This window comes from Mesoplodon mirus (assembly GCF_964341445.2).
Source record: "Mesoplodon mirus genome assembly, chromosome: 2".
NCBI classification, from domain to species: Eukaryota; Metazoa; Chordata; class Mammalia; order Artiodactyla; family Ziphiidae; genus Mesoplodon; species Mesoplodon mirus.
The window spans coordinates 161,713,665-162,002,022 of NC_138977.1; the positions used below are offsets into that span (position 1 = coordinate 161,713,665).

A 288,358-nucleotide genomic window follows, 5' to 3' on the forward strand; every position below is an offset into this window, starting at 1 on the left:
TCTTTATTATTTGCTTTCTTGTATCTGTTTTGCCAGTTAAAAAAGACTTTAATTTTTAAGAACAGTTTTAAGTTTGCAATAAAATGGAGAGGAGGATAGAGATTTCCTTAAACCCCCTGTCCCCACACATGCATAGCCTCCTTTGTTATTAGCGTCACTCACTAGAATGGTACATTTTTACCAAGGATGAACCTATATCAACACACCACAATCACCCAAAGTCCAGTTTACCTTAGTGTTCACTCCTGATGTTGTACATTCTAAGGGTTTAGAGAAATGTATAATTACATATATCCATCATTATAATATCATACAGAATATTTTAATTGCCCTAAAAATCTTCTGTTCTCTGCCTATTCATCTCCCTCCCCACCTCCTCCCACTCCCAACCACTGACTTTTTTCCTTGTCTCTACAGTTTTGCCTTTTCCAAAATGTCAGACAGTTGGAATCATATGATACATAGCCTTTTCAACTTGACTCCCTTCACTTAGAAAATTCCTTTAAGGTTCCTCAATGTCTTTTCATGGCTTGATAGCTCATTTCTTTTTAGTGCTGAATAATATTCCATTGTCTGGATGGACCACAGTTCATTTATCCATTTACCTACTGATGGACATCTTGGCTGATTACAGGTTTTGGAAACAATGTTTAAAGCTGCTATAAACATTTGTGTGCAGGTTTTGTGTGGAGATAAGTTTTTAACTCCTTTGAACAAATACCAAGGAGTGTGATTGCTGGATCATATGGTAAGAGTAGGTTTAATTTGTAAGAAACTGCCAATCTGTCTTCCAAAGTGGCTGTACTATTTTGCATTCCCACCAGCAGTGTTTGAGGTTTCCTATTGCTATACATCTTCACCAGCATTTGGTGTTATCAGTGTTCCAGAGTTTGGCCGTTCTACCAGGTGTATAGTGGTATCTCATTGTTGTTTTAATTTTCATTTCTCTGATGATATATGATGTGGAACATCTTCTTTGGTGAGGTGTTTGTTAAGATCTTTGGTCCATTTTTTAACAGGTTGTTTTCTTATTGTTGAATTTTAAGAGTCCTTTGTATATTTTGGATAATAATTCTTCATCAGATGTGTCTTTTACACATATTTTCTCCCAGTCTGTGGCTTATCTTCTAATTCTCTTGATATTTTCTTCTTCTGCTGATTTTTGGTTTAGTTTGCTCTCTTTCTAGTTCCTTGAGGTGTAAAGTTAGATTGTTGGTTTGGGATGTTTCTTCTTTTGTAAGTAATTATTTATTGCTATAAACTTCCCTCTTAGTACTGCTTCTGCTTCATCACATATAATTTGGTATGTTGTGTTTTTGTTTTCGTTTGTCTACAGATACCTTCTAAATTTCCTTGTGATTTCTTCTTTGAATATTGTTTGTTTAAGAGTGAGATGTTTATTTCCATGTATTTGTGGATTTTTCTGTTTTCCCTCTGTTACTGATTTCTAGTTTCAACCATTGTGGTTGGAAAAGATACTTTGTATGATTTTAATCTTCTTAAATTTGTTTTGTGGCCTAACATATGGTTTATCTTAGAGAATGCTTTATGTGACTCAAGAAGAATGTGTAGTGTGTTGATGTTGGGTGGAGTATTCTGTATATGTCTTTTGGGTCCAGTTAGTCTATAGTGTTGTTTCATTCTGTTTTCTTATTGGTCTTCTGTCTGGTTGTTCTATAGATAGCTAAAAATTGAGTATTGATATCTTCTACTATTATTATTATTGATCTCTGTTTCTTCAGTTCTGTCAATGTTTGCTTCATATATTTGGGAGATCTATTAGATGTATACATACTTATAATTGTTATGTCTTCCTGGTGAATTGACTTTTTCATCATTATATAATGACCTTCTTTGTTGGTTGTGACAGTTTTTATCTTAAACTCTATTTTGTCTGGTATAAGAATAGCTATCCCAATCTCTTTAGATTCTCATTTACATGAAATATCTTTTCCCAAACTTTTACTTTTGGCCTGTGTGTGTCCTTGGATCTAAAGTGAGTCTCTTATAGCTTGGAGAAGAAATAAAAATTATTATTTGCAAATCATGATTATGTACTGTGGAAAAAGGAACTTCAGAATGTAATCAGTATTGCTAAAAGAGCTATTTAAAATGGAACTGGAAGGCCATTAAAGCAGGGCCTATGCACATTGTCACCAGCTGGAACCATGAGCTTTTGAATTGGACCAAATCACAAATATTACATGGAGTCTACAAGAAAATCTACAACCTGCCACAGTAACGAACTTTTACCTTCCTCTAGTGATAGCCTTTAGCAACCAATCATGTAAAGATAAAAATAGCTTCAGCTTGCCAGCACCAATCATAATTCTTTTGAAACAACTTTTGCAACCTTGTAGGGGTTTTTGCCTTTATAAACCCCTGCCTTTTATCTCCTCCTTGGAACACATTTTCAACTCTCGCTCAAATCAGTGTCTCCAGAAATGGAATTCTCAGACCCCCAATAAAGCCTTTATTTCTTTGTAGTAAATAAGTAAGTAAGTAAATAAATAAATAAATAAATAAATAAATGGGTCTCTTATAGAAAGCATAGAGCTGGATCTTGTATCTTAATCCATTCAGCCAATCTATGTGCTAATTGCTTTTTTAAAATTAAACTTTTTGTTTTAAAATAGCTTTTGGCTTACAGAAAAGATGCAAAGATAATACAGATAATTCTTCTGTACTCCACTCTCAATTACTCCCGTTGCTAAGAACTTATGTTAGTAAGATTTACATATTTCAAATATATTTGTACAATTAATGAACCAATATTGATATATTTTATTATTAATTAAAGTTCATATCCATTTAAATTTCTTTAGTTTTTACCTTTTGTAGTTTTTCTGTTCTAATATGCCATCCAGGATTCCTCATCCCTCATGTGTTCTTAAGCTCTTATAGGTTGTGACAGTTTCTCAGACTTTCCTTGTTTTGGATGACAGTTTTGAGTACTGATCAGGTATTTTGTGGGACGTTACTGACTTTGGGTTTGTCTGATATTTTTCTCATGATTAGACAGTGGTTATGGGTTTTTGGAAAGAATATCATAGAGGTAAAATGCCATTCTCATCACATGATATCAGGATACATGCATGATAACAGGACTTATCACGGATGGTATTAAGCTTGATCACCTGGCTAAGGTATTGTTTGTTAGATTTCTCCATTGTAAAGCTACTAATTTTTTCCCCTTTCCATAAAGTACTCTTTGGAAGGAAGTTACTATGTGCAGTCCAAACTTAAGTAGTGGGGAGTTGTGGTCTACCTCTTTGAGGGTGGAGTATCTACATAAATTATTTGGAATTCTTCTGTATGTGAAATTTGTTTATTGTTTATCATTTATTTATATCAGTGTATACTCATAGATATTTATTTTATACTTTTGAATATAATCCCATGCTATGTTATTTATTTTATTGCTCAAATTGTTACATCCAGTTGGCTTCTGTGTCCCTTTGACATACCTCCATCATTGTACAGTTGTTTTTGTATACTTTCTTCCTTTCAGGCACTGCAAGATGCTACAGGCTCATCCTGTATGCTCCTTGCCCCAGCCCCAGAATCAGCCATTTCTCCAGGGAGCTCTGGTTCTGCTTATTGGAGAACAGGAGTAGAAATCAAGATATGAGCACTGGGTGTGCTAATTTGTACTGGGGTGTTATTGTTTCTAGGCTTTCTGAATGAGCAGAGCTTGGAACTACATGTGTGTATGCTAACATGCATACGTACATATATCTAATTATTTCTGTATTTATCCATATGTATCTATAGAAAGCAAAATATGAATTCATACTGGTATCTCCAGGTATAATGAAGTGTTACAGGGCTCATTCTGGCCTTGTCCTTTTGCTTATCTGTAATCTCCCACTTTAATAGTGAGACACCTGGCTCGCACCACCTACCATCCATATACTTATTCGTTCAGTCCCAGTATGTATGTATACATGTAACTACATAAGAAATAATTTTGACAACTGGAGTACAGTGCTTATGTACAATTCTTCTTGTCTTTAATTATAGTCTCCATGCAGTTCTAAAATTACTTAGGTCAACAAGTTTTCTCCCCACTGATTTGCTAATATTCTGCTAAGGAGTTTTGTATCTATGCTTGTGAGGCATATTAATATGTAATTTTCTTTCTTTATATTATTGGAGTCAGGCTTATTTTCTTATTTGTTCATTTATTTATGATTGGGTTTATGCCTTATAAAAATAGTTGGGAAGTATTTCTTCTTTATTTTCTGAAAAAATTCATAAGTTTGATATTATTACTTTTAAAAATTTTTGATAGAATCTACCATAGTCCAGAGCTTTTTTTGTCTGGAAAAGTTTCTAATTTCCTTTAAAGATGAAGTGCTGTTCAGATTTTAAATTTCTTTTTGTATTAGTCTTGTATCTGTGGAGTTAATTTTTCAATTTCACTGGAATGAAGGTGCTTCTGTTATTTCTTTAATAGCCTTGCAATGTCTGTAGGATCTGTTGTGTTGTCTCTACTTTTATTTCTTGTGTTTATAATTTGCGTTTTGTTTTACCTTTTTAAAAATTATTTTAGCCAGTTATTTATTAATTTTCTTAAACTTTAAAGAAAGCCAGGTTTTGGCTTTGTTGGTTTTCTGTTTGTGTTTTTGTTTCCTTGACTTCTGCTCTTATCTTTATTATTTCCTTCTCCCTACTTACCTTGGGCTTAATTTATACTTTCTTTATAGATTAAAGTGAAAATTAGATGCTTGATTATCTACCTTTCTCTTCTAATATAAACATTTAAGGCTTTTAAGCTATGAATGCTTATATTAAATCATTATATTTAAAGGGTGGTTATATTCCTCAAATTTTGCCATGTTGTGTTTCATTACCATTCATTCTGAAATATTTCTAGATTTTTGTTGTGTTTTCTTCTTTGACCATGGGTAATTTAGAAATGTGTTGCTTAATTTCCAAATATTTGGAGATTTTCCCAGATATATTAGTGTTATTTATTTCTAATTTAACTCTTTTTCTTTTCTTTCTTTCTTTTTTTCTAGTTCTTTAAAGATTATTAAACTCATTTTAGGTCCCAGAAGATGATCTTTCTTGGTGAGAAAGTTCTATGTGAACTAGAAACAAATAAATGTGTATTCTATATGTGTTTTGTGAACTACTCTGTAAATGACAGTTAGGTCTAGTTGGCTGTTGGTGTTGTTAAAATTTTCTATAGTTTTATTCATTTTTGCTTGCTTACTTTATCAGTTTCTGAGAAATATATATTAGAATTTCCAACTATCACTGGGATTTTTTCTGTTTTTTTCTTTTAGTACTCTCAATTTTTACTTCTGCATATTTTTATTTAAATAGCATTCTATTCATGTTTTGTGGACTCAATGTCTTATCTCTCTGTTCATACCAACTGTATTTCTCTTTTAGTTTTCTTCAACATCCCACATTATATCTTTCCCTGTAATTTTTTTCCAGGTTGTAGGTTTTGTTTAATGTCTTTCATATCTTCTCCAAGGTCTTGACTTAAGAGTGAGGTACAAAAATGCTATTTGGAACATGCATGTTTATGGGTGGGACCTCACTGTAGCATGATAGAGTGGGGATCAGGCTGTTTTGTTGGGGAGCAGCACATGCTAGTATTTGTGGCAGAATTAGTCTGTTCTCTTGGTTTAGGGTTATGATTCTCCTTCTCCTGGGAACCAAGTATTTCAAACGGGTTGGAGTTCTAAAACTTTGGAATGAAACTTTCAGTTAAACCCTATTTTTCAGCACAGCACACGCTTACCATTTTCAGCAGTATCTTGCATGTATTTTTTGTATTCTAAATATTTTCCGAATATTTTCTGTAGATGTATTCTCTGGATGGACACCAGGGTGAGTGAGGAATAGTAGCCTGGCTGAGGAAGCCTCTGGTTTCTAGGGGAGGGATGTTGATTAAAACTTATAATGACCATCAGTGAATCTCCTTTTCACCCAAGTCCCTTTACCAGCATTTAAGAGTAACTAGTGACTCCAATTTCTGAGCCTTTCCAGATTTTTGTATTGGAAATATGGACTAAGAATGCTGCCTACCATATCAATAAACAAAGGATGCTGCAGTCATCAGCAATTGCAGCCATCCCCAACAGTGAGCCCTGAGGGAGTTCAGGATGGAAACCAGGAATGCTTGCCATTTGGCAGTCAAGTGCTGCAGCACCCCACCCCACCCACACTCCCCTCCCCGCAGTGTACCCTGAGGAGACTCAGGATGAGAAAACACAGGATACTGGCCCCAGACAGCTGAGGTGCATATCAAAGGGATGGTTTTAGTGAGCCTGGACTCTTTGTATCTTCCCATACACAGCCCCAGACAGCTGAGGTGCATATCAAAGGGATGGTTTTAGTGAGCCTGGACTCTGTATCTTCCCATACACAGAAAAGCGCTAACTTCCTTAACTTGAGACATCTGGTTTTCTTTTATTAACAGTAATCCTTTGCTCAGACTACCTGGTGTTGTTACAGAAACTCCTGTATATCCTGGCATCCCCCCTTCCTCCTCAGAACAGTTTTCTCAACATTATCTGAGAGGCTGTCTCCCAGGCTCGAAGTCCTAAGAATGTCTGCCGAATAGGTTGTCATTTTTTTCAGTTGACAGAAACCAGTTTGTTTCTTGTTGAATTGCCTCCTAGCAGGCTTACATTTTAGCTTTTTAAAGTTTTGTTAACTCAGTTACTATCCATTGTCCATTTAATTTCTCTCATCTGAAATTTTGTTGACGTCTTTCTTTTTCTGTCATATTTTTTTCTATTCTTTTTATCCTATGTTCTTGCCTTTTCAATTTATTTATTGTCATTATAGTGGTGTTTCCAAAGGATGAAAGATAAGTTCATATATAGCCATGTTTTAACTGGAAGTCTTATTGCAGTGGGTACATATTTTATATTTTACTGAGTACTGTGAAATTGCTTTTCAAAGTGCTGCATTGATTTATGTTTGTTTTGGCTTGGTCTCAGCCTATCCATACAGATGCTATTTTCTAGAAATGGCAGAGGGCACTCCTCTGAGCTACTTGTGGCAAGCCTCACAGACATTTCCCCAGCTGAAGCCAATGCTGAGGCTGGACCAGCCCTTTTGGTTCTTATGATTGCAAGACACACCTCAGCAACTACTATCAAGGAACTTAGAAGAAACAAGGTTTATTACTTATATGTCCTGGAGGGTACAAGCCATGTCCTGGACCACTTAACAATGTTCAGGGGACAGGGGGAGAGGTGGGGGAGAGAGAGAGAGAGAGAGAGAGAGAGAGAGAGAGAGAGAAAGAGAGAGAGAGAGAATGAATGAATGTGTGGATCTGGTGTTGCTGGTGAATTTAAGTTTCTTTCTTTGTAGTGAAAGAATTCGGAGATGAAGTGATAAGTAAGAATCAGATTTATTTAGAGAGAAACACACTCCACAGACAGAGTGTGGGCCATCTCGGAACGCAAGAGGCAGGAGGCCTCGAAAGATGGCATGGTTAATTTTTATGGGGTGGGTAATTTCCTAGGCTAATGAGTGGGATTATTCCAACTATTTTGGGGAAGAGGTAGGGATTTCCAGGAATTGGGCCACCACTCACTTTTTGACCTTTTATGGTTGGCCTCAGTCAGAACTGTCATGGCACTGGTGGGTCATTTAGCAAGCTAATGTATTACAATAAGAGTATAATGAGGCTCAAGGTCCACTGGAAGTTGAATCTTCTGCCATCTCGGACCCAGTTGGTTCTAACCAGTCTTTGTCATGTACTATGGCTATATCATTCTTTTAAAGGTTGTGCCCTGCCCCCTTCCCTCTTGTTTCACTGGTGCTCTCTCTGTCTTTATTGGGGTTGATGGTAGGGTGCTGGGGTTTTGAGGGTTCACTCTTTATTGGTGAAATTAAAACATAAGAGCAGGAATTAAAGCACAGGAAGGGAAAAGCAAGTAGTAGGTCAGTCAGTTATCTAGGTCCACCAGAGCTTTTCAATAAGGGAGACTCATGCATGGGGCAGCCTGGCTCTTTATCTAGTTGTATAGATGGCAATGTGTTCTTTTCAAGATGGATGTCTTTGAAATGGATGCCTCAGCAATCAAAAGCTTAATGTCAGGCACTTACATTACAATCAAAAAAGCTAATTGTCAGGTACCTACACTACAGCGTTCCAACTAATAGCTGAAATTTCGCCAGAGCCACTTAATAAGTCATCTGTCCTTTCCCCAGGGAAGCTGCCTCTATTTCTATTGTGCTCACTTACCCATTCAACAGGTAGTCACTGCTTCAGTAGTATAAGAATGACCTAGAATAGTGCCCTAAAGATAAGAGTGCTCAAAAACAGGTTGACAAGGTTTTTGTAATTCTAAAGCTTGCAGTCTAGGACCATCCTTTAGCTCTCTACTTGGACACCTCCCCTGGGCAGTTTTCCCTGATTACACCCTCCTCCACACATCCAGGCCTACCAATGCGATGGTGGTACAAGGGAGAGAACTACCAAATCTATTATTCTGCACTGCATGATTTTAATTATATGTGTATCTTGCCTGCTAGGCCCTTAGCTCTCCAGCACAGGGATTAGGTCTTTTTGGCCTTTATCTCCCAAATCCAGCATATGCTTGTATATCAAAAACTGTTCAAGAAACTTTGTCATAAATTAACCCTAAATTTGATTTCAAAAGGGCTTTAGAGGTAATAGAGCATGACTCAAACAAAATTAAACTGTATTTTGAATTTATTTTAATATTCAGTTTCAGATATATTATGACATTTAATTACTTATTTGCTTTCATTTAAGTTAGAGCCATAATGTGCAAAAAAGAAAGGACATGTGCTTAGCTAGAACAAATATTCAGGAAAAAAATAAATACAGAAATATAATGCTAATCATATACTACATAGACTATCTTGTAAAAAATGCATGTATGTGTACACACACACACACACACACGGCAATGAACTAAATTTGGTAATGGGGTAAAATTTGATTCCTCTATAGTAATTTGAAGAGAAGATTTAATTGATTTCAGCTATGACATGGTTATTCACACACACATACCCCCCAAGTGAGGCAGTTTTCCAAGTAACTTAGGGAAAATTAAAAATTTTCTGGTTCAAAACTTTTTAAAGCCAATTCAATGAGCTTCATCAAAATATCTAATACTGGCCCTACTCACAAGCACTTAGTGATAAGTGTTAAGGAAATACAACAAAGTAATGGGAAACCAACTTAAGATTGTCTTATTCATTGTATACTTATTTGTTTTCTGTTTCTCCCGCTTAATTCACTGCTATTATTCTAATATCTACAAGAATGCATAGTAATGAATACATATGCAGTACACAAACAAGTGCTTATAACAAGATATTATTAAATATGGAGGGAGATATAAACTGATCCAGAATGGAAATTATTTAGTCAAATGAAATATCTTGAATGAATAGATGCTATAATCAGATAAAGCTAAAATTCCACTACTATATTGAGTGACACTTTACAACTGAAAATGAAATAATGGTTGAAAAGGGATTAAAACTCTTTGGAATTTAGGCATGCCAAGCCCAAATCACTGGACTTTCAATTACAGATTCAATGACCATCTAGACACTAAACAGAAAAATTGTGTATGAAGACCTTGGTTCCAGCCACAAGTATGTCATTCTAAGATTTTGGCCAAGGAGACATAGTTTCCTCAATTATAAAATGGATTATGAATACCTGCCCTGCCGTCTTTACAGAACTGTTGTAAAAATCAAGTACAATTGACATTTATATATTCTTATTCTTTAGTAATCAATTACAAGCAAAATGTCCTTATTACAATCAACACTGAAAATCAGAATGTCACTGTGGCAGGCATGGAGGTGGGCCCCTTGAATCTCTCTTGAAAGAAGAATATGCTGAACAAAAAGTTATTTGTTGGCCTGCAGCTATAGCACCTTCTGGGTTTCCCAGAGCATGTGAAGGTCATGTTTTCCTGGGCAGCCTCTGGCAATGACTTAGCATGGTGGTGACTAAGACCTGGCCATTTCTGCACAACACGGGGCACTCTCCTCTGTGGGCAGTCTTTGCTCTGGATCTCACCAATGGGCTGGCCAAGCCTCTCCCAGAGCTGCATCTCAGTCTGATGCTTTTCCTGCCCATTCCTCTCTCCTTCCCTGTTCCTCTCACAGGTGTCAGACTTACATCATAGCCTGAAGGCTCTCCTGTCTATTCCTATTCCTTCCTCCCTTGATATTTCTTAGTCATTGCCTCCAATAAATATTAGCACTTGTAACTCTTGTCTTGGCATCTGAGTTCCAGAAGACTCAACTAATGTGGCCCCCCAAATCCCAATCCTCTGAAGCAACCTCTGTCACTATTATGAATGTTATATTTCTTTCCAGAGATTTTAATATGTATAAGCATTGTGAGCATTTTAAGATGGCTCTACTTCTTTTTCCTTTTAGCATCATCTCATGCACTTACATATAATAGGTGATAAAGCATTTTTTAAAATGTAAGCCTCATACAATGCTAACCACCACCTGATGTTCACAGACTTTAACAACAACAGTGCCTGAGGAAACTCTGAAACATTTCTTGAGAACACAGCATTGAATGGCACAGCCCCGGTGAGAAGTGCATCAGAGTCATCTGTAATCTTTCAATAACTTTTTAGGGTGAGGATCATATTCTTCTGCCCTCAAGCCTGTGTCCTCTCTGCAGAGTCTGTTTCTATGCTGGTCCTGGGCTTCATTTGTATTGTTTTCATTGATATCTCTTGCCTTCTCATTCTTTCTGACTTTACTTCTGCATTAAAGCTACAATTACATAAATACTTCATATATTTCACATGTAGACTTTGGAAACATTTTAAATCATTGTGTACTATTAATTTTTTTTTTAAAAAAAACTTTACACCACTATAGGAGTTTGTTTATTTATATATTTTAACGTGGGTAAATCAGCATTTTCAAATTGTTTCTCTCTGTCTCTTTTATTTTTATTTATTTATTTATTTATTTGTGGTACGTGGGCCTCTCACTGTTGTGGCCTCTCCCGTTGTGGAGCACAGGCTCCGGACGCGCAGGCTCAGTAGCCATGGCTCACGGGCCCAGCCGCTTTGCGGCATGTGGGAACTTCCCGGACTGGGGCACGAACCTGTGTCCCCTGCCTCGGCAGGCAGACTCTTAACCACTGCGCCACCAGGGAAGCCCTCTCTGTCTCTTTTAAATTTAACTTTTCAACTTGATTATAAAATTCCCTAGGGCAGAGAATGTACCTGGGAAGATATGCTTGGAAGAAACTAGGCACATGGATAAAAATCTGGGATCTCTTCTTATATTGAGTAAGATCAATGACGTCTTTGAGCCTGTTTCCTCATCTGTTTTGTGAAACAGGAATAAAATGTAATCCTCTTAGCTTTGAGTGGGGAGAATATCATGACATGTGTAAAGTTCCTGCAAGATACTAAGCACTAATTCGAGGACAGTTATTTTCCTTTGAATGGAAGTCCACAAATGGAATTAAAAATTTATACTTTCACTCAGACTTAAGCTTACTCCCTTTCTATGAATTTGCTAATTCCACTGGGCTTAAAGCTACTCTAAACAGAGTAGGCTGGAGATGGTCCTATGGCCATTTTTCACCATACTAAAAATATTTCTGATTTCTGTCTTTCAAGTCGTGTTCACAAGTGTGTTTTTCCATACCACATCCTTCTCTAAAATTGAATTTCCAGAATTACAAATAAAATAGAGCTAACATTCACCAACACCTTTAGCATAAGGAATCATGAAAACATTGTAAATTCACAAGTCCAAACAATTTTGAAATAAAGAAAGACAGCACCAAGTCCTATAAAGATCATAGATTTGGGACTCTTACCTAGACTTGTGGGTTGCCAGCTGCAAACATTGAAGCAATAGCTTCCTGTAACCTTTGCTGCTCATCTATAACATGAGCATAAGGACAGTGTTTTTTTCTTTAGAAGATATTTTTTAAAAACCAGTTTTTATTTTTGCATCTTATAAATATTTCTTCTCCAATTAGAGCTTTCAAAACCACAACTGACTTTCCAATTTCCATGATAGAATGTTTTTCTTTTCTACAGAGTCAGAGAAGTAATCCCTTGAAACCACAGAAAATAATCTTTTGAAATAAAGGAAAAAAATGATAGAGGCATTGGATCCACTGAACTGAAGATGAAACAAAGACCAGGCTACATAAATGAGAAGTGTCTGTTGAGAGGGAGGGGCTGAGTCAGGTAACACTGTTCCCTGTGGATCCCAGTTTTATCCTTCCCATCAATGAGTATAATAGGAAAATACTTGTAGTATTCGATGATGTCTTCCACTGAATCAAACTTCTGAAACACAGAAGAGAAAGTTAATGAAAATTTAGGTACCTTTGTGTCTGTAGATTAAAGTACAGCCTAAGATGCTTCGTTTTATTTAGGGAAGAGGTTAACTCATTTAACGTTTTTTAGATTGTAAAGCGGTATCAGAAAATGTGTTGTTTTTTTTTAAAAGGATGTGACAAAGAAGCCCTTGAAGGACCAGTGACAAGATTAAGGTAACGAGGGTGACCAAAAGTGAGCCCTCCGCAGCTCTCGAAACTTCCCACCCATGGAGTGATCACCAGAATCAGGTTACACTGGACAAGCTCCACTCTGTGGTTACATGTTCCTACCATAAGCAGTTTGGATGGGTTAATTACACAGCAGTCAGACACAGAGAATCCCTGGTGCCTCCCTTACCTTGCCCCCAACTGTGACATACTAAAATGTAGAAGATCAGGGCTTGACCTTCACTTCGTAAATTAATGGGAAAGGTCTGTGGTGAAATCTCTCTCTTGTACACTCCTCTTGTTCTAAAGCATTCTAGACTAATCAGAAAGAATACTGATGGGCTTCCCTGGTGATGCAGTGGTTAAGAATCTGCCTGCCAATGCACAGGACACCCGTTGGAGCCCTGGTCCGGGAAGATTCCACATGCCACGGAGCAACTAAGCCCGTGCGCCACAACTACTGAGCCTGCGCTCTAGAGCCCGCGAGCCACAACTACTGAAGCCTGCGCATCTAGAGCCCGTGCTCCACAGCAAGAGAAACCACTGCAGTGAGAAGCCCTCTCACGGCAGCAAAGAGGAGCCCCCACTCACCCCAACTAGAGAAAGCCGGCATGCAGAAACGAAGACCCAATGCAGCCAAAAATAAAATAAATAATTTTTTTTTCTTTTTATTAGTTTCTGCTTTATAACAAAGTGAATCAGTTATACATATACATCTGTTCCCACATCCCTTCCCTCATGCATCTCCCTCCCTCCCACCCTCCCCATCCCACCCCTCCAGGCGGTCACAAAGCACCGAGCTGATCTCCCTTTGCTCTGCGGCTGCTTCCCACTGTCTATCTACCTTACGTTTGGTAGTGTATATATGTCCATGCCTCTCTTTCGCTTTGTCACAGCTTACCCTTCCCCCTCCCCATATCCTCAAGTCCATTCTCAAGTAGGTCTGTGTCTTTATTCCCGTTTTACCCCTAGGTCCTTCATGACATTTTTTTAAAAAAATTCCGTATATATGTGTTAGCATACGGTATTTGTCTTTCTCTTTCTGACTTACTTCACTCTGTATGACAGACTCTAGGTCTATCCACCTCATTACAAATAGCTCAGTTTCGTTTCTTTTTATGGCTGAGTAATATTCCATTGTATATATGTGCCACATCTTCTTTATCCATTCATCCGATGATGGACACTTAGGTTGTTTCCAGCTCCGGGCTATTGTGAATAGAGCTGCAATGAACATTGTGGTACATGACTCTTTTTGAATTATGGTTTTCTCAGGGTATATGCCTAGTAGTGGGATTGCTGGGTCATATGGTAGTTCTATTTGTAGTTTTTTAAGGAACCTCCATACTGTTCTCCATAGTGGCTGTACCAATTCACATTCCCACCAGCAGTGCAAGAGTGTTCCCTTTTCTCCACACCCTCTCCAGCATTTATTGTTTCTAGATTTCTTGATGATGGCCATTCTGACTGGTGTGAGATGATATCTCATTGTAGTTTTGCTTTGCATTTCTCTAATGATTAATGATGTTGAGCATTCTTTCATGTGTTTGTTGGCAGTCTGTATATCTTCTTTGGAGAAATGCCTATTTAAGTCTTCTGCCCATTTTTGGATTGGGTTGTTTGTTTTTTTGCTATTGAGCTGCATGAGCTGTTTATAAATTTTGGAGATTAATCCTTTGTCAGTTGCTTCATTTGCAAATATTTTCTCCCATTCTGAGGGTTGTCTTTTGGTCTTGTTTATGGTTTCCTTTGCTGTGCAAAAGCTTTGAAGTTTCATTAGGTCCCATGTGTTTATCTTTGTTTTTATTTCCATTTCTCTAGGAGGTGGGTCCAAAAGGATCTTGCTGTGATTTATGTCATAGAGTGTTCTACCTATGTTTTCCTCTAAGAGTTTGATAGTTTCTGGCCTTACATTTAAGTCTTTAATCCATTTTGAGCTTATTTTTGTGTATGGTGTTAGGGAATGGTCTAATCTCAAACTTTTACATGTCCCTGTCCAGTTTTCCCAGCACCACTTATTGAAGAGGCTGTCCTTTCTCCACTGTACATTCCTGCCTCCTTTATCAAAGATAAGTTGGCCATATGTGCGTGGGTTTATCTCTGGGCTTTCTATCCTGATCCACTGATCTATCTTTCTGTTTTTATGCCAGTACCACGCTGTCTTGATTACTGTAGCTTTGTAGTATAGTCTGAAGTCAGGGAGCCTGATTCCTCCAGCTCCGTTTTTCGTTCTCAAGATTGCTTTGGCTATTCGGGGTCTTTTGTTTTTCCAAACAAATTTTGAAATTTTTTGTTCTAGTTCTGTGAAAAAATGCCAGTGGTAGTTTGATAGGGATTGCATTGAATCTGTAGATTGCTTTGGGTAGTAGAGTCATTTTCACAATATTGATTCTTCCAATCCAGGAGCATGGTATATCTCTCCATCTATTTGTATCATCTTTAATTTCTTTCATCAGTGTCTTATAATTTTCTGCAAACAGGTCTTTTGTCTCCTTAGGTAGGTTTATTCCTAGATATTTTATTCTTTTTGTTGCAATGGTAAATGGGAGTGTTTTCTTGATTTCATTTTCAGATTTTTCATCATTAGTGTACAGGAATGCCAGAGATTTCTGTACATTAATTTTGTATCCTGCTACTTTACCAAATTCATTGATTAGCTCTAGTAGTTTTCTGGTGGCATCTTTAGGATTCTCTATGTATAGTATCATGTCATCTGCAAACAGTGACAGCTTTACTTCTTCTTTTCCAATTTGGATTCCTTTTATTTCCTTTTCTTCTCTGATTGCTGTGGCTAAAACTTCCAAAACTAGGTTGAATAAGAGTGGTGAGAGTGGGCAGCCTTGTCTTGTTCCTGATCTTAGTGGAAATGCTTTCAGTTTTTCACCATTGAGGACAATGTTGGCTGTGGGTTTGTCATATATGGCCTTTATTATGTTGAGGAAAGTTCCCTCTATGCCTACTTTCTGCAGGGTTTTTATCACAAATGGGTGTTGAATTTTGTCGAAAGCTTTCTCTGCATCTATTGAGATGATCATATGGTTTTTCTCCTTCAACTTGTTAATATGGTGTATCACATTGATTGATTTGCGTATATTGAAGAATCCTTGCATTCCTGGAATAAACCCCACTTGATCATGGTGTCTGATCCTTTTAATGTGCTGTTGGATTCTGTTTGCTAGTATTTTGTTGAGGATTTTTGCATCTATGTTCATCAGTGATATTGGCCTGTAGTTTTCTTTCTTTGTGACATCCTTGCCTGGTTTTGGTATCAAGGTGATGGTGGCCTCATAGAATGAGTTTGGGAGTGTTCCTTCCTCTGATATTGTTTGGAAGAGTTTGAGAAGGATGGGTGTTAGCTCTTCTCTAAATGTTTGATAGAATTCGCCTGTGAAGCCATCTGGTCCTGGGCTTTTGTTTGATGGAAGATTTTTAATCACAGTTTCAATTTCAGTGCTTGTGATTGGTCTATTCATATTTTCTATTTCTTCCTGAGTCAGTCTTGGCAGGTTGTGCATTTCTAAGAATTTGTCCACCTCTTCCAGCTTGTCCATTTTATGGGCATAGAGTTGCTTATAGTAATCTCTCATGATCTTTTGTATTTCTGCAGTGTCAGTTGTTACTTCTCCTTTTTCATTTCTAATTCTATTGATTTGAGTCTTCTCCCTTCTTTTCTTGATGAGTCTGGCTAATGGTTTATCAATTTTGTTTATCTTCTCAAAGAACCAGCTTTTAGCTTTATTGATCTTTGCTATCGTTTCCTTCATTTCTTTTTCATTTATTTCTTATCTGATTTTTATGATTTCTTTCCTTCTGCTAACTTTGGGATGTTTTTGTTCTTCTTTCTCTAATTGCTTTAGGTGCAAGGTTAGGTTGTTTATTCGAGATGTTTCTTGTTTCTTAAGGTGGGATTGTATTGCTATAAACTTCCCTCTTAGAAGTGCTTTTGCTGCATCCCATAGGTTTTGGGTCATCGTGTCTCCATTGTCATTTGTTTCTAGGTATTTTTTAATTTCCTCTTTGATTTCTTCAGTTATCACTTCGTTATTAAGTAGTGTATTGTTTAGCCTGCATGTGTTTGTATTTTTTACAGCTCTTTTCCTGTAATTGATATCTAGTCTCATAGCATTGTGGTCAGAAAAGATACTTGATACAATTTCAATTTTCTTAAATTTACCAAGGCTTGATTTGTGACCCAAGATGTGATCTATCCTGGAGAATGTTCCATGAGCACTTGAGAAAAATGTGTATTCTGTTGTTTTTGGATGGAATGTCCTATAAATATCAATTAAGTCCATCTTGTTTAATGTATCATTTAAAGCTTGTGTTTCCTTATTTATTTTCATTTTGGAAGATCTGTCCATTGGTGAAAGTGGGGTGTTAAAGTCCCCTACTATGATTGTGTTACTGTCGATTTCCCCTTTTATGGCTGTTAGTATTTGCCTTATGTATTGAGATGCTCCTATGTTTGGTGCATAAATATTTACAATTGTTATATCTTCTTCTTGGATCGATCCCTTGATCATTATGTAGTGTCCTTCTTTGTCTCTTCTAGTAGTCTTTATTTTAAAGTCTATTTTGTCTGATATGAGAATTGCTACTCCAGCTTTCTTTTGGTTTCCATTTGCATGGAATATCTTTTTCCATCCCCTTACTTTCAGTCTGTATGTGTCTCTAGGTCTGAAGTGGGTCTCTTGTAGACAGCATATATATGGGTCTTGTTTTTGTATCCATTCAGCCAATCTGTGTCTTTTGGTGGGAGCATTTAGTCCATTTACATTTAAGGTAATTATCGATATGTATGTTCCTATTCCCATTTTCTTAATTGTTTTGGGTTCGTTATTGTAGGTCTTTTCCTTCTGTTGTGTTTCTTGCCTAGAGAAGTTCCTTTAGCATTTGTTGTAAAGCTGGTTTGGTGGTGCTGAACTCTCTCAGCTTTTGCTTGTCTGTAAACGTTTTAATTTCTCCATCAAATCTGAATGAGATCCTTGCTGGGTAGAGTAATCTTGGTTGCAGGTTTTTCTCTTTCATCACTTTAATTATGTCCTGCCACTCCCTTCTGGCTTGTAGAGTTTCTGCTGAGAGATCAGCTGTTATCCTGATGGGGGTTCCCTTGTGTGTTATTTGTTGTTTTTGCCTTGCTGCTTTTAATATGATTTCTTTGTGTTTAATTTTTGACAGTTTGATTAATATGTGTCTTGGCGTATTTCTCCTTGGATTTATTTTGTATGGGACTCTCTGTGCCTCCTGGACTTGATTAATTATTTCCTTTCCCATATTAGGGAAGTTTTCAACTATAATCTCTTCAAATATTTTCTCAGTCCCTTTCTTTTTCTCTTCTTCTTCTGGAACCCCTATAATTCGAATGTTGGTGCGTTTAATGTTGTCCCAGAGGTCTCTGAGACTCTCCTCTGTTCTTTTCATTCTTTTTTCTTTATTTTGCTCTGCAGCAGTTATTTCCACTATTTTATCTTCCACCTCACTTATCCGTTCTTCTGCCTCAGTTATTCTGCTATTGATCCCATCTAGAGTATTTTTCATTTCATTTATTGTGTTTTTAATCGATGCTTGATTCATCTTTAGTTCTTCTAGGTCCTTGTTAACTGTTTCTTGCATTTTGTCTATTCTATTTCCAAGATTTTGGATCTGGGAAATAGAATCTTGGATCATCTTTACCATCATTATTCTGAATTCTTTTTCAGGTAGACTGCCTATTATCTCTTCATTTGTTAGGTCTGGTGGGTTTTTATCTTGCTCCTTCTCCTGCTGTGTGTTTTTCTGTCTTCTCATTTTGCTTATGTTACTGTGTTTGGGGTCTCCTTTTTGCAGGCTGCAGGTTCGTAGTTCCCGTTGTTTTTGGTGTCTGTCCCCAGTGGCTAAGGTTGGTTTAGTGGGTTGTGTAGGCTCCCTGATGGAGGGTACTAGTGCCTGTGTTCTGGTGGATGAGGCTGGATCTTGTCTTTCTGGTGGGCAGGTCCACGTCTGGTGGTGGGTTTTGGGGTGTCTGCAGACTTTTTATGATTTTAGGCCACCTCTCTGCTAATGGGTGGCGTTGTGTTCCTGTCTTGCTAGTTGTTTGGCATAGGGTGTCCAGCACTGTAGCTTGCTGGTCGTTGAGTGAAACTGGGTGCTGGTGTTGAGATGGAGATCTCTGGAAGATTTTCGCCGTTTGATATTATGTGGAGCTGGGAGGTCTCTTGTGGACCAGTGTCCTGAAGTTGGCTCTCCCACCTCAGAGGCACAGCACTGACTCCTGGCTCCTCAATTTGGGATGATTTGTTGTCTATTCATGTATGCCACAGATGCAGGGTACATCAAGTTGATTGTGGAGCTTTAATCCGCTGCTTCTGAGGCTGCTGGGAGAGGTTTCCCTTTCTCTTCTTTGTTCTCACAGCTCCTGGGTCTCAGCTTTGGATTTGGCCCCGCCTCTGCGTGTAGGTCGCCGGAGGGCGTCTGTTCTTCGCTCAGACAGGACAGGGTTAAAGGAGCAGCCTCTTCGGGGACTCTGGCTCACTCAGGCCGGGCAGGAGGGAGGGGCACGGAGTGCGGGGCGAGCCTGCAGCGGCAGAGTTCGGCGTGACGTTGCACCAGCCCGAGGAGCGCCGTGCGTTCTCCCAGGGAAGCCGCCCCTGGATCCCGGGACCCCGGCAGTGGCGGGCTGCACAGGCTCCCGGAAGGGCGGTGTGGACAGTGACCTGCGCTCGCACACAGGCTTCTTGGCGGCGGCAGCAGCAGCCCCAGCGTCCCGCGCCCGTCACTGGGCTCCGCGCTTTCAGTCGTGACTTGCGCCCGTCTGTGGAGCCCCTTTAAGCAGCGCTCTTAATCCCCTCTCCTCGCGCACCAGGAAACCAAGAGGGAAGAAAAAGTCTCTTGCCTCTTCGGTAGCTCCAGAGTTTTTCCGGACTCCCTGCCGGCTAGCTGTGGCACATTAGCCCCCTTCAGGCTGAGTTCTCGCCGCCAGCCCCAGTCCTCTCCCTGCTCTCTGACCGAAGCCCGAGCCTCAGCTTCCAGCGCCGCCCCGCCTGGCGGGCGAGCAGACAAGCCTCTCGGGCTGGTGAGTGCCGCTCGGCACCGATCCTCTGTGCAGGAATCTCTCCGCTTTGCCCTACCCAGGTATGTGGGGAGTTTCTTGCCTTTTGGGAGGTCTGGGGTCTTCTGCCAGCGTTCAGTAGGTGTTCTGTAGGAGTTGTTCCACGTGTAGCTGTATTTCTGGTGTATCCGTGGGGAGGAAGGTGACCTCCGCGTCTTACTCTTCCGCCATCTTACCCGGAAGTCCCAATAATTTTTTTTAAAAGAAAGAATACTGATGACCACAGGGGTCCTGGTAGTTCTTGGCCAATTTAGGTTCCTTTCCTGGGCTTCTTGTGAAATAATGAGGTGACAGTGAATCATTACACTTTTATGTTTCTAGAGATATACAGATAAAGTGCTGGAGTGATTTAATGGAAAGTAAGATGATTTCAAGTGTAGGGGAATCAGGAAGTGCTTTGCGGAAGATACAGACTTGAAATGGGCTACACATTCCGGGTGAGTCAAGTGGACAAGGTGGGTTTCAAGATCCTAAGAGCAGAGGAAGACAAGTGTACAGGTGTTGAGAACATGTGGGCACAGATAGGAATTCTGATAAGTTTGGCTGAGTTCTCGAAAGGGGCTATTTGGAGATGATCAGGAAGAAAGAGCTTGCACGACCTGCCTTTTGTAACTCAGGGCAACACTGTGAAGTGAACAGGGAGGGAAGAATGGACCTTCCCTGAAGAGCCAAGGAAACTGCAGCTCAGTGTGAAGAGCTTCACTTGTTACACAGCCAGAGGGCAGGACCAGGAACGCAATCTGGTTTTTCTGGACGTGTATCAGTTTCTTCCTTGCTGCAGCTTTGCTTATGGCTTGTGAACCCACTGTTCCAACAGAGCAGTGTCCGGATGATGCAGTCTGAAGGAGGGAGCTGCATTGGGGGCAACTTTGATTCTCTTTAGTTCTGTACATCCTCCCTCTGCCCAGCACAGAAATGTTTGCAAGCCTGAGGGATACTCAAGAGGGAATGAGATTGTCAAGGTCCATGTCCTCATGGAGATTCATGCATTACATTCAGGCGGGGGCAGACAGAAAGTAATTCCCTATCCAGATAGATCATTTCATTTAGGGTTAATTTGCTGTGGAAATAATCAACCTGGGGCTCTAGAACCTCACACAGTCCTCCCGGGGCCTTCCCTGACATTGACCAGTCCCTGGATCCATTCCACTCCTGTTCTTCCTGGGAAGTGAGTCAACAAACCTCCGCCTTCCCGCTTATGCTCATTGAGTTGGTTTTGTCCTTTCATCTGAAAAGAGTCCTGATTAAATCTGTAAGTAACTTGCCCCTCTGAGACTGTTACTGGATCTGTGGCAGAGTTTTCAATGAGATAACCTATCTGACCACCCCTAGTGAGTACACAATCAATACTAGTCTCCACCTGATGCTAAGGTAAGGTGGTTGTCCAGCAGGGACAGTAATTGTTTTGCTACAGTAGTTGTAAGTGGAGGCCTGTGGAGCCCAAATGCCTGAGTTCCAAGCAAGGCTTTCCCACTCACTAGCGGTGTGTCCTTGGGCAAGTTTCTTACACTCTCTCTCAGTTTCTCTCTCTAGGAACAGTGATGGTAATATTAGGACCTACCTCTGAGGGTCATTGTGAGGGTTAATTGAGTTGACATACACAGCATTTAGAAGGGAGCTCCTTCTGCAGTGAGTGCTTAGTAAATGTCAGTCATTGCTATGACCTCCTCCCTTCCACGTTTGCCAAGAACATGATGAAAGAGCCATGAAATCACCGTAGAAGTTTATAGACTCTCATTGTAAGCCTTTATGAAGAAAGGAAGGACATTTTTATATTTCATTTCTAGTCATAAATTAAGGACAGAATTTTCTTTCTCTCTCTTCATACTTGAAACAAAAAATAATTTATGAAAAGAGATTTTCCATGCAGAACTCTTCTACAAAACTGGGTAACCCACATGGCACAAAGGAAATTCTCTTTCCTGGGATTAATCTTTAGAGGGAAAAAGATTAATCGTGCTTTGTAATCTCACTCCTGTTTTCTTTAGGATGGTCTCAAAATAGTGAAATCAATACTAATTATTTATAATTACTGCAGGGATGATATTTTATATGAAAGTATAATTTTAACAAGTAGTAGGAAGCAAGCAAGGAAGGAATAAATAAGTTATTCTGTCATTTCTTATTACTGACTTCTAGTCATAGGCTAACAACTGGTATATTACCCTAAAGATAATTTTTAAAAAGATTATAATTAAGCTCTTACTTTTATATTAAATTCTTTTTTTCAGGAGGACAGCAAATACCATCCTAATAATAGATCTTAAAATTTGTTTAAACCTTTTGTGATTGCCCTAAGTACCAACCATAGGCAATGTTTCACTGCCAGGAAGCTTAATCAATCTCTTTGGATACACACATGGGAGTAAAAGAAGAAAAGAGAAAAAGAGGAAGATAGAGAGGTGCAAAGAGAGAAGGAGGAGAGAGAAGCAGACCAGGGAAGTGAGAAATAAACTCATTGGTTAATTGTCTCTGTTTCCTAGTCTTTGAACTTGAATTTATCAACTAAACGTCTTTCATAATTTTTAGCAACTTATCACAAACATTTGCAGGACAAGGAAATGTCCGATTAAAATTGCTTGCTTCTACTAGACTCCACAGAAATGTTGACAAATGTGATTTCTAAAACTTGGCAGCAGGTAAAGCTCTGCAGGTTATTAACAAGCAGGTGCCCCGCTGGCTGGTCCAGGGCCGCCAGTGTTCTACCAGGTGATAAATAGGTGCATGCATAGATGGGCACAGATTAACAGAGTATCCCCTGGATGGCAGGGACTCTGCCTTACTCTGCTCTGTGTCCTCAGAATGAAGCATTGAATCTAGCATAATGTAGGCATAAAATTAAGGCTTGGCCCTAAAACTGAACAAATGAGAGACCCGGGCTGAAAGGTGGCCTCCAAAAGATATCCCATGTCCTAATTCCTGGAAGCTGTGAATATGACCTTCTAAGCAAAAGAGTGAATATTACTTTACATGGCAAATTTAGGATTACATTAAGTATCTTGAGAGGAAGGTCTTGAGAGAGGGGCTGATCCTAGGTTATCTCTAAAAGCAACCACCTGAATCCTCATAAGATAGAAACAGAGGGAGATTCGCATGGAGAAGAGGAGGAGGCGTGTGACCTCAGAGGCAGAGATCAGAGTGATATGGCCACAAGCCAAGAAAGCCACAGTTTGCTGACAGCCACCAGAAGCTGGAAGTGGCCAGAAGGATCTTCCCCCAGAGCCTCCAGTAGAAGGGTGGCCTGTCAATACCTTGATTTCAGATTTCTAGACTCCAGAACTTCAAAAGAATACATATTTATTGTTTTAAGCTACTAATTTTGTGGCACTTTGTTACAGCAATCCCAGAAAACTAATATACTGGGTGCTCCCTGAATCTAAATTCAGACACGAGTTTCTAGCCACATGGCTAGCTGAATGACCCAAATTTATAATATACAGCAAAATGGACCTTCTCAGGCTCATTCTTTGCAGGCAGATGTGGATTTGCTGGCCTTCTGTGATTGTGACAGGTGTCAACAAGCTGTGCCTTCCCGGGGACCCATCCAGGTTTCTTCTGAAACTTTTATGGCTCCATGTGAGCTTTTCATCTGTGTCCGGGACACACAGACCCAGTGAAAGGGCCTTAGGGTATCATTTAAGAGAGAAATGATACTTAGCACCTGCCTCTGTGTATCTGGCACTCTCTTTACAGCATCTCCTCTTACACTCAGAATACCTCCCTTGGAATAGGTGTCACTGCATTGTATGTGGGGATAAAGTCTAAAGTTTGAAAGACAATCAAAAAGCCACAGGAAATCAAAATTATCCTTGAAAACCCTGTGCCTCATTATGTTTCTCCTGCAGAATTGGACTAAGATGCTACTTCTTTATTCAAACACCAGATGAAGTAACTAGTACCTGGCTTGCATTTAGCAGAGGCTTGCTGTAGCAAATTCTTTTCTTAGAGATGGGAGATTCTTCCTCAGCAAGGCAAAGGGCTCGAACTGTGAAAGGTGTGCAGGAACAGAGAACAATCTAGATCATCCCCCTCTTACACCAGGGCATGGCTCGTTCAGAAGAGAGGCAGGAAGAACTACCTGTAAATTGTGATTTTTTACCCAGGACCTGGCACACAGTAAGCTCCATGGAAGTCTTAGCTTTTTTTCAACTGAAGTTCTGGGCTGTTTTCAAATGGGCTGGGGATCATTTGCATTTGCTATGATGCTATCTGAGACTATGTGAGAAAGTCAATATTTTTGCAGACTATATTGAACCTCAGCTTTGGCATGTACTAGCTGTGGCTGTGGGCCAGTTACTTCACATTTCTGTGCCTCAATTTCACCATCTGTTAAATGGAGATATCAACAGCACCTACCCCACAGGGTTACTATGGGATTAAACCGATCAAGTTAATTAATAATTGTTAACTGCACAGAATAGTGCCTGTGCATAATAAACGTATGTAAGTGTTAAATAAACATATGAAAAGGAGACTCTTGCTTGGGGGTTGCATGAGAGGAGGAAATTCCTTAATAACACAAAAAGTGTTAAAATAGGCTTTTGAATTCTCTTTTTTTTTAGGTTATATAAATGAAAATTTATTTAGATTGAGAAAAAATCTCAAAATATTACAATATTTTTGGCCTAAAAATACTACAAATATAAAAATCTAGGAAAATGATGTCTTTTATTTTTTTTAATTTTTATTTTTCAATTGAAGTATAGTTGATTTACAATGCTCCAGGTGTACAGCAAAGTGATTCAATTATACATAGGCATTTGAATTCTTAAGGGGTCCTTGGTGACAATAATGAGAGCAGCTCACCTGAAAGCTGGTGGTCTAATCCAGGGGCTGTCATTATGACAACCTGTTGAGGCCTGCAGTGAACTGGCTGGCAATCTGATTCAACACTATTAGGAAGTTATCACAGGGTCACTGTTTCTTCTCTTTTATAAGCAGACCAAAGTATGGCTTGTTGGGAAAAAAGCTTTTTGGTTTTTTTTTTTAATGAGAATGTCTATGAGCTGGAAGAAAATACAGAAGGATAAAGGGATACTGAGCTGGAAATTCCATTAGCCATAGGTGTCTGGACCTAAGGGGAACCATGTTTTAGTTATTGCCATGACTCAGTGATAATAATGAAAAAAATCATAACCAACATTTATGCTATGTCAATAATCAGTGTTCTGAGTGTTTTACATTCATTAACTCACTAATCCTCATTACAAAAGAAAAAATTGGCTACTTCTCTTTTTAGTTTTGCTGTAACCCTTTCTTACTGTGGCAATATTTGACAGATTTATGCATTAATCTATTTATTCACTCATGTTCTCCTTTATGTCAAAACTTTCCCAGGCTGGAGCAAAGGCTGGTGAACTGATCCCATGGTAGGTAGCCTGGCAGGTGCTGACCACACCTCTCCAGCCACATATGAGTCTCAGAAAAGGACTCTGGGTCAGACCCTGGGTTTAAGCTGGAACCTTCACACACATGCCTTCGTGAAGCATTTTGGTAGCCCTGGCAATAGTCCTTATTTTGATATCTATTGAAGATCAATAGATATTTGTGTGACAGTTCTGGTTTCATACTGTTCCAGTTTTCTTGGGCCTCCATAATAAAGTACCACCGACCGGGGTGGAGGTAGAGGGACTTAAATGACAGAAGTTCATTTTCTCACAGATCTGGAGGCCAGAAGTCCAAGAACAAGGTGTCAGCAGGGTTGGTTTCTTCTGAGGCCTCTCTCCTTGGCTTGTAAATGGCCATTTTCTCCCTGTGACTTCACATCTGTGTGTGTCTGTGTCCTAATCTCCTCTTCTCATAAGGGATCAGGGCCCACCCTAGGGACTTCACTTTACCTTAGCCACCTCTTTAAAGACCCTATCTCCAAATACGGTCACATTCTGAGGTGCTGGGGGCTAGAATTTTCACATAGGAATTTGGGAGGTGGACACAGTTCAGCCCATAATATATACCAACAGATAAAATTGAGGTCTGGAGATGCTAAGGGAGAATCACTGAATTATAGAAGCCTAGACTTGAAAAGAACATTTACAGTTGAAGAAACTAAAGCTCAGAGAAATTAAGTGACTGGCCTGAGCTCACATACTTAGTAAATGGTGACAGAATTTGAACTCTGCCTTTCCCTCCATCCCCTTTTCCCTTCCCTCCTTCCTTCCTTCCCTCTTTCCTCCCTCCCTCCCTTCTTTCCTTCCTTCCTTCCTTCCTAGAAGAATTGAAAGACCAGCCTCTGTTTGCCCTCTCACTACCTGTGCATCTCTAGCCATTTACTTAATTTTCTAAGCCTCAGTTTCCCTACATCTAAGATAGGGATGACCATTATATCGAAGAGTTGTTGAGGGTTAAAATAAGATAATTCAGACAGACCAAGCCTAGCATAAACACAGCGAAAATCAATCTCCTTTCCCTTTTCTCTCTGATTGATTTATACAGTTATTAATGAATGCTTTAGTTGAGTCATTCTTTCACCTAGCCATCTGTTAGCAGATGTGTACCAAGCACAGGCGTGCTCAGTGTAGCACTGGATGCTGTGACTGAGGTCATATTCAATGTAGGGACACACACCTACCTAATGCCATCAGTTGTTGTCAGAAATGGCTGCAGTGGGAGTTCAGCGATGGGTGGGGAAGGAGTGTGGCATTAATGTGGGGCTCAGTGGAGGCTTTCTGGCAGGGAGAATGTAGATGTATTTTACAGAATGAGTTTTCTTTAATAGGCAAAGCAGGATAGAGGATGCATGGAAGGGTCAGGATTGGCTGCCAGCCCCATGAGCTAAGACATGAGCGGGAATGCTTGTGGAAGGGGCTGGAAGGATTAGATTACATTCTGCACCTCCAGGGTGGCTCTTTTCTCCAATGCTGCAGTCATGGGGATATGGAGGTGACTCGGCCAGCATCCCCTAGGTCTCCCCGTGTCGTTATCCTTAGCCTGGAAAAAGGAAGTCATTGGGTTATACCCACCTCATCTCCTCTGAGCCCTGTCCCCAGGGCAAACTGCTGATTCCTCTCCAGGAAGCGGATTTTCACATTGTAGACTTTGTTCCCATAAAACACCACCAACACATAGGGCTCCGCCCTGGATTTTGTGGAACAGTCTCGGACCAAGAAGGTGCCATCCTGCAGCAAAAGGAAGAACAATGATCTTCTCAGGCATCAGAATCAGAATCCAACCTCCCAAATGTGGCAGCAGTGAAGCTTGTATGCCTGAGATTCCCAAATGGCTTTAGTTTTTGGCAAACCAGTTCTTTATTCAATTTAATTCAGTAAGTATTTATTGAGGGTTAGTTTGTCTAAGGGTTCTTATTTTCTCAGAAGTGAACCAGTCAGATTACAACACCCCCTACTTCGAAATCTTCCAATATCCCCTGCTGTCCTCAGTGTCATGCCTACAACCGTAGCATGATGTTCAAGGATCGATGCACCAGCGTCTCCTGTGGTTTTATCTCTGTCACTCCTGCAGTCTTCAGCCCCTGGATGATGGCACCAGTCAAGCCACCATTTCCCAGGGTCACCATCTTGCTTTTGGGTTCCCAGCTTTTGCACAAGCCACCCCCTCTGCATGGAATAACCCTCTCCTTCCCTCCTTGGGGGTGCCTCTCTCCATCTGCCAATGTTCACATTTCCTGTCCTGTTGATGTTCAGGTTATTATCCTAGAGACAGTGGGAGCCACCACAGGCTTTGAGCAGGAGAGGCTTTGAGCATTATAAGTTGGTCCTCTGCATGGGGAGATGTCAATATAGGACTAGGGTCCCCAAAACAGATGTGGGGCTTCAAAGTCACTGGTGTCAAAATGAGTGAAGAGACTGTATGAAGGAGAAGAAAATATAGCCGGAGGTGAGGTGAAAGGATGTTCAGGGCAAGGAAGAGGAGACAGGAAATGTTCTAAGGAGATGTCTCAAAGATAGACAGAAACCCAGAAGCTTCAGTGTCATAGAAGTAGAGGGGGAGAGAGCGAGGGTTTCCAAAAGAAGGTCAACAGTATGAAATAGTCTGAGGGCTGTGAATAGGCCAACTATAAATATAATATAAAATAATCAGGCACACCCTGGAGAGTAGCTTATGATGAAGGTCTGGTCGTAAAAGGCTAAGAAATGGAGCAATCCTCCTAAACATACACACACATACAAGGCTTAGTTTTGTGGTTACATTGTGTCATTTATATGATGAAAAATACTGAAAAATCTGTAACTGTAATTGCATAGATTCTTGTGTATGTGGTTATAAATAATCTATAAAGAATAAGTCTAATTAGGTGTGTGTGATACTTACTATCCTTTATATAGATAGGTATTATATATGATAATTTATATTTATAATAACAGTTATATATATTATCTCCTGTATAGAATATATTTCATATCTATATGTTTATATATATCTATAACTAATATTTATAGATATTATGTATCCATATATAATAATGATTATAATACTGTATAACAATACTATAAGTATATTAAATTTATAAATAATACTATAAAACTACAGTGATGCCATGATGATGCTGGAAGCTAAGGTTTACTGAAAACTGCTCTCAAAATGCCATGCACTTTACACACATTTCATTTGATCCTTACATAAAATTTGAGGAGGTATTTTATCCCCATTTTACAGGTAAGGGAATTAGGGTCTAATTGTTTAAGTGGATCCCCTCACACATCACAGCTAATCAATGGAATACCTGAAAGTCAAGCTGAAATTCTTTCTATAAATATACCAACCTCCAAGTACATAAAGTGGGTTCAAGGAATTTTCTGGAACCTGTTCTGCCAAAAACATTCAGCTGTAATTAAAGTCTTAAGACTCAAGCACATTCTTTTTCTTTTTTACTTCTTTTCCGTTATGGTTTATCACAGGATATTGAATATAGTTCTCTGTGCTATACAGTAGGACCTTGTTGTCTATCCACTCTATACATAAAAACTTACATCTGCTAACCCCAACCTCCCACTCCATCCCTCTTCCATCCCCCTCCCCCTTAGCAACCACCAGTCTGTTCTCTATGTCCCTGAGTCTGTTTCTGTTTCATAGATAAGTTCTTTTGTGTCATATGTGTATAACTGAATAACTTTGCTGTACAACCGTAATTAACACAACATTGTATATCAACTATACTTCAATAAGAAAAAAAAAAAAAAGACTCAAACACAGAACATTGCCGAAGATCATAAAGGGAGAGGAGGCCAAGACATGTGGCCAGTTTTGGGGTTTATCATCTTAGACTCTGCAATGAGTTTGTCACAATGAATCTGGGCAATCCTGCAATTTGAATTAAATTATCTTACATAAATGGGAAACACGTTTTGACAAAACTAACTGAGACAAACAAAATAGGAAAATATGAAGTCATTCAACTGAGTTTCTGTTTCTCAGTGCTTTTTGGGAGGAGGCAGAAACAGGCACAGAGAAGGGGGCAAGGGAGCATTGAGAGTGCCCAAACATAGCTGGGAGGACATTATGTGGCATGTACATTGCCCTTCTAGTACGGTCCACACAGGGGCTCCTGGAAGCAGGTCTTCTAAGAGCTATTTTCCCTTGGGAAAGAGGCTAGAGAGCGTGACCACTGATTAGCCAAGAAGAGGCAGGGTTGGAGCTGGCACCACTGTACCACCATTAGACCCAGCAGAGGTCAGTTGTGCAAGAGATTCCCTGGGGAGAGGGTGCTCCAGCCAAGGCACCACCCAGCCACCTATGACTCCCCTTCCAGAATGTAAAGAACTCTAGTGGCTACTAGAGGCAGCTGTGCTTTTGTGAAAAGAGCACTGATCTTGAATAGAGATTCTGCCACTTTCTCTACCTTGTAATTGAAACCTTAGCATCGGTTGCCTTATCTAGAGAATGACATAGTTTCATTAATTCCTAATATGTTCAAGATACTTTGTTAACAGCTGTATTAATTTCCTACTGTTGCTATAACAAATTCCTATGAACTTAAAGGACTAAATCACAAATTTATTCTCTTACAATTCTGGGGGTTGAAGTCCAACTTGGGTCTCACTAAGCTAAAATCAAGGTCTCAGCCAAGCTGTGTTCTTTCTAGAAACCCTAGGGGAAAATGCATTTCCTTGTTTTTTCCGGCTTCTAGAAGCCACCACTTGTGCCTTTACTTGTGGCCCTCTATGTAACTCTGATACTGCTGCCTCTCTCTTATAAGGACCCTTGTGATTATATTAAACCCTCCCCAATAATCCAGAATAATTTCCCTATCTCAAGATTCCTAACTTAATCCCACCTGCAAATTCCTTTTCCATACAAGGTGACATAGTCACAGGTATTGGGGATTAGAATGTGGATATATCGTGGTAAGGGGAGCATTTTCTGTTTACCATAGTAACTTACATATAATTTATCTTATTTAATTTTTTAATATTCTAAAAGCTAGGCTTTATTAAAATTTATTGAGGACCTATCATTTATTCACCCATCCACTAATTAACTAACTCATTCATTTTTGTATTTCCTCATTCAGCAATGACCATTGTATTGGTTAGTTGAGGATAGGTTTTGGTGTTGCATCAGTCTTGAGAGCCTTTCTACCATTGCTAAACAATCTAGTATAGTTCCCTGCACATAGTAGAGTAGTTGCTTAATAACTATTTTCTATTTGTGATGATGGTAGTAGTAGTCATTTGATCTGATCACAAATATCCCAGATTTTCTCTTTTTTTGGTCACATGTAGCTTTTTACTTTTTTACCCTCTTTGAAGTTAGGTCTGGTCATGGGATTTACTCTGGCCAATGAAATGTGAGCAAAGACACAGCATGTTAAATTTGAGAGGATGTGTTGAGAAGCAGTATGTGATTGGTGTGAGCATACATTGAGATGGAGCCTCTAGCAGTCTGGGTCTACCCACCCAAACCTGTCTTGAGCATGGAGCTCAAACAAAAAATAAAGTTCTATTATGTTAAGCAACTGAGATCTCAGGGCTGGTTTTTTTTTAAATTAATCTATTAATTTATTTTTTATTAGTTTCTGCTTTATAACAAAGTGAATCAGTCATACATATACATCTGTTCCCACATCCCTTCCCTCTTGAGTCTCCCTCCCTCCCACCCTCCCTATCCCACCCCTCCAGGCGGTCACAAAGCACCGAGCTGATCTCCCTGTGCTCTGCGGCTGCTTCCCACTATCTATCTACCTTACATTTGGTAGTGTATATATGTCCATGCCTCTCTTTTGCTTTGTCACAGCTTACCCTTCCCCCTCCCCATATCCTCAAGTCCATTCTCAAGTAGGTCTGTGTCTTTATTCCTGTTTTACTCCTAGGTTCTTCATGACATTTTTTTTTTAATTCCATATATATGTGTTAGCATACGGTATTTGTCTTTCTCTTTCTGACTTACTTCACTCTGTATGACCGACTCTAGGTCTATCCACCTCATTATAAATAGCTCAGTTTCGTTTCTTTTTATGGCTGAGTAATATTCCATTGTATATATGTGCCACATCTTCTTTATCCATTCATCCGATGATGGACACTTAGGTTGTTTCCATCTCTGGGCTATTGTGAGGGCTGTTTGTTATTACAGCATAACCTATCACATACTGACTATTACAGCATTCATGATCCCTGCTCCTTTCCTGAAGAAGTGAGACATAAAAACCCAACTGTACCTTGGGCAGACCTGGAGGAAGGAGATGAAACTTGAACAAAGCAGAAGGAAGGCACCTTCTATTGCAACCTCCATTTATACCCCAGCTTCCACATTTGCTCTCCAAAATAGTTCCTTAGGGTTGATTTTGCTATTTTCATTTAACAAAGAAAGAAACTTGCATTTACAGATATGTAGGAACTTGAGAAAGTCATGCAGCTGATAAGTGGTACAACCAAGTCTCAAATCTAAAACTCTGTTTGAAAGCCCACTTTCAACGACAACCTCCCCAACACTGAGAAATACAGGGTGAGGTGAGAACTACATCAAGACGCACTGCTTGTTACATCCTGTGACCTATGGGCAGAAAACCATAAGATGACTACAGAAACAATATGATGGGCCCTGGAGAAGGTATTACCTTGTTCTCCTTCATCAATGCCTCTTCCACTGCCTGGCGAGTGTATTCTCCAATGTACCATTCATTGTGCTGGATATCCTGCAATACAGGTTTAAAGGATGAATATTTTAGGGTCAAAGGAAACGATTAATTATTAATTAAAATTTGTTTTTATTCCACTAGTGCCAAATCACAGTTGGATTTATTGGAGATATGCAGTATAAAATTTCTGTCCCTGGATCTTGAGTTAGACACAGAAAAAGTAATGGCAGCTTAGGAATTATGAAACTGGCATGACAAAATCTGTCTGTCATTGAAAGTAACCAGAAATGTCACTCCATCTACTGAGAAAAGTGCTTTGGCACCAAACTCAAAATGGATAAAAACCATTTATCTGTCAATGCTGTCTGAACCTGTATCTGCTGAAGCTTATTGAAGTGGGATATATATTGTTTATGATCCCTATGAGGACCTAGGCACCATAGAAACAGCAGGGGAGGGGAAGACAGGTACAGCTTGAGAGCATCTTTATGCCAATTGCTTAAAGTCCCATGTGGTAGTACTGGGATTTGAACCCTAGTCTGTCTGGCTTTCTCCTTGTGCCATACTACCTTATTTATACTAATTTATTTCTTTTGATTGTAAAATCCACATAACAGAGAGAAGGAAGGGCAGTCAGAGATGCACCATGGATCTGCAATTCCTTTACCGAGTCCCAAGGATAATAATATTAAATAATCCTTTGCATGAGTCCAACGTCTCCAAGGACATCCCTAATTCATTATCCCAGTCCATGCCTGCAAGAATCCTGTGAGGCAGGCATTGCCAGGACAGCGGAGGCTCAGGAAGTCAACTTCTGTTACACGTGGCAAGAACTAGGGATGTAACATCAGGTCTTTGGTCTCCCAAAATACCTGGTCCTCCCAGCACAATCTTGATCCTTCCAATGATGGGTACAGCAAGCATATGTGAGCGCCACTGGGAAAGGCATGAGTTAGCTTCCCTCCCAACTCTCCAGCCTCACTTCCTCTCCCTGCCCCGCTCTCCAGTCTGAGGACAAGCCAGATGTGCTTGCTGTTGTCTAGACACACACAGCTTCAGGGCTTGGCATGAGCTAGCCCCACACCCTGCCTGGAATCCCTCCTTCTCCTCACTCTCCTTCTCCCTGGCTCTGCCATTCTCTTCCATCAAGTTTGGGGGCAAAGTCGCCTCTTATTTGAGGTCTCCTTTGGAATGAATTCTTTTACCTAGTCCCTACCTCTAGCGGAGGGTAGGTGCTGAAGGTCCAGAGGCAGGACCTGTTCCACTCCAGCAAAGCCAGGTAACAGGCTCCAGAAACAAAGGGCAGCTCAGAGAAAGTGCCCTCAAAGGGCATCTCTCTGCAGAACTGGGAGCTCTCTGAGCTGATAGTGGTCTGCTTCTTCTGGGGGGCCTCTCTGCTAGTCCCGGGGCTTGGCAGGGCTCAGTCATGGTGTGCTTCATCTACTCTGATTTTGTTTATTTGTTCAAGCTGGAAGACACTTCGAGATTTTATAACCCCGTAGTTCTCCAGGTGTGATCATGAGTGCTGGCTGGTGAGTTTAGGTGCTGCTCAATCACAGCATTAGAGAACTCTGAATTACCTGGAGGGGAAAGTGGTTCCCTTTCAGTTCTCTTTCTAGCCCTTTGAATAAACCAAGAGGGGTATTTCATTTTGGTGCTATTTTGTCCTTAATATCTCTCTGGTATTTCTAATCTCTCCTTATGCTGAGATTCATTAGCGAGTGATGGCATCCTGCCACAATTTTTTTAAACATCTTTAATGGAGTATAATTGCTTTACAATGGTGTGTTAGTTTCTGCTTTATAACAAAGTGAATCAGCTGTACATACACATATATCCCCATATCTCTTCCCTCTTGCATCTCCCTCCCTCCCACCCTCCCTATCCCACCCCTCCTGCTACAATTTAATAGCCTTGTTTTGTTTGAGCTACAATAAAATTTTTTTCAAAAATATGATAAAATATACACATCATAAGATTTACCACTTAACCATTTTCAATTGTACATACAATGCAGTGGCATTGAGCACACTCATATTTCTTTGCAGCCAGCATCACGATCCAGCTCTAAAATATTTTCATCATCCCAAACTGAAACTCTGTACACATTCAGCAGCAACTCCCATTATCTCCTCCCCTAGCCCCTTGTAAACACCATTGTACTTTCTGTCTCTATGAATTTACTTATTTTACCCTCATATAGCTAGAATCATATATTTGTCCTTTTGTGTCTGACTCATTCCACTTAGTATCATGTTTTAAGGTTCATCTATGTTGTAGCACCTGTCAGAATTTCATTCTTTTTTACAGCTGAATAATGTTATTACATTTTCTTTATCCATTTATTTGTTGATGGACATTTGGGCTGTTTCTACCACTTGGCTATTGTAAATAATGCTGCTGTCAAGATGGACGTACAAAAATCTGTTTGAGTCCCTGCTTTCATTTCTTTTGGGTATATACCTAGAAGTAGAATGCTGCAATTAGTTTTAAGATTACTTTCTGTGACTTCCCTGGTGGTGCAGTGGTTAAGAATCCACTGCCAATGCAGGGGACACAGGTTCGATCCCTGGTCTGGAAAGATCCCACATGCCACGGAGCAATTAAGCCTGTGTGCCACAACTACTGAGCCTGTGCTCTAGGGCCTGTGAGCCACAACTACAGAAGCCCGCGTGTCACAACTCCTGAAGCCCATGTGCCTAAAACCCATGCTCTGCAACAAGAGAAGCCACCACAATGAGAAGCATGTGCACTGCAACAAAGAGTAGTCCCTGCTCACTGAAACTAGAGAAAGCCTGTGCACAGCAACGAAGACCTAACACAGCCCAAAATAAATAAATAAATAAAACAAATAAATTTTAAAAAAAGATTACTTTCTATGTATGTAATACTGGTTTTCTATTTGGAGTAGTCATATAAAATGAAAAAAAGAGTTAACTTGAATAAGTATAACATTATTATTGATAGTACAAGGATAGGCCACAGATGACAATGGTGAATTCAAATAGTTGAAATCAAGGCAATCCTTATTTAGTGCAAGCCTCTCCCATGCTTGAGGAATCCAGGCTCTGGGAGGGATGTAACTTTTGGATAGACATCTAGTTAGGACCCTGGGATTCCAGCGCTTATGAAGGAGATGATGAGGAAAAGGAAACCAGGTCTGTAAGAAGGGGCAACAAAAGAATTATGTGCAAAACATTCCCCAAAGTCAAACTTAACAGTATGAAACTTCTTTTAGAATTAAGGTCAAAATTAATGTAAATATAAGGACAACCAATGGCGCTTGGGACACTGTAGGGATTATGAGCAATTGACCACAGAAATATTCTATGTGCTCTGCTTCTGCTTAAAATCTTTTGCAAGCTCTGTAGCAGAATCCTGAGCATATGAGGATATGGGATGGAGACCCAGAAGAAGCATGTCTTTTTGTGCCTTATTGTGAAAGACTTTAATAAGTAATGTTGCAAAGTGATTGAGGAAAGAGCATAGAATTTACAAAGAAAGTTTTATCCCCTCATATAGCTAAGTATAAGTGCAACATGGTCTGAGAAAAACTGATTGTAGGGATGGAAAATATTTTAGAAAGAGACCAGGAAATAAATGAAGGGCAAGCAAGAATCCATCTACTATCTATTTTGTTCTCTCCCTCCTCTTTACGTCTCCTCTGGGGCAGAGACCATAACTTCTAGAAGGTTGTCTGGTATAGAATAAGTGCTCAATACATGATTGTTAGACTGTTCAAATGAAATGAGCATACAATACGTGGATCTTTTGTTGGAAAAACAATTGCAATATGTAAATCCCCATCAATTCTAAAAGATTACTGAAGAGTCAATAAATATAAAACAGTCCTAAATCTCTATTTTTTGGAGTAATTTTAAAAAAGCACTTTTAGAATCTGGAAATATGCAAGCTAAAGAATCTAGTGAGGTCCTGCCCGCCGGCCGCCGCACACAGTGGGGTGTTGCTCCAGGACCTTGCTTCAGACAGGGTGAGGTAACACAGATCTTGGAGGCAGATTTGCTGGGTTTGTACCCCAGCCCCAACAGTTAAGCGCTCTATGGCTTTGGGCAACTCAGGTAGCATGAATCTCATCAGCACAGAGAGAAAGCTTCACTGAAAACTCATTGCAGAAACTGTCAGGGAGAAGCTGGAGCTGAGGCTGGAGTCTCTCGTGGGGGCCGAGCCCGCCGTCTGCCTGTGGCCGCTGCAGGTCTACGTCCGCCTCTGCTGTCACAGTCCTGCACGTCGTTTCAAGAGCAGCGGAAAATGAATCAGCCTCTGATGGGTGGATGAAAGGCTCTTGGTGCTGCAGCCAGGAGTCAGTGCTGTGCCTCTGAAGTGGGAGAGCCAACTTCAGGACACGGGTCCACAAGAGACCTCCCAGCTCCACATAATATCAAGCAGCGAAAATCTCCCAGAGATCTCCGTCTCAACACCAGCACCCAGCTTCAGTCAACGACCAGCAAGCTACAGTGCTGGTCACCCGATGCCAAGCAACTAGCAAGGCAGGAACACAACCCCACCCATTAGCAGAGAGGCTACCTAAAAACATAATAAGGCCATAGGCACCCCAAAACACACCACCAGACGTGGACCTGTCCACCAGAAAGACAAGATCGAGCCTCAACCACCAGAACACAGGCATTAGTCCCCCCCACCAGGAAGCCTACACAACCTACTGAAACAACCTTAGCCACTGGGGACAGACACCAAAAAACAACGGGAACTACGAATCTGCAGCCTGCAAAAAGGAGACCCCAAACACAGTAACATAAGCAAAATGAGAAGACAGAAAAACACACAGCAGGTGAAGGAGCAAGATAAAAACCTACCAGACCTAACAAATGAAGAGGTAATAGGCAATCTACCTGAAAAAGAATTCAGAATAATGATAGTAAAGCTGATCCAAGATTCTATTTCCAAGATACATAATCTTGGAAATAGAATAGACAAAATGCAAGAAACAGTTAACAAGGACCTAGAAGAACTAAAGATGAATCAAGCATCAATTAAAAACACAATAAATGAAATGAAAAATACTCTAGATGGGATCAATAGCAGAATAACTGAGGCAGAAGAACAGATAAGTGAGGTGGAAGATAAAATAGTGGAAATAACTGCTGCAGAGCAAAATAAAGAAAAAAGAATGAAAAGAACAGAGGAGAGTCTCAGAGACCTCTGGGACAACATTAAACGCACCAACATTCGAATTATAGGGGTTCCAGAAGAAGAAGAGACAAAGAAAGGGACTGAGAAAATATTTGAAGAGATTATAGTTGAAAACTTCCCTAATATGGGAAAGGAAATAGTGAATCAAGTCCAGGAGGCACAGAGAGTCCCATACAGAATAAATCCAAGGAGAAATACGCCAAGACACATATTAATCAAACTGTCAAAAATTAAACACAAAGAAATCATATTAAAAGCAGCAAGGGAAAAACAACAAATAACACACAAGGGAATCCCCATCAGGTTAACAGCTGATCTCTCAGCAGAAACTCTACAAGCCAGAAGGGAGTGGCAGGACATAATTAAAGTGATGAAGGAGAGAAACCTGCAACCAAGATTACTCTACCCAGCAAGGATCTCATTCAGATTTGATGGAGAAATTAAAACGTTTACAGACAAGCAAAAGCTGAGAGAGTTCAGCACCACCAAACCAGCTTTACAACAAATGCTAAAGGAACTTCTCTAGGCAAGAAACACAACAGAAGGAATATACCTACAATAATGAAACCAAAGCAATTAAGGAAATGGGAATAGGAACATACATATCAATAATTACCTTAAATGTAAATGGACTAAATGCTCCCACCAAAAGACACAGAGTGGCTGAATGGATACAAAAACAAGACCCATATATATGCTGTCTACAAGAGACCCACTTCAGACCTAGAGACACATACAGATTGAAAGTAAGGGGATGGAAAAAGATATTCCATGCAAATGGAAATCAAAAGAAAGCTGGAGTAGCAATTCTTATATCAGACAAAATAGACTTTAAAATAAAGACTATTAGAAGAGACAAAGAAGGACACTACATAACGATAAAGGGATCAATCCAAGAAGAAGATATAACAATTGTAAATATTTATGCACCCAACATAGGAGCACCTCAATACATAAGGCAAATACTAACAGCCATAAAAGGGGAAATCGACAGTAACACACTCATAGTAGGGGACTTTAACACCCCACTTTCATCAATGGACAGATCATCCAAAATGAAAATAAATAAGGAAACACAAGCTTTAAATGATACATTAAACAAGATGGACTTAGTTGATATTTATAGGACATTCCATCCAAAAACAACAGAATACACATTTTTCTCAAGTGCTCATGGAACATTCTCCAGGATAGATCATATCTTGGGTCACAAATCAAGCCTCGGTAAATTTAAGAAAATTGAAATTGTATCAAGTATCTTTTCCGACCACAATGCTATGAGACTAGATATCAATTACAGGAAAAGATCTGTAAAAAATACAAACACATGGAGGCTAAACAATACACTACTCAATAACGAAGTGATCACTGAAGAAATCAAAGAGGAAATTAAAAAATACCTAGAAACAAATGACAATGGAGACACGACGACCCAAAACCTATGGGATGCAGCAAAAGCAGTTCTAAGGGGGAAGTTTATAGCAATACAATCCCACCTTAAGAAACAGGAAACATCTCGAGTAAACAACCTGACCCTGCATCTAAAGCAATTAGAGAAAGAAGAACAAAAAAAACCCCAAAGTTAGCAGAAGGAAAGAAATCATAAAGATCAGATCAGAAATAAATGAAAAAGAAATGAAGGAAACGATAGCAAAGATCAACCAAACTAAAAGCTGGTTCTTTGAGAAGATAAACAAAATTGACAAACCATTAGCCAGACTCATCAAGAAAAGAAGGGAGAAGACTCAAATCAATAGAATTAGAAATGAAAAAGGAGAAGTAACAACTGACACTGCAGAAATACAAAAGATCATGAGAGATTACTATAAGCAACTCTATGCCCATAAAATGGACAACCTGGAAGAAATGGACAAATTCTTAGAAATGCACAACCTGCCAAGACTGACTCAGGAAGAAATAGAAAATATGAATAGACCAATCACAAGCACTGAAATAGAAACTGTGATAAAAAATCTTCCATCAAGCAAAAGCCCAGGACCAGATGGCTTCACAGGCGAATTCTATCAAACATTTAGAGCAGAGCTAACACCCATCCTTCTCAAACTCTTCCAAACAATATCAGAGGAAGGAACACTCCCAAACTCATTCTATGAGGCCACCATCACCTTGATACCAAAACCAGGCAAGGATGTCACCAAGAAAGAAAACTATAGGCCAATATCACTGATGAACATAGATGCAAAAATCCTCAACAAAATACTAGCAAACAGAATCCAACAGCACATTAAAAGGATCATACACCATGATCAAGTGGGGTTTATTCCAGGAATGCAAGGATTCTTCAATATATGCAAATCAATCAATGTGATACACCATATTAACAAGTTGAAGGAGAAAAACCATATGATCATCTCAATAGATGCAGAGAAAGCTTTCGACAAAATTCAACACCCATTTGTGATAAAAACCCTGCAGAAAGTAGGCATAGAGGGAACTTTCCTCAACATAATAAAGGCCATATATGACAAACCCACAGCCAACATTGTCCTCAATGGTGAAAAACTGAAACCATTTCCTCTAAGATCAGGAACAAGACAAGGTTGCCCACTCTCACCACTCTTATTCAACATAGTTTTGGAAGTTTTAGCCACAGCAATCAGAGAAGAAAAGGAAATAAAAGGAATCCAAATTGGAGAAGAAGAAGTAAAGCTGTCACTGTTTGCAGATGACATGATACTATACATAGAGAATCCTAAAGATGCTACCGAAAAACTACTAGAGCTAATCAATGAATTTGGTAAAGTAGCAGGATACAAAATTAATGTACAGAAATCTCTGGCATTCCTGTACACTAATGATGAAAAATCTGAAAATGAAATCAAGAAAACACTCCCATTTACCATTGCAACAAAAAGAATAAAATATCTAGGAATAAACCTACCTAAGGAGACAAAGGACCTGTATGCAGAAAATTATAAGACACTGATGAAAGAAATTAAAGATGATACAAATAGATGGAGAGATATACCATGCTCCTGGATTGGAAGAATCAATATTGTGAAAATGACTCTACTACCCAAAGCAATCTACAGATTCAATGCAATCCCTATCAAACTACCACTGGCATTTTTCACAGAACTAGAACAAAAAATTTCAAAATTTGTTTGGAAAAACAAAAGACCCCGAATAGCCAAAGCAATCTTGAGAATGAAAAACGGAACTGGAGGAATCAGGCTCCCTGACTTCAGACTATACTACAAAGCTACAGTAATTAAGACAGTGTGGTACTGGCATAAAAACAGAAAGATAGATCAGTGGATCAGGATAGAAAGCCCAGAGATAAACCCATGCACATATGGCCAACTTATCTTTGATAAAGGAGGCAGGAATGTACAGTGGAGAAAGGACAGCCTCTTCAATAAGTGGTGCTGGGAAAACTGGACAGGGACATGTAAAAGTTTGAGATTAGACCATTCCCTAACACCATACACAAAAATAAGCTCAAAATGGATTAAAGACTTAAATGTAAGGCCAGAAACTATCAAACTCTTAGAGGAAAACATAGGTAGAACACTCTATGACATAAATCACAGCAAGATCCTTTTGGACCCACCTCCTAGAGAAATGGAAATAAAAACAAAGATAAACAAATGGGACCTAATGAAACTTGAAAGCTTTTGCACAGCAAAGGAAACCATAAACAAGACCAAAAGACAACCCTCAGAATGGGAGAAAATAGTTGCAAATGAAGCAACTGACAAAGGATTAATCTCCAAAATTTATAAACAGCTCATACAGCTCAATAGCAAAAAAACAAACAACCCAATCCAAAAATGGGCAGAAGACTTAAATAGGCATTTCTCCAAAGAAGATATACAGACTGCCAACAAACACATGAAAGAATGCTCAACATCATTAATCATTAGAGAAATGCAAAGCAAAACTACAATGAGATATCATCTCACACCAGTCAGAATGGCCATCATCAAGAAATCTAGAAACAATAAATGCTGGAGAGGGTGTGGAGAAAAGGGAACACTCTTGCACTGCTGGTGGGAATGTGAATTGGTACAGCCACTATGGAGAACAGTATGGAGGTTCCTTAAAAAACTACAAATAGAACTACCATATGACCCAGCAATCCCACTACTAGGCATATACCCTGAGAAAACCATAATTCAAAAAGAGTCATGTACCACAATGTTCATTGCAGCTCTATTCACAATAGCCCGGAGCTGGAAACAACCTAAGTGTCCATCATCGGATGAATGGATAAAGAAGATGTGGCACATATATACAATGGAATATTACTCAGCCATAAAAAGAAACGAAACTGAGCTATTTGTAATGAGGTGGATAGACCTAGAGTCTGTCATACAGAGTGAAGTAAGTCAGAAAGAGAAAGACAAATACCGTATGCTAACGCATATATACGAAATTAAAAAAAAATAAGTCATGAAGAACCTAGGGGTAAAACGGGAATAAAGACACAGACCTACTTGAGAATGGACTTGAGGATATGGGGAGGGGGAAGGGTAAGCTGTGACAAAGCGAAAGAGAGGCATGGACATATATACACTACCAAATGTAAGGTAGATAGATAGTGGGAAGCAGCCGCAGAGCACAGGGAGATCAGCTCGGTGCTTTGTGACCGCCTGGAGGGGTGGGATGGGGAGGGTGGGAGGGAGGGAGATGCATGAGGGAAGGGATGTGGGAACAGATGTATATGTATGACTGATTCACTTTGTTATAAAGCAGAAACTAAAAAAAAAATGAATCTAGTGAAATGCAATACAAAATGTTATATAGCAAAATACTTAAAAAAATATTAAACCCCAATAATACATAGCCAGAAGGGGAAAACTCAGATCCAGTCATAATGATCTCCTTTTAAGCACTGTTCAAGAAAGCTCTCTTTAGATGCTAAGTTCATCTAGAAAAATATTGCAGAGAAGTGTCTGTTTTACCTCTTCGTCAGACCTTGTGGGGAAAGGTTTCTTCCTGCTCGTACTTTTACAATGTAGCGAATTTTCCAGAGGGCCATAGCTGGCTGGAGATGGACATCTCTGAGGAGGATAGGACTGCATGCTTTCTTTATGATCTGGAAAAATAAATTCACATTTAAATATGATTGTGTTACAGTCTTAGACTGCGTCCCTCTGACAAGAAGCTGGAACCCATCACTCCCTCCTGTGTCTATGGCAACCTTGGTCTGTACCACCATCATCTCACTACGGACAGCAGTCTCCTCTAGACTGTTGTCTTGCTTCAGCTTTTGCCCCTGTCTCTTTAGGGCATCCGGAGTCATCTTTAAAAAATGGAATTCTGACTTTGCCACCTCCCCGCCCCCCAGTACAAATCCTTCCATGATTTCCTTTACACCTGGAAGAAAATCCAAACTTTTTAACATCTGTGAATAAGGCCCCAGATAATCTTTCTCTTATTTCTTCATTCAGCCCCTATCCTCCACACTGTTTTGGCCATAATGAACTCTGTTCAGTTTCTTTAACAAGCCAAGCTTGTTCCCAACTCAGAAAACACCATTTTTTAAATGCAAAAGAATAAATTTTTGTTTTAATGGAACATCATTTTTAACCTGAAAGAATGACTAACACAAACTATCATTATTCAGACTTGGACACTTGGCAGATACTTTAATAAAAATGAACAAAGTAAGCCTGTCACTTCATGGAAAGTGACTGGTAGTATTTGTGGCCAATTTTAAAATTAGACTTTTCAAGTGCAAACTGAAATTTGGAAAAACTTGTATCTGCCACCGTGACAGAATAGCCTATCCACAGTTTGACTTTTCTGATGAGATTGGGGGTGTTATGTGCAAATGTGATTTAAAACAATATTATGTACTAAAATATGTTAACATAGAAAGTATCTGCTCAGGTCTGTGAACCATTGTTTTCCAAGTGAATAATATATGATGCTACAAAATCATGCCTGTGTAAACGATTCTTTAGAAGGGAAGATAGATCGATGGATTTTAAAGTAACAGAATACAAAAAGTTCATTGAAACACTTGTTCAGTTTTGATGTGGTATTTTCTCTATATACTTCAATAAAAATAACATCTCCACTGTGTCATTCCAGTAAACACTAATAAAAAATGAATTTCAAGAAATTAAGGCCACAAGGAAGGAGTGACGTGTTAGAAGGAATACTTTAAAAAGATATTTATAAATATATTAATAATTTAAAGCAAGGATTAAGTGTATATAAATAAAAGGCTTTGAGGGTATAAAAACAATATCAAAATAAAATATTAGACAGTAATAACATATAAAATGGAAAAGGGGTGATTAGTATTAAGGCAGAATCATAAGCTATTTAGTCTTAATTCAGTCTAGAAAACATAACCAAAGTTATAGTTCTGGTCAGTAGATTGATAAGAGCTTTGAAAAAAATGGAATAGTTATATTCACACAGTATATTTTTGAGGCAAAATACTAAATTAAACATTAGCAAATATTTATATGCCAGTTATTGTAACGCAAGTTATATGTGTATTTATTCTGCTCTTTGTCATCAAAATGCCAAATTTCTCTGTAGGCTTACTAAGAAGAGCAAAGAATTCTCCTGAAATATTGAAAGTTCTATTTCAAGGGTTCCAAGGGTTGTGGCTTTTAATGATGAGTCTAAGAATATAGGGAATTACATGTATCAAAATGTTTGTTTTAGAAAAGTGTTTGATCAATTAAAGTTGAAATTACATTCATCATAGTAAGTTAATTTCACTCACCAATTTATGACTAAAAATAGGAATAATGCTAAAGACATCTCTGTCTTTTCAAATTTTATTTTATAAGGAAAAGAGCTCTACTTTCAAACACAGTACAGAATCCATACCATCAGAGCAAAATCATCCTAAGTTTGCTGTATTGTTGGGAAGAGGATATGAACTTCAGAGTTTTAAAACTCAAGCATACTATTTATTTATTTAGCTAAACACTGAAGGTAAGCAATGGAAGAATAGAATTTGTATAACTTTCTAGAAAGAGAAAAAAAGAGGAGTAAAGAAGAAATAAATCCAATATATGGCAGGAAAAGAAAAAAAGTCAATAAAATTGGCAAATAGGAGGCACAACAAAATATAAAAATTGATTCAAAAATATTAGTAATTGGGCCTCCCTGGTGGCGCAGTGGTTGAGAGTCCGCCTGCCGATGCAGGGGATACGGGTTCATGCCCCGGTCTGGGAGGATCCCATATGCCGCGGAGCGGCTGGGCCCGTGAGCCATGGCTGCTGAGCCTGTGCGTCCGGAGCCTGTGCTCCGCAACGGGAGAGGCCACAACAGTGAGAGGCCCGCGTACAGCAAAAAAAAAAAAAAAAAAAAAAAATATTAGTAATTATAATAAATATCAATGGTGTAAGTTTAACACTTAAAAATCAGATGCAGATTGGTTTAAAAATTCCAGTTGTGTGCTAATTACACATCTGAAATATAATGACACAAAAGGATCACTAATGAAAGGATGGAGAACCATAGACCAGGCAAATCCTAACCAAGAGAAAACTAAAAGAGTTATTGAAATATAAAAAAAATGACTTTAACAACTTTATTTTAAATCACAGTGAATCAATACATAAAGACATTATTTAAATGGCTATAACTATCTTTTCAACATGGATTGAAACAGTAAAAACATACTTCAGAGTAAAAAATAACCATTATCAGCATTTCATTATCAGTTTGTGTGGCATACCTAATAGAGTTCAGTGATTATGAATTTTTCATGATATTGTGGCAACTGATTTAATATATTTCAACTCTGAGAGCCTTGCTTGAATATTTAAAAATCCTACTTGAAAAAGAATTTGGAAACAGCTATGTGCATTTGTAGTCTATTCAGAGAATGAGTTAAACAAACAAACAAACAAACAAACAAAAACAATGCTATTTGCCATGCTATTTCCCCTGAAGGCCTGGATGGATTTTTGCTTAATAAATGAATGAAATTCCGAGTATGTAAATCCCCTACAAGTATTTAACTGATTTTGTTCTTAAGTAATGGCAGTAATCTTTGGAAAGTTTTCTTTATATAAAACATTGCATTTGTGTTTTATAACCACAAGAAATAGGACTGTCCTACTTGGAGAATAGAGGCTTACATTAATAAAGAGGTTGACACAGGGTAAATGGAAGAACAATAGAGAGAACAATGTGTAGGTGGGCAATAAAATTAGGGTAGCCTAATAAAAACGGTATGGGTTGTAGAACCACACTGATATCAATATTTACTAATATTTGAAAATTCTCATGTATATAAAGCTCTTAGTACAGTGCCTGATCCATACTAGTCACTCGATAAATGCTACTGCTGTTAGTGTTATTAGAGAAACAGCTCTAGACGTTCCTTTTGAAACTTAGAATAAAACCATTGTGTTTTAAGCAGCTCTCCATACTTATTCGCAAATTTTAACCTTACCCTTACATAAAACTTAAAAAATAATTTTCTAAGTAAAGAGCCATATATTTCAAAGAACATTTATAAAATGCAGATAGAAAGGAAAACATTAGTGAACAAAAACTAAAACAAACAAAAGAGAAAAGAAATCATCCACCACCCCAAATTTAGACAGTAATGTTACTATTTTGGAGTATCACCAAACCTTTCTGGATTCTCTTCCAATATATCAAAATCATTTTCTATTTGTCCTGAGATCCATCTACTTAGGCTCTTAATAGCTTAGCTTGAATTCATTTGTCAGAGAATTGAGCAAAGTCTGTTTATCAAGTAGTAACTTAGCTATCAAGAGTAACTGAATATTTTCAAAATTTTTTCTCATTTGTTAGATAAGGATAATGATATCTACATTGACAGAGAAGTAGTTTTCATGAGTCTAAGTGAAGAGTACTGTCTCCCTCATCTGAAGTGTTCAACTTAAAACCAGTAAGCTTTAGCGAGCCCACTAGACTCAGAACTCTATGTGTGTCTGGATTGTGTGCTCTTTTCTGTACATCTAATTTCTGCAAAGCACTGGTGACCCAAGGGTGAATTTTTACCCAGGAGAATGAACATCACTCAGTAAGCTGATAGCGTCACAGAGTTCACGCACTGGGCAGTTAAAGGATGGGGCTGTCTCTATTCTGTATGCTTAGGGCCCAGCCCAATGGGGCATAAACCATGTGCTTAGTGAATATTTGTTTTTTGTTGTTGTTTTTAAAATATTTTTTAAAATGAATTTTTATTGGAGTATAGTTGATTTACAATTTGTGTTAGTTTCTGCTGTACAGCAAAGTGAGATATTAGTTGACTGAAAAAGGAATTAATGGTACTTGAAGGCACTGGAGGCCAAAACATTTCCTTCATCCACCCCAGGCCATTTCTTTAAGCAACCTGTTTTTTCTAAGATGAGTAGAGAACAATCTACATGACCCCAGTACTAATGATCCACTCCAGCCAGAGGGAACTTGACTGGACTCATGTCTTTGAAGACCATCCCACTTCACTAACACTGCTGTTCCATTCTTTAATTGTTCTTTATTTTAAATTTGTGCAGTATTTTCCTTTTAACATCTTTATTGGAGTATAATTGCTTTACAGTGTTGTGTTAGTTTTTGCTTTATAACAAAGTGAATCAGTTATACATATACATATGTTCCCATATCTCTTCCCTCTTGCATCTCCCTCCCTCCCACCCACCCTATCCCACCCCTCTAGGTGGTCACAAAGCACCGAGCTGATCTCCCTGTGCTATGTGGCTGCTTCCCACTAGCTATCTATTTTACGTTTGGTAATGTATATATGTCAATGCTACTTTCTCACTTCGTCTCAGCTTACCAATCCCCCTCCCCTTGTCTTCAAGTCCATTCTCTACAACTGCATCTTTATTCCTGTCCTGCCCCTGGGTTCTTCAGAACCATTATTATTTTTTTTTAGATTCCATATATATATGTTAGCCTGAAGTATTTGTTTTTCTCTTTCTGGCTTACTTCACTCTGTATGACAGATTCAAGGTCCATCAACCTCATTACAAATAACTCAATTTCGTTTCTTTTTATGTCTGAGTAATATTCCATTGTTTGTATGTGCCACATCTTCTTTATCCATTCATCTATTGATGGACACTTAGGTTGCTTCCATGTCCTGGCTATTGTAAATAGTGCTGCGATGAACATTGTGGTACATGACTCTTTTTGAATTATGGTTTTCTCAGGGTATATGCCCAGTAGTGGGATTGCTGGGTCATATGGTAGTTCTATTTTTAGTTTTTTAAGGAACCTCCATACTGTTCTCCATAGTGGCTGTATCAACATTCCCACCAACAGTGCAAGAAGGTTCCCTCTTCTCCACACCCTCTCGAGCATTTACTGTTTGTAGATATTTTGATGATGGCCATTCTGACCACTGTGAGGTGATACCTCACAGTAGTTTTGATTTGCATTTCTCTAATGATTAGTGATGTTGAGCATCCTTTCATGTGTTTGTTGACAATCTGTATATCTTTGGAGAAATGTCTATTTAGATCTTCTGCCCATTTTTGGATTGAGTTGTTTGTTTCTTTGATATTGAGCTGCATGTGCTGCTTGTATACTTTGGAGATTAATCCTTTGTCAGTTGCTTTGTTTGCAGATATTTTCTCCCATTCTGAAGGTTGTCTTTTCATCTTGCTTATGGTTTCCTTTGCTGTGCAAAAGTTTTTAAGTTTCATTAGGTCCCAATTGTTTATTTTTGTTTTTATTTCCATTTCTCTAGGAGGTGGGTCAAAAGGATCTTGCTGTGATTTATGTCATAGAGTGTTCTGCCTATGTTTTCCTCTAAGTGTCTGGCCTTACATTTAGGTCTTTAATCCATTTTGAGTTTATTTTTGTGTATAATGTTAGGAAGTGTTCTAATTTCATTCATTCAACTATGTTGAATAATAGTGGTGAGAGTAGGCAACCTTGTCTTGTTCCTGATCTTAGAGGAAATGGTTTCAGTTTTTCACCATTGAGAATGATGTTGGCTCTGGGTTTGTCATATATGGCCTTTATTATGTTAAGGTAAGTTCCCTTTATGCCTACTTTCTGGAGAGTTTTTATCATAAATGGGTGTTGAATTTTCTTGGAAGATTTTTCTGCATCTATTGAGATGATCATATGGTTTTTCTCCTTCAGTTTGTTAATATGGTATATCATCTTGATTGATTTGCATATTTTAAAGAATCCTTGCATTCCTGGGATAAACCCCACTTGATCATGGTGTATGATCCTTTTAACGTGCTGCTGGCTTCTGTTTGCTAGTATGTTGTTGAGAAGTTTTGCATCTATGTTCATCAGTGATATTGGCCAGTAGTTTTCTTTTTGTGTAACATCTTTGTCTGGTTTTGGTATCAGGGTGATGGTGGCCTTGTAGAATGAGTTTGGGAGTGTTCCTCTTTCTGTTGTATTTTGGAAGAGTTTGAGAAGGATAGGTGTTCATTCTTCTCTAAATGTTGTATAGAATTCTCCTGTAAAGCCATCTGGTCCTGGGCTTTTTTTTGTTGGAAGATTTTTAAGCACAGTTTCTATTTCAGTGCTTGTTTATATTTTCTATTTCGTCCTGATTCAGTCTCAGAAGGTTGTCCTTTTCTAAGAATTTGTCCATTTCTTCCAGGTTTTCTATTTTATTGGCATATAGTTGCTTGTAGTAATCTCTCATGATCCTTTGTATTTTTGCAGTGTCAGTTGTTACTTCTCCTTTTTCATTTCTAATTCTATTGATTTGAGTCTTCTCCCTTTTTTTCTTGATGAGTCTGGCTAATGGTTTATCAATTTTGTTTATCTTCTCAAATAACCAGCTTTTAGTTTTATTGATCTTTGCTATTGTTTCCTTCATTTCATTTTCATTTATTACTGATCTGATTTTTATGATTTCTTTACTTTTGCTAACTTTGGGGGTATTTTGTTCTTCTTTCTCTAATTGCTTTAGGTGTAAGGTTAGGTTGTTTGAGATTATTCTTGTTTCTTGAGGTAGGATTGTATTGCTATAAACTTCCCTCTTAGAATAGCTTTTGCTGCATCCTATAGGTTTTGGGTTGTCATGTTTTCATTGCCATTTGCTTCTAGTATTTTTTGATTTCCTCTTTGATTTCTTCAGTGATCTCTTGGTTATTTAGTAGTGTATTGTTTAGCCTCCATGTGTTTGTATTTTTTTACAGTTTTTTTTCCTGTAATTGATATCTAGTCTCATAGTGTTGTGTTTGGAAAAGATACTTGATATGATTTCAATTTTCTTAAATTTACCAAGGCTTGATTTGTGACCCAAGATATGATCTATCCTGGAGAATGTTCCATGAGCACTTGAGAAAAATGTGTACTCTGTTGTTTTTGGATGGAATGTCCTATAAATATCAATTAAGTCCATCTTGTTTAATGTATCATTTAAAGCTTGTGTTTCCTTATTTATTTTCATTTTGGATGATCTGTCCATTGGTGTTGGAAATGTGGGGTGTTAAAGTCCCCTACTATGAGTGTGTTACTGTCGATTTCCCCTTTTATGGCTGTTAGTCTTTGTCTTATGTATTGAGGTGCTCCTATGTTGGGTGCATAAATATTTACAATTGTTATATCTTCTTCTTGGATCGATCCCTTTATCATTATGTAGTGTCCTGCTTTGTCTCTTCTAGTAGTCTTTATTTTAAAGTCTATTTTGTCTGATATGAGAATTGCTACTCCAGCTTTCTTTTGATTTCCATTTGCATAGAATGTCTTTTTCCATCCCCTCACTTTCAGTATATGTGTCCCTTGGTCTGAAGTGGGTCTCTTGTAGACAGCATATATATGTGTCTTGTTTTTGTACCCATTCAGCCAGTGTATGTCTCTTGGTTGGAGCATTTAATCCATTTACATCTACGGTAATTATTGATATGTATGTTCCTATTACCATTTTCTTAATTGTTTTGCATTTGTTATTGTAGGTCTTTTCCTTCTCTTTTTCCCTCCTAGGGAAGTTCCTTTAGCATTTGTTGTAAAGCTGGCTTGGTGCTGCTGAATTCTTTTAAATTTTGCTTGTCTGTAAAGGTTTTAATATCTCTGTCAAATCTGAATGAGATCCTTGCTGGGTAGAATAATCTCGGTTGTAGGTTTTTCCCTTTCATCACTTTAAATATGTCCTGTCACTCCCTTCTGGCTTGCAGAGTTTCTGCTGAAAGATCAGCTATGGGGTGATCTAACCTTATTGGGATTCCCTTGTATGCTATTTGTTGCTTTTCCCTTGCTGCTTTTAATATTTTTTCTTTGTATTTAATTTTCTTAGTTTGATTAATATGTGTCCTGGTGTGTTTATCCTTGGATTTATACTGTATGGGGCTCTCTGCACTTTCTGGACTTGATTGACTATTTCCTTTCCCATGTTAGGGAAGTTTTTCAACTATAATCTCTTCAAATATTTTCTCAGACCCTTTCTTTTTCTCTTCTTCTTCTTGGAACCCTATAATTCGAATGTTGGTGTGTTTAACGTTGTCCCAGAGGTCTCTGAGACTGTCCTCCATTCTTTTCATTCATTTTTCTTTATTCTGCTCTGTGGTAGCTATTTCCACTATTTTATCTTCCAGGTCACTTATCTGTTCTTTTGCCTCAGTTATTCTGCTATTGATTCCTTCTAGAGAATTTTTAATTTCATTTATTGTGTTGTTCATCATTGTTTGTTTGCTCTTTAGTTCTTCTAGGTCCTTGGTAAACATTTCTTGTATTTTCTCCATTCTATTTCTAAGATTTTGGATCATCCTTACTATCATTACTCTGAATTCTTTTTCAAGTTCATTACTTATTTTCTCTTCTTTTGTTTGGTCTGATTGGTTTTTACCTTGCTCCTTCATCTGCTGCATATTTCTCTTCTTCCCATTTTGCTTAACTTATTGTGTTTGGAGTCTCCTTTTCACAGGCTGCATGTTCTTAGTTCCCATTGTTTTTGGTGTCTGCCCCCAGTGCATAAGGTTGGTTCAGTGGCTTGTGTAGGCTTCCTGATGGAGGGGACTGGTGCCTGAATTCAGGTGGGTGGTGCTGGATGTTTTCTTTCTGGGGGACAGTGCTGTGTACAATGGTGTGTTTTGGGGTGACTGTGAACTTAGTATGATTTTAGGCAGCCTCTCTGATAAGGGGTGGTGTTGTGTTCCTGTCTTGTTATTTGTTTGGCATGGGGCACCCAGCACTGGAGCTTGCTGGCCATTGGGTGGAGCTGGGTCTTAGCAAAGAGACTGAGATCTCTGGGAGAGCTTTTGCCATTTGATATTGCATGGGGCTGGGAGGTCTCTGGTGGTCCAATGTCCTGAACTCGGCTCTCCCACCTCAGAGGCTCAGGCCTGACACCAGGCTGGAGCACCAAGACCCTGTCAGCCACACAGTTCAGAAGAAAAGGGGGAAAAAAAGAAAGAAAAATAAATAAGTAAAAAGAAAAGAAAAGGAAAGCATTAAAATAAAAAATAAAAAAATAATTAAAATAAAAAAATTTAAAAGTAATAAAAAAAAGAAGAGAGCAACCAAACCAATAAAGAAATCCACCAATGATAACAAGCACTAAAAACTATACTAAGATAACCACAGAAATCAGAAACAAGTCAGTCGCAGACAGCAACCCCCAAGTCTACAGTTGTGCCCAGAATCTACTGCCTCAATTTTGGGAACATTCATTGTCTATTAAGGTATTTCACCAATGCAGGGTACCTCAAACTGATTGTGGGGATTTAATCCACTGCTCCTGAGGCTGATGGAGAAATTTCCCTTTCTCTTCTTTGTTTGCACAGCTCCTGGGCTTCAGCTTTCCTTTTGGCCCCACCTCTGCATGTAGGTTGCCCTCAGGCTTCTGTTCCCACCCAGACAGGATGGGTTTAAAGCAGCGGCTGATTAGGGAGCTCTGGCTCACTCATGCTGTGGGGAGGGAGGGGTACTATAGTTATAATTGGAATGCAGGGTGAGCCTGAGGTGGCAGAGACCAGTGTGATGTTGCAAGAGCCTGAGGAGTGCCATGTGTTTTCCTGGAGAAGTTGTCCCTGGATCATGGGACCCTGGCAGTGGTGGGCTGCCAGGCTCCTGGGGTCGGTGGGGCAGGTGGCGCATGTGGATAGTGACCTATGCTTGCACACAGGGTTCTTGGGGGTTGCAGCAGCAGCATTAGGGTTTCATGCCTGTCTCTGGTGTCTGAGCTGATAGCTACGGCTTGCGCCCATCTCTGGAGCTTGTTTAGGTGGTGCTCTGCCTTCTGTGGGCAGTCAGGGAAGGAATTCCCTCTCCTCACGTACCCTGAAACAATGGTCTCTTGCCTCTTAGGTAGGTCCAGAGCTTTTTCCAGACTACCTCCCAGCTAGCTGTGGTGCACTCGCCCCCTTCAGGATGTGTTCACACAGCCAATCCTAGTCCTCTCCCTGGGGTCTGACTTCTGAAGCCTGAGCATCAGCTCCCAGCCCCCACCCGCCCCAGTGGGTGAACAGACATGCCTCTCAGGCTGCTGCGTGCTGGTCAGCACTGATTCTCTGTGTGGGAATCTCTCTGCTTTGCCCTCTGCACCCCTGTTGCTGCACTCTCCTCTGTGGCTCCAAAGCTTCCCCCCTGCCCATCACCAGTCTCTGCCAGTAGAGGAGCTTCCTAGTGTGTGGAAGCTTTTCCTCCTTCACAGCTCCCTCCCAGAGGTGCAGATCCTATCCCTATTCTTTTGTCTCTGTTTTTTCTTTTTTCTTTTGTCCTACCCAGGTATGTGGGGATTTTCTTGCCTTTTGGGAAGTCTGAGGTCTTCTGCCAGTGTTCAGTAGGTGTTCTGTAGCAGTTTTTCAACATGTAGATGTATTTTTCATGTATTTATGGGGAGGAAGGTGATCTCCATATCTTACTCCTCCATCAACTTGAAGGTCCCCACTCTCTATTTGTGCAAGATTTTGTTTTTCAGGTTAAGACGCTGGATTCCTCTTTAATCTATGATTCTGCTTCTCTATCTCTGCAACATTTCCATTCTCAAAACCCCCATCAGTAAAGCCCTTTCTGGGCCTGTTCAGGCCTTGGACATTCCACCTGGATACTCCAAGTCTTTTCATTTTCATACACCAAGATCTGGCCTCCAGGACTACTGTTCTTATCAATTAATTTCCAGGGATTGAGCCATTGGGTTAATCACAGCCCCCTTTGTTCATCTCACTTTAGAAAAGGAGTTATCTCTTGGGAAACTCTTATTAGCAATGTGTACATGGGCCAAATTAGTTTTCCATATTGGTTTTGCAATCTAAGGCCCAGATGGCATAGGGCAGAAGAGAAATAAAGACATGATGGAGGTCAGGGAGGAAACTCTTGGTCTCACAGGATCAGTTAGGTGGAGAATCCCTGGAGAAGGAAAGGGAATGCAAAAAAGAAGGAAGGATATTAAAATGTGTCAGTTGCCTACTATGTGCAAAGCGAGGGCTGTGTGTGTGTGCGTGCGTGTGTATGTGTGTGTGTGTGTGTATTAACCCTGTGAATTAATATCATTATTTGAATTTTATGGATAGATGAGGGTGAAGCTCAGAGAGGCAGAACTGGGACCAAGGTCAGTAGAGCCCTCGGCCTTCCTACTCTATCCCATGGGGTTCACTTTCTCCAGCCCTAAAGTCCTCTCCTGTGGCTCAGCAGAGAGAAATCAAAAGATTAGACCTGAACACAGAATCTCCATGGCATAGGATTGAAGAAAGAAAGAAAAAAAAAACATGACAGATCTAGTTTGGGCCAAATAATACTAACAATATCAAAACCCATCATCAACAGTAATATAACACTATATTTATATGCTGCTTTTGATATCTCCATGGACATGGTATCCGTCTTATTTTTATCTTTACAATCAATTAGTAAGAGAGGTCAGCTTTATTTTCTCCATTTCACAGACTCTTCTTAATATAAAGTTATTTTACACCCAACGGATTGGCAAAAACTAAAAGTTTGCCAAAAAACAACTGTTGGAAAGGATGGGGAACGATGGGGTCTCATACGCTATTGGTGAAACAAAGTGATACGTCTACATTGGAAAATACATCTAGTGCCACTGAAGAGAGGAATATTCTAAGACGTGGCCATTTCACTCTTAGAAAAAGAACTTATCGTATTAAGTACTTGGGAAAACATGTACATATTATACACAGGGGAAGACATCAACAATATTGTTCACAACAAACTAATGTTCATAAGAGGAAAAAACTGGAAACACCTAAGTGATCGTATTTAACTATGGATAAACATTATATTAACATGATGCAACGCTGCCTATTAATGTTAACAAGCAAATTACATCTACATGCACCAGCTCTGAAACTCTGAGGTTCACAAAACCTAAGTCACGGTGCAGGAATATAGCAGTGTATGACTTAACCTACTTATTTTATAATTCTTTCATAAAGTGTTCTTACCTCTGTTTTGTACACTGTGGTTGTGAGTCACGAATGAAGAGCTAAAGGAAATGTTACGATGAAAGAACGTTAGTATTTCCCACGCTGGTTCAGTATTCATGGCCTGTCATATTTACAAAGCACTTTATATTTTACCGGATGAAAAATTGTCTGTTTTGTAAGGTTGATAAAATGCTGGTTCCTTCCTTTCTCAATACAGGTGAACATTAGATATGGAACAAAGTGACTTACCCACATAAGTTCCTTCCATGTCACTTCAGTGAGCACACATCAAAAGTCTTTACTTTTGGAAGCTATGAATTTAGACTTGCCTTGTAGCTACAGTCACTATAGAAAATGCTACATGGCTGGATGGGGCTCCTACTCTATAGTAATCGTTTACCAATTGAAGGAGAGTCCGCCATAGCAAAGAAGAAAAGAATAGAAATTATTTTATTCCTTCTTAATGTGAGCTAGGTAAGAAAACTGTGTGGATTATTACAAGGAAATTGATAAAGAAAAAGGGATTATAAAAACATAATAAAAGGCAATAAAATGATATGCATTTCTAAACACAATAATGATGCTACCAAGACTGTTTACTGGGCCTTCCCTGGTGGCGCAGTGGTTAGGAATCCACCTGCCAATGCAGGCGACATGGGATCAAGCCCTGGTTGGGGAAGATCCCACATGCCACAGAGCAGCTGAGCCCATGCATCATAACTACTGAGCCTGCATGCCACAACTGAAGCCCATGTGCCTAGAGCCCATGCTCTGCAGCAAAGAGAAGCCACTGCAATGAGAAGCCTGCATACCGCAACGAAGGGTAGCTCCCGCTTGCCACAACTAGTGAAAGCCCATGTGCAGCAATGAAGACCGAACACAGTCAAAAATCAGATAAATAAATAAATAAATAGATTTATAAAAAAAAAGAAAACACTGTTACCAATGGCTTTACTTGGCGCTTTCCTTAATGTTTGGCTTTGTGTAACACTCAGCTCTGATTTTCTGGTTCATTTTGTATTGTTGTTGGCATCATCATTTTAAACTCTAGGTGCTCCTACAGTTAAATCTAATTACATGGAGCATGCTCTATGCCACGACTGTTCAATTGAATAAAGCCTCTGGGTTAATTCAATGAAATCTAGCCCTTTTCCAGCATCAATGAAATCAACTGAGTACATATCTGGTTTTGGTTATCTCCACAGAAGCCTGGGGTCTTATGATTTGCTTGGTAGATAAAAATGCCATTAGATCATTGAACCACCACACTGTGCTGTCATCACTGGTTAGACTTCTCCTGCTATCTAAGCCTTTGATTCTGTTAAAACCAGGATCCCTTTACTAGGAGCCAGTGTACAATTTTGTTAAATAGCTGGAAAAGAAAAATCACAGATAGCAAAATTTCATTGTCCTAATTTTTCAGGATTTTTAGAAAATGTTGAGAGAATAGGAATATCCTTTGAGGATATTCTAGGTTTTGTGTACAAAGTTTATAAAAATATAAGTAAAAAAAACTACCTAAACTAAAATAGAAATGATAATTCTTTCATTTTATAAACATTTATTGAGCATTTTCTAAGTATATGGTATGTTTTGGGGGATAGCAAATGAATAAGACATGGCCTCTACCCTAAAGCAGCTTAAGTTATGGAGGGGAGACATGATTATACCATAATCACAATGTGGGGTAAACACCACGATAGAGGTGAGCACAGCAGAAGATCCTGTGGTAGCAGAAGAAGGTCACTTAATCCAGACAAAATTGATTTGATTCTCAGGAAAGTCTTCCTGGGACATATGCTAACTGAGCTGACTTCTGAAAGGTGAATAGGAGATTGGTGAGGAGTAACGGTGTGTTCCAGGCAGAGGGAACAGCAGGTGCAAAGGCTCAAAGGCAAGAAAACATAGCTTATTCTTCAAGAGACCAGAAAGTAGTTCCTTATGGATGGAAGGTAGGGTATGAAGATGTATCATTAGAAGGCTACTGTTTCATTAGAAGGCTACTATTTAAGCAAGAGTTGATGGTGGCTGGTTTATGTTGGGAGCTGGGGAAATGGGTAGAAATGGATAGACTCAAGACCCGTTTTGAGTTAAGATTTGAGAATTTTGGGAGTTTTTAATGATTTGGATGGGAAGAGTAAAGATGGGAAAGACAGTATACCATTTACTGAGGTGAGAAAGTTTGTAGGAGGAGAGAGTTGGTCTGGAAATGAAAGTAGAAATGAAGAGTTCAGTTTCCAACACTGAATTTGAGATACCTGTCACTGATTTAAGGAAAACTGCCCATTGGGTAGCTGGATATATGGGTCTGGGGCTAAGAAGGGTGGTTGGGGCAGAGGATAGAGATTTAGTAATTATCAACATAGAGTTGACCCTGACACTGTAGGGATGGATGAACTGACTACACCCTTACTGATAGAAAAAAGGACATCAGAAGGATCTGAGGAATACCAACATTCAGAGGTCAGTTTGGGAAAAAGCCTAAAAGGGAGACTTAGAAGAAGCAGCCAGTTAAGAGAGAAAGAAAAATCAGGAGACTTTGTTCAAATAAATAAACAAACAAACAAAAGAAGCCAAACCACACTGAATAACAACTACTACAGATGTGGGCCCAACTAAAATCTCATTATCTTTTCACTATAATATGATGGTTTTTTGTTTCCTTTCAGAAAATTACATTAAGAAAGAGTATGTACTTATTGTATGGGCAAGAGTTTTGTGTCAGATTGGGTCTTAAACTGAAAACAGCCTAATAAGAGTTATGAAACTGTAGTCCTAATGTCCACAGGTCAAAGACTGAGAACAAAGTTGCTGAAGGTGTGAAATAGGACAAGAAAGTGAGGGAGAGGAAGGGAGTGGGGGATGGAGACCATGCCCCTAACATATAGGACCTGGCAATGGCATTGAGAGCTGGTGGTTAGTGGGCACATGGGCAGGTTGAACAGGTCTGGCCCTGCTCTCAGCTTCACATGGAAGGTGAGTGAAATTGCCCAAGGCCACGTGGTTTGTAAGTGAGGAAGCCAGGCAGTATGATTCCAGGGACTCCCTCTTAAGCAATACTCTTCCATCACAAACAGCGTATTATTAAATAAAAAAAGAGCACCTTAACTGTGGGCAGGCACTAAGGAAAGTCAAGATTTATGGGCTGCATTTTTAAAATCAAGCCAGTGTAGGCATGATGGGCTACTGAAGAGTGGAGTTGGACTCGATTTCAATGGCAAGAGACTCAGTCTCTCTGGGCCTCATTTATTCCCTCTGGGGAATGGGTCAGAACTACCTCTTGTATTCAGGGTGGCTTTAAGCTGGGGTCTGATGGATAAAGAGGAGTTTTCCAAGTAGGGAGAGGGTGGAGAGAGGGAAATATGGGGGTGTGGTGTTATAGGCAGAGTAATAGCACATGCAAATGTCCTGTGTTGGGAGGCGGTGGAGAGTGACATGAACTGAGCTGGAGCCACTGGTCAGACTGGGGTCAGGAGGGCCTGATGGCACTAATTTTGGAGACTGTATGTTAAGGAAGCTACCACTAATGAATGTGACCTTGGCCAATGAATCACCAGCCTGAGCCTTACTAGTTTCCTTGACTCTTCTGTTGGGATGACATTTGTCACAATAACCTGATCAGGCAAGTATTTAATCAGATATTGGCATTTTCAACACCTGGCCATTTATAAAGTGCTTTTCCAAAGTAATCATAGCTTCTGTGTGTTATCCACTGAGACTAGTTAGAAAAGCCAACTTTTCTTCCCAGGTTGACTAGCCCCCATTCCAGTTAATCCTCCTTACTTAATATCCATGTTTTCAAATATCGTTTCTAACATGCAATCAATCACTTACAAAGTGCAGGAAGAACAATGTTATTAACTTCAACAACAACTGCGATTCACAGGTTTCCCTGGGGTCTCAACACTGGGCCTCATTATGAAAGGCCAGAGTTTCTCTTTCTCAGGAAGCCTCTGTGAGTCATCATCCCAGAAAACATATGACCTGACCCCCAAGCTGGGACCCAGCTAGGGATTCCTGGCTCCTTACCTGGCAATGGCAAGAGGAATCTCTTGAGGACTTTGGTTTTGTGACAGGTGAGATAATTCAGGCTTCATCTGATGATGAGGAACTGTGTAAAGGCGTCACAGAATTTGGGCAGGTTGCAAAAGGAAAATTATTGGAGACCATTAGAAGTCTACCAGAACTGCTATAATTTCATCCAAGTAATCTCTGATTATTAAGAGTAAGCTGTTCGTGTTTAGTGGAAACTGTAACCCACGTGTTCTGCAATAACCCTGGCTCCTGGGACAGGCTTTTCCCTGAGGCTATAAAAATTGCTTTGAATGTTGAATATTCAATAATATTATAAAAAATATTAAATCTGGAACTCATCCTTGAACTTGCCAAAATATAGAATATTTCATTGGAAGGTATTTGGTATTGGAAGGGCTTGAAGTGGAAGTGGACCAAGGTTGAATTCTCCATTCAAATGAAAACTTACATAGAAACATAAACAAAAATGTTAAACTTAAGAACTGTTCTGAGCAATGTAGGGTAGGGGGATGCCTGATGCGGACCCAGGCACACCTGAATTCTCCTATCTCTCCTGTGATAGGGCAGGGGAGCTCCCAGGATTCTATTATAGACCAGCAATTTCCATCTTGTTCCCACCAGATGTGCGTTTTCTCAGTTGTTCCCCTTTGATTTTCAAGTTTTGAAAAGTTTTGACAACCACAGGAACTGGACTTATTCAGTAATTACATATGTCATTGGTGTTACCACTTTTTATTTACTTTTCATCCTGGATAGATTTTAACTAGCCATCCAGAATTACCAAGGGCACATAATAATACTATGATAGGGAATCCCATAAAACACTCTTCCAGTTGCAGTGGTAAGTAGTAAAGTTAAGGAAGCATAAACACTGACATGTCTTAATTTTGGCTGTTACTCTGTGTTGTGTCCAAGGTTGATCACAAACTCAACACCTTTGACTGAAGGGCTGTCATTATTTGAAAAGTGATTGGAGTCAGTGACTGGTCCACTAGTCATACACCCCATAAAATCATTTCAGGTCATCAACAGCCGCCTCTGTGAGCTGATCAATGTCACATTGCTGGGTTGATAATCACTGAAGCCTGAGGCAACAACTCCTCAACATTTCAGTGGGATACTGAGCTTTATTGTGGAAAAGGGCACAGTTTCCTTTAGATTTTAAAATTATTTAGAATTGCCAACAGACCCTCACTCCTCCATCAGAAACCCTTGGGAATCCACAAACCCAGATTAGGTCCCACTCCAGTCTAACTTCCTCAATGTAAAAAGAGCAGACTTGAGACTCACAGAGTCAGTGCAACTTAGCCAAAACACATAGACAGCTGGTGTTGAGCCTCTGAAATCTTAGCCCAGTGTTGCTTTGTCAAACTAGGCTGCCTGCGTTAACTCTTTGGGCCATAGCTCAGGTCCTTCGGCTCTGGACATAACTCATCATTCTAAGTGAATGGTGAACAGTATCCCAAAGGTGGGCATGAAGGTATCACCAGATTAGCATCCTGCCATCTAGCAAGTGTTGGATTGCATGCTTCCAGAACAGTGATATCCACAGTGTGCACATGTGTGTATGCGTGCATGCATGAGGGCTTATGTGTGTATGCACGTGTGACATCAAAGATGGAGAGACCAAGAGCTTCTCTGGAGCAGCAGGTCAGCAATGTCTTTCTCAAGTGGCAGTGGGTGACAGTGTGCCTCCTTGTCAGTAGCCTGTAGCTGAAGAAAGACCTCTACCCCATCCCCAATTTAAATTACCCTGTTCAGACCACAAGACTCCTGAATAGACTCTGAGGTCCTGGATCCATCTGGATCACGTCATCATGCACCCACATACGTGTCCATACATCCCAGGCCTTGAAACAAGTAATCCTTAAAAAAAATGACTAATGCTATTAACCTGGAAATAGGACTTAACCTAATGATATTAGGATAAGAAAACAAATATAAATAGTTCACCTTTCTCTGTTCCAAGGACCTGTATTGAATTAAAACAAACAAACAAACATTGAGTTACTCTTAGTGACAGAGAATTTTACATTATACTATATGTGTTTTTAGAGCAGTTGGTTAGTAGACTTTGAGCAACATTTTTGTTAGGATAGATTTTTTAAAATCTATGAATAATCCTCCAAAAGACTAAGCAAAAATAAAAATTTTATACTCTTTGTGTGATGTAACAGGCAGATATACACTCTGCTGGTGGGACTATAAATTGCTTTGACTCTTGGAAACAAATTTAACCATAGCTATTAAGAGCCTTAGAAATACTCTTATTCTTATCCCCAGAATTCCACTGATGAGTTTCTTTTTCTTAGACAACAACCTGAAATCTGGATCAAGCTTCATGTACAAAGATGTGCAGTACATCATTACTTATAATACTGAAACACTGGAAACAATCTACATAAGCCTCTAATGAGAACTATTAAGTAATTTTTGGTGCTATACTAACTATTGGAATGTTAGAAATGCATTGCAAGTATTTACGTAGAGTATGGAATAAGATTACATTGTAAGTATATCTCAAAGTTACATAAAGTGTTCAGGATTAAAAACTGGGCTTGTGACATATTTAGAAGCAGGTATGTGTGTGTTTGTAGAAAAAAGGATTTGAACAGATATGATAAAATATTATATTAATAGAGGTTGCATTTAAGTGATGAAAGCCATGGTTAATTTTCTTTATACCTGTTTTGGAATTTTTATTTTTAAAAATTAGCTTGAAAATATTCACAGTATTCTTGTTAAATGTAGCCATTTCTCTTCTCAAACATTTTCATTCTCTTTTTTTCCTTAATAGTAGTAGAATTCTTGATCATTCTTCATTATGAAAGTCTATGTGCTTATGGGACTTGTATTCTTGAGTCCTATTATATTCTTGAAGAATGAAAATGCCTTGCAAGAAGTATAGTATGTGCTGAAGTATTTACTAAACTGCAAATAATTTTCTAAAATCCATTTCATGCATTGCATCAGCTGAGAAAGTCCACAGGTGTCATTTGGACTAAAGCTTCTTAACTTGGGTGATGCAAGAGGGCCTTGGATGGCCTAGTGGGGTCCATGAAACTTCTGACATGAAAAGCTAATTTTTTTTCCTCTATAAATATGTGCATTTTTTTTTCTGGGGTGAGGAAGATTTATTATACCTTTCATCAAATTTTCAAAGGGGTCTGAGGTCCATGAAAAGTTAAAGCCAGTGGTTTGCAGATGAGGTCCAAAGAGGTGGTGCCATTTGCTTAGATTCTCAGTTATCTTGTGGCTGAGCTGACCCTGGAGCCCAGGTCTCCTTACTCACATTGACTTCATAGACAAGAATAACATTAATAAATAGCTTAGAGAGGCATTGTACATCTTTTCTAAGGCTAACCAAGAGACAAGCCCTTTTGTTTCAAAGAGCTTGGCATCCGCTAGTTTTCTGGAACGAGGACATACATTTCATCATGGACAGCAAATAAAGGCAAAACTATAGGCTATGTAAAAAGGTTAATGAATGAATCCAGTTTTTATGGGTGGTTTGAAAGTTTCCCCACTGAGTCTTCCTCAGGACTTTGAACCTGGCAGTTCAAGGTGCTCAATCATTTGCGGCTGTGGTTCTCAGGCTTGTCAAAGGAGGGGAGAAAACCTTGCTGTAAAAATAGCCTGGAAGCCATCTGTCTGGGGGAGCAATTTTTTTTTATTGATTTGAGACCCAGCCAATTTTTTGCTTCAGGGCTCTGAATTTAAAATCAAATGCAATTAGAAAAATGGAGTGAAATCTCTCTAGTTTCCCTACTTTAACTATTTTTTTGGTTAGAAAATTAGCATATTCAAGTTAAATAGTAATGCCTTCTTTATTATTTCCCACCTTCCCTCCCTCTCATCCTTTCCTCCTTTCCTTACTTCCTTTTTTTCCCACTATTTCACCTCAGGGGTGCCTCTGTATTTTCTAGGGCAAAGTCATGGGCATGGGGATTAGATCAGGACTCTGGGCTTTCTAGGGTGGCTCCATCTGCCAGCTGTGGGAACCCTGGCAATTCTTGTCACCTCTCTGAAGCTTCTTTTTCTCTTAGGGTTTTCTTTCTTTCTTTCTTTCTTTCTTTCTTTCTTTCTTTCTTTCTTTCTTTCTTTCTTTTGAGAATTAAAGGAGACAATAAATTTCTACTTTTTGAAAACTATAAAGTGCTATGTGAATTTGAATTGGGGCAGGTGGCACATCATTTCTGCTGGAATGAATTCTGGTCCCCAAGATATAATTTGAGCAAGCAGTTAACACTCACACAAGCATGGCATGTGCCCTATGAGATGGGCTTTTGGAATAGAGAAATGGCCTTGACTCTCAGTCCAAACAAACAATGAGGAAGTGTCTTGGCAAAAGATAAGGAGGAAGAATGTGTTTTTCCACTACGCCTTGTTGTTCTTTAGATAATATCAACTTCTAGCAGAAGGCCAACCAAAGTTGCAAGAAAAACAAAGAGTCCTGCATGATCCCTGCTGCTTAAGACTGACCTCCCCATTTCCTTCTTGCTTGTTTGTGATTGGTGGGGTTATTGCCCTTTTAGACTGACCAGTGAGTTATGGATATAGGTCATCTTGAGTAGCCGCCTACTCGGGACACATAAACCAACCCATAAGAAGAAAGAGGTGGAGTTCCTCTAGATGTGTGGGTTCCCCCAGCAGCAGAGTACCACCCCAACTTTCTCCTTCCTGGTGGCACTTGGGAAGTCCAACATCTCCCAGAAGAGGGTAAGCTGAGTGAAGTCTTGAACAGCACCTCTCATTTAGCAGTCACGTGTTACCCTCCTTGACATGATTGTCTTGTGGATTAGAGGTCATAAATATCTTGTTTGACAGACAAGCTAGAAATGTGACTCTTAATTTTAACATTCTCATAACACCAGAAAGAGAGAGAGAGAGAGAGAGAGAGAGAGAGAGAGAGAGAGAAAGAAAGAAAGAAGAAAAGAAGGAAGGAAGGGAGAAAGAAAGAAGGAAAGAAAGAAAAAGAAAGAGGGAGGGAGGGAGGAAGGGAGGAAGGAAGGAAGAGAGAGAGAAAGAAAGAAAGAGAGGAAGAAAGGAAGAAAGAAAAAAGGGAGAAAGTAAAACCGAGCAGGAGCCTGTGGGGCTCCTGGGCACAGAAGCCTTTCTGTGTCCCCTGTTCCTTGTTTGTAGGGAACAGACTCCCGACTCCATGACCTTCTCTGAGTCCCACAGGGCAGATTCAAACAGTTGCTAATCAGGGAAGGGAGGGGATACTGAGACAAGGGAGGAGCAGCCAAGAAACAATAGTGCAGCCTTGGGGCAGGGTCCTGGTTCTGCTTCAAGGGATATGCATAACAATATCTTTGAGCTCTTCTGCAGAGCTAAAATCCCCAACAAATGGAAGATGTTAACTACTTGATGAAACATTCTTCATTCCAGAGAGAAGGTCACAGTTTGATAACTTCGAAAACCACAGAAACATATCAGGAGACCACCTGAGGCCGGGTTAAAGGAATGCAGGCCCTTCCCACACCCTGATCCTTATCAGCAACCCTGCCCTTGTACTATTGCTATAAAAACTCCTCACCAAATCCTCCCGGGTTGGGACACACAGTTTTCAAGGGCAGGAGCCCCCTGTGTCCCCCTTTGCCTGGCAAAGCAATAAAGCTATTCTTTTCTACTTTACCCAAAACACTGTCTCCAAGATTCAATTTGGCACTGGTACACAGAATCTGAGTTTTCAACATCAGAAGAAAGAAGGAGAGAAAGAAAGAGATCAACCTTTATGTTCTAGATGATGTAAGAGCAAAAGTCAAATATTAAGATAAGAACCAAATCCCTTAGGAGGCCAGTGGGAGTGAAGTGAGGACCTACCATCTGCTTAAGGAACTTCTCTGGGGGCTTAAGAAAGTAAACATCTAAGAGGGCTCTAAGATAGTTCCATCTTACCTGACCTTCATGCCATTTATTGGGCCTCTACTGCTCACCTGGTCATTTATGTGCTGACTCTGACTGACTGACTTTGTCACAACAACTTTGCGAAGTTGAGGATACCCACCTCTATTTTTTGATTGGGAAAACAGAACAGAACGGGGTGGTTGGGTAGGGGCAGGAGGATTTGCCCAAGTTCACAAAGTAATTGGTGGCAGAGCGGGAATCTAACTCAGGTCTGTGCAACTCTGTATCTCTTATTCCTTCTACTCTGCAGTCCTGTCTCTCTTGTGAAGAACAAATAGCAAAGTATTACACAATTTCCAACATTTATTTCTGAAATGCTAGAGGCTGGAAGCCCTCGGTAGAAACCTGATGTCCTTCATGGATCATGGGCATGCTCTTCTCATCACTGTACCAATAAACACAGAATATGGTGGCAAAATAGGAATTTGATTTAAAATCTTGAGCTTACTTTGTTTTGCTTTAGTTTTATCACCTTTAAAATAGGGATATTAATACATATTGAGCATTTCTATTATGATAATTAAGTATCTTGCCAATCACAGACACTTTGCACAAAAATTCCCTTCTTTGTTTCCTAGGACACAATTGCTACTTACCTCACTTAAGTTCTTTAAGCTTATCTGTCTGCAAGGAAAAGAAATATGGTGTTACATACAATATAGTTCATAATGATCAAGATAAAATCATTCTGAGTCCTTAAAAACTCCTTGATTACATTTTCATTGCCAAATTAATAGCCCATAGTCCAGTGTGATATTTATCACTGTTCTATAAAATTAAAGCCTGTTTATTTTTCTCATAATTTTCTAAGCAAAAGAAGAAGTTATGAGCCAATATAAAAGGTGGTGACAGAAAGGACATGAATAAACTTGCTTCTCACTTGAGGAGAATTTAAATAACATCATCATTTCTCCTGACATTTGGTTTTCCATGTCAAGTTTCATTAGCACAGAAAGACCCGCTATTATTACCTTCATTTTAAAGCTCTTCATTTTTTTGCTTTGAGAGAGTATAAATGGTTTTAAATGTGAAGTTGTGGTACAGCTGGATCCCAGGAAGGCATGCATGAGAGAAAGGATGCTGATAATTAAAGGAGATCTGAGACAGGAAAAACACAAAACTGCATGATAGGGAAAGAATTCAACATGGCATTTGATAAAGTGGACATCAGACCATTGGAGGGGGTCTCAGAAGAAACTCTAAGCCCTTCATTTATATTGACAATTGAGTCAATTAGCCTCACTAAACCTCATTTTTCTCATCTACAAAGTGGCACAGGGATATTCATCTTAGAGGGTTATTGTGACGATTGCTAGAGATAGAAAGGAAAATGTTGGGCGTCCAGTGGGCACTATTGTTAGAATGTGGGCAAAGCCAGATGAGGAGGTTATGAAGGGACTTGTGTGGGTGATGTGCATATCTGTCTACCTAGGTCTGTCTGTGAAAAGACTGGAACTGAAGAGATGCCAGGAGATTAAGGTTGTGACACCAATCCTAGCTGAAGGCTGTTGATCTAGAGTTATAAAGGTCTGTCTGTAACAGGTAAGATGATCCCAGCAGCACACAGCACTCAGATGCTATACCCTGGTCTCAGGTCTCCAAGCAAGAAGCAAGTGTACTGAGGTTCCACATTCTTTAACCTGTTTCATCAGTCCATCTGAGATAACACATCTTCACCCTGCCTCCTCCTTTTAACGGGGCAAGTGGAAGATAAAGAGGAACAATTAGAAGTAATAAAGTAGAACAGACACTCATAATATTAATTCTTTTGGAGCTAAATTGAGGCTAATCTCAGTGTTTTTAATGTTTAAGAAACTCTGGCATCTTAGGAATACTGAGAGATTGGCCATGTGGCTTCAATTTAAAAGGGGTGATTGATTTTAGACTTGTGATTTTAAGTTAATAAGAGTCAAGCTATGTTCAACATTATTTGCAAACCATTCAAACTGTTTAAGAGAACTTGAATTTTGTTATATTTATATATTAACTTTATTAGATTTAGAAAAATGAAATGTTAAAGTTTTGCTTGTTAGGGTTTAAACCTGCCCTGTCAGCATTAGAGTACTTAAAAAATCAATTACATTTAGTGAATAAAGGTATTTCAAATGTTTAAGGAGATTTAACTGAGTTCCTAAATGTCTTATGTCTTAACTGATGTAATGTAACAAGCAGAGTGATTGTCTCTCTGTTTAGGTAAATGCACTCCACTTGTGAATCAGCAATATACTTTATCGATGGAAATTTGAGGCTTCAGGAAAGTTAGGCTTTGGAATTTGTAACTTTAAAAAGTTGGATTATTAAGTGAGAACCCAAGTAGTTTTAAGAAGTCCATTCTGTGCACAAAAACTCTCCTTGGGCCTTGAAATACCTGTAGTGACAAGACCCCCATGAGCTGGTTGCTCCCCTCACATGTAAAATGGAGGCCTCGGGCTTTATGGGGTCTCTTCAATGAAATTTATGAAGACACGGAGACCTGCACAAAGTAACAGAATGGCGGAGCAGGGTGGACTCTGGCCTCCTTCCCCAGCACCACCCTGCCTCTCTGAGAGCACCTTTCCACTCATAAGTCTTCCCATGATCGGCTGCTGGAGATGGCCAGTAAATAAAACATGGTCATTGATTACATAGAATAAGTTTTCCACATCCTTTCCTGTGCAAAGTAGGTGCTCAGTGTGCATTTGGGGATAATGCCTTTCACTCTAAAAATAGCCCTTCCTGAGCCTCTCTTAGTTTTTGGCTTAGTTTCAAATGAATTGGATTTGAGTCCTTGCTCTGTCATCTCTGAGCGCCATCTCACTCAATAAGTGAAATTTCCTCTCTAAAGCTTCCTTTTCCCACCTGTAAAATGAGTAAATGCAGACAGAAATGAAGAGGATTGATTAAGGTTCTCACGAAATAATATATGTGAAAGCTATTTGGAAAAAATAACACCTTACATCTGCATAACACTTTTAACAGTCACACCCTCTTTTAACTTAAAGTTTTTATTCTGACATAATTGTAGGTCTCATGCAGTGGTAGGAAATAATACAGAGACATCCCATGCGCCCTTAACCCAGTTTCCCACAAAGGCAACATCTTGCAAAACTATGATGATAATAAAGTTTACACTTTGAAATCAGTAGTTTCCATTCATGAATGTGAATTTGTATATCTTCTTCCTAATCCATACTTTCTCTCTTTTTATGGTTTCTTGATATGAATAATGATTTTTTTCCACCACCCAAATCATCAGAATATGCATTTTTGCCACTAAGGTTGCTTGAACTGATGCAGTATCAGCATTACTAGTTGAAAAGGTAAAACCATAGTTAAGCAAGTGAGTGTTTTGTTGGTAAAATATCACACACTTTATTTAAATTTTGGCTGAATCCCGCACCTCAGGCCACTGAATTTGCTGAAGTTTAAAGGAAATTTCATGGCTCGATGGCCAGTCTGCAGTTCTGTGTCCTCATCAGAAAATTAAGGTTTGTAGCATTGCTTTTTGCACAGCACCGAGGACTCTAAAGCGGCCATGTGTAGCTAGACCTACAGCAAATGATGATTACTCTCATGATTTCTCAGGGTGAGTTTTATTTGGTGCATGGACCATGGTATTCAAATTACAATGGATACATAGTTGGAAACTTTTTTTCTTCTTCTTTCTAATTATGTCAAGGAGAGAGTTTCCATGTGGTGGTTAGTATATCCTAAACATCACTCTAACTTTACTTTTCTTCCCTTTTAACAGAGAAAACCTCCCCCAGGCTGAAAGTTTTGCTCTGAAATTATGTTGTGGTTATTTATGGTGATGTTTCCCTTTTAAATACATCTATTTAAGTAAAAAAAAAAAAGCTGAGCAAAATATATAAAGTACATCATAATAATGACCCATAAGTGGTTGAGAATGTCTAACCAACATTCCCCAAACGTCAACATTCTCTCCTAGTTTCAAGTTGTCAATGAATGTTCTAAATGGCGTTTTCCTTAACTGAAGTGCTTCAATTCAGCAATTGTTTTGTGAAGCCAAGACTTAGCTATAAAATAGAGAAGGGCAGAGCTGGCAGAGACCAATGGGGGCTGAAACACAATAGCAGGGACCACCACTGTCACCCACAGTGAGCACGGCCAATTGTAAGGCTGCAGCTGTCTTCACTGATGCAGTTGATCCCTGGACGTAAATCACAGCCTCCCAGGGAGGGCGATTCATCGCAGGGGCCTAGGGAGCAGCTGTTAGGAAGGCAGCAGGCACTATTCTTCCTGTGTTGGCCAAAGAAGCTCAGATCTCCAATCTTCCTTCTGTTTTCATGGAAAGTGAACCTTACAGCAGGCTCACATGGTCATTCACACGTGGTCATTAGTAATGGCCATCTGACTACCTAGATGGGCCCAACTAAAAATGAATTGAAACCTCTCTTAAAGCAAAGCTCTCGGTTTCTTCGTTTGCAAATATTTTCTCCCATTCTATGGGTTGTCTTTTTGTTTTGTTTATGGTTTCCTTTGTTGTGCAAAAGCATTTAAGTTTAATTAGATCCCATTTTTAAAATTTTTGTTTCTATTTTCATTATTCTAGCAGGTGGATTAATCTCCAACATATACAAACAACTCATGTAGCTCAATAACAAAAAAAACAAACAACCCGATCAAAAAAATGGATGGAAGATCTAAACAGACATTTCTCCAAAGAAGACATACACATGGCCAAAAGGCACATGAAAAGATGCTCAATATCGTTAATTAGTAGAGAAATGCAAATCAAAACTACAATGAGGTATCACCTCACACCAGTCAGAATGGCATCATGAAAATATGTACAAACAATAAATACTGTAGAGGGTGTGGAGAAAAGGGAACCCTTCTACACTGTTGGTAGGAATGTAAATTGGTACAGCTACTATGTAGAACAGTAAGGAGGCTCCTTATAAACACTAAAAAGAGAGCTACCATATGACCCAGCAATCCCACTCCTGGACATATTCCCAGAGAAAATCATAATTTAAAAACATACATGTAACCCAATATTCATTGCAGCATTATTTACAATAGCCAGGACATGGAAGCAACCTAAATGTCCATTGACCGAGGAATGGATAGAGACGATGTGGTACATATATACAATGGAATATCACTCAGCCATGAAAAACAACGAATTATGCCATTGGAAGCAACGTGGATGGGTCTAAAGATGGTCATACTGAGTGAAGTAAGTCAGACAGAGAAAGACAAATATCATATGATATTGCTTATATGTGGAATCTAAAAAACATGGTGCAAATGAACTTATTTACAAAACAAAAACAGAGTCACAGATGTAGAAAACAATCTTATGGTTATCAGAGGGGAAAGGGGGAAGAGGGATAAATTAGGAGCTTGGGATTGACATATATACACTACAGTATATAAAATATATAACTAATAAGGACCTATTGTATAGCACAGGGAACTCTACTCAATACTCTGTAATGATCTATATGGGAAAAGAATCTAAAAAAAGAGTGGATATAGGTATATGTATAACTGATTCACTTTGCTGTACAGCAGAAACCAATACAACATTGTAAATAAATTATATGCCAATAAAAATTAAACAATAAAATAAAATAGAATAAAGCAAAGCTCTCTTAGTCCTCATGGCATTCCCAGTGTCTTGCACTGGGCTTTGCATGTTTTTGCCCTCTCAACAGTCATATACCAACCCTATAACTTTGACCAAGTCACCTAACTTCTCTGAATCTTGATGACATTTTGCGCCCAGTGGGTAGGGAAGTGATTTTTACCAGATTCTTATTATATGCCTCTACTGGGCTGGGCACTTTGGCCTTTCCAAGCCTTAGAAAATCATACTTTATTGGGCTGCAGAAAGGATTCAATGAGGTGAAATGTAACTATCTTCTGGTGAAGAGACCCAGCACAGCTCTCATCACATCTAAGAATGATTAAACACTTTAAACTACAACTAGAGACACTGCAAAGTTACAAAACATGAAAGTCTAAAGATTCCAACACCACTGACATGGCTGACAGTAGGCTGGTGTGATCCAGACAGCAGAGGGGCTCATCTGGAGATCAGGAGAGTATTATTTTAGACATTAGAAGCTTGGACACAGACAGGTAAGGCCTAAGCACCTTCGAAGCTTGAGTGGCAGAAATATCCCTAGAATCTGGGTCCCTCTGGGTTCCTAGCCCTGGCTGTACATCAGATTCATCTGGGGAGCTTTGAAAAATACTAATGCCCTATAGTGATGCTCTCAATTAAAACAGATCCTGGAGAACAGTACTTTTTAAAAAGTTTACCTAATTATTTAAATGTAAAGCCAGGATGAGAAACATTGCCCTAGAATCTATAGCTTCTATTTCAAGACAAAATAGGGTTATGGATGCCTAATTCTGTTGGGTACAGATGGGAGATGCTGTTTAAGTGTTTTTCTTTCTTTGTTCCTATGCTGTGACAGATATTATCCTAGTACTTTAGAAAAATCACATACCTCCTCACCACAATTCTGTGTCATGGGGATGGTTATTTTCTTTTTACCAATAAGGAAAGCAGGACTCAGAACTGTTTAAGAGCTTCCTGAAATTTTACAGCCAGAAATGGCTCAACAGGGATCCAAACCCCATCCTGCTGGGTTCCCACACCCTATTCTTTCCAATGTAAAGAAACAGAAAGAAAATAAAAATCCTCTCTTCTCCACACTAAACAACTTCATCATCTTTGATATTTATTTATCTTATTTTCTATCTCCTTCTCTGAGTTTGGGCCAGTTCTTGTCGTATTAGATGACTTGGTCAGGAATTTTAGGGACAATGCATTTCACATTTCCAATTCTGATGATGTTCTATTACTGTTGTTGTTTCCAAGACACTCATTCTTTGAAAACAGAAATCAAAAGAGAGCAAATCTGGTGACTCTTGGTCTGGCTCAGACCCTCTGGAAACTGCCCCGCGGGGTTCTAAGGACATACGCATACTGCAATGAGTTAGCCCCTCCTTTTGGGGTCAAAGAGACAGACTTCTTTCCAAATATATTATATGCGGTGGCAAAGGCACCAATAGAAAATGGCTCAAGGTAATAACTGTAACACATGTTGATAACAAATATGTGCTAGGCAGGTACTGATAAGCACTTGATAGAAATCATCTTATTTAATTCTCACATTAGCCCAGGAGGTAGGCAGTAGGCATTATTCTTAACCTCACTTTACTGCTGAGAAAAGCCTTGGGCTTAGAGAAGCAAGTCATTTGCCTTGGGGCAGAGTTTCCCGACCTCTGCCCCACTGACCTTTTGGGTCTCATTACTCTTTGTTCTGGGGGAGTTCAGCACACTGCAGGGTGTTTGGCAGCATTCCTAGCCTCTACCCACTAGATGCATCCCCAGCACCCAAGCTGTCACAACAAAATGTCTCCAGACACTACGAACTCCCCTGGGAACAAAGACATTTCCCCCCCCCTTCCCCCAGTTAAGAACCACTGCCCTTCCCCTGCCAGTTTACAAGAAGGAGAACCTATGTTTCGAGACGAGATGGGAACAGGGGAGAGAGGAAATTGCATGAGGAAGAGCAGGAGAGGTTTCTGCATGGAAGATGTTATGTTTGTGTGAGCTTGTAAAGAACAGAAAGGGAAGAGGCATTTGCCAAAAAACTAAGGAGGAAATGGCATTTTCGGCTCTTTTACGTTCCGCCATCAGGACCAGTGATGAAAGCGTTTTCCACAGAAGTGCAAAATGTGCCTGATATTTTTAATTTCTGTATGCACGAGAAATGCTCACTGATGAAACAGTGCCCTGCACCTCACCGGCTGATCCAAGCTTGCAGTCAGAAAGCATCACTCACTCTGTGCAGCAACACGAGGGAAATGCCAGTCTCTGTTGTGACTTCTAAAATAAGGTAATTTTGGAAATCTAAACTCTCTCGGGGAAAAGAAAAAGGGGTCCTTTCGTGTTTGTGACATTTTTTGATCAGAGCTGGCTGCTCGGCTGCCCGGTGCCCCATACATTTGGGAGCGGGGCTCTGGCATCAGCACTTAATACCAGAGGATTGGATTTTTGCATATTTATTTGTCAAAAAGGCAATCATGTTTTTGACAAATGGGTTTTCACGTGCGCGGTTATACTTCTCCGGCCTGGGAGATGGGAAGCTGCGTGCCGATACTGGTCCTCAAACAGTCTGAACCCCTTTCAGTTCCGGCAGTGATAACACATTCTTTAATAACTAATTCACATCGTAAGTGAGCCATTCTTCCAGTAACTGATTTTATTACAAAGAAGGTGTATTTTCCATTAAGGAGTCAAACTACAGGTTTCTGAGATGCTTTCCCTCAAGGTATGGGATGGCTGTCCCCACCACGTTGGGGAGCCCATTTAGAGAGGTGACTGGTTTGGTTATTGTTGCCGCCTTCCCCCTGCCCACCCGTCCCCTGGTCATCTCACCACCAGCAACAGCAAGCCTCTCACCTGGACCTTCTCTGGACTTCGGGAAAGGTGTACTTCTGAGGGAAGAGTGGCCTGCTGCTCACCGGCTCAGGGGGCAGGGGCTGGTACTTCTTTGCAAGAGTGATGGGCGGCCTGTATGAAGAGTCACAGTGGGGACCTGAGAAGGTTTGCTGCACAGATGGCTCCTCAGACCTGGAATTCACACAGCCCTGCCCACTGTGCCCTCAGCTTTGGGCTGGGAACATCAGTTTTGGGGGGGGGTGGCGGCTCTCTACAGGGAGCTTCGAATGTCAGAATACTCATTCTTCTAACCAGCTTAAATCTCTCTCCTTGCAACTTGCCCTTTGGTCTGGTTCAATTTTTTAGAGTGTTATGTACTTTTCTATAGGGTGTCATAGCTTTATCAATCTGCCATCTGTTGAAGTTTTAGGAGGCCTGGAGTAAAAATATGATTATAGCCTTTCCTTTGCTCCAGACTAGAAGACATGAGCTTTTGAATCTCCCCAAAGAAATAAGACAATGTTCCAAAGTCAATGGGTGCCTCACTCACCCATTTATTCACCCATGCCCTCACTCATTCACAAAGTGTTATCAGGCACTGTTGGTAGATGCTGGAGATGCAGAAAGGAAAAAGACACAGTCCTTGGCTCAAGATGCTTCTCTCTGGGAGGGCAGAGAGTGAAGTGGTGAGAAGATGACCAGCCAGGGAAGTAAGTGCTGTGATGGAGGTCCTCACGGGCCCAAGCAGAGCAATACAGTGACTGATTCAGAGCCTAAGAAATCAAGTCTGTTGCATTTGCCTCCATATATATAAGTATAATAATATTTGCCTTTGTATATGTATATAAATATATATATATACTTATATGATTATATACTTATGTACTGTAGGTCCCTTGAAGGCATTTCCCAGTGCCAGGACTCTCTGGCAGATTTCTGTACTAAAAGGAAGGAGAGATTTCTGTACTAAACAAAGGGAAAGAAACAGGAAGCAGGGAAGCAAGGCATTCATTAAAGATCGATAAGTGGAGGTATATTGAATAGATGACTGTGAATGAGTGAATGATTAAATGGATGAATGAGGCTTATTTAATCTTGTTCGTTGACCAGCTCATTAGTTTTCAGTGTCAGATGTTTTTGTTTCTCTTTCTCAAATTATAGAACTAATCATTTAAGTATATAGCAAAACAAAGTTCTATTTTCAGTGTCTTACCGAGGAGGTGGTAAAGGAGTCTGCAAAAGGAAAGAGAATCAGAAATTAAAGTTCTGGTTCTTTGAGCAGAGCTAAATGGTTAGTGATTTTTTGGTTTACAAGTAGAAATGACAAATCCCAACCAAACTTCTAGGATATATATTTCAAGTGCCACCTAAGCTTTCACATTGTCCATATTCCTATGCTTCTAAAACAAAGGGTGGGTAACAAATGCATTTCAATGCTTTTTCTTACCTTGTTTCCCTTTGTGGGTTTGTCTCCTAAAACATAAGAAGGAACATCAGTGAGTTTATGGAACATGTCAACAAGCTATTTTCACATATGTTTAAATGGAAATCATTCCCCTTTGAATAATTTTGGTGATAATGCCAATGAACATTTGTTGAGATCTTATTAGATACCCAGCACCATGCTAAATATTTTAGTTATGTGACCTCATTCAATCTTTGCCTTTGTTCTGGATGCAGAAACTGGGGTGTGGAGAAGTTAAGTACCTCACATCCAGTCCCCCAGTTAGTAAATGGTAGAATGAAGATTTCATGGCATGTGGTGCGACCCCTAAGCTCCTCTCTTAACCATTAACTCTTGATTAACATTCTTTTATGTATACAGTCATCTTATTAATTCAAGTCCCTGCCTCACACCTTCATTGGACATTTCCAAGCAGAGGAAAATAGCATCATGTAATTTTCCAGATGGAAGGGATTTCTAAGACCCCAGAAAACAACTGTTTTATTTTACGAATGATAAAATTAAGGACAAATGAGGTACGACAATTGCCCAAGACCACCCAACCCTAGAACAGCCTGAATGATGCCTGGAAAAGATTTTCCCAACTTCTAGGTAGTTTTATTTCCACAATTCAATTCTACTCAAAGACAATTATTGAGCTGCTACTCTGAACTGTGCACAGGACCAAGCACTAGGGATAAAAAAGACAAATAGAACATGATCCTTCCCCTCAAGGTGTTTACAGTTGTTCTGTTTACAGACCAAGTTCCAGGTTCTGGGGACATAATTGGAAAAGTGAGAGGCACTGTCCCTGCTGCCAAAGGGCTTATAACTAAGAGGGTAGACATGCAGTGAAAACACTATTAAAATCATGATGATAATTTCAAGAAGAGAAGGCCATGGTATTGAATGGACACACAGGAGACTTAAGTTAGTCTGGGGTGTCAGAAAAAGCTCTTTGAGGAAGCAATGCTCACTTATCTGTAAAAATGGATGTGACCTAATAAATGCTGCTTTATAAGGGGTGGGAGGAGTCAGTGAGACAATGTCTGTATCTTATTGTAGGAGACTTAAAACTCAACTGAGCACTGGCTGAGCCTCCTTTCCTTATTTGTGAGACAACAAGGTTGGATTAAATCTGTGTTTTTTAACTTTGCTATGAAGAGTCCATTGTGGTCCCCCTGGGGACTCCCAAGGAAACTGCAGGACTGCAGCACGGGGCGGCTGGTTTCTGGTTCATCACCCCATGTCACTGATGGGACTCTACCTCCACTCACTTCCCACTGGATCTCCTCTTAAGATTCTTTTGCGGAAAGGTCCAGATGGCCAAAAACAGCACAACACAACACATACTGGTCTGGATGATTTTAAGGGTTCTTCCAGGTCTAAAAATAACTACTTCATTGAACAAAATTACCATTCTCCCTATTTTGTTTTTGGAAAACACTTTTAAACAGATAGGATAGACTTCTCTGCATGAATTCAAACACTGATGGAAGACATGAATCGTAGATGTTCCAGGCATTGTAAAAACACAAAATATGACCCAGAACGTATTTCAACAACTGTGGACACCTAGTTAATGTTAGATCTTTGGCTATTTCAATGACATTACTAAAAAAACTTAGGCCACAGGATGCTTCTTTAAGGCATGAAATTAGAAAACATAAAACCAACTTGCCCTCATTTTATTGTGCATTGGCTTCAGCAGTAGAGCCCCCTGAGGAACTACCTTATGGCTTATGCTGATGACTTTCCCTGTGAAGCTAGATGTCAGCTGTCTAAGACATCTTTTTTTCATAGCTACCACTATATCTATTGGGGATCAATTCAATTCACTGGAAAAAAAATTCAATAAAAAGACTGAGCATCTGGAATTCAATAGGAACATTCCATTTATTGCTTCAGAGATATGTATCCCATTTGCTTCAGTGACTATGAGTTTAGAAAAGGACATCTATCTTGCTTTTATTCATTTACTTATAATTGAGCCTGTAGTGTATGTCAGGCATGGATTCATTTTTAATACATTTATTGATGTAGGTTTTGGTGAATATAATGTCAAAAAAATTTGCTATTCTCATGTAAACTTACATTCCAGTGGTAGGAGATAGAAAAGAAATAAACAAAAATATATGATGTTAGGTGATGACAGGTGCTACAAAGAAAAATGAAGTCGGGTGAGTGAGAGACGGCGGACGGGGCTACTATTTTTCAGACAGACCCCAGAAGGCCTTTGTGGATAGGTGATGAGAACAGAGGCTTGAAGAAAGTGAGGGAACACACCGTATGAATACCTGGACAAGAGTATCACTGACAGGGGGAGCAGCAAGTGCAAAGGCTCAGAGGTGGGATGAGCACAAAGGGACACTACTGTCCCCACAGTGGTGGTGGAGGTGGAGGGGTGCCCAGATCACACAGGGTCTTGTAGGCTGTGGTGAGAACTTTGCCTTAACGTTGGTGCAACTTTTCCCTACACTGTCCATGAGTCGTGTGCCTTCATTATAACGTAAGTTTTTCCCTGGCATCAGTTAGTATCCCCCTCATTTAAAAACTATGTGTATGGACTTCCCTGGTGGTGCAGTGGTTAAGAATCCACCTGCCAATGCAGGGGACACTGGTTTGTTCCCTGATCTAGGAAGATCTCACATGCCGCGGAGCAACGAAGCCTGTGTGCCACAACTACTGAGCTCACACACCCTAGAGCCCTCACGCTGCAACAAGAAAAGCAATGAGAAGCCTGCGCACCGCAAAGAAGAGTAGCCCCTGCTCACCGCAACTAGAGAAACCCTGCACGCAGCAATGAAGACCCAACATAGCCAAAAAAAAAAAAAAAAAAAATTAGGTAAAAAAAAAATGTGTGTATGCAGGACTACCACATGGTATAATAATTCCAATCCTGGGTATATACTCAAAGAGAAATGCAAACATACATGCATACAAAAACTTGTACATGAATTTTCATAACAGCAGTATTCATAAAAGTCAAAAGGTAAAAACCACCCAAATGTCCATCAACTGATGAAAGAATAAACAACATGATGAAAGAATAAACAAGTATGTCTGTACTATGGAATGTTATTTGTTAGTAGAAAGGAATAAAGTACTGATACATGTTACAACATAGATGAACTTCTAAAACATTATGCTCAATGAAGGAAGTCAAAAGACTACATATTGGATGATTTCATTTATATTTTAAAAATCTAGAATGGACAAATCCATAGAGATCAGAAGTATATTAGTGGTTTCTTGGGGAAGGGCAAGGGTTGAGGAGCAGCTTCTAATGGATATAGGCTTTCTTTTCTGGTGATAAAATTTTCTAAACTTAGATTGTGGTGATAGTTGCAGAATTCTATGAATATACTAAAGTCATTGAATTGTGCATCTTAAATTAGTGAATTTAATAGTATGTGCACTGTATCTCAATAAAGATGTTAAAAAAATTTTAAAATGTGTTTCTGATATTATATGCAATATCAAAAATCCTGAGGGCTTCAGCTATGTCAAATATATCTAACAGCAGTAATTTACGCCATGAGCTTCTCTTATTTATTGCTTAGATAACTGAAATGTTATAGACTAAGAGGTAGAAACGAACTTCAGGGACTCCACAAGGGAGAAAACTAGATCAAACAGGTGAAATAACTTATACTGTCATACAGCTTTGATAATAATTCAGATAATATTCAATCATATTTTTTTTTGCGGGGGTGGGTCTTGTTCAAGAAAGTAATAACAACTCAGGTATTTGACATACTGGAAGAGGATGAGATTTGGAGCTGAGTTTCTTGAGTTTGAACCTTGATTCTGCTACTACTATGGGTAGGGTCATGGCAGGATCTCAATAAATATTAATGAAATAAACAAATGGATTGAGGAACGGTTGCGATTTCTCATCTGGAAAAGTGAGACATGGTTCATGGGACTTTGTATGTGGAATAAATGAATTGATGAAGTTCACGTGATGGCTTTGAATGCATCCCCACTGTAACTAGTATTATTGTGTAAAGGAAGATTAGAGGGAAAATGGCAATCGACCCTCCTGAGGAGGTACACAAATACCCTAAATGCTATGAAAAATTCCCTGTCCCATCAGAAGACCCAAACAGTTGTTTTTCGAGATAGTTCGCATCTTGACATTCAATCAAGCAGTTTTCACTAGGAGGAGGCTGGCATGCTCGCCATCTGTTGGCTGCATGTGTAATTAGCACCATCTGCCGAGACTGTGTCCTTATTTTGCTCTTCAGTCTGCAGCAAGACAGTTTTCACTTCTGCTGAAAAATGTATTGCTTCTTGGGAGATAATGTAGTGAGCTGAACACAGCATTGCTGTAGAATCTACTACTTCCATAACTTGTTAGGGTGAAGTCATGAACAAGTTCTCAACCTCAGAGGGTTCTGTGAAGTTAAAGTATCACGAGAACTGCATGTGGCATTTCGAGGTGGGGGTGGAGGGCTGGGAGGGGTACTGGTGCCAGCTTACAGGAGCTGGTTTTTAAATTTTCAAGATTTTGCAATGCAGGTGTTAAACATGGCCATTATTAAAAAATTAATTATGTAAATGTACACTTAAGTTATTTCAAAAACAAAGGTAGCATCTGCTCAAAACTCATGACTTCCTAGTTATTCTACCACATTTATCTATGCTGTTGAAGTTATTTACCTCTATTGTGTCCATGATGGAAATACTAAAAAATGGTATCTCTTCCCAACTACCTGTTCAATGATCATGTTGGTAGCTTGAAATCTGCTGTAGGGGAAGTATTTACAACATGGAAATTGGCAAATGCTGCAAATTAGGGTTTGATTTATTGTTTTACTGCTTGTCTAGACTTAAAGAGATGGAGAAAATGTTGACAAAGCAAATTAAATATAAAAGTGTGTTGTGTCTGTATGTTGTCCCATTACATTGTAAAAAGAGGAAAATTGAGGAAATATACTTCTGATATTGAAAAACTATCATCTGACTCAGCTAAGAAGCTGTTCATGTAATTACATCAATTGCAGTCATCGTTTGGCTGCAGATACAAGAGTTTGGAAAAAATCAGAGAAAGCACTCTGTGAAAATCAATTGGCTATATAAAATTTATGATAGAGTGTTGTATATTTTACTATTATTTTAAAACTGTGTGCTACATACATCCTTTTATCAGTAAAGTTTATAATAGGTCTATATACACATGTATGTACATACTATTTTTTTGAGATGCAATATTTTCTTTAATATGTCTGTGGTGAGCATAATTACTTTTTAAAAAAATAAAGACTATTTTTTTAAAGCAGTTTTAAGTTTACAACAGAATTGGAAGGAAGGTACAGAGATTTCCAATTTATCACCTGTTCCCACACTTGCATAACTTCCCCCATTATCAACATCACTCGCCCAAATGTTACATTTTTTACCAAGGATGAAGCTACATGGATACATCATAATCACCCAAAGACCATAGTTTACCTAAGGGCTCACTCTTGGTGTACATTCTATGGGTTTGGACAAATGTATAATGTACTCATCATTATAATATCATACAGAGTATTTTCACTAAAAATCTTCTGTGCTCTATGTATTTATCTCTCTCCCCAACTCAGACTCTTGGCAATCACTGAACTTTTTACTGCCACCATAGTTTTGCCTTTTCCAGAATGTCATATAGTTGGAATCACATAATATGTAGCCTCTTCAGATTGGCTTTTGTCACTGGTAATATGCATTTATGTTTCCCCCATGTATTTTTATGTTTTGATAGCTCATTTCTTTTTGCACTGAATAATATTCCATAGTGGAATGTCTGGATTGTACCACAGTTTATTTATTCATTCACCTACTGAAGGACATCTTGGTTGCTTTCAAGTTTTTGGTAGTCATGAATAAAGTTGCTATAAACATCTGTGTGTAGGTTTTTGTGTGGACATAAAATTTCAATTCCTTTGGTAAATACCAAGGAGTGTGATTGCTGGATCACGTGGTAAGAGTATGTTCAGTTTTGTAGGAAACTGCTAATCTGTCTTCCAAAGTGGCTGTACTATTTTGCATTCCCACCAGCAGTGTATGAGAGTTCCTGTTGCTCTACATCCTCACCAACATTTGCTGTTACCAGTGTTTTGATTTGGGCCATTCTAATAGATGGATGGGGTATCTCATTATTGTTTCAATTTACATTTCCCTGGTGACATATGATGTGGAGCATGTTTTCATATGCTTATTTGCCACCTGTATGTTTTCTTTGGTGAGGTCTCTGTTGAGGTCTTTGACACATTTTTTTTTTCCATTGGGCTGTTTGTTTTCTTATTGTTGAGCTTTAAGAGTTCTTTGTATATTTTGGAGGATAGTCTTTTATCAGATGTGTCATTTGCAAATATTTTCTCTCAGTCTGTGGCTTGTCTTTTTATTCTCTTATATTGTCTTTTGCAGAGCAGAAGTTTTAAAATTTTAATCAAGTTCAGCTTATCAATCATAGATCATGTCTTTGGTGTTGTAACTAAAAAGGCATCACCATACCCAAGGTTATCTAGGTTTTCTATGCTATCTTCTGTGAGTTTTATAGTTTTGATTTTTAATTTAGGTCTATGATGCATTTCAAGTTAATTTTTGCAAAGGGTGTAAGATCTGTATCTAGATTTATTTTTTTGTAGTTGGATATCCAATTGTTTTAGCACCATCTGTGGAGAAGACTACCTCTGCTCCATTGTATTGTCTTTGCTTCTTTATCAAAGGTCAGTTGACTCTATGGGGGTCTATTTCTGGGTTCTCTGTTCTATTCCACTGATCTATTTTTCTAGTCCTTCATTAATATCACACTGTCTTGATTACTGTAGCTTTATAATAAGTCTTGATGTTGAGTAGCATCAGTCCTCCAACTTTGTTCTCATACCTTTTTTTCAGAGATTTGGGTATTACACATTTACCACTGCTTGTGATCTGGTTTTAGTGCTACTACTAATGTGCCATATGACTTAGTACAAGTTGTTTGGCTTCTCTGAGCTTTGGTATCCTCATCTGTGATTTAAATGGTTGGAAAAGAAGATATATAGGTTCCAAGAATTTGTTTCTTGATAGAAGGGACAATGATACAATAGAGTGGTCACAAATGGGATCTTTGAAATCATTCGTGTTGGGTTCTAATTCCCCCCCCCATCACTTACTGAGTAATCTTGGGCACATTATTTAAATGTTCTGGGCTTGTTTCCATGTCTGTAAAATGCAGATAATGAAGTGCAGTTCCTTGGATGGCCAAGCTTAAATAAAATAATACTTGTTTTTCAATTAGCTCCTAGTCAATTTGTGCTAAATATATGCAATACCCTTTATCTATGAAATATGATCATCACAATCAACGCTTTTGGAAACATACCATCAGTGTAATGTTCTGTAATTAGAGACATAGACTCTGAACAAAATTGGATAAAACCTGGCCTCAGTCACAGTATTTATTATGTCTAAAAGTTTTATGACGTATAAAAGTGAACCTTTAGGATTTCACGTCCTGATGATTAATTGTGGAAGCATCCAAAGAAGCAACTTACGATCCAAATGGCTAGTACATATTTCACAAGGCCTGTTTGAGAAACCTCTCCACGTCTGTGGAAACTTTCAGAAATTAATTCCAGCAGTAAATTGCTGAAACCATTCTTTGGGTTGAGTGGGGAGGGATTAAGTTAGGCAAAGCCAAAGATGTGAGAGGGACCTGCCAGCTTTAACAGTTCCTCAAATAAGGTTGGAAAGTGCAGTTTCTTAGGAACATGTATGTCAACAGCTGCACCTTGTTAGTGACAGATGTGGGATAGAAGCATCTTTCCTAACCAAGCCCAGGAGACATCTTTTTCGCTGACCTGGGTGTCTCAGGAAAGGTGGGCAGGCAGGGTGAAGGGAAGGACTAAGGCTTCAGAGGCAATGACATGGGCAGTGGGGTGGGTGGATTTGTATGTATGAACCATATCCATGGATTCACAAAATGCTAGAGGCCATTGTCTTCTACCATATTTCTATAGATGGGATATTAAGGGCCAGTAAGGGAATATCATTTGCCTAAATTTGTAACGGAGCAGGACCCTATGGGATCTTCCTGGGACAGGCCTTCCCCATATCCTCTGCTTTATCTTCTCTGTGACGTACATAGATAAGAGTATTTGATGCACATTTCCTGAGTTTTTTTTATGGATGTGAAAACCCTGCACCACATGGAAGATGTTAACTGCTTGATGACCATGAGCACACAGCCTCCAGGACTCCTGGGGCCTAAGGACTGATAATGTTAACCCCTGTGACACCATCCTCTTATCTCAGCATCAGCCAATCAGAGAACTGTGTACGAGCTGATCACATACCCTGACCGCCCACCCCCTCACCTGGCTTTTAAAAACGCTTTGCTGAAACCCTTCAGGAGCTCCAGGTTTTTTACAGGATGAGCCACCAGTCTCTTTGCATGGCCCTGAAATAAACTTTTTTCTGCTCCAAACTCCTCTGTTTCAGTTTGTTTGGCCTTACTGTTCATCGGGCACATGAGCTTGCACTAACAAATTCATAGCACAGACAGAGACAGAGCCAGAAGCAACCAGGCTTCTTGACTTGCCTCTTACAGGCCTCTACCTAATGGGAACGCATGGCTGAGGATCACAGGCTCGTCTCTAGTTGGTCCTATGACAGCCTGCCATGCTTATCTAATACACGTTTATTAAAATGGGCTAAATTATAGAGTTACTTTAGTGTTTACTATGCATCCACTATGTGCTCAGCACGGTGCTATGTGTTTGCTGTAAGGAAAACAATGTTTAGTAAACTATGGTCTTTGTGATTGAGGAGCTTATTTTTATATTCATTGATAACAGATTTATTGTGTATGCTCCACACCAAAGTAGATAGAGCATGAGATGGTTTCAGCCTACACAGAGAGGCAGGAGTATATTCCAGTGTAGGGAGAACGGCAGAGGGTAAAAGAGGGAGGAATGAATTCCAGAAACCATTAGTTCAGTTCAGTGTCCCTTTGTCAAGTGTCCATCACGTGTCAATAACCATGCTATAGGATTTGTGTTGGTTATTAACTTTAAAACAGACAGATGTATTACAGTGTAGGTGCATTCCCTCCCTTTGAGAGATAAGGAAACAAACTTGGAGAGGTTACGTTCCTTGTAGATTTCACATTTGGAAAGCGGTAATGCTGGGATTTGAACACGGGTCTCCTTGTCCCCAAATCTAACATTCACGCAACCATATGTTAGCTGCTGCTACATCTCAAACATAATGTTTAACTTCCCCTGAGGTCATTGCCTCACACCTCAGCCCAATGTCCGTTGCTGTGTGAATCCTTCCTAGGATTCACAGTTCTTCTGCAGGGGCCGAATTAAGTATGTAAGTACTTTTTTGAGTTCCGACAACACTTCATATAGACCCGACCAGACTGTGGACTCCTCGTGGTCTAAGGTCTTCTGTGACTCAGTGCCCTGGCACAAAGTGATTTTGAATAAAAGTGGCCTTCTCCCCTGGCAGTTATCACATGGTGTTGTAACTGCCTTGTTTTCAATTCTTCTAATTGTGGCTACTTTACATTTCACTATTGAACAGTGTATTTGCTACTCAAACGCTTTTTCTTTTCTCTGTGTGATGGTGAGACAAAATACTGTCCTGTAGTTCCATTAATGAGTGATTTTACAACATTTATAACATTGGCTTTGAACTGAATATTATATCAATGCCTCTCTCACTTTTCTTTTTTCTTTCTTTCTTTATTTTTGGCTCCCAAATAAGGGTATGACCTCTATCACTTTTGAGCCACTGGCTGTGCCTGAAATAAATTTAAATCTAAAACAGTAGAATAATCTTAAATTTATTTCTTATCATTTCTAGGCCTGGGGCCTAAAGCTTGTTATTCATTAAGGATATAATCTATAGGATGGCAAATTCCACCATTTTTTGTGATGTTTTGTGTTTCCGTGTTCTGCCACTAGAGGACAGTATCATCCCTCAATTCATGTCTTTTGCACTAAAAATTGCATAGTTTGGATGAGTGGGAAATCAGGGAACAGGGAGAGTTTGCAGAAACAATTTTAGATACTAGCAAATATAGTAAAACCCTGGAAACATTGCCATAGTTGACAAAACTTGAGTTCTGGTCTAGGCTTGGACTGCTTGCTCTGTGACCTTGAGTGAGCCCCTTCTCTTGCCAGGCTTCTTGGCATAAAGGGTAAAACCAGATTAACTCCAAACTCTTTGACATCTAAATTCGAATAAAATCAAACTAGTAGAAAGGTCTTTTGATGGCATTATGTAGAATTCTATCTTGCTTCTTTTCAACCAAGCTCATGTTTCTGGATATCCATGTTTAGCCATCTATGCATAATTCCTTCTTCTTCTCATGGATAGTTTATTGTATTTCATTATAAATTCATTCTTGTATATGATATGCTTTTTACCTCAAAGGAAACTGGTTTGTGCTTGGTTCACATGGAAGGCAAAGAGAAACTCATTTTAGGCTCACTTATTCTCAGCATTAAGAAGCTAAGTCACACCATTTTTCAATATTACAGCTATCTTCTGCATCTGTGGTTAATGCTAATTAATGGTTCATCATAAACAACTTACACTATATACATACTTTGCCCCCAAATAAACTTTTACCCATTTTTAGGAATGAAAAAAAAAAAGAAAAAACCAAGCTTCAGGGAAGATAAGTTCTTGAAATCTGACAGTTTCCAGATAATGTCAGAATATGATTGCAAGAAAAATAATATGAAATGTACATTAACATAAATCTATAACTGCTCAACTTTATGAAAAATATCACCATAAAATTTTGCCATTACTGAACCATGCAATATGTTTTTCTCTATGACATTTTGTGAGAATGAATAAATTATCTGAGAATGTGTTTGCATCAAAAATACAGAATTTTATAATAAACACATAAATCATTCAAGCCTTTTCCAGCAAGATGCCTGATCCAAAAAATGGGGGTATTCATATTACTTTTCCCCTTTTCAGCTCCTTTCTCTGTACAGTACCTTAGAGCTCAAGGTGGTAATACAAAACCATCAATTATGGAAGTGCAGGAAAAGAAGACATAAAGAAATAACTCATATTGAAGAAGTTTTCCATGCAACCTACAAGCTCAACTCCTGTGAGTCTTGCTTTCACTGAGGTCATCTCTGCAGTTATGATTTCAGTTTACATTGGGGTCTACTTTTAAAAAAGTCATATTTTATAGCCATGGTACTTGGATATCAGCCAACAACCCTTATAAAATTGACAGCACTAACTTAGCTCTGAAAGATGTGTCTTTCTTGCACTCCCGGACGAATTTCTTTGCTCTTTTTTTATTTTGGGTAATTAATTTCACATAAAGAAAGCGTGATCGCTTTTTTGCTTAGGTTACTGGTAAGCTTAGAGAAAAACTAGAGGTTTAATTGTAATAGAATGTAGTGATGCGTGCCCGAGCATCCTGAATTTTATCCTTACCTTAGTCTTACAGTCTATCTAGATACTTCCTACGATTTAGAAAAATGTTCTTCCATTTTACCATGTAAGTTTTTGTTGACTGCTCCAAATATTTGTAAGCTGAGGCAAAGTGTAGATGAATATATGGATGAATAGTTGTGATGTTGGGATTTATAATAAGAAATATATATTTCGTCTCCATCCCTGTGTGTGGCACAGAGCTCCTAAATCCCTTGGAATTTCACAACGTTGAGAGCTATCAAGGTAACTTTTGTTATGTTAAGGAGGTGACTTTTGGACTCCATCTAATGATGGGGACTGGCTGTCAGTGGTGCATAGCCGAAGACCACGGGATCAAAGGGTTAGAACTTACAGTCCCCTACGTCTACCCCCCACCCTCCCACCCCCCGCCGCACGGAGAGGAGAGTGGCTTGAGATTGAGTTCAATCCACAATGGCCAATGATTTAATCAACCATGCCTATGTAATGAAGCCTCTATAAAACCCCCAAAGTTTGGAGTTTGAGAGATTCAGGAAGCATGGAAGATCCCTGCCCTTTCCCCATATCTCCCCTTATATGTCTCTTCCATCTGGCTTGTTCCCGAGTTATATCCTTTTACAATGAACTGGTAATTTAATAAGTAAAATGTTTCTCTGAGTTCTGTGAGCCACTCTAACAAATTAATCGAACCTAAGGAGGGAGTGGTTGGAACCTCCAATCTATAGAAACACAGGTGACAATCTGGGCTTGTGACTGCCATCTGAAGTGGTGGTGAGGTGCGGTCTTGTAGGACCGAGCCCTTAACTTGTGGAATTTGGTGCTGTCTCTGGGTGGATAGTGTGATAATTGGGTTGAATCGTAGGATACTCAGCTGGTACCCAGAGAATTGCTTGATGGTGTGTGGGTGGAAACTGCCCCCCTACATATGTTGGAATTGGAATTAGAACCATCCTGATAGTCACACAGACATATTAATATATGTAGAATAGTGGTCAAAGAAGATTCTGCAATCAAAGAAATGAAGGTGCATGTCTACAGTGAACTATTAAAAAAAGAGGAGAATTGTGACATCCATTTCTTGTCTGCTTTCTCCCCAGGACTCATTTCTCAATAAATTGCCTATAAAGCTTCTATTAGGACCTAAGACATTTATACATCAAATGATTATGATCTGCTCTGGGATGCCTCTGTGCTTTGCTCCTTTCCTCTGTCAAGAGGCATGAAAAAATTTCCTCTGCATAATTCATGTGGTCTTCTAAGGACTAAAATACATCAGTTAATGCAGAAAAGCTCTGAATCAAGTGCTGTGTGCATGGAAGGCATTTCCATGTTTAAGGACTAAAGAGGCACTGATAGGAAATCTCCCCTATTTTGAGGGGTTTAGGAGTGGTCTAGAGGGAAGATAGACAGGGATCTGTCAGGCTGTGCAGGATGCAGAGGAGAGAGGGAGTAGGGAACAGCTCTTGTTTCCTGCCTCTGCTAATTCAATTGAATTGATGAGTCAGAAAAGTCCTGCCCACTTCCCATTTCAAGAGGAGGAAAGTAAGACTCAGAAAGGTTAGGTGCCTTACTTAAGGTAACACAGCCAGGTAGTAGTAGAGCCTGGGCTTGGGCTCCTCTCATTGCTCCTTCCACCTTGCTTCCCTTTGTGCATACCTTCCCTTTGCGCCTCCAGGTCCACTGTTCACCTTGTCCACCCTGCTCCACCCCACTCTCCATCCTGGAGACCAACCAGCACATGCAGGCTACCTTGCCCCGTGGTTTCAGGTTGGGCTCAGCCATTAGGAAGTCTGAACAGGAGATCAAAGGAAGGTTGGAGAGGGAGATTGGGGCATGTATTCCCTTGGCTCCCACCCTGGGAGGTCCACATGGGCTGGTGGTGTTCCTCAACCAATGGTCACTGCTCTTCTCAAGGTGGTGAGCTCCTTCTGGTCTTCTGTAGCTGTCCCCTCATCCTTTTGGGCTTAGGGGTGGTGACAGCACCATTGCTGTTGACCCTAGTTTCTGCATCACCCCTCATTCTTCTCCTACACCTCACACACCTTAGTCAATAGTTCCTTTGTAAAAAAACCTCCTTAAATTATCCTAATTCGGGTGTGTGCCATCTGTTTCCTCTTAGAACCCTAACTATCACACTTTCCCATTAAAGAAAATGTGATGTTAATAATATGTTATAGAATATAGCATCAGACACATAAAAGATGATCTTGATGTTTCAGTTACTGGGAAATGTAAATCATGGGATTGTCATCTTTTCTAACTGAACATTGTAAGAGAATATGGGGACATTGGGGGAAATGATGAGAGAAGCTATAATGTATAGGATCCAATTAAATTTCTTTGGCTGTCCTCCATTTGTGCTTCTAGCACTACTGAAATTGATTATTTCCTTTCAGGTTCTTACCTGTATCTTTATCTCCAAATTGAGTTGCTTTGCCTGAAGCTTTAAAATCTATTTTCATGTTAATTAATCAGCATTTTAAAATTAGATTTCTATCTTGCAATTTTACAGAGGGGTATGCTTAGAGAAATAACTTAGTTATATATCTGATGCAACCCATATGTTTCAAAACAATTTCTTTCCCAAATTGCACAACATGGAATATGACTTTTCACAATCAATTTCTTCATTAATAAGGTAAGGTGATAAAAAGGCATAAGATGTGAGAGACTCTTTCCAAAATTAGTTATTTCATGAAGGTTAATTCAATAGACAACCTTGTTGAAGAAATCTGTGACCACAGACAAAAATGTAAGAGGATCTTGGAAGCAAAGAAAGATGCAAATATACTTATATTTCAAACTTTGTGATTTGACTTTACCTTTAACATGTTGGCTTCTGATATCCCTGGAAATGGGTTGTTCCACCTGTAGAAGACAACGTGACACCATTATTTCTTAAACTGTGACTATACCATCTCATGATCTGCCACTCAGTATATAACTGTAACCTGATGATTCCCAAGGTTAAAGGCATAAGTCCCTGGACTCATAATTCTTATAGATCACCCTACGAGTATGGGAGGCAATCAGTCAATATGTGTAAATACGTGTAAATACATGTACCACTGTGCCAGCAATGAGGGTAGTGGCCTCAGGTGGTAATTTGGCATAAAAATACTTAGTTTGAGATCCAGTTGAGATCCAATCCAATCTTATTGCAGTGAAACTTTGGAAAAGCATTTACCATATTATGAGCCTTAGATTTTTCATCTTTTTAATAGGGAAAATATTTAGTCAATCATGTCATTGAATTATTGTGAAGATCAACATACATGATCAAGCCCATGAAAGTGATGGAGCAGGCAGATCAGAGTGTGGCCTCGTGTGGATGCCCGTGTTGGGATTTCACCTCCATCATGTGCTGGCTATGAGAACATGGCCAGTCGTTTAACCTTCTAAGCCTCAGTTTCCTCATCTGTGAAATGGAGGTAACAAAAGAACTGGTACCTCACAAGGGTGGCAGGACTACATGAGACAGGCAATGTGCCTAGAACAGGAAATGACACAAATGAAGCTGAATAATTGTTAGCTGTCATTGTTAATAGTATTAAAGGTGTTGCTGAACTATTAAGGGATGGCTGTACAATTATTAGGCATGAGAGTGAAGAAGATGATAGAGACATCCTAATGATGCCCAATGCCTTTGAAAGCCTTTGAGCCTAGATCAGTATTGGGGTCTATGATGGTTAGCTTTATGTGTCAAATTGACAGGGTCACAGGGTATCCAGATATTTGATTAAACATTATTTCTGGGTGTGTCTGTGAAAGTGATTCCAGATGAGATTAGAATTTGGATCAGTAGACTGAGTAAGGTATATTGTCCTCCCCAATGCCGGTGGGCATCATTTAGTCCATTGAGGGCCTGAATAGAATAAAAAGGCAGGGGAAAGGAGAATTTGATCTCTCTGCCTGACTGTTGACCAGGGACGATGGTCTTCTCCTGCCCTCGATGACTGAGATTTACATCATTGGTTCTCTTGGTGCTCAGACCTTTGGACTCAGGCTGGAACTTATGCCACTGACTTTCCTGGGTCTCCAGCTTTCTGATAGCAGATTGTGGGACTGAGCCTCCATAATCACTAATTTATTTATATGCATGTGTATATGTATATATGTCTATGGCTATATATGTCTACATGTTTCTGTCTTTCTATCGTATCTATCCTATCGTCTATCTATCTATCACCTACTTATCATCTATCTATCTATCTATCATCTTCCGCCTATGTTTCTAGAGAACCCTGGCTAATAGAGAGTCTTAGTGTTACACTTCATTGGTGCCAAGTTGAGCTGGCCAAGGTGGATGGGGAGGAAGGGTCACTGAACGCCCTGTTACCTCATGTCTTAATGTTCAATGTCCACCTCTTCCTCTGTGGAACATTGAAACACCTTATTTATACTTGGAAAGTGGTGGCTCTTCTGCTGGCCAAGTTAGTCAAGGCTTGAGTGTGGTTTGGGTTTGCTGTTGTTATGGCTTCCTTCATCACACCATCAGCTTCCAATTCCGCCAGGGTATGGAGGCTGGTGTGCTGGGTTTTTATTTTATTTTTTTATAGTAGCTTTTTTTTTTAAACATCTTTATTGGAGTTTTGCAAAGTTCTTGTTGCATCCTCAGCTTTCAGCCTTCCCTGTGCACCTGCCCTGCAGAGCGGGTCTCTCCCAATGCTAGCCCAGAGCAGGAGAGGTTCTCCATTGTCTCTGTCTCAGCTGGGCCATGCGTGATTAGGGTATTAGGAATGGGGCTTCCTTAGTGTTTCTGTTCTTTTCCCCTTTGGTGGCCAATTTTCCTTTTGAACATTTGGATCCATTTGGATCTTTCATATGACAGAGTTTCTTTGCATTGCATCTTCCCCAGAGGGAGGTACCCTCTGATGATATTAGCATAGGATCCCGGTCCTAGAAATATTGCCTGCCCCTCCCCTAGGGCTACACCCATTTTTCTATCAAATATTTACTAGTGCCTACTTTATACCTGTATCAATGCTGGATTATGAGGGAACAAAGAGGAATAAGAACTTGGATGCTGAAGGAAGACTCAGACATGCATGCAGTTCTGAGTTTACAACAAATTATAACACAGGTTTAATTACAACAGAAGTTTTTCAGCCTCAGCATCGAGAGTTGGGGCTGGATAATTCTCTGCTGTGAGGGCTTCCCTGTGCTTTTGCAGTATACTGAGCGGCATCCCTGTCCTTCACCCAGTACGTGTCAGTAGCACTCCCCAAGTCTTGGCAACCAACAGTGTCTCCAGGCATTGTAAATGACCACTAGGGGTCAAAATGGTCTCGGATCAGAACTACCGATTACAGTGCAATGTGTTACTGATGTCAAAGGCTGCTTTGCATTGTTTCCTCCAGAAGGCTTCTTAAAAGCCTCTGGCTGGACTTAGTGATGCAGCTCCCTGCTCTTTGCACCCTGTGTCACTTCTGCCTTAACGCTTTGTATTGGATCAAAACTGCCTGTTTGGGCCAATGCCTCCTCCCTTAGACTGTGGGCATTGGCTCATTTTTTTTATCTCCATTGTTGAGCATAGTGCTTCATACACAGCAAGCACTCAATAAATGAAAAGATGGACAGTGGTCTAGTGGTTGAAGACAGTTGTAACCAGTCTAAGGAGTCATCGTAAGAACTGGCCCCTGTAAGGATTGTTGAAGATCCATTTCACAGAGAGTTTAATCTCAACATAAATGTGCAAAATGAATTAGAATTAACTCCCGAGAAGGAGGTTATAATAAAAAAAAATCTGCTTACCATAAAAACTTGATTATTCAGGGCTTCCCTGGTGGCGCAGTGGTTGGGAGTCCGCCTGCCGATGCAGGGGACACGGGTTCGTGCCCCGATCCCGGAAGATCCCACATGCCGCGGAGCGGCTGGGCCCGCGAGCCATGGCCGCGGAGCCTGTGTGTCCGGAGCCTGTGCTCCGCAACGGGAGAGGCCACAGCAGTGAGAGGCCCGCGTACAGCAAAAAAAAAAAAAAAAAAACAACAAAAAAAACTTGATTATTCAAACATTGGTTATAAAAGCAAAATTCCTTTTTTATCTGAATCAAGGCCAAGTCCTTATTTAATTAATTTATAAGACAACTTTCCTCCTGGCCAAAATTGTGCTCAAGTCTCCCATATCATTTTTCTTACAAGATTTCACTTGACTTAATATGTTGAGATTATAGTTCCACTTGCAAAGTGACCTAACTAAAAGAAGAAATTTATAACAGAAAGCTACAAAGATAATATGAAAAGATATAAAGTAATACAAATGGAGACAAATTCTGGCATAATTGTTTTAAAAAAATCAGATAAGAATTATTATTTTTTTAAAAAGCATTCTTCTCCTGAAGGTTTACTTACATGGAAAGGTGGATTATCAGTGATTTTTAGGGAAAGAAAACCTTAACTTTTTAGGTCAGAATTTTCTACTCTTTGTAACCAGAAAAGAACTTGTGTCTTTAGCCTCTGGCCCAATGACTCTAAAATTCCTATTGTTCCCTGAATATGCTTCATGCTTTAGTGATGAGAGCCCTGAAGTGTCCTCCTCCCTGTCAAACAGCCCCCTGTGGGGCTGCCCCAGTTTCACATCTTGGGAATAGTAGCAAATATTCACGTGACAACTTTGAGGAACAGACTGGAAAAGGGTTCCATGTGAATAGAAATCAAACTGGGAAAGAAGACTGTGTCTCTTTTCCTATTAATATTTCAAGTTATTCATATTTCAAGGTTCAGGTCAAATGACTGAGAGTTTGCTTGTTCATTTCTATCCAATTAACCCACATCTGTTGAAAACTTCTTACAAAAAGGCACTGTGCTGGGTACTGGGGCTAAAATGGTCCCTGTCCTCATGGAGGTGTCATTTAGTAATGGATTACTTTGTGCCAGGCACTGTGTTTTGTATGTATTATCATAAAGCTATGAGATTTTATATCTAAGACAGTACAGGCTCAGAGAAGGTAAGTATTGGAGCCATTAAAATAGGGATTATAACGTTTGTCTTGCAAGGTCATTTTAAGGATTAAATGTCATTCATTCATTCATTTATTGCCATCTATCCTCCGAAAGACCTCCTGTGAGTGCCCTGCTTTCATTATTTTTTCAAAGCACTCATCACTTGACATATTGTCTTTGTAGCTATTATTTATCTATTTATTTATCACAGGCCTCCTCCCACTAGATGTACGTTTCATGAGAGCAGGGCCTTGGTGGTTTACCGATGCCTATAATTTTGTCTGGTCCATGGCAGGCACCCAACACATATGTCTTGAGTGAATTTGTTGAGTGAATGATTCAAGTGTTTAGCTTGGTGTCTGTGTTCAGTATTTTATCCCTCATCTTGCTCTCCCAATCTCTATTGGCTGTGTTCTGTGTAAATGACATGACATTATTTGGTAAAATTTGTAGTATCCTTTTCTTGTCAATATTTAACAGAAACGCTCAAGTTAAATAGGTAAACTATTTGAACAGATAATGCACAAGGAAGATGTGTTATAAATATTCAAAAGCATGTTCACACTCACTAATAAATGTGCTACAGATTTAAAAAAAGAACAGTGAAATCTCTTTTTTGTTTTTTAAAATTATGATTAAAAATGTAATATCCAGTTTTGTAATATCCAGTGAGAATTCTATGAGGTGGAAATTGCAACAAAGGGCTTCCAGGAGGGTAAATGGAAATGATTTTTCAGGAAGAAATTTTACAATATGTACTAAAAGCATTTAAAATGTTTTCACTCAGTGGTTAAGTAAAATAATTAAAAATCTTATAATGGGGAGTGATGTATCTGTAAAGATTATGCTTATTAATGCTTGTTTTGTCACAGGGGAGATTGTTTTATGACTGAAAGTTAATGTGAAAAGGAAAGAAAACTGGTATACACTATACAATAAAGACTCCCTTGCATGAAACATATCAGCATAGAAAACATAGACATGAAATGTACCCAAAATGTTATGACTGATAGCCCTGAAACCCCAGGGATGATTAATTTGTATTTTATGCATTTCTGCATTAAGAAAATTAAACATTAGCAAAAGTATTATTACAAATAAAATTCTATATGTGTTTAGAGCATTTACATTTGCAAGATATTTTCATAAGATTATCTTTTGTGGTCTCAACAGCTTTTTGAAGTAAGCATGGCAGAGATTTTTATTCTTATTTTTTAGGTGGGTTTACAAAGAGGCTCAGAGAGGTTGTTTGACTTACTGTCGTCACTTGGTATCTGTAGGGGATTGGTTTCAGGAATCCCCATGAATATAAAAATCTGTGGATGCTCAAGTCCTTTATATGAAATAGCATAGTATTTGGAAATAACCTACACACATACTCCTGTATACAGTTGACCCACGAATAACATGAGTTTGAACTGTGTGGGTCCACTTATACTTGGATTTTTTTCACTAAGTACATACTATGGTACTACTCAATCCTTGGTCGGTTGAATCATCTCTAGATCACTTATAATACTGAATACAATGTAAATGCTATGTAAATAGTTGTAAATACAATGTATATACTACGTAAATACTTGCTGGCATGTGGCAAATTCAAGTTTTGCTTTTTGGAACTTTGTGGAATTTTTTTTTTTTAATCCTTGGTTGAATCTGCAGATGGGGAACTGGCAGATATGGAAGGCTGTACTTATTACCACATAATTAGCAGTTGGAATCTTTGGGCCTAAAATCTGGGCAAAATGATGTTATGATCAAAAAGCTTTGAGTTTAAATTCTGCTTCCGGAGAACAGGATGAGCATTAGATGAGGTGCAGGTGAAAGCCTGACGCCTGGCTCACAGGAAATCTTCAACAAATGTTCTTCTCCCTTCTAGGCTTACTTACAGGACCATGAGCCCACCAGTCTAATCTCCCTGCATCTCACTGAGCTTGACCTGCTCATCCCCTAACAAGATGCCTTGGGAATGAGAGATGGTGCAGCTCTTGGCTGCTAAGATGTGTTCTCCATATGTTTGGTTCATACATTCAAGCCTTTACTCACTTCTTCCAGCCTCATCCAGGTTTGCCTGTCAGTGGGGATAGAGGTCTTGGCATCTAAGGAAAGGGGCGTGTCCATCACACCCTTGAAATAACGTGTATCTGTGAGAAGAGAAAAAATTTAAGATCATACTTTACATGGCTCAGCATATTATAATTTATAAACTATTTGCCTATCTACAAACTCGTTGACTCATCACAATATAGGTATGAGGCAAGTCATTCTACTTCCACTTAACGGATGAAGAGACTGAGGTTCAAAGAGGAGAAGTCACTCCTCTTGGTCCATACACGTAAATGTCAAAGTCTGGACCTGAACATTCTTCATTCTCTTATCCACTTGGAGAATTCTACTCATCTGTCAAGGCTTGGGCTGTGTCATGCCCTTCGAAAATCTTCCTAGACACCTGCACACCACCCCTGGCTCTCTTTTCCATGTCATATACTTAACATATGCTTAATTATATACTTAACATAATTATATACATTATCTACTTAACTTATTCTATCATACTTATCTGTTTATCTGTCTTTCTGCCATTAGATTGTGACCTTCCTGAGAACATGGATTATGCTTTATTTATCTTTATGTCACTTGATCAATCTTAATGTGATAACTGGCACACTGTAGATACTCAGTAAATGCTTGCTGAGCAAATGAAGAAAGGAATATCATTACTAGTTACAAGGCGATTCTCCCCAGTAGATTCATTTCAATAAATCAGGCTCTCAGAAATAACAAATGCTTTCTCTTTTCCCTTACAGCAGTGTGCTTTACCTAAGGTTCAGAGAACTTGCTGGAGCTGCCCAAAGCACCCCAGTTAGAAAGAGGCAAAGGTGGATTTGTAATAAGGTCTTCTTTCTCTTAAAAAGCTTGGCTTTGCTGCCATGTCCTAGTGCCACTCATATGCTGGTTACTGGCAAAGCATATCAGCCATATTAAAAAGTCTTCCTTTTTACTGTAATCTCCTCTATGCAAACTTTGTCTTAACAGGGATGTTGCCCACATTCCTACCAGTCAATCTTCTGTCATGCTCATCAGTTATTTCTAGGACGCAAGATGAGCATCATGATAATAATAACCAATAGTCAAAGAGCTCTGACTCTGTGTTAAGTCCTCTGGTGAGAACTCAGCATGCATCATACATGTGATCTTCAAAAAACACTCTGGGGGTAAGTTCTCTTATTATGAACCCTGTTTTCTGATAGAGAAAATGATTTTTAGATGCTTGCTCAAGGTCACACAGCTAATAAGACATAGAGGCATGATTTTAAACTAGAGCTGTTTAATTCACAACCTGCAGCTTTAGTTGCTATGCATTATTGCAGCACGGACATGAATTTTTCAGATTTCAGACCCCAAATGTTACCTGCATATTCAGATTCCTTTATAGGCCTGGCTGGTAAAATTTTCACTGATTGCCGTGCTTCTACCATATGAACCTCAGGGTCTTCATAGTCCTCATCTGTGTGGCCTTTTGCTCCATCGAGGCCTGCTGCTAATTTCCTTCCCTAAGGAGGGAACATTTGAGTGAGTCAAGGAAAGGTACAATAATGACAAAGATTATAGACTACCATGCTAGCTAGGGGAGTAATATCGATTCTCTTAGCTTGGAGTTAAAGATTTGAGAGTCTGGGATCTGAGGCAGTTAAATTCTTGTAGTAGGCAGAATTCTAACGATATCCCTAGAATGACATCAACATTATGATGGAGTGAGACACTCCCTTTGTCTCTCCCCTTCAATCTACAACTAGTAAAACATCCATAACTCAACAAAGGTTCCTCTGCCCAAGACACCAGGACTCCAGAGAGATCCACATGTTTGTACATCTGAAGGTAGGTAGATTGGAATACATAGAGAGGGTAGAATCAGGGGAACAGTAGAGGTGGTGCCCATAATCCCGACCCCCAGAAAACCTGGTGGCAGCAGCAGAGGTGGTACACTACTCTAATTTCCTGGTTACAGTGGTGCCCATGGCCACAAGGAACTGTACAGCAGCAGCAGCAGGACCTGCAAACTCCAGGTGTGCCTGTGATTCTGGCAACCCCTGCCCATGGCTCCCCACCCCTTGCTACGGTAGCATTGCTGATAACTCAAGCAACACTGGACATGAAGATGCCAGTAGCAGCAGTGACATTGATATCAGCAAGGCACCAGTGATCCCAGAGGCATAAACTGCAATGACAAGGGCACCAGTGAGAACTCTGGTAGAGGCAGAGGAGGGTGGAAACTGCTGATTCTCAAATAGAGCCAGAGGCAGCTCAGATAAGAAAAAACAAAAATGTGCTATAGCAGCACCTACTGAAAAACAAAAGAAAGGTCTCTAATTACCAATCTGTGAAACTGTTAGAATCAAAGTAAACAAAGTTTTACCTAAACAAGAGAGCTATTTACTACTTCAAATGCACTGGTAGAGGAACAACTCATCAAGCACCATGAAAAACCATGGTAACACAGTATCACAAAATGAATATGAAAATTATCCAGAAACCAAATTTAAGTCACAGGAGACTGTGATCTAACTGATAGAGTTAAAAATAGCTGTCATGAGGAAACTCAACAAGCCATAAGAAAACTCAGAAAGCAATTCAATGAGCTCAGGAATAAAACCAATGACAGAAGGAATACTTTACCAAAGAGACTAAAACTCTAAAAAATAATCAAACAGAAATTCTGAGCTTGAGAACTCAATAAATGAGATGAAGAATACATTTGAAAGCATTGGAAATAGAGCAGATAATGTGGAAGAGAGAATCAGTGAGCTCAAAGATAGAAATTTAAAAATGATTCAGGTAGAAGAGGAGAGAGAACTAAGATTTTTTTTTTAAATGAAGAAATTCTATAAGAACTATCTGATTGCATTAGAAAAAAGCACCATAAGAATAGCGGGTATACCAGAAAAGGAAGAGAGGGAGAAGGGAGTAGAGAGCTTATTTAAAAAATAATAGCTGAGAACTTCCCAAACCTGAGGAAGGAACTGGATATACAAGTCTACGAAGCTAATAGAACACCTAATTATCTTAGTGCAAAAAGACCTTCTCCAAGACACATTATATTAAAACTGCCAAAAGTCAATGATAAAGAAAGAGTATTAAAGGCAGTGAGGGAAAAAAAGACAGTAACCTACAAAGGTATTCCCATTAGGCTATCAGCAGACTTCTCAGCAGAAACTCTGTAGGCCATGAGAGAAAGAAATGACATACTCAAAATACTGAAAGATAAAAACTGTGAGCCAAGAATACTCTATCCAGCAAAGTTATCTTTCAGATATAAAGGAGAAATAAAGGTTTTCCCAGACAAATAAAACCCGAGGGTGTCCATCACCACTAGACCTGCCTTACAAGAAATGTTGAAAGGAGCTCTTCTACTTGAAACAAAAAGGTAAAAGTATACAAAACTTTGAGTAATGTGATAAATAGAGAGAATCAGAAAATTGCAACTCTATATCAGAATTGGTTGTTAAACACTTAATTATAGCATAAAGGTTAAAGGAGAAAACACTAAAAATAACTATAACTACTTAAATTTGGTAATGAACTCACAACATAAAAAGGGATGTTTTTGTGGCAACAAAAATATGAGGGGGAGAAGAAAAGGATACAACCTGTATAGACAAATGAACATAAGACTAAACAATATGCTACTGAACAAATATTGGGTTAATGGAAAAATTCAAAGGAGAAATTAAAAAAAAAACACATGAGGACAAATAAAAATGAAAATATGACATACCCAAACCTATGCATGCAGCCAAGCAGTACTAAGAGGAAAGGTAGCAATATAGGCCTACCTCAAGAAATAAGAAAAATCTTGAATAAATAATATAACCTTATACATAAAATAGCTAGAAAAAGAAGAGAAAACAAAGCCCAAAGTCAGTAGAAGGAAGAAAATAATAAAAATCAGAGCAGAAGTAAATGAAATAGAGAAAAAAAGACAACAGAAAAAGATGAATGAAACTAAGACCTGCTTCTTTGAAAAGATAAATGAAATGGGCAAACCTTTAGCTAGACATACTAAGAAAAAATGAGAAGGCTTAAATAAATAAAATCTGAAGCAAAAGAGAAGTTACAACAAATACCACAGAAATACAAAAGATTATAAGAGAGTACTATGAATAGCTATATGCCAACAAATTGGATAGCCAAAATGAAATGGATATAAATTCTTAGAATTATATAACCTTCCAAGACTGAATCATGAAGAACTAGATTTTCTGAATAGACTGATCCATAGTAAGGAGATTGAAGCAGTAATCAAAAACCTTTCAAAAACAAAAGTCCAGGAGACATTCAAGATAGAGGAAGAGTAAGATGTGGGGATCAGCTTCCTCCCCGCAAATGCATCAGAAATACATTTATACATGGAACAACTCCTACAGAACATCTACTGAACACTGGCAGAAGACATTAGACTTCCCCCCTAAATATATATATTTTTTCCATTTCCTCTTTTTGTGAGTGTGTATGTGTATGCTTCTTTGTGTGATTTTGTCTGTATAGCTTTGCTTTTACCATTTGTCCTAGAGTTCTGTCTGTCGTTTTTTTATTTATTATTTTTTAGTTTAGTTTTTAGCACTTGTTACCATTGGTAGATATATTTTTTGGTTTGGTTGCTCTCTTCTTTCTTTCTTTTTTTAATTATTTTTAAATTTTTTAAATTTTTAATAATTTAAAAAATTCTTTATTTTAATAACTTTATTGTATTCTATTATATTTTCTTTCTTTCTTTCTTTCTTTCTTTCTTTCTTTCTTTCTTTCTTTCTCCCTTTTCTTCTGAGCCATGTGGCTGACAGGGTCTTGATGCTCTGGCCGGGTGTCAGGCCTGAGCCTCTGAGATGGGAGAGCTGAGTTCAGGACATTGGTCCACCAGAGAGCTCACAGCTCCATGTAATATCAAATGGTGAAAGCACCCCAAGAGATCTCCATCTCAACACTAAGGCCCAACTCCACTCAACGAGCAGCAAGTTACAGTGCTGGACAGACTATGCCAAAAAAACTAGCGAGACAGGAGCGCAACCCCACCCATTAACAGAGAGGCTGCCTAAAATCATATTAAGGTCACAGACACCCCAAAACACACCACCAGAGGGGGTCCTGCCCACCAGAAAGACAAGATCCAGCCACATCCACCAGAACACAGGCACCAGTCCCCTCCATCAGGAAGCTTACACAACCCACTGAATCAACCTCAGCCACTGGGGGCAGACACCAAAAACAATGGGAACAATGGACCTGCAACCTGTGAAACGGAGACCCCAAACACAGTAAGTTAAGGAAAATGAGAAGACAGAGAAATACACAGCAGATGAAGGAGCAAGGTAAAAACCCACCAGACCAAACAAATGAAGAGGAAATAGGCAGTCTACCTGAAAAATAATTCAGAGTAATGATAGTAAAGATGATCCAAAATCTTGGAAATAGAATGTAGAAAATACAAGAAATGTTTACCAAGGAACTAAAAGAACTAAAGAGCAAATAAAAAATGATGAACAACACAATAAATGAAATTAAAAATTCTCTAGAAGGAATAAATAGCAGAATACCTGAGGCAGAAGAGTGGATAAGAGACCTGGAAGATAAAATATTGGAAAAGACCTCCACAGAGCAGAATAAAGAAAAAAGAATGAAAAGAATTGAGAACAGTATCAGATACCTCTGGGACAACATTAAACACACCAACATTCAAATTATAGGGGTCTCAGAAGAAGAAGAGAAAAAGAAAGGGTCTGAGAAAATATTTGAAGAGATTATAGTTGAAAACTCTCCAAATATGGGAAAGGAAATAGTTAAAAGTCCAGGAAGCACAGGGAGTCCCATACAGGGTAAATCCAAGGAGAAACATGCCAAGACACATATTAATCAAACTATCAAAAATTAAATACAGAGAAAAATATTAAAAGCAGCAAGGGAAAAGCAACAAATAACATACAAGGGAATCCCCATAAGGTTAACAGCTGATCTTTCAGCGGAAACTCTGCAAGCCAGAAGGGAGTGACAGAACATATTTAAAGTGATGAAAGGGAAAAACCAACAACCAAGATTACTCTACCCAGCAAGGATCTCACTCAGATTCAATGGAGAAATTAAAACCTTTACAGACAAGCAAAAGTTAAGAGAATTCAGCACCACCAAACCAGCTTTATAACAAATGCTAAAGGAACTTCTCTAGGCAGGAAACACAAGGGAAGGAAAAGATCTGCAATAACAAAACCAAAACAGTTAAGAAAATGGTAATAGGAACATACATATTGATAACTATCTTAAATGTAAATGGATTAAATGCTCCAACCAAAAGACACAGACTGGCTGAATGGATACAAAAACAAGACCCATATATATGCTGTCTACAAGAGACACACTACAGGCCTAGGGACCCATACAGACTGAAAGTGAGGGGATGGAAAAAGATATTCCATGCAAATGGAAATCAAAAGAAAGCTGGAGTAGCAATTCTCATATCAGACAAAATTGACTTTAAAATAAAGACTATTACAAGGGACAAAGAAGGCCACTACATAATGATCAAGGGATCAATCCAAGAAGACAATATAACAATTGTAAATATTTATGAACCCAATATAGGTGCACCTCAATACATAAGGCAAATGCTAACAGCCATGCAAGGGGAAATCAACAGTAACACAATCATAGTAGGGGACTTTAACATGCCACTTTTACCAATGGACAGATCATCCAAAATGAAAATAAATAAGAAACACAAGCTTTAAATGATACATTAAACAAGATGGACTTAATTGATATTTACAGGACATTCCATCGAAAAATAATAGAATACATTTTCTCTCAGGTGCTCATGGGACATTCTCCAGGATAGATCATATCTTGGGTCACAAATCAAGCCTTGGTAAATTTAAGACAATTGAAATCATATCAAGCATCTTTTCTGACGACAACGCTATGAGAGTAGATATCAATTACGGGAAAAAATCTGTAGGAAAACTACTAAATAACCAAGAGGTCACTGAAGAAATCAAAGAGGAAATAAAAAAATACCTAGAAACAAATGACAATGAAAACACGATGACTGAAAACCTATGGGATGCAGCAAAAGCAGTTCTAAGAGGGAAGTTTATAGCAATACAATCCTACCTTAAGAAGCAAGAAACATCTCAAATAAACAACCTAACCTTACAACAAAAGCAATTAGACAAAGAAGAACAAAAAAGTCCCCAAAGTTAGCAGAAGGAAAGACATCATAAAAATCAGATCAGATAATAAATGAAAAAGAAATGAAGGAAACAATAACAAAGATCAATAAAACTAAAAGCTGTTTCTTTGAGAAGATAAACAAAATTTATAAACCACTAGCCAGACTTATCAAGAAAAAAAGGAAGAAGACACAAATCAATTGAATTAGAAATGAAAAAGGAGATGTAACAACTGACACTGTAGAAATACGAAGGATCATGAGAGATTACAACAAGCAACTCTATGCCAATAAAATGGACAACCTGGAAGAAATGGACAAATTCTTAGAAATGCACAACCTGCCAAGACTGAAGCAGGAAGATATAGAAAATATAAACAGACCAATCACAAGCACTGAAATTGAGACTGTGATTAAAAACCTCCTGAGAAACAAAAGCCCAGGACCAGATGGCTTCACAGGCAAATTCTGTCAAACATTTAGAGAAAAGCTAACACTTATTCTTCTCAAACTCTTCCAAAATATAGCAGAGGGAGGAACACTCCCAAACTCATTCTATGAGGCCACCATCACCCTGATACCAAAAGCAGACAAATATATCACAAAGAAAGAAAACTACAGACCAATACCACTGATGAACATAGATACAAAAATCCTTAACAAAATACTACCAAACAGAATGCGACAACACATTAAAAGGATCATACACCATGATGAAGTGGGGTTTATCCCAGGAATGCAAGGATTCTGCAATATATGCAAATCAATCAATGTGATAAACCATATTAACAGACTGAAGGAGAAAAACCACATGATCATCTCAATAGATCCAGAAAAAGCTTTCAACAAAATTTAACACCAATTTATGATAAAAACTCTTCAGAAAGTAGGCAAAAAGGGATGTTACCTCAACATAGTAAAGGCCATATATGACAAACCCACAGCCAACATCATTCTCAATGGTGAAAAACTGAAACCATTTCCTCTAAGATCAGGAACAAGACAAGGTTGTTCACTCTCACCACTATTATTCAACATAGTTTTGGAAATTTTAGCCACAGCAATCAGAGAAGAAAAAGAAATAAAAGGAATCCAAATCAGAAAAGAAGTAAAGCTGTCACTGTTTGCAGATGACATATACTATATATAGAAAATCCTAAAGATGCTACCAGAAAACTGCTAGAGCTAATCAATGAATTTGGTAAAGTAGCAGGATACAAAATTAATGCACAGCAATCTCTTGCATTCTTATACACTAATGATGAAAAATCTGAAAGAGAAATTAAGGAAACACCCCCATTTACCATTGCAACAAAAAGAATAAAATACCTAGGAATAAATCTACCTAAGGAGACAAAAGACCTGTATGCAGAAAACTATAAGACATTGATGAAAGAAATTAAAGATGATACAAACAGATGGAGAGATATACCATGTTCTTGGATTGGAAGAATCAACATTGTGAAAATGACTCTACTACCCAAAGCAATCTACAGATTCAATGCAATCCCTGTCAAACTACCAATGGCATTTTTCACAAAACTAGAATGAAAATCTTCACAATTTGTATGGAAACACAAAGACCTCAAATAGCAAAAGCAACCTCGAGAAAGAAAAACGGAGCTGGAGGAATCAGGCTCCCAGACTTCAAACTATACTACAAAGTTACAGTAATCAAGACAGTATCGTATTGGCACAAAAACACAAATATAGATCAAAGGAACAGTATAGAAAGCCCAGAGATAAGCCCTGACACATATGGTCACCTTATTTCTGATAAAGGAGGCAAGAATATACAATGGAGAAAAGACAGGTTTTTCAATAAGTGGTGCCAGGAAAACTGGACAGCTACATGTAAAAGAATGAAATTAGAACACTCCCTAACACCATACAGAAAAGTAAACTCAAAATGGTTTCAAGACCTAAATGTAAGGCCAGACACTATAAAACTCTTAGAGGAAAACATAGGCAGAACACTCTATGACATAAAACACAGCAAGATGCTTTTTGGCCCACCTCCTACAGAAAAAGAAATAAAAATGAAAATAAACAAATGGGACCTAATGAAACTTAATTGGGAGAAAATATTTGCAAATGAAGCAACTGACAAAGGATTAATCTCCAAAATTTACAAGCAGCTCGTGCAGCTCAATATCAAAAAAACAAACAACCCAATCCAAAAATGGGCAGAAGACCTAAATAGACATTTCTCCAAAGAAGATATACAGATTGCCAACAAACACATGAAAGGATGCTCAACATCACTAATCATTAGAGAAATGCAACTCAAAACTACAATGAGGTATCACCTCACACCAGTCAGAATAGCATCATGAAAATATGTACAAACAATAAATGCTGGAGAGAGTGTGGAGAAAAGGGAACCCTCTTGCACTGTTGGTGGGAATTTAAATTGATACAACCACTATGGAGGACAATATGTAGGTTCCTTAAAAAACTAAAAATAGAACTACCATACAACCCAGCAATCCCACTACTGGGCATATACCCTGAGAAAACCATACTTCAAAAAGAGTCATATATCACAATGTTCATTGCAGCTCTATTTACAATAGACAGGACATGGAAGCAACCTACATGTCCATCAACAGGTGAGTGGATAAAGAAGATGTGGCACATATATACAATGGAATATTACTCAGCCATAAAAAGAAACGAAACTGAGCTATTTGTAATGAGGTGGATAGACCTAGAGTCTGTCATACAGAGTGAAATAAGTCAGAAAGAGAAAGACAAATACCATATGCTAACACATATATATGGAATTTTAAAAAAAATGTCATGAAGAACCTAGGGGTAAAACGGGAATAAAGACACAGACCTACTTGAGAATGGACTTGAGGATATGGGGAGGGGGAAGGGTAACAAAGCGAAAGAGAGGCATGGACATATATACACTACCAAACGTAAGGTAGATAGATAGTGGGAAGCAGCCACAGAGCACAGGGAGATCAGCTCGGTGCTTTGTGACCGCCTGGAGGGGTGGGAGGGGGAGGGTGGGAGGGAGGGAGATGCATGAGGGAAGGGATGTGGGAACAGATGTATATGTATGACTGATTCACTTTGTTATAAAGCAGAAACTAATAAAAAAAAAAGAAATCAAACTGAGCTATTTGTAATGAGGTGGATGGACCTCGAGTCTGTCATACAGAATGAAGTTAAGTCAGAAAGAGAAAACAAATACCGTATACTAACACATATATATGAAATCTAAAAAAAAGTAAAAGGTTCTGAAGAACCTAGGGGCAGGACAGGAATAAAGACACAGATGTAGAGAATGGACTTGAGGACATATGGAGGGGGAAGGGTAAGCTGGGACAAAGTGAGAGAGTGGCATGGACATATATACACTACCAAATGTAAAATAGATAGCTAGTGGGAAGCATCCACACAACACAGGGAGATCAGCTCGGTGCTTTGTGTCCACCTAGAGGGCTGGGATACGGAGTTTGGGAGGGAGACGCAAGAGGGAAGAGGTATGGGGATATATGTATATGTATAGCTGATTCACTTTGTTATAAAGCAGAAACTAACACACCATTGTAAAGCAATTATACTCCAATAAAGATATTAAAGGAAAAATGAGCAAATCGAGTACAACAATACATTAGGATCATACACCACAATCAAATGAGATTTATTCCAGTGATGGAAGGATAGTTCAATCTGCAAATCATTCAACATGATATACCACATTAACAAAATGAAGGATTAAAAAATCACATATTGACTTCAATAGATGCAGAAAAGTATTTGACAAGTTTCAACATCTGTTTATGATAAAAACTCAATAAAATGAGTATAGGAAGCATATACCTTAACATAATAAAGGCCATATATGACAAACCCACAGTTAACATCATACTCAACCAGAAGTGTCTTAACTGAGATCATGAATGTAAAATTTTTAGCAAAATACCTGATGGTCAGCACTCACTAAACACTAGTTGTAAACATTATTATGACTGCTACTGTGATAACAACTACTTTTAAAAAAAGCTTGAGATAAGAGAAGGCCACCAATCATGGTTTGTTCTCCTCCCTTTAAAATCTCTCTAACATTTGTTAAGTACTTTATATGTGTTAGGTGCTTTCTGTACTCTATTTCATTGTATAAGCAGAAATATCTATGAGGTGATTTTACTGTAGTGTAGGAACCTGGAATAGATAGGCTTGAGTTTAAATTCTAGGTTGACATTATTCTCATTCTCAAATATATTTAGACAAGTGCTTTATTAGTCCCAAGCTCCCAAGTGTATGTCTTTTTTTTTTTTTATCATCACTCTATCAAAGCAGTTTGGTAAAAGTAAAGACTAGTTACAGGATGAGTCTGCTTTCCAGGTAAGCAATAGCACGGGGGGAACTCACCAGACCCCTATCTGGAGGACATTTTGGGCCCCACTTTGGCTCAAGGCAACTCTGCTCATTCCATGAAAAGGTGTAGAATGCAATTTAGTAAATCTCTGTTCTCCATGGGACAGCATAAAGAAGGAGATGGACCCACTGAAGACAACAATTTTGACTTTCAATGTGCTAGCCCTTGATTTTCCCAAGTGCTTCCTATGGAAAGCAAGGCTTGAGTCTTACATGAACAGAGGAATCAGGCAAGTTTTGAAGGGCCCGTTTATCAAACATAAGGAGTTCAGGTGCAGGAGACCAGGGACCAACATAGTGATTTAAGAGCAGGAACAGGTTAGAGGGGAGAGCTTGGTGACCCAAAGGAAAAAGATTACATCATTGTACACAAAGTTGGGGTAGAAACATTTGCATATTTATGTTCATGCTGTGCCCCCAGCAACAGGTCATTATAGCCCTGAAACCCTGCCTACTTGGTCTGGTCTCAGGAGGTAAGCAGGGATCAGACTGGGAGTTCTTGGATGGGAAACCAGGTGAGATTGGTCTGCTTAGTGTTAACATGGATCCAAGATGGAGTCATCCTATCCTACATCTAAACTGTGAGTCCACTTTATGACCTTGGGGAGGTTACTTAACCTCCCTTACTTCAGTCTGTAAATTGGAGAAGGCTAAAATTACCTTATTTGGTTGCAGTCAGAGATTAATTGAGCAAATTGTATATGAAGGTTCTACTCTGGTGCCTGCCCATGACAGGAGCTCAGGACATGCTAGATCCCTTCTCTCTAGTTGACGTGCTGAGTATCAGTGGAGCTGAGTGCCCATGGAAAAGCAAAGATGCTGGGAGTGCACTCCAGGGTTTTTCACAATTGACCTGGCAAAGCGGGGGAGGTGACTGGGCTGTTCTCCTCCAGAACTGCACACAGAAGCGAGTTCTGAGCTGAAGCACCAGTATTTGACTCCTTTGGGATTTGACAGATAGACATTTTTGCAAGGACATCATTTTTATACTATTATGGCAACCAAGACTCCTCAGAGCACAGTCTCTTTGGGAAAGCCTTGGACCTGCTGGAAGAACTGGAGATGTGAGACAGAGCCCATCTTTAGTCCTGTCACCTTGCTAGACTTCATGGGGGCAGGGCACAAAGGAACAGCAACCACCACTTCAGGTCTGAAGAGAATCTACATCAGACCCTCAGAATCTTGCCCCCAGGACCAAATATAAATATTTTGGTTTATTTTTTCCAGAAAGAGAAAGGGACAGAGTTTTATTTTAAATATAATGCATTACATCTATTTATCTATTAACCTATCTAGTATCTGTCTACTCTCACTATCAGGGTTCTTACTAAAAGCTCAGTATATATAAGCCTTATACTTTATAAAATATTTTGTGATTGACTGATTGATTCATCGTGTGTATGTGTGTGTGAGTGTGTGTCCTGGGATGAAGAGCCATAGCTTTAATTTAATTAAAAAAAACTTATTTATTTATTTATTATTATTTTGGGCTGTATTGGGTCTTTGTTGCTGCGTGTGGGCTTTCTCTAGTTGCGGTGAGCAGGGGCTACTCTTTGTTGTGGTGCGCGGGCTTATTGCAGTGGCTTCTCTTGTTGCGGAGCACGGGCTCTAGGCGCGTGGGCTTCAGTAGTTGTGGCATGTGGGCTCAGTAGTTGTGGCTCGTGGGCTCTAGAGTGCAGCAGGCTCAGTAGTTGTGGTGCACAGACTTAGTTGCTCCAAGGCATGTGGGATCTTCCCAAACCAGGGCTCGAACCCATGTCCCTTGCATTGGCAGGTGGATTCTTAACCACTGCACCACCAGAGAAATCCAAATTCTTAAAGTAGTCTTTCAAATAGTAAAGAATCAATGATTTTACAGGTAAATCCTGTCTATCTATCTATCTATCATATATTTATCATCTATCTATCTCTATCATTTCTATCTATCCCATTTATCATCTATAGATAGGTTAGTTAAAAGTATTCAAATTATGTAAATTATAATTTAACAATTACATTATTTATAGTATTAGATATCTGATTTCATGTTATAAATTTAAAATTTTCTTGTCATTCAACTTCTTTGTAAATATTATTAATGACTTCATAATATGAATATATCATAATACATTCAATGATTCTTCTATTATTGAATATTTAGCATGATCCTAGTGTGTTGCCATTTAAAATATATTATAAAATATAGATGAGTATTTAAATATTAATCCAAATTTTAGCTTAATTCTTTAATTTAAATTCCCAACCATAGAATTACAGGGCCTAAGAAAATGGACATTTTTATATTTGTTAGTTAATATTATGAAATTGCTTTCCAAAGAGTTTCTTGCAATTTAAAATTTCACCATGAGTTTTAGGAAGTGATTTTCTCATCACACACTTGCCAGCACCATGTGTTGGTATTTTCACCTTATTCAATCTTCACAATGGCCATTGTGAGTTAATTTTTGTCTTTATTGTATAGTTGAGGAATGGAAATATAATGTTTTTCTCTTTCTCTATACTAATGCCTCAATATTTATTTATTTTTCCAGTTTTACTGAGAAATAATTGACATACATCACTGTATAAGTTTAAGACATACAGCATGATGATTTGATTTACATATATTGTAGGAATACAGTTTTCTACGCAAGAACTGAAATGCAGTTTTCTCTGCCAGGGAATTATGCCATTTGGAAAAGTTTAATTGTTTTAAATTCACTAAGTACCATGAAAAAAGCCACTTACTTTGTAAATATCAAACACTGACAAAATAGGTAAGGAAAGCAGCTGACTTACGCCGTCAAGAAGAGGCTCATTAATAGTCTGGTACTGGCCTGCCAACAAAAAGAGACCAAAATGTTATTGCAAAACACTGGGAAGACTGAGCCCTTGTTTTTCTCCAGAAATCTTGTGCTCATTTCAATTAATTTTTCATGACTGTAATTGCTCAAAATGAAGTGCACATTTCCATGCTTCTCATTCTATCAGCTGCTCTTACATAACAGGGGCAATGGAAAAGGAGGAAAGAGAATCAAATCCCAACTAAGAAGCCTTTCCACAGCAAGCTAGCCTTCTCACTGGAAGAGAAACAATGTTAGAAAGAACGCCGCCCCCCCCAATCAATAGCACCCAAAGTAATGACTCAGCAACATCTCAGCCAATGACCACATGTGTTTTCCCCTTGCCCTCTGGCACACGTCGCACTTGCAATAATGTGTCCACACATTGTCTTCTTGAACAGACTCTACATATTTTAAGAGTAGGGGCCATATCTACTTATTCATCTATCCCTGGCTTGAGGTGCAGGGCCCTACTGACCAAATGAATTCTTGATAGGCGTTTGTTGAATAAATCTTGTTCAGCAGATGTTTCTCAACACTCAACTTCCTCCCTTGGACTTGTTCTATGAAAGATGGCCAGAAAGTCATCTAGTGTACTCAGTGCTCGATGTTTTACATTTTACCCTCAGATTATGCAAAACCACCAAAGAATTGCTCACATGACCTGCAGGTTTTTTTCCTTCCTCATACACTTAATTTTCCTAAATTGCAGTATAATTTCATGCTGTTAGTCTGAATTTAGGAACACTGTAGGCAGAAAATGTTCTTATCGTGTTCTCTTTATTAGCACATATACGAGAAGTTTCTAGTAGGTCTCAGGACCAGAAGCTGCACACTTCTTTGCTTTGATTTAATGGAAAACATCAATCCTAGAAGAGATCACATTTCCCTTCCTCCTTTAGCTGTTAAGACTCTCAGGGAAAATTTCTAGCCTGCGTCCAAATAGTGCAGAGGACCATGGTATGATGTGTATTTCTACTTTTTGGTCTGGCTTCATCACGTTCTTAAACTTTTGTCCTTTCACCCTGAATTCTCTTCCCATACCAAAATACAAAATTAATAGCTGTGAATTTGTGCCAGCATGCCAAAGTCTCCTGTAGGGTATAATGTATAAATTAATGAAACTTTGGCTCAGTGGAAACACAGTTCTATGGAATTTGCCTAGGACCAGTGCATGGGGGAAGTGTTAAGCCAGAGCTAATCTCCTGAGATAATGAGCCAGGAGGAGGAGTATCCTGTCTGCACCTGCCACCAGTTACATTCTATTCTGGTGGTAGGACCAGCAGCAAACACTAACCCGGGGCACTAATAACATCTCCCTGTCCCAGTACAATTACACCCATAGTGAGATCCCTGGCAGAGAAACCTACAGGTTTTCCAGCCCTTTAGCAATTTGTACTCTCTCATGAATTGAGTTAAATTAATAATGTCACCCATTAAACACCAGCTGGTCTGGGAGGCACAAATGAGCACAGACTTACTGGGGATCCGCTCTGGCACTTGTGATCTAGGAAAGCAGCTCCACTGTCTAATTCAGGGTTCAATATAATTTCATTTTAGGATATTGGTTTCATTGAATATAGTCATTATACCCACATTCTCATGGAGAGCTGTGGGGATCTCTTCTTTCAGCAGCATTGCAATCTGAGACCCTCCTGGATTCCCCAAATATGCTACGTGCCACTTCTGGGTCTTCGCTTGTGTTGATTCCACCTGGAGTCCCTGCCTCCTCCATTTTGTTTTCCAAAATGCTCGGTAAACTTTGAGATCCTCCTGGGGCTTCCCTTTCTGACCACTACAGGTCACTGTAATCTCACTGAATCAGTTAGATCCGTCATTTTCTGTTTTACTCACCGTTACGCAAATAAAAAGAAGCAGCGCTGATTACTTCTTTGTTGTTTAAGTCCACTACCCTTCTATAGGGAAGGAATTATATTTTATCTCGATCTCCCTCAGTACCTACCTGTGTTATGAACAATGCAGAGTCCTGGAAATGTAATTTTAAAAGCATAGTTTTAAAACAGTAAATCAGCACATGTCATTCAGGGCCCATGAAACATAGTCCAGATTCCCTGCCGTTGCTCCCAGAGGCCAGCACAGCCGGCCGCCTGCCCTGTCTCTGATCTCATCTCTTTCTAGTTTCTTCCTCCTTTGAGCTCTAACCATATCAGCCTCTTTTTAAGTTTATCTAGTATAGGTACCTCAGAGATGTCGCATGTGTCCCTTAGTCCAGAAAGTTCTCTCCTCAGCTCTGCCCAGGCCTGGATACTTTTCATCCATCATACTGTGTCTTAAATGTCATCTCCTCTGGAGGAGCCTCCCTGACTACCAATCTCAGCTAAAAATTAAGGAGCACCCTCCAGCCCCGGTCATCACTAGCTCAGGCACCTGGCAGTGGTGAGAATGCTGTGTGCTCACCAAACCCCCTTTCCTCTTCCTGTGGGCGCTCGGCTGGCGCACAATTCCTGGCGTCCCTTGCGCTGGGCGGTCTTGGCATGGAGCTATGGACGCTGGCATGAGACAGGTGTGATGGATTCCACTCCAGGCCAGCCCGCTTGACTCTCCACCTCTCATTCCTGCCTCAGTGGCTGGCCAGAGACAGAGGACCCCAAGGCCCTCAGGGATAATGGAAGCCACTGGGTAAAAGGAGAGTGAATCCCAAATGAATGTTTGGAAAAAGACCTCCTTCAGTTTACATTGGATTGTGATGTGAGCAAGAAATAAACCTTTGTTTTATTAAACTACTAACATTTGTAGTTTATGCATTATAGATGTTTGTCCTCCTTGATTAATACACCCTGCTCGGCTTCTCCTTAGCATGTAAGAACAAAGCAAGCCAACGAATATATCACACAGTTACAGACGGTGGTGCCTGTCTCCCCCGAGGCAGTGGTGAGATTCCAGGCTCTTGATCATTCCTGCAACCCTGTGTATGGTAAGTGACAATAAATGAACAGTCAGCTGTGGGAACACCCAGAACTTGGAACCAGCGACAGAACTTTCAGTAGAACCTGATCCCCTCCCTTGCTGAGTGAACTTGAGATTGGCGCTCCTTCTTGCTGGGCCCAGATCCTCACCATAGTAACAGTCCCCCAAATTCTTCCCAGTCTTTGAGTCTTCCTGGAACTGAAGGATAGATTGGCTTCTCAGAGAGAACCATTTTTTAGAAAGATGAGGGAAACTGCTTAGTAGCTTTCCACATCACCATCTTGGAAGAGTGATGGTGATGCTGTGACAGTGGAGGGTCCCTCATCACCCTCTGGAACCAAACAGCCACAGAGAACAACTGATTTCTGCATGACCCTCAAGGAAACACCTTTTTACAAAAGGCAGCATTTCCCTAACAGTTATTTTTAAGAGGGAAGTGAAGATGAATATGTGTCATGTAAAGCTCAGGGGGTTTCCTGACTGGCAGAAGCAATTACCCCAGACTTTAGTCATGAACATGGACACCTCATGCCTGCAGAGGTGTGACAAAGGTGTACGACCAATGCCCATCAAATTTAGGTCCCCTGAACATTGGCATCTTGGATGCTTTATAAAAAAGGAAGAAAGCAAACTTGGGTCCCAGAACAAATCAATTGCATTTTACACAAGCTCCTATGGTGATATTTATTCTGGTCTCAGAAGTCTGAGAATTAGTGACATAGAAGCTCCCACTCTTGTCCAGTGGAAGGTGAACCATGTGAGTTAAATAAAGTGAGGAAGAGAGACTCTCAGGCTATTTTCACTTATAAACACTTCCATGAACTTAAGCCCCTGGAGGTGCAAGGCTGGTGCCTTGTCTACGTCCCCATTTAGTACTTTTAAAGGGGCAGGGTAGCTGGCTGAGCACACAAGTGCTATTACCATGGGATAGGCATGGGTGAAGAAAATCCCGAACTAGTCCCATGAAGAGAATATGCTTCCCTGGTGTGAGAAGGAGGGTAGAAGTAGGAAGCCTGCAGAGTTCTAGAACATTCTGTTTCTCTAGGAAGTGAAATGAGTTAACAGGCCTTTCAGATGATTGTATTTCTAAACCAGACAGGTTCCCCAAGCAAAACCAGCTTCTGCTTTCATTTCAGTCATGAAACTTCAGAGGGAGAGGCACAGGGGGAGAGAGGAATGGTGAGGGTTAGGGTTGCTTCCAATTCCAGAGGCTGCCAGCTGGACTTATAAATATGTAGAAAAAAGCAAGAGGCCAGTGAATCCCAACTTCCCATCACTAAGTACTCCAGAGCAGAGACCATTGTGTCTCCCCATATCGATTTTCCCTTGCTTCTCTGTACTAGAACTCCTCCTGGTTGGCTGGGTACATGGCCACCTTGAGTAAGTCCTTATTACCTGTCCTAATCTTCATGTGGGCATGAGTTCAAGTTTTGGTTGATGGAAGAGGTGGAAAATCAACTCACCATTTCCAGGAAACTTTCTTGAGGGAAATTATTGTGCACGATTCATTCCATCTTCTCCTTCCCTTCCTCCCTCCTGCAGCCCAGAGCGCAGACATCACTATTTTAGGTGATGGTATGGAGGCCAACTAGAGGCAGGGAGGGATGCAGGAGGGGCAGGGCCTCTGGGGACCCTGAGGAGAAGAGCTGCCAAACAGCCTTGGACTGCTTGCCTCTGGACTTGACTTACATAAAAAAATATACATAAACATTTGTCATGTTTCAGCCCCACGATTTCTTTTTTAAAGTGTCTTGCAGCCTTAATTTTTTTTTTTTTTATCAGCCTTGGTGCTCACCAATAATATAGCAGAGACTCTGATCAAAGGCATGAACACATGTTTCACAGAAGCTGAATGAGAAGTTCTGGGTTCAAATCCTGGCTGTTTCACTTTCTGGCCAGGCAAGCTTGTAAGCCTGGTGGGAATAAGAGTATCTACCCCAAATAGCTGTTGAAAAGTGTAAATAAATAACTCCTTGGCTCAGTGCACCACTAAGGAATTGCTGTGTTCTGTGTTTCATGTCTTTTCAAGCTCAACTTCATGGCCAAATTTTTTTTCACTCAATCCAGATCTTTAGATCTTCAGATCTATATTAGGAACTTGTTCATTATTTAGTGCCCATTTTCAAAGTATGTGCCTTTTCCAACATTCAACTCTGTTGACGAGCACCAGTCAGTTCTTCAGAAGTGTTCTTCAAGCTGAGGTCCCTTCTAGCCGTGAAGCTCTGGGATTCAATAACTGAGAAAACCGAGGCTGACAATATTTGGTGCCTAACTTAACATGTGTGCTATGATGGATCTGAGATCTACACTACTGGTGTCTTTACAAGTTCCCTAACTTCACTTCGGCTTCATTTAGCTGATCTATACAGCAAGAGTAATAAAATATGTACCTTACAACTAAATTAGATAAGTTTATAAAATGTCTGGCACAAAGTAGAGACTCCATATATGTTAGTTTCTTTTCATTTTCTCTCATTCACAGGACCTAGGGCTTGCTGGTATCATGAGAGAACCAGTATACAAACTCTGAGCTCCACACTTACAGCCCTTGGTTCTTTCCTCTACAAGATGCTGCCTTTCTCCATTTTTATCTTTTAAAAACTTGGAAGTATTTGGGGATGGAGGGCATCGGCCTGATCTTCCTCTCACTATGGTGAGGAGTAGGATAGTTTCCACTCTTTACCCTGGCAGGTCCCAAACTTTAGAACATCTTCAGCTTGGCATCAATCCATGGTTATAGGGAAAGGCAGGAAGGAACTTGCCTAGAGTTACATTCACTGTCTCTGAGTAAAGGATTATGATGTGCAATAAGCCTTGACTACGACTTGTATAGTCAAGGGGAGCAGAGAAGGAAAAAGGAAGAAAAGAGGGAAGTAGGAAGGGAAAGAAAGAGACAGAAATAGAGATATAGAATATATATACACACATATAATATATGTATGTTATATATCTATTATATATTGAATTTGTCATCTATCATCTATCTGTCTGTCTATCTATCTCTCTACCTATCTACCAGCTCAGTCATCTAGCACTTCTGGGAATTTTGGTTTTATTCACTGAACCACAGTCTCTTGATCTGAAGATTATGAACTGTGAATTCCAAGTCACAAATAGTCTAAACTCAGAGTTACATGGGAAACATGTATTGGGAGTTGGGAGAACAGGTTAATGTTCTCACTAGATGGCTCTTGGAAATTCACTTCCCTTTTCTAGTTCTTAGTTTCCTCATCTGTAAAGCACAGTTTTAGAATCTCAGACTAGTTGAGTCCCCAGAAATTTTCATTTTTATTTCCTTTTTTAAAAGCTTGTGGCCAAAGCTGGTTAGAGTGTCTGTCACATTAAGAAACTACCACAGTTGGTTGAATGAATGGATGGATGGATGAATGAATGGTGATAGTTAAGGCAGCTGCCTCTTGGTGGAGACAGCTTTGATAGTTTCCATCCACCTATCTATATATGTTTTTGCTTCAGCCAGTGATTCTCAAAAGACTGTCCTAGAACTACCTGAATTAGAATTATCATGTTAAAGGTAAGGATTCTCTGGCGTCACTATAGCTCTACCAAAGCATAAACCCTGGCGTGGGCTTGATGATACGCATTTTTCACTGCTGTCATTCTGATACATGATGAATTGTGAAGACATTGTAAATCCTTGGGCATATCAACCTTAGATGATTTGAGTACTGGCTTGTGCTTATAAGAACTGTGTGGACACCTTTTCCCTGCAATTCAACTGTTAACATTTCAATTTGTTTCTGTTCACCAATTTCCCCAACATCTTGGAGAGAACCAGCCTCTGATAAATTAACACAGGTACTGAATTATCTAGAAATGGCCAGAAGGAGGCACTGGATGCTGACATATTCCATACCCGCCTTTCCTCTCTCCAGTCCTAAAATTTGTGTTAATTTTTCTTTTAGAAGTGGGAAAAACCAACGTTTAAGATTGATTTCCTGGGCTTTCCTGGTGGCACAGTGGTTGAGAATCCATCTGCTAATGCAGGGAACATGGGTTCGAGCCCTAGTCCAGGAAGATCCCACATGCTGCAGAGCAATGAAGCCCATGTGCCACAACTGCTGAGTCTGCACTCTAGAGCCCACGAGCCACAACTACTGAGCCCATGCACCGCAACTACTGAAGCCTGCACACCTAGAGCCTGTGCTCCACAACAAGAGAATCCACAGCAATGAGAAGCCCGTGCACTGCAATGAAGAGTAACCCCCACTTGCTGCAACTAGAGAAAGCCAGTGCGCTGCAACAAGGACCCAACACAGCCAAAAATAAATAAATAAAATAAATAAGTTAAAAAAAAAAAGATTGATTTCCTTAGGAAAAAACAAAACAAAACAAGTGTTCCTGGACAAAATGAAATTTCTTGTCTGTCTGAGTCAACCAATATACATCTTTATCAGTTTTTATTGTGTGTGGTAACTTAAGACAGAAAGCCTCACTTTCTAAAGAGGGCTATCTATCTTCTCAATTTCATTCTTTATTAAGTGGAAGGAGAAAATCTCCCGAGTTTACTTTATGGAAAAACATGACCCTGTTCTCTATATATCAACTTCATAGAAGATGTTGGTATTGACAGATTGTCCAAGTTTGAATATATGTCTGTCTTCTCCAGGCCTAGAGATTTTTTTTTTGATAGATTGTTTTTAGTATACAAAAAAAAAATGCTGCTGTAGCAAAATTATAAGATACAGGTAAGCAAAAAAGAGGAGAATAAAAATCACTATAATGTCCCCATACCAAGATAACCACTATAAATATTTGATTACAGAAAATCACTAACAACACATACACACATGATATAATCTACGTATATACGATCAAAATGTATGCACACTGTTTTCTTGCTGCCCTTTCATATAATAGCATGCTATAACATACACATCATTGGATATGCTTCAACATCATCATTTTTAATGGCTATGTAGTATTCTTTCATCTAGATGCCCTACCACATTTTCAACAAATCCCATGATAAAAAATTGCAAACAACTTTAAAGTATCTGGGAATGTTATAAATAGCACCATCATGAGCAGTCTGTTATGTAAATCATCATGTGCATCTTTAATTATATCAGTTTTATTATAGTGTAGTAGACACTGGCATTGGTGCCTAAGTTTGCATAGGCTGGGGTGGTGTGGTTTGCTAAGTATTTTTGTCAGGCTACAGATCTGAGTGCCTATGGGCAGGTCTGGGCAGCTTTATCTCAATTGACTTTTGGGGGGTTTTGATTTGTTTTCTTTTCCCTGTTTGTGTCTCTAGAATGTTGTTAATGAAATGGAATCCCACCTGTCAGGTTTTTTTTCTACCTTAAGGCAGGTGGAGAACGAGCCCAAAGGGGGAGGGGTACAGGTCACATTTATAATTCACCAGTCACCGAATCAGGTTAGCAACCTCATTTCCAAGCACCATCCCCTTTAGAATTCTCTACAGTCCCCCCAAGACTTTAAGTGGATGGTAGGAAGGTCTGAGAAGTGACAAGTAGTTGGAGGGGGGGTACTTTTGACCCCAAGGACTCAGTACAATTTGGAAACATCTACCTTGAGAGAATGTAACATTTCTTAGGACCTGAGAAGCTTCAGAAAAACATGTTCTGCAAGAGGGATTAGAGCTGGGTGCTCGTTTGTTTCTTATTTATATTCATACTTGCAGCATTGACTTTGCTTTTTCCTCCTTCTCCTCGCTGCTGTGCAAGCCATGCTGGGTGGCTGGGTGCTGCTTATATTCTCCAACATGTGCTATAATGAATCTTGTGAATTGATTTGCTGATGACATCACTTCCAATGCATCTATTGCTTCTTTGCACACTTCCTGTATTTCTCTCTCTCTTTTACTTTTTTTGGCAGTGCCACACAGCTTGTGAGATCCTAATTCCCCCACCAGGGATAGAACCCGGGCCTGTGGCAGTGAAAGCACAGTGTCTTAACGACTGGACTGTCAGGGAGTTCCCTATTTCTCTTTTTTTATGTCTCATTCCAGTCATTATTTCTAGCCACCAGTTTTCTAGTTAGTTCTATGGGACTCTCCTTGATATAATAATACTCCAAGATGAGTATACTTTATTTTACTTCATAAAGTAAGTATATACTTTATTCAAACTTTAATGGCGTCTTACTCTGTGTCTAGTAACAGGAACTAGGCTATGAAAAGAGATGCAGGAGAAGCATAAAATGTGGTTTCTTACCCATTCACTCACTCAACACATATTTTGGGAGGAGCCTATTATGTACAGTTTAGTTGAACAAACACTAATGAGTAGCCACAATACTGGCATTCAGGCAGACTTATACCCATTTCTCAGTTGAAGGAACTCAGGCCCACAGGGATCTGTGCTTTATCCAAGGCTGCACAGCTAAGAAATGGGGAACCAGGATTCCCACATCATCTGCTAGCCTCCAAAGCTGTGGATGTCACACACTTCCAGCCTGGGAGCCACCAGAGGGAAAGACCCTAAGTCACCAGTGTCACCTTGAACCAGCCAATAGTTTTATCCAAAGAAAAACAGAAAAGAATGGAAAGAAGAGTAACAGACTCCTGCTAACATTCCCACTGCTTAGGTGTCTGGGGGGCCCTGACTCACCTGTGACACTATGGATTCGAGGCCATGACCTAGGGCAGAAAAGAGAACCAAGGTAAGTGTCAGCTGCAAGCGATTCATCATCCTCCCCAGAGGAGTGGGTAGTCATCAAAGGCAGATCACAAATCAACTTATGGGACACTTCCTTTATGTTTGTGCTGTTCTAGACCGAAAGGAACATCTCATTACAGAGAACATAGAAAATAGAAAAATTCATGGAGAAGAAAATAACAGTCAATACCACAGGTGATATTTCGGAGTCTCAGGCACATATGTGCATGTGTGTATGAGGATGTCTTTATGCATTTCAATATACAGATGTCTAAAAATAATATAAAAGAATGTATAGGCTCCTGATGTTAAAAATGCATTGTAGATCTTTGTTACTCGAAAACATGATATTTATCAGCTGTGTGATTTTTGGAGAGGGAAATTAGGTTCTTGCTCATTTTTACAATTGTAAATCATGTGGCAGTGTGTACCCTTGCTGCAACATGATATCATTTTTAATCTGATCTCTGAGTGTTTCCATGGAGAGACTCCATCAAGTGCAACTGCGATGAAGGTGTCTGATAATGATAATGTGGGTCTCCTAGGCCCCTTGTTTCATATCACTCAGGTGCCTTCTGGATGGGTTGAATGAATTTATATTCTTATCTACAGACTGTGAAGTGACCATCTCAACATATCTTACCACCATTAAATCCACGACCATTTAAAACAACTTTTCCTACTTGCTACTTGTTTCCTTATTTTATCTGTTTCACTTCCCTGATGCCTAGTTAGATTAATTATTATTTATTTATTTATTTCAAATGGTTTTGGGACGTTTGCATTTCTTCGGTGGTAAGTTTTCTGGGAAGACCAATGAGATCTTCTCCTGGCTGCCACATCCCGCTTTGGACAGTGTGAATTTTTTTTTAAAATTTATTTATTTACTTTTGTCTGTGTTGGGTCTTCGTTTCTGTGCGAGGGCTTTCTCTAGTTGTGGCAAGCAGGGGCCACTCTTCATCGCGGTGCGCAGGCCTCTCACTATCGCGGCCTCTCTTGCTGTGGAACGCAGGTTCCAGACGTGCAGGCTCAGTAGTTTTGGCTCACGGGCCTAGTTGCTCCGCGGCATGTGGGATCCTCCCAGACCAGGGCTCGAACCCGTGTCCGTTGCATTAGCAGGCAGGTTCTCAACCACTGCGCCACCAGGGAAGTCCTGGACAGTGTGATTTTGAAAGCACATTTCCCCTAGATTTGGGGCAATGATCTGAAAAGCCCTGGGGCAATGGAAAGCTTGGAAGGATGCGGCTTCTGTGAGCTTACTTGTTTGTGCCTTTAATAATCCCTTTGCATGGCACCTATCCTCTGAGGCTCTCAGAGTGCATCACAGGAGCAATTAATTGAGCATCAACACACACGCCGGTGTAAATATTTATGAGGCCTCATTGGTGGCTGCGACACCAGGCACAGTATAGTTAAACTAGGAGGGAATAGTCACCAGGAGACCACAGCCCACGAGTCCCACTTCCAGCTCAGACTGTTGCTCTCTGCTCACCACGTTCATACTCAAAATGATTCTGTTGGGTAGCTCTCCCTGTCCCAAGTTTATAGACGAGGAAACGGAGGACCCAGAGGGCTCCAAGACTTGCTCAGTCCCATGGGAAGCAAGAGAATTGCCACCAGCCTGTTGGACCCTCAGATCCTTGTTGCCTCCCGGGGCCCTTGCCTGCAGGCAGTGGAGAGTCATGCTTTTGGAGGAATTTTGCAGCTGCCGTCTGGGATGCTTTGTGGTTAGCTCTTGGCACTCTTTCAAGTTGCCTGAGATGCTGCAGAAATTAACGGTATATCAGTCAGGAAGGAGCAGATCATTTATCTGGGTCCTGAGAGATCTCTTTTGACACTTTCCACACGCAGCCCCTTCCCTGACATCTTGGTCTTTGATTAAAGCCTCAAGAGACTCCCCAGACTTGCAGCTCCTGACATGTGACATGGAAATGATATGTTTCTGCGACTGTGTACAGGGAGCTTGATGCAGGCAGGGCAGGCCAGGCCATGGACAGAAGGCAGCACCTCAGAGCAGGCAGGATGCAATCCTGAGCCCAGGGACTTTGAATACGAGGCACCCTCTTCCCGGGATCCTAGGAGGAGCTTCAGGGTTTCTTTTGTTTGTTTGTTTTTGTTTTGTCACATTTTATCATGACACATCAATACATCCAGGATTTATTTTTCAATCCATTGACGTTTATCAGAATCATGTTGGAGATTAAACATGAATTGAGTTTTAAATCTGCTTCCACCACTTGACCTTAGTCTATGTTATTTCAAAGTCATTGTCATTTCCTTCAGCATGTCAGCCCTATCACAGTGCCTGTACTTTTCCATTGGATGACCTGAGATCATTTTTTTTGTTTGTTTGTTTTTTCCTTAACGTTTTATTTTATATTGGAGTATAGTTGATTAACAATGTTGGATTAGTTTCATGTGTACAACAAAGTGATTCAGTTATATAGATACAGATATCTATTCCTTTTCAAATTCTTTTTCCATTTAGATTGTTACATAATATTGAGCAGAGTTCCCTGTGCTATACAGTAGTTCCTTGTTGGTAATCTATTTTAAAAACAGCAGTATGTACATGTACATTGCTTATATGTGGAATCTAAAAAAATATGTTGCAAATGAACTTATTTACAACAAAGCAATAGACTCACAGACTTAGAGATTGAACTTATGGTTACCAGGGGAGAAGAGTTGGGGCAAGGGATAGATTGGGAGTTTGGGACTGACATGTACACATTTCAGGTTTTTTTTTTTTTTTTTTTTTTTTGCGTTTTTTTGTGGTACGTGGGCCTCTCACTGTTGTGGCCTCTCCCGTTGCAGAGCACAGGCTCCGGACGCGCAGGCCCAGCAGCCATGGCTCACGGGCCCAGCCGCTCTGCGGCATGTGGGATCCTCCTGGACCGGGGCACGAACCCACGTCCCCTGCATCGGCAGGCGGACTCTCAACCACTGCGCCACCAAGGAAGCCCCAGATTTCAGGTTTTAAATTAGGATTTCATCCTCCTTCTGACCTTGGCCTCAGCTGACTTTTATTTTATTTTATTTATTTTTCCCCTCACCCGATTTTTAGAATCAAAGATCACTAACATTGAAAGCATGTTGGAGGTAATGTCCAATTCGTGGTTCCAAGTTTCAGATTCTTGGAGGTGGGACTGAGGTCTTGGGACAGCTAAGAAGGGTGGATCTGAAGGGAAAATGCCTGTTCAGGCACAAGCAAGGCTCAGTTCTGGCTGGTGGGATTTCCCCACTTTGCAGATGCAGCTAAAGCTTAGAAGAGAGAAGTGACATGTCTAAAGTGGCACAGCAAGCAACTGAGCACCGGGATTGGCCTTATTATTTACCAGCCGATGCTACAACTCAGCCCACTGAGTTCCCTGCCTCTGGAAGCTTCCTCCTAATTGTAAGGCTGTCTGGAAGCGGATTATCTGCTGACTCCTCTTGGCGGGGCCCCAGAGCGATGGTGCTCATTCATATGTCGTATCCTCTGGGATGGTGCACCCCAGGGCCCTCTGTGTGTCAATGAAAGCCAAACGGATTAGCAGAGGAAGCAGTGGCAGAGCAGGGAACAATGTTGTTATTCCAGCTGAGCCTGAAAGCGGGGAGGGAGGCTGGAAGGAGGGGTCTGGGGAGGCGTGCCGGACTCCACGGCTCTGGCTGGAGTGCAGACAATATCTCGACACCGGCAGCTGACAAGCACTCTGAAAAGGCTCCTGTGTTAACACTCTTTACAGCCTGACAGCCCAGGGTGATTAATGAAAGATGCTGCTTGCACACTTGCTGGAGATTTGATGTGTTCTCTCAGTGCTGAAGCAAGGCCCATGTGTTAGCAAGCTGCCTCTTGCCAGGGGATTACAAAGATGCTCCCTGGCTTCCTCTAGTCAATAGCATCCATCACACCACCACATGTGAACGAGCTGCAGCTGGATGGTGTGTAGCTTGGCAGCCATCCGTCTGCCCTTCCCACCCGCTTGCTCCTTTCTGCATCTGGGCCTGAGTGAAGCAGGTATCCCTCTCTATTTCTGCTTGGACAGGTAGCTGTCCACGTGGTGGGCATGGAGTATGAACTGAACAAAGCTGGCCTCCAGAGGTTTGTGGTTTTCAATATTTAAGGCTCATTTTAAATGAAGATGTTCAATTTCTGAATTATTTTGAATTTTTAATACTTCTTAATAATTTAAAAGGTTTAATAATTTTTAAAGGGTACTAAATTAAACTCCCCCCACCCTTGCTGCCTGGGAGAACCTGATCTGATGGAATGGGCAGAGTGCACCCAGGTTCTCTTATCTGTGGGAACAGAGTTTGGATGGTGTGTTATTCCAGTCCCGTAGAGATGGGACTTGGTCCTGTCTCCAGGGTCAGGCTTCTGGCATGGAGACTAATTCCCTCATCACATCCTTGAGTCTGGTGTGCGTGGGTCCCTCTGGGTCTCCCCAGGCACCTGCCACTGGTCCAGACTGCGGCAGCAAAACCCTTGGGGAATGGTCGGGGTGATTTCATTCCCCTCTCTCAAACCTCCAAGATTAACTGCCTCAGCTCCATACCTCACTTTAAGCTCTGCCCCTGAAAGGAAAAGACTAGAATAAAATTCGCTCGTTTGGGGGAAGATGATTGATCTTTTTAAGAGTCAGTAAACTAGTTTTCAATATAAACCAGAAAGAAATGAAAATGGAGGTAAAGTTTCTAAATTCATTCCCATCTTCCCTCTCTTTGAACATTTATCTACACCATGTTGGGAATTGTGTACTTTACAGAAATCATTTCACCCAAACTTCCTAGCAATTCTTGTTGGACAGTATCTTTATCTCAGTGTTAGGGCTACGATGGGATGTTTGCTGGATGGGACCACAAACTGGCCTTTTCATTTTGCAGATGGATTGACAGAGGCCCAGGTCAATCTCATGGGGGAGTCAATGGTGTCATGCTTCCCACCCAGCCTGTCTGATGGCAGGGCTCACCCTCTTCTCTCCACCTCTCTGAGGGAAGAGTAGGGTTTGCATCAGGGAGCCATGGGAGCTAAGGTGTGGAAATGCATAGTGAGCTTGGAGAGTAGGTAACCTGAAGGATAAGCTGGAAAGACTGTGTCAATCTCGAGGTGTCATGGAGCTTTGCAAGGCAGAGGATAAAGGATGCTCAGAGCCACATGTTAGAAAGGTGATTCAGGGGCGCATATGATGGAGTGGAAAGGGAAGGACTGGGACGTCACAGTCTCAGTAAGAGGTAGTGACAGGCCTCAACACTGGGTGTTTTTCTTCCTCCCCACATGGCCACCAAAGCTCTCCTCTGATCACCTAGCTCCTGCCTGGTGGAACTCACACTCATGTCACCAGAACAGAGCACAACGCCGTTTTTCAAACCTTCTACACCAGGCCCCCAACTCCTAAAAGGGAGACCAGGTACGTAACGCAGTGCCTGGAACATGGCTCGTACACAAAAATGTGTTGTTGAATGAGCATGAGGGAGAGGATGGATGAGTGGATGAAGGCAAGGTGCACAGGTGCAGGGAAGCACAGGTAAGAGGGCATCCCTCGAGTAAGACAGCCTTGAGCCACACCGCAGTCCCCGTCTGGGTCTATACACAGACTCACCCTCCCCCAGCAAGGCCTGGAGCGTGCCCAGCACATTAGGAACCTGATACATGGGTGTGCACACCTCCCACACAAATCCCCCTGGGAATAGCTTCTTCACTTTCACTATAGATTCAACGTTGGAGAACATCTCCCAACTCCATATTCCTTTGAAGCAGATGAAATTCACACCAAGGTGGAATCAGATCAAGACTCATATTTAATAAGTGAAGAGTGGGTTCATTCTTTTTTTGGGGGGTGTGTGATGGAAATGTTCTTTTTAAAATTGTAGTATAGTTGATTTACAATGATTCAGGTGTACAGCAAAATGATTCGGTTATATATATTCTCTTTCAGATCCTTTTCCATTTTGGGTTATTATAAGATATTGACTATAGTTCCCTGTGCTATACAGTAGGTCCTTGTTGTTTATCTATTTTACATACAGTAGTGCGTATCTGCTGGTCCCAAATTCCCAATTTATCCCTCCACCCCCTTCCCCTTTGGTAACCATAAGTTTGTTTTCTATGTCTGTGGGTCTATTTCATCATTTTTTTAGATGCCACATATAAGTGATATCGTATGATATTTGTCTTTCTCTGTCTGACTTACTTCACTTAGTATCTCTAGGTCCATCCAAGTTTCTGCAAATGGCATTATTTCATTCTTTTTTATGAACATACAATATTCTAATGTATACATGTACCACATCTTCTTTATCCACTCATCTGTCAATGGACATTTAGGTTGCTTCCATGTCTTGGCTATTGTAAATAGTGCTACGATGAACATTGGGGTGCCTGTATCTTTTTGAATGAGAGTCTTTGTCTTTTCTGGGTATCTGCCCAGGAGTGGGATTGCTGGGTCATATAGTAGTTCTATTTTTAGTTTTTTAAGGAACCTCCATACTGTTCTCCATAGTGGTTGCACCAATTTACATTCCCACCAAGAGTGTAGGAGTGTTACGGATTCATTTTTTGTGAAAGATGTCCTTGACTACTTCTAAGAATCTCCTGTGTTCTGTTTTGTTTTTATAAAAAAAATATTTGGGAGGACACAACTCCCTGAAGCGATCCAGAGGGAAACATTGACAGTGTTTGGCATTATCCCAAACCATAAAAAGCTCAAACCCCCCATGACCCTCTTGGCTGGGGGAGGGCCAACCCCACTCCTACCCCCTCAGCATCCTGCCCTGCCAAGGCTCTTGAGCCTTCCCTCCTCTGAGCTCCTATGGCAGCACTTCTGGCTCTAATAGCATACTTAGTATAGTTAAAAAGCAATTTATAGGGGCTTCCCTGGTGGCGCAGTGGTTGAGAGTCCGCCTGTCGATGCAGGGGACACGGGTTCGTGCCCCGGTCCGGGAGGATCCCACATGACACGGAGCAGCTGGGCCCGTGGGCCGTGGCCACTGAGCCTGCGCGTCCAGAACCTGTGCCCCACAATGGGAGGGGCCACAGCAGTGAGAGACTCGCGTACTGCAAAAAAAAAAAAAAAAAAAAAAAAAGCAGTGTATAGTTATTAATTTCTTATATAAATTTTATATTAAATTTTACTTGGGTTTTTTCTTTCTTCAACTAGATTTTAAGTTTTTGAGGACAGAAAGCATGTCTGGTAAGCTCTAATCCCTGTGTATAAGCTATCTATGTTCCTGACAAATATTGAAAAATGAAAACAAAATTATTTGGCAGCTTGATGGATATTCAGCAGATGAGTGAGTGAAGCAGAGCAGGATGCCTTGCTGTTCCACTCTAGCTGCAGTGGGCAGAGCAACTCCTGAGTCCATCGTCCCCTCCACTCTCTCTCTGTCCCTCCCCTGCTTGTTCTGTCTTCTCTCTCTTCTTCCATTCTTATCCCTCTGTTAAAAGTTTCTTTTATCATCTATTTCAGGATCCAGTCTATGCCAGGCACTGGGAGTAGTACAATCTCACAGTATCCTGGTGTGTTCCGCTGGGTCCTGAGTTTATTCTTCCTCCTTCCCCACTTTGTACTCCCCTCCCTTCAGCAATGTTTATGGAGCATCTCCTGCATAGGAGCTCCTTGTGGACAGTCACAGAAAGATGGCGGACACCACTCTATCGCATGCATCCTCTGAAAGCACTTGGCACCCTCTGTAAAGCTCTAAGCTTGTGAACTCTTTTGGGAGGACACTTTCTGCGGGGGTCCAGAGGGAGCAGACACCCAGGGCAGCTGCAGACAAGCTGAGAGAAGACCAGCAGCTGTGGACCCCCGGCCCGAGCTGTGACCCCAGGTGTGCCTGACCAGGAAGCCTGTCAGGGGGCCTCCCTGTGCACGGAATAAGACAGGGAGGCCGTCTCCTTGAGGAGTGGCCTCCTGGTATGTGAGCAATGACAGCCACATGTACCTTGTGCTCTGGAGTTAACTTTTGCTGCAGGTCTTAGTGACAGCCGGGAAAAATCAATAGTCCATGAGGTGATGAATTGGGAAGGGTCTGAATGCGGGAAATGTGAGTGACACTTAGGAATAGCTCCATCAGGAATGGGGAAGGAGAAAGAGACTTGCACTTGGAGTGTGAACCTTGGCTTTGCTACGCTCTTGAAAGTGGACTTGGGAAAGCCCCCCTCCTTCCGTTCCTTAGCCTCCCTGCTGGGCTCCCACAGGCCTGCATCTGCTTCTGTCCCACATGCACGTGGTACAGTATCTTGTGACCTATTATACATGCTTTTTTTGTTTTTTTTCGGTACGCGGGCCTCTCACTGTTGTGGCCTCTCCCGTTGCGGAGCACAGGCTCCGGACGCGCAGGCTCAGCGGCCATGGCTTACGGGCCCAGCTGCTCCGCGGCATGTGGGATCTTCCCGGACCGGGGCACAAACCTGTGTCACCTGCATCGGCAGGCAGACTCTCAACCACTGCGCCACCAGGGAAGCCCTATACATGCCTTTTTATGTTTGTCTCCACAAGAGGCTGAGCATCTTGATGGCAGGTGCTGTGTCTTCTTTATTTTTGATTTTCCTGGTCCCCAATGCAGGGATCTCTCCCAGGTGGGGACAACATTCTCTCCCATCTCCTTCCCACTCTCTCACACTGGGTCCCTGTCTTATATCATCTTCCCTCCATCTCATTTACATAATGGGAAGGGGCAAAGCAAGAGTTGGGCCCAGAGGCCTCTTGCCCCAGCTCCAAAGCTTGCCAGCTTGATAACAATGCTTGATGCTGAGGTTCTCAAACTTGAATGGGCATCATAGTCACTGGGAGAGCTTGTTTAAACCCAGGTGCTTGGACTCCAGCACCCAAGTTTCTGATTCAGTAGGGGGGTCTGAGATCCTGCCTCCCTAAGCAGCTCCCAGGTGATGCTGATGCTGCCGGCGCAGGGCCCAGCCCTAAGAATCGCTGCTAGGAGGCTTCGTAGCTATGGCTGTGGATGTTCTTCTCAGGAGTTTAATGCATGTGCCTCTGCTTCATAGTGGAGAGACTTGACATGAGTAGATTTGAGACTCATAGGATTAGAAAACAAAATTCACATGCGGCAACTTGGAACCCAGAAAAGGCCCTCGATTTGAAGTCAGACTCGGAATGCAAATCCAGCTGTTAACAGTTACCAGCTCTGTGACTGTGACCAAGACATGTCACCTCTCCCAGGCTCGCTTTCCTCATCTGTGAAATGGGAATACTATTACCTATTTCAGAGAATTATTGTGAGGGTTAAATGCCACAGTTCCTCTCATGGTTTCTGGTACTGGTTAGGCAATTCAGCTCTTGATAAAAGTTTGGACTTGATTGGAAAACATCAATCAGGATGCTTCTGTTCTGCCCACGTGGGCACAGGGCACAGAATAGAAGTGGGTATTGGGGATTTAGCAAGATAGATTCCATGGGACATTCTAGAAAGCATTCATCTTAATATTGTTGACAGGGTGGGGGTAATGGACGTGCGTGTGATTGTGTGTTTTTCTTGGATAGTCTCCTGGGCTGTATCAACTGCGTGAAGCCCCAGCGTGGAGCTTTGTATTTTACTTTGTACATTATGGGGAGGTCCACGCATGTTTGAGTTTGGGGGTGGGTGGGGAATTACAGCCCTTCTGCATCTGTCGCCAGAGTTGACCCCTACACCTAACTAAGGGATGGCAGTAGTGAGGGCAGTGACGTGGAGTGCCAGGGTTGTTTCAGAGATTAGTACTAATGATCATGTCCACTGTTTACTATATACCACACCCAGCTATTCAGCTTCGAGGAAGTTATTTACCCTCTCCAGTCTGCATTCTTCTCTCCTATAAAAGGAAACCTGGTAAGAATGTGATCGCTAGGATGCAGTGAGACACTACCTATTAAGCTCTTTTTTTCATTGTTTTAACTGGAGTATAGTTGATTTACAATGTGTGTTAGTTTCAGGTGTACAGCAAAGTGAGTCAGTTATACATATGCCTATATCAACTCTTTTTTAGATTCTATTCCCACATAGGACATTACAGAGTACTGAATAGAGTTCCCTGTGCTATACAGTAGGTTGTTATTAGTTATCTATTTTATGTATAGTAGTGTGTATATGTCAATTCCAATCTCCGAATTTATCCCTCCCCCTTCTTTCCCCCTTGGTAACCATAAGTTTGTTTTCTACATCTGTGACTCAGTTTCTGTTTTGTAAATAGGTTCATTTGTACCATTTATTTTTAGATTCCACATATAAGTGATATCATATGATATTTGTCTTTCTCTGCCTATTAAGCTCTTAAAACAGCGCCTAGCCCATGGTGAGTACTCAGTGACTATTAGCCTTTGTTATTTATTGAGAACCTACTATTTTTCAGGCACACTGCAGAGGTCATGCATTTATTCCCCAAACACAGGGACTGTTTTAGGTCCAGCAGATCCCTGGTGGTCAAGATAGTCTACTCTTGTATTTTTTGTTTTCTTTTGGCTGTGCTGCGCTGCTTGTGGGATCTTAGTTCCCTAACCAGGGACTGAACCTGGGACCTCAGCAGTGAAAGCACAGAGTCCTAACCACTGGACCGCCAGGGAATTCAATCTACTCTTGTTTTTCCTTTTTCTTTTTTCAATGTTTCCATTTTTATTTATATATTTTCTTTTTTTCTTATTAGTTATCTATTTTATACATATTAGTGTATATATGTCAATCCTAATCTCCCAATTCATCCCCCGCCTTTTCCTCCTTGGTTTTCAAATACCATTTCTAAAATACGCAAAGCATTGAGATGGTAATGGGCTTGTCGGAGCGAGGTCGCCCCTGAGCTAGGAAACAGGTCAGCTGAAATTTCAACGCACCACCCACAGACCCATTCTGTTCTGCTGCCCTGCCCACCTGTAGCACTGTCCTTACTTCATCAACATCAGATGCTGATAATAATTATAATTTGTGCAGAGAACGAAAACATCAGTTTAATAGTTATGAGGGTATGATGGTAGATCCAAATATGTAGTTTGCACACATTTTGATTTGATTTATAGATCTCATTTACTAATTTATATTCATTTAATACTTTCATTATAAAATATGCAAAGAAACAGAGATTTGTGTGTATAAGGGATTTTTTAAAAAAATTTAGGTTTATAAATGGTTTGGAACAGGTTGCAGAAACATCATCTGTTGCTCTTTGTAATATATCTTGAGCATGCTCTGACATATCCTGAAATAATTTGCCTTGGAAAAAAGCACTGTGCCCTCTCTCTCTTTTTATTTTTTTCAAATGTAACTGTAAATATTACTTTGATGTATGTAATTGCTGCAACCATTTCCATTTGAAGGAAGACTTCTAACCCTTCCATCTCTCATCTCTTGCTATTGTCAAGAAATAAGAAAAACTGACTTAAAATGCAGCATTCAACTGTGTTTAATGTAAACATTGAAGAAGTCTGAGAACAGCCACAAATTTTCCTTTGCTTAATGCAATCTTGAAAATATTTCAAGTATTCTGTTTTACAGGCACGCATCCACTCTGCTTAGGGAAAATATTTCTTCAGGCACATCTTAGCATGTCAAGATTGCTTCTGGTCCCTGGCACTTAGTAGGAACTGAACAGATGTTTGGCGATTGACTTGAGTTGAAGTTCACTGGGATGCAAGGGTGGGTATAGCAGTCAGAGACCCTTGGGTACCTCTAGGCACAGAGACAGCTCCGGCAGGGCTCGGCAAGGGGGCTCTGGCTGGGTGAGGGAGGTCTGCAATCCCTCTGAGCATTGCGGTGCTGTCCAGTATCAGACCTTGGCCAGTGCAGAGCTGGAGCTGGCTTCAGGATTGGTCCCTTGTCAGTCATTTCATCAAGTAGCTTTCCTTCTGAGCTTTAAGACCAGGCTGTGAGCTCATGGACTGATCCATCCATGATTCATCACTTAAGTCATTCAGCAGCTGCAGGATGTAAGCTTCCCCCTGGCTGTCTCTTGGGCTGTTGAGAGACCTGGGTGGGTGGTGGAAATAGATCTGGTCTGAAATGCTGTGGACACCTGGGGGCCTGTTTTTAAAATTTCTTTCAATTAAAAAAATTTTTCATTGGCTGTTTTTCCTTGCATCTGATCTTTAATTTTTTTAAATTGAAGTATAGTTGATTTACAATGTTGTGTTAATTTCTGCTGTACAGCAAAGTGATTCAGTTATACATATATCTACATTCTTTTTTTATATTCTTTTCCACTATGGTTTATCACAGGATATTGACTAAAGTTCCCTGTGCAACACAGTAGGACCTTGTTGTCCATCCATTCTATATATAATAGCTTATATCTGCTAACCCCAATCTCCCACTCCATCCCTCCCCCATAGCCTATATCTGCATCACATACTTGCTGGCAGTTCAACCTGCGTCAAGTCCCTTCTTGTTCTGGACCTTGGTCACCGCGTAACCTCTAAGAGCAAGGACAGCAATACAATTCTATCCCATTAACACTTTGTGTGTGTGCGTGTGTGTGCACGCACGTGCGTGTGCGTGCGTGTGTGAGGGTGCGTGTGCGTGCGTGTGCGTGCGTGCGTGTGTGCACGTGCTGGTCAGCTAATTTGTCGCAGCATCAAAATTTTTACTCCTCTATTAACAAAGAAGGAAATATTCTGACCTATTTTTTGGCAGAGCAAAGTTCTGGAATTTCAAATCATGGGATTCTTCTTTTGTTGTTTTTCTATTGCCCCTGTGATGATAGAAAATAGATTATAGTCAGAAAATTGTAAAAAGAGAGGGGAAAAAATAATTAAGTGCATTCCTTCATAGAAACAACCACCCAGTCAGATGTAAGTAATTAGCATCTCGCACGTAATTCGAAATCTCTCTTTGCATTTCCACTGGGGTTAAACAAAATCTGAGTTTAAAGTAATCTAATTGCTTCAAACTTTTTTTTTTTTTTTTTTTTTTTTTTAGTGTAAGTGCTTTATTTTACAAGGGGTAATAGCATGGGGTAGAATAAGCACCCCCATCAAAATGAGGACGTGGGCACTCCCACATCAGGGAGGTCACGGTGGTGCCCTCCTTAAGCTCTCTGATTGTCCATGACATCGCTCTGTACAGCGAAGAGCATCACACCTGGTTAAAGGGGGGCTGTCAAACAAGAACAGTGCCTATGGGCTAAGGAATGTCCTAGATGCTTTCCCATGTTAATTGAATTCGGCCAAAAACTAACAAACATCATCCGGTCTAGGGAGGCAGATGATTTAGAAATAGCAACTTGGATTCAAATAATTTGTATTGAACTTCTGTATAATTTAGTCACTTTGTGATGGTATTTTCTATGAAGAGATTAACTTATTTTAAATTGAGTTAATTTGTTCAAATTCAGTAAGGCATACTCTATCATAAACCACCCCTAGTTCATTTCATTAGCCAAGTTTAATATACTTCCATTTCTTGTGCAGGCATTTCGTGAGCTTTATCAGACATTTAAGGATGATCCTTTCCTCCACAAATGTTCCTTGGCAGCTACCTGTGTAGCTCCTCTGACCACTTTGCCCTCCTGCTTCTCTCCCCTTGGGCCACACCTACTTCTTGGTCCTTAGATTTTCTCTCCTCCCTCCCCCAGGTCTCTTCTAGGGACTGGTCCCTGTTTTTCAAACAGCTGTTGTCTTCCTTCTTCTCCTGCATCTAACTCATGCTTCTGAGTTCAGCTCACATCACTTCCTCAGAGAAATCTTCCTTCCTCTCTGAGACGGACCCCTTCACAGAACTTGTCTGAACTTTCATTGTCCTTTGGTTTAACACGTAGCTTGTATTCATGTCTGCTAAGCTGCAGAACTGCCATTTCCATGAGGGCAGGGACTGCAGGGCTCTGCATGCCCAGGCTTTGGGTCAGTGTCCGAACTGCAGTGGATGTACATGGCTGCACATGTGAACAAAGGTCTCCAGGAAATGCCAAAAGATGACTTGAGACTCTGTCTTCATCTAGGATTTTGTGTGAGGCCTATTGACTGCAACATGATAAATAAAAAAAAATAGTGAGTTGTTTGGATATATTTTGTCATTGTGTAAATTGATCATCTAGAAAGATGATGGCATTATTCTGTTATTTGTCATTTTTTTTTGTTATTCCATGATTACACAATTATTTCATCATTGTATTATTTCATTTTTAAAAAAAATTATCTGGGTTAAAGCTCTATTCATAAATCTATGTCTGCATTCTGACTTCATTTCTAAGTTCTAAATATGAACATCTAACTATTTTTGGGACCTTTCTAACTGGTCCTCTGTCAGACCCAGGCCCTTTTCCTAGTGAGTTTTCCCAGTGAGCGGCTCCATTGCTCACATAATTTCCCAACCAGCAGCCTGGGGACTCACCTTAAGTCTTCTCTTTCCTCTCCTCTCCATCCTCACCATCTCAGCAATTTGTTACCAGGTCCTAACAATCGATTCCTGAACATCCTCTCTCTCCACTCCCATAAGTGATACCCGGTCTTAGTTCTACTTTTAGAACTAAGTTCTCTCCAGCCTGGACTTTGGTGTTGGCCCCCAGCCACCTGGGCTCCAATCCACCCACCAAACTGCAGTAAGAACAACCATCTTTCTAATTAGCAGAATATTATTGAGTCACCTCCCTGCTTGAAAATCCTCACCACTCCTCTATTTCTGCAGGACAAAGCCCACACTCTTTACCATGATAACCAAGATCCCTGCCCCAGTGGCCTTCAATACAATTTCTGTTGTTTGTGTTTTCATTTCCTGCCACCCTCTCCCTCTGCCAGTCCCCCACATTGTCCTCTTTCTGGGTCATACTTTTGTATGCTTCCAGATCATAGATTAGATTTGTCTTTTGCCTCCATTGGATCTGGCAAAATACTTTCCATTCTTTAAGGTTTAGTTCAAATATTAGTTCCCCATGAGGTCTTCTGTGCTGCTTCCTCTTTCAACCCTTTTAGTATTTTTGGTATATCTCTGTTTTACCATTCATTCATTTGTTCATGAATCCATTCATTCATTAACTCAGCAAGTAATATTGGATCTATCTTGTGCCAGGCTGTATACAGTCATTAAAGAAGACACATGAAGCCTGCCTCATGAATCTTTTATTGTTGTTGGGAGATAGGCCATAAACAAGTAAATAAGCAATCATATTTTTATCATATTGCCTTGTATGTGTTCATGTGTTCATGTTCCCCTAGAGTAGGGGATTTTTGCCAGTAGAGACATATCCTGGGAATTTTTTCTCTCCCAGCACAGGGACTAGCTGACCTCAGGTATGAGCTCAGGAATGTTTTTAAGATATGAAATGAAGCATTGATAATAAATAGATAAAATGCCCTGCCCAATGGGCTCATACACAATAGTGAACCACACACTCAGTTGTGTATGGTCCCTTAGGTCTCTCTGATACCAAGGAGATTCTGACCTGTCCCTGTACTGAGAAGGAGGCCCCCGGTTTCATCATATTGCTCAGATATGGGCAGCGTTTCTGTGCTCTGACAGCCAATATAAAGTTTGCTGCAATGGCTTTAACCAGTTCAATTTTAGGAGAATGGTGGGATTCTGGGAATTTCCTGAAGAACCCAACAGGCTGGGAGCTTCCTCTGACCTTTCCAGAGAATCTGCTTTTGCTTTTTTCTCTTTAGGAAGAGAGTTTAACTCAAGCTCTCTTTCTATTTCATCTTTATAGCAACCTTCAGTAGTAAATGGGTGGGCATCCTTTTCAGCTTCGTACTACAGATGAGGAAACAGGGACCCTGAAAGTGGAGGAGAGTAGGTCCAAGGTAACCAGGCTGGTTGATGGCCCATCCAGTGCTCCACACCAGGTCTCTGCTCTCCTGCCAGGTGTGTGTTACATGCGCTGCACGGGAAGCCAGAGTGTGTGGCTGCCTGATGCTCAGGGCCAGGCCCCTCTGAGATCAACTAAGGAACAGGAGAGAGAATGGGTGGCGGGGAAGGGAGTATGGAGGAGGATGGGGAGGTGGGGTTGCTCTTCCTACAATGGATTATTTAAGAAAACCATTAACGAAGCTGGCAAGTTAATAGCCATCTACCTGGACAGGAGGTAGTTAAGTTTATCTGTTTTTAGAACACATAAAAAAAGCAGAGAATATTAGAAGGATTAGCAATAGAAGAGGTTCCCTCCCTGTTCCCCCTCCCTCCCCAGTTATTTGGGATTGGGTTTTTTTTGCTAATCACAAGGAAAACTGAAATGTCCCACCCCACAGTTTTTCTCTCCACCAGGTCTTTCTGCCTTAAATCATTCCTTAGTGTTCAGGTTATAGGGACACATTTTTTATAAATGCACCATGTTGAAAGAGTTACAAAGCCTCAGACCATCGCAGAAAATATTGTTCAAGAGTGTCAATCATAATAGGTCAAAATTGTTTTCTTTGTATTAACTTAATACCTGACCTTGGAAGGAGATGGTCAATGTTCCCACGTTGGCCGTGGCATTTGTGAGCCTGGGGCTGACGGTTCTCTTTACTGCAGTAGTGTAAGCAGATACACTCTATTTTCAAGACCTCAAACATCTGAGACCAGCTGTCCTTCCTGTGGGCTGTTCAGTCTGTCCCACCCACATAGTAAAATAAATCCAATGAGCACTTTTTTTTTTTTTTCGGTACACGGGCCTCTCACTGTTGTGGCTTCTCCCGTTGCGGAGCACAGGCTCCGGACGCGCAGGCTCAGCGGCCATGGCTCACGGGCCTAGCCGCTCTGCGGCATGTGGGATCCTCCCAGACCGGGGCACGAACCCGTGTCCCCTGCATCAGCAGGCGGACTCTCAAGCACTGCGCCACCAGGGAAGCCCCAGTGAGCACTTTTAAACCACTGCTCTATTGCTTATTGCTGATCCTGGTCAAGTGCCCCCCAGGGAAGCAACACAGACTAATTTATTACACAGAGAACTCGGCACATCCCAGAAAAGTGGGCAGTGCTGTAGGTTTGTGGGGAAACTGAGGCACAGAGTGTCAGTGGGTGAGCCAATTAATTGTTCTTGAAATCACCTCTTACTCCACTGAGAAAGAGCACATCACCTCACAGGAGCCAGCTTCTCTTCTTAACTATACACCCAACACTTCTTGTTCTATACTTTTCGGAGATCTCTGATTTCCTTTTTCTCTTTGGCACCTCCCTCCTGCATGGTCAGTTGACAAAACCCATCCAGTCCTCCTTCACATGTCTTCTTTCTCCATCCCTTTCTTACACCCCCTCTGAGTCTGCCTTCTCCAGAGCCTCTTTACTTTTCAGGTAGATCTAACAGAAGCCAGTTCTGCGTAGTTGAATCAATACATAGTGACTGTAGTGTGTTGAAGAGGGTCTATAAAAAAATGTGTCTATCTAGAAATGGTGAATTATTTGGGAAGAGGTTCTTTGAAAATGTAATCAAGGTAAGATCTTGAGATGAGATCATCCTGGATTAGGGTGGCTCTATATCCAAGGACAGGTGTTCCTAGAAGAGGAGAAGACATGGAGAAGGGCATGTGAATGTCCCACGTGAAGATAGAGGCAGAGGTTGGAGTAATGCTGCCACAGGCCAAGGAGCATCTGGAGCCACCCAAAGCTGGGAGAGGAAAGGAAGGATGCTCCCCTAGAGCCTTCAGGGGAGCACAGCCCTCTGAATTGATTTCAGACTTCTGGGCTCCAGGACTGTGAGAGAATACATTTCTGATGTTTTAAGCCCTGGTTTGTGGTAATTTGTTACAACAGCCCTAGGAAACTAACACACAGGACATCTAACCTGTCCCAAGGTACAGAAGATGAATCAGACCCAAAGCTCAAGCAGGGCAAGACATTAGGTGTAATGATAAAAGGAAAAAGAAAGGAAAAGAAATGGGTCATACCTTTAAGTGAGGGGGTAGTCAGGGAAGGCTTCTTCAGAGTGATGAATGAGGATGTACAGGCATTTGCCAGACAGATGACTTGGTGGACTGGGAGGTGGAGAGTAAGGTGGGGCAACCTATTTTGAGAGTTAAAGATGCCTGCTCCAAGCTGTCCTGGCCATTTTCCTCTAATTTCTTACCTTTACCTGTACTCCCAGGTACACGCAACATGGCAGGTACAGTCTGACCAGCACAGAAAGAGAACTACCATTTCTTCTGTTGTGAAACTACACTTCTCTTAATAAACTTTCAGATCAAGTTCAGCTTTTTCCAGAAACTTCTCATTCTATACACTCCCATTGAGCTTGCAGATTTCTGAGAAATCACACAAATTGCTCTTAAGCCATAAGTCTCTTTCAAGGGCCTGTGCAGCTGGATTGCTGACTCCAAGATCATGAATAGCAATAATGTATAATGTTATAATTATCATGATAATAACAACAGCTTGAAACTGAGATAAGATTTACAATCTACTGATCATTGTTTGCCAGTTCACACATATTAATCCATCAAATGCTCACAACAATCCTCTGAGGTCAGTCCTAGTCTTTCTCCAGTCCTGTTGGATTTCTTTATCTCATGTTCCATTTATGCTCCATCTCCTCAGGAATTGCCACATATTAGGCTCCTGAGGAAACACTCTGAGAAGGAGATGATAGCACAGGAAGTCCATTAGGGTGAGATCTTGGGATCCACCCCTGTGGAGGGAAGGGAAGGAAGCAGGATTGGGCAGGGGGAAAAGTTGGGCGGTGTTCTTGGATTGGTATGATGGCCCTTCAGAACTATTCCAAGTTGTGGTGAGGACTGTGCTTTGGTACTCTCGGGTGGACCAGTTAGTGGATGTGAGCTGCCCCAGGTGAGGCAACTCCATTCAACTGAGACAATTCCCAAAGAAGGTTGCTATGGCGAAACTCCCAAAGTCTAGTGTAGCATCATATTGCATTCTGGCTCTTTAGAGTCTGAGGTCCCAAGATCAACATAGGTCTTGGCTATATTTTTCATTAGGAGAGAATGAAGATGGAAGGAGGGAGGAAGGAAGGATGTGGCCAAGGGCAGTATGATCCTGAGGGCAGGTTGTTCCCTAGGAAGGGGTGGATAAGCAAGTCAGAGAGATGCTAGTCTCCGTGGAATGTGATGACGTGTGGACACAAAGGTTAAGAGCACACACTTGTACTTGATCTGGGTTTGAACCTGGTTCTGCCAACTGAATAAGTCACTAATTTATCTCATCATCTCCATTTTACCCACAAGGAAGGGCAGAGTTATAATAACTCCCTCCCTCACATGTTGATTGCATGTTAGTGATCATTTTCATTACCTAGGACCCAATTCTTACTCAGATAATTAAGGAATAGCAGAGGTGGATAACCAGAAGCACCAAGAATGACAGTTGATATGAAAGTATTTCAGCCAGGGCAAAAGTGTGGGTTATTAACTCACAGTTTTCGTGAGTCAGGATTCTAAGCGTGACTTTGCTGGGTCCTCTGTTTTATGGTCCCTGTTGAGGTTGCAGTGACCTCATGTGTCAGCCAGAGTTGGGGGTCTCATCTGAAACCTCAACTGGGAAAGGATCTATCTGGTCCTAAGCACATGTGATTGTTGGCAGAGTTCAGTTTCTTATGGCCTATTGGACTGAGAAGATCACTTCCTTGGTGTCTGTTGGTGGGAGGATGCCCTCAGTTCCTTGCCACATGGGCCTCCCTAATACGGCCACTTGCTTTATCAAAACGTGCAAAGCAAGAAGACAAGAGGAAAGTTGCAATCTCATGTAATGTAATCTCAGAGATGACGTCTCATCAATTTTGCCATCTCCTGTTGCTTAGAAGCAGTCACAGGCCTCGCTCTCAATTAAGAGGGATGGGGGTGGATTATACAGGGAGGGACATAAGTACCAGGAGAAGAGGTAATTGGGGGCCACTTTAGTGTCTGTCTGCCACATAATATTGCTCCCTCAACGTAGAAGTGTGAGTAGAGGTGACAATACTTAGTAACATCCAGAAGGTATTTGGCAAACCTGCAAACCAAATAAGCTAGAATCTTTCTGCAGTCTGTTTTACAACCTTCCATGACTCCTGAAAATGTCAGGCCAGTTTTCAAAGTTTTTCAGTTAATTCCAGAAGACTCCAGCAAACACCAGAACAAACTGGTTCTCCAGTTCTTTGCTCTTGCATGTGAGGGGTCATTGTAATTATTTTTGCAGCAGGATGGTATACTTCTAACTCCCTTAAAATAGTCACTGCATTAGTTGTCACAAACAACTTCTCCAAGTGATGGATATCTATTTTGTTCATTCTGTTTGGTCATTAAGCCAAATGGGTGGTACATACAAACTTCCTTCAAGTTGTTTATTCCTGCACACAGTTTCTTCTAAACCTAGGAAATGTTTAACACTCTCTCTGAGCGTCTGAGAAAAGCCCAAGTTCTTGGGGATTTGACATGCCATAGCCTGGATGATGGATACCTTTTATGTGCTTGCACTGCTGAACCCAGAAAAGTTGAAGGACATACACAGGCTTCTAGCCACACAGATTTTTTTTTTAAAGTTTGAGTTTGAATATATTTACATAGGGTTGATTTTCTCAAGCTCATGCAGCCTCCCCATTCATTCCCGACTCTCTTGCACTTTTAGATTGCTTGAATGGGCCCTGAAGATTTGAGCTGGTGACCTCCCCAGAAGAATTTGAGAGGAACGTCCACTCAGTAATAAATTGATCACAGTGGAGAGTTGAAATGAGAGAGTTGCTATTACTCATGCTTTTGTGATGGTTAATTTTACCTGTCAATTTGGCTAGGCTATGGTGCCGAGTTTTTGGTCAAACAGCAGTCTACATGTTGCTGAGAAGGTATTTCTTAGACCTGATTAACATTTAAGTCAGCAAACTTGGAATGAAGTGGATGACCCTCCCTAGTGTGGGTGGGTCTCATCCAATCAGTTGAAGGCCTTAAGAGCAAAGGCTGAGGTTTCCCTTCCTGAAGAAGGAATTCTGCCTCAAGGCTGCAACATAGGAACCCTGGCTTAGTTTCCAGTCTGCTGTCCCATGGAATTGGGTGCAAGACTGCAACATCCACTCTTCTTATCTGCCCTATAGATTTCAGACTTGCCAGCCCCCATAAGCATGTAAGCCAATTCATTAAAATAAATCTCTCAGTATATGTAACCTTGACTAATATATTTCTAATTTAATCCTCACAACAGTGTTTCATATCAGATACTCATGTTATCCTTATTTTACAGATGAAGAAACAAAGACTCAGCACCCAGGTTATTGAGACAAATCTTGGTATGAAACCTGTTCCTTCATGGAACGGACTCCGTAGAAAATAAATGTTTCACTCCAAGCCACAGTGTCTGAGGAGCAGGGAAAGATGTACACACAGAAGACTCTTTGTCCTAAAGGATCCCTCTAGAATTGAGCAAGGCTTTGAGTAAGTTTCTGCAGGAAGCCTGGGTGTGAGATGGTCCTGGCAGGTTGCCATGGCCCCCACTGTGAGACATTCTCTCTCTCCTTTTGCCTGAGTCATAGTGGAATTTGAGTTGCCCATGAAGACACAGTGGATGCTGTCGTCCATGGGATGTGGCTTAATTGCCTATTTGGATTGTTGCAATAAACCCATGCCTAGATATCTTATGGGAAGCTACATTTACTTGGAAGCAGATGCTGATGATAAGGCATGATTTCAAACTCTGCTCACAGATGGGGATGCAGTAAGATCCCGTACCTCCTTGTGTCTGTACACACCAGGAGATAAAAAGACACCAAATTTGGAGGTGTCCCTGCCCTGCCTGACAGTATGTGTATAGTGGAAAGTGAGGGGGATGACCCAGATACAAGACAGACTTTTATTCCAAAGCAGCTTCAACGTTGGGGGCATTGCTCAGAGCCTTCTGTCTTGTCCAGTGTCTCCCATTTGTGGAACTTATAGCTACAACCTTGGACAATAATGTCAGGGATAGCCACCTGGAGAGGAAAGAGAGTTTGGTCCTGTGACTTTAGGGTTAGGGTTAGGGTTCAGGCCCTAAATATTTTACTGCCTCGCTATGTTATCTCAATCATGTTACTTAACTATAACCCGGTCATGGTTATGCCATGTGTAAAATCAGAGTTTGGGACTGGTTGGTGTGTTCCCTGAAGCTTCATTACTCTATGTATCCTGAACACTTTCCTATCCCTGCATTAAACAAAGGGGAATAAGAGTCCTGATTCATAAGCAGATGAAAGTCTTGTGGCAAAGTCCTAAAAACCATGGCATGAGAGGGGTGTGTGTATAACATGCTTTGAGAACTTAGTGGCAGAATGAATTAACTTAAGGGTCCTGTGCTCACTGAAGCTCCCTAGATCTTTCCCCTGGGTGTCAAGAGCGCCTTGTTAGTTTCCTTGACATCAGTCCCTTTCTACTCAAAGATCCTCTGCTAATTTTACCTCAGCCATCATTTCAACTCTCCAGTTTTGTTTTACAAACCTATGTTCCAGGCAAACCGAACCTCTTGCTACCTGAAACACAGCACATTGAAACTCTCTCTTCTCATGTGGTTTCCTCTACCTGAGATTCATTTCTCTCTCTTTCCTTTCTCCTTCTAACTTTTCCATATCATCAAATTCTCCTTGTTCTGCTGGGCCCAGCACAGATGCCATCTTTTCCAATCATGTTTTCCAAATGTGACTAGGCAGATGTCCTAAGTCCCTCTGTGAGCTAGAATGGTGCTTGTTCTCTATCTTAGTGGATGGCAGCCATATTTCCTAAGCCCCCAGCCCATCCTGGACCTGGCCCCTCTCCTCCTGTAGCCACTTTGACAGCTCCTGAAAGGCTCTGTCTCATGGTCTTGTGAACAAAATCCTCTCAGACTTAAGTCCTCTACTGAACTGAATTGAAATTGAGCAGTGGGCCCTGGTGCCATCCTTCAGTCAAATATTTATTGAGTAGCTATTATGTGCTGGTTATTGTCTTATGCCTGGAGACACAGGTGGACTAGACACAAAAGGTTACCCTTGTGAAGCTGGCAGTCTGTGAGTGGGAACCAAGCTAATGAGCAAGAAGCTCACCTCCTCTGTCTTTCTTTTTTCCCCACTGCTTCCTATCTTTGTTGACTCCTGATTTGAATGGCTCCCTGGTTTCAGGACAGTCCACCAGGCTCTTATCTGAGTTTCCACTTGTACACAGCTATGACAGCTGCCTGTAGATTCATACCTGGCCAGAAGGTAGACCTGGCCAGCTCCCTCTGGTCTTCCTTCAGGCCTCTGGGAGCCGCTTGGGCTGCACTTCTTCCTCCCAATTCTCTGGACTCAGGAAGAGGCTGTGGGTTCTCTGATGAAATGGATCAGCCTTCAGTTTTCAGGGGCTACCACCTGCGTGGTCATGATCGGTGTGTACACCCCACCCCCCACCAAAGCTCTGAATTCCTGTTATTCCCCTCACACAGACCAGCAGCAAACAGTTTCTCATGAGACAATCCAAATATGGAGGCAGGAATCTCTGGAGGGAATTACTAATTCTTGTTTATTAAGGCAGAAAATGGAGCCAGAATATTCTAGCATAGACCAGCTCTGCCTGTGGGTTGCAGGTGCAGAGTGGAGGGTGGTGTCTGAATGTAACTCTTTGCTTTCCCAGAGTTACAGCTTCAGAGAGTCCCAGAGCATGGGGCTCCATGGAAAGATGCATATCATCTGCTTGAAACTGTTAATGTTACAGATGAGAAAACTTGGGCCCAGACAAGTAAAGTGGCTTGCCTACGCTAACCAGAGGCTGACACAGAAGATTCTGGATCAGCTCCTGTTTCCATGCGTGGTGCCTGAGGTCCCTTTCATTTGGCCTGGGCTTCCTCAGTGCTTGTCTTCTAATTAAGCCTCTTTGTGTGCCTTCTAAATAAAATCTCTTTTTCTTTTTAATCTCCTTGAGGACAGAAAGACAAAAGAAAGATAACCTAATTTAGAAAAGAAGAAAGTAAGCCTGAATCCTTTTATGTTCAGGTTTCAAGAAACCCTATGAAACCTTTTCTCCTGTTTTTTTTTTTTTTTTGGTTGTTGTTTGTTTAAATTTTGATTTAGCAAAAGAAAACAAATGAACCAAGAAATAGAAGCCTTACATATCTTTTCAAATGCTTTCTCCTTTTTACCCGCCTCTGTCTTGTTTGTCAGAGGATGTAGCTTCTAATAGGCCATCCATGTATGTAATGAGCAAACACAATAACAACAGTGAATTACCCTTTTTATATGTCCATAGATGTACTCATAGTGGAATTTAATTTATAGATGGTCATGCCTGAAAGATTCTGGATGCATGATAGAAAGCAACAGGAAAAAAGCAATATGTTTATCTTTTAAAAACCTTCAGAACAAAAACTCGATTTGAGCCTGGTTAGTACACACTCCATAAAAACCCGAGTAAAAGGGTGGTTGGCAGGAGTGCCAGGGAGGGACCTTGTGCTTAGAATGTAGAGAATGAGGTTCCTCAAGACAATATCCTTTCCTCCATCTCACAGTCCAGCACTTCCTGACTCCAGAGGGCCAAGGAAAAGGAAGGGAAATCAAGGCACAGAAGGGAAATGGGGTGAGAAATGAGGAAGTTTTATAATGTGACAATTCCTGGGCTTGGCGTCGCCTCTGTGCTCTAGAATCTGCAGCTCCTTATCAGTAATCCCTCTACTTCCATTACATCATTTCTCCTTTTCTTCAATCTATTCGCCAAGCTGCTGCTGGGGTCCTCATTCTAAAATCTGGTGTTTCCACTGCCTGCGGTTATAGTCCCTGTTTTGAACGTGGCACACAGGCCTCCCATGGTCTGGTCCCTGACATTCTCTCCACAGTTCTCTCTCTACAGCCCCAACTTTGCACCCTAATGACAGATGTTATGCGCCATTGGCCTGTCCCTGAATGGGCCTGGCCCCTCAAATCTCTGTCTGTATGCAGAGAAAGTATAAACATCTCCAACTTTCTACAAGAGGTCCACAGATGAACACAGTGCAAGGTCTCTTGTTCCACACACATCTTGCTTTATCCTCTAAGCAAATGAGTGTTGACAGAACTCAAGGAACCTACCCACATCTCTCAGTGAGAAGATGGCATTTCTGTATTTCCAGCTCTTAGTACGGAGCCCCATCCACAGGAATGGTTCAACACAGCTTGGAGGGATGTGGCAGAGCTGAGCTTTAACACCAGATCTTTCCAACATCAGGGTCCTGATGAGGGAGCATGAGTTTGAAACCAGGAATAGTGGACAAATTGACCTAAAATACTACTTAGTGTGTCAACCACTTCCCTCAATTCTTCCTGTTGATACATTATACTTTACAGGTGGGAAAAAAGAATACCCAGAGAGGCCAAACACGTTGCCCGTGGCCACATAGCTATAAGTGCCCAAGCTGGGATTCAACATCAGGCCTGTCTGACTGAAAGACCATTTCTTTCTAGTGCATCCTGCCAGGATTCATGGAAATGGGGGGTGAGCACGATCCACGATCCCAGATTTACCCTGGAACTTATATGCTGTCCATTGTACCCAATTGCTTTCCTACACTGATGAGCTCTGAGCCCCAGCAGAACTATCTTAACTATCTTAACATATTGTCTGGTGACACTGGTTTCCAAAGCACTTATCAAAACATAATCAAACATAATCAAACCTGGAAAAGTCAGGGTGGAATCTAATTGTTATAACACATCCTCTTATCTGTGCATAGATTTTGCTATATTTTGAGAACATTGTGACAATTAAATGATATAATGCATGCAAAATACTTAGAACAGTCCTTGAATCTAATACTTCCTCAATAAATATTTGGGCTGCAAATCTTTCTCAAAATTAATTCAACAATACATTTTTTTTTCTCCGAGTGCAGGATATCGGCCAGGGATTGTTCTTGGTGTTGGAATATATCAGTGAACAAAATAAAGATTCTTAACTTTCCTGGAACAAAACAGAAAAGGAGCTTTACCCTTGGCAGGGAGAAAGCTGACAAGCACCATACACAGAAAGACATGTAGACAGGTGTGACTATTCCATGGGGTGGTCAAGGTGGGCTTCCATGAGGAGGTGTGCAGGTGTCAGCTCTGGGGTATCTGCAGGAAGAGCAACCAGCCCCAGGGATGGCTGGGGTGAAAACCTGAAGGCAGAAGCCCGGTTGAGCAGTTGAGTCAAGGTGAGGGGGTCAGCATGGCTGAAGAGGACTGAATGCAGGGATGGATTGGGAAGACCATCCAATGGCTTTTTGGTGAATGAGGTCAGATGGGGTGAGGCATTAAATTTTTTCCCCAGCAGAAGCCTGGGTGAGCTGTAGGCAGGGGCCTGGTGGTAGGGAATTTTTGTGGGGTATTAGTCATCTTGAGTGTATGGTGTGTAGCACATTGGTGAGTGACTCAAATAATGGTAAATACCATCATCATGAAGAAGACAGGTGCCCTGGGTATGTGAGGCTTATTTACATAGGCTCCTGGAGCTGAGCTGCCTGTCTTCTTCTGCAATTTCTGATACCATGTGCCCCCAGGAGCCCCCATCAGAAGACTCCTGCTTGGCACAGAGCTCTAATTTTCCAGAAAGTTGAATATCATTGGAGATAAGCACATGAGCTTTGGAATCACCTAAGTGACAGTGCCTCCTTTTCAGCCTAGCAGTCCAGTTCGTCCCCAGTCAAAATGCGATCCCTAGACAAGCAGCATCCCCCAAGAGCTTGCTAGAAATGTAGAATCCCAGGCACCACCCGAGCCCTACAGAACCAGGATCTGCATTGTACCAAGAGACCATGGGATCTGTGTGCACTTCAAGTGGGATAGGTTTAATGTGACCTCGGGTAAGTGACCTGATCCCTCTGTGCTGCATTTTCCCCATCTGCAAAACAAGGTGGATAAAAACACTTCCATCATAGAACTGTTATGAGACTCAAATGAGCTAATACATGAAAAGCCTTGTTACTTACTCTTGCTTGTCACGTGTATGCATTCTCCTAATCAGGAAGGTCATGTGGTCACTGTTAGCTCTGGGCACAGAACTGGGAAATGATAGTGACGGAGATGGGAAGGGTGAATGGGGGCCAGTGCAGCTGTCTGTGCGTAGAGCCCCGGGAAGTATGAAGGGGGAAAACTAGGGTGTAAACTTTTAGTTACTGAGCAGGTTTACTGTCTTGTCACAGGGCTGGTCACTTTATCAATCCTTACAGTGATACTATGATGAAGGCATGACCATCCCCATTTGACAATGAAAGGAATGAATCTCGAGGTCAAACAACTTTCCCAAGGTCACCTAGTAACTGTCAGTGTTCAGAGAAAGCTCTAAGTCTTTAAACATAAAGTCAGTAATGACTGGACCTTCCACATACGGTGATGCACTGGAGTCAGCTCACACTACACAGCAGAGCTGAGTGTTAAAAATGTCATGAATTTTGAGAGCCAGTTGTTAACACAGTCTTTTAAAAAAATTAAATAAAATTACAGTTGAATACACATATTAAAAGCAAATGTAATAAATACTCAAAATGCATCACTTCCTAATTATTTTACCACATTTTACTACTACCTGCAGTCTTGGTGCTATTTTTGTCTGTCTTATCTGTAGGATGGAAATATGCTGCTGTGCATTTCATGACCTCACATTGGCATTGACTTTGGCCGTAGTTGGAGCATATACACCACAGACATTGGCATGTGCTACAGATCAGGGTTTGATTTACTGCTTTGTTGTTAAATTAACTTAAAAAAATAATGGAAGAAACGTTGATAAAGCAGATTTAATTTAAAAGTGAGAGACTTCCCTGGTGGCGCTGTGGTTGAGAATCTGCCTGCCAATGCAGGGGACACGGGTTCGAGCCCTGGTCTGGGAAGATCCCACATGCCTCGGAGCATCTAAGCCTGCGGACCACAACCACTGAGCCCACGTGCCACAACTACTGAAGCCCACACGCCTAGAGCCCATGCTCCACAACAAGAGAAGCCACCACAATGAGAAGCCTGCGCACCACAACGAAGAGTAGTCCCTGCTCGCCGCAACTAGAGAAAGCCTGAAGGGAGCAGCAAAGACCCAACACAGCCAAAAATAAGTAAGTAAGTAAATAAATAAATAAAATAAAAGTGAGTCATGTCTGTAGTTGTACCATTGTGAATAGCACAAGAACCGAGAAGATATTTTCCAGTATTCAAAACTAATTTCGAATTCAGCAAAGAAGGTGCTCACATCACTGATGAATCAGTGAAGTTCTGGCATCCTTCTTTGTGGTTTCACTTCTGTTTTACTCATTAAAGTAAAGGAAAATATTAATCAATGTTGATGTCTGAACTGTAGCCCCTTGTCAATTGCAACCAGAGGTTGGCTAGAGATATGAGTTTAGCAAAAATCAATAAAATCATTCTGTGAGAATCAATTGGCTATATGGGATGTATTATAAAGAATACTGTATATTTGATTAGTATTTGTAAATGGTATGCCATATATCTTTATATCAGTAAAATTTATAACACAACTTGTGTACATATATAAGCATACATATTTTCCCCCCAGGGAGCTGTTTGACAAACATTTACTAAAATTTACCAGACCAACACTGGCTAAGTCACCCTGAACCATCACCTTTTACAGTGTCCTAAGGCAGAAGTTCAGCTTAGGTGCCAGAAATAGCTGGTATGTGGCACATCTGTGATTAGACCCTAGGTTTCAGCCCAAGTCATTGATTTTACTGTTCTGAGTCACATGTTTTTCATCTCAAAAGTGGGAACAATAATAATGCCTTGGCAGATGGGATGGGAAGCTGGTGCCCAGTAAAAGTTAATTCTATTCTCCTTTCAAGTGTAGGAACACAAAAGGAACAAAAGCCCATAGGATCATGCTGCCTTCCTCCCCTCTGCTCTCCCAAAGTGAATGTAAATCAGTGGGCTTCTGTATTCCCTCCCTAATACGTGGATGACTTCAATACTTGTTTCACTGTACTTCTAGATCATCACCCCTCCCCCACCAGCATCTTTGTTTATAGCTAGAGGAACTGTTAATTCAGGGCAGATCTAAGTTCAAATACCACTTTCTTTCTTCCCCTCTAAAAAAAATCTTTGTCAACTGATTTGGGAGCAAAACAGGAGAAAAGATCCAAAATTCCCTTGTGATCTACAATGTGATTACAAAGGAATTACAAGGTGTGGGCTTCCCCCGGTGAGACCACAACCTGTTGAAGTGGGGAGGCTGCTGATTGGAAACTACCTTCCTATTTTCATCTTTTTCTGTACTAGGCACTTAGTAGCTACCCACAACTCTCCAGTAAATTAAATTCTAATTAGGTAACAGTTAATGTTTGCTCAGAACATTGCAAATAAAGACTTTAACTAGTGATTCAGGAGCCAAGCCAATCTTTTAAAGTGGAAGGTTTGACTTCCGAGTAACTTCTAATGTGTTTTTTTTTTTTTTTTCCACCTGCACCATGTAGGCAGAAAAAAGAGAAAGAGAAAAAATACATTTTATACTGCTCTGGCAGGCTCATTCTATGGTTTGAACCTTTCACATCTCTTCTGCTATGTATCCAATCAGGAGAAAAATAATAGCTTATTTTTGTTTTTAATCCTGGGCTGTAAGAAGAGGTGTGAGCAGAGAGAAAGGATGATCAGAGTAGGTTCCATATGGTAGAATCACTAGCTTTTTAGTCATGAAGGAAAGAGTAAAAGAGTTTATTCAAAAGAATCAAGATTCTCAAGAGAGTTTCTTAAACATGTAAACACAAATTCATCATATGACCCAGCAATTCCACACTTAGGTATCTACCCGAGGGAAATATCCACCCAACCCCAAAACTTGTATACAAATGTCCTTAGCAGTATTTTTCATAGAGCTAAAAGTGGAAAAAAAAACAACAACTAAATGTTCATGAATTGGGGAATGGATAGACAAAATGGGATATATTCATGCAATGGAATACTACTTAGCAATACAAAGGAATGAACTATTGTATATGCTACAACTTGGACAAACCTCAAAAACATGTTAAGTGAAAGAAGCCAGACACAAGAGATTACATATTGTACGATTCCATTCAGAAACTAGATGCGAGGTTGCCTGGGGCAAAGGATGTGGGCTGGGAGACTGGGATGAATAGTAAATGGGGACGAGAAACTTTGGGGATGATGGAAATGTTCTAAAACTGTTTTATGGTGATGGTTATACAACTTGGTAAATTTACTACAAACAAATCATTAAATTGTATACTTGAAATGAAGTATACATTATGTGATATTATGAATTATGTGATATTCTACAGATTATGATTTAAAATTTAAAAAACAATGTTTCTATTTAAAAGAAGGTTTAGGAGAAAAATGACATATTGCCAGCATCCTTAAGCTTTGATCATCAGCGAATGTCCCAGGCTCTATCCTTGTCCACAGAAAACCTGTGAGTAGGTCCATGCTCTGCACCACTGCTCACCTCAGCTGAAACTCCCTAAAGGCTTAGTCTTTGTGGCTGTACCTGCCGGTAGGAAAACACCCATGGACCAAGAGCTGTAATTCATTCTAATAACACCCAGCTATCTTTGAAAGCAATCGCCCGGCCTTTCATGCTAAATTAGAGTTAAGCATAGTAATCAACTGTAAGGAAAATGAACTTACTCCATTTTTAGGAGCTTTGTGTTTTCAAACCAGTCAGACTCCTCCAGCTGCTGCCAGCAAACCAGGGATGGGTATCAGTGGGAGATAGACGGCATCTTCGGGACTGTGTTTAGGTAATAATGATGTGGTCAAAACCTTGTTGGAATAAAATTGAATGCTATGGGCTACCGTCCTTCTCAGAGCACCTTGGCTGCTCTCTGTGTGACAGTGACCTCACTGATTAGTTATTAGAATTGGCTTCATCTCTGCAGGAAACACAGACGTGTATGTGATGGCAGGGGGGAGGTATAAAGGGAAAAGAAAAGAAAGGAAAGGAAGGAAATAAAAATGAATGAAAAGAGGACATTCAGCATTATAAATGCATTGGAATAGATCTCTATGATACTAAACAATACCCCACAAAAAGCCAAAACATAAACAAATAAAAAGATGTTTAACAGTATGCTGTGTGTATAGAGTCACAGGGAGTCCTCTCAGAGGACTGGTGTTCTTGTCCCCATTTTGCAGATGCAAAAACTGAGGCCAAGAGGCATGCAACACCTTGCCCCCTAGTGATGAACGGCAGCTGCAAGCAAAACTTATTCCTGTTTAGTTTAAAGCCCAGGATTCTTTCAACAATGCCCTGTCTTTAGTATTCACTGATGGATTCTAAGTGACACAAAAAGAAGGAGGCTAAATCACCAGCTCTGATTTTCTTTGCACTCAAGAATGTGGGGAATCTGTACCTGGACACTCCTTCTTCCCCTTGGACATCCCAGCTAAGCAGGAAATTCTATGTATCAAGATAAAGGGAAGCATGCATCCATCTTCTTACATCTACCTCCCTTAGAGCTCACAACTCCTCACTGCGAAAACAAGAGACTTGGAGATCAGAAATGGAAAGCCGTACACCCAACCTACACAAGGCAGAGCTACCTCTATTCCTGAGGGCACCATTTTACTGGGCATCTGTGCCTTTTTGAGGGGGGGGGTGGGGAATCAACTGCTTTATCCTTTTCAGTGGGGTTTTTGTACCCAGCGTATCCATGTTAACATTGATGCCAGAACCCAGGTATCGTAAAGTCACCTCACTCAGACACTGACTTAACTGTCCCAGAATTATCGCTTATTATGTCTGGAGCTGCTCGGTGGGGCTCTCTCTAAACTCAGTGTCCTCCCTTCTCGTTTTCCCATAAAGGTGCCATGCCCTCCACCCAAGGAATGTTGCATCTCATACCAATAGAATTTCTCCTGCCCAGCTTGTAAGGCAGCTGGCTGATTCTTACTTTCAAATCTTTCAAAACTAAGATCCAGTTCTGCCTTCTTTAGTCTATCTTGCTAGCTTGCCCTGTTAGGTGGTCTCTCTCCTGGATCTCATGGTCTGTGTTTGTTCCCTCATCATGTTTACCATACTGGATTTTTGCTACTGGTTTCCTTGTCTGTTTGTCCCTTGAAAGAGAATAGAAACATCTTCCTGGAGAGGGCAGAATAGTAGCAATACATCTGAGACAGGAAGATTCTTCAGGACGGGGACTGTATCTCATTTTGTTTCTAATTCACAGCCCCAAGCATGGTTACTGGCAGATAACTGATACTTATTAAACATTTGTGGAATAAGAAGTGGATGAATAATATAAACACTGCCATATATAAAATAGATAACCAACAAGGACCTACAGTATAACACAGGGAGCTATACTCAATATTTTGTAATAACCTACAAGGGAAAAGAACCTGAAAAAGAATATATATACATATATATATATATTCACACACATATATATATACATATATATGTATAACTGAATTACTGTGCTGTATACCTGAAACTAACACAGCATTGTAAATCAACTGTACTTCAATAAAACAAAACAAATAAATTAAAAAAAGAAATGGATGAATGAGTCTATAACTCAATATAAGAAGGCTAAGTGTCACTGAGGCCTTTCCATTTAGGGGTCCTTTGAGTCAAGGGCATAAGCTTTGATCGATAGAGCTGCAGCCAGAAACATGGCTCATGTCTGAAGTGGACCACATCCAATGAAGACCTACAAAGACCCACAAATGTTAGCCTGGAATCTCTAGCCTTTGAGTTCGTTCTACCCTGATATTCCCTAAACCAGCATTAGATTCACTGTTATTATTCTGTCTTCTCCAGGAATATGCTAAAAACAAAATGCCAAGAGAAGGATGTTGCACGTGTTGAAAAATGGACCACTCACTTTGCACCTGGGGCCTGGAGCCTTTGGCTTCTCAGTGAACTGCCTTTGTGTGCAATGAAAAATTTCCCAATTGCAGCCTCTTGTTCCATGATTAGATGCTGGGGCTCCATGGGTAAGAGATGAACAATTCTAAGGGTAATTGAACACTCCACAAATTTTCACAGTGGATCAGCACTGAGCCGTTTAGCCCAGGTATTTCTGTGATCGTGATGCTGAGAAATGTACACCGTTGAATGATTCTCATCTGGGCCAAACAGGACTTGTTATTGCAGTCTGAGTCATCAAAGTAAGTGGTTGGGGAACAATGGTTGCTTAAAGACTAGAAAAAAAAAAGTTTTTGTTTGGAAATTTGAGTCCTTAAATTCTAGGCCTTGGAAGGTTTCAAGGAGTAGAAAATAATTAAATGTCTTTGAGCTCTACCCCTTTGATAAATGCCGTATAGACTGTTAGGGGCATAGCCAGCCTGGAACCCATAGGTATTATTTCCATTCTACAGCAGGGGAAACTGAGGCTTCGGGCCACCTAGCTTAAAAACGGGTGACAGGGGCTTCCCTGGTGGCGCTGTGGTTGAGAGTCCGCCTGCCGATGCAGGGGACGCGGGTTCGTGCCCCGGTCCAGGAAGATCCCACGTGCCGCGGAGCGGCTGGGCCCGTGAGCCATAGCTGCTGAACCTGCATGTCCGGAGCCTGTGCTCCGCAATGGGAGAGGCCACAACAGTGAGAGCCCCACGTACCGCAAAAAAAAAAAAAACAAAAAAAAAACGGGTGATGTTGGGAAGCAAACTTGGGTCACCTGATTTCAAGCTCCATGTTTTTTCTAGGCATTTATGTTACTTTGTTCATTCTTGGGTTCATCCTCGGAGAGCCTACAGTTCATGAGGAGACCTGATTGTGCAACAGATCAAGGTTCACTGTGACACAGGCATGAGGACCCAGACCCAAGGAGAGAGTCTCTTTATGATCCTTGGTCCACATGATGTGGGACAGAAAGGGGCCTTCATACCACAGCAAAGATGTCTCCACTCTGGCTGCGTTTCCCTCAGTTCTTTATTGAGAAAGAGCATGAGTTTGGTATCAAAACCGCTTGTCATGGTTTGGTAGAGGGAACCTCAGTACAAATACATAAAAAATCTATACCATGGGGCTTCCCTGGTGGCACAGTGGTTGAGAGTCCGCCTGCCGATGCAGGGGACATGGGTTCGTGCCCCAGTCCGGGAAGATCCCACATGTCGCGGAGCGGCTGGGTCCGTGAGCCATGGACACGGAGTCTGTGCGTCTGGAGCCTGTGCTCTGCAACGGGAGAGGCCACAACAGTGAGAGGCCCGCGTGCTGCAAAAAAAAAAAAAAAAAAAAAAAATCTATACTATGAAATTCACTTATTTTAAGCATATGATTCAGTGGCTTTTATTATGTAGGTTATACCTCAATAAAGTTCTTAAAATATTATTTAAAAAATCTATAATATATACGGTTCTCATTCTGAAGAATGGATCCTCCTTAACTCAATTAACTCATTGATTAGTTTAATGATCTCCTGACAATAAATCTCTCTCTGAGTTTTTAGAAATATATACCTGGGTTGAAGAGGGTTAATGGATCATTTGCTCCAAGTTTCAGAGTGTGCAAAATTGGAGAGGCAGCCCCCTTACAGAATGATCTTTTAATACAGCTTTGTTCATTTCTTTTTTCAACAATTCTTGTCAGTGCCTCTGGTTAATTTAATATGATGGTCAGTCTGAGAGTTCTGGAGTCTGACTGCCTAGTTTAAATTTCAGCCTCTAATCTTTTAGTTGTGTGGACTTAGTGAAGGTCAGAACACACTTCTAAACCTCTGGTTTCTTGTCTACAAATCAGGTGTAGTACCAGTATCTACTTCACTGGATATATAGGACTAAATAAGATGGTGCCCACACGATAGAAACACCCAGTGCCTTTTAGATACTATCATATTTAAGTGTCAGGCACACAGTGACATAATACTTAAAAATAATTGTGCCTTGTCCTCTAGGGATTCTCAATTTAGAGGAGGAAATAAGCAAATGAACAAGCAATTTCAATGCACTGTGAAAGTGCTATGTATGGAAAATACAGCTGCTATGGAAGGAGACCCAATCTTAGAAAACCTTTTGTGGAACCTCAGTCAGGATGGCAATGTTTAGACTGAAAGGATAAAAAGGCAGACCAGTAAAGAGGGGTATGGGGATGTGTTAAATGTGACACTTGCAAGGTATGTGTTTAACTTGGAACATTGAGATGTGCTTAAGACGTGAATTCCTGTGAAATGGGAATATCCCAGTGATTGCAGCCAACCAGCATTTGGGAGTGCTTTCTCTCTTCTCCACCCCCAAGTGGAAAAGTACAGAGCCCAAGTAGTTTAGGCTTACAGCATTTAAGCAATGCAGAGCATTAAAGCTAGAGGGATGTCAGTAATGCTGGGACAGGTAAACGCTGATGTGCTTTGCTGGACCCTAATCTCAAGACATCTTAAATGATAGACGTTCCATGAAGAGAAGCAACCTAATATCAGGTGGTTTTGTTTTACTCATTGGATATGAAGCACCACAGGCAGACCTCCTGCAGGACTTCTCAGGGACTTCATTGTGTAAACTTCAAGTATCATGAAACTCAAGAGGGAGGGTTTGTCTTGCTTTCCATAGTATTTGGTTATAAAGCAACTCTTTGTTCTTTAGCAGATCTTCAGTGACTGGTATCCAAAGGAACACATTGGGAAATGGTGAATCTGCCCAAATTCCTTGTCCTATGGTTAAGGAAATAGTCCTATGGAGGGGAAGTGACCAACCAGACTGACATCTCCAACCAAGCTGGTGGCAATTCCCTGCTGCACTCAAGACTTCCTTGATTTCACTTCACTGATTACTGGGTGGAGAGATCGAGATGGCCTTCTTGGTAGTTTCCAAGAAGAACGAATTGCAGTGGTTTCATTGGGCAGTAAAATAATAACCATCATGACATTGTGAATGCGAATGAGTCTTTTATGCCCAAAGCCCCAGGTGCACAAAGAACACGCAGGCATTGCTCTCCAAGAAGCCTTTGACTTGGAGATCTCCTGCATCTGGAATCGTAAAACCACCCAAGATCTTAACAGACAAATCAAGCAGGCTCTGTGCATGTCTGATAGGATTTGAAGATCGCTATTACAGGGAGACATTAACCAACGCAACTGAAAGCGTTCTGCGCATAAAGGAGAGAGTGGAAGCAGACTGAAAGGCTGAGGCCACCCTGAGGCCATTTTAACAAGCTGTGTTTGCTTTTCTCGCTGCTTCTACATGGAGTTCCGCTCTTCTGGGCTCCTTTCTCTCCTTCCAATCTACTGTTTCCTTTAGACCCAGTAAGATCATGTGTGAACTTTGGAAATGAAGAGAGAGGCATTTATTGTACTAAGGGTGTGTGTGTGTTGCTTGTGCTTGTGTGACAGAGAGACAGAGAGATGGAGATAGAGAGACAGAGAGAAAGAGACAGCCAGAAAGAGACACAGAGACAGAAACAGAGACAGAGATACAGAGAAATATATACAGATAGAGTGAGAGAGAAAGAGACAAAGAGAGACAGACAGAGAGAGAGGCACCCAAACCAAGCCTCCTTTTGTTGACTCTGTACCAGGTCTGTTCCATGTTAACTCCCAGTGACGTATCTGAGGGCTAACGTGGTTCAGGACAGTGGGGTCCCATCTGGGGAGAAGGGTCATTTAGACCAGGAAAGGAAGTCAGCATTCGTGACCTGCCCTAGACCAGGCACATTCATTCCTGCTGCTCATTCCATTTAACCTTCATGGTTCAGGCATAGGAAGGATTCTTCTTATCTTCCAACTCTAGCCAATGAATGTTGGGGGATGCCCTTGACCTGCCTGTACCTACCTGGCTAGTAGATAGCAGTGCTGCCTTCACACCCAGGTCTCTCCGCCCTGAGCCCATGCCTTTCCCACTATGCAGTGACCCGTCCTCCAGGGCCAGCTCTGCCTCCTTCCTACAGAGTCTGGGGGAAGTTACGCTTGAACACGGGACTCAATCTGTACCTCTATAGGATGAGGATTTCTCTGCGGGCAATGGTCTGATTAAGGTTTTTTACCTCTAAGAGGCTTAGATTTTGGACAGACAGCTCCTGCCTCCACCTTGTTGTTTTTCATTCATCCTCTTCCCACCTATCTTCTTACTTTATTGACCTGCATCAGCCCATCTTACTTCCTCTGAATTTCTTGAATGGTCTTTAATTTACTCACACATTCTTTCTTTCCCCTCCCGACAACTGGAGGGCCAACTCCTCCCCTTTCCCCCTCTCCTTTTCTTTTCTTTAAAATTTATTTATTTATTTATTTATTTTTGGCTGTGTTGGGTCTTTCTTGCTGCGCATGGGCTTTCTCTAGCTGTGGTGAGAGGGGGTTTCTCTTGTGGTGGAGCATGGGCTCTAGGCATGTGGGCGTCAGTAGTTGTGGCACATAGGCTCAGTAGTTGTGGCTTGCAGGCTCTAGAGCGCAGGCTCAGAGGTTGTGGCATACGGGCTTAGTTGCTCTGCAGCATGTAGGATCTTCCCGGACCAGGGCTTGAACCCGTGTCCCCTGCATTGGCAGGCGGATTCTTAACCACTGTGCCACCAGGGAAGTCCCCCCTTTTTTTCCTCCGTTTTTAAAATTTGACTTTTAAGTTTTTATTTATATAACAATTTAATTGCAAAAATAATTCATGGACATTGTAGAAAATTGAGAAAATAACTATGAGGGAAAATTAAAAAATAAAAATCATGCAGTGCAAATTTTGATATATTCTGGCTTATAGCATACACACGAATAAATGACAATTTTTTTGGTAAAAAATATGTGCATAATTAAACATGCCTCCATGAAACCATACTTGATGGCTGAATAACATTTCAGAATATGGCTTTCAGACTATATTTTAAAAATTTCCCAGATTCATGATGTGTGCTTTCATAAGTGCCTTGGTCCTGACACTCATTACATATGGGTTCTTTGAGCAGGCTTTTTGACTTCTCTGTGCCTCAGTTTCCTCACCTGCACCACAGGGAGAGCTTTGTGCCACTTTTCTTCCATAGAACCAGGTCTAGAACCCAGCTTTCATAGTTTCTGGTTTTCTTGTGCTGGGTAAATGTCACCTAATGTCAGAGGCATGTCTGGGACAGCTGTGCCTTCCTCTTCCAAGGAGCTTAAACATTTTTTTCCCCTCAGTTGTTGGCTGGAAAGTTGACAGGCACAGGGAATGGATTTGTTTTACTGGTGATGTTATGACTTTGTCAGGGGCCAGGACCAGCCCCAGGACTGTGGAGCTGTATGCAGCCCCAGGCCTTGGAGCAGTTACCTTCTTTATGTAGAAGAGGAGGCTCACCACACACACACTTCCAAGCCTGGCCTTGTAGCCAAAGGCCTGTGCTGTGAGTGCCCAGTGTTCTGAGCCTTCAGAGCCTGGGAGAAATGAGAATCCTTTTCTGCTAGCCTGGTGCTTCCTCCCTCTGCTTGGGCTTTTGGAGAAAATTTCAATTATCCATGTAAACCTCTGTATAGTTACCTATTTAATAACCTCTACCTAGTTTGCTAACATATAGTGTCATATTGATTCATTTATTCAAACAATATGACCCTCGGTTAGAGGTGTAGCAGATGCTATTGGTGCCCCCAGTGGACCCCTTTACTGCAGCGGTCCCCAACATTTTTGGCACCAGGTACCGGTTTCATGGAAGACAATTTTTCCATGGATGGCGGGGCGGAATGGCTCAGGTGGTAATGCTAGAGATGCTTTGATCACTCGCCGCTCACCTGCTTTGCAGCCTGGTTCCCAGCAGGCTGCGGACAGGTAGCCGTCTGTGGCCCGGGGGTTGAGGACCCCTGCTTTACTGGACCAGTGCACCCTTTCTCCTGCCACTGGGAGGTGACTGCTAACAGTTAAGATTTGCACCTTTTCTGGAGGGCTGCCTCTGACTGACAGGAGCCCCCTGGCCTGCTGATGCCTGAGAGGTTGGGTTCCCCACTCCCACCCCCATGGGCAACCTGAGCCACTGACTGACTCAGCTCCCTGCCTCTTTGTTAAACAGTCTCTATGACACTTATGTTTGGGAGTTTCCTGCGGGGTCAAGGGTCAGGCAGACTTCCGCATAACTCTCCCGGCCCCTCCTGGTTTCCTCCCCGCTGCAGGATGCACTCTGTCCCTAAATCACTCACACATGAATCCCTGTCGCAGGCTCTGCTCCTAGAAACTGATATTCGCACAAGGTTTGGCAGACAATGAGGTGGACTTCAGCACCGTCTGTCACTTGGAGAGGATCCTCTTAGGGGTCTTCCCACACCCCTCTTTCTTGTGTCCCTCCAATATGTTTCCAGAAAGCAGCCTACGGATACCTTAAAACGTATCTGTTTATGTCCATCCCACTCCTGAAATGTCCAGTGTCTCCTTGTTCTCAGAGCAAAGACCACACGGACCACACCGCTTGGCTCTGTCAGTCTTCACAGGCTGACCCCTATCTTCCTCCCTAACTCAGGCCATACTGACGTTTCATTTCCTCAAATAGGCCATTATTCCTTCAAATTCAAGGTCTTCCTCCATGTGGTTCCCTCAGATGGGAAGTTTATTTATTTATTTTTCTACACTATTTGTTTAGTTTTCCAATTGTCTTCCAGATTTCAGCTCAAGGTGACAGTCTAACTCAGATGACATCAACGTCCCCTCTCATAAGTCACCCCTGGACTCATGTAATTTGGAAACATTCACTTGTGAGATTATTTACTCTCTTTTTCTCTCTGAATTAATGTTCATTTTCGAAAAGGCAGGGTTTGTTTCTCCATTGCTCACCAGGATATGACAGCCCCTAGAAAGGTACCTGGGACATTGCAGAATGGAGCAGAAGGGCGGAGAGGCTTCGGAGACAGGGGAAGATGGACTCAGCTCCTAGCTGCTTGGGACAAACTGTATGGTGTTGGCCATTGTCCTTCAGTGAGGACAGCAGTGCCAGCCTCCCTCACAGGCTTGTGCACAAGGCCTTACTCAGTAACTAGTGGTTATAACCACTAGTGGTTTAACTAGAGCTAAACTGGCCTTTGCTTTAAGGAGGAGGGGTAAGGTGGGCTCACCTTCCCAAAACATACCAACAATTGAAATCCAAGGTAATAGAGTGTTCTCTTGGGGGATCCCCTGACAGTTCACCCGTTCTGGGAACCGGAAGTGAACTCTGACCCAGAGGGGTGAGAAGGCACTAACAGCTCTCAAGGCTGCGAGAGAGGATGCCCAGAACTAGAAAACCTCAACCCAAGATTTAGAGTTTCAGCCAACCTCAGAGAATGTGCACATCCTATTTCCTATTCACACAATCTCACAGGCTGGGCTGAGCATCATTCTTTTTCATTCATTTATCCATTCATTCATTCATCTATTTATCCATCCTTTCATGTTCATAAGTTCATATGCGTCTTTATTAATTACACCAGTAAATCATTATTTATGGGGAGCCTACCACAAGCCAGGCAGGCACTATTGTCCTACGTATGTTGTAATGGGCAGCCCCTTAAAATAGTTCAGCAGAATTGAGGGTGATGTTTATGCCCATGCACATTTATCTCCATGCACATTTGTTGAATAAACGGATGGGAAAATGAGTAAGGGCTGTGATGAAGGTATTTACAGAAATTGTAGATGAGAAACACAAAAGAAAATGCCCTCTCCCATATTACATCAATCTTGCCAAATGCCAGAGCCATTTTAGGGAATCAACGTTTCCTGACCCACTCTCACTTCCCATCAGAGCATAATGAAAGCCTTATTTCCGGCCTTCCATTTCCCTCCTGCTCCTCCTGGTGTCTACTCATCTTAGAATCAACATGATGAGGTCAGCTCCTGAAGGACTCTAAAGGATCTAAGTACTGTCTGAGTGACCCCAGCCTGGAGCATATTGATTGAAAAGCATTTCCACACTGTCTAAGGTATGCATCAACTCTCATAAAGGCTGAGCTCCAGCTGGCTTCTGCAGGAATTCATTTAATTGTGTTCTGTTCTAGGATGGGCAGCAGTGGGTAAAGCAGAAGCCTGGAGACTGGAGACAGGTGGGAAAGGATATAGATATGGCCTCTGCCTCAGATGCTCAGATGAAGAGAAAGAAAATGAAATGGCTAGAGAGGAAAGATCACAGTTACAGGGAGCTAGAAAATTTCCAGATCATGTGTAGTTGGAAAATAAGATGAGAACACTTGGTATGTCTATATCTAGTCTATCTATATCTATGCCTATATCTATATTTATATCACCTAGACATATAGATCTATATAGTTATTTATATCTATTATCTATCTATCTATCTATCTATCTATCTTCTATCTATCTCTATCTGAAATTGTCAGGAACTTGGGGTAAGGCAAATAATTTTTTAACATTACATAACAATTTCAACAATCTTTAATTACACATCTGATAGTAATTTACTCCAGTCCCATCACCAAGTAACAGGGCAATAGAGGAGAGAAAGAGAAATGGAAAAGTGAAAAGGGAAATTATAGTGTCTGGCATTTAAAAATTTCTATCTCTTTTCATTCTCAAAATCACTTGGTGACACGATAATTATTTCTACATTTTAGCAAAGCTCGAACCACAAAAGGATTTTCCCAATTGTTCTTCAGATGTCACACAGCTAATGACAATGGAATAAAAACTCCAATGTGTCTGCTTCTGAGGTCTTTCTATTTGAACCCCTAGCCTCTTTTTCTGAATAGAGAGCTTGATACGTATGTCACTTGATTCACAGATTGCGTTGCAACATTAAATGGTAGTTGACAGCATGGACAGCCCTTGTGTAGGGTGGCCACCTGATATCTACAATTAAATGCCTGACAGGCATCTAAAAATTAAAACATTCAAAATGCGACTCTTATCATTCAAATCTCCATCTCTACAGGCTTTCTTGGTTCTAGAAATGGCACCTTCTTTCTCCCAGTTGTGCAATAGAAGAGTCCAGGAATCATCCTTGACTGTCTAATACCCCCAGACCAAGCCTTCACCATTCTTGGAGAGTTTCCCTCCAAACCAACTCCTGGATCAGTCCACTTCTCCTATCTGACCTCCTCCACACTCACCATATCTTTGCTGGTCTCCCGGTCCACCAAGTGTTCCCACAGCGTCTTTAGCCCTTATCAGAGCTTCGTGTAAAGGGATACAAAAGAAGAAGGTGGGGAACTTCTATTCTGTCCCGGCAATCTGTGTAGCATTTCAGACATATCACGATATACAACTTTCATTGAGCATATCTGACCTTCGTGTGACTATTTGCAGAACATTTGTTTCTTTCACCATATTGTAAGACTGAGAGGGCTTGGTTTGGCTCTGTTTGTGTACCATGCATCCTATGTTAGACCCAGTCCAGCCCAGTGTCTGACAATCATGCTCCTCTTTTTTGATAAATGTTGTTGGTGCACATTGACCGCACTTTTCAAACACTACAGGTTCACGGTTTGTTCTCCAGAATGTTCCTACCATTGAAAGAGTCATGGCACATAAACCATAAGACATTCATCATTTTTATTCACTTCTCACATAAAATTTTTCCAATTTTATTTCCACCACTTTCAGTGCTCTCACTACTTTTGCATTCATCACATATCATGAACTAAAGAATATTTAAAAAATACCTCAAACCTAGACCCAGATAAGCAAATATGGCAAGGCTACTCACAACAGAAGCATTTTAGATCTGGAATTTCTTTTCTTTTACAGAATGAAAGCTAAGTTAAACGTTCTTAAGTTGAGGCATGCACATTATCTCAGGTTGAGAGCATTGTCATTTGTGCTGTTAATTATGATTATCATCCTCACCACTGTTACTAGTGGCTTGTGGCTTCCTCAGAGGATCTGATGAGAGCTAGTGTTTACTTAGTACTTATTTTGAGCAGAGTGATATGTTAACATTTCATCTACGTTCCCTTCTTTCTTATTCCCTATGTGGGAAGCTTGACTGTGATCACGGTTTGCAGGTGAGGGAAATGAGATAAGCAATTTGACGGAAATGGTACACCTGACCCAAGAATATCTGGCCTTAGCACTAATGCCCTTTCCGCTTGACCACGATGCCCTCTTGGATGTCTGCAAGTTCTCCAAAGACCAAGAATTCAGTCATCTTTCTACTCCAAGTTTTTATAACTGTTCTACACTATACCGAACAGTAGGAATGAAATTGGCCTGAAAGACATACATACAAGAAGCAGACATAATTGTTATAGGGGCAACAATTACAGTATAAAAAGTGCTAGACATCATAATGTGCCTTCATATACAATATTTCATTGACTCCCAGGGTCAGTCTAATGAGGTTGGTTGAAATGGGACAAGTCAAACAATGTTGGGTGCTCCGTCACATAAAGATGATGGCCACATGTTGTGTTTACATATTCCCATGAATACTTAGAACAGCCAGTGAGGTTAGAATTAGAACTTCTATTTTACAGACAAGGAAAATGAAACCCAGGGTGGTTAAGTTATCTGCTAAGATCTCACAGGTTGAGCTGGGTCCAGACTGGGTCTCACCCTGAGCCCCGCCCTTAATCCTTGTATGACACCCCCTCTCCTCAGCCAAAACTTATTCTTGAATGTGCCAGAGCTTAGAAAAGGGGGTCTGAGCCAGTGGGGATTTCAGGGAAGGCTTCTGAAAAAATAGGAGACACTGTGGAAAGACTAAGGAGGAAGGATGAATATTCGTCTTGAAAAATCTTCCCATTGGAAGCTTTGGATATAAAAGAAGACAGGGGAGACCTTCAAGATGGCAGAGGAGTAAGACATGGAGATCACCTTTCTCCCCACAAATACATCAGAAATACATCTACATGTGGAAACACTCCTACAGAACACCTACTGAATGCTGGCAGAAGACCTCAGACTCCCCAAAAGGCAAGAAAATTCCCACGTACTGGGGTAGGGCAAAAGAAAAAAGAAAAAACAGAGAGAAAAGAATAGGGATGGGACCTGCACCTCTGGGATGGAGCTGTGAAGGAGGAAAAGTATCCATGAACTAGGAAGATCCTTCACTGGCGGAGATGGCGGTGGCAAGGAGGGGAAGCGTCGGAGCCATGGAGGAGAGCGCAGCAACAGGGGTGCAGAGGGCAAAACGGAGAAATTCCCACACAGAGGATCGGTGCCGACCATCACTCATCAGCCTGAGAGGCTTGTCTGCTCACCTGCTGGGACAGGTCAGGGCTGGGAGCTGAGGCTCAGGCTTCGGAGGTCAGACCCCAGGGAGAGTACTGGTGTTGGCTGCGTGAACACAGCCTGAAGGGGGCTAGTGCACCACAGCTAGCAGGGAGCGAGTCTGGGAAAAAGTCTGGATATGCCTAAGAGGCAAGAGACCATTGTTTCGGGGTGCATGAGGAGAGGGGATTCAGACTACTGCCTAAACAAGCTCCAGAGACAGGCGCGAGCTGCGGCTGTAAGCGTGGACCCCAGAGACGGGCATGAAACGCTAAGGCTGCTGCTGCAGCCACCAAGAAGCCTGTGTGCAAGCACAGGTCACTATCCACATGTCCCCTCCTGGGAACCTGTGCAGCCCACCACTACCAGGGTCCCCTGATCCAGGGACAACTTCCCCGGGAGAACACACGGTGCGCCTCAGGCTGTTGCAATGTCACCCTGGCCTCTGCCACTGCAGGCTTGCCCCGCATTCTGTATCCCTCCTTCCCTCTGGCCTGAGTGAGCCAGAGCCCCCTAATCAGCTGCTCCTTTAACCTAATCCTGGCTGGGTGGGAACAGATACCCTCAGGTGACCTACACACAGAGGTGGGGCCAATTCAAAGCTGAACACCAGGAGCTGTGCTAACAAAGAAGAGAAAGGGAAATCTTTCCCAGCCACCTCAGGAGCAGCAGATTAAATCTCTACAATCAACATGATGTACCCTGCATCTGTGGAATACCTGAATAGACCATGAATCATCCCAAAATTGAGGCAGTGGACTTTGGGAGCAACTGTAGACTTGGGGTTTGCTTTCTGCATCTAATTTGTTTCTGATTTTATGTTTATCTTAGTTTAGTATTTAGAGTTTATTATCATTGGTAGATTTGTTTATTGATTTGGTTGCTGTCTTCCTCCTTTATATATATATATTATTTATTTATTTATTTATTTATTTATTTATTTATTTATTTGCCTTTTTCTCTTTTTGTGAGTGTGTATGTGTATGCTTCTTTGTGTGATTTTGTCTGTATAGGTTTGCTTTTATCATTTGTCCTAGGGTTCTGTCTGTCCTTTTTTTTCCTTCTTAAGCATAGTTTTTAGCGCTTGTTGTCATTGGTGGATTTGTTTTTGGTTTGGCTGTTCTTTCTTTCCTTTTTTTATTACTTAAATTTTTTTCAATAATTTATTTTTTTAATTTTAATAACTTTATTTTATTTTATTTTATTTTTCTTTCTATTTTTCTCCTTTTTCTGCTGAGCTGTGTGGCTGACAGGGTCTTGGTGCTCCGGCCAGATGTCAGGCCTGTGTCTCTGAAGTTGGAGAGCCGAGTTCAGGACATTGGACCACCAGAGACCTCCCGGTTCCATGTAATATCAAATAGTGAAAGCTCTCCCAGAGATCTTCAACTCAACACTAAGATCCAGCTCCGCTCAATGACCAGCAAGCTACAGTGCTGGACACCCTATGCCAAACAACTAACAAGACAGGAACACAACCCCTCTCATTAGCAGAGAGGCTACCTAAAATCATAATAAGGTCACAGACACCCCAAAACACACTACTGGATGTGGCCCTTCCCACCAGAAAGACAAGATTCCACCTCATCAAGCAGAACACAGGCACGAGTCCCCTTCACCAGGAACCCTACACAACTAACTGAACCAACCTTAGCCACTGGGGGCAGACACCAAAAACAAAGGGAACTACAAACATGCATCCTGTGAAAAGGAGACCCCAAACACAGTAAATTAAGCAAAATGAGAAGACACAGAAACACACAACAGATGAAAGAGCAAGGTAAAAACCCACCAGAGCAAACAAATGAACAAGAAATAGGCAGTCTACCTGAAAAAGAATTCAGAGTAATGATAGTAAAGATGATCCAAAATCTTGGAAATAGAATGGAGAAAATAGAAGAAATGTTTTACAAGGACCTAGAAGAACTAAAGAGCAAAGAAACAACGATGCACAACACAACAAATGAAATGAAAAATTCTCTAGAAGGAATCAACAGCAGAATAACTGAGGCAGATGAACGTATAAGTGACCTGGAGGATAAAACAGTGGAAATAACTACCATAGAGCAGAATAAAGAAAAAGGAATGAAAAGAATTGAGGACAGTCTCAGCGACCTCTGGGACAGCATTAAACCCACCAGCATTCGAATTATAGGGGTCCTAGAAGAAGAAGAGAAAAAGAAAGGGACTGAGAAGATATTTGAAGAGATTATAGTTGAAAACTTCCCTAATATGGGACAGCAAATAGTCAATCAAGTCCAGGAAGCACAGAGAGTACCATACAGTATAAGTCCAAGGAGAAATACGCCAAGACACATATTAATTAAACTATCAAAAATTAAATACAAAGAAAAAATATTAAAAGCAACAAGGGAAAAACAACAAATAACATACAAGGGAATCCCCATAAGGTTAACAGCTGATCTTTCAGCAGAAGCTCTGTAAGCCAGAAGGGAGTGGCAGAACATATTTAAAAGGATGAAAGGGAAGAACCTACAACCAAGATTACTCTACCCAGCAAAGATCTCATTCAGATTTGACAGAGAAATTAAAACTTTTACAGACAAGCAAAAGCTAAGAGAATTCAGCACCACCAAACCAGCTTTACAACAAATGCTACAGGAATTTCTCTAGGTAGGAAACACAAAAGAAGGAAAAGACCTAAAATAACAAACCCAAAACAATTAAGAAAATGGTAAGAGGAACATACATATCTATAACTATGTTAAATGTAAATGGATTTAGTGCTCCAACCAAAATATATAGACTGGCTGAATGGATACATAAACAAGACCAGTATACATGCTGTCTACAAGAGACCACTTCAGACCTAGGGACACATACAGACTGAAAGTGAGGGGATGGAAAAATATATTCCATGCAAATAGAAATCAAAATAAAGCTGAGTAGCGATACTCATATCAGACAAAGTAGACTTTAAAATAAAGACTATTACAAGAGACAAAGAAGGACACTACATAATGATCAAGGGATCAATCCAAGAAGACAATATAACAACTGTAAATATTTATGCACCCAATATAGGAATACCTCAATACATAAGGCTAATGCTAACAGCCATAAGCAGGGAAATCGACAGCAACAGAATAATAGTAGGGGACTTTAACACCCAAGTTTCACCAATGGACCGATCATCCAAAATGAAAATAAATAAGGAAACACAAGCTTTATATGACACATTAAACAAGATGGATTTAATTGATACTTATAAGACATTCCATCCAAAAACAACAGAATACACTTTCTTCTCAAGTGCTCATGGAACATTCTCCATGATAGAGCATATCTTGGGTCACAAATCAAGCCTTGGTAAATTTAGGAAAATTGAAATCATATCAAGTATCTTTTCCGAACACAATGTTATAAGACTAGATATCAATTAAAGGAAAAAAAATGGGAAAAAATACAAACACATGGAGGCTAAACATACGCTACAATAACCAAGAGATCAATGAAGGTATCAAGGAGGAAATCAAAAAAATACCTATATCAAAGAAATAAATGACAATGAAAACATGATGACACAAAACCTATGGGATGCAGCAAAAGCAGTTCTAAGAGGGAAGTTTATAGCAATACAATCCTACCTCAAGAAACAAGAAGCATCTCAGATAAACAACCTACCCTTACACCTAAAGCAATTAGAGAAAGAAGAACAACAAAAAACCAAAGTTAGCAGAAGGAAAGAAATAATAAAGATCAGATCAGAAATAAATGAAAAAGATATGAAGGAAACAATAGCAAAGATCAATAAAACTAAAAGATGGCTTTTGAGAAGATAAACAAAATTGATAAAACATTAGCCAGACTCATCAAGAAAAAAAGGGAGAAGACTCAAATCAATAGAATTCAAAGTGAAAAAGGAGAAGTAACAATTGACACTGCAGAAATACAAAGAATCATGCGGGATTACTACAAGCAACTATATGCCAATAAAACGGACAACCTGGAAGAAATGGACAAATTCTTAGAAAAGCAGAACTTTCTGAGGCTGAACCAGGAAGAAATAGAAAATATAAACAGACCAATCACAAAAACTGAAATTGAGACTGTGATTGAAAATCCTCCAAAAAACAAAAGCCCAGGACCAGATGGCTTCACAGGCAAATTCTATCAAACGTTTAGAGAAGAGCTAACACCTATCCTTCTCAAACTCTTTCAAAATATAGCAGAGGGAGGAACACTCCCGAACTCATTCTACTAGGTCACCATCACCCCGATACCAAAACCAGACAAAGATGTCACAATGAAAGAAAACTACAGGTCAATAGCATTGATGAACATAGATGCAAAAATCCTCAACAAAATACTACCAAACAGAAACCAAAAATATGTTAAAAGGACCATATACCATGATCAAGTGGGGTTTATTCCAGGAATGCAAGGATTCTTCAACATACACAAATCAATCAATGTGATCAACAATATTAACAAATTGAAGGAAAAAAAAACATACGATCATCTCAGTAGATGCAAAAGAATCTTCTGACAAAATTCAACACCCATTTATGGTAAAAACCCTGCAGAAAGTAGGCATAGAGGGAACTTACCTCAACATAATAAAGGCCATATATGACAAACCCACAGCCAACATCGTTTTCAATGGTGAAAAACTGAAACCATTTCCTCTAAGATCAGGAATAAGATAAGGTTGTCCACTCTCACCACTGTTATTCAACATAGTTTTGTAAGTTTTAGCCACAGCAATCAGAGAAGAAAAAGAAATAAAAGGAATCCAAATCAGAAAAGAGGAAGTAAAGCTGTCACTGTTTGCAGATGACATGATACTATGCATAGAGAATCCTACAGATGTTACCAGAAAACTACTAGAGCTAATCAATGAATTTGGTAAAGCAGCAGGATACAAAATTAATGCACAGAAATCTCTTGCATTCCTACACACTAATGCTGAAAAATCTGAAAGAGAAATTAAGGAAACATTCCCATTTACCATTGCAAAAAAAACAAAAAAATACCTAGGAATAAATCTACCTAAGGAGACAAAAGACCTGTATGCAGAAAACTATAAGACACTGATTAAAGAAATTAAAGATGATACAAACAGATGGAGAGATATAAAATGTACTTGGATTGGAAGAATCAACATTGTGAAAATGACTATACTACTGAAAGTAATCTACAGATTCAAGGCAATCCCTAAGAAACCCAATGGCATTTTTCACAGAAGTAGACCAAAAAATTTCACAATTTGTATGGAAACACAAAAGACCCTGAAGAGCCAAAGCAATCTTGAGAAAGAAAAACGGACCTGGAGGAGCCAGGCTTGCTGACATCAGAGTATACTACAAAGCTACAGTAATCAAGATAGTATGGTACTGGCACAAAAACAGAAATATAGATCAATGGAACAGGATAGAAAGCCCAGAGATACACCCCCACACATATGGTCACCTCATTTTTGATAAAGGAGGCAAGAATATACAATGGAGAAAAGAGAGCCTCTTCAATAGTCCTGCTAGGAAAACTGGACAGCTACATGTAAAAGAATGAAATTAGAACACTCCCTAACACCATACACAAAAATAAACTCAAAATGGATTAAAGACCTAAATATAAGTCCAAACACTCTAAAACTCTTATAGGAAAATATAGGCAGAACACTCTATGACATAAATCACAGCAAGATCTTTATGACCCACCTCCTAGAGAAATGGAAATAAAAACAAAAATAAACAAAGGGGACCTAATGAAACTTAGAAGCTTTTGCACAGCAAAGGAAACCATAAACAAGATGAAAAGACAACCCTCAGAATGGGAGAAAATATTTGCAAATGAAGCAACTGATAAATGATTAATCTCCAAAATTTATAAGCAGCTCATGCAGCTCAATATCAAAAAAACAAGCAACCCAATCTGAAAATGGGCAGAAGACCTAAATAGACATTTCTCCAAAGAAGATATACTGATTGCCAACAAACACATGAAAGGATGCTCAAAGTCACTAATCATTAGAGAGATGCAAATCAAAACTACAATAAAGTATCACCTCACACCAGTCAGAATGGTCATCATGAAAAAATCTACAAACAATAAATTCTGGAGAGGGTGTGGAGAAAAGGGAACCCTCTTACACTGTTGGTGGGAATGTAAATTGATACAACCACTATGGAGAACAGTATGGAGGTTCCTTAGAAAACTAAAAATAGAACTACCATACGACCCAGCAATCCCACTCCTGGGCATATACCCTGAGAAAACCATAATTCAAAAAGAGTCACGTACCACAATGTTCATTGCAGCACTATTTACAATAGCCAGGACATGGAAGTAACTTGTGTCCATCGATAGATGAATGGATAAAGAAGATGTGGCACATATACACAATGGAATATTACTCAGCCATAAAAAGAACTGAAATTGAGTATTTTTTAGTGAGGTGGACGTGCCTAGAGTGTGTCATACAGAGTGAAGTAAGTCAGAAAGAGAAAAACAAATGCCGTATGCTAACACATATATATGGAATCTAAAAAAAAAAAAAAAAGGTTCTACAGAACCTAGAGGCAGGACAGGAATAAAGACACAGAGGTAGAGAATGGACTTGAGCACATGCGGAGGGAGAAGGGTAAGCTCGGACGAAGTGAGAGAGCGGCATGGACTTATATATACTACCAAATGTAAAATATATATCTAGTGGGAAGCATCCGCATAGCACAGGGAGATCAGCTTGGTACTTTGTGACCACGTAGAGGGGTGGGATAGGGAGGGTGGGAGGGAAGCACAAGAGGGAGGGGATATGGGGATATATGTATACGTATAGCTGATTCACTTTGATATAGCAGAAACTAACACACCATTGTAAAGCAATTATACTCCAATAAAGATGTTAAAAAAATTCAAATAAAAGAAGACAGTCACTTTGGGAGGTATTTTACAAGTTATCTCAGGTCAATTGGCAGATCCAAAGATCCTACCGTTCCCCGGCCAGCTTGCTGTGCACACAAGGCTCTTTGTAACCTGGGAATGAAGCTGAAGTTAATTAGTCCTATTTACTGCCTTTTCCTGTCAGTTCCCCTGCAACTCAAGCTTCATGCTTTCTACCTTTCTTCATTTGATCTAACGGAAGAGAAAATAATGTTTCAGTCTGGATCCTGCCTACTGGGCTTATGTTGCTCTCTGCAAACCTGTGCATTTGGAGGGCTAATTGCTTTTAGTACGTTCAGTTGACCCACTGCTTCTCAGGGGCACATCCGTGCTTCCAATGTTCCCAGTCAAACTTCGGTTGTTTGAAATCCCTGTCACCATTCAGCCTTCTGAAGTTCTTTAGCTTCTTTCCTGGGCAGAGCTTGGGAGAACAATCTGACTTTTTCCTTCAGGTCCATTCTGATTAGTGAAAGTCATCAGAGATGAGGAAGGACCAGAGAATATAATTGCTGGAAGGAACTTTGGTAAAATGCAAGGTTGGACTGGGTCTTCTTCAGGGGAGGGTTATTCCCACCTTAAAGATGAAAATCTAATAGGTTAAATACCTTCCTCCAAGTCACACGGCAAGAAGGTGTCAGGATTAGAACTCAAGGGAATACCTGTCTCCAAAGCCCATGTTTTCTCTCTAGACGAGACTGCTCTGGGCAGCATCAGGCATTATGAGAGATGCAGCTAGAAAGATGTCAAGGGTACATGAGACATCATCCCTGTCCACAAAGTGGGAAAGAGAGGTGACCAGACCAGTAACTCCTACACTGGAACAAATGTCATTGTCATGGCATATGGCATATGATCCATGAGAACACAGAGATGGAAGGGGGTAATTCTCCTCTAGGGCACCTGGGGAGGCTTCTCAAACAGTGACATGGGTTGAATTGTGTTCTCCCAAAGATATGTTGAAGTTCTAACCCCTGGTACCTGTGAATGTGACCTTATTTGGAAATAATGTTTCTGCAGATGTGGTTAGGATGTAAGCTGAGTTCATACTGGAGTAGGGTAGACTCAATCCAATATGACTCCTGTCCTTATAAGAAGAGGAAAAAAGAGTTAGACACACCGAGAGGAGTACACCATATGAAATCACAGACACACAGAGGGAACATGGCCATGTAATGATGGAGGCAGAGACTGGAGTGATGCAGCTACAAGTGAAGAAATGCCAAGAATTTCCAACAACCACCGGAAGCTTGGAGAGAGTTCATCGTTCTGCAGACAACCTTGATTTCAGAATTTTCATCTCCAGAACTGCTAGAGAATAAATTTCTTTAAGCTATCTAAAATTATAGTAATTTGTTATAGCAGCCCTAGGAAACTGATACAAGCAGATATCACCTAGGTGGACCTTGGGGTCTGAGTGGTGTTGGGCAGAGGAGTGTGGAGGAGGCTATGGCAGGAGGGGAAGACAGTGTGCCAAGGCATGGGGACAACTTCCCTATCATGCATTGAGAGTTTGTCTGGAGCCGGAGCATGCAGGCAGGAGACTGTAGGCCATGAGGTTGAAATGCTAGATTGTGACTAAGTTTCGAAGGGTTGGGTTTAGCAGGTAACTCAGTTCCTAGGCAGGGACAGGCAACTAGTTCTGGTCAATGGAGTGTGAGCAGGAGGGAACTGTGTCATCACTGCCCAGCTTTCTCTCTCCCAGCCTCGGGTACCTGCTTCAGATGGTGAAGCTGCAAGATGTGAGGCTGCATCCCTGAACCACTGCGTGGAAGGAATCTGCCCTGGGAATGCCGGACTCACCACACACTTTGTGTGAACAAAATGATAAACTTTTCCATGGTAAGCAACTGATCTTTCTGGGGTTTGTTTGCTACTTCAACAAACTAAGGAATGCGTATTTCAGGTGTTTGGAAGCAAAACATCACCATCACACATATGTCCTACATCTCCGAAAGACCCGGGAACACGTTGATCATTCCTGTTTTACTGCCCACTCCCACCCACAGTCCCTTAAACATATTGAGCACTCATCAAATTAACCAGATGATTAAAGCTGGAATGATCTCAGGCTTATCTAGCTGAATGCCTTCCTTTTATCTGAGCTCCCACTGCAAGCACAAAGCAGGTCAAATCAGGGTCCTGGTCTCCAGAATTGGGTGTGCTCTGTTCTCTACAGCACAGCCCATTGTCCAGCTGATGTTTTACCCAATAGATGTGCCCATGAGACTTCCCGTTGCACGAAGACATTCTCTTGCCATATCAACAGCTGCTTCGATCTTGTGAGGGTTTGTAACCACTGCAGGAAACCTTTTACTGTCAAATGTGGCTTATCTGTAAGTGGCCATGTGATAAATTGCATAAACCCAGATGCTTTTGAGAGAGTGAAAGAGGATGCTATTCATAATTACTCTGGGAAAACTTTGCGGACTTGGAGTATCTTGGGCAAGTTGGAATACATGTTCACCCTGCTCAGAGATGGTTTTGGTGAAAAGCAGGTAAAGTGATGCAATGGTTTTGCCCAGGATTGTGTAGTCCAGTAACTAGTGTGCATACCTGGATTTATTAATTATAGACTCTGTGAACTTGGACAAGGTTCCAGTAGCTCGTCTGTAAATTGGGAAGAATGATTAATTCTCACAACAACAATTGTGAAAATGTATGTGAAAGTGGCATATTAATTCTAAAAAGCTATAATGCTTTAATTTATTATTAGCATCCTTGCTGTTGACATTTGTGGAATGATTTTTGTTCCTTGGTGAATTAAAGCTGAAGTTCTTCACCTGTGTTGCTTTCTAGAATCATCTGGGAAGACTGATCAAATAAATGCTGTATAGTCAGCCCTCTGTATCTGTGGGTTTTGCATCCACAGGTTCAACTGACCATGGATTGAAAATATTTGGAAAAAAATTACAGAAATTTCCAAAAAGAAAAACTTGAATTTGCTGTGCATCAGCAACTATTTACATAGCATTTACACTGCAGTTACAACTACTTACATAACATTTACATTCTATTAAGCATTATAAATGATCTGAGATTATTTAAAGTACAAGAGAGGATGCGTGTAGGTTATACGCAAATACTACATTACTTTATATAAGGGACCTGAGCATCCGTGGACTTGGTATCTGCGGGGTGTCCTGGAACTAGTCCCCTGTGGGTACCAAAAGATGACTGTGTAAGTTTGTTTGGATTGGTCTTCCTCTGTACATCTGTGTCCATGTTTCCCCTTTTTTAAGGATGCCAGCTATATTGGATTAGGACCCACTCTAATGACCTCCTTTTACATTAATTACCTCTTTAAAAAGCTTATCTCCAAATACGGCGACATTCTGAGGTGTTCTGGTTTAGGACTTCAACATATGAATTTAATGGGTGTAGGGGACACACTCCAGCCCATAATAGATGCCTTCCTCCAACAGAAATGTTGGCACGTATCAAGGCCAAAACCCATTGTAATGAAGGAATTTTAACAGTACTCTTGATCTGGTGAGTTAGAGACATTTCTGGCTAATGCAAAGCATAGTCTAACATCAAATTTTAAGCCCTTCCTTGCCCTGATAAATGAGGCTGTGTGAAACTGATTGAATGACTCTGAGCCTTTCCTCAGCCAGTCCTCTCCTGTTGGTGATGGGAAACAGTTTAGACAGAATGTCTTAACACTGACACAGCAAATAATACTTTGTCAGTGGCTTTGGCTCTTTGTGAAAAACACTTTTTCTTCTCAGGCCGGGCCTGACTGGCCTTAGGGCTTCTGTGTGCCTGCTGGGCTAGCTGGGTTGGGGTTCTTTATAGCTCCCTAGCTTAGGAGACTCCTGATGGAGTGAGATGCCCATGTGAGCTTTTAGCAGGATCTCCTTTGAGACTCAATTTCCTCATTAATCAAATGCATCATCTCTGCATCATATAAGTCACAATGTTGTCATGGAGAACAAATGAAGCCATGGATTTGTAGCTTCTAGATCTGCACATGCTCATGTGGTTACTTAAAGTTAATTAAAAAATTAGTTTCTCCATTGCACTAGTCACATTTTAAGCTTTCAATATCCAGGTGTAGCAAATGGCTACCCTATTGGAGTGTCCAGATTTAGAACCTTTCCCATCATTGCAGAAAGTTCTACTGGAAAGTTCTAGGAGCTTTACATAGCTTTTCTCATGAAGGATATTATTTCCCCTCCATGGGTGAAGCATCCGAGGTTCAGCGATGTTAAGCTCTTCTTCCATGTCACATACAAAATAGAATGACTGAGACTCAATTCCAGAGATGCCCAATGTCTAGAGTCTGGGTTCTATTTCACTACAATGCATCCTATTTTTAGCTTAATGAATTATTTCTCTTCAGTCATTAGAGTCAACAATACTATAGTCTAACTTGAAAGGCAATGAGTAAGCTTTTGGTTTCTGGAATCTTCTGCCGAGGAGGTTATCCAGGACATTGCTGTTTTGGGCAGGGGCCGGACTTAAATTTTTGGAAGAGGTCTTAAAGGTCTCTCTCTCTCTGACTTTCTGTCTCTGTCCTTAAGTCTCTCATTCTTTGCCTCTCTTTGCAACACACATACCCACACGCTTTGTGTATCACAATTCTTCCTCGAAGAAGTTAGCAGTGCTAACTGCTGTGCAAACTTAAACAAGCCTCATAAACACTCTTCACTTCCATTCCCTAAATAAAATAGGGATCCTATTGTTGGGCCATTAGCTCTTCTCAGGAGACTTAAGATGCAGACTACACAGAGCTGTACAAGGATGACCTGTTACTATTGCTCTTACTCTTCCATCATCACGCTTCTGCTTTCTCCCAAGCGCTGCAGGCATCTGCTTTCCCAGCCCAAGAGCTATCTTGCAGCAAGAACTATAAACAGAAACATGAAACCTAGTTATAGGCAGATGAAAGGCAGATGCTTGAAGCCAGCAGGTAGCACTCGCCTGCGAGCCTGTGCTTCAAGCTTCAGAGGCAGACCTTTGCTACAGCTGGAAGTGAAGCCACAGCTAAGAGGAGCTCATGGCTGTTGCCTCTGGAAGCCTGCCCACCCGCTCTGAGCATGGTTGGGGTATTTTTCATGTGAAAAAAATTCAAGTATTAGGTCAGAGTTATGATTTTTGCCCTGATGTCTTAAAGCTACAAGTGAATAAGATTGTGCCTCTAAGTAGAGAGGAATTGGCCTCCTGAGGGATGGCTAGGGGTGTGTAGCAGGGCTCACTGAGTGGAGTGGGGTTTCACAGGCCCTGGAATGGAGGGCTGGCATGGAGGGATGGGTAGTTGCAGTGGCATTACCCACGTTATGCTGCTTGGAGCAGAAGACTCGGGGCGGGGACAGAAACAAACAAATGGTTCCCATAATCTGGGTCATTGATTCAATCTGGGTTTGCACCAAGCACCACTTCAGCAGAAAACAAGAGTTTACATGGAGTGAAAGGTCAGTTGCAGATACTATGCTCACTCCACAGGATCCCCCATTGCACTTGGGATAGAGTCCAAACCACGTCAAGTGTCTCTCTATTGGGCAGTGTGATGTACCACCTGTGGGACTGAAGGAGTCCCCCTCCACCCTACCCCCAGCTGCTGGGCATGATGCTTGCAGACAACTGTCAGACCTCTTCATTTGAGCAAATGAACACGTGAATGAAGGAATGAATGACAAAAGTGCATCCTTCAAATACACCATCCATTAATTTGGTATTCTCAAGAATACAACTATAGTCACGAATACATGAAAAACATTTTTTAAGAGTCCATTTTGGGGACTTCCCTGGCGACTGCCAGGGAAGTTAAGACTCGGCGCTTCCACAGCAGGTGGCATGGGTTTGATCCCTGGTTGGGGAACTAAGATCTTGCATGCCACACGGTGCAGCCAAAAAAAAAAAAATAATAAATAAATAAATGAAAGACCATCTTTAAAAAAAAAAAGAGTAAATTTTGGGGAAAAAAAGGCCAAGTGTACATAAGAGTAAAAATAAATAATCTGACATATATATATATATAGCTCTTTGCATTTTCAGCTTACAGTGCCATACACATTCAGACTTCATGTTCACTGCCTCCTGCCATGTACCTGACACCTATCCCAGAGTTGCTCTGGGATAGGCAGAGATGGCCAAGACATTGCACTTGCCTTCAGGGAGTTTCTGATTGAGATGCAGAGGCAAAATGAACAAATGTAAAGTCAGTGTGAGCAGCAAGAGGATGTCCAGTAAGATCTGAAGGAATAAGGGACACATTTTTGCCGGACAGTCATTTGATTTACATCATAAAGGTGGATCCATTGGGGAAAGGAGGTCATTCCAGGCAGAGTGGGCTATTGGGACAGAGGCAGGGAGGCAGGATGGATATTACAACGAAAAAACAGGTCATCTCACTTTGCTAGTGTGAGTCCCGGTACTGATGGGGCCTGTATGAATTTGGGTGAGGCATGGAATCTTGGAGCTTCAGTATCCCCATCTATTTAACAGAAAGGGAAAATATAAAGAAAACAAAACAAAAACCACAACCTATCTCACTGGGTTGCACTGTCATTTAATAACTGGATGGCTCTGGGAAAGTCACCTAACTTTTTAAACCAACAGTTGCCTTAACCGTAAAATGGGAATAATTATACCTGCATTGATATTCTCATAGAGCTCCTGGGAAGACTAAATAAAACAGTGGACATTGAAGGACATTCAAAATGTTAAGTGCTGCAAAGCTCTAAGTCACACTTAAAAAAAAATTATTTTAGTATGTATCTGGCAAACCCACATTGGTGGATGGCTAATGGAACTATCAAGCTATATGTCCACACACAGGAAGGCAGACAGATAGACAGACAGACATGATATTTAAAATCAGCTGGTCAACTTTAGGATGTAAATTTTCAGGATCTTGGCTATTATCATGGTTTTCTTTGCTGATTGTATTTCTAACTTACGTCACTTGGATAAGAATGGCTCTTCCTGAAAGAGGTAAATACCTCTTCTTAGTTTCTCCTCCCTGGGATGGCTGCTGAGGGAGGAACTCATTATGACGTCAGTCATGAGATTCCATCTTTAGGTTCCCTTCATCTTTCAATCAATCGCTCTGGCAATAACTCCATCAACAAATGTCTATTGAAAATACCATATAATGTCACTTATATGTGGAATCTAAAATATGACACAAATGAACTTATCTACAAAGCAGAAACAGACTTAACAGATATAGAGAACGGTCTTGTTGTTGCCAAGGGAGGGGTGGGAGAGGGATAGATTGGGAGTTTGGGATTAGCAGATGCAAACTAGTATATATAGAATGGATAAAAGACAAGGCTCTTCTGTGTTGCACAGGGAACTATATTCAATATTCTGTGATAAACCATAATGGAAAAGAGTATGAAAAAGAATACGTATATGTATAACTGAGTCACTTTGCTGTACAGGAGAAATTAACACAACATTGTAAATCAACTATACTTCAATGAAATAAATTTAAAAAAATTCTATTGAAAGACTCTGCTGTGTCAGGGTCTGTGCTGCACAGTGAGGATATAGCAGTGACCCAGAGAGGTGTCATCCTCATTCTGATGGCATCTACTGTCCAAAAGCAATGAAATAGCCTTTTGCAGTTGCTCCATAATGACTGATTTCCTACCTATTGCTACTATCTCAGAATTTCTTGCTGCCACCAGGATAGATGCTGATGTAACAAAAGATAACACACTAGGAAAAGACACACTGTCATGGGCAGGCATATAATAGTAGAGGATAGTCAAAGGGTGGGTGGCTACACCAGTATCCCTACAGCGTCAAAACTCCTCCACTTTCTAATATGCCTCCAACGAGCTTTCAAAATTAGATTGTAACATTCCATAGCAACAGCACAATTGTAAAGTCTCAGTGTCCCAAAGGAATGTCCAAATGTCCCAGGGGAAATTCCACCGTCACTGGGCATCACCCACACGGAGTATCTTGTGGTTCCTCCATTCTTTGACACTCCTGTGTTTATTATCATACTTCCCTAGATCATCATACACGGCAATCCCTTTTTCTCTGTTGTCATCGTCAGTGACAACCTCAACCTCAATACAACTTTAGGTTTTGCATTTAATCCTAAAGTGTCCATCTCCCTTTAAGTCTGTTTACACTATATTCCTATCTACTAAGTGCTTCATTGTTAATAAGTCAAAACCCATTCTGTTTCTGGGATGTTCTTTTTGTGCATTAAAAAACTTCAAAAAAAAAAAAAAAAAAAAAGGCTGCATATGGCAGGCCTGAAACTGCGCTTGTGTTTTGAGGAAACAGGCATTTCGAGTTACTGCCAAGGCATTTTACAATGGGACAACCTGCTCCCACCCAGAGTCTGGACAATCAGATAAGGACCTGAGCTGATTCCTGCTACAAGTTCCTGCTTTGCTTTGCCCAGAGAACCTTCTAAAATAACCACTTAAAGCTGAGTCTGTGAAAAGTTAGTGACTTCTGCCCCAATCGCCTTGTAAATAATAGGTACTTGCTACCCTGCTCTCCGTCTCTTGCTCTCTCATGACCTGGGACAGAGGACTCACCTCCCGCCCGTTCCTTGTCCGCCTATGCTGGGATCTCTAAGTTATAAATCTGGTGACTCTACTTCCTTTGTGTGGATGTATTGAAACTGTGCCTCCAATCAAAATCACCCCGGGGTTTTCACTTCCCCAGGGTGGGAGCCCGGATGCCGAGGGAGCTCCCTGCTGACCCCTAGTGGGTGGCTTGTGCCTCGTTGTTCAGCACGTCATCATCTACATTTTTTTTTTTTTTTTCTTTACGCGGGCCTCTCGCTGTTGTGGCTTCTCCCATTGCGGAGCACAGGCTCCGGACGCGCAGGCTCAGCGGCCATGGCTCACGGGCCCAGCCGCTCCGCGGCATGTGGGATCTTCCCGGACCGGGGCATGAACCCGTGTCCCCTGCATCGGCAGGCGGTCTCTCAACCACTGCTCCACCAGGGAAGCCCATCATCTACATATTCTTAATTTAACACACCAGCTTCACGTGTTCCTAACACAGGAAGAAGGGACTGGAGAAGGTCAACATATTCTGCATAACATAAACAAAAATTTGGGCAACATGGGAGCAAGAGGGTAAGAAGGAGACGCAGAGGAGGTCAGAGGCAGGAGTCAGGAGGAGGTTAAGAGGCTGAGCAATATGAGGGCTGGGGCAGTGGGGAAAAGTGGTCCCAAGGAATGAACACCTATTATGAGATTTAACTTGTGTGTGGCATAGGGTATAGTGTTTCCATTCCCTTTTACTCCTAAATCTTCAGCCACAAGCTTTGCTTCAGGCACCAGGCTTGTCTTGGTCGTTGCTATGGTGAGAAGTGGGGACAAAAGGACAGCTGGGAGTCTCAGGATGATGATTGCTCACATTTATTATGTGTTCTCATTATAGCTTAATGCTGTGCATTTCAGGTGACTGGCCTTATTCTATCACATTGCATGTATTAACTCAGTTAAACCTCACAACTCAATGATAGGTACTGTTATCCTCTCCACTTTACAAATGACGGCACTGAGGCTCAGGGAGGTTTCATCCCTGCTAGAAGGAGGCAGAGCCCAGGTTTGGGTCTACACCCCGCAGGTCACAATATAGTGGAGTTTTAGGATGGAGACAAGGGGGAGGCAGGGGAGGCATTCACCTTGGGAACAAAATTTAAGGAGACACACACAAAAAAACCTCAGTGATCAAGGTGAGCGTAGTTTGAATGCAATTTTTAAAAAATATAGTTCAAAAATCCATTATGAAAAAATATCAAATATCAAATAAAGACAGGATCAATATTTCTGATTTTTCTTTTCCCACTGTCTCCAATGTGGCTCAGCACAGTCCTAAATGGAATCAGATTTTCCTGCTGCTTCTTAATTCTTGTTCTCCATTCTAAACCAGTGAGGGCTCTGAGCAGATGCTTATGCCAGGATTTGTAAAATTCTCAGGTAGGGCTTTGCACTTTTACAAAGTGTGGAAAGGATTTTCGTGCAGATCCTTGCTAGATCGCAAGGGTTAGAAGATGCCAGTTGATAGCTGGGTACCTGTCATGTGTCTTCCTGTATTTGCACTTACTATTTGCTCTGGCTGTGATTCCTGAATTGACTCTTTAAAAAAAACCTTTTTGATTGTGGTGAGCACATGAGATCTACACTCAACAACTTTTTAAGCACACGGTACAGTATTCTGTCCAACCATGTTGAACAGACAATTTCTAGAACTTATTCATGTTGCTTAATTGAAATTTTATGCCCATTGATTAATAATTCCCCATTTCTTCCTCTCCCCAGCCCCTGGTAACCACCGTTCCACTCTTTGATTTTATGAATTTGACTATTTTAGATCCCTCACATAAGTGAGTTCATGCAGTATTTGTCCTTCTGTGACTGGCTGATTTCACTTAGCATAATGTCCTCCAGGTTCGTTTATGTTGTTGTATGATGCAAAATTTCCTTCTTGCTTTTCTAGGCTGAATAATATTATGTTGTATGTAGATATCACATTTTCTTTATCCATTCATCCATCCATGGACATTTAGGTGGTTTCCACATCTTAACTATAGTGAGTAGTGTTGCAAGACCTTGGGCCATAAAAAGGAGTAAGGTGAATAGTGAAACAAAAAACTTTCTCCAAAAGATGTTCCCTGATGCCCCTCATCTCTGGGTTCCTGCTCCATCCTCAGGCAGGTGGTCTTCTCCTAGATGCCAAGCATCCTGTTCTGTTCTATGTCATAGTACTTGTTGCCTCTAACAGCTAATGAAGGGATGTGAGGATACACCTGAAGGGATGGTTGACAATGTATTTCTGTCACTCTGCTAGTGTCTAGTTGGTGCTAGACAACTCTCTAGCTATAATAGAGAGTTCACTAGATGCCTGAAAAGTGAGTAAATGTGCTTCAAGGAAACTTTAACCTGTATATTGTTCTAAGGTTCTATATGCCTCTTGAAATACCAATTCCTCTGCTTTTGAGGGTGAGAACCTTATAAATCAACATGGTAAATAGAAGTAACACAGTATCTAAATCAGATAGACCTGAGTTTACTTACTGAACTGTTTAGTCTGCCTTTGGAGACAACAATACATATAATCCTCATTTGATCCTTTGGATGATCCTATGACATAATGTTTGTATCAGGCACATACTGGGTAACTTAGAAGTAGAACACGTGCACACACACACATGCACACATACCAACACACATATTACAGTTGTATGCATAGATATCCATTTTGAAATTTTCAAATTCTAATTGCAGTTCTGCCAACTTTAACGCTTCTTTTAAACAAAACACAACCAGAAGCGAATCAGAGGCTGAACTTGGCAAGGTTAAGATTTATTTTTAAACCCAGACAGCTTTGGAAGAAGAGACAGTCTGTGTCACTTATGTGTCAGCTGTGAAAATAGACCCAAGACTTGAGGTGCAAAGTGACATGGTCCAATGATGGGTTTCAAGGACGTGTTATCAGCTTTGGAGCAGATGAGGCCAAGCAAATCTATTTCGTCAGGACAAAGTTTCTCCCTGCCAGTGAACCTGGCCTGTGGAAGACAGGGTGGAGGAGGCAGAAGTTGGCCACCAAGCTGTGTGCTTCTTGGCCGAGAGCGTAGCTTCCCAGCCACACTGCTTTGATAAAAGTCCTGCCTCCTCTGAGCCATGCTAGTGTGATGGAGGCAGGTTGTCTCCTCTCACCTGCTTCTTTCCTTTTCTTCTATGTAAAACTGAGTGATTTCACAGGCGAATGCACCTTTCCACGACTCACAGGAACTCAAGCAGCCAGCATTCAAACCATCATTCCTAACTATTGTCCACTCGCACCAACTTTATGCAGGTGTTTCTATAGGAACTGGGTTGATCCCAGCATTATTTTCAAGACTATGGATTTGGAAATACGAAAAAAAAAATTGCTGAACTAAGATTCTTGTTGTCAAGACTACATTGAAGAAAATATTCTCAAGACGGCCTTTCTGGACCTTCCTCCCCATCCTCAGGCAGGTTTTTCTAGTCTTTTTGTTGCCATCACTGAATATTGTACACACTTTGATCCCAGCATTCCCCCTTTCTTGGCCCAGGTGTTGGGTCTCACCTCATTAGCACCTACTGGGTGGGTCCAGGTTCTGTGAGGCACAGGAGACATGGCTTATTCTAGACTGGCCTTGAGTTTACCTCCAAAAAGTTTCTGTCCACCAAGAAATCATTCCTTTTCTCAACTGTTTCCCTCTGTAACTCTTCGGTGAAAAGTGGGGACTTAGCCACTGCAGTTATAATCTCAGGCTTGTTGGGGAATCTTCAGAGTCTTTCACTACTTTCTCTTATCTGATTATTTTATATGAAGCTTCTGAGCTAATGGCTTATGAATTTGAATGTTTTTAGGGATGGGAAATAGCTAGACATCTGTCCTCTTTGGATCTTGAGTTTATTACCAGAAGATATTTTTTCATAGGTTTGTTATCATTAATTCTAATGAAGAAGAAGATGGCAATTTAAGACAGAGCCTTTTGGAAGTTGTAAGGGCACTTAGTTTATGGACATACTTCTGAGTTCTCTGGTGGGACTAGTAGGAAAAGACCATATTAAATCCACCTACAATACAGAGCTGAGCCTCTCATCAGCAGTGCGGGGAGGGACGTGCTCCATAACAAGCACCTACTGTGTCCTTGGTGAGGCCTTTCCTGTCTATCCCAGTAATTCTGACAGATTGCTATTATAATCACCATTGCACAGAGGAGGAAGTTGCCTGTAAAAAAAATACTTCATTTATGCATTCACTTAACCCATACAAGACACTTTTCTAGGTGATGGTGATGTAAGAATGATGAACACACTATTTACAAAAAGCCAAGACGTGGAAACAACCTAATGTCCATTGAAAGAGGAATGGATAAAGAAGATGTGGTACATGTATACAATGGAATATTACTCAGCCACAGAAAATAATGCAATAATGTCATTTGCAGCAACATGGATGGACCTAGAGATTATCATACTAAGTGAAGTAAGCCAGACAGAGAAAGACAAATATCATATGACATCACTTATATGTGGAAAAATGATACAAATGAACTTATTTACAAAACAGAAACAGACTCACAGACTTCAAAAACAAACTTATGGTTACCAAAGGAGAAACATAAGGTGGAGGGATAAATTAGGAGTTTGAGATTAACATATACACACTACTACATATAAAATAGATAATCAACAAGGACCTACTATATAGCACAGGGAACTCAATATTCTGTAATAATCTATATTGGAAAAGAATCTGAAAAAGAATAGATACATGTTTATGTATAACTGAATCACTTTGCTGTACACCTGAAACTAACACAACATTGTAAATCAACTATACTTCCATATAAAATAAAAATTATATTAAAAAAATGATGAACACAGACACATTAACACTCCTAAAGCCCATGGTACTTCAACTTCGATCCTCAAAAGGCCAGCATGGGTCAGATTCTAAAAAGAAATCTAGGCTTCTGGATTCTAAGTCAGTACCCATTTCATTACATGCAATTTTACTGAATCCACTTGTTCTGCTGTGACCTCCCTCAGGATACTAGATCCTGGCAGTTCACCTTCTGCATTGATCAGAAACCAGGAGAAACCATATCTCAGAAACCATAGCTCACTTGTATCCTGGTGTTATAGGACAGGATCCTCACCTTGTTACTAATCTTCTCAGCAATACATCTCATTGTACAAATTACCATGTAATGAGTCGTCACATTGTTTTGGTCCCATTGAATGGATTAAGACTTTCGCCACATATTACCTCAAGTGACATCATGGGGCTGAAATCTTGTGAGATATCTCTGCTTTATAGATGAGGTAACAGGGCAATTTATCTTAGTCTCAAATGTCACTAAATGCTGGAGGTGTTACTTTCTTATGATTCCAAGTTCAAAGAATCAACAATAAAGAGGCATTTGATGCTGGGCACTTCCCATGTGCTTTATATACATTATATCATGTAACCATTATCTAGCAAATGATGGAGGAAAGATTGGGACTGTGGCCTGGCTGATTTCAAGGCTTAATCTCTCTTCACATAATCTCTTTTTACAGCAGCCACAGTCATTTATCTTCATGATCAAACATGTTGCCATTTCAAGCATCTACCATATAAAAGGTGGTGGAGAAATTTGATGCTATTGTATTCCTTTTTAGGTAAGGAAGTTCAAAAGTCATAGAATAAAGCTCTTGCCTGGTTTCAAAGAGCTTGTGTGTGTCAGAGAGAGGATGAAGGTTTAGGCTTTCTGGTTCTGAGTCAATGGCTGTCCTGTTGTTCTAGTCTTCTAGACTTTAGTGCCCAAAGCTTGAGAAAACAAAGCAGCTCAGTTTTATTTACTAATAATCCATTTAATAACCCAGCTAATGCCCTTACTTTCATCCCTCAAACAAGGGAAGTCTGGATTTGCTGGGAGGACAAAAACCAGTGGTCTTCATTGGCTTAGAAGGAAGCATGTTTTCCAGACATCACTGAGCATTCTCATCCTAGGAATAAATTTTCCTTCCATGTGTACCTGGCAAACTCCTACTGGTCTTCAGTATAAGCCTTGAAGAAAACTTTCTGTGATTCTCACATAGGTCTCTGCACCTCTCACCTACTCCTCCTACCTAGGTGGATGCAGGTACCCTTATTTCTGTGATCCTGCATTACCCTTCACTTTCCTCTGGCACTTAATATACATCGTTGTTTGGAAACTCTTTGCTTACCGATCCATTGCTCTACTGGCTCCTTTGGATTGTTAAATTTGGGACTGAGATGTCTCCACCTCTTTGTCCCTAGCAGCCAGCACCGAGCCTTGCACATAGGAAATAAATGGATGAATGAATGAACAAATGAATAGATGCTGGGTTGAATTAACATATGGATGAATAAAGAAGAGAATAAATGGCCAAATCAATGTCAATTTAGACACTGCTAACTGACCCTATTTCAATGACTGAATTGTAAAGAGGAAATTAGATATATCTACATATGCATATATTGCTTGAATATACTTATATTTATACCTATATGAACATTATGTACCCACATAAAGTTAAAAATCACCCTGATCCCACATGCAGAGACCACAACTAACATTTTAGTATACACCCTTCTAGAATTTTCTGAACCTAAAATGTTATAGTGATCTTTAACTTGAGTGCCATTTTGGACTGCTTTTACTTTTTTAAAATGCCTTTCTGATTTATCTTTGTGTTTTACATGAATGTGTTCCTATTTTACAATCAGAGGAAAGAAATTTTTTTAAAATGTTATTTCTTATATTAAAAAGGCTTGTACGATTTAGGGCTTCTCTTAAATTGAGACTATAATAACTGCTGAGAATAGCTAACATCTATGAAGGATTACCATGTTCAGGATAATGTTCTAAGCATTCTACATATATTAAGTCACTTAGTAGTCAGGACAGCTTAATAAAATTATTATTATTATTATCTACATTGTATAGATTAAGAAACTGAGACCCACAGAGGTTTAGTAACCTGTTCAAGGTGACACAGCTGATAAGTTACCAAAGATAACTTGATTGATTAAAAGGAAAGAGAGACCTAACACTGGTGTTTTTTACATACTTTATCTTATTTAATGCCTCTTTTTATTATGTTAGGTGGAGTATTATCTCCTACTGATCCAGGAAACTGTGGGACAGAGAGATGACATTAATAGTCCAGGCTTCAAGTCTTAAGAGCCGCCATATCCAGTATTAGAGCCCAAATTCCATAATCATTCCTTACCAGCATTAAGGCTATTCATGTATTTTAGGTTTACTTATTGATATGTTTATTTGTTTGCTCATTCATGCATACAAAGATTAATTGGTAGTACGTATATGGACCTGTTAATATAGGCATATAACAAGCAATGATAGCTTTGCACAGACTGCTATCTGATACTGTTTTCCCATTTTAATATATAGGGCAGCCCTAGAATCCTCAATCTCTGATGATTAAAGGTAATGAGATACTGTATACAAATATGGATAGCACAAAGTCTGGCAAGTAGTAAGAGCTTAATTCATGTTCATTGAATGAGCCTTTGCAAAACTATGATGAATCATATTAAGTAAAGAACACACCAATCCCAGGGATGTGTTACTTTATATAAAAATAAGAATACCCTTAATGAAACTGAGAACATGGAAATTCTCTTTTACTCTATTTTTAATTAAAATTTTATCAAAATATAATTTAAAAAATTGAATTCCATAGGGAGAATATCTTTTATTTCTTGCAGCATAATAAACTAGGTATCCTGACTGAACCTTCCATAGGAAACAATTTAAAAAAAAACACTTATTTTTGCAGTCGATTGCTGGCAAAAGTAAGAACTGCTCAGAAAGAGCCCACAATTTAAATGAAGTAAGAACTCAGAGATGGAAACAGAGCACTGAAGGCAGCCCTCTCCTTGATGGTGTTGCTAAAACAGGGGAAAATGGTCTTTGATTTTCATGGCCACCCAGAATTCAGAGAATTTGAAATATATTGGGAATTTGAGATATTCTATGCTCAGGGTCTAGGAGGAGACCCTGACCCCCATGTAAACTGGACTCTAAAGACCTACAGTGTCAGTGTAAGAGTGAACTAGAGTTAAGCCTACCTTCCCTACTCTCAAACATTGGTGCAGAGTGATGGGGACAATTCTTTTCCCCCTGAGAATCTGTTAATACATGTGGGTTTTCAGCCTAGATTGTCTGAAACCCTTCAACCTGAGAATTTAGAGTAAACAAAACCTGTTTTTGTAGTTCCTTCAAAGACCTGACAAAAGCAAACATAAATCCTCTCTGGAGGAGCTCACCTTCAACTCAGGCCGCAAAGAATTCTCACAGATTAATTTCTAAGAAAAACGAGCATACAGACAAAATCAGAAAACCCTTAAAAATAACAAGGCATCGAAATACAAGATGGAAGAAACAATAGACAACAGAATCATCTGTTCATTCTTTAGATGTTAAAGTTATCAGACAAATTATATAAACCAATTGTGTATAGTATTTTTAAATAAATAAGCTGAGGCTTTAACATAGGAAATATTTTTTCAGAGATGGTGAAAAAATCAAAATAGAGAATTAGGATGTCTAGTGTATCCAAAGCAGGAAAAGTAAGACAAATAAGTTTCACTCATCACATCATAGTGAAACTGCAGAAAATCAAAGAGAAGGCCAGAAAAGCATCCAGATGGAAAAGAAATATCACTTTCAAAAGAATGACAATTATATTGATTGATTTTTCAATCACAACAGTGGTTGGCAAAAAAGTGTAGAAAAATAACTTTACGGTTTGGAGAGAAAATAACTGTCAACCTGGAATTGTATGTCCAATGAAGATATCATTTTAAGAATGAGGTAAAAATAAAGACACTTTGTTTTCTTATAATGGGCCTTGACACACAACAAAATTTCAAATTGTGTTCTCCATACTGAAAGGAAGTGATCTTCATGAGAAGGTTTGAGATATAAACAGAAAAAAATGACCAAAGATTATGTTAAATATTTCGGTAAATATTCTAAAGTTTTGACTGTTTAAAACAATACTACTGAGGTCTTAAGGGGTTAACAAATAAGAGAATTAAAATACATGACTACAGTAGCATATAAATTGTGAATAGGTGGTCAGAAAGAAAGTATTTAAAAGTGCATGTATTGTTCTAAAAGAGGGTTAAATAACTTTAGATGTTGGTAATTTAATTATATCTTAAAAATATCTAAGGAAATCCCAAAAATAGAATTAGAAGGCATAAGTAATAAACTAGTAGAGGTATAATGGAGTGAGAAAAAAATACATACACACACATGCATACACATGTGCACATCAAACCGAAAGAAGGAAAGTAGAAGACCAAAAAGAGAAATGAAAGAAAGGAAAAGAAATGGGCAGATAAATAGAAAGAACAAAATAAAGTGTAGAAATAAATTTAAGTAGTTTGGTAATTAGAATAATTGTAAATTGACAAAATCCTTCATTTAAAGACAATTTTACTTCACTGGATCAAACAATGCACAGTGCAGTCATATACTTTTTACATTTTTTATAAGAGACATGACTAAAACATAAGGATATGACAGTTTGAGTATAAAGTGATGCAAAAGATGTACTATTAAAATACTAACTAAAAGAAAGCCATCTTGTTTATATTAACAGTGGGCAAAATAAGTTTTTTAGAAAAAAAAGCATTTTTCTTAAGAGGGTCACTGCATAATGAAAAAAGAATTAGTTCACCAGGAAGTATAATATTTGAAAATTCTATGTTCCTAATAACATATGTATTTGCAGTAACTGTCAGGAAAAAGACAAATTCACAATCCTATGAAATATTTTAAACATCCAGTCTTGTAAGTTGTAATAAGATAAAATATAAAAGATCCATTAGAATAAATATTTAAATAACATAATTAACAAAATTGTTCTTATGGATATTTTTAAAACATTGCATTCAATTTTGGTGGTGTACACCTTCTGTTCAAGCACACATGGAATATTGCAAGAAAATTGCCCTATATTTGAACATTAAGCAAGTACTCAAAAATTTTTTTTAAATAATATCATGTAGACTATTTTCTATGACCACTATATAGTTAGGTTAGAAATTAGTGACAAAAGGTAATTTAAAAATCCAACTTTATTTGGAAATTTCAAATCACAAGTCAAAGAATAAATTATAATAGGAATAAAAATATTTAAATCTGAACAATAATGTAGAAATATGTAACTGAAATACTTATATTAGAAAAGGAGAAAAGCTAAAATTTAATTATTAAAGCACCTAACTTTGTAGATCAGTGAAATAACAAAAGCATAATGCCAAGAATGTAGGCAGAAGGAAATAATGAAGATAAGAACAGAAGTTACCAAAATAGAACATAAAACTGTAACAGAAGAATAAAGAAATTCATCACCTTTGGCAAGCTTGATTAAGCATGAAAGGGAGGTCATTAACAGGCAAAATTAGAAATGAAAAAGGAGACATAACTATAGGCACAACAGAGATCAAATTTATAAGAAAATATCATGAAATAAATGAATACTTAAAAACATATAACAACAAAAATTACTCATGAAGAAATAGTAAAACAGAACATATTTCTATAACCAACAAAGATATTGAATCAATAGTTGAAAATCTTTCCCAAGGAAATACCTTTTTAAGACCGTTTTATTGGTAAAGGATCAAATTATTACCCATTACACACACAGTCTCTTGTTAAAAATAGAAAATTTGGAAATACTCTCTAACTCATTTGATGAAGCTAGCACAAATCCGAGCCAATATCCAGCAAGGAAAGTAAGAGAAAGAAAAATTATAGGGAATTCTCACAAATACTCATTAATGATTCATTGCACCAATATACTAAAAATTAATATGTCATGATCAAGTTGTATTTATCCCAGCAATTAAAGTTTTGTTTAACGTTAGAAAAGCCATTAATTTAAATCATTACATTAACAATAAGGGTAGGGGAAATATATAATCATCTCAATAAATACAGAAAAAATATTGATAAAATTTTATACTTATTTATAAGTAAAAAAAAGACTCTTGGCAACCTAGTGTCTTTAAACTAATATGAAGGCTACCAAAATCTGTAAACAAGACTAATGCTTTGTGCTGAAATATTGAAAGCATTCCCTTTAAGGACAAGGGTGCTTACTATCAACCTTTATGTTTATCATTGTTTGGAGACCCTCAACAGTACCATTAGGAGGAAAAAAATAAGTATAAAAAAGGAAAGGAAGCAATAAAATTATTTACAGATGATATCATCTACATAGCAAACCCAAAAGAATAAACTGACAAATACTAGAATTGATAAAACACTTTGCAAACCTGCTGTATATATCATCTATAAAAATGTATACACCAACTACAAACATGAACACAAAATCATGATATCTTAACATTTATAAGATCTTTAAAATATGTAAAGTGCCTAGAAACAAATCTCTCAAAAGATGTTAGGGTCTAGTCCTTTGGGGGAGAAAATTATAAAACATTATGGAATTATGTTGATGTTTGTCTCTGTCTCTCTCTCTGGGAGTATATAGTATGTTCACGAACTGGAAAACTCAGCATCATAAAGACGCCATTTCTCTTCAAAGTTATCTACAGAGTCAGAGTAATTCTAACCAAAATCCCAAAAGGTTGTGTATGTGTATATATTGACAAGCCAATTTTAATGTTTACATTAAAGAATAAACATTCAAGACACAATTCATTGATAAAGTTCAAATTGGGGTTTGTAAATTCCTAGATACCATGATTTGCTACAAAGTTATACTAATTAGGATTTGTGTAATTGACATGGGGTGGATACATTAATCATAGCACAGTAGAGAATGCCCAGAAAAAGTTTCATTTGTATAAGAAAAGTTGGTTATGACAGAGCTGGCATTGCAGATTAATGTAGAAGGGGTAGGTAGACTTTTTAATACGTGATGCTGAGTAAATCATCTGTATGAAAAAAAACTATCCTCTCCTACTTCATTTTACCCACAAATTAATCAATTCCAGGCTGATTAAAGACAAATTTTATGATGTTTGGAATTCAATATAGGAAGCCATCTTACTGATTTCGTGGTAAGGAAAGTTTCTTTAAACAATACACAAATTCAATCAGTCAAAAAGAAAAGTTTGTGATGCTCAACTGCCTCAGAATTATGGTCACCAAAAGAAAACATCAAAAGAGAATGAAAGCTCAAGTCACAAACTGGGAAAAGTGTACAGAATAAATAAATAACTCATACAGCTCAATATGAAAAAGACAAAAAACCTGACAGAAAAGTGAGCGAAAGATTTGAACTAGCACTGTGTGCAGACAAAAGCATAATGGCTAATAAATATCTGAAAAGATGTTTAACCCCATCGTGGTGAACAAAAGGTAAATTAAAACCACCCACCAGTTTGGTAAACATGAAAACTGCTAGTATGGAAGGCTGACGAGGTGGCAAAGCCAATGGGACACTTACACACACTTGTGGGAGTGCAAAACGGCCTGCTCACTTTGCAAATTGTGGCATAACCTAGTGAAGTTACAGCTGTGCATACCCTGTGCCCCAGAAATTTCCATCCTAGGCATATACCTTTATAAACAGGTACTCTTGAAGATATACTCCAAGACACAAGCTAGAATGTTCTTAGCAGCACTGACGTAAGCAAAATCTGGAAAAAAATCCAAATCTCTATTGACTAGATGGTGATGAATAAATAGTATTATATGCACATAAGGAAATCTTATATAGGTATGACATTGAAGGAATTACGGCTAGCCACAAAAACATGGATTATCTTTGAAATGCAAATTAGGGTGGTCATAAAACAGATTGTAGAATGATAATAGTAATACATATAGAGCTCACATTATGTTCCATTTATATATGCATGTTAAATAAATTAGCTCAGTCTTCACAAGATCACTACAAAGGAAGCACTGTTATTATCTTCAGTTTGCAGTTGAGAAAACAGAGACAGCAATGTTTACTAACTTGCTCAAGATCTCATGGAGGAACCAGTGGAAACAGCTGTCAAAAACCAGGTAGTCTGGGTGCAAAATAGACCCTGTAATATGATTTTTTTGGCTTAAAGTTCACAAACAAGCAAAACAAAACAAAATTTTTTTAATGATATAACCATATGTTGTAAAATTAAAAATAAAAATGAGTGAATGATTAACACAAAATTCAGGACAGCTGTATCCTGTGTGTTTGGGGGGGGATGGTGGTGGTGAGGAGTTGTGATCACAAAAAAGTGAATGAAAACTGCAAAAATATTAGTAATTTTTAAAAACTGAGAATGAGTTTTTCATTCATATATCTGAGGGTTTTTTTTGTTCTTTATACCTCATGCATATTTTATGGCTATTCTTTTGTTTCTATTCAGTATTTTAAGAGATTGCAGAAAATAAAGGAAGAAAATGAAACCTTGCCGAAATGGCAGAGAAAGACTTCATGTTTCTTCCTCATAAAATTTCTTGTAAGGACTTCCCTGGTGGTCCAGTGGTTAAGACTTTGCACTTCCAATGCAGGGGGTGCAGTTTCGATCCCTGGTCGGGGAACTGAGATACCACATGTTGTGTGGTGCGGCCAATAAAAAAAAAAAATTAAAAAAATTTCTTGTGTCTTTGCTGATGGAATCCTTAGAAAAGTCCACAGAAACTTACCTGGATGTAGGATTTTCATTATTCAAAGAATTTTTGTTTAAATGAACAACAATGGCACCAAATGGCAGGACAAATGTCTCTAATTGCAGCCTATCCAAAAGGTAACATGGCACGGCAGCAAAAATCCATCCCTCCAACATGGGATTTTAAACATTGTAACCCAGATTCAGGCCTTTATTGTCCTTCAGGTTATGGATTGAAGTTCTTTCTTTTCCCTGTTGATAAAGAGCTATGGGAAATAGCAACCTAAATGTCCATCAACAGAGGAATGGATAAAGAAGATGTGGTACATATATACCATGGAATATTACTCAACCATAAAAAAGAATGAAATAATGCCATTTGCAGCAACATGGATGGACCTAGAGACTCATACTGAGTGAAGTAAGTCAGACAGAGAAAGACAAATATCATATGATATTGCTTATATGTGGAATCTAAAAAGAGGGTACAAATGAACTTATCTACAAAATAGAAATAGAGTTACTATTACTACATGCTATTAGATGTAGAAAACAAACTTATGGTTACTGGGGGTAAGGGGGTGGAGATAAATTGGGAGACGGATTGATGTATACACACTACTATATATAAAATAGATAACTAATAAGAACCTACTGTATAACACAGGGAACTTTACTCCACACTCTGGAATGACCTATATGGGAAAAGAATCTAAAAAAGAGTGGATATATGTATGGATATATGTATATGTATAACTGATTTACTTTTCTGTACACCTGAAACTAACACAACATTGTAAATCAACTATACTCCAATAAAAATTTTAAAAAATAAACAAATAAAAAAAGAGATATGGGAAGTAAATTCTACCACCCATCATGTCATCAAGAAATGCTCTCTCCGATTACTTATATTGTTTTTAAGCAACAAAATTCAAATTGTCAGTCAATTTAGTGTTACCTTTATAGTAAATCTTGATAGAGCTTTTCCAGCTGCAGCAATTACTTCAGAAAGTCTATCCCTGCTCTCTCCTCCATTTGCTACTCGGCAGCATTTCATCACTCAGCTGTCACCTCCTCTGAGGATGTCTTTTCCAATATCACCATACCCTTCCCCAGGATTTGTTCCCTCACAGAATAACCAGTCCCTCCTCTGTGTCCCCTTAGCACTCTGCACACACTTGCAACAAAAATCTCCTTATTAACACTCTGCTTGCCTATTATTAGCAGTGTTTTTTTTTTATCATTCTCATCTAGAACAGATGTTCTTCAAGGTGGGATATGAAGTCCTACGAATCTCTAAGTTGAATCTTGAATATCTAACAGCAAAGGGTCTTGTGTGAGGTAATAATTGCGATGATGATAAAAGTACGAGACAGTATCTGTCCTGGTCATCTCTTGCTACATAACATAGCACTCCAAAACAGCGGCTTAGAAACAATTTACTTTTCTCTCTCCTGGTTCTCAGCTGGATGGGTCTTATCGTGCTGTTGTTTTCAGAGGGTTATCTCAAAGCTGGACTGAGCTGAATGCCCAAGATGGCTTCCTAATTTTAAGTCTAGTCTAGTGCCTGGTGCCCCTCAGCCTCCCTTCTCTCCATGGAGTCAGTTTCCCTAGGGCTTCTCCACAAGGCTGGAGCTTCTCACGGCATGGTGGTCATAGCATGTGACTGATGGAAGTGGGCTGTCAAAGGCAGAAAGAAGAGCTGCCTGGCTGTTAAAGCCTCTGCCCAGACTTGACAGTGTCCCTTCTGCCATCTTGCATTGGTCAACACTGCCACAGCCCTCACAAGTGAAAGGAGGTGGAGAAATTGATTCACTCTGAATGGGGAGCGTTCAGGTCACATTGCACTAGAACATATGGGATGGGAGATATTGTTGTCGCCATGTTTAGAAAGTACCATCTGCTGCAACATCTATCAAATGCTTCCCATTTTCCAGATACAGTGCTGAACATACTGTACACATTGTCCCTTAATCTTCTCAAAAACCCTTTTAGTTACTATTACTATTTCCATTTGATAGATAAAGGAAACGAGGCTCAGAGAGGCTAAATTTTTGCCTAAAATGGCACAGCTTGGTAAGCAGCAGAGCTGATATTGCCATTAGATCACTACAGTGCCCACCCTTCTAATTAATGAAGTATCTGGCTTCCTCAACATGGAAGCTAAATAAATGTTTGACTTTAATATCCTCCTTCTTGTATTAACTCAATGGAATTATTTTTAAGCTGTTAAATATCCCCCTCCACAAAAAAAATAATAGAGAAGAATTAAAGTCAAGAATGGAGAACCAAGCAGGAGACACTCATGCTTTTCTACTTGATATTTAGCCTCTGATAAAACTCATTTGCTCTTGTTTGTGACCTGATCTCTCTTTTCCAGGAATTCTGAAATTCCAGACAGCTAGACTTTTAGGAAATTCCTTTTTCTCTTTCCATTGGGTTCATTTTCCAGGATGTCCTAATATTGGCCTCAGATCATATCCATCCAAAAGTTTTGGAAATCTTTAACTTTTTTGGTTATCAGGCACATTTGGATATGAACAAGTGTTTTTACGAAGTTGACTTTTCTCTCTTCTTATACCGTATTTGTGGGAAAATGTCAGGTATGTGTAAAATAGAACATGCAAGCGACTGGCGGTTTGACCTTCATGGAGTATCCAATGGCAAATTCTAGGCCTTGTTTCCAATTTCTCTGCACATTTATATAATTAAATAGTATGTGATCATTATAAGCTGTCATTGGGGGTAACTTCTCCAAATACTGCCCTGGCTCATAAGATTCCCTGGGGTGGTAGGTTTTGCTCATTACCAGGTAACAGAACAGAGCATCTTAACATTTGGACATGGTTAGATGAATAGGGTTTGTCAAACTCGTTCATGGGTTGTGTTATTTTTCAGTAGTGGAAGAATGTAAAATATGAGCTGCCTAAATGATGGAAGATTGCATAGCTATAAAAATAATGATATTGGAAAATATTTATGATACATTAAAGTTAAAAAAATAAGATGCATAGTTGTATAAGAAAGCCAAAAAACCAATATCCAATAATAGTGTTGACCCCTTTTCAGTGGTTTGATCACTGGTATTTTTTCTTTATATATATTTTTAGTATTTAAACTTTTTCTACATTGAATATATATTACTTCAATGATAATAAACTCAAATATTAAAATAAGTCACAACCTTCTTTACTCTTTGTAATATTTTTAAAGGCTATAACTATAAAAGTCCAACCTTGTGGCTAGTTAGCAGGAGACAAAGTTTTTTCAGCTGGAAGTTTCCCAAGTGGTGGTAGGTGAGTTCAGTCAGCTAGTTCCATCCCCAGCTGGCAATTTTGCCATTAAGAGAGAAGAAAGGCTATCTTAAAATCTCCCATCCCCCATCACTACCCATCTTCATGGGTCTCAGGACCAATCATACCTGCTGCTGCTGCTAAAGGTATCTCTGGCCATGTCTGCAACCTTGGGTGAACTCTCATCCTGTATCTTGGCTATGTTCTCTCACAGCTTGTAGCTTTTTAATTGCCAGCCAGCCACAAAGCTGAATCCTAGCTATGTGACTTTGATAGCACCAGTGTATGAGCCTGGTTGCCCTGAGAGTTGGTTCATAATTACTGCTGGGTAACTGGGAAGGCAGCCACACTGACTCCTCTGCTGGATGCAAGACTCTGATCTCAGAATGCCAAAATTGCTGTTTCTTGTATCCCCAAGATTCAGTGGGATTTACACTTATTAATTCCTGCAAATCAAAATGCAGTTGCTCCCTGAGGTCAAAGGCAGGGGTGTTCACATATATCAGGAAGGAAAATAATGACCTGGGGTTTACACGAAATTGTATCATTTTATCATAAAAATGATATGATATATACATATCGAGGGAAATGTCATTTATTGGGCATTTCCTGTGTACCAGACATTGAACTGGCCCCTTTCGAGAGGAGCCCATATCCATCGCCACCCAGTGATGGAGTGAATTTCATCAGGCAAGTTTTCAAGAAGAAAATATGCCCCTCACAAGCAAAACAGTCATTCAGTTTGGGAATGTGTCCCTGATGAGATATACACAAGGATGATTTTCCTTATCATTGTGAAGCAGCTCAATTTGCCACAAAGATCATGGATTTTGGAGTCAGAGAGATGTGGCTTTAACGGACTCTGAATTGGGGAGACTGTTATCCTAAAGCAGGGGGTCTTATGCGGCAACATGGGAAAGGTGTTTTAGTGCTGAGTAGCCAGACAGCATGGCACAGACCCTCATGCAAGATGATTAGCAGAGTGCCTGACCTGTAGGCAGTACTGGCCTGTAGAAATTTTTATTCTGTCTACCCTTTCATTCTCATAAGTAGGCAATGAATTCAAGTGAGAAAAGTATTGTGGAAAAGTATCATTATTTTGCTTAATGATTAATGATTGACATTGACTTAAAGCTGGCTTTGTTGATGTCAATACAGAGAGGCACTTTCTTACACTTTTTAAACTCACTGTCTCAGAAGGTAGTTGGCAGTTTATCCTAAGACCTATTCAAGAGGAGTCTCTAAATGGTAAGGGATTTCTTTTGGGGTTGATGAAAATGTTCAGACATCTGATAAGGGACTTGCATCTATAATACATAAAGAATATAAAAATACTAAAATTGAATGTGGGTGATGGTTACACAATTCTATGAATATACTAGAAACCACTGTATATTTTTAAAAAATGAGAAAGCTTTCATGTGGGAACAATCTGATCAGTCATTTCTGTTCTATTTTTGTATAGAGTCCAATCATCTAAAAACATATTTCCAGAACAGAAATGGGTAGAAAACTTTTGGTGGTAAAATGAACTTGGGTAACTCAAAGTTGAAATAGGCTTTGTAATTGGTTTTAAACACAGTATACATTTCTTAATAAAAATTATGTGTGCATGATGGAAAAGAAGGAGTCTCAATTCTATCTCTCAGATCTATTGCTAATGGGGTTACAACCATGTGTGGAAGCTTGAATTCCATACCGTTAATACTCTCTCTTTAGGGACACACTCTACTTTTTTAACCATCAAAACTCTTTCCAAAATAGATGTGAAAGACAAGTTCCCCGAAGCAAGAAAAGAAATAGTAGATTTTGTTAGATAATTTGATTGCACCTGTGCTTCTACGTAATACTAGACTATCACAGAATAATTGTCCTACATGTGACAAGTCACCTAGCATCGCATGCTGGGGACCATAGTGATACAGCCTATTGTAATACTCCTAGAATATAAAGTTTTAAGTTAAATTTCGGCAATAAAACTGCCTCATAAAACTTTATAGGTAACCACTGAAATGTCCAACACCAAGGTCAAGATAAAATAAACCACCAGGTAAAATGCAGATCCACCATTTGTTATCTAAATTCCTTAGGGCTAGGTATTCAGAATATTTTGGATTTTAGAAAGTAATATTGTGCATACATTGAATACTATGTAATGTCCCCAGTAAGCTCTGGAGCAACACCTGGTCATTAAAAACATTAATATTTTTGCAGTGAAACATGTGGGTTTTCACACTAAGTGGGATAAATGAAGAACATCCCTAACTTCACCTCATTGTAGGTCAAGTTTTGTCATCAAATTAGTTATGAAAAATTTTCAGTATTTTGAAAACTTTTGACTTTGGAATTATGGCTAAGGAATTGCGAACCTTATTTAAACACTAGACTTAAAACACCCTGCTTTTGAAGAGGACTTACTAATGTGGGACAATGTTTATAATATAAAGCAGTATTATTGAATGAAAAACTGAAAACAATATAAGTTTTAAAAGTAGGCTTCCTGAGGTTTCAAAATATTACACAAAGATATAGAACAATGACAAGGAATTGGTAATAAAATAGTGGTTATTTCTGGGTGCTAGGGTAATTGATGATTTTCATTTTCTTCTTGGTACTTTGGTATATTTTCTGAAATTTCTATGGGAACTAGGAATCATTTTAACAGTGAACAAAGTGAGTTTAGTGTTACACCATCTCAATATGTTTCAAAGTTGGGGACTCTGGCTCCCCCATCAGTTCCCAATCCGGGATGTCAGAGGGCGTCCTCCTCTTGAGTTCCCAAAGGAGCCTGGCCATCGAGGGCGTTTGCTTACTGGAAAGACCTAGAAGCGATCACTCTAGTGGTTTCTTCCAGAACACTCAGAACCGCAGCACCACGGTTCTTATCTGTTCTGTCCAGAATGATGGAGAGATACTGGAAACCAAGCCTAGGACTCCTGTAACCAGCCCTGAGGGCGTAATGGGCTGGTTTGGTCAGTCTACTCTAACTCCACCGATATGCTCCAAAGAATGAGGCTTTATGTAGTTTAATTGATTGCTAAGGAAGCTGCGAGTTTGGTTGCAGAGATCGTTAATGCAGAATAGCTTGCTAATTTCAGAAGCAATTTAGAATCTGGACAGCCAGACTCCGTAGCATTTGTGGAGCTTTCCCATCACTTTCAACATAATACTAAACTGCTTTGCTTAATGTATGGCTAATGTTCTTTGAGGGCAGAGACTAGATCTTATTCATCTTTATAATGGAGGTGCCTAGCTCAGTGCCCGGTGTAGTGTATACTATTCAGTAAATGCTTTTGACCTAACTGATACATTTAAAGGGAAATGCATGTGCATATGCTCGTACTGTGTGTGTGTACCCATATGTGTGTGCATGTGTATAAATATATAAACCTATTTCTATATCATCCTTTCATTTGTGTTTATTCATTCCTTCCCTGTAAAAGTGCCCAATGGGAGAGAGTAAGGAATTAACCATAGTTAAAAAGGCCATTTAGAATTTCACTTTATAAAATCAGAATTCTAGGTTATAGAATTGTCAGACATCTTAGACAAGCATTTTGCAAGGCTAACTGCAGGTTAGACTCAGTTGCACATTAAAAGAATGGCCCACTGTCCAGGTATTCTGACTTCTTTGATCTGGGAAAGTCACTGAAATTGCTGTTGTTTAGAGGTTCCTTGATGATTCTAATGTTCAGTCAGATTTAAAATCTACTGCCTTGAATTAACTGGGTTAGTGATTTTCACAGAGGAAGGAGTGCTCCCCCCAAGATATAGCAAAACAAAAACTGTGTGTATGTTTGGTGTGTGTATTTGTGTATGTGTGCTTGTGTGTGTGTGTGTGTGTGTGTGTGTGTCTGTGGAGGGGGAGGGGGAGGGAAGCAAATTTCCAGTTTACTCTCATGCAACATCCAATACGTAACTGCCTTCTCTGAGTCATATCTTGACGAATATTGGAGATACTTCTGCAGTGTGCCAGGATGGAGACAGCTCTGGGAACCATTGCTCTACAGTCAGATGATTCTCAAACTTTAATGTGGCTATTAATCAACTGGCGATCTTGTGAAAGTACAGACTTGGAATCAGCATCCTTAGAGGAGAAAACTACTGTTTATGAAATTATGATGATTTGGTCTGTTTTCTGGTCTATGTATTGGCAGCTTCATATCTGACATGACTCTAAAGCCGAACTCATAAAACTACCCTTTGGGAAGCTTGATGAGAGCAATTGCCAAGGGGCCGCAGTCTGGGTGGAAACCAAATCTACCTAAAGTCACGAAAGGGGGATGCCTCTTCTTTATGAAGGAGACAGCTGGCACAGGGTGGAATCACAGAGAGAAACAGAAGCAAGGACTGAAAGGTAGGGATTTATGACCTCAAAGCCAAATGGCAACCTATAGCAAATACTGTTTAGATTGTCAAAGTAACCCCACTTTGCTCCCAAAGAGGGGTATGAGTCTGATGCTTGGGCTGCTGCTTCTGTTGTCACTCTGGACAACAACCACGTGCCTGGGTCCACCTGTGACACCCAGGCATCACCTGGTTACCCTGGCCACGCCCAGGTTTCCTCTAGGACCGGGGATCTACCCAGAAGCCAGGCTGTCCTCCTCTCCAGGCCAGATCCTACTTCCCAGAGGGAGGGTTAATATCCAGGGTATCAGGTACCTTCCTGAATATTGTACAGCTATAAAATGACAGGGAAAAGCAAGGGATTGACACTAGGTCTGTCTGCCTCTGAAACTCGTGTTCTTTCTCACACGACTGCTCATTTCACGCAGAGGAGAAAAACAGTGCTACCTTTCCAATTGGCAAACTAAAGCAAATAAATAGATGAGTAGATCAATTTTAAAATTAGTGTACCCGACTTTCTCCATTGAAAGGTCTTTTGTTTTCATCATAAATATCTCTTACAACTTGGAGGCCAGCTATCTTTTTACTATACTCATAAACATCCGGAATGAGATGAAAGTTTTGCTGATTCAGCTACACATTTCGATATCCTAAACCGACCACATTGCCCCCTCTGGGTGTTCCACAAAGAGAAAGTTGAATTCCAGGCTCTCTGTTGCAGGAATAAGTGTGCAAACTGCTCTTCTGTTAGTTCTCATTCCACACCCCGGTGGGAGGTGAGGGATGGCATTTCTGGGTGCCCTCCTGGCATTCTGGTCCTGTTTATCTAGTCTCTGCCTAATCCCACGTGCCCAGCTGGGCTGGGGGAGAACAAGGGACCTGCCTGCAAAACATTGCTGTTAGTGGGACAGCTATTCACTGGACACTCACACATCCTCAAGCCCGGCCTTCCCACAGGGGCACATTGCATCCTTAATGCTCCTCCAGCAGCTGACTCTGGCCCCCACTACGAGATGGGAGATTCGTGCTCAGGGCAACATCGCGGTACTTACTGCTTGTTCATCTTTCTTGGCACCCAGCAAATGAGAGGGATCTTCAACTCAGCCTGTGGAAACAAAAGCGAGCTCATTACTGGGCCTTACCCATCATGTTTTAATTCTGGTGAACATGCTTCTGTCGCTTCCTGTTAAAATGGGATACAGGTGCCAGCTTAGAGGAAACGACAGAAAGAGAATCAATCCAGGTCGATAATTGGTTTATTTCGGGAATGGGTGGGTGAGGGGACCTCTTCCCTGACATGCTGTCCTCTTTCTGTCAGCATTCATCCCATCTGCCTCAGGGAGCTGAGCAAACCTATCCTGAGCGAGCCTGGTTTTCTCTGGCTTGCAATTGTGTGCTTCCCCTGGGCACCCAAGGCGTGTTAGCCCAGGCTCTGCTCTGGGGAGTCCACATGCCTGTAGCAGAAGGAATGCTTTTCTTTTCAAAGTGTGACTTTGCCATGAAATATTTATTGGAAGTTACATTTATATACCGCTTCACATAGGACACAACATTTTATTTGTGGCTTGTATTCACTTGCGTAGGAGAGATGATTAGCCCCATTTACCATATAAATTAGCACCAGAGACCCTGGGAGTATTCAATAAGGGCTTTACGTCAATAATCGCATTTAATCTACACAGAGAAGCTAGGAGTTATAAAGGATATTACCCATGGGATCAGTTGGGGGTTCGAGCAGGAAACAGATGGCACCATCAAATTGGGTCATATGAGAACAGTTTAATAAAGAGACCGAAGAACCTAGGGGTAAGACGGGAATAAAGACACAGACCTACTAGAGAATGGACTTGAGGATATGGGGATGGGGAAGGGTAAGCTGTGACAAAGTGAGAGAGAGGCATGGACATATATACACTACCAAACGTAAAATAGATGGCTAGGGCTTCCCTGGTGGCACAGTGGTTGAGAGTCTGCCTACCGATGCAGGGGACGCGGGTTCGTGCCCCGGTCTGGGAAGATCCCACATGCCGCGGAGCGGCTAGGCCCGTGAGCCATGGCCGCTGAGCCTGTGTGTCCGGAGCCTGTGCTCCGCAATGGGAGAGGCCACAACAGTGAGAGGCCCGCGTGCCACAAAAAAAAAAAAAAAAAAAAAAAAAAAAGATGGCTAGTGGGAAGCAGCCGCATAGCACAGGGAGATAGCTCGGTGCTTTGTGACCACCTAGAGGGGTGGGATAGGGAGGGAGCGAGGGAGACGCAAGAGGGTAGAGATATGGGGAAATATGTATATGTATAACTGATTCCCTTTGTTATAAAGCAGAAACTAACACACCATTGTAAAGCAATTATACTCCAATAAAGATGTAAAAAAAAACAAAGCAAACAAACAAAAAAAAAACAATGTGGCAGAGCGTAGGGAATCCACAAAGGACAGTGAAGGACCTGAGGGGCCTGTTACCATACCTGAACCTGGAAGCATCTGGGGAGCCAGTGGTCACGTGGACCCAGAAACAGGGCTGGTGGGGAAAGAACTGCGGCTTCCAACTGAGGGACCCACAGGGAGGGGGCTCTGGTGGGTGGAATAAAGATATGCATCTAAGGCTCCTCCTGCCCTGAATACCTTGCTGCTGCCATTTCCCATTGGCCAAACTCAACAGGAAGCCAAGTGTGCAGAGCCATTGGCATGGTTTCTATCCATCAGCCTCCTGGGGCTCTCAGCTGAGTGTCATGGAGTGTGGATCTCACTGTTAAAGAGAATGAGGCTCATGGAGGTTAAATTATGTGCCCAAGATCACCCATCTGCAATAAAAGCCCAGATCCATAGGACTCAAACATTCCATTTCTTAGCTAGTCACCATACTGCCCACTGAGTTGAGGTGCTCCTAGATCGTTCTGCCACCCATGTGTCCATCCATTCATCCTTTCATCTCTTCAATCGCCATTGACTGAAAACTAACTTTGTTCAAATATTGTGCCCAATAAGAAACATCCCTTTCCCTCCAATCATGCCTAAAACTCAGTTTAAGGTAGATTCTGCATACCCTTATGATGGTTGTTATCAAAGTGCTTTATAAAACATGCAGATAAAACAAAACAAAATGAATCCTAGCTCTGTCTTGGACAGCTAGGGGAATCTTCATGAAGGAGATCATACCTGAGCTGGATCTTGCAGAATATGTCAGCATCTTCTTGGCTTAGAATTAGGGAAGGAGTTCTGGGCCATTGGGGTGCCATTTGCAAAGATGTGAAGATGTTAGAATACATAGTATGATATAGAGGCTTTGCACAGCTTGGTGGGACCACAGAAGCCAGCAACTTGGATGTTGGTAGCATGTGGAAAAAAGCTTAGGAAGGTCCACTGGGTTTTTAAAAAAATTTATTTATTTATTTATTTAGGCTGCACTGGGTCTTAGCTGTGGCACATGGGATCTTCATTGTGGCATGTTTTTAGTTGTGGCATGCGGGATCTTTAGTTGTGGCATGTGGAGTCTGGTTCCCCGACCAGGTATCGACCCAGTCCCCCTGCAATTGGAGCAAGGAGTCTTACCCACCGGACCACCAGGGAAGTCCTGGTCCCTTGGATCTTGATTGTCAAGGACCATGTATGACAAAGGATGGGATTTGGACTTGAGCCGTGTGATCTTGGACCAGTAACTGCAGGAAAGTTACTGAAGAACTGGGACTAAGCTCCAGGTCCTCAGACACTCTGTGTTCTACCCCACAGCATCTCTCACCTTGTGCTTCTAGGTCAATGAATGACACAGGGAAAGGGGAGGCTGCTGTTAGATACTCATCCACTGATCGTTCTATATGGATAGGGTGTGGAGTATCTAGTTCATGACCTCTTTGTAAGTTGTCTTGTCCATGGTGGTGGGGAAGAGGACTTCATCAATATAATACAAACAATGGGCATCAAATACTGGAAGAGTCCTGGACTGAAAGTTGAGGGACTCTGTTTGGTTCCAGTGCTGTCATTAACCAGCACTGGACCTTGTAGGAGAAGCTGGCATCTCCTCATTTATAAATGGTAATGTTCATTTGATCCTTTTCTGGTATTGTTTTAAGTGTGAAATAACCAGGTACCTCTGAAAATACCTTACAAACTATAAACATTATGGAAATACAGATATGCAATTTCTTGCATAACAAAGTTTGCAAGTCATTTTAACATTGGTCATGTTATATTTGGGTATCTCGGGTTATTGACATTGATTTGTGGATATTACTGTTCAGAGGAATGAGATAACTTGATTATAGTCATACAGGTCAATTTACAACCCCTTCGCGACTTCGGGAGCATTTATGACTTTAAATGTCTTGCATGTATAGTCTCTTCATTCCTTTCAGTGCATTGACCAGCAGGGCTAAAGTTGTGTTGAAATGAGATAGTAGATCTTTATAGAGGGCTCCCCATGTGCCTGGTTCTTGGCTAGTGCTTATGTACAGAGTGAAGGAATCACAAGGTACAGGACAGTTTCCTCAAAGGCTTGCTGCCTTGGATCAGTAAGCAGTACTGGCCACAGAGAGGTGGCCAGGGAAGCTGCTTTCCAGCCCTGCTCTGGCCATCCATGGTGTAGCCTTGAACAAAGCATTTGGAATGTTCCAGGCCTCATTTTTTTTTTTCACCTGAATAATGAACAGGTTGGGCCCAATAGGTTCCTTCCAGCTCAAAGATTCCTCAAAAAAGTTCCATTTAAAAACTACAATCCCAGGGCTTCCCTGGTGGCGCAGTGGTTGAGAATCTGCCTGCTAATGCAGGGGACACGGGTTCGAGCCCTGGTCTGGGAAGATCCCACATGCCACGGATCAACTAGGCCTGTGAGCCACAACTACTGAGCCTGCACGTCTGGAGCCTGTGCTCCACCACAAGAGAGGCCACAACAGTGAGAGGCCCGTGCACCGTGATGAAGAGTGGCCCCCGCTTGCCACAACTAGAGAAAGCCCTCGCACAGAAACAAAGACCCAACACAGCCAAAAAATAAAAATAAAAATAAACTAATTAAAAAGTCCAGTAGGTAATTAAAAAAAAAATAAAATAAAAAATAAAAACTACAATCCCTCCATACTTGGTGACAGAAAATGGCTTTAAAAAGTTGGAAGTAGGTTATTATGTTTCTCACATTTTATTGTCTTCTCTAATAGAGCTCCTTGCAGAGCAAAATTGCAGAAAGACTTTGACAAAGTGTGAACACCTAGGGCATCAGCGATGGTCAGGGAAGATGCTGGGGAAGGAATTCTTAGCTTTTGCTTTATATCTAAACCTTTGTAAATTATTCAATCTGAAACATCAGTGTGTATTAGGTTTATATTTTAAAATCTTAATAAAAGTTCAAAGGAGATATTTTACTAGCAGCTTTTGAGAGATGTGAGCAATCTATTGTACAAAAAGAATTTTAAAATGTCATGAAGAGAGTCCAACTTTGCTGGCGTTTGAAAAGCAAAACTTGGGGACTTGGTGACCCATATCAGAAGATGAGTCAGCCAAATGGTGTCATCAGCACGACAGAATGGATAGCACTCCACAAGGTGAAGAGCTCTTTGCTCTACTCAGAATGTCTAAGTCCTGTCTGAGAGTGCTGCGGTCTTATCTGATCTTAGTCACTTTGTAAAGGATGTGGTGAGAATGGGATGAGGTGAGTCAGACAGAATTTCATGCCCATAGGTTTTACAAACGTAACACATTATAGAAAAGATAAGACCTGTCCCTTCCTGACATGTGTATTTAAAAAAAAATGGAATGAACATTGGACACCGACTATGTGTCCCCAGCCTCTATCACAGTAACCCGATATGATCTGTATTATCATCCTTATTTTATACAAAACCAAACTGAACATTCACAGGTGGTAGGTAGCCTGCTCTACAAGTTGGTACTGCAAACCACTGGCCTTGAAATGTTTTAGTTACATGTTGAGATGCCTATCTACCTGCTCTGAGCCTCAGTTTGCTTATCTATAAAATGGGTGTAACCCAACAGCCATCTGTAGGGCTCTTGTTAAGATTACATGAGAACATAAGATATCTAAGATGTGGAGAAATGGTGATTCACATTAACTTAAAACTTTTAAGATTAATTAAATGCCCTATATCACTTTTGGGTTTTAGTCTCCAGAAATGAGAAGTGCTTACCTGTAGTTCATGACCACCAGGTGAGGGAAGCATGGATCCTCATACTTATCAGAATGACCTGGGAAACTTTAAAAAATATTGATGACTCCAAAAGTTTGAGTCAGTTCTTCTGGGCTAGAGCTCAGGTATTGGTATTTTTAAAATGCCTCAGGTATTTTAATGGTCAGTGAGGCAGAGGGAGTGGATATAAGAACATCAGGCCACTCATTTCTGTCTGCACCTGCCACTCATTTCTGTCTGTACCCACCACTCACTGACACTTCTTACCCTTATGGAAAGTACCAGATAACCACACTTCCATTCTCCTTGCTGTCCTAAGCTCATCCTAAATGGAAATACAGGAACTGCCACCATTCATCAAGAATCCTCCATACATTTAGAGCTATTTCTGAGTTAATTTTCAGTGAAATGTTGAAAGGATATCTACCACATCCCAAAATTTATGACACAGGTGAGAGTGGGAAAAGCCACCAGACAGCAATTTCTCAAATGTCTCAAAGACAGCAATCAAAGCTTCAAGTAACCCTGACCCCTACTTGGGGCATGATAATGGGAGTGGGGGGAGGGACTTCCAGGCTGAGGAGTCCCCCAGGTCTGCAGGTCTTTCTCCAGGAAGCTTCAGGATCTAGAGATGATCTGAGATAAAAGAGCATCATTAGATGCCTGCCTTTCTTGCCTTCACTCAGGGACCTCGAGAGGCTGTGGTGCCCCAGAAATGGGGAAATCTCATTGTGTTTTGTACATTCATTTTCTATAGGAACGGAGGCATTTATTTCAGGTTCTCTTCCTAGTTAGCCACAGAAATAAAGCCAAAGCATGGCTCTTGCTGTCAAAGAGAAGTGATGCTCAGGTGCCATTGGTCAGTCACAGCAGGGCACTTATTACAAATGGTACTAACATGTCCAGAGTTGGCTCTGCCCTGGGGATGCTGCCTGCATCCTGTCTGCACCAAGAAACCGCACCGTGCCTGCAAGGTCCCATGGTAGGGAAGAGACTGGGTAGGAAGAGACCCTGGGTCCTTGAGGAGTCCACAAAAGAAGGCCACCTTTTTTCATAATGCCCGTTTACTTCTCCAACAAGGGAAAATACTGACTGCATTAAAAGGTAGAAGCCAATGCAGATATAATCATAAATACCAAGCTGAGTTTTAAAATTGCTTGAATGTACACCAGGCTTCAAAGCCTAAGCAAAAGAGCTGGAATATGCTTATAATTAATTTTGCCATAGAAATCTATGGTTTGATTTCAAGAATAGAGTTCCCATGGGGTTTATAGACCCATAGGCTTCTGGATCTCCTTGGAGGTCCAAAATGAACCCCGGTTTGAGAAACACAGCTCCATCCTATGTTGCCTCCCTATAAGGCTCTTTCACCCCCCTCAAGGTATAAAGAGGGTCATGTCAAAGACAGGTGCACAACATGGCTGAGGTCCTGAGAGTAAAGGAGTTCCTGCCCTAATCATACATTTTGGCCAAATAATCCCACCGTTTTGGAGATGATGATCCCAATGATTAGCTCACTTTGTAGGTTGAAAAGCATTTGGTAAAGGCCATGGATTTGATGGTTAAAACACATCAATATTTCAGAAAACTGAAATAAAGGAAACAGGATTCTACAGACTGGGAGCATGTTTAAGACCTCCAAAGAACGTACATTAAATATGGGCATTAAAACAGAATGGCTGCTTCTGAGCTCATAACCCACCTGGGGTCTCAGTGGATGTGTTAGGAAAGAAAGACTTTTTTAAATAAATAAATTGGATTTTGGGGAGGATCTTAACCCAAAAATAATTAATACCCCTATGGTATCGTAAACAGTTTAAACAACTAGGAAAAAAGTAAAGCAACAAATCATATTTCCTTGTTATCCTGGAGAACTGTTCTCCACAGGGACTTCACCCATGTTACCAAACTGAGCTTGCAAAGAGACATTTTTATCATAAATATTTTTATCATAAGTATGCTTGTTTCAACCTGATCTGAAATTAATATTTCATGAGGGGAAAACAATGCTTTTTATAGTAAGGACATTGTTTTTTGCTCTCAAACATTTCTCACTTATTCCTCGAAGATGAAGCTTATAAAAATACTGGCCTCTGTTTATTGCAAAGTTTAAGAAACATCATTCTAATAATGACAATGTACCTAAATAGATATAGGAAATGACCAGAAGCAAACTAAGAATTGCTGAAGAAGATATTAGCATCAGTCATAAAGCTAAGATGTAGCTGTGCAGCTAAAACTGGGTCAAGGCTCGAGGAGAGGGTTGATGCTTTTTCCCATTAAAACAAGAAAATAGGAAAATAAATTAATATCAAATACATGCAACATACATCTGATTCCCTACACAATCACACCTAACATATGAAAAGTGGTGGTTGTCATTTGGACTTGAGGGAGGGTGTGAAATGTGTATATTTTGGGAAGAGGGCCAGGAAATGTGTGTGTGTGCCTGTGAGTGCACATGTATGCATGGTGCACGAATTTTGAGCAAACATATTGAAACCAAGATTTCTCAGATGCAGATATTTATTAATTTGGTCACAACTGTATGTAATTTTCCTCTATTTTCTTATCACAAATGAGAAAGTTACATTTTAGAGATACTCATACTTAGAGAAAGATATATGCTGATTGGATTTCTACTTCTATACCCTGGTCAGAGCAATCAGCTAAATTTAATTAAATATAACATTTAATTTTATTGGATTTCCAATGAATGGAGGCATTTGAAGTCAAATGGATTGTTATTATAGATTTTTTTTTGAGGAATATGGGAGGTTGCTTTCTTAGTTTTTCTGCTATTAAGTATGGGCATATTTTAAGAAAAAGATTTTGCAACTGTCTTGGTAACAAGGAACTTCCCTTAAATATCTCAAGGCATTTTCATGTGCATCCATTTTTTATTTTAAATGATTTTGAAAACACCCTTAATGAACTGATGCAAACTATCATTTTGGAATTTATCACTCTTGGTGCCTTTGTTTTCAAAAGCCGTCTCCTTTTCTCTTCTTCAGAAAGGGTTGCCTTCTTTCAGTAGTAAGAGTTTTTTCTTTTCCCTCTCCCCCCTATTTTGTAGTAAATAGCTTCTTTCTTTATCATCTCTTTTCCTCATTCACTCATTTTGTTTTCACGTATGCCTTTCTTCCCTCTGTCCTCCCTTCCTTCTTCCTTAATTTCCTCTTCCTTTTCCCCCATCCTTCCTTTTTCTGCTCTCTTATCATTAAAGTTATTTAACTGTTCAATAAAATGCTGTAGGAAAATAAAATGTAGATTACCAAGAGTCTAGTTTGATGTTTTCTTATTTTTTTCAAAGTTTAACTGTTTACCTTGTCCCTCTTTTTCATTCGGCTCTCATAAATGATGCTAGAAGCATGCTGATTAGGGGCAGGTACTGCCAGGTCTAGATTAATCAGAATATCCCCAACTGTGATGAATTCTCCATTGAATGATTAATGTATTGGGGCAGAACTGAAGGCAAATTTTAGAGAAAAGAAAGATATAAGAAAATAAACTGAGATTCAGGGATGGATCTATCTATTTATCTATCAATCACAACTTACAGGCCAGCCTACTTCCCATGAACATCTCAAGTCCAATGGTGAAAGCACCATCATTCTTTAAGCAGTCATTTACAAGACACCTGCTGTATGCTAGCCATTTCTGAGGAAATGTTTCACCATAAGAAGGAATTCAAAGAGGTTTGAGGGAAGCTTAAAAATCCAAAGAAGAGGCATGAAAAGCCAGGACTAAGAGTAATATAATTTAATAATAATGATGATGATGGTGATGGTGATGATACCATTTACTGAATGCCAGAACCCTATGTAGGACATCCTGTTTAATTTATATTCCATTGTAAGGCAACAATCCAAGTGACCCAGATTTTTCAATATTGAACAATTCTGTCATTTTGTTCAGGGAGAGTCCTCTTGAGCCAAATCTGTCCAGTGAACAAATGCACAATACGGATTCAGATGAGATCATCACTTAATTTGTAACTTCAATGCATTTAGAACCTAACTTCTGAGTTGAACTTCCTCCATGTAATTAATGCTTTCTTTGTCCCTTCTTGTATTCAAGATCACTCCCTTAGCCAGATGTGAGGCAGGTCTCTAAGCCCAGGTACATTGAATTGTACAGTGAATTGTACAACTTGAGCCTCATTTTTTCTAATCAGAAAAGTGGGGATATAAGCCCTCATGCTCCTTTGCTCAAAGGATGATTCTGAAGACCAAATGAGATCATGGAAGTGAAAGTATTTTGTAAATTATAAACTGTTAGACAAGTCTAGCTCAACAGCTAATTATTGAGTAAGTTCTATGCATCAGTACCATGAAGGATGCAGGATATGTAATTGGCAAGGAAAGTATTCTAAAGGAATTTCTACCATTTTTTCATTAAATCTTTGTGTTTTTCAGAGGAGTAATACATTTTGGGAGTTGGAAGATACTACCAAGGCTTTGATAAATGGCCAATTAAAATAAATGCAAAAATGATGAGATTAACTTTCTATAGAAATCACCTCAAAATAGGACTTCTTTAGATCAAAATTCTTAAGAAGAGACAAACCCCCAAAGATTCTAATGATGGTTCATCTGAATATAAAATAAACTCATGATAACTGTGCTAAAAGTGATTAATATAGCCACCATCATTTACTTTGCACTTAATAATTGCTAGACACTATAATATGCACTATGTTATTTACATACTGCATCTCACTTATTACCACAAATTCAGAAGGTAGGTATAGCAATTCCAGTTTATAAATGATAACCTAAGGTTCTGAGAAGTTAAATAACTTGTCTAAAATCATCCTGCTAGCAAGTAATGGTCTGAATTCAAACCCAGGTTATCTATTTCTCAAAGGATGGATGTGGTGGTTTAGTAGAGAGACCTTGGGAACAGAAGTAGGAGTTTGGGATAAGGAGAGTGTGGAGGTGTTCTCTGGGAAATACCAGAGAGATGGAGCTGGTCAGGAGCTCCCTGGACTTGCCCAGGAGTAAGAGTGACCTGCTCTGTGAATATTCATAAGTAGTGTAGGGCAGACTGGTTCCCAGGTGCCTATCAAGGCATCAGATCATCAGTAGCTGGGCAAATCCAGCTATTGCAATGACACAGCTCTGACTTGGTTCTCACCTCCTGACAGGCATTTGATATCCTCTGTAGATTTGCCTCCTGGGAGGGAACTTACAGCTAGAATATACTTTATTTTATTTTTTATTGAAGTATAGTTGTTTTACAATGTCTTATTAGTTATCTATTTTATATACAGTAAAATAGATAAATAACAAGGACCTACTGTATAGCACAGGGAACTGTACTAATAATAACCTATAAGGGAAAATAATCTGAAAAAAATATATATATACGTATATATGTATATATGTGTGTGTGTGTGTATGCATATGTGTGTATATAGTAGGTCCTTATTAGCTAGCTATTTCATATGCAGTAGTGTGTATATGTTAATCCCAGCCTCCTAATTTATCTCTCCCCCCTTTCCTTTTTGGTAACCATGTTTATTTTCTATGTCTTTGAGTCTCTTTCTGTTTTGTAAATTAGTTCATTTGTATCTTTTTTTTACATCCCACATATAAGTGACATCATATGATATTTGTCTTTCTCTGCCTGGCTTACTTAACTTAGTATGGTAATCTCTAGGTCCATCCATGTTTCTGCAAATGGGCTTATTTCAATCATTTTTGTGGCTGAGTAATATTCCATTATACACACACACACACACACACACACACACCACACATCTTTATCCATTTATGTGTCAATGGATATTCAGGTTGCTTCCTTTAACACTTGAATGAAGTCACAGAACATGGATGTATACGCCAGAATACCAGAGTGAGACAATGTCCTGAAGTCCCATCAACTCTGAGTTCCTTGCATAAAATTAGTCTTCTGAATCTGCAAAGTTGATAATGAAATGCAGATCCTTGGGGACTCCACAAAAGCTCAACACTCTCAGAGGCTGGGCTTGGGCTACTAGCCATGCTTCATCTTTATCTCATGTTAAATTCAACAGAGAAGATACCACACTTAAGGGCTGTGTCCTCATGCACATGGATATTGAACTTCCATGTTATGTCCAGACCTTTTGGCTCATCTTAGTTTATAGGACAAACAGCTATGCACAGAACCATTTAAACATGGTAGAATTCTAATTCCCATGTTTAGGTGTTTGGGAAACAATGTTTCAGTTAGCATCACCAATGAAATACAAAAAACAAAACTCACATACATATTTTACTATTGTTTATGGTATATATGGGAATCCTAAAATGCTTTTGGTTAGTTGGAAGGAAAGTGATGCTGTGATCATGATTCTGAATACATCCAGCAGGGCATTGATGGCATGCAGTGCAAAGAGCAGGGTCTTGGGATTTCCATAGACCTGGCTTCTCGTTCCAGTGTGAAATTGACAATGTATGGAGTTTCTCTGAACCTTGGTATCCTGTTTTATAGAGTAAGAATAAGTATATCTACTAAAAAATGAGACAGAGTGAGTATGCACTGTCCAGTGCATAGCAGGCACTCAAATGGTCATTGCTATTTGGAGGGCATGATTAAAATTAAGTTGAATAAACATGGTGATGATTCCCAAAGTATCCTGTCCACAAAAGTAACAAAAAGAAACAAAAATCACAAAAAAATCCTATGATCGCTGTTTCCCACAACTCTGTTTTTCATGATTATTTTTCTTTACTAAGCTACTCATATCTAACCTTTATAACCTGATGTTTCTCAGTCTTATTGATAACTTACTTCCCCAATCACTGAAAATTATGTTCAATCTGTTAAAAATCTTAAATGTAATTAGATTCAATTAATTATCTCTGTTTAGTAATTCACCCCTTTTGACCATTCTCTCTTTCTCATGCTAGGATGGGTAGGCATGGCTTGGAGCAACTATCCAGAGCTCGGGTCTTGGTGGACCTTGGCAATTGCCTGCGAAGGTGAATCTCACTGCTTTATGTGATGGTATTCATAAAAAGATACTTCCAGATCTAGCTCAGCTACTTGCTGTGACCTTGGCAACAACACTGTACAGCTGCCATTTATCCATTTCCTGAATGTTTCCTCTGTGTCAGACACAATACATACATTCACTTTCATCCTCATAGCAATCTGTAGCATGTATTAATCCACCCAGTTTCAAACTACAAAATACCAACAAAAGCTAACCAAAGCTCAGAGAGCTTAAGCCACTTACCCCCAAACAATAATGAAGTCATACACCACATTCCTATTCAGTTTTGACTGATCTCAAAGCCTCCTCTCCATATCACCATACTGTCCATCCTCATCAACTTTTTGAGCCTCAGTTTCAACATCTAATATTGCCCTGCCTACTTCATTAAGTTAAGATCATTAAATTAAAAAAAAGTGTCCAAAGACTCTGTCAATTCTACAAGGCTCTGTAACTGTGTTATATTACTATTCTCTAATGAGATTATTAAAATAAAATATTCATAAATTTATCTGTATTAATAAATTCCATGATAATTGTGAGCATGTTTTAGGAAGAAGGCCAGAGCTGATGTAGGGTGAGGAAAGGAAAGTAATGGAGAAAGAGCCAACATTTATTGAGCACATACTAAGTATTAAATATATACCATAGGTCATTTAATATAGATATTATAATATTGAGGCTAAAGAGTTGTCAATACAAGTGATATGATCTTGCTCCATTATAAAGATGCAGGAATTGTGGATTGCAGGGAATAAAGTAACATATATGGTCAAGCTACAGAGTTTGGATCCTGATCAATTTAGTCAGATGTTAAATCTTACAGTCTTTCCAAGACAACTCCTGACTTACGGCAAAGTGAGCTAGAGACAGGGTCCTGGGTATCAAGCCAGGGGTGACCAGATGGTATAGAAAACCATAAGCTTTGGTTTTAGAATGGTCTTATTCATAGAATCATCTGAGAGGGTTCCTTGGAGAAAAGAAAAAATAATGTCACCACTAGGAGGGCTGGTGTCAAAGATGCCAGGAATGGATTCGAGGTGAACTCTGTGAAGCTGCAAAGGAAGAGTGGCCACCATTCATATTAGTGAGAACCAGGTGCAAATCAGTGTAGTTTTGAATTCTGTTACTGATATTAGTGATTGGACAACCTTGAACATTAACTTGGGCCACTCAAGTTCTTCTTCTGTAAACAGGGAAAACAATATCTAAGTCTCAAGTTTGGGTATAAGGGTTAAATGAGCTAATGCCTATAGACTGGTTGGCAAGAGACACAGTTAAATAAACACCAGTTGCCCTTCTTGCTTCTCTAGGGAAAGTTTTATCTTAAGTTTCTCAGAGGATTTCTGAAGCTTTGTCGTTTCTCTGCTGACCTCCAGTTCACCTGACTTACAATTGATTTCCTGATTTTTGAAATGACTATTCCCTGTGGTTTGGGTGGCCCTTGGGAATCCAAAGGAACAGCATCACTGAGGGAGATAATTAGATAAGTAACATTGGTACATTGTAATAAAATCAGTACTGATCAAGTTCAGCTACATCAGTATCTTTTAAAGTATAGATACTTGGATGACACTTGTTCTCTTTTCTGTCTTATTCCAGCTTACTATTTGTTTGTTCTCTCTGAGAAGAAGAGGCATCTAGAAGAGATACCTCCTGGTACCCCTAGAGGGTAAGCATTTCACCCCAACTTCACTCTCCTGCTTGGGCTCCTCACCCCTGCAGAGGGAAAATGGTTAGCATGATTAAAAAGTCCACACTTGGGCTTCCCTGGTGGCGCAGTGGTTGAGAGTCTGCCTGCCAATGCAGGGGACACGGGTTCGTGCCCCGGTCCGGGAGGATCCCACATGCCGCGGAGCGGCTGGGCCAGTGGGCCATGGCCGCTGGGCCTGCGCGTCTGGAGCCTGTGCTCCGCGACGGGAGAGGCCGCAGCGGTGAGAGGCCCGCATACCGCAAAAAAAAAAAAAAAAAAAAAAAAAAAGTCCACACTCCTCCAGACCAACACAGAAAGAAAACCAACTCAATTTAGAACATTGAAAAAATATACACCCACAGAGGCTCCAGGAGTTAACTTCTACTTTCAATGGCCCACTTTGAATAGAGGCTGCCTTTCTAGATGGCTGTCGTAATGAAGGTCAGCCAAGAAAGCCAGCGACTAGCCTGGTCTTCAGATTTTAGTAGCCAACAGTTAGGGGGTTCAAGCTCCAGGAAGGGAAGATTGAAAACATTTCGTCTTTCAATTTTCATGGGTCGGTATCTTGATTCCTTCTTCCAGCAGAGGAAGGAATCTTTAAAAACTGATTAAGGGATCTGGCTTTCGTTATGTCCGTTGGATGCTTTATAAAAGGCCCAGCATTCTATGTTAGAAAAACCTTTTATTCTTGGCATCAGCTATTTCATAATGATCCTCTATGACAGTGAAATGACCACTCAGACGAGGGTGGCCTACGTAGTTTACCTGAACAGCGTGGGGATCGTAAAAGGCCTTGTGCTGAGATGTCCCTTGCGTCGGGGGTCCGTGGCAGCGTCACGGAGAAGTCCAGCAGCCGGTAATCCAAGAGGCAGGGGGTTGAAATATTCTCAATGGTAAGCAGTGTCCTTTACCAGAAAGTTCCTCCTAGGTCCGTTTTAGGTTTGGTTTCCTGTGAAATGCAGCCACAGAACTTGGGTGGTGTGACCTGTGTAAGGGACGGACTTCCTCTTCTTGAGTTCAAGTGTAATGAACAAAACTACAGGAGGCTGAGGTCTCCCAACCCAAAGGGTGTCCTTAAAGACACACAATATCCTCATATGGCACTTCGAAATTACCAGAACATCCTGAAGCTTTGCTGAGCAACACGGAAGCATATGGGTTTTGTTTATCTTGCTTCACATACACATGAAACACTGATTATCTTGTGACTTGATGTTGCCAATGGCTTTCTGAGACCACCCCCACCCCCCCACCAAGTCATACGGACCAAATCCCTCATGTGTGATGGAGAGAACTTGGGGTTTGGGATAAGAAATGCCTAGCTCTTCTTCTTGCTGTACTACACATCAGTTATGTGATCTTGAGCAAGTTCCAGTTTATTTCTCAACTAGTGTCCCTGCCTATGATTGAGGGATAGTAATATTTCTATTTTAGAGATATTCCAAGAAATGAACAAAATGATGTTCATTTGTTCAATAAATACAAGGAGCAAGGTTTGGGGCACATAGTAGGTGCTCAGTATATTTTAATTTTGCTCCACCTTAATCCTGGTTCATTTAAACTGACATCAAGTCCTTGTCAAGTGCCTGCTGTTCTCTTGGTGCTTGCCATGTGATACTCTAGTTTTATATAAATTAATGTTTTATATATAATGATGTTGAACTCCAACATTATTTAAGATATACTCAAAGGCAGAAGTTTATATTTTCTTGGATATGTAACTCTGATTTTGACTTACCATATGTTCCAAAGGTAACACTAAAATAAGTACTCATTAAATGTTACTTATATGCCAGGTACTGTGCTGGGCAATTTAGAGACATTATTCTACTAAATCTTCCTGATAATCAGGTGAGGAAAATATGTTTAAATTCCTTTTGTAATTGTGAACTCTGAATCCTAGAGAGATTCCATAATTTACCCACTTTATCAATTAGCTTTTGCTGCATAAGGGGCTTAAAGCAATAACCATTTTATTTAGTTTGTTATTGTGTGTGGTCGGTAATTTGGTCTGGGCTTGTGTTAGTTTCCTGGAACTGTGATAACAAAGTTTCACAAGGTGGGTGACTAAAACAACGGAAATGTGTTGTCTTGCAGCTTTGGAAGATGAAGTCTGAATCAAGGTGTTGGCAGCATTGGTTCCTTCTGGGGGCCATGAGGGAAGGATAAATGGCAGTCTTCATCTTTACACAGCATTTTCCCATGTCTGTGTCCACACTTTTCCTTTTATTTTGGCTGCACTGGTGCAGAATGTGTGATCTTAGTTCCCGGACCAGGGATGGAACCCGCGCCCCCTGCATTGGAAACACAGAGTCTTAACTGCTGCACCATTAGGGAAGGCTCACATTTTTCCTTCTTTTAAGCACACTAGTCACACGGAATTAGGGTTTTTCCTAATGACCTCATTTTAACTTGATTACCTCTTTAAAGACCTTGTCTCCAGGTAAGGTCATATTCTGAGGCATTGGAGGTTAGGACTTTAATATATGAATTTGGGGGTGGGCACAAGTCAACCCCAGAGCAAATTTGATTTATAGTTTTGTTTGAGAAACTGATTTCTGATGAATAACCATTCTACGTGAAAAGTTTAATTCTTAATTTACTTCCTCTCTCTAAAGCCAAGACAATGTGTTGGAGGAGAAAAAAAAAAGAAAGATAGCAAAGTCTGACCTAAGCTTACCACTTTTCTATTATTCTTGCTCTCTCTTGTTTTCTTTTGCAATTTTTTTGAATAAAACAAATTTAGGTGATAAATAAATTTGCAGGTCCTGGATAAGCATCCTGATATTGTGTGGTGTTGGGTTTCTTCCTTTCAGTCAGTGGTGACTGCCAACCAAGTTCAGGCTCCTGTCACACAGCTGATTTCAGGGTGGTGTCAAGCCTGGAGTTGCACTGTGCCACTTACACATACAAACATGCCGGAAACACAAGAGACTGTCCACCACCATCATGGTAGTTGTGTTATTTTATAAACTCCTGGTTGAAGGTACTGTCTCCTGCAATGGATCAAAAGCTCTGTATTTTTTACTAATTGTATGGGAGCTCCTGTGTTGAGACCTGGGTTAATTGGCACCAGCATTTCTGATTTATTATAGCTTAGCACCTGTTTATATGGGTTCCTCGGGCAGTCTGACTGCAGGCCCCTGAGAGGGGCTCACCTCACTTTAATTGCCTTTCCCTTCAGGACACACCCTATGAGCCCCCCATGTAGCTGTGTTCACCCTTTTGCATCACTCTGGCATTTTTGGAAGGGGAAGAACCTCAGCTGAACTTAAATCTTGTCCCCTTCTGGATTTCAGGCATGCTCCCTTTCACCTGGGTCTGTGTAGCTGTTGGACAATTTCCTGGCTGCTAAGAAGTAGCTTCCTGGGGAAAATCTCAAACATAGACACAGCTGACATTCAAACACATCTGGTCATATCCGGGGAACTAAAGCAGGTGGGGCTATTCCCATGGAAGGCTCTTTTTTCCAGAAGGTGTCTTCAGATTTTCCTTGCTTTCTGGGCCAACCACTGTGACACATCCCACAGAAAGGCAGACCCCAACAGAAGGAAATCCAGGACTTAGTGTAATAGCTCACGGGTCAGAGGTGAAGGGCTATTCTGAACATAACATGGTTCCTGACCTTTGGCTTTATCTCCTGGCCTACTTTTGTTGCATCCACACCTAAGTTCTTTAGAAATTACAGAGGTGAAGGTGGTACTAAATGCCTAAAGAGCTTTTCCTAAAATCTGTGCTCAATTTCCTTAGACTCCTCTAATTCTTTTTTTTCCCTCTAATTCTTTATTCACAGAAATGATAGGAGGTTTATCAACGAATGAATACCCATTAAATATGAACTTATTGCTTAGGTCACCTTATTTTTCCCCAGAAAGGTCTCATGGGGTTAACATGAAAAATTAAGACCTCAGTATATACTAGACATTGTTCTAGGCACTTTGCATAAAAGCATAATTTAATCACTACAATGATGCCTCCATGTTGGTGTCATAATTACTATTACCCATTTGAATAAAAAAGCAGAGTCTCACCACACTGGTGATAGATTATTTGTCCCCACTGTCTCCAGGTGTCCCTTCCTGACTTTGGCACCATGATGGCTCCAGAACATTAGTGGCTTTGTCCTATGAAGGCCATGGGACAGGTAGAGATTGCTATACCCAGTGAAATACCAGTGATAAAGAAATACTTAAAAGAAAGTACTGTGCAATGAATGAATGATACAGAATAAGAGGACAGAGAGTGGCCTGGGATGTATGAGGTGGGGGTTTATTTATGTAATGTGTTTTGGGGTTGAGTCTTTGCAGAGGTCACATTTCAGCTGAAGCATGAGTGGGGAAAAGAATCCAGCCAAATGTAGCTCTGGAGAGAAGAGATTTTTTAGTAGAGGGAACCAAGAGATGAGCTTTAGGGGTATATATATCTTAATAAATTTTACATTTCTCGAGGCTGACTGCAGTTGTTTCTCATCTTGGAATACATCACAGTACCAAGAACCCACCTTGCATCACCCAGCGATAGTTGAACTGAATTGGCTATAGACTAAACCTCTAATTTTAAAATGAAGAAGTGGAGTCCTTTTGAGGTGAAGTGACCAACCACTCTGGTGAGTTGGGGGAAGAACCAAGACAGTGACCCAAGTTCCAACCTCTTAGCCAAATCTCTTTCCAGGCCAGCATAGCTATGTCTCCTAATTCTACATGTAAATGGTGGCCATAGCTAGCCATTTATCTTGAGCAGAGCCTTGTTTAGACAAATCTGGCTAGGAATGTGACATCATCCCCCGCCCCCAAAAATCTGCTATAGGTTGTTTGCTTAACACTTTTCCCAGAGGTTATAAACTGTAGTATTCTTAGACCATTCAGGCAAAATCACTCCCTATCCACGCACGGCCTGAATCATTGCCAGTGCCGCTAAATTGACAGGGCAAAGGACCTCATGCCATCTGTCTTCACATTGGTTGAATTTAGGTATTGAAGTGAGAATCAAATTAAGAAAAAGGAAAAGAGCACAAACACTGCTGTGGAATCCTTGATGGGCTTCGCTCAGCCTGTGTGATTAACAATCTTTGCAGGGGACAGTGGGACAAGGCAGGGCTCAGAGTAGAGGAAGACAGAAATGAAGTCAAGCTCAACATCCAAAATGGAATTGGACCTTTGGCTTTTAAAAAAGTAGAGACAGGACTTTTAATCTCTTTAATTCTCTCTCTCTCTTTCTCTTTTTAAGACTGCCTTTTCTAAGAGGAAGGAGAAGGAAACTAAAATTACTTTCGTCTCTAAGACAAATAGGAATAATAATAGCTGATATCAGTAAAGTAACTACCATTTTCAGACTCTTCCTAAACTTTGTTTTTCTTCATATGTATCTTGGTCCATAATGCCTCTTTGAGATTCAGTGAAGTTCAATTAGAAGTCTTGCCTGGGATCCACAGCTGGTAAACCATTGAGCAAGGACAAACTCACATCTCTAGCCTTTGTGTTGCTTGCCCCAACCAGTAGTTTTTCCATCTTTAAAAGGAGGAAACAGGCATGGCAAAGTATAGTCAGGACCAAGTTCACGGTTAGCAGCTATAAACTGGTCTCCGTTCTTGAGGCTGGGCTTGTCTGCACAGTCCGTGCTGCTAGCTCTGTGATGGGAAACTTCTGTGACTCTGGGATTTTCTAAGAAGCAGTGGGAGCACATCTCTTTAATGATTTCATGTCGAAAATCCTACAGATATTTTATAGCAGCCAGAGAAAAACTAGTGTCTTAGCTCAGGTTGCTGTAACAAAGTTCCACAGACTGGGGGTGGGAGTCGGGGTGACTTATAAACAACAGACATTTTTTCCACGCAGTCCTGGAGGCTGGAAATCTGAGATCAGGGGACCAGCATGGTTAGGCTCTGGTGTGTCCCTTCTTCCAGGTTGCAGACTGCTAACTTCTCATTGCATCCTCATAGGGTGGAGAGCAGAGGGAAGAGGCAAGCTCTCTTGTGATTCTTGTAAGGGTGTTAATCCATTCATGAGGATTAACATGTAAACATAATTACCTCCCCAAAGCTCCACCAACAAATACTACCACATTGGGGAATAGGATTGCAACATACAAATTTTGAGAGGTCCATTACAACTAGAATCCTAAGAGCAAGGTTATAAAAATGCAAAATGTAGAGGAAAGAATTCTAAGGCACTTTAAGGAGAGGAGAAGGGAAAGTTCTTGAAATGCAGGCTTCAGGCAGGTGGACTATCGTCTTTCTTGAAATCTGCCATGTAGAACATCTCTGGGCACATAGTAGGTGCTTAATGAATATTAATGAAGGACTGATACAAGCTCCTTGAGGCCTGGACTTGATCTGTGTTGTTCATGCTCTGTTCTCAGCACCTGGAACAGCACTTGCTCAGCTTTACAGATTAGCAGATGGAAAAGAGATAACAAAGGGTTACATAGATTTCTCAATTTATGCCAAATAATTTGAATATTAAGCCTCCATTTCATTAATACCAGGTCTTAGATGAAGGCATGGCTCCTATTCTGAGAGACTGCCCATTATGAATTGAGGATATTCTAATCAATTAATTAGAGGACACATTTTTCATTATAGGTCTATTGTATATGTAATAGAATTTTCAGATGGGAAGTATGGTTAATTCTGTGCCATCAGGGAAGCTGTTGGGCTTGCAAGACTGCTGCTTTATTTGAGTGTCCTTTTTAAAAAATTAATTAATTAATTAATTTTTAATTGAAATATAGTCAGTTTACAATGTGTTAGTTTCAGGTGTACAGCAAAGTGATTCAGTTATATATTATATTATATATTCAGATATATATATATTATAACTGAATATAATATATAACTGAATATATATAAAACATATATATAAAGTATATATATATATAATATATATATATTATCATAAGATTTTGAATATAGTTCCCTGTGCTATACAGTAGGTCCTTGCTCTTTATCTATTTTATATATAGTAGTGTGTACATGTTAATCCCAAACTTCAAATTTATCCCTCTTCCCTTTCCCCTTTGACAACGACAGTTTGTTTTCTATGTCTGTGAGTCTGTTTCTGTTTTGTAAATAAGTTCATTTGTCCCATTCTTTTAGATTCCACATATAAGTGATATCATATGATATTTGTCTTCCTCTGACTTACTTCACTCAGTATGATAATCTCTAGGTCCATCCATGTTGCTGCAAATGGCATTATTTCATTCTTTTTTATGGACATGTAATATTCCACTGTATATCTACATATTTGTTTCTCCTGGAGCCTGGTGTACCATAACAGTGTGTATAAATGGGATGAGAATGCATAAGAAGCAATGCAACAGTGATTCTGATGGTGTTGATGGGAGAAAAGACTCAGGAGAAAACATATATTAAATTAAATGGCACAATTAAAGACTATATTTGTTCAGTGATGTTTTAGCTTTAAAGCTTGTTATGGATTCACTTGAGTCCCACAAAGAGATATGTAGAATATCATATATCAAATGTGAACTTATTTGAAAATAGAGTCTTTGCAGAGATAATCAAATTAAAATGAGGTCATCAGGGGTGACCCCTAGCAAAGATGATTGGTGTTCTTAAAGGAAGAGGAGAGACACACAGAAAGGAGAACACCCTGGGAAGACACAGAGACATACAAGGAGAAGATAGTCACATGAAGATGGAGGCAGAGATTAATTCTGCTGCCATAAACCAAGGAATGCCTGGGGTCCCAGAAGCTGGAAAAGGTAAGCAAGGGATCTCCCCGAGAAGCTTTGGAGGAAGCGTGGCCCAGCTGACACCTTGATTTAGGACTTCTAGCTTCCAGAACAGCAAGGGAACACGTTTCCGTTGTTGTAAGTCACATAGTTTGTGGTACTTGTTGCAGACCTAGGAAACGAATACAGAAACATACACTAATGACTCTGAAACACCATTATTTTGGAAATTCCTGTAGAAAAACAATTTTCATACTGCAAGACCATAAATCTCTAGTTCCAAACACATTTTTATCATCATCGAACAAATGTTTTTATGATGTAATTTTAAATAAATGATCTGAGGCTTTTTGAGAATGTAAATATGATAGACCATAGCCATCTGTTGTGAGAGTTGGGGGCTGGAGATCACAGCTTTAAATCATCTTGCAGCCCTGGTGGTCAGAGATCCTATGAACAGCAGCTGTAATCTCTGTTTAAATAATACTTGAAATAATGCATTCAAATACTCAAGCCCTTTCAACACAAAGACTGCCCTGTCTTCTTGATGTGGTGCCTCAGCTTCCTCAGCTTTTTTGCAACTGGTTGTGATAGAGGTGAGGAAACCAATTCTAGGGCCCATCCCTGAATCATCCCCCAAGACCTTATAATTGCCATGTCAGCCTTTTGAGCAGCATAAACACCCATGGATGGCATAAGCACAGCTAAAGGCATCCTTCTTTTTTTGTGACTCGTACAAGATTCCCAAATCCTATTTAGTTTCTATCCAACTAGGTGTGGCCTTCAGCTTACATTTGCACCTTTAGACTATACCTTGGGCCAGAGGGTAAGGAATGAACATACTCATACCAGTTGAGCACCTGTACAGTTCCAGGTATTCTGCATATATTATCTTGTGTGAGCACTACACCTTGTTTTAGAAGAAGGAGATTGGAACTTGAGAGTTTGTGTTACAAAACCAGAAAGTGGCTGGGTCTGGGCTTAACCTAACTCATACCTGGCCAACTCCAAAGCCCTTCCTTGCTTCACTTTTCCTCCCAGACTAAACTCAATGGCTTGTTCTATACCTGCTTCTCTTGATGCTTATCCTCACCCTGCAGGGCCATCTGGACTCTATCATGACAGAGGTGAGAGATATGAAGGGGGAATAAAGCTCTCTCCCCTAAGTAACATCCGCAAGTCTTGCTTTCCTCTCCCCACAGCCTGGTCCAGGTCAGCTTTCCAGGCATATGGTTCTCCAGTCAATCTTGTCAAAAAGAGAAGTACACGTGGGGAAGAGAAGAGAGGAGTTTCCAGCTCAGAGTTTCATTTCAGTCCACAGAGAGTTCGGTCCCCACGGTTTGACTTTAACTCCATTTTGTTCCTGTCCACAATTAGAGTTTCTTCTCCAAGTAGATGGAGTAAAGAGGTTGGCCCTGGAGTCTGTATCGGATGGCTTTTAAGTGACACTTCCAGTCCTCTTGGCCATCTGTTTAGACCCAGATCTGGCTACAGTCATGTACTACATGAGCTTCCTTAGCCATCTCCCCTGCATCTACTCTGATAGCCACAACTTGGGCCTCTCACCTCCAACACTGAGCACCCCAGTTGCTGCTGAAGCATGAGATGCTGCAGGACTCACCTGGGCCCAGGCAGAACAACTGGAAGTACAGGGGAGTTAGAACACTTTGGGGTTTATCTTTGACATTGGGAAATGTAAGCTGGCAGATAAGCTCTTTCCCTTCATCCCTGCAAAGGGACTATCCAGAACACAGTGGCTGGTAAAGGCACTAGGAAGGTAATATCATGAGAGAGTGAGATAGAATAATTACTTGGACGTGACATAAAATGCTCACTCAGGGGCTTCCATGGTGGCGCAGTGGTTGAGAGTCCACCTGCCGATGCAGGGGACACGGGTTCGTGCCCCGGTCCGGGAAGATCCCACATGGGTTGGGCCCATGAGCCATGGCCGCTGAGCCTGCGCGTCCGGAGCCTGTGCTCCGCAATGGGAGAGGCCACAACAGTGAGAGGCCCGCATACCACACACACACACACACACACACACACACACACACACACAAGCTCACTCAACTCACTGCCATCTCACCATATGAGTAATCCCTCCTCGCCTGTCCTATTCCCACTTCCCCTCATTCCAGCTTCCCTAGGATCAAATTCTCCAATAAAGTAGTCAACCATAAATGCCTTAAGCTCTGTTTTCTGAGGAACTGGGTTAATACAGGTTCCCTCTATTGTTGGTTTTACAGCATTTTTTCTGGATCACTGAAACATGTTAAAAGGAAGATTCCAAGGCCCCATCCAAGACGTATGATTCAGAATCTCTGGGTTTTGGGTATAGGGCTGTGCATTCTAAATGAGTTCTCCTGGTGATTCTCATGCACATTACAGTCTGAGAACCGGTGCTCTAGCTCTGAAACTGAGGAAGAGCAGGTTATTTGATCAACATTTTGCATCTTACTTGCCTGCAACAACTGAGAAATAACTATCTCTAGTCTCTTCCCTCAACCTATGATACACTTCTTGCCACAGGTGAATGATTACAGATGCACGGGATTGCAAATGAAATCTTAAGTAAATCCCATTCCAGAAAAGTCAGTGAAATCACCAGAGGCTACCACAGAGTTTCAGGGCAGAATTAGCCTTGGGGTAGCCAAGAAATTTCAGCCGATCATCTCTCTTGGTAACCAAAAGAAGCTACTGGTGGTATTTATAAGTGCAGTGAAAAGAAAATTACAGGGGTGAATAAATTTGTGAGGGAAAATATAATGATTGCCTCTTTTCCCCCAAATAACTCACTTTTTAAGTTCAGGGGTTCAACAGGAATGGCTTCTCATACCTGAGCGTATTCTTTATGTAGTTAACAGGCCCACTGGGCGTGTACAGGATAAATTTGCTTTTGATTTTCTTTCTGTTGACTACTTTTGGGCAGAGCTATATAATGTGGTAAGTGGAGAAGGGACTAGGGAGTCACACAGAAATAGTTTCAAAACCCAACTTGACTCTTATTCTCTTGGGGACAGGGATCAATCTACCCACCATGTTTAAATTTTGGTCTACTCATTTGAACAATGGAAACTTTGTTTCAGCTTGTGTGGGTTGTGAGAATAAAATGAGGCTAATTATAAAAGGGTCATGACATGTTACAGGAACTTAAAAAATCGTAGTTAAGTGTCATCGTCATTTTCATCATCATGATCATTAAACTGGGCCAAGAAGATAGGAGCAGGATATGTATCTATGGAAGAGTTGATTGTTTTGTGTTCAATTCTGTGATATAAATAGGACTATGGAAGTAAAAGCTAAAGGAGAAAGATTTTTGCTTGGAACTAAAACCATTATCTGAGCTAAAGAACAATGGAATAAATGTTAACTCAGGTGGTGGGTAAAGCAGATCGCCTTTCCCGAAGTGGGTGGGCCTTTTCTAATCATTTGAAGACCTGGATAGAAAAAAAAGGCTGAACAAGAGGAAACTCTTTTTGCCTGACTGTTTGAGCTGGGGCATTGGGCTTGTCCTGCCTTTGGACTTGGACTGAAACACTGGCTCTTCTAGGGTCACGAGCCTGTCGGCTTTCAAACTGGAACTTATACCATATTCTCTCTTGAGTCTAAGGCCTTTGGACTTAGACTGGAACTAAACCTTTACTCTCCTGTCTCTCCCTCTTGCTGACAGCAGATCTTGGAACATTTTTAGCCTTCATAATTTTATGAGCCAATTCCTTATTATCTAAATATCTAGCTATCTAGCTTTGGAGAACCCTGACCAATATACTCATGGATAAAGTTTTTGCATTTTAAATGAGATTGGGCGCATTCAGGGTGGTATGGCCATAGACTAAAGTTTTTGCATTTCAATAGGAATTCAAGAGGAAACAGGTTTGGCAAAGGGAAAAATATCTACTTATGGGATTTAAGGCATGAACTAGAGATGAAGGTGCTGACTTTGGAGGTAAAGAAAGTGGAATTCCTATGATGATTAAATGAGATAGCCTATGTAATTCATCCAGCACTATAATTATTCAGTAAACCCTAGGAGACTGATGTGATTGCTCTACAGAAAACCAAAGGTCATAGTGAATAAAAAAAGATACCTAGTATATGGATCCAGAAAAGGAACCCAAGCTTAACTTCAAAGGCAAATAAATATCTATGGTGGCTTTGCAGAGACCCTGGAATTATCCACTATTTTGCATGAGGGGCGTAGGAGGGTTCTTATTATGTATTCACAGTGCTTCATAGTCTCTAAAAATTTAACACTCATTACCTCATTCAAACCTCAGAGCCCGCTTGTGATGTAGGTACTATTTATAATTTTACCGATAAGGAAGCTCAAGACTTAGAGAAGTGAGTTGCTAATCATGCAGCTTGAATGCAGTGGTGATGCTGGATCTCAGACTTCCTGACTCCAAGCCATGTGCTTCGTCTCTATTCAGTGGGGTTGGCTTTTAAAGGAAGTTAGGTTCTTACAGGAACTGGTAAGACAACGAGCACAGGTGGGGAAAATTACCTACAAAAAGCTCTATGTCTTTCATAAGTAAAAGAAACACAGTTTTGTGCAGACTATGGCAAACAGGAATATGCAAATACTACAGCAGATGATATACAATGATGTATATATATATTTACACAGAGACTTTGTATTTAGAAATTAGGTCATTTAACTGGTGTACCGCTTAAAACATTATAGCAAATTGTAGTGATTTCAACTTGCTGAACAATCAAGCTGATCACTTTTGGTGCCTGTAAAATATTTTGCCAGCTTTAACCCTTGCCTAGTCAAAATTTCTTTAAGCCCTCAATTAATTCTTCCATTTCTTTCATAAAGTTGTCCATGAGGCTACCACTAACCACATTTCCTGGCCAGGACTAAGATATATTTGTTTCATTTCTTTTTCAACAATTCGACAAGGAGATGCTTAAAATCATACCACAGATATTGCAAGCAGACATTATCTATTTCAGGCTTTGTTGCATCAATGGCCTATGGACATAAACCAAAATTCTCTCCTTGAAAATATTCCCTCCCTTGCCTCTTTCCTAACCAGTGTGGTTAAATGTCCTACATTAAAGGTGTGTGTCCCAGACCCTCTAAACCAGGCTGAGAATACAGATGAAAACAGGTATTCTTTGCTACTACCACAGACCTTTACTAAATTCCTATTCCTTGCCATGTCCTGTGCTAAATGTTAGAAGGACAAATAAAACCCAGTCCCTGCTCTCAAGGAACTTGCTGTGAGGTAAGAGAGACTGCAAATAAACAGACAAGTTGTTTGGTAAATGAGCAAATAGAGAGATATATAAGGATTTGGTAATGAACCTGGTAATATGTGAGAATTGATCATAATAAAAATTTACACAGTACCTGCCATGGGCCACCATGATAAGGGCTTCACATATATTGATAATAGCTCATTTGGTCCTTACAATAACTCTGTGAGGTAGGTTACTACCATCTCTGTTTTATAGATGGGGAAACTGAGGCCTGGAAAGGTGAGTGGCCTGAAGTCACACTGCAGGTATATGACCTGAGATTTGAATCCAGGTAGACTGGTCCACAGTCTGTACACTTACTTGCTATCCTACACCTAGTGGTTAGAGGGGGAGGGAATGGTTAACCAGTAAGAGAAAGAACATTCCATGTAGAGAGAGCTGCCTAATTTGGGACAAAAAGGACCAGGAAGGCAAGACAGGGATGGAGACCTGCCTGTGACACACAGGTAATGAAGACACAAGTGCCAAGGAGTGAGGCTAGACATTTCAGCATATTTATCTTGCCTCTTCCAAGCAAAGACTTCCCTGCTTTATTCTGAAGACAACAAGAAGCCATTGAATAATTTTACCTAGAAGAGTGGCATGATCTGATTTCCATTATCCATGAGGTCATTCGGAGGACATGTGAAGAAGAGTCTCTATAGCTAGAGAAGAAGTGGGGACACAAAGCAGAGATCAGTGAGGAGACTCTTACAACTGTCCAGGTGCCAAGGAACAGAAGGAAGGTGCAGGTGGGAAGAGGAGAGAGCCCAAGATGGACTGGGAAACATGGGAGAAGTAGAATTAGAATTGATGGGCCATGCAAGTGAAGAAGAGGAAGATGCTGAGGACTGGGACTGGGTTAGATGAGTCTCAAGGAACATATAAGATGGAGCAGGGGAGGAAGGTAGTCCTATTTGGGATCGTTAGGGATGGAGGTACTTGGGAGCTCTGCCTGGGAGGATGCATGCACACCATGGGTGGATACAATGGGATCAGCATCTGGATGGACACGCTGAGAGGCAGCAATCTGGGCAGAAGTGGTGACTGGGGGCTTGCACAACTGTATTTATAGAACAGGGATACAGACAATTGGCTATTTTTCAAGGAAGGAGGTGCTGGAGATTCGTGGGGCAGCCAGAGTCCTCTCTATACCATTCCCTTACACTGTCATTTGTTGGATATGAGTCTGGAATTCTACCCCTGGCCAAGCTTTAATCCTGTATTGTAAGTTAGTAGCCCTAAATGAACTATTACATATAAAGCACCTAGACAGTGCCTGGAACTTAGTCATTGCTGTACTAGTGCTTATTAAGCAAAATAAATAAATGAAACCTCATCTAGATGGCAGCTGACCTTTGTCTTCTCCCTTGATACCTGCTATCCTTGGGTGGGAGAACAGAGAGAGGAGCCTGAGCAGGACCAGCATCTTAGAAACAGGCTGAAGAAGACCATAAGAAGGACCAGCCAGAGAGAGATGAAGAAGAACCCCAGCAGAGGCTCACGTTATGTCAGGTATGCTTCCTCCAGGAGGTCATGTCAGCAAGACCCAACCCAGTCTGGAGAACAATGATGTTAAACATGGAAAATGTTCCATTAGATTTGAACTCTACACCAAAGGTGAGAGTTGGAATGTGCTTTGCAGGATTGTTAGTGATAATAGTCCAAATGTTTGTCTTTTAGACCTGCTGGGTTCAGCTTTGAACACATAGCCACAAGCAATAACTACACCACTGGCCCCTATGTCAGAAGTAGGCTACTTTCCATTTCATTAAGAGTTTCAATAACCATTTATTGAGCAACTAATATGTGCCCAACACTGGGTCAGTGGATGGGGGACATATATAGAGAGAACAAAACAATGTCTCATAGGAGATACATACATTTGGATGTTCGTTTAATGTGTAACCACAGTCCCCTGCTATGTGCACTAATGGTTCTTGACTTAAGGACATTTGTTTTCTGGAATTCTTCATTTCTTAGTATAATTGATTGAGAGAGACATAGAAACTTTCTTGTTCCTCTATTAAACCGTAAGCTCTAAGACAGCAGAGTCGTGTCTGTGTCGACACTTCATCATGCCCCAAGTGCCTAGCACATGAACACATACAGAATAAGGAACACAATTTCAGGAAGTGCAATGAAGAAATGGTATAATATTCTTTGAGAGTGTATAACGGGGGAATCTCACATAAAATGAGGGGGTGACCAGAAAAGATCTCTCTGAGGAAGTAACAGCTTAAAAGAGATTTGTAGGAAGAACAAGGATTTAGCTAGAGAAGAGAGGGGAGAACATTCCAGAGAGAGAGAGAGAAACCCCCAAGTGAACAGGGTTAGCTGCATTCCATCTTTCTCATGTCAAATTGTGGTTTCCTTTCAGCTTCTGTAAAATAACACTTCAGGAAATCATATTTTCTGTTTTGTAAAATGACTCACATAAAAGAGTGATTTTGTTGTCATTGGCATTAAAAATAAATTCAGAATAAAATAACGTGGAACCATTTCTATTTCCATTCTTGATTTTTAAAATATGAAATGATGGAACTGCAAGTTTAATTTTTCTTATGGCATTTTAAAAATGGATTTTTTTTTCTTACTGGCTGATGTCAGCTGCCTACCCTGAGGCCTTGGGGATGGTGCTGCCTGCAGCTCCCTTCCCTCCTTCCTCCTTGATCAACCATATGCTGCAGGAGGTCTAAGTCTGCCATCCCCCTCTCCCAGGTTGGGCAGGGTGGAGCTGCTAGGACAGCACACCCGCCCCTGTATCCAGGATATGACATCTCTGCCCAGGGCAGCTGGTACAAGCAGAGTCTCTGTACCCACAGGGTCCAGCCTCCCTGTGCCTGAAGTTCCAAGCACGCTGCTTCCTGGCTGTGGGACTGGGGAAGGGTTAATTCTCTGAAGATCAGAGCCCGGAACTGAGAAAAATAAACACAATTATAAAAAGTGTCTGGTAGACTGCCTGGCACACAGTAGATTTACAGTACATATAAATCAAAGCACACCTGGTCCCTGCTGGCTTTCTTACTTTTGTTAAATTCAGCCCTAAATGGGTCCAACTGGATTTGAGACCCTTTAGTTCTATGAAGAAGGAAGGGAACTCCCAATAAACTCATCCAGATGGACACAGGGGTCAGGTATATACACTTGATCTACAAAACGTTTCTGGGGTCACAAAGCAGAACTTCCTGAATCAGATGGTATTTGCCACTCAGATTTGTTCTTGGACATGAGTACATGGGGGGCTGGATGAGAGATTTAGGGGGGATGAGCTGGACTCTACTGGATGACAGATTTTTTTTTTTTTGCAGTACGCGGGCCTCTCACTGTTGTGGCCTCTCTCGTTGCGGAGCACAGGCTCCGGACACGCAGGTTCAGTGGCCATGGCTCACAGACCCAGCCGCTCCGCGGCATGTGGGATCTTCCCAGACCAGGGCATGAACCCGTGTCCCCTGCATCGGCAGGCGGACTCTCAACCACTGCGTCACCAGGGAAGCCCTGGATGACAGATTTGATGGAATAACATTTCCCTTGGGTGCATCAAGGGCTCCAATGTCTCTGTGGCACCAATGTGGTCAGAGTGGCATGTAAATGCAGAGTCTAGGATGGTTTGGTCCAATAACAGAGAGTGAGTGTAAGAAAGTGCCTTCGTGGAGCTAGGAAGGCAGGGGTGGCCTTTGGAGTGGGCATCAGTAAAGGGTAGAAGAGAGTAAGAAGATTTTATCTAGACTTCATTATGTAAATGCTTCATTATAAGCATTTACATATGAACTCACATAAAACACTCCCAGGGAACAACCAGTGAAAATGAGGTCGAAGGAATAGAGTCTACAGGAAGTGGAGAGAAAGAATGAACAAAATACATGTTTACATTGTTAGGACTCATTTGTCCTTCCCCAGCTGGTGTGACCTTGGGGCATACTAGGTACACTTAGACACTGTATTACTTTTCCATTTGCTGCTATAACAAATTACCAAAAACTTAGTGGCTTAAACAACACAATTTTTTTATCTAATAGCTCTGGAGGTCAGAAGTACAAAATGGGTCTCAATTGAGCTAAAATTCAGGTGTGGTAGGACTGTGTTCCCTTCTGGAGTCTCTATGGAAGAATGCATTTCTCTGCCTTTTTAGCCTTTAGAGGTTGCCTGCATTCCTTGGTTTGTGGCCTCCTCCTGCATCAAATCCAGCAAAGTTGAATAGAGTTGTTTGCACGTTGCATCATTCTGACCCTCTCTTCTTTCTCCCTCTTTCACATTTAAGGACCCTTTTGATTACATTGGGTCCACCCAGATAATCTAGGATAATTTCTCTATTTTAAGGTCAATTGATTAACAACCTTAATTCCATCGGCAACTTTAATTCTCTCTTGCCGTGTGACATAACACATTTATAGGCTCCAAGAATTAGGGAATGACATATTTGGGGGGCTGCTTTTCTGCCTTCCACAGGCAGTGTTGAATAAAATCAAATGTGCTTTTACATTGGGCCAGGGGCATGCAAAAAGTATAAGGCACTGAACTACTTTCAGAAGCCAAGGGCTCTGGTTGTAGCATCACTGTTCATGAGCCATGTGATCTGTCAATTCATTTTATTTGACGGTTTCCTGTTTCTTCACTTGTGTATCAGCCGCCCTGTCTGGTGACAGAGAGAGTGTCACACGAGAAGGAAGGAGGAACAGGGTGGGTCTGTGTTAGTCTTGCTCTGTTCTCTAGCTGGGGTAACACACTTGCATGTTTACAAAGATATTCGAGACCTTATCCTCCACAAGGAAAGAAAGTAGGAGACAGGTATGGGGGAAAGCCCACCTGTCTCAGAATCTCAGAGTCCCAGGTGAAGTGTGTCTTTGGGCAACTTACCTCCTTGCTGCTTCTCAGTTTGACCCTCTATAGTGGGGGTCATGTAGAGTATGAACTCCTGGCCCTCCAGTTCTCTCCCAAGGTCTGGGCTTCGATCACTGTAAATTCAAGGCTAAAGCGGGCCATTTAGGGGAAGTCCCAGGATTTGTTTCTGTGTTGAGCTGACTCCATAGGGAAGTTTCCTGCCGAGGGCCACATGCAAGGGCTCCCCAGTGTACATGCAGAAACACCAATATAAACACTAGTGTTTCACTGGGCAAGGGGCAAACTTTATTTAATTTCCTCCTGAAGCATCTCTGAATACATCCAGTGTCTGATATCAGCTGTGGGGACATGACTGGGAGAAGAGAAGTTATGTCATTTGTGCACATCTCCCGTGGATGCCATGGGCTGTCCCATTCATTTTTCCTCATTTGATCCCTCCTCCAAATCTTTTTTTTCCTTTTAATTAATTTTGGGCTGTGCTGGGTCTTCATTGCTGCGTGCAGGCTTTCTCTAGTTGCGGTGAGCGGGGGCTACTCTTCCTTGTGGTTCACGGACTTCTCATTGCGGTGGCTTCTCTTGTTGCGGAGCACGGGCTCTAGGCGCACAGGCTTCAGTAGTTGTGGCACGTGGGCTCAGTAGTTGTGGCTTGCAGGCTCTAACGCGCAGGCTCAGCAGCTGTGGTGCACGGGCTTAGCTGCTCCACGGCATGTGAGATCTTCCGGGACCAGGACTCGAACCTGTGTCCCCCGCACTGGCAGGTGGATTCCCAACCACTGAACCACCAGGGAAGTCTCTCCTCCAAATCTTTAAATGTACATCGGAGGGGTTTTATAGTTGCTTTTGTCCAGAGAAAAGGTGGAGCCAAGGTTACCCTGCTAACCACTGATCAGGCCAAAGCACCATGTACCTCCTTTTCTTATGTGAGGTCTCTGAGCTACCCCTGCTAATGCCTGGGGTCATAGGCTTCCTTAGGACACAGCTACAGTTCACTCATTTATTCATTCGTTTAGGTGACCTGGTTGCCACCCTCAAGTGTCTCATAGCACAGAGGTAGAGATTGATGGTGATACAGTGTAGCATGGGTTATGATGGAGGAAAGTGCAAGGTATGTTTAGACCCAGGGGAGTTGCCTGAGCCAGTGTGGAGATGGTTAGAAGTTTCCCAGGGAGGAAAGAATACTTGTGCTAAATGCAGAAGGCAAAGTAGGCCTTTGTTGGACCAAGATGGTATGGAGGGTTTCCAGGCAATGGAACAGAAGTGAAAGATGGCTTTGCTCTTTCAGAGAAGAGTAGGTGTTTCCCTCTAATGGGAGGAGGTAGCAGGAGGAAACTTGGCTTACTGGACAGTATTCAGTGCTGATGTCAGAGAGACCTGGGCTTAGATCCAGTTTGTGTCTGTGTCACTTACTGCTAAGTGCTTTATATCTATTAATTCTTTATTTTTTTAACTTTTTATTTTATATTACAGTATAATTGATCAACAATACTGTGATAGTTTCAGGTGTACAGCAAAGTGATTCATTTATACATTTTCCCATTTAGATTGTTACATGATATTGAGCAGAGTTCCATGTGCTATACAGTAGGTCCTTGTTAGTTACCCATTTTAAATATAGCAGTGTGTATGTGTCAATAAAAAGAATGAAATAATGGCATTTTCAGCAAAATGGATGGACCTAGAGATTGTCATATTGAGTGAAGTTAAGTCAGAGAAAGAAAAATATTGTATAATTGTCATTACTGAGTGAAGTAAGTCAGACAGAGAAAGAGAAATGTTGTATAATAACACTTATATGTGGAATCTAAAAAGAAATGATACAAATGAACTTATTTACAAAACAGAAACAGACTCACCGACTTAGAGAACAAACTTATGGTTACCAGGAGAGAGGGGTAGGGGGAAGGGATAGTTAGAGAGTTTGGGATTGACCTATTAATCCTTTAAATTTCTCAACTCTTTGTATTAGACACTACCCTTCCCCTGTTCTATAGATGAGGAATCTAAATGCAAAAAAAAAAATATTAGCAACTTGTCCAAAGTTACCTGTTAATTAGCAGCAGAGCTGGGGTTCAGATCCAACAATGCTCTTAACCAGTGGTGTCGATAACATGTACAGCATACAATAAGCCCATGGTGGGGCAGGAGGGGCATTGCTGAGCAGGAGAGGTAGGCAGAGGCCAGATCTTGAAGGGCTCTGATTGTCTTTTATCCAGTGAGTCTTTGAGAACCCAAGGAAGGTGATATGGTTAGATTTTCATTTTAGTATGATTCTGCTTGTGGCCACGTACAGGAAGGTTTGGAGTGAATAAGGCAGCATTCTGTCTTTGCGGGATATTGAAGGATATTTTAAGTTTGTTGAAAGAGATTAAAGAGCCTTCATTTATAGCCTTTACAGTGTCACAGGAAGAGGACAGTTAGTAAAGGAAGAAAGACTGCCAAGATGCCATGGAGACTACTCGTATGATTATGTTATAAAGCTGTCTTTCCAGGGTTTTTCTGTAAGGTCTATTGAAAAGCCGGGCTTGACTCAATTTGGATGCACATAAAAACAGCATTAAAACACTCCACTTAAGCAAGGATACTCACTCAATGGTTTTAGTGACTAAGCTTCATATTAATAAGATTCCATTCATCATGGACAGTGGTATGGGGTCAGAAATAAGGAGTTTTGAATTTGAGGCTTATATTGACTCTGTGTTTCCATTTGTAAAATATAAAACTTGAAAGACACAAAAATTATTTTACTGGAAGGGACTTTACATAGAATATTTATAAAGCTGATGTTTGTTGAGTGCCTATTATAAATATGTCCAGGCGCCATACTCCTAGGAATTTTCTTGTTTAATCATTAGAACTGCCACGTGAGTTTGGTGTAATTTTGACCCCTATTTTATAGGTGAGGAAACAAGGAAATGGAGTCTTGGGGAGATTACTCGTTTTCCCAAGACCTCACAGCTAATTTCAGACTTGTATCTTTTTGACTCTAAAATTCGTATTTCTTGTTCTTTCAGTTTGGTGACATTGGTATATTGATAGCAAAAAAGGCCATAATTCTCATCCCTCCCAGTAGCTGGGCCTTTGCCATGTGATTTCACAGCTCCTCCCATCAAGAGGTAAAATGTATTTTCCCACCCCTTGAATCTGGGCTGCCTTGTGGCTTGCTCTGGCCAATATTGAATGTGACAGAAGTGATGCCATGCCCATTCCAAACTCAGGCCTCAAGAAGCTATATATATACGTTTCTTACTTCTCTTGGAACACTGCCAAGTACTTAGTCTCAGTCAGCTTGGGCTGCTATAACAAAATACCGAAGTCTGAGTGGCTTAAACAATAGACATTTAGTTCTCACAGTCTTGGAGGCTGGAAGTCTAAGATAAAGGTGCCAGCCAATTTGGTTTTTGGTGAGGGCCCTCTGTCTGGCTTGCAGATAGTGCATGTGTCCTCATGTGGCAGAGAGAATGAGCTCTGGTCTCTTCCTCTTTCTATAAGAACACTGATTCCATTATAGGGGCCCCACTCTTATGATCTCATCTAAACCTAATTACCTCTTGAAAGGCCCACCTCCTCATACCACCACATTGTGTGTGGGTTAAGACTTCAACATAAATTTTGGGGGGACACAAACATTCAGTCCTTAACATCCCCCAGGTAAACAATATCAGCTTGGATTGTGGAAGATGAGAGCCTCATGGCCTGGGAGCCCCAGCATCCCAGCTGATAAATGCAGACATGTGAGTCCATCCCATTTCAGCAGACACCCCTGCTGATGTTGGGGTGCAGGTGTGAACCCAGCTCACAACAGTGGAACCTGGCCCAGACCAGAAGAACTGCTCAAACAGCCCTCAAAGTCCCAAGCTCATGAAGTGCTTTTAAGTCACTGGGTTTGGTGTTTGTTTGGTACATAGCATTTTTTGATAACTGATATGATAACCATTTGATTTACTATACAGGCTGGAATATTTCTGAAGTGAAAGGAGGATTTATTAAGTTCACCAAGGTAATAAACAAAGGAGAGCTAACCCAGGTCTCACTCTCTCTGGAAATTGTAAATCAGGAAAGTGCATGGATCTAGGCTGTGGGCAGTAACACACCCCTTAGATTTATGAGCAGCAGAGTAAGGCACTGAGAGTGGTTGGTCCTCTGTGCTCATCAGCCTGAGGGTGATGAGGGACCAGGAGGGACAGGAGTCAGGGAGACTGACCAGAGCTGAGGTGGTCCTCCAGCTTCTTAGGAGGGTGGGAGGGGGCAAAAGTGAAGCTGGCCACAAATAAAAAAAGAGGGAAAAGGAGTGGGCTAAGAAACACTCATAAAGAAACAAAAAGACACCAGCCTTCTCTGTGTGTTTATCTATTGGCACGTGTTTCCTATCACAGTCCTTTCGAATCATAAGAGCTAATGTTTGTCTGACACTGCTTATGTAATAGACCCTATTCCGGCTAGTCTAAAATAATAACTCATTTCATCGTCACAGCAAATCCTTGAGGCAAGCGCTGCCCTGGCCCCCATTTGATAGCCAAGGAAACAGATGCTTTGGAGAGGAAGGATCTTGACTGAGCAAGTCACTGCATCTTTGGCAACAGCTGTGATGTGTTTGACCCCAAAGTCAGAGTACCCTGCTCTCTCCCAAACTGCCTGGGTGCCTGCCTCCCAGACACTTGGGGTAATTACTATCAGAGGGATGTGCTGCTGCCCTTGGTTATGTCTGTGTCTCCCTTTACATTGTCACTTCTTCAAACTCAGGGCCTGTCTTATTAATAAGACAGGCAATTGTAAACATATTACCTGCTTTATAAAAGCCAAATGAATGATGTGACGAGAGAACATCACAGAAGAGCCGGGTAGGACATCTTATTTGCTTTGAATGTGAAACCAGATGCTGGAGGAATGTTTCCATTCTGAGGTCTTTGACTATTAGAATGATTGATATTTATAGCCCAAGGGTCTGACTTTGCCTCTTGGGTGATTTCCAGCTCCAGGTGTGAAGATTCTACCCCTCATCAAAGAGGAGAATCTATAGACCAATATAACATGATGTAGAACTTGTTACCCACATACTCATCTCTCTCTATAAAGTTGTGAGCTTTTGGCTGACCATAGGTCTGGGACATTAAAGCATCTCTGCTCTTAACTGCTTTGTGGCACCCACATTATGGGCTTTGGGGGCTGAGAGGCACCAAGCTTCTTTAACACAGTGTGGGACCTGGTGTCCAACACAAGTTCGAGAACCATTGGATTTTCTTAGCAAAAACAAGTGCTCTCTGACTCTGGTCTTTAATTTCACAGAAGCCCTTCTAACCTAATACTGCTGGGTCACAGAACATTCTCTCCCAAAGAATAGCTGTCAAATAATTTTGAGATATAATAATATATATTCATCCATAAAACAAAAGTCTCAGAGAATATTGGAACAGAGCATCTTGGAAACATACTGCTTCACCAAGATTTTTTTGTTTTGATAGGCTGGTTTAGTTCCTCTTAAAAAAAGGAAAGACATTTTTTATTATCCTTCTTTTTTTTAAAATTTCAAGTACTGAAACCTCTGTCTCTTTCCTGGCCCATTAGAGTTTGAGAAGCACTCTTCTAGATAGCCGTGTTATGTTTAGCATGGGCTTTAGTGTCCGTGTGCTAAACTAGACCTGTGACTCCCACCTCTACACCATCATCGTGGAAAGGATAAAAGCAGAACTGGGTTTAATCCAGCTACTTTGTCTGCAAGGTGTGTGACCTCAGGCAATTAATTCACTTAATTTCCCAGCCCCAGTTGTCTCCTTTTAAAAATGTGTATAATATGCTTTAACATGACTCTGCAAAGTAGGACATATTTAGAATAATCATATCTGTAATGGATGCAGTGTACTATCTCATTCATAACAACACTCCACAAATTTATTTCCAACAGGATAACAGCATACTCACCATTGTCAAAATAACACTTAGTTTCTCTTTCTTCCTTCCTTTGTCCTCCTTCTTTTTTAACCTGCTTTTTTCTTTTCTTTTTTTTTTTTTTAATTTCCTTTTTTTTTTTGGCGGTACGCGGGCCTCTCACTGCTGTGACCTCTCCTGTTGCGGAGCACAGGCTCCGGACGGGCAGACTCAGCGGCCAGGGCTCCCGGGCCTAGCCACTCCATGGCATGTGGGATCTTCCCGGACCGGGGCACGAACCCATGTCCCCTGCATCAGCAGGCGGACTCTCAACCACTGCACCACCAGGGAAGCCCTCTTCTTCTTTTTTTAAGCTTCTACTTGTTTGGCAATCTCAGCTACCCAGAGTATAATAAAGATTACTGAATTAAGTTTACATTTCTTCAGCGGCACTACAATTATTATGAAACCCACCATAAGTCAATTCCTTGCTCATCTACCAGATGAGACCCTGTGTCCTTAGCCCAAGCATTTGACTTTTTGTCTACCCACAACTATCAGGAATGGTTATCTTCTTCCAATTCCCTAGAACATTATGAGCAGAAATTATGGATGCGGGAATGGCAGCTGCTGAAAAGTGCATTAAGAGCTTGCAGTTGCCTTGCAGAGAGAAAACAAAGCTGCCCCAGTAGCTTGGAATTAGGGTCTGAGTCATCAAGAGGAGATGAAATATTTCCCTGAGTGTCTACTGTGTGAAAGAGTAGGGAAGATTTTAATGATATCTAACCAAAAGTTGAGCATGCAAGATTATTTTTAAAGTTGGGATTTCTGAGTGAATGCCACAGAATTAAGGTTTCAGCAATATTAAAACAAAAATAAGCAGTTTCTATCTGAATTAATTCTCAGGAGTTTTCTTCTTTATAAGTGGCAATATTTGCACTCTCTGGCTCAGGAAAATTTCTATAACTTTGTTTTTCTCTCTTCTTATTTCACTTTTTTTGGGGCTTTGAGGTTTAGAATTCTGGTAAAATCAAGTAAATTGGTTAATAAGAAATACATAAATGTATCAGTTGAGGCCAAGTATGTGAGTAATTTAATATTTTTACAGGAGAACCATGAAGAGCACCTCGAGACTTCTGCTTCTGGGAAGGTGGAGTAGATGTACTTTGACCTATTTTTTCCACTCAGTTCAACTAAACACCCTAGATGTTACATCAAGAAAAACATAAGAAAACTCTGCAGTGTGTAAAGATGATGGACTGGCTAGGGACCTCTAGACCCAAAGAGAAACAAGGTAATGAGTTCCCTGAGTTTTTTTTTCTACTTCATATGTCCCAAACTTGGAGCTGAAGGAGCCAGCTACCCAGAGATGCCAACAGGCACAGATAAAAACCACAATCCCCCCAAAAAATCTTAACAAAAGTTTGACCTCTCTACCCAGAGGAGTAGAAAAGGGGCATGCTAGTAGGACAGAAAAGTTCTAGTAAATAACCACTCTATTGCAGCCAAACACTACAGGAAAAACTGTGGCCCATCCACACCAGCAAAGGCTGAGTGAGGAGCCCAAGACTTCCACCCTCCTGGGTGTAACAAGGGGCCTCAAGCCCCTGCTGGGGTGGTGTCAGGGGATGCCAAATAGAAAGCTGGACTTTTCATCCCTGCTAGGCAGTAATGAGCCCCTTCCCCATTACAGTGTCTGTGGTGACCATGTGGGGTACCTGGATTTCCAATCTTATTGGGCAGTAATGAGGTGTTTCTCTCCTCCACCCTCACACACTGGGGTGGTGTCAAAGGAGGCCTAATAGAGAGTCATAATGAGACCTTTCTGCCCCCCAAACAAGGAGGTATGAGTGAGGTCTGGTGGGGAGATCTCCCATCCCTGTCTAGCAACCACAAGGGGTGGCCCCTTTGTGTACCATGAAGGTCATATGGGATATCTAGACTTTTACCCCCATGCTACCCCTGGGATTAATGATGTAGTATCTCCCTTCTCAGAGTTGTGTCAGAGGAGGCCAGTTAAAACATAAGGTTTAAATAAGATCTAGAGTCTTAACATAATACCTAGAATTTAAGTTTCGACTAAAAGTCACTCATCATGCCAAGAATCAGAAAGTTCTGGTTTATGAGAAAGAGACAATCAATAGATGCCAACAGCCAGGTTAACAGAGATTTTAGAATCATCTGACAAAGATTTTAAAGAGCCATCAGAAAATGCTTCAATGAGTAATTAAGAACATGATGGTAATAAATTTAAAAAATGAGAACCTTAGCAAAGAAATGCAGTCTCAACAAAGAAATGGTAGACATAAAGAAGAACCAAATAAAAAAGTAAAAATAAAATAACTATAATAAAAACTGAATGGATGGTCTCAATAGCAGAAAAGGAGGAGAAAAGAATCAATAAACTGGAAGTAGAACAATAGAAAATACTCAATCTGAAGAACATGGAGAAAACAGACTTAAAAAACACCAGCAACAACAACAAAAAGAGCAAAGGGAGCCTCAAAGAACTGTGGGTATAACAAAAGATCTAATACTTGTTTCATGTGAGTCCCAGAAAATTCCCAGACAGAAAGGAACATTATACGATGAAAGGACGAACCCACCAAGAAGACATAGCAATCCTAAATGTGTATGCACCAAAAAACAGAGCTGCAAAATATATGACCCAAAAATTGAAAGGGGAAACAGGCAAACCCACAATTATAGTTGGAAACTTCAATATCACTGTCTCAACAATTAATAGAACAACCACACAGAAAGCCATCAGGAATACAGAAAAACTTGACAGCATCATCAATTAAGAAGATCTAATCAGCATTTATAAAACACTCCACCCAACAGTACCAGACTACACATTCTTTTAAAGTGCCCATGAAATATATATCAAAATAAACTACATTCTGGGCCATAAAACAAAACAAAGCAAGTTTAAAAGAATTTAAATCATGAGGCATACATTCTCTGACCAATGTGAGTCAACTGAAAATTACTAACAAAAATAGAAAAATCTCCAAAATTTTGAAAACTAAATAACACACTTCTAAATAATCCATGAATTAAAGAGGATGTTTGAAGGGAAATACAAAAAAAAAAATACATTGAGCTGAATGAAAATAACAATACAACATATGAAAATTTGTGGGACATGGCTAAAAAAGGCCAAGAGGAAATGCTATAGCACTAACTACATATGTGAGAAATAAAGAAAATCTTAAATCAATAATCTAAGTTTCTACTTTAAAAAACTAAAAAAAATTTAAAAAAAGCCAAAGGAAGCAGAAGGCAGAAAATAATAAAGATAAGAACAGAAATCAATGAAATAAAAAACAAAAGTGTAGAGAAAATGAATAAAATAAAGAACTATTTCTTTTAAGAGAGTTATAAAATTTATAAACTCTAGAGAGACTGACAAAAGAAAAAAAGATAGAAGACATAAATTACCACTATCAGGAAGGAGAGAGAGAATATATTACAGACACTGAATACATCAAAATGATAATAAAGGGATATTATCTGACACATAGTTTTGGCAATCTAGATAAAATAGACCAATTTCTCAAAAAATAAAAAAAAACTACTACTCACACAATAGGAAACAGATAGTTTGAATTGCCCTCTAAGTGTTAAGGAAATTTAATTTGTAAGTATGTAATTTTAAAATTCCCAAAAGAGAACTCTCTAGACCCAGTTGGTTTCTCTGAACTCCATCAAACATTAAAGACAAATTAATATTAATTCCACACAATATCTTCCAAAAAATAGAAGAGTAGGAAAAACTTTCTAATTCACTTTATGTAGCTAGTATGAATGGCACCAAAACTAGACAAAGACAGTACAAAGCAAAACAAAAAAATCTACAGATAAATATTCTTTATGAATATAAATGAAAAATCCTGAACAAAATATTAGCAAGTGGAATTCAGCAATATATAAAAAGAATTATATATCATGACCAAATGAGATTTATTCCAGGGATACAAGGCTGGTTCAATATTTAAAAATCAATGCACATAATCTACTATATTATTGTACCAGGCTAAAGAAGAAAAATCACATGATCTTATCAACTGATGCAGAAAAGATTTGGCAAAGCTCAACACCTATTCATTACAAAAACTCTCTGGAAAACAGGAGTAGAAGGATAAACTTCAGCTTGATAAAGAGCATCTACAAAAAAACTATAGTAACATCATATTTGATGATGAAAGAGTGAATGTTTTCTCCTTAGAATCAGGAACAAAGCAAGGATATCTTCATTCAGCACTCTTATTCAACATAATGCTGGAATTTCTAGCCAGTTCAGTAAGGCAAGGAAAGGAAATAGAAGTCAAACAGATCAGAGAGGAAGAAATAAAACCTTCCCTATGGGTAGATGATAAGACTGCCTATATAGAAAACCCAAGGAATCTATCAAAAAATTCCTAGAACTAAGAAGTGAGTTTAGCAAGGTCCCAGCATAAAAGATAAACATTAAAAAATCCATTGTATTTAATATACTAGCAATGACATGTGGACAACAAAATTAAAGTACCTTTTACAGTCATTAAAAAAATAAAAGAAAGCTTAGGTGTAAACTTAAGAAAATATGCACAGAATTTGTATGCTAAAAGCCACAAATGCTGATGAAAAAAATAAAAGATGGTCTAAATAAATATAGAGACATACTTTGTTCATGGATTGGAAGCCTCAATATGGTAAAGACCTCAATTCACTTCAAGTAGATATATAGGTTTAACACAATTACTATCAAGATCCCAACAAGATATTTGGTGTATATAGATAGGATTATCCTCAAATTTATGTGGGAAGACAAAGGACCTAGAGTAGCCAAAACAACTTTTGAGAAAAAGAACAAAAATTCTTTTTTGCAGTTATCAGTTTACCCAATTACAAGACTTACATAGTTATAGTAATCAACACTATGTGGCTTGTTTGTTTGGTTTTTGATATTGAGCTCTATGAGCTATTTGTATATTTTGGAGATTAATCCCTTGGTGGTTGAATCATTTGCAAAACATAAAAAACAAAAAAGCAAAAAAAAAAAAAAAAACAAAAAAAACAAATGAACTTACATCCAAAACAAAAAAGAGACTCACAGGCATAGAAAACAAACTCATGGTTACCAAAGGGGAGATGGGGATAGGGGAAGGGATAAATTAGGAGGTTGATATTAACATATACACACTACTTTGTATATAAAATAGATAACCAACAAGGACCTACTATATAGCACAGGGAGCTATAGTCAATATTTTTTACAATCTGTAAGGGAAGAGAATCTGAAGAATATATATATATATATATATATATATATATATAAACTGAATCACTCTGCTCTATACCTGAAACTAACATGATATTATAAATCAACTATAATTCAATTAAAAAATATGAGGATTTGAGAATACCCATATTCAATTTGAAGTACTCTCACTTAAATGAGAGATTTGAAAAAAATTGAGACATGAGGCAATCCTGGAAATATGAATAAAAAATATAAATATTAAAAAAAGACTGTGGTACTGGGAGAAGTATAGACACATAGATTAATGGAACAGTACAGACAGAGAACCCAAAAATAAGTCCATGAAAATATGCCCAACTGATTTTTGACAAAGGTGCAAAAGAGAATCCATGGAGGAAAGATAACCTTTTCAACAAATGATACTGGCATAATTGAACATCCAGAGGCAATTAAAAAAAATTAAACTTAACCTAACCTAAGGCTCACACTTTATATAAATATTAACTCATAGGCTTAATCATAGGCTTAAATGTAAAATTTCATAGGCTTAAATGTAAAATATAAAACTATAAAACTTTTAGGAAAAAATAGGACAAAGTTTTTGAATCAGGGACTAGGCAAAGAGTTCTTAGACTTGACACCAAAAGCATAATTCATAACAGGAAAATTGATAAATTGAACTTCATAAAAATGAAAAACTTCTGCTCTGTGAAAGATTCTGTTAAGAGGATGAAAGACAAACTATAGAGTGGGAAGAAACATTTGCAAACCGCATATCTGACAAAGAACTAATATCTAGACTATTTAAAGAACTTGCAAAGCTCAATGGAAAAAATTCAGTTAGAAAATAGACTAAAGTCATGAATAGACATTTCACAGAAGAGGATACACAGATGGCAGGTAAGCACATGAAAAGATGTTCAACACCACTAGCTATTAGAAAAATGCAAATTAAAACCTCAATGAGATATCACTACCTACCTATTAGAATGATTAAAATAAAATATATGACTGTAGAGAGTCCCTGTATCATTTTACATTTCAGTGATGTATGAGTGATCTAGCTTCTCCACATCCTGCACCACCCATACTTTGCTAGTGGGAACGCAAAATGGTACAGGTACTCCGGAAAATTGTTGTACTGTTTCTTGAAACACTAATGTCTAACAATTGTGCTCATGGGCATTTATCCCAGAAAAAATGAAAATGTATTTTCACACAAAAATGTGTACACAAATACAGGTTATTATTCATAATAATCAAAAAACCTGGAAACAACACAAGTGTCCTTCAATGGGTGAATGGTTAAACAATCTGGTACATCCATAACATCAAACACTACTCAGTAATAAAAAGAAATAAAGCGTGGATATATGCAACAACTTGGATGAGTCCTCAGAGAATTATGTTGAGTGAAAAAAGACAATTCTAAAAGGTTACTTATTGTATGATTCCGTTTATTTACCATTCTTAAAATGAGAACATGATAGAAATGGAGAACAGATAAGTAGTTGCCAAGGGTTGAGGAGGAAGCAGAGCTTGAGAAGAATGGGGATGTAGCCATAAAAGGGCAATAAGAGGGATCTTTGTGATGGAAATTTCTGTATCTTGACTGTATCAAAGTCCATATCTGAATTGTGATGCTATACTACATTTTCACAAGATATTACCATTGCGGGGGTGGGGAGGGAACTGAGTGAAGGGCACACTGATGCTCTTTGTTTATTTATTTTACAACTTCATGAGACTCTACAATAATCTCACATTTTAAAAGTTTGATTAACAAATAAAAAGAACACATTGACATATTCCTCTCACCAGGAATATAGACTACTTCTGGATTGTGTTTTGGGGGAAAGAGGTTGAAAGAAGTGTAGAGAGAATATGTTATGTGTTTGTAAAGGTCTACTCCCTAGAGGGAAAGGCAAAGATAGGGTAGAACGAACGTTGGCACATTTATTCATTCATTCATTTGTTCTTGCAGTCAATTTGTCCACTCATTTATATGCTCATACATTCATTCATTTATAAACATTTTTATTCATTGTTCATCTTACCTTTCACTCAGACAGTAATTACTGAAACCAACTGTATATGAGGTATGGTACTAAGCACTAGGGGAATGGGACAGTGAGCCTGACATGGCATCTGAATTTAGGGAGCTCACAGTAATTCAGTTATACATTCCATCAACCAAGTTCACTACCAACTCAACCAACCAACCAACCAACCAACCAAGCAACCAACTAACCAAACAACCAAACAACCATTCAACCAATGCTGATAAATGCCTAATTATATCCCAAGGGCTTGCCATTTTGCTTAGCATAAAAATATGACTATATATGTCATTAATTTATAACTGCTTATTGACTGCATAAAAAGCATGCTTTCAGAGCTGAGTGCCAAATTATTAACCTTCTGACAACCTAGGAAATAAGGTAGATATAAAGTGAGAAAGGGGAGTAATTCAGGAATTCTTTGCAGAGGGATGAGTAAAATCATCCATTCATCAGGATAGAATATGATTATCCCCAGTATAAAATCCAAGCTCCTAAACAGGAATCACCAGGATCCCAATACGTGGCCCTAACCTCCCTTTCCGGCCTCATCTTCAGCTGGTTCAGCTGGGCTCCTTGTGTTTTTCATTCTCTCTGAATGTGTTTTCTCCAAAGGAGTGTTCTTTTCCCACTTGTAAACCCAAAGTCCCACTGTTCTGTAGCTTTTGGTGGCTTTCCGGTTACTGCACAGAGGGAGAGTGAATGGCTATGCCTATCTGGTCCCACAGCACTTAAGTATAGGTGTTGTTAAGGTTCTAATCATGTGCCAGGAGAACACATGAGGCTCAGGGATCAAACGGATAGAGTTGATAGAGATTGAATTTTACTTTTCTCACTTACTGATCGTTTTAACTCAGGAAAGCTTGTTAACCTCTCAGAATCTCTATCTCCTTATGGCTTTATGGATGCAAATGCGATTATGTCTCAGAACGGATATGAGGTTAAGACAAATAACACATGGAAAATATTCAGAAAATTGCCCAGAATGTGTGTAAGACTAGGAAATGCTAGTTCTTATTATAGTAAGAGAAATCTGTTTTTGCATTTCTGTCCACTTCCTTTTTCTCTCCAAGCAGGGACTATTTCTTATTCATTTTAGTATTTTGATTCTTGCACAGTAATAATAATGTTACAAAAAATAATCGTGCATGCCATTCAGTATATTACTTACTGGTACAGAGTAGATAATGTTTATTGAAACAGCTTGTTTGGAAGTCACTAAATTGTAAGACTTCTTGTGTCTCTTCCAGTCATATCACATTTATCTATGTCAGCTGAAATTCTATTGCTCTCTGGAGGGATCCGAGGATACCCCAGGGGCCAGAGAGGCTTTGGTTATTTTTGAGTGTGGATGGATACATGAGTTTGCCCAGAAGTTATAGCATAGGATATTTTGTGAGATATTTCAAACATGAATACAAGGTATTGAGGGATACTCTCAGCATAATTACTTATTATTAAGAAGGAAACTGTATAAAGGTTTATATATATGAATTTATCATGTAAGTTATGTAGCTATCTCTTTCTTGCTAACTCTTCTCCAGCCACACTGGCCTCCTTGCTTCTCCCTAAACATGCCAATCATGGTCCTATCTTTAATCCTTATACCTGCTATTCCATCTGCCCAGAATCTTCTGCCACATATCTGCATGTGTAACTTCCTCACCTCATCCTTCAAGTCTTTGCTCAGATGTCACCCTTGGGAGAGACCCAGCCTGCCACCCTATTTAATTCTACAATATGTACTCTCCATCCTCAGAATTCCATTCTTTCTCTTTCTTCTCTACCTTTCTTCGTTCTTATAGCTCAAATCACCTTCTGGAATACTATATGCCTCACTTGGTTATTATATTTGTAGACTCTTTTCTATCTCCACCATTAGAACATAAACCTCACTAGAGGGCTTCCCTAGTGGCGCAGTGGTTGAGAGTCCGCTTGCCGATGCAGGGGACATGGGTTCGTGCCCCGGTCCAGGAAGATCCCACATGCCGCGGAGCGGCTAGGCCCGTGAGCCATGGCCGCTGAGCCTGCACGTCCGAAGCCTGTGCTCTGCAACGGGAGAGGCCACAACAGTGAGAGGCCCGTGTACCACAAAAAAACCCCCCAAAAAACAAAAACAAAAACAAACAAACCTCACGAGAACAGGGAACTTTGTTTTGTTCTCTGTTGTATACTAAGTGTTTAGAAAGGTACCTGGCACACAGTAGGTGCTCAATATTGGGTGAATAAGAGAATAAATCAGATGGGGCTTTGCAGAGGAAATAGCCCCAATGAGGAAAAGATGGGTTTGCTTGGAGACCCTCCCAGGAAGAAGCAGTTGCAGCCCAGGGCTCCAGTTACCCATTCTTTCTCCCCCAGGCCCCCAGTCCCTGGGTGGGAAGGGAGCCTCTCCTTTTCCTGGTGACTCATCTGACCTCATGCCCAGAACCAATGATTTCCCTCAGAATAGGCTTAGTAATGGGGATAAAATAAAGGCCATTCAAATGCAATGTTTGAAAATGAAAAATTCTAAGACCCAGGAGGATGTTAGTGGGAGAACTGATGTGTATTACTTCTGAGGCCAGGGTTTACTGGGTCCTGGGGTAGAGGGTGGAGATGAAGACACATGTGAAAACAGGACACCTGCAGAGAAAGGGGTTCAGAGGAGAGGCCTGTGGGTCAGATTTGAGGGAGAGGTTGGGGGGGGCGATAGCACAAGTGGATGTATCTTTGACTCTCGATCTTCTGAGCTCAGAGCCTATTTCCCTTGTGAAGTAGAAGAGCCAAAGCAACTAGACAAGGGGCATGATTCTCCTCCAGGTTCTCATAAAACCTTGGAGATGGCAAAGGGATCCTTTTGGTAAAGGACTGCTTAAGCCAGAGATGACTAACTGTAGCCCAGGGGGTGAGATGTTCTTTAAAAATAGTTTAATTGTACCTAATCACTTTACACAGGCACACGATCTCCACTTTGCCAGAATATCCACTTTCCGTGGCTTTATATCAAGTGAGGGAGTCACACTTTTATGTCAACATTTGGTAATGTGCACTGACTTGCCTGGAACCTAAGCTTCACTTGGTGCAGTATGAATTCGAGGTAGAGATGAGTCTGAAATGAGAGGAAGAAAGTGTCTCCCCTCCCTAGTCTCTGACTTGGCAGCACCTGCAAAGACAACTGTACCTGCTCCTTGGTGTTGAGAAATAACTACACCCTAGATGGGTCTCAGCTGTAGAAAGAGAAAACTCTACCCTCACTTCCCCAACTACCTCCACCCCCCAACCAAAGAGATACTCTGTGCAACATATAGAAACTAAAGTTAAGAAGGAAGGGGTCTACCAGTTGGGGTATTATGAATATATTAGGGTGTGTCTTAGTTTCCTAGGGTTGCCATAACAAAGTGCCATGAACTGAGTGGCCTAGGACAATAGAAATTTATTCTCTCACAGTTCTGGGGACCAGAAGTCTGAAATCAAAGTGTTGGCAAGGTTGCTTCCTTCTGAGGGGCAAAAGAGAAGGTCTCTCTCCTAGCTTCTGGCAGTAGCAGGCAATCACTGGCTTCTGCTTTATCATCCCATGTGCATTCATTCTACTCCAATAGGACCTCATCCTAACTAACTGCATCTAAGACAACCACATTTCAAAATAAGGTGATATTCTAAGATGCTGGCAGTTAGAAATTCAACATGTGAATGGAGGGGGGGACAGTGCCACCCATATATGGGGTAAGTAAGATTTCTATTGTAAAATCATTAAAGATTAAAAACCAACAGCTCCTTTAACCTTCTTATTTTATACAAGAGAAAGTTAAAGCCCAGAGATGTATGAGAGTGACATGGAGTAGAAAGGACTTGCCCACTTCAGAATTTTAGCCCCACTTCTTATAAACCACATGACATAGAATCACCTATTGGGACTTTCATCCTCCACTTGGGTATGGCAATGTCTGCTTGGCATTACAAGGCATGGGGAATAAAGGCCAAATGGGACCATTGCAATGAAGATGCTTTATCAACTCTAATAGACATAGAACCATAAAGGGTAATTTCTTTAAGGTCACAAGCAATAGGTATCTATCAGCAGCATACCAAGTCTGAAGTTCTTCCCTTAGACACAGCATGGTCCTGGCCACCCCTGTCTGTGAAAGCCAAGGCAGAAGTCTGAGGCTCTCATGAACACGAATGGGAAATATGTCACAGAAATTGACTCTCATCTCATAAAAAATTTGGAATTTGACTGGGCTGAGAGATCCAACCCAGCCCTGTGGAGGGCTCATAAAGACCAGGTACCTTTTCTCTTTGGTAAAATTCTCAACAACATGATTGCTTATTTGCCATCTTAAGGCTGTGAGGCCCAGAGAGAGAAATAAGCACACTTTAAGGGTGAGGTGAATAATGAAGGTCAGTTTGAGAGTCATGGAAAATTCGGTGGTGGAACTCAAAGTCACTGAAAGATCGTTTTGTAGGAAACAGTCAGACCAGGGTTTTCAGCAAAACTATTCACTCACTAGCTCTGTTAATGGCAGGGGCAGAGGGGGTCAGTTTCAGTAACTTCCTGATTCATAGCTCCTCTTCTGTTAAATGAGCATAAAGCTATTTAGGCACAGTTGGTAGGACATAGCCTGGCTCAGCCATTCCCGAGTGATTGGGCAGTACTCATGAAAATAAAGCACATATGCACCCTATGAGCCAGCAATGCCATTTCTGGAGATAGACCTAGGGAAAGTCACACCCATGTGTGAAGGGACAGGCACAAGTATACTGACTGCAGTGCTGTTTGTGGGCTCAGAGAAGTGGAGACGGCCAAGTTTTCCATTGTGAGAGGAATAAATGAGTTAAATACTAAGGATGCAAATAACGGGGCACTAGGCAGCAGCTAGAGGAATAAATGAGTCAAATACTGAGGATGCAAATAACGGGGCACTAGGCAGCAGCTAGAAGAAATGAACTTGAATAGTGGTTTGCAAACTGTGGTACCGGGACCAGAAGCACAAACATCACCTGGGAACTTACTAGAAATGCAAATGAATGGCCCCACACCAATTCTAAGAAGTCAGAAACTCTTGAGTGTGGCCTCTCTAATGGCTTTAACAAACCCTCCAGGAGATTCTGATGTGTGCTCAGTGTTGAGAACCACTGAAGTAGAGGTTCACAGAGATATTAAAACATAGTCTTAGGTTGAAAAGTAAGAAAGAGAGGAGGTTTACTGTTCAATGGATTATTTAAATTAAAAGCATGCACATGCACAAAATTACTTGATGATAGAGACCCCCATTCAAATGAGTTTCTTCCATGTGAGAAGTTAAGTGTGAGAAGGAATGAGGGGTAGAAAGAAGGAAAGAAAGAAGCTTTGAGCCTTGTCTAAGCAAATGCTGATATGGTACAATGATCTGGGAAGTGGTTTTTACCCAAATTTCTGTACCTGGTATTCTATATAAACAAATAGACAAGATGGGAAAGATAACTAACAATAAGCACAGCACTGCTCAAGTCCTTCCCTTGTGCTTTGTTGCACATGGTTCTCAGTCCTTAGTGTGAACCACCTCGCTGGATTTTCCCAGCAACCCAATGACACATTATAAAATGTCTGTTTAAGTAATGAGGAGAACAATCAAGAAGACTTGGGAAACTTGTTCCAGGTCACAATGTCAAATCCTTGTCAGCTTCAAGATTAGCTCAGTGATTCTCAACAGATCTTGCCTCCTAGGGGATATTTGACAATGTCTGGAAACATGTTTTGTTGTCACAACTGGGGTAGGGCTTCTGACATTTAGTAAGTTGGGATGAAGGATGCTGTTTAACATCCTAAAATGCACAGGACAGCCCCCCACAACAGAGAGGTATCCAGCCCTGGATGTCAGTGGTGATGAAATTGAGACACCCTGATACATCTCCTACACAGAACCTCTTTCTTGTGTCCTTCAAATGAGTTTTATTTGGCAAATTGTGTTTAGAAGAATGCCTGCATGCCCTGGGTTTTGAATTAGGTCTTGTGTTGAGGAGAAGAAGCAAAAATGAAGCAATATTTTATCTTTGTGTATATGTGATATAAATGCATTTGTATAGTAGACCTTAGTTTTGGGAAATAATCTGACTTAATGTCTAAAGCAAGATATCCAGGCTCTAGCTTGGTCAGGAGGCACTTTTACCAACTAATTCCTGCAGATTTGCCATCTACTCAGTAGTTCTTATTTCTTTCTCATAATTTCAGCATATATATTATATATGTGAAACATATATGTGATATATATATGTGATATTGTTCTCTATTTATTGTGTACTAAGTATTTCCAAGTTTGATCACTTTATAAAGCAATTAATTATTCTGTGGAACCATATTTTTGCCATAAATCTCAATCCATATGCAATATCCATATTACGTATTATGATTTTTGTTAGCTTCCTGACGGTACATAATCACGGTTAGTATCTCATACTCAAATCTTTGGGTCATTGCTAAGTGAGAATATTTAATCCCTCTTCTTAATTTGTCTATTTGTATCCTGTTTGGCACTTTGTAGCTTGGAATACAGGGGTCTGTTGCTTTTAGATAATATAAGCTCTTTGAGGTCACATCTGAATTATATTTTCCTGGTTTGTACTTCATGTTCATTAAACCTTGAACTATAAGAACAGTGTTAAAATTTTTGAAAAAGGTAATTTATATACAATTACCTGCCCCATCTGCCCCTTTTTCTCCATGATATTTACTTGACTGTATTTCATTCAATGTTTAATGTATAGTTCTTGCAAGTAAGAAAGATTAGATAAATACGTGTGAAAGATGCAGATTGCAGATTGGAAATTTACCAGATAGTTTTTACATGCAGCCCCAAGCTAATATTTTCACTTCCATTTGCTTTTTTTTTTTTTTTTTTTTTTTGCAGTACGCAGGCCTCTCACTGTCGTGGCCTCTCCCGTTGCAGAGCACAGGCTCCGGACGCGCAGGCTCAGCGGCCATGGCTCACAGGCCCAGCCGCTCGCCGCATGTGGGATCCTCCCGGACCAGGGCACGACCGTGTTCCCTGCACCGGCAGACGGACGCCTAACCACTGCACCACCAGGGAAGCCCCCCATTTGCTTTTCAAAATGTAATGGATTTGAAATATAGACAGTTATTAATATGACTCAAACCTGTAAGTTTATCCACGTAAAATACAGGATGCTGATCAGCACAACATGACTTGCTGAGCAGAAACCAACTGGTGTGGCCAGTGGGTGTACTGACAGTGGCTGTGTGACCCTAATTATGCTACCTCACCATGAGTATTTCTGGGCACCCAACTTTGAAGTGAGAGGTGTGCATACCCACCATCTATGGTCATTCTTGCTCTAACAGGAGCTCACCATAGCAGCACTGAACTCACATTCCTTCTGCACCAATGTGCCCCTGCAGTTTTTTTCACTAAATGATACAACCATCCCCTTAGGTATTCTACCCAGAAATATCTGAGAGTCATTTAAGACTCCTCTGTTTTTCTCACTCTCAATATCAATCTATTAATAAGTCTCATGATGATGTCATCTCCAAAATGTATCTCAAACTCTGCCCACCCTTCTCTCCTTGCTCCTCATTAAATTCATCCTCTGTTAGTTCCTGTTAGATGAGTATAAAGGCCTTGAACAGAAATTATGCATTTTATTTCAGTTTTTATTGAATTTATAGTTTTATTGAAGTATAGTGGATGTACAATATTATATAAGTTACAGGTGTACAGTATAGTGATTCACAATTTTTAAAGATTATACTCCATTTACAGTTGTTATAAAATATTGGCTATATTCCCTGTGTTGTAAAATATATACTTGTAGCTTATTTTATACCTAAGTGTTTGTACCCCTTCATTCCCTATCCCTAACTTGCCCTACCCCCCTTTCCCTAACCCCACTGGTAATGACTTGTTTGTTCTCTATATCTGCGAGTCTGTTTCTTTTTGTTATGTTCACTAGTTTGTTGTCTTTTTCAGATTCCACACATAAGTGATATCACACAGTATTTGTCTTTCTCTGTTTGACTTATCTCACTTAGCATAATGCCCTCCAAGTCTATCCATGTTGTTGCAAATGGCAAAGTTTCATTCTTTTTAATGGCTGAGTAGTATTCCATTGTATATATACCACATTGAAGTGATGCATTTTTTTTTTTTTTTTTCGGTATGTGGGCCTCGCGCTGTTGTGGCCTCTCCCGTTGCGGAGCACAGGCTCCGGACGCGCAGGCTCAGCGGCCATGGCTCACGGGCCCAGCCACTCCGCGGCATGTGGGATCTTCCCGGACCGGGGCACGAACCCGCGTCCCCTGCATCGGCAGGCGGGCTCTCAACCACTGCGCCACCAGGGAAGCCCGAAGTGATGCATTTTTAATCTTGCATTTGAATACAGGTCTGACTGTTTCCGACCTTTCCTTTTCCTCTTTTCCAAAGGGGACTTTCAGCCACAGATGACATATTTTCTGTTCTCCAGGTTGAGAAACGGGACCACTACTGAAATCAACGTTTCCCAGCCTTCCAGCACCTTAACATCTGAGGGAAAATAATAACAGCAAAACCCCCTACATCTTATATGCCTCCTGAATTGGAAGACTAAAACTACCAAGGAGACGTTCCTAAATTCCTCGTCTCACTTGATTATGATCACCTCTAGTCCTCAAATTCTGTATATGTTAAATCGTTTCAGTTTATGAATTATCTTGCCATTACACACCAATTGGATTGTGGCATCAGGTCAAGAACAGAATGCGGTCCTTCTTTTAATTTACATTCATGTGCATACACACAACATCTGTGTGTACAGTAGACCTTACTGTCTAACTATACTTAGTTAGAGAGGAAGACTAGAGTTATCTACATTATGTCAATAAAACTTCAAATAAAATACCAAACATCCTTTTTCTTGAATAGTCTCTGGCCATTCAACCATAGGGGATTCTCACTGGATAGTTCACAGCTCCAAGTCCTCTGGCCTCATGCTATCAGGCTACGCATTCCTCTCCTCTCAGGCAGGGGGTTTAACCACATCCATTGTGTCTTAACTCCTGCTAACACCCAGTCCTAGGCATTCTTTTTAACCTCAAATAGCTTATCGATGTTACGTCAAAGGAAGATAGTTTATTCCTAAAAGAAACTCTCATTCATGTGTTAAGATAATAAATTATTATTCTCTTTTAAAAGGGGCTGAAGATTTCAACTCAAGTTAAAGTTTTCTAATAATTTGGGTTTTATATTCACCTTACAGTTTTTTTATTGAGAACTTACGAGTGTGACATCATTTTGTTGCCAGGGGTGTCATAATGATGTGCAAAACCCAGCAAGAATTCTGCCCTCAGTGTAGATTCTACATATTTAGTAGTGACATTTACTGTTCATGTGTAATTACAAAAAGAAGTCTTTGCGAGAGAGGTATTCAGTCCTATGAGATAACACCACATACAGATCTGACCTAGACTGGAGATCTGAAAAGGCATCCACGGGAAGTGTGGATGGAGGTGATTTTGAAGCAGTGGTGTGTTGCTAAAGGTTTAACAACTGGATTTCTGGGAGGGTAAAAAGCCCTGTTGTGTATCATTTGCCAGTTTCCATGGTGTAAATCATCTCTCTATACCTGTTTTCAGCCTCTTAATGGGGTGTGTCTAAATATGAATTTGGAAAGGAAAGTACAGTAATTGCCATCATATAGCATTTCGACCACACAAAAATGACCTTAAGAACATAGATAGTGTGTGATATCACATATATGAAATCTAAAAAAAGCTGAATTCATAGAAACAGAGAGTAGAATGGTGGTTGGCAGGGTCTGCAGGGTGGAGGAAAGGGTGGTAAAATAATCAGGAAATGATGAATTTTGAGTATTTATTACTTTTATTTTAATATAGTTTATTCATGAGTTTATATAATTTCATTTCTTTTTTGGTGGTACGCGGGCCTCTCACTGTTGTGGCCTCTCCCGTTGCAGAGCACAGGCTCCAGACGCGCAGGCTCAGTGGCCATGGCTCATGGGTCCAGCCACTCTGTGGCATGTGAGATCTTCCCGGACCAGGGCACGAACCTGTGTCCCCTGCATCGGCAGGCGGACTCTCAACCACTGCGCCACCAGGGAAGCCCCTAACTTCATTTTTTAATAATAGCTCTGTTTAACAACCAGCATGAACCACTCCTGGAAGTTTAATAGTCAACCCTTGGGAGTCCATATAAGCTATATCCAGCACAGGACTGAAATTTGAGTGAATTTAAATAAGCATGGGAAGTACACAGGGGTAGCAACATGTACAATGGCCCTGTGATAAGAGGGAGCTTGGGAAGGTTGCTAAGGTTTTTTGTTCTTCATCATAATAGCAAGTATAACTCCTCCAGTTTTACAGGCTGTACTTGGGAAACTCCTGCTGTGGGAGAGTTGTGTGTGTGTGTGTGTGGGGGGGTTCCCATTGTCACTGAATGGTTTTGGTTGAATTTAGCTAAACACAGAGAGGGATTCAAGCTCTGAATGGGGACGAGGTGCCCTGCAAACCCCTTTCAATTCTGAAATGCCATAGCAATCAAAGAAAAGACTGAAGTTTTTGAGGACAGATAGAAGAGGTGAGAACTGATGCATCAAGAACCTGGAAATGTTGTCTTGCATATTACAAGTAGATATACAAATATGCCAGCAACTTGAGGCAAAAAAAAAAAAAAAAAAAAAAAAAAAGCAAAAAAAGCCTTATCTTTCAAATAAATAGCCAAATAGCCACAGGAAGCAAAGTGAGTCAGGTGTTTTTTCTCTCTCTCCCTCCTTTTCCATGGGCTCCTATTTTTAAAACCTCACTTCCTCAAAGTGTCAGACAATTATATCTGCTAATACATTTTTGCCAACATGATCCTAAAAAGGATAATGTGAATTATTTATGCCATTCCCTCTTGAAGGGAGTGAGTGGGACAGTAAACCCTGTAACATTTCATTTTAGGAAATTCCTTGTGCAAGAGATTTCAGAGAGCACAACCAAAGATTAAGAAAAACTGCTGAACAGCCTCAAATAGAAGAAAAAACAATTTGCCAGAGGTGCCCCTTCTATTTATGGCTATGGCTATTGCATTGTCTTCTATGACCCCCTCTGCCCTCCAGGTTTTAACCACAGCTTCCTGACTCCACAGCATTTCTTGGGGTGACTCTGAAGCATGTGATGTTCTCTCCCCCATGGCAGGACCCCTGAAGCTAGCACATCTCTGTGTCTGCCTCTGGACCCTGTGCCACAACCCAATTCCTGGGCACAATCCCCTTCAGGTCACTGCCACTGGACGCTCCAGACAATAGCCCACCTTCTCCCCTTCACTGTCCACTTAGAGTTTACTTCTTCATCGGTCTTGCCTGTGGGTAGCCTTAAGAGAGGTGGTTTTGAAGACAGTCAGATTCTTGCTTCATTATGTATTAATTACGTGACACTGGGAGCTAGAGAAGCTAGGGAACTTCTCTGAGCTTCAGTTTTCTTATCTATAAAATGGGAACTAGAATATTCACCCCCCCCAAGTTAGGAATAGAGGAAATGAGTATATCAAAATTCCTAACACAATCAATGAATAATAACATGTTACTTCCTATGATTATTATTTTTATCTGCCACTTGCTCTGCCCTGCATCTATGTGTTTTTCACAGACCCATTAACGTACTCATCCATCTAAGTGTCTGCTATGTGCCAGGCACCATGCTGTCCACTTTCCCTTGCTGGCCCCGTAATTTATAGGAGCTATTTACCTGATACTTCTTATATTTTGTCCAGAGGTACTTTCATCATTTTTCAGAGAATATTAGCCTGTGTTACTGCCAAGCTAACAAATCTACCAGAGAATGAATAGTGGTGCCCCTTAGACCCAGAGAGTTGACATTCTTGCATAACCACCACACATTGGTGCCATTCTCCTAAAGAGTCAATTCTGGATGCATGTTGCCCATGCTTACTTCCTTAAAGTGTATTTTTAAAGTTAGTCTATGGCTTTTACTATTATGTCATATGATAAACATACTCTTTTCATTTTTTTTTAAGGAGTGCTAACAAGAGGAGACAGACTACTACTCAACAAGCATCTACAGTGTGCCTGCACTACAGTGGGGTTTTATAGGCATTAACTCATTTTCTCCTGACAACAGCCATTTGCAGAGATATCTTTCACTTGGTTTTGTAACTGAGTTAGCAAAAGGCGAGAGCAATTAAGGGACTTGTCCACGATTCCAGGATTTGCCAAGCCTGAACCTGGGCTGCCTGACACCAAAGCCTGACCATCTTACTGCCTGCCATGCTATCAATCTACAAAAAATCTCACAGCTCTACCATTCTGGCTTTGAACCAAGACTTATCACCTCTCAGGCATGATAGCAGAAGCAGAAGTGTTGTATTGTCAGGTGAGGGAATCCTGATATCCCTCAGCTCAATTTTTCCCTCCTCTTTATTCAGGTTTTCTATTATGCAGGTCAGTTTGTTAACAATTTTTTCCATAGTTGAGGGAAGCTTAACAACAAAAAAAAGCTTAATGGACTCACCGTTGAAGACACAGAAATTTAGCAAGAAACACGGCTAAACAAATTGCAACTGCATTCACCATGCGTCTTTTAGATTATGGCTAAGTCCCAGCTGCTATAACAAACAGAAGCATTGGATTTTCTTCACTGTCAAAATGTTTTGTGTCAGTGCTTGTTTGGAAATCTCTTCCCTTTCTGGATTCCTGGTAAGGATCTTGGTCTGTAAATGTATTGATCTATTTGATGAGTGCAGTGGTCAAAGAGAACCAAATCAGGTTGAAGTCCCTAGTAACTACTCACAAGGACACAAAGTTGTTTGCAGGAGCCTGCAGTCTGCTGGCTTTGGGACAAAGTAGGTAAGAGAGCAGAGGAGGGGCCACAAGCCTGACTCACACCTGCTGTTGACATCAAAGAGTTGCATGACCCTGTGGTGCTCTTTCCGTATGTTCACAAAGGTTAAGCTTAGGGAACTTGTCTCCCCCTCTCCCAGACCAGGTATCTTCCTTCCTAGGGTAAAGGTAACGAATATGCCATTTCTTTTCTTTCTTTATTTGCCAGCATTCTATATAAGATCAGGATGCTGATCTGTTGTTATGTATATTGCAAATATCATCTCCCAGGATCAGGCTTGCCTTCTTGCTGTTCTCATGGAATCTTTTGATGATCAGAGGTTCATCTTCCATTTCATATTGATTGGTAGTGGTTGCTTGGAGCATCACTTTACAAAAGGTTTTGAGACCATGGGCAACTCAGTAGGAAAGAGCACCATGATCTACTAAGAATGCCTGACAGCCATGAGGGTCCCCAGTACTGTCACTTTATACCCTGGAATAAACTAGCTAAATAGTCAAACGGATTTCAGTTCACATTTCTATCAGTGTACCCACTGGATGGAACTCTGGGGACAGGTGAATGTAAAGAAAACCAATTCATGAAAGGCGCAAGGATAGTCTAGACTATCGTAGATTGTAGAAACACACGTTCTCTCTCAAGAAGACAGGGAGATTTTGCCTTCTTTGAGGAGGTGACATGAGCTCTAGCTCTGAATGGTGAATAGAAGTTTACCAAGTAAGAAAGAGAATATCCCAAAACTTGTAAATGGAGCGTGGGATGAATAGAATGGTTTATTCAGGGAAGAAGTCCAGGCAGTTTGGTGGTCCTGTGTCATGACAGGTGTAGCAGATGATGGTAAGAGATGAGGCTGGGTAGGTTTCTGAAGTTCACATCATCATCACAGACACACTCTGTATGTTAAGAAGTTGAGACTTTATTCTGCAGGTTGTGGGGTGTCAGTTCCTGGTGCTGTCTTTTAGTTAGCACCAGGGTCAAAATGTGTAAGATAATAAAATAAGGCTTGAGTGAAAGACAGAATAATAGAAACATAAAACCAAGAAATGCTTACAAATTGGCATTTAATAAGACACTAGCATCAGTTAGGTCTTACACCAAGGAGATGGGCTCAAGCTTCATGTTTTGTTTCAGCAGAAGCTTCTACCTGAAGATATAAAGGAAGCCATGGAAGAGAAAGTTTGGGGCTTAGTCTTTGAAAAATTGGAGATAATGAGAATAAAGAGTAATTAGTGAGACCTTGGACCCAGAGGTTGGGGTAGAAATCTAGTTATCAATTTTGGAGTGCAGAGAAGGAGAAAGAGACTAGGGCTTGGGACTGGTACTGGGTCATCCTGTGGGCAGTTGGCCTTGTCAGTGACAAGGAAAGCTCTATTTCCAGAACCAAGGCAGAAGGCTACCAGAGCAAAGCTGACCTGACACTCAGGACTTTCAGCTCATGTGTTGCCTGCAGCTTTGGCAGAGCAGAGGGCTCAGGCTGTACCACTTCAGAGGTCTGGGTTTAAAGCCCCTCTGGGCCCTATGTGTCTGCAGGATCTTGAACAAAGCAGGCTTCTCCATGAGATGTTGAGCCTTGACATGTCAAATGAGGTTAGTGCAGTGGTGAACAAAGACGGAGAGCCAGTCCTCAGCTTCACGGTGGGGACTCATGCTTGGCTTATCAGTTCTGCCTGCTTCCTGCCCTCCTCTCCATAGCCAGCGCTTCTAAAACTGAATCAGGAAGGAGGAATTTAGGCAGTTCCAGATCCACTCCTAGACTCACCAATCTTGTGAGCTGGGCTCTGAGCTCCAGTTTTGATTAACCTACCATCTGTCCCACACCCTCTGCCTATGCCTCAGTTCTCACCAGAAAGGGCTCAGGTACCACTTAGCTGAGTGACCTTGGTCAGGTATATGAGTTCTCTGAGCAAAGAGAATAACTTCACCTTCATGGAGTTGATATGAAGTTTTCTTAGGCGTATTGGTGAAATGCACATGCTACACCTTAAATATCTTTGCTAAAATGTTCCACAAACGCGATGGTTGCTATGAGGGCTATGGCGGTGATCACGGTGCACGAAGGCTTCTTGTGCTCTATGAGTCATACCTTGATAGTCTTACCAGCCCACTTGCTCCAGAGAGAGAAAAGCAGGTGTGTGGGCTTGAGAAGCAGCAAGGCGCACATAATGAAGAGCATGAGGCAGAACAGGAGAAGAAACCCAGCTAGAGAAAGAGACAACCAAATGAAGTAGATTTTAATTTAAATACTCAATGGCTTCTTTGTAGCTTCAGGAGAAAGGTAATTATATGATTATTATGTGAAAAAAGTATGCAAATGAATAGTATGCAAAAAAAGGAATGATTAAAGAGACCTTGGACAAGCCCAGTAAGCCACAGGATTAATACCATTTCATGACACATAAGAACTTCCATGTTTTGCATAGGGGGGATAGAAAGTTTCCTTTCTCCCTTCTCTAGGACTGTGTTTCTTTCTCTTTCTCTTTGTCTCTGTATACTGATTTCACATACTGATTTTTATTGTAATTTTCTGTTTATCTGTCTTGACCCCCAGAGAATGAACTTTTTGGAGGTGAGGACTATGTGTATATTTTACCTTTATTACATGGTACAAGATAGACCATGTGAATCTTTGCGTTTGTGAAAAGAATAAAAGTTGACTGTAGTGAAACCTCTTCCACATAGGATTTGTAAACAGTTCTCAAAGGACACACATGAAAACATAGTTTCCTGTCAAAGGGATAAACAGAAAAGAGTCAAACAAACTGAGATTATGTGTAGCAAGGAGAACTATGCAATGCCACACCAATAGTACTGGTTGAATGAATAAGGAAGCCTTCTAACCAACAATACATGAGCAGAAGTATAGAAGCAGGAGCAAAAGAGATCCCTTAAGGAATAATGTAGACTGCCAGAGAGACAAGAGTGCCGAAGGCTAAGTTATTGAAACACTATTTTTAAAACAGCCTTTGAAAAGAAGCTTGAATGAAAGAAAAAGTATTTGTGCAATTAGAATGCATTTTTCTTCTGTGTTCTTATCTGCTTCTTTCACAAGCTATTTTTGGTAAGTTTGCATTAACTTTCTAACAAAATGCCAATTAAAGCAACTTTTAATAGGCTGTGTTTAAAAGATTGAATCCAAAGAGGAAAGCATGTTTTATCTGCACATCAGTGTACAAACCAGATTCTTAATCCTACTTGGATAATAACAGAAATTCTCAGTTGCTTCCACCCAGGACAGCAACATATAAAATGGAAAAGCAGACTCTTCAAGTGGTGATAAAGAATGGTGAAAGGTGGGGGGGGGGCGATAAATTAGGAGTTAGGGATTAACATTTACACAGTACTATATATAAAATAGATAATCAACATGGGCGTGCTGTATAGCACAGGGACCTCTCTACTCAATATTCTGTAATAACCTAAATGGGAAAGAATCTGAAAATGAATAGATATATGTATAACTGAATCACTTTGCTGTACGCCTGAAACTAATACAACATTGTAAGTCAACCATACTCCAATATAAAATTTAAAAAAAATTTTAAAGGTTAAAAAAAAAAAGCATACCTCTAGTGTTGGGCTGCCTTTCTTTGTTTCCTTTTCTCTCTCCTTTTTTTCCTACCAGTTCCTCTCTTAACAGTACCTTGTTTTCCAGATAGTGTCAAATGACATCCCAGCATTCAATATTTATAATCTAAACTGACAATATACTCAAGTCTATGTTGACAGTCTGTTTTACATGACATCAGCTTTCACCTATTTCTAGGAATATGAATTAAGCCCTGTTGCAGTATTTACATTTGGATTGCAGGTGCTCTGGGCAGAGTTCCAGTTACACTCATGACTCTTGTTGAAAAACAACTTCAAAGTGAAACCAAACATTTAACTTGGTCCTACATGTACCTTTCCAGATTCACCAGATTCCGACTTCTCTTTTATATCTCCTTATTTTGGTACATCCTGTACTCTGCATACTGTTCCTCCTCCCTTTCCTGATTGTTTAATTTCTTTCCATTCACTGAATCTCCTTCAAACATCACCCCCTCTGAGTCCCCACAGAACCTGTGTTAACCTTGTTTGTAGCATTTATCCCACTGAATTGTCACTATAGTCACTTGTCAGACTCTCCCCATGTAGGCTGTAAACTGAGGTCAGGTCTTTACTATATTGATTACAGTATCCCTTCTAATAGAGGAACTGATTGATGCCTTAAGTATCCAGTGTATGTCTGTAAAATAAAGAAAAATTAAAATAAGAGTGAAGAGATGGATGGGTAGACACCTACATACATAGTTTATAGATAGATATGAGTGATAAATGAGGGAGGGATATGGATAGGACAATGAGAGAGGGATAGACAGGCAGATGGATACAAAGGTAGATAACAGAAATGGAGCTAAGGGGAGGAATGATGCAAGGATGAAGGCCAATGTTGTTCTCTTATCTCATCGCTTTTTCTTTCTTCATGACCTTTCCATTCAATTCTTTTTTTTTCTTTTTATTAGTTTCTGCTTTATAACAAAGTGAATCAGTCATACATATACATCTGTTCCCACATCACTTCCCTCATGCATCTCCCTCCCTCCCACCCTCCCCATCCCACCCCTCCAGGCGGTCACAAAGCACCGAGCTGATCTCCCTTTGCTCTGCGGCTGCTTCCCACTATCTATCTACCTTACGTTTGGTAGTGTATATATGTCCATGCCTCTCTTTCGCTTTGTCACAGCTTACCCTTCCCCCTCCCCATATCCACAAGTCCATTCTCAAGTAGGTCTGTGTCTTTATTCCCGTTTTACCCCTAGGTCCTTCATGACATTTTTTTTTTTTAAATTCCGTATATATGTGTTAGCATACGGTATTTGTCTTTCTCTTTCTGACTTACTTCACTCTGTATGACAGACTCTAGGTTTATCCACCTCATTACAAATAGCTCAGTTTCGTTTCTTTTTATGGCTGAGTAATATTCCATTGTATATATGTGCCACATCTTCTTTATCCATTCATCCGATGATGGACACTTAGGTTGTTTCCAGCTCCGGGCTATTGTGAATAGAGCTGCAATGAACATTTTGGTACATGTCTCTTTTGGAATTATGGTTTTCTCAGGGTATATGCCTAGTAGTGGGATTGCTGGGTCATATGGTAGTTCTATTTGTAGTTTTTTAAGGAACCTCCATACCGTTCTCCATAGTGGCTGTACCAATTCACATTCCCACCAGCAGTGCAAGAGTGTTCCCTTTTCTCCACACCCTCTCCAGCATTTATTGTTTCTAGATTTCTTGATGATGGCCATTCTGACTGGTGTGAGATGATATCTCATTGTAGTTTTGATTTGCATTTCTCTAATGATTAATGATGTTGAGCATTCTTTCATGTGTTTGTTGGCAGTCTGTATATCTTCTTTGGAGAAATGCCTATTTAAGTCTTCTGCCCATTTTTGGAAAGGGTTTTTCGTTTTTTTGCTATTGAGCTGCATGAGCTGTTTATAAATTTTGGAGATTAATCCTTTGTCAGTTGCTTCATTAGCAAATATTTTCTCCCATTCTGAGGGTTGTCTTTTGGTCTTGTTTATGGTTTCCTTTGCTGTGAAAAAGCTTTGAAGTTTCATTAGGTCCCATTTGTTTATCTGTGTTTTTATTTCCATTTCTCTAGGAGGTGGGTCCAAAAGGATCTTGCTGTGATTTATGTCATAGAGTGTTCTACCTATGTTTTCCTCTAAGAGTTTGATAGTTTCTGGCCTTACATTTAAGTCTTTAATCCATTTTGAGCTTATTTTTGTGTATGGTGTTAGGGAATGATCTAATCTCAAATTTTTACATGTCCCTGTCCAGTTTTCCCAGCACCACTTATTGAAGAGGCTGTCCTTTCTCCACTGTACATTCCTGCCTCCTTTATCAAAGAAAAGTTGGCCATATGTGCGTGGGTTTATCTCTGGGCTTTCTATCCTGATCCACTGATCTATCTTTCTGTTTTTATGCCAGTACCACGCTGTCTTGATTACTGTAGCTTTGTAGTATAGTCTGAAGTCAGGGAGCCTGATTCCTCCAGCTCCGTTTTTCGTTCTCAAGATTGCTTTGGCTATTCGGGGTCTTTTGTTTTTCCAAACAAATTTTGAAATGTTTTGTTCTAGTTCTGTGAAAAATGCCAGTGGTAGTTTGATAGGGATTGCATTGAATCTGTAGATTGCTTTGGGTAGTACAGTCATTTTCACAATATTGATTCTTCCAATCCAGGAGCATGGTATATCTCTCCATCTATTTGTATCATCTTTAATTTCTTTCATCAGTGTCTTATAATTTTCTGCAAACAGGTCTTTTGTCTCCTTAGGTAGGTTTATTCCTAGATATTTTATTCTTTTTGTTGCAATGGTAAATGGGAGTGTTTTCTTGATTTCATTTTCAGATTTTTCATCATTAGTGTACAGGAATGCCAGAGATTTCTGTACATTAATTTTGTATCCTGCTACTTTACCAAATTCATTGATTAGCTCTAGTAGTTTTTTGGTAGCATCTTTAGGATTCTCTATGTATAGTATCATGTCATCTGCAAACAGTGACAGCTTTACTTCTTCTTTTCCAATTTGGATTCCTTTTATTTCCTTTTCTTCTCTGATTGCTGTGGCTAAAACTTCCAAAACTAGGTTGAATAAGAGTGGTGAGAGTGGGCAGCCTTGTCTTGTTCCTGATCTTAGTGGAAATGGTTTCAGTTTTTCACCATTGAGGACAATGTTGGCTGTGGGTTTGTCATATATGGCCTTTACTATGTTGAGGAAAGTTCCCTCTATGCCTACTTTCTGCAGGGTTTTTATCATAAATGGGTGTTGAATTTTGTCGAAAGCTTTCTCTGCATCTATTGAGATGATCATATGGTTTTTCTCCTTCAACTTGTTAATATGGTGTATCACATTGATTGATTTGCGTATATTGAAGAATCCTTGCATTCCTGGAATAAACCCCACTTGATCATGGTGTATGATCCTTTTAATGTGCTGTTGGATTCTGTTTGCTAGGATTTTGTTGAGGATTTTTGCATCTATGTTCATCAGTGATATTGGCCTGTAGTTTTCTTTCTTTGTGACATCCTTGCCTGGTTTTGGTATCAAGGTGATGGTGGCCTCGTAGAATGAGTTTGGGAGTGTTCCTTCCTCTGATATTGTTTGGAAGAGTTTGAGAAGGATGGGTGTTAGCTCTTCTCTAAATGTTTGATAGAATTCACCTGTGAAGCCATCTGGTCCTGGGCTTTTGTTTGATGGAAGATTTTTAATCACAGTTTCAATTTCAGTGCTTGTGATTGGTCTATTCATATTTTCTATTTCTTCCTGATTCAGTCTTGGCAGGTTGTGCATTTCTAAGAATTTGTCCATCTCTTCCAGGTTGTCCATTTTATGGGCATAGAGTTGCTTATAGTAATCTCTCATGATCTTTTGTATTTCTGCAGTGTCAGTTGTTACTTCTCCTTTTTCATTTCTATTGATTTGAGTCTTCTCCCTTCTTTTCTTGATGAGTCTGGCTAATGGTTTATCAATTTTGTTTATCTTCTCAAAGAACCAGCTTTTAGTTTTATTGATCTTTGCTATCGTTTCCTTCATTTCTTTTTCATTTATTTCTGATCTGATTTTTATGATTTCTTTCCTTCTGCTAACTTTGGGATGTTTTTGTTCTTCTTTCTCTAATTGCTTTAGGTGCAAGGTTAGGTTGTTTATTCGAGATGTTTCCTGTTTCTTAAGGTGGGATTGTATTGCTATAAACTTCCCCCTTAGAACTGCTTTTGCTGCATCCCATAGGTTTTGGGTCGTCGTGTCTCCATTGTCATTTGTTTCTAGGTATTTTTTAATTTCCTCTTTGATTTCTTCAGTGATCACTTCGTTATTAAGTAGTGTATTGTTTAGCCTCCATGTGTTTGTATTTTTTACAGCTCTTTTCCTGTAATTGATATCTAGTCTCATAGCATTGTGGTCAGAAAAGATACTTGATACAATTTCAATTTTCTTAAATTTACCAAGGCTTGATTTGTGACCCAAGATGTGATCTATCCTGGAGAATGTTCCATGAGCACTTGAGAAAAATGTGTATTCTGTTGTTTTTGGATGGAATGTCCTATAAATATCAATTAAGTCCATCTTGTTTAATGTATCATTTAAAGCTTGTGTTTTCTTATTTATTTTCATTTTGGAAGATCTGTCCATTGGTGAAAGTGGAGTGTTAAAGTCCCCTACTATGATTGTGTTACTGTCGATTTCTCCTTTTATGGCTGTTAGTATTTGCCTTATGTATTGAGGTGCTCCTATGTTGGGTGCATAAATATTTACAATTGTTATATCTTCTTCTTGGATCGATCCCTTGATCATTATGTAGTGTCCTTCTTTGTCTCTTCTAGTAGTCTTTATTTTAAAGTCTATTTTGTCTGATATGAGAATTGCTACTCCAGCTTTCTTTTGGTTTCCATTTGCATGGAATATCTTTTTCCATCCCCTTACTTTCAGTCTGTATGTGTCTCTAGCTCTGAAGTGGGTCTCTTGTAGACAGCATATATCTGGGTCTTGTTTTTGTATCCATTCAGCCAATCTGTGTCTTTTGGTGGGAGCATTTAGTCCATTTACATTTAAGGTAATTATCGATATGTATGTTCCTATTCCCATTTTCTTAATTGTTTTGGGTTCGTTATTGTAGGTCTTTTCCTTCTGTTGTGTTTCTTGCCTAGAGAAGTTCCTTTAGCATTTGTTGTAAAGCTGGTTTGGTGGTGCTGAACTCTCTCAGCTTTTGCTTGTCTGTAAAGGTTTTAATTTCTCCATCAAATCTGAATGAGATCCTTGCTGGGTAGAGTAATCTTGGTTGCAGGTTTTTCTCCTTCATCACTTTAATTATGTCCTGCCACTCCCTTCTGGCTTGTAGAGTTTCTGCTGAGAGATCAGCTGTTATCCTGATGGGGATTCCCTTGTGTGTTATTTGTTGTTTTTGCCTTGCTGCTTTTAATATGATTTCTTTGTGTTTAATTTTTGACAGTTTGATTAATATGTGTCTTGGCGTATTTCTCCTTGGATTTATTCTGTATGGGACTCTCTGTGCCTCCTGGAATTGATTAACTATTTCCTTTCCCATATTAGGGAAGTTTTCAACTAGAATCTCTTCAAATATTTTCTCAGTCCCTTTCTTTTTCTCTTCTTCTTCTGGAACCCCTATAATTCGAATGTTGGTGCGTTTAATGTTGTCCCAGAGGTCTCTGAGACTGTCCTCTGTTCTTTTCATTCTTTTTTCTTTATTTTGCTCTGCAGCAGTTATTTCCACTATTTTATCTTCCACCTCACTTATCCGTTCTTCTGCCTCAGTTATTCTGCTATTGATCCCATCTAGAGTATTTTTTATTTCATGTATTGTGTTTTTAATCGATGCTTGATTCATCTTTAGTTCTTCTAGGTCCTTGTTAACTGTTTCTTGCATTTTGTCTATTCTATTTCCAAGATTTTGGATCTGGGAAATAGAATCTTGGATCATCTTTACCATCATTATTCTGAATTCTTTTTCAGGTAGACTGCCTATTATCTCTTCATTTGTTAGGTCTGGTAGGTTTTTATCTTGCTCCTTCTCCTGCTGTGTGTTTTTCTGTCTTCTCATTTTGCTTATGTTACTGTGTTTGGGGTCTCCTTTTTGCAGGCTGCAGGTTCGTAGTTCCCGTTGTTTTTGGTGTCTGTCCCCAGTGGCTAAGGTTGGTTTAGTGGGTTGTGTAGGCTTCCTGGTGGAGGGTACTAGTGCCTGTGTTCTGGTGGATGAGGCTGGATCTTGTCTTTCTGGTGGGCAGGTCCATGTCTGGTGGTGTGTTTTGGGGTGTCTGCGGACTTTTTATGATTTTAGGCCACCTCTCTGCTAATGGGTGGCGTTGTGTTCCTGTCTTGCTAGTTGTTTGGCATAGGGTGTCCAGCACTGTAGCTTGCTGGTCGTTGAGTGAAGCTGGGTGCTGGTGTTGAGATGGAGATCTCTGGAAGATTTTTGCCGTTTGATATTATGTGGAGCTGGGAGGTCTCTTGTGGACCAGTGTCCTGAAGTTGGCTCTCCCACCTCAGAGGCACAGCACTGACTCCTGGCTCCTCAATTTGGGATGATTTGTTGTCTATTCATGTATTCCACAGATGCAGGGTACATCAAGTTGATTGTGGAGCTTTAATCCGCTGCTTCTGAGGCTGCTGGGAGAGGTTTCCCTTTCTCTTCTTTGTTCTCACAGCTCCTGGGTCTCAGCTTTGGATTTGGCCCCGCCTCTGCGTGTAGGTCGCCGGAGGGCGTCTGTTCTTCGCTCAGACAGGACAGGGTTAAAGGAGCAGCCACTTCGGGGACTCTGGCTCACTCAGGCCGGGCGGGAGGGAGGGGCACGGAGTGCGGGGCGAGCCTGCAGCGGCAGAGGTTGGCGTGACGTTGCACCAGCCCGAGGCGCGCCGTGCGTTCTCCCAGGGAAGCCGCCCCTGGATCCCGGGACCCCGGCAGTGGCGAGCTGCACAGGCTCCCGGAAGGGCGGTGTGGACAGTGACCTGCGCTCGCACACAGGCTTCTTGGCGGCGGTAGCAGCAGCCCCAGCGTCCCGCGCCCGTCACTGGGCTCCGCGCTTTCAGTCGTGACTCGCGCCCGTCTGTGGAGCCCCTTTAAGCAGCGCTCTTAATCCCCTCTCCTCGCGCACCAGGAAACCAAGAGGGAAGAAAAAGTCTCTTGCCTCTTCGGCAGCTCCAGAGTTTTCCCGGACTCCCTGCCGGCTAGCTGTGGCACATTAGCCCCCTTCACGCTGAGTTCTCGCCGCCAGCCCCAGTCCTCTCCCTGCTCTCTGACCGAAGCCCGAGCCTCAGCTTCCAGCGCCACCCACCCTGGCGGGCGAGCAGACAAAGCCTCTCGGGCTGGTGAGTGCCGCTCGGCACCGATCCTCTGTGCGGGAATCTCTCCGCTTTGCCCTACCCAGGTATGTGGGGAGTTTCTTGCCTTTTGGGAGGTCTGGGGTCTTCTGCCAGCATTCAGTAGGTGTTCTGTAGGAGTTGTTCCACGTGTAGCTGTATTTCTGGTGTATCCGTGGGGAGGAAGGTGATCTCTGCGTCTTACTCTTCCGCCACCTTACCCGGAAGTCATCCCATTCAATTCTTAGGAAACTTCTAAGGACCATCTATCTTATCTATTTTGAATTAGTTGGTTCCCTTCTTTATCCCCTGCCCAAAAAGGTAGAAAGTAAACCAGTTTTTGTTGTTGTTGTTGAATTTAATCAGCACTCAATTTTGCAAAATCACCTACAACTGATTTGGTTTTCTTTGAACTAGTATAAAAATGTTTTTTGCCAATTATATGTGATTAGACATGTATTAAGTGTTTATGTGATAGGAATCCATTCACTACACAAATAAGAGGGACTGCATCAGTAGGCATCACCTTTAATCACAGTAGGGAAGAAAGGGGTGGCTGCTACCTTGCCCTAAGGTCTTTTCTGCTAAGCGAAACCAAAGTGATGGATAAAAGATGTTGCCAAGAGGAAGCTCTCTGACACCCTGCTTCTGCTTATATATTGTATGATTAGTGTGAAAGACTCATTACTCTCATGTCTGACTTCTATAGAGAGATCTGAGGTAGTCACATTTGATAGGAAAAATCTCCAGCCCACAATGTTGAACACAACACCCAGAGCTAGAAAGAAGTCCTATTTTCTTTAGGAGTGAAATGTGGGGTTTTGATGGATGGCTAATATGAAAACTCTGTCTCTCCTCTCACAGTGGCTAGACTGGTAATCAGATATGGAGTTCAGAGCTGGGCAATGAGATAAATCCCAGGATGAGAGCAGAGTACCTAAGGTTAGTATAGCTTAAGACTCTCCAGTTGTGGGCAAGCTATTCTTAGCTCCTGGGAAGTGAAGAATGAGGATTAAATTCTCACTGAATTTCCTTCTGAGTAATTATTTGGATGCTCATAAGAATCCTGTAAAGGGAACAATATACTGAAAATTTTTGTCTTATCTTGAAAACTCTGAATTTGACTTTATGACCATTTTTTTTTTTGGTCTAATAGAATCAAGATTGGACTGAGGAATGCAGGTCCCATATTCTTCTAAGTTTCCTCCTGTGTCTCAGCTGATCTACTCTTCCTCCATTTTCTCTCCCAACCTCTAACCAGGTTTTCAGTTTATGTATTACAGATAAATTATTAGTTTATCCACTATAAACAATTTCTTAGGAGTTGTTAGGAATTGGTCATAAACCTCAGGTTAACTAACATGGCTCTACATATTTATACTAGTGTATGGTGATATTAAAAAAGGACTGTAAAATATTAATGAAAACACTCCCAGGCTTCACCCTTCTTTTATTTATTTATTTTTTAAATTAGTTTCTGCTTTATAACAAAGTGAATCAGTCATACATATACATCTGTTCCCACATCCCTTCCCTCATGCATCTCCCTCTCTCCCACCCTCCCCATCCCACCCCTCCAGGCGGTCACAAAGCACCGAGCTGATCTCCCTGTGCCCTGCAGCTGCTTCCCACTATCTATCTACCTTACGTTTGGTAGTGTATATATGTCCATGCCTCTCTTTCGCTTTGTCACAGCTTACCCTTCCCCCTCCCCATATCCTCAAGTCCATTCTCAAGTAGGTCTGTGTCTTTATTCCCGTTTTACCCCTAGGTTCTTCATGACTTATTTTTTTTTAATTCCGTATATATGTGTTAGCATACGGTATTTGTCTTTCTCTTTCTGACTTACTTCACTCTGTTATGACCGACTCTAGGTCTATCCACCTCATTACAAATAGCTCAGTTTCGTTTCTTTTTATGGCTGAGTAATATTCCATTGTATATATGTGCCACATCTTCTTTATCCATTCATCCGATGATGGACACTTAGGTTGTTTCCAGCTCCGGGCTATTGTGAATAGAGCTGCAATGAACATTTTGGTACATGTCTCTTTTTGAAGTATGGTTTTCTCAGGGTATATGCCTAGTAGTGGGATTGCTGGGTCATATGGTAGTTCTATTTTTAGTTTTTTAAGGAACCTCCATACTGTTCTCCATAGTGGCTGTACCAATTCACATTCCCACCAGCAGTGCAAGAGTGTTCCCTTTTCTCCACACCCTCTCCAGCATTTATTGTTTCTAGATTTCTTGATGATGGCCATTCTGACTGGTGTGAGATGATATCTCATTGTAGTTTTGATTTGCATTTCTCTAATGATTAATGATGTTGAGCATTCTTTCATGTGTTTGTTGGCAGTTTGTATATCTTCTTTGGAGAAATGCCTATTTAAGTCTTCTGCCCATTTTTGGATTGGGTTGTTTGTTTTTTTGCTATTGAGCTACATGAGCTGCTTATAAATTTTGGAGATTAATCCTTTGTCAGTTGCTTCATTTGCAAATATTTTCTCCCATTCTGAGGGTTGTCTTTTGGTCTTGTTTATGGTTTCCTTTGCTGTGCAAAAGCTTTGAAGTTTCATTAGGTCCCATTTGTTTATCTGTGTTTTTATTTCCATTTCTCTAGGAGGTGGGTCCAAAAGGATCTTGCTGTGATTTATGTCATAGAGTGTTCTACCTATGTTTTCCTCTAAGAGTTTGATAGTTTCTGGCCTTACATTTAAGTCTTTAATCCATTTTGAGCTTATTTTTGTGTATGGTATTAGGGAATGATCTAATCTCAAACTTTTACATGTCCCTGTCCAGTTTTCCCAGCACCACTTATTGAAGAGGCTGTCCTTTCTCCACTGTACATTCCTGCCTCCTTTATCAAAGATAAGTTGGCCATATGTGCGTGGGTTTATCTCTGGGCTTTCTATCCTGATCCACTGATCTATCTTTCTGTTTTTATGCCAGTACCATGCTTCACCCTTCTTAACCTTGTAACCATGGCTAAGTTATCTCTTGTCTCAGGTTCCACATCTGTGAAATCAAGATGCACCTGATTGCTTGAGTTCTTATAAAGATTCAAAAGATAATCTGAGGAAAACATGTATCAGAGTGCCTAACCTATAGGAAATGTTCAGAAGATGTCTGCTGTCAGTAAGATAAAATTGTCTGGAATGCATCTTACCTGCCCCAGGATCTGTGACGGCTATATCCTTACTTGTTTGGAGTTTCTTTGGTTTCCTTTGTCTCACCTAGTCAAACATACTTTTAAAAAGTCTGAAAATCATCAGTGCTCATATTATTCATAGAACTGGAAGGCATTTGAGGCAGGAAATATGAGCATTGTATCATGTATTTGGTAGAGAGTCTTCCTCTAACCCTTTGATTGCCATAGGGTTAAAGCCCAAATTTGCCAGCATGGCAGCCAAGACCACCTCCAATCTACTTTCTCCAGCTTCAGTGCTCATTGCTTATTTACATAAACATTTTTATTAAGAAGATTGGTCCTCCAACATGCCTAGTTATCTGCTCATTTACTCCTTGAGCCAAGGACTTTACAATGGTCTACAAGACTGTAGAACTTGGTCTCGGCTACTTGTTGGGTCTCACCTCCCAGATTTCTCCTACCTCAGGGTCTTGTTTTTTTAAATTAAATGCAAATTTTAAAGATTATTTTCCACTTACAGTTATTACAAAATATTGGCGATATTCCCCATGTTGTACAATACATCGTTATAGCCTCTGTTATACCCAATTGTTTGTACCTTGCAATCTGCCACCCCTGTATTACCCTCCCTACTGGTAACCACTAGTTTGTTCTCTGTATCTGTGAGTCTGCTTCTTTTTTAGATTCCACATATAAGTGATATCACACCGTACTTGTCCTTGGATTTTCTGTTCCTTCTTCCCAGAAATGCCCCATCCCCATGTTTCCATGTGGCTCTGTCCTCTTCTTCCTTGGTGAAATGTCAGCTTCTCAGAGAGGCTGTTTCCTTCAACACTGTGTAAGATAGCAACACCCCTTTTGTCCCTTTCTACCATGTTTTATAATTTTTTATAGCACATTTCACCACCAGACAATAAATCTTTGTTTATTTTTGAATTTATTCTATAAGGCCCATGAAAGCAGGAAGTTTGTCTTATTCAATCTTTATTGCCCAGACTAGTGCATTGAGCATGATTAATCATTATTACCTAAATGACTGGAGCCCCTCCTGCCTCTATAGTGTTGCCCATACTCCCCTCTTGCCTAGAGTTCCCTGACTTTGTCTTTAAATTTGGCTTAATTTTCTGCAGCCAACTCAAATCTACAATCTCTTTGAGTCCTTCAGTGAACATCCCGGCCCAAAGTGGTCACCTATTTCTCTAAAATACTGGAGAAATAAAAATATTTCCCTGTCAGTGGTCATTTGTGGCCTTGTATGTACAGAGTAGTGCATCGAATTAAGTGAATATGTCCTGGAGTTGGATTGTGTGGGGTCAAATCCTGGCTCAGCTGTTGATGAATTGACTGACCTTGTACAAACTACTTAGCTCACTTGTGTGTTATCCCCTCACTTGTCAAAGAGGGCAATGCCAGTGCCCACCTCATGAGCTTGCTGCAAGGATTAAATGAGTTACATTAGTCAAAGCACAGTGGCTGGCACATAGTATGTATTCACTTAATGTTTGCACTTACTTTTATCATGTCAATAAATTGTGCCCTCAGTTATATCAAAAGTTCTGTTCTTTGTACCCCACATAACATATGGCAGAGACTTTCACACAGCAGGTGCTCAATAACTCTGTTGACTTTTGGTAAATTTTTTTCCCAAAAGGAATGTCAGAAGAAATGCTTAGGAAAATTATGCCAAAGCAGTTGTGTTTGTGAAGTTGTTTGGGGACTCAGGAAGGGTAAAGGAGAGTCTCAAAAGAGAGTTCCCTTGCACACTTGTTTGAAAAACATTTTCTAAACATTTATTATGGGTCAGACAGTATGCTAGATGCTCTAGGGATGCAGCAATAAAAAATACATGATATTTTTTCTTAAGGAGGTTTCTGGGACAGATATGTGCAACAGTAGCTATAAGACATGTGAGATAGGCAGGAAGGGAGGTGTGCACAAAGTGTGATATGGTCATAGGGGTCATTTGTGGATGGGTATGTACTGGATAGTTACTTTTTCAGGTTGACTCGGGTAGCCTACATTTCTATTTCTGTGTGTTGACGAGTGATTTTGAAAATGAGAATGGTGTTAAATTGAAAATGGAATAGGGTCCCTGGAGAACAGGAGCAGAAGTGGTTTGGGGAGAATATACCCATACCATGTAAAACAAGAAGCACAGATTGAACAAAAATTGTTGATTTCTTTAGGTTTCACTACAGTCTAAAAACATTGCCCTGGGGACAACACAGTGAAAAAGACTTAGGATGGTTTTCCCTTATTGTTCTAGCATGTAGTTAATGAAGAAAAGTACTTCTATGCTCAATGCTCTTTTATTGCAAGAATGTAAAAGTGGCACAAAACTGTCAGGTAGCTGGCAGGGCCCAGCAGAGCAAAGCATGCTCTTACTTGCAGGTGTTTCGTCATGCTGTTGCTCTCAACTGTCTGTTCCGGCCCAAAACTCATACTTCTAAGTCCTCTGGCAATGTCTTTCAAAAAGCAAAATTAATTTTCTGCTAAATACTAGCTTAAAATGTAATTCTAACCAATGCTTTTAGGAGGTTAAAAACACACACACACAAAACCTGGCATCATTTACTTGTAAATTTATCAGATCACAATTACAGTTTTCTATTTACCATTGTACTTGTGTAGCGGGCAGGTCCACCATAAGCTTAAATTAATACAAGACCAATGTACAAAAATCAATCCCAGATATAAGTCACATATCATAAAATTCACCCTGTTAAAGGTGAATTTACTTTTTAGAAAGTTTACTAAACCCCACAGTTCTGTGGGGTTTACTAAACTATCTCATTTTAGAACAAGTTCATCACCCCCTAAAAACCCGCATACTCATTAGCCATCGCTCCCAATTTCCTCCTACCCCTTCTCCCTGACAACCACCAATCTCCTTTCTGTCTCTATGGATTTGCCTCTTCTGGAAATTTCACATAAATGGAATCATTGGTCTCTTGTGACTGGCTTCTTTCACTTAACATAATGTTTTCTGGTTCATCCATGTTGCAGCATGTATCAGTATGCTATTCCTTTTTATGACCCAATAGTTTTCCATTGTATGGATACATCACATTTTGTTTACTCATTCATCAGTTGATGGGCATTTGGCTATTATGAATAATGTTGCAATAAACATTTGCATACAAGTTTCTGTGTGGAAATATGTTTTCATTTCTCTTGAATATATACCTAGAAATGAAATTTCTAGTCATAGGGTAACTGTTTAATATTTTCTCCATATCCTCCAAAAATACTTTTTGATTTTAGCCACCCTAGGGGGAGTGAAGTGGTAGCTTAGTGCGATAGTGATTTACATTTCCCTAATGACTAATGATGTTGAGCATTGTTTTCATGTGCTTATTAGCCATTTGTATATCTTCTTTGGAGAAATATTCTATACTTTTTTGAGAAATGTTTATTCAGATCCTTTGCACATTTTTTGTTTGGGCTGTTTTTTTATTGTTGAGTTTTAAGAACTCGATAATTTTTTATGCATTCTGGATACAAATTCCTTATCAAATATAAGATTTGCAAATATTTTTTTACCATTTTGTGGTTTATCTGTTCACATTCTTACTGGTATCCTTTTTTTTTTTTTTTTTTTTTTTCTTTTTTGCGGTATGCGGGCCTCTCACTGTTGTGGCCTCTCCCGTTGCGGAGCACAGGCTCCGGATGCGCAGGCCCAGCGGCCATGGCTCACGGGCCCAGCCGCTCCGCGGCATATGGGATCCTCCCAGACCGGGGCACGAACCCGTATCCCCTGCATCGGCAGGCGGACTCTCAACCACTGCGCCACCAGGGAGGCCCCATTACTGGTATCCTTTGAACAACAAACATTTTAATTTTGAGGAAGTCCAATTTATGTATTTTTTTCCTTTGTTTTTTTGTGCATTTGATACCATATCTAAGAAACAATTGTCTAACCCAAGGTCACAAATAGTTACTCTTATGTTTTATTCCAAAAGTTTTATAGTTTTAGCTGTTACGTCTAGGTCTGTAATACATGTGAGTTAGTTTTTTATATATGGCATAAAATAGAGAATCCAATTTCATTCTTTTGCATGGGTATATCCAGTTGTCCCAGAAAAGTTGTTAAAAAGATTATTCTTTCTTTATTGAATCGCCTTGTTAAAAATCAGTTGATGATAGGACTTCCCTGGTGGTGCAGTGGTTAAGAATCCACCTGCTGACACAGGGGACACTGGTTTGAGCCCTGGTTCAGGAAGATCCCACATGCCGTGGAGCAAATAAGACCGTGTGCCACAACTACTGAGCCTGTGCTCTAGAGCTCCTGAGCCACAACTACTGAGCCCACATGCCACAACTACTGAAGCCCACACACCTAGAGCCCGTGCTCCACAAGAAGAGAAGCCACCGCAATGAGAAGCACATGCACCGCAACGAAGAGTAGCCCCTGCTCGCTGTAACTAGGGAAAGCCTGCATGCAGCAATGAAGACCCAACACAGCCAAAAATAAATAAATTTATTGAAAAAAATCAATTGATGATAATTGTAAGGGTTTATTTTTGTACTTTTGGTTCTATTCTATTATTGTAAATGTCCATTCTTATGGCAGTGCCCTACCATCTTACAATAGATTCACAGTAAGTTTTGCAATTGAAATATGTGAATTCTCCAACATTGCTGCTCTTTTTCAGTATTGTTTTGGTTAATCTGAGTCTCTCGCATTTCTATATAGATTTCATTGTCAGCTTATCAATTTCTTCAAAAGGAATCTGCTGGGACTTTAATAGGGATTGTACTGAATCTGTAGATCAATTTTGGGAGTATGGCCATCTTGACAATATTATCTTTTGAAACAAGAACATAGAATATCTTTCCATTTATTTAGATCTTTAATTTCCTTCAGCAATGCTTTATAGTTTTACAAATCTTTCATTTATTTTGTTAAATTTATTCTTAAGTATTTTAACCTTTTTGATACTACTATGGAGCCCTCTTCTTAATTTTATTTTCAAATTATTCACTACTAGTAATTGCTGCTCTTCATTGTGGTGTGCAGGCTTCTCATTGTGGTGGCTTCTCTTTTTGTGGAGCATGGGCTCTAGGTGTGTGGGCTTCAGTTGTTGTGGCACAAGGGCTCAGTAGTTGTGGCACATGGGCTTAGTTGCTTCGCAGCACGTGGGATCTTCCTGGACCATGGCTCAAACCTGTGTCCCCGTGTCAGCAGGCAGATTCTTAACCACTGCGCCACTAGGGAAGTCCTATCATCAACTGATTTTTAACAAGGCGATTCAATAAAGAAAGAATAATCTTTTTTTTTTTTTTTTTTTTTTTTTTTGCGATACGCGGGCGTGTCACTGCTGTGGCCCCTCCCGCCGTGGAGCACAGCTCCGGATGCGCAGGTTCAGCAGCCATGGCTCACGGACCCAGCCGCTCCACAGCATGTGGGATCCTCCCAGACCGCGGCACGAACCCGCGTCTCCTGCATCGGCAAGCGGACTCTCAACCACTGCGCCACCAGGGAAGCCCCAAGAATAATCTTTTTAACAACTTTTCTGGGACAACTGGATATACCCATGCAAAAGAATGAAATTGGATTCTCTATTTTATGCCATATATAAAAAACTAACTTACATGTATTACAGACCTAGACGTAACAGCTAAAACTATAAAACTCTTGGAATAAAACATAAGAGTAACTATTTGTGACCTTGGGTTAGACAATTGTTTCTTAGATATGGTATCAAATGCACAAAAAAACAAAGGAAAAAAATACATAAATTGGACTTCCTCAAAATTAAAATGTTTGTTGTTCAAAGGATACCAGTAAGAATGTGAACAGATAAACCACAAAATGGTAAAAAAATATTTGCAAATCTTATATTTGATAAGGAATTTGTATCCAGAATGCATAAAAAATTATCGAGTTCTTAAAACTCAACAATAAAAAAACAGCCCAAACAAAAAATGTGCAAAGGATCTGAATAAACATTTCTCAAAAAAGTATAGAATATTTCTCCAAAGAAGATATACAAATGGCTAATAAGCACATGAAAACAATGCTCAACATCATTAGTCATTAGGGAAATGTAAATCACTATCGCACTAAGCTACCACTTCACTCCCCCTAGGGTGGCTAAAATCAAAAAGTATTTTTGGAGGATATGGAGAAAATATTAAACAGTTACCCTATGACTAGAAATTTCATTTCTAGGTATATATTCAAGAGAAATGAAAACATATTTCCACACAGAAACTTGTATGCAAATGTTTATTGCAACATTATTCATAATAGCCAAATGCCCATCAACTGATGAATGAGTAAACAAAATGTGATGTATCCATACAATGGAAAACTATTGGGTCATAAAAAGGAATAGCATACTGATACATGCTGCAACATGGATGAACCAGAAAACATTATGTTAAGTGAAAGAAGCCAGTCACAAGAGACCAATGATTCCATTTATGTGAAATTTCCAGAAGAGGCAAATCCATAGAGACAGAAAGGAGATTGGTGGTTGTCAGGGAGAAGGGGTAGGAGGAAATTGGGAGCGATGGCTAATGAGTACGCGGGTTTTTAGGGGGTGATGAACTTGTTCTAAAATGAGATAGTTTACTAAACCCCACAGAACTGTACACTTTAATAGGGTGGGTTTTATGATATGTGACTTATATCTCAAAAAAGCTGTATTTAAAGCACTGCAACAACAAAGTTGGAAACACCAACAACAAAAAAACATGTTTCAGATGACGTTAGCAACGTTGGAATGCTAGACTCTTGAGGTCTGAATAGATCTCAGAAATATTGTAGGACAACGATCTTGGTTTGCTTGAATTCCACCCTGCTCCCCAGATAGTTACTTTTGTGTTAGCCTCACATCAATGACTATGAATTATTACTACTTCTGCTCTAGAGGACTCTCTTTGCATGTTAGGGAATTATAATAGCTGCTATTATTATTGTATTTTTACATTCTATTTTGCACATTACATTCTATTTTATTATGTTTTTATGAGCCAGGCACAGAGTGCTTTATATCACTATGCATTTAATATCTATGCCATAAATTGGTCATAAGGATTATGACTGGTTACATTTTTCAAAAATGAAACTGGGACCTAAGAAGTGAAGAAGCTTTCTCAAGTTCAGATAACTCACAAAAGACCCGAACTCTGTCTGACTTCTCAGCCCATGTTTAATTAGTATTTCATATCAGCCCAATTCTAAACTAAAGTATGTTTCCCATAATTGGTAATCTTTGTTTTCTTTTTTGGTTTTAATTCCTCCTTCATGTCGCCCACACAGTCTAATCCCTCTCCTACCTAACAGTGCTTCACTCATTTGAAGATGGTTTTCATGTCCCCTTAAGTCTCACGCCTATCTTAGGTTTTCAAGTTATGGTCTTGAGCCACTTTCCTATATCTGTTTTAAAAGTGTGGTGTCCAGAGATTACAGAATAGGATAGATTAATGCACAATATGCTATTGTAGGCACTTTGAAAATAGATTCTTACTCAGGTTTCACCAACCTTTCAACCAACCTTTAAAGTCAGCTAACATTTTGCACATTTTACAAATGACAACACTGAGTTCAGAGAGGCAAAGATTTGGTCCAACCTCACACAGCCGTGAAGTAACAGATCCAGGGTTTGAAACCTTGTCTGGTTTTATTTGTCACTACTTACCTGAGTTATTTAATAGACTAGAAATCCCCCATTTCCTCAACACTGTAGACAAACAAAAATTGACTTTATTGGCAGGAAGGATCTTCCCAAAGAACTAAAATTCTCCAAGCAGCTGGAGGTTATAAATCTTAGGGATGGAAGTTAGTTGAAGCCAAGCTTATTTGTCATAATTAGAAGTCCTTAACATTTCAGAAGGGTGCTTTGTTTGCTGAGCTGGCTACTCTTTCTCAAAAGCAAAAGGCAACTCTTTCATGTCATTTTATTTTATTCTGTTTTCCTCCTCACAGAGAGGTAGTGTCTGGGTGAGAACATTCCTCTTCTTGTTCCTTCTCCTAGAGCACCCTTTTCACTGAAAGACTTTTAAAACTGTGGCATTTAAAAAAAACTTGGCAGTTATTTTGATTAGAGCATGAAATTTGCCTTTTATGCTGAAAGATATTTTTTTCCAAAAATTTCTAGAGTGATTGTACTGCTTGGCAGGGGGTTGAGAATGGGGGGCGTGTACCTGCCCTTGATTTGGAGACCTCTCCCCTCGAGGGTGAGCTCTAGTCGCCTGCAGGACGTGACCAGAAGCCTTTTCAGATGCCCAGCCCTAGCTGCTGAAGGCAGAAAGTGGGCTTTATTTTTAATGAGGCAGCTGGTTCCAGGGCCGCTTCAAGTCAAGCTTTGACAGCCAACAAGACTGTGGAAAACAGTAAACAAATTGCAGTCTTCTTCCAAAGACTTTGGGAATTCCCTTGGAAGTGAGTCAGCCTCCCCCTCCCAACAAAGGAGAAGGTGACCCAAGGAGCTCCCCTGGGAGATGACTTTTGGTTCTCATTTTTACTTTCAAAATGAAAAGTGAGGAACTGAGGGTTTAGTAAAGAACCACAAAGGCAGGTGTGAGCACCAATATCTCACTTCTCCAAGAGACAGCCCATCTGCTGGAAGTGAAAGCAAACTCAATCAGCAAGTATGTGGAGGGCCAAGCTCTCAGTGACTTTGCATACATTGTCTTCCTTCATAATAATCCTTTGTGGTAACTAATTATAAATATATATATAAACACACATGCATATATGTATATATGAACATATGAAAAAATACATTTTTAGGTTCAAGTTCCAGGTCTACTTCTTAATACATGAATAAAATATTTGAATACATATTATATATATATAAATTATATAGAAATATATTGATTATATATAATATATAGGTATATAAATGAGCATTGATTATATATAATATATTTGAATAATATGCATATGTGTATATTGATATTCAAATAGTTTATATATAAAAGGTCAACTAATAGGAAGCAGACCTAAAATTTGAACCCAGATCTGTGTCACTCCATTCATTTGCTACTCTTTCTCAGACTCTCACCATAGAATAGAATAAATATTTTCTTCCATGATTCCATGAGCTTTCTTGGTATATCATAGAGTTAAAGAAATGATTCATGTTTTCATGAGGGAATTTTTTTCTTCTTTCTTTCTAAGCCTCCTGACCATTCATGAAAGGAAGGTAATGTTTCATCCATTAGTGCCTTTGCTGGACTCCATTCATAGTCATTCAACACATGTTAACCGAGCAGACAGGGTAACATCACAGGGGCTGTGGCTACAGTTATGATGATGTGAAAGAGATCCCTGCCCCACGGATCCTGGATTCTGGTGAGAGGGATCAATGATGCATAAACACTTCTGCAATACAAGGGAAGTGAGCCCTCAGTGCTTTGAAGAAAAATGAAGTAGAGCAAGAGGAACTGGGAGACAAAGACCATGGTTATTTAGGTTAGGGGTCAGGGGTCAGGGGTTGGGGGCAGGGTTCCTTAAGGCAGTGGCATTCGAGTAGAGCCCTGAATGAAATGGAAATGCCACCATACAGGTTCCTGAGAGATTACTCCAGGCAGAGGAACCCATTAATATCACATCAGTGAATTTACCTGTAAGGAAAGGTTATTATCGTAAGCTTCAGCATGTTTTTAAGGACTTTGTATTCCGGGGAATCTCTGTTCAGTGGATGATATTCTGAGTACCATGTGAGTACCATGGTTACAAGAAAACCCTCCAGTTGTTCCAGAGAGTGACAGCCTAGTGGTGACCCACAGAACTGAGCTTAACCTGATGACTGGGGCAAATCCTTGTAAGACTGATTATTCGAGAGCAGGCCTGCCTTTTCTGTAATAAGCTATAAAATAAATAGTTTAGGCTTTATGGGTCATAGTGTCTCTTTTACAACTACTCAACTTTACCATCACAGCATGAAAGAGACCATGATAAATGAGTCGTTTGTGATCCAATATAACTTGGTTTACAAAAACAGGCTGTGGGTTGGATTTGGCCTGTGGGCCTGGTTTGTTGACTCCTCCCCTAGAGTGAACCCCTCAGGGGCCATTTGAAGTCTGGATGGATGTCTGCCCTCACATGAAGGTGAGCCAAATGTTAGGCTTTCTGGTTTCTTACTGGCTTTTCATTGCCTTCCAGCTCTACCATCATACCTGCCTCAGCATCTCTCAGACCTCCTGACCTGGTGCTTCATCTGTGCTGTGGGCTGGTCCACTCATAATCAGGCATGTTAGAATCCTTCCTAAATGAAGACTAAATAGGTTCTAAGTTAGCAGAAAATGAGTAAAGGGGCAAAGGGAAGACCTAAGTCGGCCCCACGGATAATTTGCCTGTGCTTCAGAGAGGGTTCCAGAGGATCTGGGGTCTTTATTTGCTTTTCAGTATATCCTCAACTATTTCAGGGAGCTCAGGATTCTGGGTGAAGTAAATGAAATGGAAGTATAGAAGTAAAACTCAAATAATTGGATCTTTAAAACAACTTTTATCTTGTGTTTCTAGACAGATTATTTTTTATGAGAACAAAACAAATATCTACAACAAATGTTACTACTGTGAATTTATTGACTTTCTAGTATCAATATATAGAGTCCTTTTTCCAGTACTTCAGTGCCATAAATTAATACAATTGAAAATTTGTGGAGAGATGAGCCTTGGTATAATAAGTTCCTGGACAGAACTTCATACTGGGATTTGGGGTCACATAGGGGTGTAATAGGGCTGTCACACTATACAACCCTGCAGGGTACCACTTGAACAAACCATCTGAACAAACATGGTAGCCCTGGAAGGAATGGTGACTGAAAATCAAGACTGACCAGTCCTGTGACCTTTAGCAAGGAATGCCAGCTCTGAGTCACAGTCTCATTATCTATAGCATGAAAAAGGCAACATCAACCTCGGAGGGATTTGGAGAAAATTAAATGAAATAATGTATGTGAACATGCTATAGCATTGTGCCTGGTACTCGATAGCCACTATATAAATGATATTTCCTCCCACTGAATGAATGAACAGACGAATGATGGCATGCAAAACAATAAATCATAACAAAGACATTATTTTTTGAAACTTTTATTTAAACCACAGAAAATTGGGAAAAGGTAGGTTTGAAATCCTTTCCACTACAAAGCTAAGAGCAATGGGGTTTTCTTTTTTATTTCACTTACCCACAGATTTTTGTTTCCCACCACCAAACGGTCTTATTTATTGATGCTGGAATGCAGTGGCTTGGAAGAATGAAACCTTTCACTACACTCATGATATTTGTAGATAGTGGGAACCTACTGTATAATAAAGTATGGACAATTGCAATACAACTATCTATACACTGAAGATTTTATAAAAACTCATGGGTCAACTTTCTGAATATCACGTTTCCAAAACACAAAACTGGTCATGCTCTCAAGAGCCTCCCTAGTCTAGAACCTGTTGATTACTCTCTGTAGCTTGCAGGTCATAATTCATTCCATCTCACAAAGCCCATCCCCCTTGCTCTTTAGCAGAGCATTCTCTAATAACTCTCACTTACTTTTCCCTAACAGAGTTGAGAGACACAGAACCTCAGACTTCTGTTTTTCTCCATGCCACACTTGGACGTCTGCTTTATTACAGCAGTGAGAAGGTAGATGCTTACAAAGCAAAGTGTCTTTGTCCTTGCACTAAATTGTTAGCTCATGGATTGCAGAGAGGGTGCCCTTGCACTAAATTGTTAGCTCATGGATTGCAGAGAGGGTGCCTCCATCTTAATTCATCTTGGAATCCACAGAGTCCAATACATTGGCCAAGACTCAGTAGGCAAAGCAATAGTGTTTGTTGAATGAATGTTTGCTTTATAGAGGATGATACCTATTAAATGTGGCTTCATCACTACTCTACTAACCCCTGGTCTTGTTCTGGGTGTAAAATTTTAAGTAAATTCCTGAAAATTTTCTTTCTTTGTTTTCATTAACTCCATTTATTCTTTTCTTCCATATAATTCAAATAAACTTGGCTATCTGGTTTCTCAGTTCGGGAGGATTAAAAACTAAATCAGAACTTGGCATTCTTTAGAATGGAAAGCTTAAGTATGGAAGTTTACTGTTACTTCCCTTCAAGGGAGGAAGGAAGAGGGGAAGGTGGGAAGGAGGAGGGACTTCACCTTTCTTAATCACATTCTTCTTGGCAGGCACTGTGCAAGGTGCTTGATGGGGCTACTGCATGATGAGGTTACTCTTATACGAGGAAACTAAAGCCCAGGATCCCCCAGCTCACGTGTGACAGAACTGGGGTGTGAACCCTGCACGTGGCTTTACACCCTGTGTGTGTACATGTATTTCATCCATGATGCTGTAAAAGAAAATGACATGGAAAATAAGGAAAAGAAGACAGATGTTTCTGAGTCTAGAGAATCATTCTTGACAGTATATTTTATGAAATCCTAGATTTCAGCAAAAATGATTATGAGCATTCTCTGGGGAATTTTGCCATTGGGGTAAGCTTTAGGTACATTTGTTAAATTCCTGAGCTTTAAAAAAAAAAAACCCATATAGACTACGCTTTCTCAACCTCATTGCATGTCACTAAAATACACTTCATCCTTGCTGTGCATCCCAGAAACAATGAGAAACCAAAGAAAAAAGCAAACAGTAGAGCTTTGCCACTTTGATCAAAGTGCTCACTTTCTATTCCTTCACAGCAAAAAGTGGGAAAGCTCCCCATACAGAAAAAATTCTGCTGTATTGCTCACACAGTTTAATCAGAACATATCATTGTTATTTCATTGCAATTCTTGATATCAGTAGTGTTCCTTAAAATGGAAAATTGTAAATTCCAAGCTATAAAATCGATAGAGTTTTCTGCCATTTCTTTAGTTGGCATTCGATAACTGCACTAAGTACACAGCCAACATAATATTGAATTCAAAACATACGGTTGACAAATTGAAAGCATAATCTACTTGGCAGGTTAAAAAAAAAGTTAACTTTCATTGTGTAGTTACATCATTTCCCCTTGAAAGAGGTGGGATAGGGAGTTGAGTTCAGGTTTTTGAGTCAGCACTATTTTTGAAGGCCATGTTAAGCCTGGCAGGGAGGTGGATATAGAAGCAAATAATACCTTAAATGGCTCATAGTCTAGAAAGTGAGACAGACATTTATACACAAATGCAATATCTTATTATACATAAATACAAATGCAGTTGTTTGAGGGATAGAAATGATAAGAGGAGGGATGTATAAATTCTGTCTGAAGATTCCTTGAAGGTTTTGCTACGAAGAGGATGGCTTAGCAAGGTTTTGAATAATGTGTAGGAATTTTCCAGGTGCATAAGGACATGGAAAGAATGTTCAATCAGAGAGAATAAGAGGGGCAAAAGTACATGGACATGAACCATTGAGGTGTGTGAGGGAATGTACAAGGCGCTGAGCAGTGCTGCAGTTTAAAATGCAATGGGGGATTCCCTGCTGGCGCAGTGGTTGGGAGTCCGCCTGCTGATGCAGGGGACGTGGGTTCGTGCCCCGGTCCAGGAAGATCCCACATGCCGTGGAGCGGCTGGGCCCGTGACCCATGGCCGCTGAGCCTGCGCCTCCGGAGCCTGTGCTCCGCAACGGGAGAGGCCACAACAGTGAGAGGGGCCTGCGTACCACAAAAAAAAAAAAAAAAAAAAAAAGAATATAAAATGCAGTGGGAGGAAAAGTAGGATGATGTTGTGCTGCTAAAAAAGAGATGTGGTGGGGAAAAATGAGTTAATGAATATTAAGGTGGGCTAGAGCCAGACACTATAAAACACGCAAATGCCTAAAATAACCCATTAAAAAAATTTAACTAAATAACTCATTAAAAAAAGCTTAAAACATTTTAAATTAATTTCAAAAGACACAGTGAATGCACTCCCATATTCCCTATCCAAATATTAATCCCCACTCATTGTTGTTAAGTCCCAGAATAAATACAGATACTTTAAATCCTGGATTGCTGAAGTTCACATTCTTTCTTAGAAGAAGAAGAAAAAAAAGGTAAGAGGGCTTCCCTGGTGGCGCAGTGGTTGAGAGTCCGCCTGCCGATGCCGGGGACGCGGGTTCGTGCCCCGGTCCGGGAGGATCCCACATGCCGCGGAGCGGCTGGGCCCGTGAGCCATGGCCGCTGAGCCTGCATGTCCGGAGCCTCTGCTCCGCAACGGGAGAGGCCACAACAGTGAGAGGCCCGCATACTGCAAAAAAAAAAAAAAAAAAAAAAAAGGTAAGAAACTCAACACTATTAAATCCTATCTCTAATGAAAATTAGGAGCGGATTTAAATTTATATCCAGAAATAAATCAGCAGCTCCAAGAAATGAATACAAATGTAAGAAAATGATTATATTTTCCAGCAAATATTACTAATACTTTCTAAACACATCTGCTTCAGACTGGAGTTGATGAAGCAAGAAGTGACTCCTACAGTGACTAAGGAAGGAGACTGAGAAAAGATACTTGAATTCTGGGGAATTTATTTCAAAATCTCTCTTCCAGGATCCCCCAGATGAAGAGAGATTAAATGCATGGCCTCAGAAGTACCCCTGAAATTCCTCATTATGTGTGCAAAAGATCTCTTTTAAAAAGCATTTGAGATATCAACCTAGCAGGAATTCCAGGGACGACATATGATTTCTGCCATGAAGACCTACCTCATTTGCAAACTTTCAGTCCACATGCTGCCTGGATTGACAAATTGTAATTGTGATCAAGACGTCCTGATTCTAACACTAGGGTAAGACATTACTTCTTTCCAGTCCTCCCATCTATAAAATGGAAATAGAATTGTCATGAACATTACTTGACTTGGCATCTATGTATGCACATTTAAAAATGGGGCTCCATCTCTCACTTGATGGCCATCACTGCTGCCCAGGAGAGGGTCTTCATTTGTCCCTCCCAGTTCCCTTGGACTCTCACATTACTTCCTCAAGCTCATCTTCTTCACTCCCGTGTAGCTCTACTCTGGGTCCTTCTATACCTTGCTGAACTGTTAGCTTAAATAAATATCTTAATACACTCTACCCTTGGTCAAAATCCTTCATTGACTCCCTATTGACTGTAGAATAAACTGTTACATCCTTTAGCTATGTATTCATGATGGAACTCAGCATATCTTTCCCAAAACCAGCTACCAGACATGCCAGGCTACATCCCTCCTCTGTGCCTTTGGGCATTCTCACTCTCTGGCCTGATGTTTCATTCTGCTATTTCTCACTCACTCAAACAAACAAACAACAAAGAAACAAACCAGCAAAACACCTCTGCAGAGACCCTCCCCAAAATTCTCAGGCAGTTGGAGCCCTTGCTTTTCCTCCTATCTGGGACCCTCCCCAATCTGACTGTGGAATCCTTGAAAAAGGACTATTGCTCTATCACTCTTCATCTTCAGAGCCACGCTTAGAGCCGTCATGAAGTTTTCATTTGGTAGATGATTGTTGCATTCGACTGCCATCAACCATTCTGAGATATATGTGAGTAGCCTCTCCCGGACCATCCTGGCAACTCCGAGTAGCTTAACTGAGCTCAGCAGGGGGTGGATAGAGTTAATTTTGTTTTAGGATCTGCAGGCATGCGATAGGGGATGGCAAGACCACAGTTGTTCAGAACAAGTGCCTTGGACTCACAGCGTGAAGCAGAAGTGATGTATAGTGGCTGCCCCACAGGCCAATCACATAGGCTCTGGGGATTTTCTCCTCAGTAGCTGTGAGTCACTGTGGCAACCTCATTTCCCAAAGCTCCTTTCAGGGGAAAGAGACTATTTTACATAAGTAGATGTTGGTCATGCTTGAAACATGCCATTCTAAGGGAGAATAATAATCAGAGACCTTCTCTTTAAAGAATTCCCCATTCTTCTCTCTCTCCCTGCACTCAGTCCAGTGCTTCTCTGCCTAAGGAGGCTGCTGGGATCAGGATACCTCGCTTTCTAATACCCTGCAGTGCTCTCAGTTGCCTATGGTATGTGGAATATAGTGCAAACTTCCTCACTTCACAGCAAAGCCAGCTGTCTTTTAGCTTTAGGTTACATAAGCACCCTTTGCCCTCCAGGCCAAGTCAAAATTTACTACTCACTGCTCTGCCAGTTTGTTACCCTAATATTCTTCCTAGTGTCTAATCAATGGCAATAGCACAATAAGGGAAGAATACACAAGCACCTAGTTAATATATCTTGAGCCAGGAATTGTCTTGAAACTTTTTGAAAACTGTACGGCAGGTTCATTTTACTAGATTTTACAAAAGAGGACACTGACGCTCAAAAGATAAGCAGCTTGCTCATTTCTCCTAAGTCGTGAATGCGCAGGCCAGATTTGAACCTGGATCTCTCTTTTTCCACCATACTACAATATCTCTGGTCATTTCTTTAAGTGACCCCCAAATGCACCTGCTTCAGGAAGACGTAACCAATTACAAATGTAAGTCAAAGCCCAGAAAAAAGAATTTGTGGTAAAAAAGCAATTTAAAACTCAGTGACAAGTTGTTTCTCTGCCATTCCAATGTATCATGCTTTCAGCTTTTCTTGGGTTATTTCTGCTTAGTGAAATATCAATATCTTTATGCTCCACCATTTTATTAAGTATATTAAATAGGGGAATTGAATCACACCATGTACTTTGAAAAGCACAAATGCTCTGCAGTATTTGAATTATTACCATTGTTATGAGTTTTTCTCTTGTTATCATTTGTGGTTTTGTTGCTTCATCTAATTGGACTGTTTTATTGTATACATAGATTTGGTGGAGCCTGCTATTTGCTTTCTCAATATCCATTTTCCCTTCCTTCCTTATTAATGAAACTTTGGGTGTTTGTTTCTATGGCAATGTTCCCAGCTAAAAACTGCATTTTCCATTTTCCCTAGTGTCTGGGGATGATCGCATGAGATAACTTGGGACAACTTTCATGTAAGCAGAAATCATTGGATGGACTCTTATGAATGATCCTTGAAAAGTGGACTTGGGTGGCCAGTATCTATTTTTCCACCTTCCTTTACATATTTGCTTGTCTGGAATGAAGAGATAATGTTTGGGATTGAACTGCCTTGTGACCATGAGGACAATAGCAAGATACCCATGAAGACTTTATCCCCAACATCTTCGAGCCAATAAACCAAGGCCAAAACCACTTACTCTTGAATTTCTTGTTATGAAAGAAAAAATAAATAACCCCCCGACTTGTTTAGGTCACCATT

The 288,358-nt window shown here is 40.3% G+C and overlaps 1 protein-coding gene across 1 annotated transcript; it reads right to left on the reverse strand.

Moving 5' to 3' along the window:
* Positions 1 to 12,164: 12,164 nt before the first annotated feature.
* CLNK (cytokine dependent hematopoietic cell linker) lies at positions 12,165 to 201,261 on the reverse strand (the record flags this gene model as incomplete). Its single annotated transcript, XM_082643369.1, has 19 exons — positions 12,165 to 12,311; positions 26,558 to 26,713; positions 31,612 to 31,689; positions 41,733 to 41,866; positions 54,099 to 54,139; positions 58,110 to 58,191; positions 60,069 to 60,087; positions 64,622 to 64,649; positions 72,454 to 72,564; positions 73,646 to 73,665; positions 73,880 to 73,905; positions 88,129 to 88,174; positions 94,294 to 94,391; positions 95,660 to 95,801; positions 108,635 to 108,672; positions 118,200 to 118,228; positions 130,825 to 130,896; positions 199,676 to 199,728; positions 201,241 to 201,261. The coding sequence occupies 19 exons, from the start codon at positions 201,259 to 201,261 to the stop codon at positions 12,165 to 12,167; spliced, it is 1,341 nt and encodes a 446-aa protein (XP_082499495.1).
* Between the last annotated feature and the right edge of the window lie 87,097 nt (positions 201,262 to 288,358).